Source organism: Narcine bancroftii, chromosome 4 (assembly GCF_036971445.1).
Source record: "Narcine bancroftii isolate sNarBan1 chromosome 4, sNarBan1.hap1, whole genome shotgun sequence".
In the NCBI taxonomy this organism is placed as follows: domain Eukaryota; kingdom Metazoa; phylum Chordata; class Chondrichthyes; order Torpediniformes; family Narcinidae; genus Narcine; species Narcine bancroftii.
This window is the reverse complement of record NC_091472.1, coordinates 94,985,705-95,274,062: the sequence shown is the minus strand read 5'-3', so window position 1 is coordinate 95,274,062 and position 288,358 is coordinate 94,985,705. Positions and strand designations below refer to the sequence as shown.

At 41.6% G+C, this 288,358-nt stretch overlaps 4 protein-coding genes and 3 long non-coding RNA genes across 7 annotated transcripts in view; 6 read left to right on the top strand and 1 right to left on the bottom strand.

Annotated features, from left to right (window-relative positions):
- igf2r (insulin-like growth factor 2 receptor) overlaps positions 1-20,661 on the top strand; it is a 194,839-nt gene extending 174,178 nt beyond the window's left edge. The window contains exons 42-48 of the mRNA XM_069932070.1: positions 2,735-2,852; positions 5,095-5,241; positions 6,949-7,133; positions 8,054-8,240; positions 10,677-10,832; positions 12,673-12,742; positions 19,329-20,661. Of these exons, the coding sequence (XP_069788171.1) occupies positions 2,735-2,852; positions 5,095-5,241; positions 6,949-7,133; positions 8,054-8,240; positions 10,677-10,832; positions 12,673-12,742; positions 19,329-19,778 (1,313 nt within the window). The 3' untranslated portion in view covers positions 19,779-20,661. The remainder of the gene's footprint in view (positions 1-2,734; positions 2,853-5,094; positions 5,242-6,948; positions 7,134-8,053; positions 8,241-10,676; positions 10,833-12,672; positions 12,743-19,328) is intronic.
- Positions 20,662-26,953: 6,292 nt separating this feature from the next.
- LOC138759901 (uncharacterized) lies at positions 26,954-31,195 on the top strand. The gene is made up of 3 exons (XR_011355208.1): positions 26,954-27,724; positions 29,243-29,476; positions 30,296-31,195. It is a non-coding gene; the product is annotated as an uncharacterized lncRNA (long non-coding RNA).
- Positions 31,196-31,402: 207 nt separating this feature from the next.
- On the top strand, positions 31,403-64,625 carry slc22a2 (solute carrier family 22 member 2). Its single transcript, XM_069930409.1, has 11 exons — positions 31,403-31,843; positions 35,355-35,458; positions 35,545-35,699; positions 36,692-36,860; positions 36,948-37,062; positions 45,916-46,016; positions 48,891-49,105; positions 54,019-54,127; positions 54,259-54,371; positions 55,455-55,554; positions 64,333-64,625. The coding sequence occupies exons 1-11, from the start codon at positions 31,430-31,432 to the stop codon at positions 64,424-64,426; spliced, it is 1,689 nt and encodes a 562-aa protein (XP_069786510.1). The 5' UTR covers positions 31,403-31,429; the 3' UTR covers positions 64,427-64,625.
- Positions 64,626-95,022: 30,397 nt separating this feature from the next.
- plg (plasminogen) lies at positions 95,023-156,215 on the bottom strand. Its single transcript, XM_069932060.1, has 19 exons — positions 156,078-156,215; positions 155,853-155,988; positions 153,033-153,139; positions 139,554-139,668; positions 136,168-136,307; positions 134,789-134,909; positions 133,395-133,513; positions 131,215-131,377; positions 130,916-131,037; positions 125,463-125,619; positions 119,853-120,043; positions 115,656-115,804; positions 113,346-113,442; positions 111,676-111,793; positions 111,256-111,330; positions 108,033-108,170; positions 104,745-104,851; positions 103,603-103,748; positions 95,023-95,712 (listed from the first exon to the last, which is right to left on the bottom strand). Exons 1-19 carry the CDS (start codon positions 156,121-156,123, stop codon positions 95,548-95,550), a joined length of 2,412 nt encoding a protein of 803 aa, XP_069788161.1. The 5' UTR covers positions 156,124-156,215; the 3' UTR covers positions 95,023-95,547.
- Positions 143,021-261,403, top strand: LOC138760853 (uncharacterized). Its single transcript, XR_011355912.1, has 4 exons — positions 143,021-143,072; positions 144,917-144,998; positions 176,654-176,783; positions 261,135-261,403. It is a non-coding gene; the product is annotated as an uncharacterized lncRNA (long non-coding RNA).
- Positions 156,283-171,242, top strand: LOC138760852 (uncharacterized). Its single transcript, XR_011355911.1, has 2 exons — positions 156,283-156,376; positions 170,892-171,242. It is a non-coding gene; the product is annotated as an uncharacterized lncRNA (long non-coding RNA).
- Positions 261,404-265,480: 4,077 nt separating the features above from the next.
- Positions 265,481-288,358, top strand: part of map3k4 (mitogen-activated protein kinase kinase kinase 4) — a 253,090-nt gene continuing 230,212 nt past the window's right edge. Inside the window, exon 1 of the mRNA XM_069932041.1 lies at positions 265,481-265,820. Coding sequence (XP_069788142.1) covers positions 265,798-265,820 — 23 coding nt within the window. The 5' untranslated portion in view covers positions 265,481-265,797. The remainder of the gene's footprint in view (positions 265,821-288,358) is intronic.

Genomic DNA, 288,358 nt, shown 5'->3' with positions numbered 1-288,358 from the left:
TCCCAGTTAACAAACCATGCTGATTATCCCAAATCAGCCCCTGTCCATCCAAGGGGATGTACAGTATACTTTCTCCCTCAATGTACTGTCTTGTTACATTCTATATCCACCACACGTTTAGATCACTGGTGATATCAGCCAGTTCCCCACCATGACTACCAGACCCCCCACATCTCCATCGGGCACACAAAACTCAAAACGGTCAACCAGTTTACCTATCTCAGCTGCACCATTTCATCGGATGCAAGGATCAACAACGAGATAGACAACAGACTCGCCAAGGCAAATAGCGCCTTTGGAAGACTACACAAAAGAGTCTGGAAAAACAACCAACTGAAAAACCTCACAAAGATTAGTGTATACAGAGCCGTTGTCATACCCACACTCCTGTTCGGCTCCGAATCATGGGTCCTCTACCGGCATCACCTACGGCTCTTAGAACGCTTCCACCAGCGTTGTCTCCGCTCCATCCTCAACATTCATTGGAGCGACTTCATCCCTAACATCGAAGTGCTCGAGATGGCAGAGGCCGACAGCATCGAATCCACGCTGCTGAAGATCCAACTGCGCTGGGTAGGTCACGTCTCCAGAATGGAGGACCATCACCTTCCCAAGATCGTGTTATATGGCGAGCTCTCCACTGGCCACCGTGACAGAGGTGCACCAAAGAAGAGATACAAGGACTGCCTAAAGAAATCTCTTGGTGCCTGCCACATTGTCCACCACCAGTGGGCTGATATCGCCTCAAACCATGCTTCTTGGCGCCTCACAGTTCGGCGGGCAGCAACCTCCTTTGAAGAAGACCACAGAGCCCACCTCACTGACAAAAGACAAAGGAGGAAAAATCCAACACCCAACCCCAACCAACCAATTTTCCCTTGGAACTGCTGCAACCGTGTCTGCCTGTCCCGCATCGGACTTGTCAGCCACAAACAAGCCTGCAGCTGACGTGGACATTACCCCTCCATAAATCTTTGTCCGCGAAGCCAAGCCAAAGAAGAAGAAAAGATCATCACTGGTCTGTAGTTCCCATGCTTTTCCTTGCAGCCTTTCTTAAATAAAGGCACAATATTTGCCACTATCCAGTCTTTTGACACCTCACCTATACTTTAATGACACCTCATAAACTCAGCCAGGATACTTCCAATTTCCTCGCCAGCTTCCCACAGTGTCCTCGGATTCATTCGATTAGACCCAGGAGATTTTTCTACCTTCATAGGTATCAGGACCTTTAGCATCTCCTCAACTTCAGTATAACTGATCTCAAGACGTTGACTGCCCCATGTTCCCCAGTGGTCGTGTCTTTCTCTACAGTAAAAATAGAGAAATACTTATGGAGGACCTTCCCATCTCTCCTGGCTCCACACCAAGTTCACCACTTAACTCCAGAGGGGGTCCTATTTTTGCCTCTGGTTATCCTTTTTCCATTTAGTATTTAAAATCTCTTGGGGATTAGCCTTCGTTATTTGCCAGAGCTACCTCCTGACCTCTTTTTGCCTTCCTGATTTTCCTTTTTTTTGCTTGCTCCTCAGTTCCTGAAACTCCTCAAGGTAGACGCTTGATCCCAGCTACTTGTTCCTACCCTAAGCCGCTCTTGAAGAGAGTCTGAATTTCCCTCATAATCCAAGTTTCCCTGGACTTGCATGTCTAACTCTTCATTCTGACAGGAACATGCATGTCCTAAACAGACTTTTAAAAATATCCCATTATTTCCTAACTTTCCTTTTCCTTGTCCAATTAATTCAATATTCTGCAATTATTCTCAATGATTACATTTGTAATGTAACCACTAAGTTACCCATCTTGTGCTAATTTCTCTGAGAAAGGTGGCTTTCAGAGTTCCATTTTCAATCAAATAGTAAGTTTGCTATCTTGATTTACTTTCCTCACAAAATAACTAGTTATGGGGAGGTGGGGGAGAGCAGGGAAGAAAGTTGGAAATGGCCTGGAGCTTTCTGGACTACATCCCTGCCACAAAGGGCCACCCTTACCTACTCTTGCTGGGCGAGATTTGGAGATTGGATGGAGATTGATGTCTGGGCATTGATGAGAGTTGAGGTCTAGCTGTAATTGGGAGAAAATGGGTTGTGTGCCTTTCTTTCTGTCAGCGTGTCATGGATTTTTAACGTCTGCAATCAGTTGGAGTAAATAATTATTACAAATATTAATAGTGCTCAAGTCAATGGTAAATACCAAAGCAATTAATTATGCTTTAGTATAATTATTTTTGACACTTTCAACTTAGTCTTCTAATGCTTTGACTTGGAATTATCATTGAAATAAATGGTGCCTTGGATCATGTACAAGGTCTATCTGAAGATCATTGAATGATAGCAATGTGCAGTATAGAAATAGCCTTCATTAGCCAACCTCATCCATGTGGATAGGGCCTATCTACACTAATCCCAGGCCCTTGCATTTAGCCCATATCCCTCCATGGTATGCCTTTCCTATCCACATATGGGTTAAAATGCCTTTTAAATGTAAATACATCTGCCCTTTCCAATTGGTTCCAGATATTCATCATCCCTTATGAAAAAACTAATTTTCTTTAAATTTCTCCCCTCTCATCTTAAACCTGTGGCCTCTAGTTCTAGATTTCCCCTGTCCTGGGTTAAAAGACACTGCCTATCTTGTCTATGAAGTTCAGCTTTTAATAATGTGAGACTTGCCATGACTAATACTGTGCATGTTCATTTGAACCAAAACTTTAATTTCAACCCTTTATTTCCAGAGACGCACCTTTTTGTGAATTATTCAAATGGCTATTTTGCATGTAGTGAGGGCAAGCATGCAAAGACTGTTATACAACTGCAGTGCTCAGCAAAAGGAGGTGCACCAGAGCTAAAGAGGTGAGGAGGTTTTTATTCACTGTATTTACAGAAGTCAGGTGAAGAGGCTAGTGGCATCGGTTGTCTGGGATTGTATTTCCAGGTGTATAGGTGTCTGTTCCATTGGAAGTGGGAAAGGTAGTGGAAATGCCTGAAAATTGTTTATGAAAGTGGCTGTACATTTCTTACCACCTGGTTTAAAAAAAGTAACATCAGTCAAGTTTTGTAGCATATTGCCCTATCGCACAATCCTCAAATTTGCATTGCCATTGCCACTCTTTGCAGGTGTATTTCATCACAATTAGTTGCAATAATTGTGACATTTTGTTCTTTAATACCCACTTTGTTGTGTGGTCAATACTTGTATAATGTTTTTACCTGTTGAGGGAGAGTTGCTTGATGTTAAGTTTACCATGCTGCCTACCAACCTGCAAACACTGGACCGAAGCATACTTGCTACTGCCAGCGGTTCATTAGGGCAAGGTTCTCTTTGGGACACCATATTTTTGAGTCTGTGCCAGCACACTGCTGCACCAAAGTTAGGAACACACTGGAGATTGGGAGTTTAGGTGTATGATGTCACACTCCACTTCCTGACGACATTGAGCTGGAGAAGGCTCATCTCTGTTTTGTGATGGCCAATGCTGGCACTTCCAGTGTGCCCCTGTTCAATGGAATAGAACTACAGCATTGGCTCTAAAAAGGTTTAAAGGAAGGAACTTGGGGAGGGGGGGGGTGGAGAAATGTACCATTTTTATTATGATGTCTTTCAATTTAAATTAATTTATTTTGATGGAATAATTTAAATTAAATCCACACATCTACGACATTTCAAAATCTTTTTAATAAAATCCAGTGGTGTGGCTGGTCTGGATGCAGAACTTCAAGATCTACATTCAAGTTCTTGGTGCCTCTCATGATCTACTCCAATACCTGGGGCAAGCATGACAGTAACCTGGGGCTACTGAAGATCAGTGGACAGAAAGACCATGTCAAGCACAATCCAGTATATTGTGTCAATGGTTTTGATTCCCAGTGTGCTGGAATATGCAGCTTTACAAGAAAATTAAAGGGAGAAATATGATGAGAATTTATTGTCATATACATAAATACATGTGAATCAAAATTCTTACTATAGTCACATAAGATGTACCATCAATAGTGTACAAATTATCACATGCCATGACAGAAAGGAGATGATCAATATTGATGAATAATTAAATATTTAGTTACTTTAAGAAAAAATGATGTTTCAGTATTGCAAACAGATGTTTTGGTCCCTGAGTAGTTTCTAGTTAGTGTAATGCAGGAGATTCAGGAGCCTGATGGCTGTTGGGGGTTGTATGGGAGGAGAAAAATGTTCTTAACGTAGTTGTTAGACTTCTATCTCCTTGCTGAAGGGAGCTGTGAGAAGAGATTTTGACAAGGGCGATGAAGGTCTTTTATGAGACTGATGTCTTCTTGAGGCAGCATCTCAAATGGATAATTTCAGTGAACAGGAGATCAGTGCCCATGATGGACTTGGCTGCATTTGCCACTTTCTTCAGCCTTCTGTATTCCGGGGCACTTGACTTTTACACTATGCCAAGATGCATCTAGTCAGAATACTTCACACCTTGCACCTGTGAATGTTTGAAAGGGTATTCAATGATTTGCTAGATCTCCTCAGTCTTAAAAAGGTAGAGATGCTTGTATGCATCCTTCATGATTGCTTTGATGTGGTAGTCCAAGAGAGGTCGATCAATGTGTGGATTTGCCAGGAACCTTATCCTCCATCGTTATGCTGTCAATGACGACGAATGCATGGTCTTTTTGCCTTCTCTTCCAAAAGCTCACAATAAGATCCTTGGTCTTGCTGACTTTGAGAGCAAGATTGTTGTTGTGGCATCATCCAAACAAATTCTTGATCTGCGTCCTGTATTCTGACTTATCATTTCACGTTATTTGGCCAACAATGGTGGTGATGTCAGAATTTATAGATTACATTGGAGCTGAATTTAGCTGAGGGAATAGAGTAGAGGGCTAACCACACAGCCTTGAGGTGCTTGGCAATAAGACAAAAATGTCTTTGCTGACCAATCTTTGGGGATGAGTGAAATATAAAGGCTGCTTATTTAAAGAATTTCTATATATTGCACCTGATGCAAATATATTTTGGTCCTTTAAGGTTGCTATTAAGGATCAGACATCTGTTATTGCATTAACATAACCAGTGTATTCTTCAAATTTTGTTGTCAGACCATTACTCTTGATCTTTTTCTAGCTTTAATGTAAAGGAATGTGAGTTTTTAATTTCATGGGCGACTCGGGCAGCCTGTGCAGTAAAACCTCAAGAACTTCACATGACCGGTGCGATCGTTAAAAACCCCTCGACTGGGAAGGAAGTGAATTTGTCAGTTATTTATTCCAAGTATGTGCTCTGTATTTTGATATTTAAATTAAACTGTATTTTTTTAGCATGTGACAAAATGCAAATGTCTCATCTTTGCCTGCTGTTGCTGTGGAGTAATCCTGTTTAGACATTGTGCTACCTCTTCCCAAACCATCTTACTACACCATGTGAGATTTCTTTTAACAGCTATGTTCTTTAGGCAAATATTAAGAAACCTGTATGATTGTAACAAATATGATCTTCCCTCTGTGTGCACCTGTCCTGCAGTCTTTAATGGAGAAAACCATACCCCCTTTCCCTCCTCCCTTGACTCCAGTTCTCTAACTGAAAGGCACTCTGTGTGCATAGCTCTGCCACACTTGCATGGTTTGACTTCACACCCTTCCCCAAGGATCAAACCACTCTGTCTTTGCTTTTTTGGCAGTAGGTTACTGACATCCATGGATGGAGTAGCACAATGGTTAGACTAGATGAGTATCAGTAATCTGGTATTTTGATCTCCTAATCTATCTTAAATCCTTCTGAGAATTAATCTCAATGGGGAATTTAAAGTGAGTTCCATCATAATTAGAACAAATCTTGTATGGTGTAGTGGTAGGCGCCTGGACTAAGGAGGCCAAAAAAGTCTTCATAGCCCCAGGAGGCAAAGGTAGGACAAGTTACTTTCCATGTTGTCAGAAGACATTGACTTGCTGATGTATTTCAGAGAACAAAAACTGCCCTACTTGGTCAACGCAATCTCGCGAATCTGGACACAGCAATGCGATTAGATCTTGGATATCTTCTCAGTTTAGGATAATTAGGGGCGGACACTAAATGCTGGAACTGTATTGCTTCCTGATTGTGATCAAGTGAAAGTGACCTGCCTTTACCAGTTCTCAACATTTCTGCACTCTCTGTTCAATGGTTTGTCTGACATTCAGGATTACCAACAGAAACTTACTCCAACTTATAAATTTGCAAGACCAAAGCCACTCTCTTTGGTTGGTTCTCTCCTTAAACTAATTCCCTCACTGTTTACACTCTGTTCCCTGGCAGCAATCTGAAACTTGACTAGTCTTGATGCCATTTTGGACCTGAGTTGAGATTCTGATGTTGTATCCATAGCATCCTGCAAGTTTCCATCTGTATGGCAATTACCATTTTTAACTCCACTAATTTTCACCTTAATTATTTCAATCTAGCTTCCCTTATTTTACCCTTTGAAAGAGGGGTGTTTGTCCTTCAGTCTTGTTTACTGACCTACATTGTCTCCCAATTAAGCATTTTGATTTTAAAGTTTTTCATGGTTTCTTTCAAATCCTTGCACAATCGTTCTTTCCTTTGTAATCTCCAGACCTGCATTTGCATTATTCTGATTCTGGATACTGAATACACTTCAGTATGAATGCCCCACCACTGAAAGATAATGCTCTGATCCTTTGCTAAAACTCCATTGCTTTTTTTTCCCCTCAATCCTTGCATCTTATACCAAATCAACCCCATGTTTAACTATCCTCATCCTTCTCTATCCTGGTCAGTTTCTATAGCATTCATGAAACATGGAATATTTGAAATGAGCTATTTGAATTCTGTTGCATTGTTTTACCAAATTTCAATGTCATTGTCCTATTTTAGGTCATTTAATACTGCTTTATTTTCCACTCTTTCTGTGCAATTTTCAAATTTTGTACACCAAGCTATTGTCCATTCATTCGACCTTGCAAAATTGTTCCTGCATTGCAGATTGTACAAAGCATTTGGTGATATCCGGTCAAATGGTGATTCATATGTTTATGAAATTCAACTTTCGGGGATTACTGACCCTGAGAATGCTCAGTGTCAAGGCTCCAACATTTGTCAGGTCAAAATGAACCAGCCTGCCTTCAGGCATATAGGCATACCAACCAAAGCAAAATACTACCTTGAAGGTAAGCCTTCAATTATTACTTTGTTGTTTGAAGGATTAATTTCCTCCATTGACTAATTAAATCCATTCTTCGTCTTGTTTCTTCTCATAAAAATTGGCTAATATTAACCTATAGTTGCCAATTATATTTGTAGGTTATATAAATATAAAAATATATAAATATAATTTTATTATAATGTAAATATAAATATATCTAGGTTAGCATTTTATTTGTATTCTATTTTGGTTTACCCAGACCAGATTATTTTATCCCATTTAAGATGGACATCTAGTTGAATGCCCTTTGCCCTTTTTTGGGACTAATCTAAATTTGTACAATGATCACTATTGCCTGAATGTTCCCCACTGGTATTGAGACCATCGCATTCTCCTGTAACCCAGATCAGCACTTATTTTGATTCTTGTTGTCACATACCTTTTCTCTGCATTGTTTTGCAATTTGATCACTTTTTCAAGATATTTGGTTATGAATCTCATTGACTGCAAGGATTTTTAATCAACATTTGTAAATGTATTTACTTTCTAAGTAGATACTTGGCAAGTGTGTTGAATTGGTGCATCAAGGAAGCTGGATTCATCATGGACATGTTGCATCATTTATTCTTTTGATTGCATTAAATTAATTGAGAAACCCTTGGCCTAAAGAATCAGTGTGTGACATTTCCCAATCACTTTTGGTTATTTCTAGGCACTTACTAAATGAGGTTCATCCTGTCCAGCACATAAACCAACTATAATTAGTCTTAATCTTCACTCTTATCATCCCTGCCCAGATACTTAACTCTTCCATTAAATGTTGAGGATTTTTTTCTTATTCTGTGTATTAGTATCATTAGGAGCATTTCCAGTGCAGTCAGCTAACTGGGGGTTTATGCTTGTAAAGCAGAGTGATGTACATGTCCAGCTTGCTTTTTGTTGCAGATGATGACCTGGACGTGGTTTTCACTTCTAACTCTGTGTGTGGCCGTGATCCAATCAGGAATGTCTCTTCCACTGTACTGTTGCACTGCAGCCAGTCAGCAGGAGAGGGGAAGCCAGATTTCCTGCATGAAACATCAGATTGCCAGTACCTGTTTACATGGTACACCTCAACTATCTGTGCCCTTGTGTGAGTTTCTCCAGCTATTTATAAATTTAAACTAAAGATAGATATTCAATCTTTGGGGTCTTTTTTTTAAATGAAATGTTTCGATATCGCTGTGCAAGGAGTTGATGTTGTTTGGGAGTTCTTAGCTGAACTTTGTTGAAGTTTAATGGTTTGTTTTCACCATATAACTCTACATGTAATTTGCCAGAGGTTTCTAGTTATTGATCCTTAAAGTTCAAATTTCAATCCATCAGATTTCAAGCAAAATTAGCTGTTTCTCTTATCACGGGCATTGTTTGACCTGTTTCAGCATTTTCGATTTTTATTTCAGATTTTCTGCAGTTTTTTAAATTTTGTGTACTCGTGTCCTTCAGTGACAAATATACAATTCCTGTCAACAGAACTATCTTGCAAACTGGCCTTTCCAAATGTGATTTCCCCCCCCCCCCCCAAAAAAAATGCCCCTTCTGGAAACCTGAAGTCATTTTAGCTGTATATAAACCTTCAGAAAGAGAGGTTCCCTGCTCTTGCACTTGTGATTAAATAACAAGCAAAAGGTTATGAGGGGAAAAGTTATTATAAAGTTAATAAACGTAGTTTTTGGGCTCTGACTTGTCAACCACATGTATTTGGTTTATTGGTCTGCATTTCCCTGGCTTTTTTCTACAGCCTTTCTTGAAAAAAGTCACATTTGCTATCCTCCGGTTTTCTGACACATCACCTGTACTGTGTGACAACTTCTAAATCTCAGCCAAGGCAGCTGCAATTTCCTCTAGTTCCCCACAGTGTCCTTGTATATATGTGATCAGAAATCCACACAGAGCTAAGGGATCCTATTTTTTTCCTTTGGCTACCCTTTTCCCCTTTTGTACGTAGAAATGTTATCTACCAGACCTATTTCCTGCCCCCTTAATGCCTTTCTGATTTCCTTTTTCAGTTTGCTCCTCGGTTCCCCAAAACCCCTCCAAATATACACAATCTCAGCTGCTTATAACTGCCTCAAACCTTAAAGTGAGTCTGAATTTCCCTCATCATCCAATCTTCACTTGAATAGTATTGTGCGTGTCCTGGACTTTTGTAAGCACACTTTTTAAAAACATTCCATTTTCCTAATGTTCCTCTTCCTTCAAACAACCTGTACCAATTAACTTGACCTAGAGCTTGCTTTTTTCCTTAAAAGTCAGTCTTGTCCCAATTCCGAATTTTAACTTGTGTCCCTGCCCTGTCTTTATCCATAACTATCTTCAACTTAATAGAACAATGGTTTCTGGCCCCTAAAGAGTTCATCCACTTGCCCTTCCTAATTTCCCAAGACTAGATCAGGTGTTGCTGTCTTCATTGTGGGACCTTTTGCATGCTGACGGAGGAAAATTTCCTTAACACATTTGACAAATTCCACCCTGTCTAAACCTTTCACTCAGATTTTCCCATTCAATATTTGAAAAGCCAAAATCCTCTATCATGGCAAACTTTTTTGACCTCCATCTAGCAACAATCTCTTGGAAAATTTGCTCCTATAATTACCATTGACTATTTAGGGGACTGTAGTACACTCCCAACCAGGTGATCATACCTTTTTCTTGTTCATACCTTGAAGAGCGGCTCAGGCCTGAAACATCAGTTATGTCTTTACCTTCAGCATTTGTGTTTTCAGTATAATCAGCGTCTGTAACCTTTTGTGTTTCATGCCTTTCTTGTTCTTCAGCTCCACACATCTAGCCTGACTAGCTGACCCGACAGTCATGTCAACTCTAGCTATTGTGATATTAACCAAGAGTGCAACATTCCTCCTCTTTTACCTCAACTTTTCCTGAAGCAGCTGGACCCTAGAATTTTGAGCTGCCCTGTGTTTACAAATACAGTTCAGTGCAAGATTGTGGATCTTGATTGAATGCAGTTTTTACATTGGGGTATAAATGTGACTGTCAATGCAGAAGCAATTAAATGTATTTACCCTGCAATGCTGTCATTTGTCTTTCAGCTCATTTAATGTGTTCTTAATTTGTAATCCCAGATTAGTTCAGGGGAAGTTGACACATCAATCAGCTTTCCTGCCCAAAAGTAGATTTGTGTAAATACTGAATGATCTGCTGAAAGCTGGCAATGGTATTTTGTTGCTGGTCCATACGATCTGAACTTCTTTACCAGTGAAAGGCAACTCCTTTTTAAGATACCTCGTTTCGTGACTAATCTGCCCTCACTGGTGCTTCTTCATCCTTGCAATAAATGCTATTCAGCCATCTTAAGAGCTTTATTGTTATACAGCCGTGCTGAAAAAGTTTAAACAACAGGACCAAATGGGAAGATTTTCATTAGCTTGAAGAACAGGCTTGTGAGATTGCAAGGACTTTGTACAAGTGCAGATAATATGAAATTAAGAATTCTAACAAGAAGTAAAAGCACAATGGAAGATTTTTGTTCCTGGTATGAGCTGTCTGGTTGTTTTGTTTGATGCAGGCCGGTCATTGATGTCCTTCCAGATGAATCGCAGAGCAGAGATGGTACCAAGGGTTTGTCTGGAAGAAGCAGAGCAGTGGGGGCAATGCTTAGTGTGTTGCTGGTGGTGCTTACTGCCTGCCTGTTCATCCTGCTGTTTTACAAACAGGAACGAAGGTATGGACAAAAATGGTTGCAGTCAATCATTTTTAGGTTTGTTTTCAACTGTTTGCAATATTCTGCTTACCATCTGTCACATTTTAAAATTCATAAATGGATTATGAACGTTCAGTCTGAACCTGTTCTGATATGGGGACATCAATACCCCTGAACATAAAGCCCTACAAAAGGTAGTGGACATAGTCCAGGGCATCACATTGAGAACAACTACAGGGAACACTGCTGCCTGAGAGCAGCAGCCAGGATCCACACCACCCAGAACACGTTCTATTTTTGCTACTACCATCAGAAAAGAGGTGTAAGTGGCACAGGACTTGCACCACCAGATCCAGGAACACCTGCTACCCTTCCACCATCAGACTCCTCAACAATAAACTTAATCAGGGATTCATTTAAAAACTCTTACATGTGCTCTTTATTGTTTGTTTTTTCTCTCTGTATTGCACTATCAGTTTGTTTCCATTTCTTTATTTGTTTACATGTGCACATGGTGCACAGTTTTTATTGCACTACCAATAAGTGGTAATTCTGTCTTGCCCACAGGAAAAAAGAATCTCAGGGCTGTACGTGATTTCATGTACGTACTCTGACAATAAATCTGAACCTAAAAATCAGGAGTGGTACTCATGGGTAGAGAATTACCAAGATTTACCAATCTCCCAATAAGGAATTTTCTTCTTGTCTGTGTCCTAAGTGGCCTTCCCTTTATTCTGCGACTGACCTCTATTCTAGACTTGTCAGCCAGGGGAATTATATTCCATAATTCTGAAGAACCCATTGCTCTCCTAATTGCTTGCTGCACCTGCTTCTTGCTGTTCACAAATTGCCTAAGTCTCTTTGGACATAGTTATCCAAGCAAAATATAATTTGATTTCTATGACGATGTGCCAGGCCCCCAACCCACCTCCCCACTCCCAACATCACCAACAATAATTCAGGGTGGGATGCAGAGAGCAGGAAATCCATTTTATTCAGGTTGCTGAGTGATTATTTGTGATTCTTCACTCCAGCCGTTGAGAAGACGTGAACATAATATGTAAACTATCCATTTTTGTTACATTTGTACTTAAAGGTTAAACATTTGTGTCAATCATAATAATCTTGTTTTGTATTTCATCTGAAGATTTAATGAGTGTAATACTGCAATTACCATCTAATTCTATAATATTTAATGCTATAAGTGAAACTCAAGATGGTTTTTTTAGATGAGCTGCAAAGGATTAGAGACCAGTGTAAATCCTGCAACTCCAGACTCCTCTCAAATTCCCTGTCAGTTCTGTTTTTTTTTAAGACCAAATTAGTCATGTTTCATTTTGAGAAGGGGATGCATAGAGGGAGACAACAGCACGACGTTATAACAATGCAGCTGCCTCTGAGGGGGAGTGACGTTGGTCACTTCTGATCTATGGGATGGCTATATGGAGTTTGCACATTAACCCTGTAATTGCATGGGTTTCTCATGGCTGCTCCAGTTTCCTCCCATTAGCCAAAAGGTAGATTGATGGAGGTTAATTGATCACCATAAATTACCACCTCGTGTTAGTGGGGAGTAGGAGAAGTGGGGTTGGTGGAGTTAATGAGCACATGAGTTTACAAGGAAAGTGTGGTGGGGAGGAGATTAGAGTTTATATTCAGTGTTGAATGGCCTCACTGTCAAAAGGAAAGATTGTATTGAAAATCCATTAATAGTTCAAGATATTGCCCACTTCTTAGTGAATAAATCTTGTATAAGTAAACTATTGCCTTAAAATATGGCATTAAAAGTCCTATGAATCTAATTTTCCAGCTACCTTCCTCCTTTGCAGCCTACTAATCTGTAACTGTTCCTTTTTTCCAGGGAAGCTATCATGCAAAAAATGTTTGGGTGTTGCCGGAGGAGAGGTAGAGTTGCATACAAATACACAAAGGTAAAGATATAATTTTAAACGCTGAGAATTCTACCCACATGTCCATATTCTTAAGTGAAGGTACAAAGTAAACAGCAAGTGCGTCTGGAAAGTTAGTTTATCTGAAGTAGGCCTAGTTTGGGGTGGGGGTGGGGATGTTTGGGAGGACCTTTCATTCATTAACCTTGATCTGAAGAAGGAAAGCTGAAGAATATTAGTCCCAAGATTCTCTAAATATGACTGCAGCAGAGACCCTAGAAATTTTGTGGAAATGGAAGGAATTAGGAAGTTGGTTAACCTGCATATGGCACATGAATTCTGGGGAAAGTTAATTTGCTCACAGAACTCAATGTGTAGCAAAAGAATCACCCAGCTCCCAGCAAAACAGGGTCAAAAAGAGATTCAGAAGGTTGCTTCCCTGGAGATGATGAGAGAAGATTGATGCAGATGTTACTTGCAAAATATGCAGGAAGATATGCAAAGAAATCGACAGGCCTGAACTTTCCACTATAGATGGCACTTTCCTTATTCTAATATATCCTAATTTCAAGGCATCATCTTCCAAAAGCATGATCTACGATATTCCAAATTTCGATCTCTTTAATCCAACAAATCAAACTCTTGGCTATTACTTTATGTAGCTTTAATTTGTATTAAAACGGATAAACATTTTGCATAGCTTCGCATTAAGACTTTCATTATGATGAATAGCAAAGCATTTACTGAATGATAATAGAGATATAAAATGTATGTAAAGGAGCTCAAACTGTAAAAGAGATTCACAGAAAAGTATTTCAAGAGACAAAAAAAATCCAAAGAAATATTTCTCATGCTCACTCTTCCTCTATATCCTGAAGAATAATGAGCAAGTCCTTAGAATGGGTGGATATTTTGACATATTGCATCATATTCACTATGGTAACACTACAAACAATAGCTCTCTTAAAGAGACAGGCAAAAAATTAACTAAGAGTTAAGAAACAAGGTTTTAACCTTTACATCCACTGCTCACTTTTTATGAGGAGAATATGTTATATGATAATGACTTGGAGTCTTGAAATGTTTGGAGATGTTTTGAGTGGATACCTGAAGAGGGAGATGTATTGAGGTTGGTTGTGGATCAGGGGAACCATGAAATATTGAACTGACAAAGAAATGTTGGAGGAATTCTGCAGGTCAGACAGCATCCATGGGTAGAAATCATCAGTCATTTTTTGGGGTCTGAACCCTTGATTAAGACTAAAATAGAATAGAAATTATATTATGAAGGGAGAAAGAAGCTGGAGGAGGGGCCCAGAAGTGATGTGGAATACGTCAGAAGGTATGAGAATTTGAGAGATGTATGAGGAGAAACCATCGGGAAGGGAGAAGAAGAAAAGTTAGGGAGAGAGAGAGAGATGAAAAAGAAAGCACAAGAGTAGGTAAAGAAGAAACCAAACAGTGGAATCATATGCAGGTAGGGGTTACCTAAAATTAGAAAAATCTTTTTGTGTCGTTAGATTTCAGGATGTCCAGGAGGAATATGATATGTTGTTCTTCAAGTTTGTTTAGCCTCAGCCTGACAATGGATGGGGCCAAGGATACACATGACTCTGTAGTAATGCTTGGTGAATTTGTGATTGGTTTCAGGAAGCTCAAGTTTAAGCAATTGTTCAAGATTCCAGAACCTGCAGCTTTGGGGTTCTTCTAAATGTGCAATTTTGTTAGGAATGGATTAGAGCAGATTTAAGTTGGCAAAAACAGGAGGAATATACAGATGAGTAGTTGGAGAGAGAGAGACAAAGGAGGGCTTTAGATTCTAGGGAAGGTGAGTGTTCAACAGGAGTGGGGCCAGTATTCCCTTGGGCAGGTTGACCTCATTTAAACTAATTTGCCAGAGGGTTGGGAAGCTGTGCAAGTATTAACAAGGGCGAAAAGCTGATGTGAAAATGGAAGGTAAAATATTCTTGTTTGGAAGTTGGGACAAACGATGGCTGGAAAATGAACAAAGTACAGTCTGCCTATGCTCAAAGTTTATCTAAATGCAATAGATTGTGTGAAGGAGAATGGAGCTGAAGGCTGATAGACTTCTGGAAGTATAATATTGTTACTATTAAAGGAAAGGAGGGACTGGCAGCTTATTATTCCTGATTTTGATTGTGTGAGTGGGGAGCAGGTGGCAGTATTAGTTCAAGCAATAGTCACAGCTCTCAGCAGAATAGGTTAGAAGAATCATCAAATAAAGCTATGGGTTAACAGGTAAAGGGTCATTTAGAAGGTTGGAAATGGACCATAAAATGTGGTCCAATAAGGTGGGCATAATGGCAACTAATGCTTCATTAGCTAAGCAGAGAATGCGTGGCAGATCAAGCTAAAGCTGGTTAGGCCATGACGTCAGTCCTTGTCACTGCATTGCAAGGAAATGTGATTGCATCGGCAAAGGGACAGAGATTTACAGCAATGTACAATTGTACAATGTACAATTGTAGCCATGAGGAAGGACCGGACAGCCAAGGGTGGGTTACGTTGGCACGGAGATAGATAGATTATAGTTGAGGTGAATAAATTTCAAAGAGCTATTATAGGACAAGTATAAAGGATCTTGATCTTATTAGTTGAAGTAATTGGTAGTTTTAAAGGGGATATGAAATTTTCTTTCACTTGTGGTGGAAATGGATTTATGTTTTAAGGGGTGTGACTTGCAGGGTTGCACTCTGGCACTGGGGGAGTTGGAGTGCTCATAACTTGCTCCAACTCCTGATCCAAATAGTGGCTGTATACATTTTGTGGCTTATAGAGAAAAGTTAGTAAGTGGATCTTGCAACAATGCATATTGCTGACCTGCACACCAATTCTTGAAGGCATGACACCAATATTCAGTCTATTTCTTTGGTGCCCAATTCTCTAGCCAAACTGTCCCATCATCATTACACAGATAAGAAAGATGTCCTGCAAAGGGAATTGGGGAGTTCGGTAGAAGTTGAAATTTGAGACCTCCAGGGTTGTAATCTCAGGATTAATCCCTGTGATATGTGCTAGTGACCATTGAACCTGGAAAATGGGATAAATGAGTGCATAGCTAAAGAATTGGTGCAGGAGAGGGGGCTTTTTAAATGTTTTTTTTTTAATTTAGACATTCAGCACAGTTACAGACCATTTTGCTTCACGAGTCCATGCCACCCAATTTACTCCCAATTAAGCTATACCCCAGTATGTTTTGAACAGTGGGAGGAAACAGGAGCCCCCAGGGAAAGCCCACACAGACACAGGGAGAACATACAGACTGCTTATAAATAGCATGGGATTTGAATCCCAGTCTTGATTGCTGGTTCTATAAAGGCATTGTGCTAACTGCTACGCCAACCATGCCCAATGGACCATTGGAATCTCTTCTGGAGCAGAGGTGACTTGTAATCTTGCAGGGTTGCTTCCAAATGCTGCTCAGAGGGTTTAAAGTAGTGACAGGGAGTAGGACCCAAAATGACAATGCAGCAGGTAGAGATGCCTACTTGTAAGTAGAAAATAGAATAGATAAAATAAATAGGAAGAATAAACAGACAGGAGGGGAACACCAGAGGGTCAGTGGCCTTAACTGCATTTACTTTAATGCAAGGAGCCTCATGGGTAAGACTGAAAAGGTGAAAGTGAGGATCAGATCATGGGATTTCGATATTGTTGCAATAGCAGATGTGGTACAGTCTTCCCGATTGTCAATGGGGAATGAAAAGAACAGTTATCTATGCAGAAAAATCTAATATTTATTGGGATTGCCTTAGCAAAAGGGGCTCAGAGGGAATGGAATATGTAAAATGCACCAAAGAGGGTTTTATAAATCACTTTGTAGTGTCCTATTAAAGGGGAGGGAGGAGGTCAATACTAGACCTTAATTTGGAGAATCAAGTTGGATAATGATGGCAATGTGTATGCAGGAATCCTTAGGACAGACTCCTCAAGAGAATCATAGAAAAAGATAAAGTTGGTCATTGAGTGAAGTCCTTAAGTTAGGGGAACATGGATTTCAATAGCATATTAAAGAACTTTGTAGAAAAAGATTGGGAGCAGCTGTGAGGGGGAAACCTCATCCTGTTAGTTGGAGGTGCTTAAACTGAGAAAAGAGATTGGAGGCAGCTTGTTCAAGTCAGGGCACCTATGCAGAGATAAGAATAGAAAATGCAGGAAACAGGATATTGAAGGCTTGATCAGATAAATGTCAGGTATAGAAAATTGGTATCAACCAAGCCCATTGAGATTTGTAGAGGACATGGGAGAGAACTTGACAAAAGAAGCAGCAAATTGACCTTGGCAAAAAGGGTTAAGGAAGGAGAATCCTAACTCTTTTTAGCTTTTTGGAATAAAGGATGGCTATGGAAAGAGGAGATCCTCTCAGGAGCCAAAGGAGTAAACTGTGTCTGAAGCTTGGTCCTAAATAGATGCATCTCATTAGTATTTGCCAGGGAGAAGGGCGTTAAGGGATGGGTATATTGATGGTCTGTATCAGGAAGGAGGAAGTGTTAGAAATCTTGGGGCACATGAGAGTAGATCTTCAGGACCTGGAATGCTGAGGGGAGATGACTGGTGCTCCGATGGACATTTTTGCATCTTTGGCCACAGGCAAAGAAGACTGGAGCATAGCTCTTGTTCCCCGAGTCAAAAAAAGGGCAGTAGTGATAAGCCTGGAAGCTACAAGCCATTGAGTCCTGCATCACTGGTAGGAAAATACTTGGAGAACATTGGGAAACAGGATTTTGTTCACTTGGAAAGGCAGGGACTGATTAGGAGCCTGCATGGTTTAGTGCAGAATCATGTCTCTTGATTCTGAATTTTTTTGTGGAGATATTAAGAAAATTGAAGGTGGAGCAGTAAATGTGGTTTACTTGGACTTTAGTAAGGTATTGGACAAGTTGTTGCTGATCCAGAAGGTTAAGGTGAAAATGATCAGAGGCATTTTGGCAAATTAGATCCCTATAGACTTGGTGAGAGGAGGTGGTGAGTATTTTTCTGACTGAACATCTGTATTATGCAATGTACCTCTGTGATTGGTGCTGGGACCTTTGTGATGCATAACTTGGATGACACAAAAATTGGTTGTGGGTGATAAGGAAGGTTGTCCAAACGTCAATTGGAAAGTTGGGTGGAGCAATGGATCTGCCAGACATACCTAATGCATTTTGGTAAGCTAAATCTAGGAGAACATAGTAAATTACAGGGTTAGAATTGATGTAAAGAGAGGGTGCTCAGTGGAAGTGATGGCATAGGCAGATAGGGTTGTGAAGAAGGCATTTGGTAATTATCCCTTCATAGGCTGTAGCCTCAAGTACAAACGTTGGGGTGTCATGTTGTAAAAGCATTGGTTAGACTGCATTTGGAGTGTTGTGTACAGTTCTAGTCGTCACATTACAGGAAGGATGCAGTAGACATTGAGAGAGTGCAGAAGAGATTCACCAAGATATTGAAAGAATAGAGGGCTTTAGTTACAAGAGAGATTAGATGGCTTTCTAAGTCCCAGTGAGAATAAACCCAAGATGACCATAGAGTTTTACAAAATTATAAGATAGAGACTTTTTCCCCCAGGGAAGCTGAGAGATAAGAAACTTTAAGGAGATTTCTGAGGCAAGGTTATCACACAGGGTGGTGGTTATCTGGAACAAGTTGCCAGAGGTGGTGGTGGAGGATACAATAACAGTGTTAAAAAGACATTTGGACAGGCACTTATATAGGAAAGGAGTAGAGAGATGCAGGCCTAATGCAGGTAAATAGGATAGGTATAGATAGGCATTACTGTCCGTACTGGTGAGGTGAACCACAAGGGCCTCTTGGTGTCATACAGTGACAAGTGGAATGCTTGGACCTTAACTTCATGACAAAACTGAAAATGTGGATTCTTCAGCACTGGGAATTGGCAAAACACACAAGAAGCTGGTGGGACAAGTTATGGAATACCCTCCTGCCTGGAGGTTTGAGTTGCTTGTGGGGCCCAGTGATTATTGACTGATGCTTGCTTGTTGAACTAATGATGTTGGTATGTATGACTTCTCACTTGCTGGGTGCCCCATGAAACTTGAGCCCCACCTCCCACTCTACCACCACCACCATGGCACAGTTCCCTGAACGTTAGTGTTGCACTGACCTACCATTGCTCAACCACCACACCAGCCAAGCATTCAAGCATTACAGGGCAATAATTCCAGATTAAGTTATTGGGCTGACAGGGGCCAAAATCGCAAATCGATCAATGGAAGATGTGGCTCATTTTGAATGTGCTGTGTTACCAGCACTTAGAATGGTCTACTCCTGAAACCAAAGCCAAATTTTTACCATGGCAGACATTAAGTAGATGATGACAGTGGCCTTCAGTAAACTTGTTCTAGTTGGGCATAACCAGTTAAATGTGCAACTGTGTGGTAACAACGATTGACACAGTATGTTCATTTCTCATCAGCAAAGCTGCTGATTGCCATTTGACTTGTCTAACAGTTAGCCAATAATGTGAGCTTTAACTGAAATGTGCATTGAAGTTCCAGAATGCATACCTGTTGTGAAGATCATTGCATGTCATTGGTTCAATTAGTCAGGCTAGCATCACAATGAAATGAGAGCAGGACTTAATTGTGCTTTTTCTCTTGGTTAGATTAATGGGGAAGAAGGGGGTGATGAAAATGAAACGGAATGGTTGATGGAAGAAGTTGCATCATCTGACGAGAATTGTCTTAAGACAAGAAAGGAGTGCCAGGAAAATGGTCTCAATCATGTTATCAGCCGACCTGTGAACCCCAATGACTTTAGCTCGTTTCCATTGGATGATCAGGACAGCGAAGACGAGGTGTTAACGGTGCCCCGAGTGAAAGTCAGCTCAAATAGGACACAAGAGCCCAGTCACGTGAGCAGAGAAAAGCAGAGGCACTGGCACAAGCACCTCCAGAATGGAAGTGATGAGGATTTGCTCAGTTTACAGAATGAGAGGAAGGCACACAAAGGAACCTCAAATTCAAAGCCTCAAGTGAAGTGGGACAGGCCAATGAAAGACTCCGGAGTTGTAACATTTCACGACGACAGTGATGAAGACATGCTGAAAGTTTAGCTACTGTACCTGCCTACTGACTCATCTGATAGGACAGCCACCTCGGCAGATGTGGATGTGAGGAGCCTGCCTGCCATTTATTCTGCTGGACATTTGAAAAACCCCGTTGATCTGCAAATTCTATGGAAGGGAACTGCATAAACAATCTTGACTGTTTACAATGATGTGTAAAGAGAAAAATCTTTTCATTTTCCAGCTATTGCTTCAAGGGTATTTGTATCTTCAAACAAAAGCTTGTGCACACAGCTACTTCAGGGAGCAATAGTTATTGCACCAGAGTATTGTAAAGAGGGCTGCAACGCAAAATCAACTTTGATCAACTCTTTTAAAACAAAAAGCTGGGGGAGCAGAGTAAAAGAATGTAACTCGGTATTTTTCATTAGCTTCCATGAAGCATTCCCATGTTTGCATTCATATTTATTGGAAGTTAAGGAAAGGTGGCAAAGATTTGTGGATGCTAGCCCTTTAATCTGCCTCCCAAACAGGAACAGTGGAATGAGGAAATTGGAGGGTTTGGCCATAATCGTACTTTGAGGTTTCTGATTATTGTCAAAACAGGTGACATTGAGGGGGAGGGAAAATCTGTTGTAGTATTGTGAGATTACTATGCTACATCTGGGTGTGTAAGATGCCAGGCAAGTCACTTTAGTCCTATTGCATGTCCCTCCTTTGAGTACTCTACATTATTATTGTCCATGTTTGATGGTACCAAAGTGCAGCAGTGTTTGCGCAAGTTCTTTTTTAATATCTGAATCAGGTTTGAGTTCAAATATTTCTAATGATTTAGCAATCAAAGTTGTGATTTTTTTTTTCTGACTATAGATTTAATAATTTTGTTGTAATATAAAGCGCACTCATTACAATAAAGGATGAAACTACTCCATCTTGTTATGCTTCATGTAGGAATTTTTTTCAAGCCTGTTGTACATAATTTTTCTTTAATTCAAAGTAGAAAGTTTGAAACAAATTGATTTTTCAGCGTCAGGTGGAGGAAGATGAGTCATGCAGAAAAGGAGGCAACTAGTGGCAGGTGATGGCTGGAGACAAGGGCTGCTACTGCCAGGATCTGATGAGTGGAGAAGGTGATAATGGAAGCAATCGGGAGGAAAGGTGAAGAACCGATTGTTTCAGATGGAACCAAAAGTGAGTGGGGGGTGAATTTCATTGATACAGGGGTGCAATGCTGCCAGTGGCGCTCTGGCACCTCATCAGGCTACTCTGGCACCTCACGGACCTGTTCAGGGGAGCAGCGGCTCAGTGTGGGATTAATGGCCCGTCTTCGCTACCCGTAATCTCCCATGCAGCTGGAACTGCTCTGCCAGTGCCAGGGAAATGCAAATGCCAGACTCCTCCTCAGCCCCATTCCCCACATCTCCACCCTGGTGTTGACCAGAGCAGTCTTCCAGTTCACATGAGGACCCAAGATGCAAGGGATCACCAACCATAAGTCACCAGACTATGGGGGCAAAGGTATACCCAACATGGTCCTCATCCTGATGATCGCTTTCACATGTGGCTTTGTTAGGCTGTGTGTGGAACCAAAGTAGGGGGCATCCAGTGCTGCTATGTGCTGAGGTTGTACCTGTCCCAAGTGTTGTAAAGGATTGGCCTGGTCTCATTGCCATGCAACGTCCCAGTCTGATGGATTTTGCCACTCCAGTAATTGCTCGTGGAAATGTTTTTCCAAACACCTTTGAGCCCAAGTTTCTCGGGCAGAAGTCAGCATGGCATGTCCTACAGGCCCAGATGAGGATTTGATGGGCACAGAGGGGTGGTTCCCTCAAGACACCATCAAGGTCATCTGGTGAAATGCCTCAACGCTAGGGTTCACAAACAAGCAGCAAGACTTGAATTGGCTGGCAGTGAGAGGAGCCCTCCCTGTACAATGGGAGCATCACCCACTTTGGATATTGTCCCCAAGATGAGTTTGGTGGAGTGGAGATAGTCGCTCGCCTCTGCCGAATGCAGATTCACTGAGAGAGTGTGGAGAAGAATCCAAGAGTCCATGTCACATTTCTTCCCCAGCAGCAGTGTGACAGAAGACTCTGATTTTCAGCTGTTCCAATGTTTGCCCACAGAGACACACATTCTGAACTGCTGGAAAACCATCAACTCCGTGAAAGACACACCGCGCTTTGGTCTGCCAAAGCAGTGAATCAGTTATATTCATGTAGGCTCCCACAGCGCAGCTCAGCATTGGCTGGAAGAGGAGCAGCTTGAAGGGTAGTTGTCTCCTGTTGGTTGGGGGGGAAGTGGTGAGGGGGAGGGGTGTTGGAAAGCGGCGGAAGGGGGCTAGTCGGGGAGAACTCACTCACACTCATATCTGGTGAGGAAACCTGACAGATTCAATTTACCCAGTATCACATCATGTATCACCTGGACCATGCACAATGATCTCCCCTTTTTTCACTGCACTCTACTGGACACCTCGGTGTCTTGCCTGTCGACCTCGTCAGTCTAGGGGACATCAGAGATGGCCAATTGGCATGAAAGTGGGGAACCCCTTGTCCAGTTGGGTGTGAATTTAACTGGCCTTGTGGAGCACATTGAGTCACCCTGCAGTGTATGTTTCGGCATCAGTATGTGGGGGAAAAAAAAGTTTAACAGACCGTTCATGCTTTCAATGAAGCCAGATGCCTGTGAGTAATAAGGATGTGCAGCAGACATGTGAAACCAGACTACACCACTCAATTCTGCGATTTGGCCCCAGTGAGTCCTGGTCAGGTTGTACCTCCCATAGGGGTACTGCAATCCTCTGTTGGTTTTGAGTAGGTGTTCACTATCAATAACCATAGTGCTTTTCATATTGCCGTGGGAGAAGCCCGATGTAGTCGATCTGCCAGACTTGACCTGCTTTCATGCCGCGACGAATGTGACCTGGTGGACCCTTTGACCAAGTGCCGTGGTTTGACCTGCTGGCAGGTGTGGCAAATATCCACCGTGGTTCTAGCCTCATCGTGAGTGAGTGCCACCCTCAAACCCTCTGCCCGCTGTCGCATTCAGTGGGACCCCAGATGCCCAAGTTGCAAGTGCACTGAGGTCAGTGTGATTGGAGTGCATAGTGGCTGAGCAGATGCATTATGTGGCATTATGTGCAGCCTTTGCCATGTCTCTGAGCGGGTTCACATGATGGAGCATGTGCGGTCTGTGCCCAGCTTTCTCCTAGATATATCTCTAGTGCTGCTGACCCCCAGAATGGGCGACTGTGAATTTTCCTCCCTGTGTTATGCCACTGGGTCACTCTCACAGCCATGCCATTAGCCACTGCCCAGGAGTCAGTGTATATATGGATGTTTTGGAGGGTGAGTGCTACTGCCGCCAGCTCGGGCAGTTGACTCGACTCCACTCCCTCTTGTGTACAGGTCTTGCCTGTGGTGGGATGTAGCTCCACTGCTTTCCAAAGCTGCATGCAGCTTTTCCACCGGCTAGAAAGTGAACCAGGCCAGTTGCAGCTGCTCTAGATCGAGGGTGTGGAAAGGCTGGCTCCTGGCTATGGGGGAGGGTGTACTGCAGGGACCTGGGGAAGGAGGACTATTGCTTTTGGGCGGGTCATGACATGCTCGTGCAGTTGGCTCACCCGCTCAGAGCTGAGTCCCTGATGTACCACTTCCTCATTATTATGGTGGACTGCTGGGCATGGCCCTCCTTGTGAGTGGCATCAGTGGACTTGACCCATTACATGATGGGGAGGTGAGGCCAGAGTGTAACAGTCTCAGCAGCTGTTTAGTGTTCAACGGTGAGGAGAGCTAATTGGCTCGCTAGCAGCTGATGCTCCAATGTGCTGTAGTGGGAGGCCGCCTCAGGGAGGGTCTTGGTCAAGAAACTGAGTGGAACTCAGTGACAATTCATCTTTTGCCAGAGACTTAACTCTGCCATTGTAGTTGTGGCAAAAACCTGTCGTTCGAAGGGAACCCCTGTCTGGTGGGGGACTAGTGGCAGTACCTGCTCGATGGCTAGTTTGGCCATGTCGCAGGCTGTTTGCTGCCTGGGACCTTATTGGAAGGTAACTTTCTTTCTTGAGACTGAGAACAGTGGACAGAGTAATATGGTAAGATGGGAGATAGGTTGAGGCCAACAAAGCTCTGTGTTTCCACTTTATCCGGACTCTGCCTTCTGTCAGTCAGTCAATCCTCAATCCAAGCCAATATACTTCCACGGACTCCATTCATCTGTATCTTGTTGATAAGTCTCTTGTGCGGCACCTTAACACCCGCCTTCTGGAAATCCAAATATACAACATCCATTCACATCCCTATCATCACACTTTGATATGCTGGACCATGTCTTCCACTGTGAAGACTGACACAAAATATCTGTTCAATGTCTCAGACATTTCCTCATTGCTCAATATCAATCTCCCTTTCTCATCTTCCAAGGGACCTACATTGTCTCTAGTCACCCTCTTCTGTTTTATAAATTTTTTTGCTATCTGTTTTTATATTCTGTGCTAATTTACCTTCATAATCCTTCTTACCTTTCCTTATTTCCCATTTAGTTGTCCTTCGTTTCCCACTACTCTTGGCTACTTTGTACACAAGCTTTGAATTTTATACTTTCCTTTAGTTCCTTAGATAATCAAGGCTGATTCTTCCCTCTCTTACAGCCCTTATTTTTAATGGGAATATATTTTTGTTGCGCACTGTGAAAAATCTTTTTGAAAGTCTTCCACTGTTCCTCAACTGTTCTGCCAACTAGCCTGTGCTCCCAGTCCATGCTGACCAATTTCTCCCTAATCCTGTTGTTGTCTCCCCTGTTCAAGCATAAATCACTATTGCCCTCCATATCTGAGAAATTCAATCATACTTTGATCGCTTTTTTCAAGAAGGTCCCTAACTACTAGATTGTTAATTTTACCTATCTCATTACACAATGCTATATCTAAAATAGCATTCTCCTTTGATGGTTCATTAACCTGCAGCTCAAGAAAGTCATCCTCCAGACTCCCTCGACCAACTTAATGTTTCCAATCTGCGTGGAAATTAAAGTCCCCATGACAATTGCCATTCAGTTTTTACATGCCTCAGTTATTTCTCAGTTAATTATCTGTGCCATTGTGCTATTGTTATTTGGTGGGCAATAGACAAAGCTCACATGATTTTTTTTTCCTTTACTATTCTTAATCTCTACCCAGATGGACTCAACACTCTGTTCCTTAGATCTTATATTGTCTCTTACTATTGCCCTGATCTAATTCTTGATTAAGAGGATTCCCCACCCCCTTTACCTTCCTGTCTATCTTTTCGTATGTAGTGCACACCTTATCAATGACTCCTCCAGCGTTGTCCACAGTTTGGGACCTGGAGTGGAGCAAGATTTTTCTCAGGGCTGAAGAACAAAAGAGGGCGAGATGCTCATGTCGTGGACTTTATAGTACCGTCAGCTGGAAGGTCCAGCCCAGGAAATCACCGAGTGATTTAATGGGCAATGTACATTAATAGGTGGGTGGAGTCCAACTTTAATTGGCAGGTGATGCAACCTCTGACTAGGTACTTGCAGTAGGGTCACATGATAGATGAGATTCTCTTCACTAACCCCAGATGTAAAGCGAGTAGAGCAAGGGGCTAAGAAGGCAGGCCTGTGGTGTTCTGATACTGATGAATATTGTGGAGGAGATGTTCTTACTGATCCTCACTGATTAGTGTCTGGAGGTGAGGAAATCCAGAATCCATTTGCACAGTGGTCAGTTGAGCCCCTGGTTTTGGAGTTTGCTGATCAGTTTTGAGGGGATTATGGTGTTAAATGCCAAATTGTGGTCAATAAAAAGCATCCTGATGTATGAGTCTTTGCTGCTCAGGTCTTGCAAGGCTTTGTGTAGAGCCAGTGAGATGACATCTGCATAGACTTGTTGGTAGGGTAAGCAAATTAGAACGGATCCATGTCACTGCTCAGATAGGAGCTGATATACTTTGACACCAGCCTCTCAAAACACTTAATTTTACTGTGAATGTGAGTGCCACTGGTTGGTCATCATTTAGACACACCCTTTTTGGGCAAGAGTACAATTGCGGCCTGTTTAAAACAGGTGGGTACCCGTGTTGTGAAGGGTTGTGGCTGTCATGTGACAGCACTGCTTACTACTTGGTCAGAAAGCAAACCACCAGCCAATCAAGGTTTGGCCCTCCCTCACCCATTAGTACAAACCTTACTGTTGGCCAATTTAAATTCCTTTCTACTAGGTCTTGGCCCATTAGCCTTTGCAATCATCTTAACCTTGCTGGCACTGAGCCATTTAACCCTGTGAATGACCTGGGTTGGACCCCCCCCCCCCCCCCCCCCCCGATCTCCAGCACTATAAAGAGTGCTACATGTGCTCAATTCATCCTTTTTGCCATCTTGGGATCACCCTGCTTCACTTCAGGCCTAGAACTATAGAATAGCGCTGGAGAAATTGTTGGTAAAAAGTGCACTGTAAAAGGGTTGGGAGCGTTTAATTAGTGTCCCTAGTACTTTACTGTGCCTGAACTGAGTCAAAAGATGGTGGATCTCGTATTGGTTTTTCCTTGATTGTTGTATGTAACTTGTGTGTGTGTGTGTGTGTGTGTGTGTGTGTGTGTGTGTGTGTATTTCATCCCCAGTGCGATTTTCCCACATTCATCTGTAAATTGTTCATGTGTTTTATTGCCAGTGCGACTTTTCCATGCTCACTATAAATTGTGCGTGTATCTGTTATCCTCATTTTCCCATGCCTATCTTTTGTAAATAAAGTCATTTGCTACAAAACTGCATTCAGTATCCTTGATTTTGAGACCTATCAAATCTGTTTTCTCACTTGTACTCTGCTGGAGTGAGATGTTGATGGGTACACCGTCCGAACTAGATGTTTTCCTTAAATTCACTCTCCTGAAGGCAATACAGATGCAAGAGAATCATCAGGGGGCACGGATGTTCAGTGGTTCTTCCCTATTCTGGTGGTCAAATCAGGTGTAGAAGTCATTGAGTTCATCTAGGAGTGAAGCCTTGCTGTCTTCTATTGCACCAGATTAGGATTTGTAGCAGGTCATGTCATTTTGGCCCTGCCACAGCGTATCCTTTTCATTCTCCTCTGGAATCTCACTTTGCCCAGGAAATGGCTTGTTGTAGGTTGTAACTGCTCCTTTGTCACTGTGTGTTTGGAATAACTGTCACTGAATTATTTCTCTCCCCTTTTCAAATATACCTGTCTCAGCAGCCAAGGTTCAAAATGTGAGAATCCTGTGGAGATTGATTGCCAAGTTCCACTTGGGTGCAGGAAGCAGTGGCAATGCAGTTGTCAATGTAACAGAAGAAGAGTTGGATGGTGGTACTGGGATACATTTGGAATGAGCATTGTTCCACCTCGTCAACAAAAGGGCTGCACCTTTGGTTTGAAACCAATGAGGGGCATCATAAGAGAAGTTGTTCAGAATATGAATGACTTCTGCCAGATGGATGAACGTGTGATGGAAGGAAAGTGATTGGATTGTTGTTCCAGGAAGAAACCTCCAACCAGAAGCCATCAATTTCTTGAATTCTGGTAAACCCCTCCCCCCTTCTTTCTTCCCCTCCACTTTCCTTCATCTAGCTGTTTCTGACTCTTTCCCCTGAGCGTCACCCACACCTTGTTTCGTCCAGTACCCCTTCACTTCCTTTATCTTATCACAATACAGTTTTCTCAACCCTCTTCTCACTCACCTATCACCTTTCTTTTCTCCCCCTCTCACTGGTATTCACCTCTTACCTATAATCCTAAGAGATTTTTATATATATAAAAAAGAAAGGGTAACCAGAGAAAAAAAATAGGACCCCTCTGAAATCAACGTGGTCAACTTAGTGTGGAGCCACAACAGATGGACAAAGTCCTCAATGCCTACTTTAATTTCACTGTGGAAAAAGTGCAAACTGATGAACTTGAGACAGTCAATTACAGTGACTTGAGAACAGCCAGTCTAACAAATGAAGAGGCGCTGAAGGTCCTGATGCATATGAAGGTAAAGAAATCTCCTGGAACCGATTAGAGATATCTGGAACACTAAGGAAGCTCGAGAGTAAATTGCAGGTGTCTTGGCTGAGATTTGTGAAATGCCAGAAGACTGAGGGGTGGAAAACATTGTCTTTTTTCAATAAAGGCTACAGGTAAAAACCTGGGAACTAAAGGCAAATGAACTCCTGAAGAAGGTGGGGAGAGAGATGGAGGATGCTTTGGTTATCACCTTCACCTCTCATTCCCTCTGAAAAGCAATCAGCGTTTTCATTCGCTAAGGTTCTGCACAGTAGCTGCACTGGAAGGTTAGATCCCATGGGATCCAAGGTGAGATAGCAGAATGGTTAGAAAGTTAACTTCATAGTTGTAAGCAAAGTGTGATGGTGGAGGGTTGATAGTCAAGGCGGTTTCCAAAAATTACAACAGGAACTTGAATTGATTGGTCAGGTGGCCAGAGGAATGGCAGATGGAATTTAATACAGAGAAGTGTAAGGTGTTGCATTTTGAATCCTAACATGGGTAGAACCTATACAGTGAATGGTTATGACCTGGGGAGTGTTGTGAAGCAAAGTGATCTGGGAGCATGGGTACATAGTACTTTGAAAATGATATCACAGGTAGATTGGGTGATCAAAAACACTTTTGGCACATTGTCCTTCATCAGTCAGAGTATTGAGTTTAGAAATTGGGAGCTTGTGTTGCAGTGCATAAGATGTTGGTGAGACCTCATTTGGAGTATCATGATCAGTTTTGGTCTCTGTGCTGCAGGAATGATGTTAATCTGGAGAAGGAGAAGAAAAGGTTTGAAAGGTTGTTGCCAAACCTCGGGGTGGTGGCGGGGTGGTGGGAGGGGCTGAGATATCTGGAAAGGTTGAGCAGACTAGGGCTTTATTCCTTGGTGCGCCGGAGGATGAGGGGTGATCTCATAGGGCTGTACAAAATCAAGAGTAGAATGGATTGGATGAATGAAGAGAAGCTTTTGTGGAGGAGGGGTATCGGTAACCAGATGACATAGGTTTGAAGTGAGGGGAGAGAAATGTAATAGGAATCTGAGGGGTGACTTTGTTTTAAACACAGTGTGTTGAGTGTATGGAATGGGGTGCTGGAGGAGGTGATTGAGACGGGTACTATTTAAGAAAAACATAAATAAGACTGGCTTAGAGGGATATGGGCCAAGCACAGGCTGGTGGGACTAGTGTGGGTGGGATATTTTTGTTGGTGTGGAAAAGATAGGACAAAGGGCTTTTTTTGTGCTGTATGACTCTATTTTCCACTCTTAATTTAAAGAGGAAAGTTATGATGTTGAATTTCTGGGTTGAGAAGCTGATGCACCATCAATAACCAAAGACTATAAGTTGTAGAGAAACTGATAGGCTTTTTATTAACAACAGCACGGTCATGCTGGTCGACTGTCCTGGACTGAGGAGGGGTATGTGGCATAGTCTCCTTTATTCAGGGGTCTGTGGGAGGAGCCTCAGTCAGCAATAAGCATGTTCTAACACATCCTTTCTGTGGTTTACCACAGGAACATTACCCCAAGGGTGACTGACAGTTGAATTTTGAACAGCCCATTCCTAATGAAATGACTTGGTACTATGCAGTACTGCTCTGTAGGTGTATGTTACAGTTCTGATGTTGGTCTTCCAAGTCAACAGCTCAAAGCACAAGAGTTCAAAGTCAGCAGGAATGACTGCAGCTTAATCTGAAATCGTGGAGTTTGGCACTCAGCAATCACAGCCGATGTTTTCCTTCAGAACAGGTTTGGATTGTTTTCAAGACCTTTTGTTACCTGTGATGGTTGCTCATTAAGCTACAATTAGGTTAAATATTATAAAGATTCTTCTTTGGATCATAAAAATTTGACAAGTGCTAAACCGACGGGGGTGGGGGGGGAACAAATGCAATAGGTACCTTCCAAGTCAATAAAACAGGAGTGTAATGTTGCAAAATGTCCAGGCCTGAGGACTTGCTCTTTAAACACCCAATTCCTCAATCAACCCAAAGACTGTGCTGGTGAATTGAAGGCAGTGGTGAATTTTGTTTCACTCCCTGCTTTTACTAAGTTGTAGATTCCAAGATTTAGGAAGCAGCCTTTTCTTTCCCAGCCTCACTGTGAACCTTGAAGACTGGTCATAGAACCAGAGAACATGACAGCACAGAAACAGGCCCTTCAGCCCATCTAGACTATGAAGAACTGTTATTCTGCCAAGTCCCATTGCCCTCCATACCTCTCCCATCCTTGGTCCTATCCAAATATTTCTTTAATGTCAAATTTGAGCCCCTATTCACTACTTCAGCTGGAAGCTTGTTCCACACTCTTACCTGGGGAGGGAGGGGGAGAGGGTTGGGGAGGGAGTGGGAGAGGGTTGGGGAGGGAGTGGGAGAGGGTTGGGGAGGGAGTGGGAGAGGGTTGGGGTGGGAGTATTGATGGAGGAAAGACTCTGACCATCCACCTCATGATGTTATACAATATATCTCAATAAGGCTGCCAAAAGCCTTCTACAGAGCAGACTTGCCTTGCTTCTTGAAAATAGTCTGTTAAGTTTTGAGGTTTCCTGAAATGTCCTCTTCTTCGCAGGTGTGTGATGGAGCTGTGGATTTGTTTACTGAAGATCTTCATAATCAAGGTGTAACATTTCGGAAGGGATTGAGTTCACACCTAAGTGTTTGAATTTTGCAGTTGGGACAGTCCCTTGCTTCTTTTGTGGTAAAGCTCCCCAGATAGGCTACGGTGGGATATCAAAGCTGCTGGAATCAAGGAGAATGTTTGTGACATTCCTTCTGGTGAGTGTTTCTGTCTCTCTGGGCCTGTAGAAATTACCACCATTCCTGGCCCTCAGTGATGTGGAACTGTGGGTTTTTAAGCTCATCTCTAGTTGAACTGGCAATGTGATCCACCTTCCACACTTCCTGCCAGCAGAGATGCAAAGCTGGATAAGGCATTGGCTCGGCACCAGCATACACATGCAGCACACTTAACACGGAGAAGTATGCTCATGGCTTTATCATACAAAATTAGGCACAAAGCCACAGCTCATAGCATTAACACACTGCCCTCCAGTTTCCAGATTTCAGATTTCTTGATTTGCTCCTGATCTTAATGTGTTGCATTTTTTCTTCTTCTTGGTGCTGCTACTTAAGAGTCTGAGTTGTGGAAAGAGGCAGCTGAGGAAACTGTGATGAAACTAAACAGTCTTGACTGGCAAATTCTGCAAGTCCATTTTCCTTGGAGCTCAGTTTGCTTCTGAATGCACTGGAGGAAGATGTAATCATCAAGAAGTCGACAACAGTTCTGACCTGATCCTCCCACACCCCTCTCCACCTCATCCCATTGTAAAGAGAAAAAAGCTTTCACAGACAAAACCACTGTAGTGGGTTCCAATTTCTGAACAAGTTTTGCTTAACTGTAAGAATGTATTGAGAAAAGAGGAAAAAATGCCATTTTATTTTAATCATCAGTTTAGTGCTGTTGTTTCCAAGTTGTGTATTAAAGTTGATGCCTTCCCCGTTTATAATTCATTGTCACATTTCATTTATGCACTCATTTACTAAGTTGGCTACCTCACTCTACACTGCTGATTGGTGGATTTTTCTCCATGCCCATTTACTAGTAAACTCTAGCTGTGATGATTGCATGTGGGATGCGCCTTGTCAGAAGAGACATTCACCAGCACAGCTCGCTCCTTTCCTTTGCCTGTAGGATAGTTCCTTCATGATGCCAACCTTTGATGATGCACTGGAAGAAGTGGGGGGATTTGGGCGCTACCAGAAGTTCTCCTTTTTCCTTGTTTGCCTGCCCTCAGCCATGTTCTCCTACCTGTATGTTGGCTTTGTGTTTCTCGCTGTTACTCCCGACCACTGGTGCAGGAGCCCTGAGGTGGCCACACTGAGGGAGAAATGCAACTGGTCCCTGGACCAGGAAAAAAATTACACATTACCCATTGAGAGTACCAAAAGTTCCTCGTACAGTCGGTGTGAGAGGTTTGACCTGGACTGGAATTCCTCCACCGTCAACTGTGAAAATCCACTTCCCTTCACCCGGAACGAAACCCGAGATCTTCCTCTTACAGCGTGCCAGGATGGATGGGTTTTTGAAAATGGATCGTACTCCAGCATTGTGACGGAGGTAAGTTGCAGTTTTGCTCAGAGACCTCATTGTAACTGTATTAGAAAGTCAGCAGACAGTAAAAGCCTCTAGCTGTGGATGGGACTGAAGTGACACTATTGGGAGCACCATTGGCATCACATCCGACAACATCGGGAGCACCTCAAAATCTTCAGAGGAAAATGTTGCTTTTGTTTGACTGGGTCTTAATGTCTAGATTGCTCCTCCAAGCCGCCTGCTCTTCATTTCTCCTCTGAGATGTTTCTCAGACTTTTATTTTTACTCGGTCTCTGGTCATTCACTGTAATATTTTCTGATCCTCGGTATTAATTGTTTGCTTAATTACCCTCCTTAATGCACAGCGTTTAAAGGGTGGAATCACACCAATCCAAGTTATTACCAAGAACTGAAGTAACCTACTAAAGATTGAGAGTCTGGATTTGTTGCAGAGTGAGATTTAAGTGATGGTTTATCTGGGTAGTAACAATTTAATGAGGGAATATGGTGTGCCTATTCCACAAAGTAAGATTTTGGTAGTGACAGTGAATGTAACAAAGATAAAATGGAACATGTACTCTCCGCAAGTTGTTTGGTGTCATATTTTGTGATAAACTAAATTAAACTAATCACAGGTCAATTTTGAGTTTGATTAGACACATTAAAATGTACAGAACTCTTGAGCCATGACCAATGAGATGGTTCAATAAGCAAATGGAGCTACAATAGACTCAGCAACCTCAGGTTGTTTCTCAAAGTCAGGGAGTTCATTTCTCATGGAAGTTGTTCTCTAAGCACCGGCGAATGAGTCACTAAAGTAACTAAGTTTATTGGCCAAACTTTTAAAAGTAAAACACTTGGAGGGTTGACTTCATCTGTAATGGTGGTGCTGACTGTTCAGTTGACTTTAGACATGCCTGCTGGAGAATCTCCAAAAGTGGAATGGGAATGAGTCTGTGAGCCCAGGGTCAGTGGATGGACCAGCACACCACTTGAGCCCTGTATAGAAGAACTATTTAACATGGGCTGTCCTGCAGGGGGGCTGAGAAAAGGCAGAGTGAGGGAAGAGTGCCTCCAACAGTGCAGCATATTGAAGTGGTGGTGTGCAGTCTTGGTCACCCAACAATAGGAAGGATGTGCTGCAGGAACTCAACAGGTCATGCAGCATCCATGGAACATGATAGGCAGTCGAGGTTTTGGGTCCAAGCCCTTCATCAGGAATGCCAAGAAGGTGGAGGGGCGAAGGAGTACAGGCGTTTGTCAATTTTGATGGGCAGGTTAAGGAAAGAAAGGTGCTAAGAGGGGAGGGGCAGAGGGCTGAGAAAAGTACACTCTGATAGGAGGAAGGAGGGGATGGAGTGGGAAGCTGGAGGAAGGAAAGTCTGGGTGAATGAGAGGGATGAGGGAAAGTGGGAGTGGAAGAAAAAAGAGAAGAGGGGAGAGGGATACCAGAAATTGGAGAAATTGATGTTGATGCCATCTAGTTGGAAACTGCAGAGATGGACTATATGGTGCTGTTCTTTCAATTTAAATGTGGCCTTAACCTGGCAGTACATGAGGCCATGGACAGATATTGTATGTCTGTGTGGAATTGAGATTGGCTGTTGGAAGATCATTGCTGTTGCAATATCAGAGCAAAGGTGCTCAACAAAGTGATATGTTAGTTGGCATTCAGTCTCCCCGATGCAGCGGAGGCAACACCAGGAGCACTGAATGCAATAATGACTCCTACGGGTTCATGGGTGAAGTGTTGCCTCAATTGAAAGATTTGTTTGGGGGCCTGACTTTGTTATTAAATCGAAAGCAGAAGGGTCTCAAGTGCCTGAGTAAAAAAGGAGAGAGTGGATTAGTTGGTTTTTATTTCCCTGGAGTGCAGGAAGATGAGGAAAAGCTTTATAGAGATTTATAAAATCATGAGAAGACTATCACATCTTTTTTTCCCAGAAGAGAGGAGTCCAGAACTGGAGGTGAAACTACAAGAGACCTGTGGCACCTTTTTCCACACAGCATGATAGTTGTATGGAATGAGTAGCCAGAGGAAGCAGTAGAGGCAGGTACAAACACAACTTTAAAAGATATTTTACATGGATGGGAAAGAGGTATGAGGAAAATGGGAGTAGCTCAGTTAGAAAACTTGGTTAGCATGATGAGTTCGGCCAAAGGGCCTGTTTCTGTGCTGGATATTTCCACGATTCTATCACTGCAGTGTGTGAGATCTACAGAATATAACTGAAACCCAACTGCTGGAGATGTGGCAACAATTATCTGTAAACCTGCAATATTTGCATCCCACTATGCAAATGAAGCTCAAATAAATCAATGAGCCACAGATATAGAGCAAATAAATAAGTTGCATTTAATTTCATTTCAAGATATTCCATACAGCTGTTTGAATTCTCTACCCTGGGTTGCTGGGGCCCTGAGTTATTGAGGACGTTCAAAACTAAATGGATAGATTTCTGGATATAAAGGGCATGGGGGATGTTACAGAAAATGGTGCTGAGATAGATCAGCTGCAATCTTGGCCCTCCCACAACTTCACTCCTTCCAATCCATGCCCGGCTCTTTTGCACATTTAAGGCCAGGCTGTCATTTTGCAAGGCCAGGTGGTGGCCCCATGCTGAGCTGTGACGGTATTGAAAGCATTACAATGGTGCACGCTGCTTCTTTTACCCCCTTCCCCACCTCCCCATCCTCCCCCCCCCCCACCACCCCCACCAGCCAGGCCGCTTGCCCCCTTGCTTACCCGTTTCTCTCCCCAGGCCACGTGTAGTGTAGCCTGACAGTGGATGCGCATCACTGGCCGTCTGACGATTGACGGGGCAGCGAGCAAAATTTTGACAGTTAAGAGCTGGCCTGTCCAATGGGAAGTGTGGAGAGGAGGGATGCAGTCATTTGGAGGGCCTCTGCAGTGCATGCAGCTGGAGGTGGCAGGGACCGGAGAGCTGAAGACTCCGTGCCTCTTCTCCCAGCTTGGACACTCTCATTGGATTCGTCCTTCCCCATGGGTGAATTAGTCCACATCCCCCTTGGGCTGAAAGGTGACTGGGCTGGACTGGCACCCATATCCAACCTGCAGCAGCACCCACCTCGTCCAGCTCACTGGAGCTCCCTCTTAACTGACTCAGTGGCCACTCATCCCAAATTGGAACAGAAGAGCAATTTATATCCTACTTATATTGATATTTATGTTGATATACACCTTGCAATAAGTGGTTTAAAAATCTGGCCATCCTATGGCTTCTCATCCATGATAATGAACGACAGATCGTACATCTGAAGAAAATTCTTTTTTTATTATCTGAGGATGGCTTGTCTGACCTTAATAGAAACTGTTCAGTGGTCCCCACTCCCCCAAAGTGGCGCCCAGGGCACAGGCCATACCTTAGATATGCCATGAACCCTGGCAGGAAGAAAGGGCAAGGAATGGGTCCCACACTGCCGTGACTGGATCCCTGTGAGTCTGCTTCAATCTCTCTCAAGTGGCAGAGCATGTATACACGGCAGTTTTTGTCTCTCTGCTTCATCTGCACAGTTTGAGCTGGTGTGCTCCAATGCCTGGAAGGTTGACCTGACCCAAGCTTGCCTGAACCTGGGCTTCATGATCGGAACAATTATCATGGGCTACACGGCGGACACGTATGTATAATGCTATTGACAATTTGAAATCAGTGGTGCAATGATCACATTTTAATGATTTAATTCTGAAATTGTTCCTCTTTTAGGCTTGGCAGAAAATTCAGCTTCTTGACTGCAACATTTGTAGCTTCGGTGATGGGGATTATCGTTACTTTCTTACCAAACTATATCTCTTTTGTGATCTTCCGAACGTTCCAGGGCGTATTCACTAAAGGATGCTGGTTGTGCGCCTATGTCCTCAGTAAGAATAATACTCTCACCTGCATGTTAGTAACACATGTCACATGTCTTTGTTGGTTTGTTTTAGCACAGTCGGTAAGTAGTTCTTTGAAGCTTTTTCACCACCCACCCTCGCACTCTGTTTTCCAGCTCTCTGACCATGCCCCTCCACCAGTGGTCACCTCCCAACCTGTCTCTACCTCTCCCACCTGCATCCATTCAGTATCCTCTCACCTAAAGATACAGTACAGGTAGACAGAGCAGTGAAGTGAGCATTTGGGATGCTTGCCTTCATGGTTCAGGCACTGAATACAAGAATTGAGACATCATGTTGAAGTTAAACAAGATGTTGGTGAGGACTCACTTGAAATATTGTGTGCAGTTTTGATCACCGACCGATAGGAATGATATTATCAAGATGGAAAGGATACAGAGGAGTTTATGAAGTTGTTGTCAGGATTAGGGAATTTGAGTTATGGTGACCTTGTCTGTTTCTCTATCCACAGATGCTGCCTGACCTGCTGAGTGTTTCCAGAATTTTCTGATTTTGTTTCTTGTCCAATTCTGTGTATTATCTTCAACAGCCCAGGATTTTGTTAATGGGAATCCAACTGAAACACACAACATTTTGCTGTCTAACCAGGTGTTAGAGGCATCAAAGAGGGGCAGATTCTTTCCTGCTTATCAATAGTGCTATGGACATTTTCTAGGATTCCTGTTTGGGATGAATGGGATAATCTGGGAGGCCATATTTCATCCAGGCAACTCCCATAAGGATCAAACCTTTGCCAACCCCCCACTTCCGCCCCCCCCCAAAACCTTTGCCAATGCCCCACACCCCCTCCCAAAAAAAACCTTTAAATTTGTTTCAAAGGCTGCAAGCAGATTGGACCTGCAACTTCTATAATGTGGCTTCGTGTAGCTTCCCCTGTAGGGATAGGCATAGAGCACCATCCATGATACTTTCTCTTGGGAAGAAGTTGTTGCATTATTAAAACCATATTTTTGTTCCAGTCACAGAACTCGTGGCTCTCGAGTACCGAAAGACTGTGGGCATTTTGTACCAAGTCTGTTACAGTGTGGGCATGATGCTGCTTCCTGCTGTTGCCTATTTTATCCCAGACTGGAGGAACCTGCAATTAGCAACCACCATTCCAAACTTCCTCTTCCTCACCTACTACTGGTAATATCTGAACAAATCGGTTATGCACAAGGGGATAAATCACATCGGGCTGGGCTGCGACAATGATGGGCTGTATTCCATTCATAGGTTAATTCCGGAATCTCCCAGGTGGTTGCTTTCTCAGAACAAGAATGCTCAAGCCATGGCTATTGTACGCAAGATGGCCAAAACCAACGGGAAAAGCCTCTCACAAAAATATGAGGTGATTACTTGAATATAGTGCATCAATTAACTTTTCAAAGACTCTTAGTTAGATTGGGTATGTGAAATGCAGCCAAGTTAAGAGAAAGTGTATTCAGTGGAGTCCATGGTTACGCAGAATGAGACACAGTAAAATTCTTTGTTTCACGTTATCCAGCCACGTCCACCTGTACGTAGCACAACAGGTAGTGCAAAAATGAAAATAAAAAGTGCAGGGGATAGTAAAACACCAAACTGCAGATGCAGCAATCTTGAGCAAACAATGAAATGCTGGAGCGATGGTGCCTGATCCACTGAATTCCACCAGTTTCCTTATGTGGGGGAGTGTTAGAGGGAAGCGTTAGCATTGAAGGGAAAAGTACAGTTAAACTGTGCAAGGCACCTACTTTTACTAAACAAAAAGTCTGTGCAAGAGCCTAATAACGTGAGGAAAGAAACTAATTCAGAGGTTTTTGATCTCAAGAACAGATACCTCCAGTCCAACGAGACGGAGGAAAAGAGAGTGTCACCAGGGAGTGACATGATCTTTCTTTAATGTGTTGGCTGTTTTCCTGAGATGGAGAAAAGGCAGGTTTGCATTGCCAAGAGCTGCAAGCTCCACTCTGTGAGAATCTTGTCCTTCCCCTTGATGTCGAGGGCCCAGGGTCAGGCAGGCTGCAGGGGCACTGAGGATGAGATGGATTTTGTCTGGTTAAAATTGGCACAGAACTGGACAGGACTGCAAGCATGAGGAGATGCTGAGAGGATTCAAGGTGATTTAGACACCTGGACTAATACAGAGTAGATGCAGTGTAATGTGGGTAAATGCAAAGTTATCTATTTTGGCAAAGGCAGCAGAGATGCAGAGTGTTAATTAACTATTGATAAATTTGGAAGGTTGATGTTCAAAATCTAGTCCTGGTGTACGTGCCACTCAGTCCTAAAGTGTAAGTGCAGTAAGAAGGCAAATAGTCTGTTGGCCTTTACAGCAAGAAAATTGAAGAATGTCTTGCTGTAAATATACAGGATCCTGGTTAGACTATGCTGGAGTACTGTAGTCAGCCTTGGTCCTCTTATTAAGGAAGGATATACTTGCAATAGAGAGCATTCAGTGGTTTTCCAGACGGATTCCTTGGATGGCGAAACTATGGTCCAGGGAGAGCTTAAACCTGTGTTAAGTGGACTTTAGAAAAATAAGAGATATCCTCAAAACACAACGTTCAGACAAGTCTCAATAGTCTTGATGCAATGGGAATGTGTCCCTTAGCTGTGGGTTTGAGAATGGGGAGTTGTAATCTCATATCATAGGGTCAGGCAGTTAGGACTGAGATGAGAAGATGTCAGCCTGAGGAACTTGTTACTGCAGTGGGCAATCACGGCCAAGTCGTTGAACGTGTCTCAGAAGGAGGTAGAGAAATTTTGAGACACGAGTTCATCAAGATTTGCAGGGTTAGGATGGATGGTCTACCAGGGACAACTTGAATACAGAGGGCTTGAAGGGCTGAATGACCTCTTCACGCTTCTATTTTCTGGGTTTTAATGTTTCTACTGTTGACTTGAAGATAACTGGAAAGTTTTCCAGTCTTGATCCAGCCAGGCTAAATGTTCCTTTTATCGACCCTCCGCTTTGTCCACAGTCTGTCTCAGTTAGTGAAAGCGCATGGAAGAGGGAGACTCGCGATTGGATGAGCCAGTTACTAGAGGGACCAGATGTGGCTAGGACATTCTAAATTAAACATTTAGAAACACAGTGTGGCAACAGGCCCTTCCAGCCCATGAGTTCGTGCTGCCCAAATACACCAATTAAACTACAAGTCCAATATATTTTGAAGAATGGGAGGAAACCCACACAAGCATGGGAGATCGTACAATCTACTTACAGACAGCACCAGATTCAAACCCAGGTCACTGACACTATAATAACATTGTGCTAACTGTGCCACCTTGTCATGTTATTAAGTGTGTTATGGAAGTTCCTCAACTCTGTTTCTCCATTAAACCCAGCGGGAAGATGATAAAGAGAATTCACTGTTGTATACATAATGTGCAGATGGAATGAAATTCTTACCTGCTGCAGTTGCACAGGTAAATTAAACATAACACAAGGATGTAAATTGCCAATTTGTTGAACCAGCAATCATAGAAGGAATGAGCAAACTGTTAAGAATGGACAATAGATGTGCACACAGTTGGGAAATGGAAAATTGTTGACATGTCAAATCTAAATACACTCAGGAGGTAATAGCAGGGAATTTTAGTTACTCAGTCATTTAGTGGGGAGCAGGTGGTGTAAACAATATGGAGGGCACAGAACTCTTGGATTATATTCAGGACTTTTCAAAAATGGTTTATAACAAGCTCAACAAAGGGATAGGAAGATGGGCTGGGTAATTCTGGATTTAGTTTTGGGTAGTTTCAGTATCTGTGGAGAGTTATTGCTTTTAAATTGAAGACCTTTCCCCAGAAGTGTGAAGCGTTAACATTCAAACATGGCTTGAGTCGCAGTAAAGAGGAGGAAACAGAAGAGGTGATGAGGTGGGGACCGTGAGAGAGCGAATGACACTAGTAGTGATGGTGTCTGCTGAGAGAGTCAGAGAGAGGCTGGATAATAGCAGCTGAGACGTCTAGTGAAAGTGAAAAGAGAAGCAGGAGAATAAGGAGATGAGACCTGCTGAAACTGAGATACAAAATCCAGAGAATGGAAAACTGAAACCAAGAAACGCTCGTTAAGCAGCATCCATGGAGAGAGCAACAATCAAAGTTTCAGATCAGTGACCTATCATTGGTTCTGATACAACATGGAAATATTGGATATCCAAAATCACTGAATTCATCATATGTCAAGACCGGAAAGCTGCAATGCCCAGACATAATTTTTTAAAATGTCAAAATTTTAAATGTTGACATATAGTAGAGTAACAGGCCATTTCGTCCCATGAATCCGTACCACCGTGGGAGGAAACCAGAGCGCCCTCCTCTCCTCACCCCGGGGAAAACCTAAGCAGACACGGGGAGAATGTGCAAACTCCTTACAGACAGCGTGGTATTTAAACCTCAGTTCTGATCGCTGGTGCTATAAAGGCGTTGCGCTAACCACTATGCCAACCATGCCACTCAAGATGAGGTATTGTCCCTCCAGCATGCACCTGGCTTTACTGTAACAGTGCAGGAAGCCACAGACTGGCAGGTGAAAGGGAACAGGAAGTTCAGGCTCACCGCAACAGAATGAACACAGAGCAGTCATAGAGCCTGCAACAGGTCTTCCCATGTTGAAGAATCGATACTGTGAATGCTAAATGCAGAACACTGAGGTTACAAGATGCATAAATGAATCACTGCTTCCCCAGAGGGACAGTTTGGGTCATGGGACTGGGTAGGGAGGAGGCACAATTCCAGCAGGTACATTGGCAGATATTATAAGCAGTTACTGAAGATGAAACAGAGAACCGGAGTCTCCCATTCTGGCAGTTGAGTGAGAATGAGAGGGGAAGGTAGGTCCATTGGTGGAAGCTCTTTGATGGCAGTGGAAATTGTGGAGGGTTGATGCAATGAATGCAGAGGCTGGTAAGTGGAAGGCGAATGCAAGTATTTTGCTGTGAGGAGAGGAGATGGTGCCAAGCATGAGCATGGGAATAAATATGGCTGAGAAGGTCATGTCTTTTTTTTCCAAATTTTATTTAAAAGATAACAAAAACATAACATGTATTATAGAAATAGTCAGAGAAAATTTTTCGTTAATACCCACCCCTACAGCCAGCTCCCTTAAGGGGAGCAAAAAAAATACATTTATATACATTTAAAAAATTATAAATGTTAACAATATTTCAAAGTATATCTAAATGCATATATTTCAAATATGAAGACCACTTACTAACAAAGAAGAATAATTATCATGTAAAGTATGTAATTCTTTCCATAACAACACATACTTTCAATTCATTATGCCAATGTGCTATATTAATCTCAGTATCATCTTTCCAAGTACTAGCAACACATTTATGCACTACTGATAACAGCCAATGTACAAAATCAATTTGAATTTTATCCACTCCCATTCCCCTTAACAAATATAGATTTCCCAACAAGAAAATCGTTGGATCAAACAGGAGTATAAAATTATATAATTTCTCCAAATCTACTTTAATTCCTTGCCAAAATGACTGAAATTTAACACAATTCCATACAGCATGTAAAAAAGTTCCAATACATGAACCACATCTAAAACAAGAATCCGAATTACTAAACCCATATTTTTGTTAACTTTTCTGGTGTCAAATATAATTGATGTAAAAAATTATACTTAACCATTCCATATCACATATTTGTCAATATAATTACATTGTCTGGACACATATTCACCCAATCTTCTTCAGGGAAAATAAATACTAAATCACTCTCCCATTTAAGTTTAGATTTCTCCCAATCTGGTTTATCCATACTATCTTGTAACAAATTATACATAACTGAAATATAACCCTTTTTCGGTATAGAGGAAATCAAAGATTCAAATCTCGACAAAGGAGGTAAAATCATCTCTTTACCATAATTAACTTTTATCAGAGCCCTAAGTTGATAATACACAAACATAGAATTTACAGGTATATCAAATCTTTCTCTTAATTGGTTAAAAGAAAGAAATTTCCCCTTTACAAAACAATCTTGTATTGTCTTTATACCTTTAGAATCCCAAATCTTTAAATGATTATTAAACATTGAAAAAGGAATAAGCTGATTATTATACAATGGAGTTAAAATAGATAATTTATCTTTCAACCCTAACACCCTATTTTTTTAACCAAATCTTTAATAAATGCTTCAATATCGGCCTATCGTATTGTTGTAACAAAATCAAATTTCAACAAAATATAAATTAATGTATTTCAAACCTAGGAATACATGCCATTTCCTCTTTAGTCAGCTAGGAGGCTGATCTAAATCCATCGATCTACTAACAAACTTCAACTGGGCCGCTTCATAATAATTTTGAAAATGTGGTAGTTGTAGTCCGCCCAATGTATACTTCCATGTAAGTCTATGCAACGCCATTCGAGCTAGTTTACCTTTCCATAAAAACTCTCGCTCTGCTTTATTCAAATCTTGAAAAAATCTCCTTAGAAAGTAAACAAGGTAGTGACTGGAATAAATATTGAATTCGAGGAAAAAATATTCATTTTAATACAATTAACCCGACCAATCAAAGTTAATGGAAGATCTTTCCACTTAATCAAATCTGCTTTAATCTGTCTTAATATAGGTACATAATTTATTTGATATAATGATTGATAATTCCTATCCATAAACACAGCTAAATATTTAATTTTACTTGTCCACCTTAAGTTTGTAATTGTTTTAAATTCAGAATAATCTCCCACTCCAACTGGTAAAATTTCACTTTTATCCCAATTAACTTTATATCCTGATAATTCTACAAATTTCAACAAACACTCTTGCAATTGTTTCAACGACCGTTCCAGTTCTGTCAAGTATACCAACACATCGTCTGCAAACAAATTAATTTTATATTCTTCATTCTTAACCCTCATCCCTCTAATTTTGTCATTTTGTCTAATAACCTGAGCCAACAGTTCAATAACCAATGCAAATAGGACTGGCGACAATGGGCAGCCCTGTCGAGTTGAAAGAGTCAATTTAAATGGTAAAGAAATCTGTCCATTTGTCACCACTCTAGCAATCGGGTTCGTAAATAAAATCTTAACCCAACCAATAAAAAAAGGGCTGAATTTAAATTTCTCTTAACACTTTAAATTAAAAAATCCCACTCAACCCTATCAAAAGCTTTTTTGGCATCTAATGGTTAGGTTGCTTTCGATATGCATTGACCAAAGTAACTAATCGAAATATATTGTCTGATGCATTTCTATTCTTAATAAAACCTGTTTGATCAATATGTACCAATTTAAGCAAATATTTAGCAAGTCTATTAGCTAATACTTTTGCTATAATTTTATAATCCACATTTAATAAAGAAAAAAGTCTATACGAAGACACTTTTAATGGATCTCTATCTTTTTATTGGAATGACAGTTATTAAAGCACTGGAACATGATTCTGGTAACTTCTGATCTTCAGTAACTTTATTCAACACTTTTCCAAATTCATTCGAAAAATCATCATAAAAAAAGTTTATAAAATTCCACAGGGAATCCATCGTCCCCTGGAGACTTTCCATTAGGCATTTCCTAAATAGCTTCCTTAATTTCAAAATCCATAAATGGAGATTTCAATTCCTGAACATCATTTCCATCTAATACTGGTAACTTTAATTTAGATAAGTAAGAATCAATAGAACCATTATCCTGTTTCCCCTCAGAAGTATATAATTTTTGATAAAATGAATAAAACTGTTCATTAGTTTCCTGAGGCTTATGTTATTATTGAATTCTTCTTAACAGCATGAATAGTCCGAGACACCTGTTCGGCTTTCAATTGCCATTTAATTCCCCCAACTCATAATAACGTTGTTTAGATCGATTAATTTAGCGCTCAAACTGATAAGTTTGCAAAGTATTATAATGCAATTTCAATCTCTCTAATGCAACTTTTTTAAAATCTTCTGTTACACCTTTCTGAAAATCCTTCTCTAACTCGGCAATCTTATTTTCTAACATTAAACTTTCTGCCATATATTGTTTCTTAACTTTTGTAGAATAACTAATGATCTCCCCTCTCAAATAAGCTTTTAAAGCATCCCATATTACAAAATGACTATCCACAGAATTAACATTTTCAGTCAAAAATTTTTTTAAATCTGCTCTTTAACAAAAGTAACAAACTCTGGTTTCTTCAATAACATGACATTAAACCTCCATCTAAATGACAGATGTACTACCTCCGAACTTGCACAAGAAAAAAGTAATAGTGAATGATCTGATATAACTCTACTTTTATATGCAGCTCGTAATACTCTACCTTGTAAATGTGCTGATACCAAAAATAAATCAATTCTAAAAAAACAGATCATGTCTCGAAGAATAAAAAGAGAAATCACTCTCTGTAGGATTAACTTTTCTCCACCAAATATCCACCAAATTAAAATCTTTCATTAACACATTAATTTGTGCTGCCATCTTTGATTTCCTTATACTTTTTGGATTTCTGTCCAATAAAGGGTCGAGAACACAGTTAAAATCACCACCAACTAAAATATTTTCATTAGTTTGAGTTAACAATTTAAAAAAAGCTTCTGAAATAAACCGCTCATCTATATTAGGGGCATAAAGATTCAACAAAGTCCACAATTCAGCAAAAATTTTACAATTCACTTTTAATACTCTGCCAGCATACCTCTCTGAAGATTCAAATTCAAATGGTAATTTTTTTATGAATCAAAATCGCTTTTCATCTTGCCTTAGAATTAAAAGAAGAAAATTAATTGGATTATTTATCCCCTGCACATTAAAAGTTGCAAAATTCAATTGAGACATCTGTTTTAACTACTAATATATTTACACACTATATTTCCCCTCTATAATTATTCCAAAAAAGAAAGACCCCCTCAAAAAAAAACCCACCCAAACGTAGTAATACCCTAAAAAACTGGGTGTCGTGAGCTCTATCCAATTCCAAACCTTCAGGAAAAAGCTCTTTACCCAGCACCTCTGGGATCCAGTGCTTAAATTTTTTATAGGGGCAGCACCTTCAATATCCTCTGGGAGACCAACTATTTTCACATTATTCCTCCGACTTTGATTTTCCAATGAATCAATCTTCTTCATTAAATCTCTTTTCTGAATCCCCCAATCTACAAAAGAACCTTCCACTTTTTCCATTTTTTTTCTCTATTACTTTCTACCTGAGTTTGACACTCAGAGAAAGCTGTTTCAATTTTCTTAAAATTATCTTGCACAGTATCAACTGATTTTATACTTTTATTAATATCACTTTTAACTACAGTCATTTCCTGTTTCACAGTTGACATTTCATCACACAAAGTATTCATTTTTATTTTCATCTCCATAAATCCTTGATTCATTTGAATTGATATTTGTTTTGACATATTATGCATTTGCTGCATTTGACAAGCAATCCCTTCCAAAACAGTGAACACTGAATCCAGTCCAGATTCCACTTCCACTTTTTGAGATTCATCTTCTTTAACTGCAAGCTCCTCCTTCTGGATGAATTCCAATAAGTTAAGTTTCTCTTCTTCCTCAGTCATTGTAGGTCCCTTGGCTGAGTGGCTGCGGTTCTGGACACCTGACACCGGCACCCCGGTCTTCGGGATGCCGGCGTTCGGGCTCCCCCACAGCACTGACTTTTTCCAGCAGCTCTTAGACCCTCAATGCCACACGCAGGCCAAGCAAGGCAGTCTGACACGCAGAGGTATCCTCTGACGTTACCCTGCGCGCCACCGGGTCGCCCAGTGAGGTCGCGGGTTCCCTTATCGGCCATGCCGCCCACATGCACGGCTTCACGTGAACGTGGGTCGCCACAGCCGAACTCACTGATGTGCCGGCGCCATCTTGCTGATGCAGGATCGGCACCAGAGTCAAACTCAAATGGGCTGGAGTCCTCTGAGGCTTGGAGACTCCCAGCAACGACTCCATGGATTCAGCTATGCAGGTAGGCCTCAATTCTTCGGTAGTTTTTTCTGAAGCTGAAGTTTAAACTTTTTCACATTGGATCCCATCATAAAGCATTGGTATTTAAATAACTGTAAATCTTATTTTTAATCACTTTGATACTATTAAAAAACCAGGTATTTAATGATCCAGCTGGGGAGAGGTGGAATACACGTCTTCTTTCTACACCATCTTCTTTCTCCACCCCTGAGAAGGTCATGTCTGATGAGCTGAAAACTGAGCATTGTCCTATGGGCATTTAATGGGAACATTGTGATTTGTCTCTTGTTTAGAAAGTTGAGGAGAACGATGAGGACCTTGGCCACCCATCATTCGTGGACCTGGTACGAACTCCTCAGATAAGAAAACACACCCTGATCTTGATGTACAACTGGTGAGCTGGTGGTTCTCAAGTTTTTTGATCCCATAACAGTCACTGGGACGAGCCATCTTCTACTCTGAAAAGTGTTATGGCGGCTTAAGTAAAAAACACTCTGAACAAAGGGTGAATGTTAAGGACGTGAGAAACTAACAATGATTTAGCCTTCTAGACTATGCCCTCACAATTCCTGTCGAGTTTCAAATGTGGGTTGAGACTCTACTGGGGCAATGGGGTCTTGGACTAGATGGGGAGGGACTGGTTAAATTCCACTTGCCATTCCTCTTCTCAACTTTCCAACAGATCTGCATCCTGCTGCGGCCTTAAACAACTTCCGTCACTCCCCACAACATTGCAGCCTCCAAGTGGGATCTGAGTCCATGACTGAAAGTTGAGAAGATCTCAAGTGGTTGGAAGAAGAAATTAGGATAATAGTTTGTGGAGACAGATTGACCAACTGGATCATTAGAAGGATGAGGAAAGGGTTGTTTGTTCTGTTGGACCTTTTTTTTTCAAAGCTCATTAGACCGTGAGTTTGGTTGTTGTACACAGTAACATTAATGTCACCCATGTGTGGATTGGTAAAATGTGCTCTGCTACTCTGTAGTTGTGCAATGCTCCACAACATCAGGTAAACAAGATTCTACACTTTTGGTCTCCTCATTTAAGAAAGTATCCATTGGTAATGGACTTGAGCCACAGAAAATTCAGGGAAATAATTGGTGGGTGAAGGGTCTGAAATAAGGCTAAGCAAACACTTGTTGGTGCTTGGAAGAGTGAGAGGTGACCTTATAAAAAACACAGACATCTCTGAGAGGACTGAATAGAGCTGTTGGTTCTTAGGACTGTTAAAGTTCATAGACCACAGGCAGGAAAGTGGATGTGAACATAGAACATAACAGCATAGGACAGGCCCCTCAGCCCATGATGTTGTGCTGATCTGAATAAAGCTACTAAACAATCTATGCTTCCCTACCCTACACCCATAACCCCCTATTTTTCTTGCATTCATGTGCTTGTCTAAGAATATTTTAAATGCCCCTATGGTTCCAGCCTCCACCACCACCTCTGGCAATGCATTCCAAACACCCATTATTCTCTGTGTAAAAGAAAAACTTACCCCTGATCTCTCCCAAATATATGCAATTGTGTCAGCCACAGTAATATTGGATGGCAAAGCAGGCACGAGTGGTATATTCCTGCTCTTCTTTCTTCTGTCATATTAGAATGTTACCTTCTACTTTTCTGCATTCTTTGTGGAAATATATCCTCGCCCTCCTTAACCCAGTGCTCTTCACTGATTCAGTGCTTGTCAGAGTCATACAGCATAGAAACAGCCCCTTCAGCCCTCCAAGTCTGTACTGACCACCAATATACACAAATCCCACATTAATCCCTTTATATTCTCTCCACATCACCATCAACTCCCCTCAGATTCTATCCCTCACCTGCACACCAGGCCAATTTATTATGGCCACTTAACTTACCAACTCGCATGTCTTTGGGATGTAGGTGAAAATTAGAGCTTCCAGAGGAAACACCAGTGGAAATTCAAGCATTCATCGGGATTGAGCTCAGCTCAATTGCGAGTCAAAGGTTCAACAATCTGAGCCCCTTTGACACCCTCAACATATGCAAACTTTGGTTAAGTAATTTCTCAATGTCTACTTTTGCAAAGGAGGAAAAACCCAACACCCAACCCCAACCAACCAATTTTCCCTTGCAACCGCTGCAATCGTGTCTGCCTGTCCTGCATCGGACTTGTCAGCCACAAACGAGCCTGCAGCTGACGTGGACTTTTTACCCCCTCCATAAATCTTCGTCCGCGAAGCCAAGCCAAAGAAGAAAAACTTTTGTTCTCTCTCTCTCTCTCTCTCTCTCTCTCTCTCTCTAACAATAGTATATCTCTCTCTAACAATAGTATATAAATCTCTCTCTCTCTAACAATAGTATCTCTCTCTCTCTCTCTAACAATAGTATCTCTCCTCTCTCTCTCTCTAACAATAGTATCTCTCTCTCTCTCCTCTCTCTCTCTCTATAACAATAGTACCAAATTAACATCACCACAAATGGACCTCCTCCTTTAAGACATCTCCCACCTGTTTATGGAACACTTTCCTTTACATGTTAAATTAAGAGCCCTCCCCCCCACCAGGAAGGTCACTGGGTCACAAATTGTGCAGGAATAAAGAAAAACTCAATGGTGAAGATTTCTGGATACCAAAACTAACACTGGATATTTTTAAGACTTATTTCATTCTTTGTTTTTATTATTCATTGATTCCAAATTAGGCATTACAAAAGTCAGTGAATAGAATAGATGAATTTAATAGAAATAATGTCAAAGGACTGATGATTTCTACCTGTGGATGCTGCTGACCTACTGAGTTCCTCCAGCAGATCATTGTTTACCAAAGGTTTATTACACCTGCCTGGTTGTGCAAGCAACAATGATATATTCGAGAATGAGGATTGATTGTTCCCCAAATTAGAAAGATTATGGTCTTCACAAAGGTGAAAGGGAACATTAAAGGGAACTTCTTTATGCAGAAAGTAGTGAGTAAATTAAATGAGTTGCCAGCTGAAGTGATGAATTTTGACTTTTAAGGAAAATTTGGATAGGTACATGATTGAGAGAGTTATGACAAGCTATTGTCCAGGTGTCGGTCAATAGGACTGGGCAAAATAATAGTTCAGCCAGAGTAGAAGGGTCAAGGGGTCTGCTTCTGTGCTGTAATGTTGTGGTTCACAATGGAGCATTATCATCGTCTCTCACTCTTCTTCAACTTCATTGAGTGCAGGTTGAATCTTTTCTCACATCCCCTGGGATGCTCTTGGCTAGCAGTTGGTAAGATGCCCCTGGACTAATCTGATGTAATTTCACTCTAGGTTTGCCTGTGCTTTGGTTTACCAAGGACTGGTCATGCGTTTGGGAATACTGGGCGGAAACATTTACCTTGACTTCTTCATCGCTGGAGCTGTGGAGATCCCGGCAGCAATTCTCATCCTCCTGGTCATTGAGCAGATTGGTCGACGCCTGCCCTTTGCGACTGGTGGCCTGTTATCAGGGGCTTCCTGTCTGGTGGCAGCCTTCATACCGAAGAGCAAGTACCACTGAGACTGTATCCCATCCAGGCTAATTCTGTAATCTCGTCCACTTAATCAGGCATTCACCACATAAGAATAGAATGCAATCACTTAGTGCCCAAGGTAGCAGTTCTGTCCATCACCTTATGCTTGCAGCCAATCAGTCCATGGAACTGCCTTTTCCTTCAATTTATTCTCTTTACAAGTATTCATAAATGTCCTCTGCCATTTGTTGCTGTTGAATTTATTTTCTTTTTTGAACAGATCAAAACTTGTGCAATTAATGTTCCATCCACCCAACCCTCTCTAGAGCCAATTCTTTTTAGACAAATAATACTGTCCAGAGATTGCAGTTCCAGACCACTCACAAGCCTGATTGAATTCTTTGAGGATGTAACAAAGCACACTGAGGAAGGTATAGTGTTGTATATAGTCGTGCATATGGATTTCAGTAAGGCAAATGATAAAGTTCCCATGCAAGGCTCGTTTAGAAAGTAAGGTGGCATGGAATCCAAGAGGGCCTTGCTTTGTGAATACTGAACTGGCTTGCCCACAGAAGGCAGAGGATGGTTGTAGATGGTTCATATTCTGCAAAGAGGTCCGTGACCAGCGTTTTTCTGCAGGGATCTGTTCTTGAATGTTTCCCTTTGTGAATTTTATGAATTACCTGGATGAGGAAATGGAAGGGTGACTTAGTAAGTTTGTGGATAATATGAAAGTTGGTTGTGCTGTGGATAGTCTGGAGGGTTGCCAGAATTTACAAAGGGACATTGATTGGATGCAGAGAGGTGGCAGATGGAGTTTAACTGAAAAAAAAGTGTTAAGTGGTTAATTTCAGAAGGTCAAATGTGAAGAAAGAATACAATGTTAATGGGAGGACTCAGCAGTGTAGAAGAACTAAGATTTTGGGGTCTGTGTCCATAGGACATTCAAAGCTGCTGCACAGGTTGATCGTGTTGTTAAAAATGTGCATGGTGTGTTGGCCCTCATTAATCGTGAGATCAAGTTCAAGAGCTGTAAGTTAATGGTACGGTTCTAGAAGACCTTTGTTAGATCCCACTTAGAATATTGTATTCAGTTCTGGTCACCTCACTACAGGAAATTTGTGGATTGTGTTACAGAGGAGATTTACAGGGATTTTGCCTGGATTGAAGAGCTTGCCATATGAGGATAGGTTGAGTGAAATGGTCTTTTCTCCTTTGAGTGGTGGGGAATGAGAGATGACCTGATAGAAGTGCATAAGATTATGAGAAGCATTGATTGTGTGGATGGCCAGAGGCTTTTTTCCCATGGCTGAAAATGCTGTCATGAGGGGACATAGTTTTAAGGTGCTTGCAAGTAAGTATAGGGGGGGATGTAAGAGGTAAATTCTTCAAACAGAGAATGGTGGGTGCATGGAATGAGCTGCCAACACTAGTGCTGGGAGTAGGTACAGTAGGATCTTTTAAGAGACCATTAGATAGATACATGGAACAGAGAAAAGGAGGGTTATATAGTAGAGAAATTCTAGACAGTTGTTAGAGTAGGTTATTAGGTCAGCACACAACATTGTGGGCCAAAGAGCCTGTAGATTTCTATATTCTAATCCTTTCTCTATACATGCCCATTGCCCATACCAAAGGCCTAAAAGCTCTTTTTCTCACCCTCAACAACTTTTCATTTGACTCATTGCATTTTCTCCAAGGGTAGTCATGGGTCCCAGCTATGCTTGCTTTTTGTTGGCTACATGGAGCAATCCATTCTACAAGCCTACACAGGCAAGGCTCCTCAACCCTTCCTCTGCTACATCAATGACTACTTTGGTTTTGCCTTGTGTATCCATGATGATCTCATTGATTTCATCCACTTTGCTGCCAACTTCCACCCCACCCTCAAATTCACTTGGTTCATCTCTAGCAACACTCTCCCTTTCCTTGATTTCTGTTTCCATCTTGGGAGCCAAACTCTCGATAGACATCTTTTACAAACCCACCAACTCCCACAGCTACCTTGAATAAACCTCTTCCCATCCTGTCCCCTGTAAGGATTCCATTTTATTCTCTTAATTCCTTTGTCTCCATCACATCTGCAGGGCAAGGAACTCCCATGCCAGATCATTGGAGATATCTGCCTTTCTCAAAAAACATGGCTTTCCCTCGACCACCATCAACCCAGCACTTACCCGTATATCCTCCATTGCCCACACATTTTCCCTGGCCCCATCTGCCCCCACACACAAGGACAGCATTCTTCTTATCCTCACTTACCACCCCACCAGCATCTGTATCCAATACATCCTCCTATGCCATTTCTGCCACCTTCTGCAAGGACCACTCCCTCCATGTCTCCGTCCTCCACTCATCCCTCCCCACCAATCATCCCCTGACATCTACCTCTGTGACCACAGGAGATCCTCTACATGTGCCCACAACTCCTCCCTCACCACCATTTGAGTCCTTCCAAATTTGTAAATCTGCATGGGTCGTTGACTGTATCTGGTGCTCCCGTTGTGATCTCCTCTACATTGAAGAGACTGGGCGAAGACTGGGAGATTGCTTTGATGAGCACCTTGGCTTTGTCCACTGCAATAGTGTGGATTTCCTGGTGGTCACCCATTCCAATTCCTCATTCCATTCCCTTGCTCACATGTCTGTCCATGGTCTCATGAACTGCCAGAAAGAGACCACCCACAAATTAGAGGAACAATATCTCATCTTCCATCTGGGCACCCTCCAACCAGATGGTGTTCATATCAACTTCTGTTTTCATTAAACACCCCCTCCCTTCTTCCCCCATAACCTTCCCCCAGCTCTGTCCCTCTCCTTTTTCCCTGTCTCCTTTCACACCTTTGCCCTTATCATATCCAATTAATGCCTTTTGTTGGTCTTGACTCCTTCCCCAGCCAGCATTGTCTCTATTCTGATAGAAACATAGAAGATAGGAGGAGGAGTAGGTCATTCGACCCTTCGAGCCTGCTCCGCTATTCAATGAGATCATTGCTGACCTTAAAGTTCAGTACCCCGTCCCCGCCTTCTCTCCGTAACCTTTAATACCCTTATACTGAAGAAATATATCTAATTCCCTCTTAAATATATTTAATGAACCTGCCTCTACTGCCCTCTGTGGCAATGAATTCCACAGATTCACCACCCTCTGGGTAAAGAAATTCCTCCTCATCTCGGTCCTAAATGATTTGCCTATTATCCTCAAACCATGGCCCCGGGTTCTGGATTTTCCCATCATTGGAAACATCCCATCTGCATCCATTCTGTCCAGTCCTGCCAGAATTTTATATGTCTCTATGAGATCCCCTCTCAATCTTCTAAACTCCAGCGAGTACAATCCCAATTTGCGCAATCTTTCCTCATAAGTCATTCCTGCCATTCCAGGTATCAGCCTGGTGAATCTCTTCTGCACTCCCTCCATTGCAAGAACATCCTTCCTTAGATAAGGTGACCAAAACTGCACACAATACTCCAGGTGTGGTCTCACCAAGGCCCTGTACAGCTGCAGTAAGGTATCCTTGTTCCTATACTCAAACCCCCTTGATATGAAGGCCAACATACCATTTACCACTGGAGCTTCCTGACCCCCTCTTCCGTGCACACAACCCCTCCTAGCTTAGTGTCATCTGCAAATTTGGAGATATTACATCTAATCCCCTCATCCAGATCATTAATGTAAATTGTGAACAGCTGGGGTCCCAGTACAGATCCCTGTGGCACCCCACTGGTCACCGCCTGCCACTCAGAAAACGAGCCATTTATCCCAACTCTCTGTCTTCTACCTGCCAGCCAGTTCTCAATCCATATCAATACTTTTCCCCCAATCCCATGAGCCTTGATTTTGTAAGCCAGTCGTTTATGCGGGACCTTATCGAAGGCCTTTTGGAAGTCCAGGTACACCACATCAATTGGCTCTCCCCCATCTATTTTACCTGTCACCATCTCAAAGAATTCCAATAGATTTGTCAAGCACGATTTACCTTTTGTAAATCCATGTTGACTCCGTCCGATCCCTTCTCTGCTAGTCATATGCTCCGCTATTACATCCTTAATAATGGATTCCATCATTTTGCCCACTACTGATGTTAGGCTCACCGGCCTATAATTCCCCGCTTTTTCTCTACCCCCCTTTTTAAATAGTGGGGTAACATTAGCTACCCTCCAATCCATGGGTACTGATCCTGAGTCTATTGAGTTCTGGAAAATAATTCTTAAAGCATCTGCTATCTGAATGGCCACTTCCTTGAGTACCCTAGGATGTAGATTATCAGGCCCTTGGGATTTATCTCCCTTCAATCCCATCAATTTCCCCAAGACCATGTCCTTAGAGATACTGATTTCTTTCAGTTCCTCCCTTGCATTAGTCTCTATGTTTCCCAACATCCTTGGGAGGTTATTTGTATCCTCTCTTGTAAAAACAGAACTAAAGTAAGAATTTAATTGGTCTGCCATTTCCTTATTCCCCATTATATATTCCCCTGATTCCGACTGCAAACATGTATTTCCTACTTATTGCTTATTCTGGTTATTTGTTGCTTATTCCTTGAAGAAGGGCTCAAGTCCAAAACATCAGCAATCTATCTTTGTCTTCTATGGATGCTGAAAGACTGGCTGAGTTTCTCCAGCATTTTGGTGTGTTTTTACTACCAGCATAGTGTCTGTAGACTTTAATGTTCACTCTAATCCCTTCTCACCTGTTAAAGCTGCCTTGATCTTGCCTAGTGTGGTAAGAACTTGGTCCATTGAAACCTGCCTTTTGGAGGAGGGGGAGGAGCCCCTTTAACTTGCCCTGATCCTGCCCCTGTAAATGTGCCAGTGGTTGCTCACTCAATTAGCAATCTACAATAAGTTAAATTAATCTTTTTTAATAAACATCATGGACTCTGGATATCACCTGACTGTTAAAAATTTTGCTCATGATACTTATCTACATTCTCTTAATGTAGGTGTCAACTGGTTAGCAATGGCAATTGCCTTTGTGGGAAAACTGGGTATTACCATCAGCTTTGAAATGGTGGTATTTATGAATGCTGAATTATACCCGACCTTCATGAGGTGTGTATGAAGTGGAAATTATTCTCCTCACAGTCTATTAATGAATTTACAGTTAGACAGTAAAAGGATGAAATTTGGTCTCTGCTCATAAATTGGAAACGTGTGAGTAAAAAGGTTCCTTTTCCTTGCAGAAACCTTGGTGTATCGGTCTGCTCTGCCCTGTGTGACATTGGAGGGATTGTCGCTCCATTCATTGTTTACCGCCTAGCTAATGTCTGGACAGAACTGCCTCTGGTAGTTTTTGGTGAGAGCCTTGCATTTACTGGGCAGCTTTTTAATGAGTGCAGAGTTTGGTGAAGCAAGAACATGATATAATGCAGTCAGTGCATCTCTCCAAGTCCCATTGCCAGTGCAATGGTAACAGCCAGCCTAAAATCTGTTTTCACAGGCTGACCACCTCACTGACATTTCTTCTCTCAATGCTCACTGATGCCAAGTTCTAATTGAAAGTCATCAAATGTTTTTATAAGCAAATATCAACGATAACCCACAACCCTCGGACTGGCCTAGGTCATCAAATGTTGACTCTACTTCTCTCATCACGGAGGTTGCCTGACCTGATGAGTGTTTCCTGCATTTCCGTCTTTTTTGCCACTTCTCCTTCTCCAGGTCAGAGAAATGCCTCCAGTGTCTCCGTGTGTGAACTGACCTCACCGCCAACAATGCCATTATCAACAGCACCACCACCTTATTTTAACAATGACAGCACAGCCATTGAGGACAGAATGCCTGCTGTGCAGTTTGTGAGCCTGAGTTACTAGTTCAGTAATTTCACATCTGTGGTGATAAATTACGAGTGGACTTGAATGCTATTCTTGTGGTCATCTGTCTATGTTGGATGTTCTTTAGTTTGTACATGCTAAATATTTTCCTCAACCTTACTTGAGCAGCAGATTTTTGAAAGACAATTCATTGGACATGAATCTTTTGAGGGGATGATTCCTCATGAACTACCTGATCCAGGGTGAGCCAAGGCCAAATATGATGTCCTCCTTCATGATGCTGCCTTGCAGTGTTGTGTTGATGGCATAGAGTTTAGAGCAGGGAACAGGCCATTTGGCTCAACTTGTCTATTTAAGTTTTCCAAGTTGTCTAGTTGATTTGGTGCTCTTTGCCAGTGTTTAGCCCGCATCCCTTTGAGCCTTTCCTATCCATGTACCTATCTAAATATCTTTTAAATGACATGAAACACATTAAATACAAGGCATCATGCAGACAAACACTGCAGAAGAGATCTCAGTCGTGGTGAAATGTCCTTCAAATTTAATTTGATGACTTTATTTGTTGGGTTCACTGCCCTTTCTCTACCATATTCATTCATTCTCAGGAGTGATTGGTTTGGTTGCTGGTGGTTTGGTGCTGCTCCTGCCTGAGACAAAGGGACTGAAATTACCCGATACCATTGAAGAGATTGAGAACATCAGCCGGTGAGTACCCAAGTGCTGTGCCAGGTGTGTCTGTGATGCTCATGTCCTGAACCTTCCTTCGTATTGATGCATGGTCAGTTTATCACTGTTGTGTTTTCTGCTCAGTCTGGCTGAGGTGTTCATCCCAAACCCCAACCCATCCCCAATGACTGGCTCAGGAGAGGAAGGCTGTTTACTCTCTGCTTGTTAGGGAGGAACAAATGAATCCTCAACAACTTTTCCCAGATCCGGACCTCAGTGGGATACTGGAATGATGTGAACTGACCTGGAATATGACATAATTGGGGATAAGATTATAATATTGGATGTCAACACAAGATTATGACCCAAAACTCCAGAGCCTCCCCCACCCTCAACCCCAATATCACCCTTTGCCTGAATTGTCCAGACACTGTTCCTCTGACTTGGAGATCAGGAAGCACAGTTAATGGGTTGCTTGGACCCAAGGCTGCAATGTTGGGAATATTTAGTCATGGGCAGCACCAGAGCAGCTAGCACATTATTCCCAACCAATCAAAACCAATACAGACTTCCCTTCAAATCTATTGCTGCAGTGAAACTCTGTGGATGTGGAGTTTGGTGGATTCTCTGGATTATTGGATGGAATTCACACTTAATATCCCAACACTTTAACTGACTTTTTTAAAAAAAGTTACACAGTTTGATAATAAATTTTCCAGAAAACAATGAGTTGAAAGGTCACAGTGAGAAGGGGGAGTGGGGTAATGGAGTAGGGAAGGATGATGGGTAGATGGGGACAACATGGGGAGGGGGTAGGGGCTTGGGTTGTGTGTGTGGGTGATAGGTAGATGCAACCAGTTGGGGGGGGTGTGGTGCAAATTGAGTAATGGGGGCTGGGAAAGAGATGGAAAGGACCTAGGTACATCAGGAGACAGAAAAGGACCAGAGGAGTGAGGGACACCAGAGTCTGAAGATCGATGTTCAATGGATGGGTTGTCTTGGCAGAATACAAGGTGATGTTCCAAGAGCTACATTTGGCCTTGCATCTTCAGGTTACAGTCTCATGACCATCACAGACCTACTCACTTCTGGAGTTCTCCACAGCCTCCGACCTTATGGTGCCCCAACCCACAATCCACGAACAGTTTCTTTTCCCTCCCCACCCCACCCCTAGTCACTTTCCACTCCTCTCCACATTTTGGCCACTTCTTGTTCCCTGGCCCATCCCATCTCATGGAATGTTCAGTTTCCATGTACCTACACCTTTATCAAGAGGACCTTGGTGCTCTCTGTTTCTATCTGGGCCATAGATCTGATGATCCAGCCTGCAAAATGTGCTGAGATGCATTGCACTACAACTTACCCATGCAGCTGACTCACCAGCCCTGAGCTAACGCGACCATCACAAATAGAGATTGCATTGTTGAGAGTAATAAAACATGAAAATCTACAGACACCATGGTTGAAATATAAACATAATGCTGGAGAAATTCAGCAGGTCAGTGTCCTTTAAATAGAAAAGATAAAAATGCTTAATCGATGTTTTGGACTTGAGCCCTTCATAAAGGTATTGAAAAATGCGGCAGGCATCCGAATAAAAGAGTAAGGGGGAGGCGTGGTCACAAAGGCAGGAGGTAATAGGTGGAGAAGGAAGGGAGGACAGGGCAGTAAGCAAGGGGGGGGGGATGGCTAGATGAATAGAGAGGGAAGGGGGTGGAGAGCTGGAAGGGGGAAGGGATGGGTAAAGGAAAACATGTTAGTAGAAACCAGAAAAGTTGATATTAATGCCATCCAGCTGGAGAGTGACCAGATGTAAAATCAGTTGTTATTCCTCTAGCTTACGGGTGGTCTTGGTGGGATAGTACATGAGGCCCTGGACAGTCATGTGAGTATGGAAGTGTGATGCAGAACTAAAATGGTTGGCCACTGGAAGGTCCCTGTCTCTGGTGCGGATGGAGCAAAAGTCTATCCGATGTAGAGAAGGCCACAAAGGTAGCACCAGATGCAGTAAGTCAAACTGCGGATACACAAGTGAAGTATTGCTTCACTTGAAAAGCGGGGCTGAATTAAGGTATTGCGGTTCCTGTAGCAAATATTTAAAATGGGCCCTAAATAGTGTTGGCTCAAGCAACCGCGGTAAGGGGGAAAACACTTAAACTGAAATTGCTCTGCTCCCCTCCCCCCTCCACCATTCTTCTCCTCCCCCCCCCCCCCCCATTGCCCTGTTAAAACTTACTTACACATTTTGTTACTATAAAAGTTATGGCGGCGGCAGCAGTTAGTGGCCTGCGAGATCAATGGCTGTCTTCGTTATACCCTGGCGCTGATACTGGAAGAGCGGTTCCAGCTGCGTGGGGGATTATGGATAACCAAGACGCCATTGCTCCCACATTGAGCCATCACCGCAAGTTGCCAGGGATATCCTGTGTTAATAACCCCAATTAAATTTAAGGTTAGTGATTCTAGACAATTATCACCTTTAATCAGAGTTATTAACACAGACTATCAGGATGGTTTCTCATAACACTGCTGGTGTTGCACAAATTACAACGCACCCATAGACTGTTAATAACCCCAACTAAGAGTGATAATTAGCATCGCTAACCTGTGATGAGGGAGGAGGGGCAGGTACCGGGTAGGGGGGAGATAGGAGGAGAGGGATGAATATACGAGGGAGTGGTCCCTTTGGAAGGCAGTGAGAGAAGAGGGAGATGGGATCTGTTGTAAGTGTACTGACAATAACGAGTGCGAGTATAAGACAGCTTTCATGTGTCCACGAAGAGGTCTTGTCTCTCTGCAAGACAAACCTGGAAGGCTAGACTATAGCTCTGGACTGCTTTATATACAAAGTCACTGGGCTGACCCCTGTTGACCTAGTGGTGTAATTACATATCACCACATTCATTCCCCACTTAAAAATTGTTATTCCCCCTATACCCCCATCCCCCGTCCTCATTCCCTTGTTTGTAAATTCATGTCCAACATTTTTTTGTGGCTTCCGTTGCCTTCTGGACATCCTTGGTAGTGGTATAGGGGTGGGGAGTGCAGTCTGCCTTTCGGCCTTTCTTGGTGGAGGTGTGGGAGTGGGAAGTACTAGATGACTGTGTGGCCTGGGGATCCTCTTCTATGGGATTAGGTCCTGCCATCAAGTGTTGAGTGGTGATATTTTGTGGGGCGAGCGTATCCAGGGTCCTGATTTCCGCGGTGGGTAGTATAGTTTTCTGGGGTGACTCAATGGACGACTGTTCTAGTGACTGCTGCTGTGCTCCTTATTGATCTGTAGACATCTGTGTTTCCTCCGCGTTGTTCACACATCCGGCCGACGCGAGATCCCTGGTGGCCACCGAATCTTCTCTTCCATCTGGGAATGTGACGAAAGCATACTGAGGGTTTGTGTGCTTCAACTCCACTTGATCCACCAGCGGGTCTGCTTTGTGGGGTCTGCAGTGCTTCCGGAGGAGAACAGGTCCCGGTGTCGTCATCCATTTAGGCAGCACTGTGCCCGTCGTGGCTTTTCTTGTGAAAGAAAAGATAAGGTCATGTGGGGTCATGTTAGTGGCGGTACACAACAAAGAACATATAGAGCGCTTCTGGCAACACTTCTTGCCATCTAGTAACAGGCAAGTCTTTTGCTTTTAAAGTCAAGAGGACCGTTTTCCAAATAGTGGCATTTTCCCTTTCAACTTGTCCATTCCCCCTGGGATTGTAACTTGTAGTGCGGCTGGTAGCAATCCCTCTCTTGTGCAGGTACTTCTGCGCTCATGAATGCAGCACCCCTGTCTGTGTGTATGTAGTTCGGGTACCCAAATATGCTGAAGATGGGTTGGAGGCATTTTATAACAGTGGCTGCTGATACATCAGAACATGGGATTGCGAAGGGGAAATGGGAATATTCATCTATTATGTTTAGGAAATAGACATTTCTATTATTGGACGGGAGCGGGCCTTTAAAATCAAGGCTGAGGTGCTCAAAAAGTTTGGTAGCTTTTATCAGGGTGGCTTTATCTGGCTGGTAAAATTGCGGTTTGCATTCCGCACAGATGGGGCAGGTCTTGTTCATTGACCTCACTTCCTCTACCGAAATTGGGAGGTTTTGAGTTTTAATGAAGTGTGAAAAATCTAGCGACCCCCCAGGTGTCCCGCTCATTGTGCAAGCTCTGCAACTGGGACATGTGGTTAAGGATGGCACAAGTGCCTCTGGAATGTAGACAATTCTATCCACCAACACAGAATTTTGTCATTCTTAATTCTTTCCCCTGTTCTGGTTATCGAACATAAAAGCCATAGACCGTTGGTCTGTGACGAGGGTGAAGTGTTTGCAGGCCAGATAATGTCGCCAGTGCCTTACTGCTTCCACAATTGCTAGGGCATCCTTCTCTACTGCTGAGCGTCTTATCTCTGACCCCTGTAGGGTTCGTGAGAAAAAGACCATCGGTCGACCATCTTGGTTAAGGGTGGCTGCCAGAGCCACATCGGATGCATCCGTTTCTACTTGAAACGGGATCGTCTCATCTATGGACCACATGGTAGCTTTAACGATATGGTCCCTAATGTCCCTGAATGCTCTGGTTGCTGCTGGGCACAGTGGGAAAACTGAGGCTTTTATAAGTGGGTGGGCCCTGTCAGCGTAGTTGGGGAACAGTCCCAAACACCTTTTTAGTGCTTTCAGCTTATGTGGCACTGGGAGGTCTAGGAGAGGGCGCATACGGGCTGGGTCTGGGCTGATTTCCCCGTTCTGCACTATGTAGCCCAGGATTGGCAACTTCCTGGCGCTAAAGACACATTTGTCCCTGTTGTGTGTTAGGTTCCTTTCCTCAGCTGCCTTGAAGAAGCGTTTTAAATTCGTGTCATGATCCTCCTGAGTGTGGCCACAGATTGTCACGTTGTCGAAGTAGGGGAACACCGCTTTCAGTTGGAACTCACCTACTATTCGGTCCTTTTCTCTCTGAAACAGGGACACTCCATTGGTGACACCGAAGGGGAATTGCAGAAATTGATACAGCCTGCTGTCTGCCTCAAATGCCGCGTAAATCCGATCGCTGTTTCTAATGGGCAGTTGGTGGTATGCTGCCTTCAAGTCTATGGTGGAGAACACCTTATACTGCGCAATTTTGTTGACCCTGTCTGCTGTGCATGGCAGGGGGTAGGCATCTAGTTGTGTAAATTTGTTGATTGTCTGGCTGTAATCCACTACCATGTGCAGTTTTTCTCCTGACTTTACTACTACAACCTGAGCTCTCCAGGGGCTGGTGCTCTGCTCTATGATGCCCTCCTGCAGTAGCCTGTGGACCTCTGTCCTAATGAAGGCTCTGTCCCTCGGGCTGTACTTCCTACTCTTTGTGGCTATTGGTGTGCATTCTGGGATCAGGTGTGTGAACAGCAGAGGGGATTCTATATTCAGGAAAGATAGGCTGCAGTGTTGTTTCCTCGTAAGGTGTAGTGGGGGGTGAGGCCCGTTGTGAGCTATTGTAATGCTTTCTAACTGGCACTGAAAATCTAACCCCAATAGTACCAGGGCACAGAGGTGAGGGAGTACTAATAATTTGAACCCTTTGTATTTTGTGCCCTGGATTTCTAGAGTAACCCTGCAAAACTGTTTTACCTCAGCTGCAAGGCTGCTGGCTGCTAACAGGATCCGGTGCTCACTAAGGTGTGTGGGGAGGGCAAGGTGGTTGACTGACCCCTGGTCAATAAAACTTTCAGTGCTTCCACTATCTATTAAGCAATTTACCTTCACATTAATTTTGATGCACACAGTGGCATCAGATAAATTGTGTGGACTCACCTGATTCATGCATAGGGAAGCAAGTCTGGTGTGTCCTTCGTGTCCTTCCATCTGTCATATTCATCTCCTAAAGACTGTGTCCTCTGCTCTGTAGCATTTGTCCAAGATGGCCAGATGCCCATGGCATTCTTCTTCTCTTTGTCTGTGGAGAACTAAGAGCTTTCCTGCCTCTCATTAGCGTGAGAATGGGCCTTGGCTGTGGCCTTGGGGCTTCTCTAGACTTTTGCATAATGCCCACGTTTTCCACAGTTGGAACAGACATTTTCTCTGACAGGGCAGAGGGCTCTGGGGTGCTTTCTTTGTCCACAGAAAAAGCACTTGGGACTCTCAAGGTTTACTGCTGCTGCTGTGAATTCCTGTGAGGCAGCAAACTTTTCTTTTCGTGGGGCTAGAGAGTCCAGCAGTGTGACGTTTGTTCCAGCCCCAGGGCCCTGTGAGTACTCCTCCAATTCTTTCCTGGTGCTTTCTAAAGCTTCTGCAATAGCCTCTGCCTCATCTAGCCCCACCATTCCTTTCCCCAGCAATTGATGTCTCGTCTCAGTGGACCGTATGCCTGCAACAAATAATAAGGATCTCCGCATACTCCTGAGCTGATACTATTTTAAAATGACAGCCTCTTGCCAGGTCTTTCAGAAAGAGTATAAAGTCTCTGGCAGACTCCCCTACTTGTTGTGACCTGGTCATGAGCCTGTACCAGGAGTGGAGTTCACTATGCCCCTTACTGTAATGCCTCTGTAAAGTGATCATTGCCTCTTGGTAGACCTGGCATCCTGTATAAGGGAGTAAGGGTGGTCTCCCAGCTGCGCTAACAGCTCTTTATCTGATGCCTCAGCACCCTCCACGTAATTTAGAAAGCATCTCTGCCAGCGGCCGAAGTGCGTGCCAGCTCCAGAATTTCTGGGGTCGAGCTTGAGCTCCAGCCTGTCTGGTCGCAGCACATGGCTAAGCCGCAGTCTCTGTTCCCTTAGGTAATGTGGGAGCACACCGGGGGTCTTTCCCGGTCTCCACATGGTCTCTGAGTCTAGTTGTAGCAAGGGCGGATCCTGGGGTACTGGGAGCTGCTGGTAGAGCCTCTTTGGGGCTTGTGTCTGCTTGGGGCTTTTGGCTGACTCTCTGGCTTTGGGACATTTGCAGTGGGCTTAGGGGGGGATCCCAGCGGTAGTGTCAGGTCTCCTTGATACTGGGGAAACTGCTGCTGGGGAGTGACAGTAGTGGTGTCTGCTTTCCCTGGCTCTGGAATTCTGCACATACGTGGCAATCGGGAGCACGACTTGTGGAGATCCTTCCACCCGCGGTTGTAGTGGCCCTTTCTGATTGGACCGGGGTTTAGGTTCGGCGGCGCCTGTACCGGCAAACCCATAGGCAGGCAGGGCTCTTGGCCGTTTCTTATCTGCCCTATCGTACTTCTGTGGAATTCCCTGCATTCCACCACAATTCCAGCACAGCGGTCCCTCGCTGTCTCTGTTCTCGGATGCAAGTGCGTGCTAGTCGTCCCTGGATTCCATTCCTCAGGAAGAGTCTTCAGGTGGTTGGGAATGCGCATTGGAGCAGAAGCAGCTTCCATCTGAGTAGCTATCCTATTAGTTTATTAAATTGTACTGACAATAACCACACTAGCAGTGCGAGTACAAGACAGCTTTAATAAACTAATATGTACACTGAGGTCTTGTCTCTCTGCAAGATGAACCTGGAAGGCTAGACTGTAGTTCTGGACTGCTTTATATACAAGGTCACCAGGATGACCCCTGGTGACCTAGTGGTGTAATGACATATCATCACAGAAAGTGCCAGAAATTCCAGAGGATAATGTGTTGGACATGAAGGCTGGTGGGGTGGTAGGTGACAACAAGTCATTTGCATTGGTTTAAGAATACGAACTGCCCAGCACAGCCAAGCGATCCTATACTGAGCCAGAACATTCCCAGAGGATTGAGTCTAGCGAACCAAGAGGTCTGGTACTGCCTTCACCTCTGTTGGGATGGTTCCTGATCTCTACTGCTGTCTGACAGCTCAACCTAGGCAACCTTCCCAGAGATAGCTGGTGTTCCTGAACAAAGTTGGGACATCGGCCTGGGGGAAGCTGGCAGGGCTGGAGGTTTGAGGGAGGTGGGGGGGGGTGGTGGTGGTGGTAGTGGAGGAAATTTGGTGGTTGTGGTAGTGGAGGAAATTTGCATGCTGAGCAAATCCTGATCCAAGCAATCAATGCTCTTGTTGTTCAACTCCTCTTTAGGTCAGCCATTCTTGAAGGTGCCCTTTGGCCAAATCTTAGCTAGTTCAAAATCTCCAAAGGTGACTGCTTCTGAGGCAGCATCGCCGTGAGAACCAATTACTCAGGGACCTGTGTCCCATGGCTGCCAAGACCCATCCCGTGGAGGTGAGGTGCCCTGCCCCACATAATATGTGCACTTGCCCACTCTGGTTCAAGCCTCAGATGCCCGGCTCCTAGTCCCTGGGGGAGTTGGAGGAGACATTGTTAGCTCTTGTTGCTGAGCAGCTACACTCACAATGGCTGCCGAGGGGTGAAAAGGAGGGGCTCAGTAATTTCCCAGTGGTTCACAATATTCTCAATGGTTCCTACCATTCCCACATGTTGGCACCAGTGTTTGTCTGCTTCATAGTTACTCAGCCAGATCTCCAGGCTTGAGTTATCAGGAGAGGTTGGGTCAAGGTGAGAGGGAGGGGGTTCACAGGGTATCTGAGGGGTAACTTTTCACAAAGAATAGTTGGTACATGTAATGAGCTGCTGAAGGAGGTTGGGGGAGGCAGGACTGGTAACAAAATACTACCTTTTAAAAAAAAACTTTCAACATGGGAGAAACCAATTCCAGCTATTGAAACCCATGTCGTCCAATTTCACCCAATCAAACTACCAACCCTGCATATTTTGGAGGGTGGAAGTAAACTGGAGAACCCAGGGAAACCCCATGCAGGTCACAGGGAGAACTTACAAACTCCTGACAGACAGCTCCGAGAATTAATGCAGGCAGGTGGGATTAATGTGGATAAACGTGGATATCGCTTTATTTCTGCAGGATAAAGAAGACTTCTCCAAAGGCAAGCTACCAGCAAGTTATCTTGCATTCAGCAGATCCCAAGGATCAGGCGTCAGATCCCGTTGAAGTTTAAGTGAGATTGTGTCCAGGCACAGTTTTCCATGTCACTGAATATAGTGAATTTCAATTGCCAGAATTGTCTGATAATTTAATCTCATTCCAATGATTGAATCATGTTATTAAAGTCTTTTTTTAATCTATTATGCCCATTTAAAATGTCCTTCAAAATTGTACCTGAAGCCAGAAATTATTTATAAAGTGTTCTTCATGTCTTTGCTGTGTTGAATGTTTAATGTGTTCTTGAGCAGTACCTGGTATAAAGGAAGTCACTGGTAAGCTTCTTTGAGAATAATTGATTTGCAGTTTAAATGATGGGTTCGAGGTGTGACAAAATGCTGGGTTAATTCCAATAAGCACTTCAAGGGTGATTGTCCAGGGGGCTCTTAATCACTATACTCGCTTACACCTCTTTGCTTAATTGTGTTTGATCTGACCTGGGGCTTTGTTTCAACCTTAACAAGTTCACCAAGGGAACAACTGAGCTGGCCATTTCTCCCCAGCCACATACTTGGACAGATCAATAGAAGATCCTAATCTCTTCATACTTCTGATTTCCTTTGTCTACATTCTGTTGTAAACTCTCGATTAAAAAGATTGATCGGATTCTTGGCCTTGTTAAGAGAGATGATGAACAAGAAAAGTTGGCTGAGCAATTCTAAAATGCTTCTTTGTCTCAACTGGAGTTTTAGATTCTGTTCACTGCCATGTGACATGACCTCTGGAAATGAGAGATTTCTGCTCGACAGAGCCCAGAGGAACTGGCATTGGAGTCCTTGGAGCAGATGTGACTGAAGGAAGCTTATTAATGGTTAATAAAGAGACATTGCTTTGTGTTATAGGGGTTAGTGTTCAGAGATCATGGGGTTCAGTGAAAATAAATCACAGAGGGCTGATAGCATGAACAAAAGAATGCAGAAGTTGTGAAATACAGGGAAGGAAGTGTACCTGGCCTGTCAGGTCATCCTCTATCAAGTCCTTGCCACTTAATTGACCAGATAAACCCAGTTTTACCCAATCAGATAAATCCCATTCCTCATCCTTGGTGTAGATTATTTTTACTTCATTCCCAGTTCCAATGAAGGGTCGCTGACCTGAAATGTTGACCGTTTCACTTCCCTTTGTTAGAAATAGAAGTACCTTAACAGAAATTGCTCGAGACAAAAATTGAGAACAAAGAACATTTATTTTACAACAATGCAAAGTTGGGTGCTTCCCCTTACCCTGGGAATACACACATACACTGGAGCTCACCCAACTTTTATATAGTGAATTTCAGTATAGGAATACCCTCCCCCTTACATTCTTCTGCCTCCTGGATGGGTTTACTAATTTAATATGCATAACTTGATAAATCTGTGTATGGCTTACTAATTATATATGTAGAACTTGGTACTTCTGTCTAGGGCTAGGAGACCCTTATCTCATCCAGACTATCTCAACTTCCTACATTCTATTATTCCTTGTCTCTCCTTATCTTATTCATATGGTGGGCTCACTGATCCTGTCGAAAGGACTAGAAGGTTCTTATCTTACATAGGCTGACTCTGCTTCCTGCATCCTAATTTCCATGCTTAGCCTGTTCATACTGGTTTAATCCATCACTCCATGTGTCTGTACTAGTTTCCCCATCTTTCATATTTTCATGCCAAGTTTACTCATTTCTCACACCATGATGCACCTTGACCTGCTGAGTGTTTCGATTATTTTCTATTTTTGTTCTATGTGTGGTTAAGTGATCAATGAGTGGACTGGAGGTGAGGAAAGATGGTTTAATGTGATGGTCTGGAATGCATACCCTAGACTGGGGAGCAGGATAAATGATTGTTGACAGGATGTTTAAATAGAATCCATCCAGTCACCTGGAGGACAGGCTGTAAGGCTTCTCATGTAATGTTATTTATTTCCACTCTTAAATTACTTAATTCATTATTGCAATGGGTCTGTTCCTCCTGACTGTTATCAGCCTCTACAATGGATCTCCCATTAGTATAAAATGATGCCTTGAACTGTTTTAATTTTTAATTTAGATATGCAGCACGATAACAGGCTCTTCCAGCCCATGAGCCCATGCCATCCAATTACCCCAACTAAATTCAACCCCCATGCATTTTGAAGGGTGGGAGGACACGCAGAGGAAATCCACGCCAGTACTGGGAGAACTTACAAACAGCACAGGGTTTGAACCTAGGTTACTGGCACTGTAAAAGGATTGTGCTAACCCCTATGATCATCATGCTGCCCCACGGTTATTTTTTTTCTCTTTAATACAATACTCTTCTCTTTTGTCTAATGTGACACTATACTCTGCATGCTCTTTTTATTGTAAAACTATGTTTATTCTTGCATTGCCTGCTATAGGTTGATTGCCTGGATAACATGCAAAACAAAGCTTTTCATTGTATCTTCAGTCAGGTGTCAATATTTAGTTTATTTTATTGAGATTCCACCTCTTCCTTCTGAACTCCAGAGTGTACAGACCCAAAACAATCAAATGCTCCTCCTACATTAATGCTCTCATTCCCCAGGATCATTCTTGTAAATGTTCTTCTGGACCTTCTCCAACACCAGGGATCCAAAACTCCTTGCTGTCCTCCAAATGTCCAGTCTGACCTGTGTCTTTTTATTATTTATTGGGCCAGGGAGCGGTGAGGACCTGTTAAAAGGTACACGCTTACAAGATTTGTCTTCCAGTATGGATTTCCATGGGAATTTTAATCTCACAAACTTACAAATCATCGGCATGTGAAGAGCCATTTGTGTAAAACAAACTGAAGTAGCACCAAACCATTCTCAAGCACTTGAACTAAGCAAGAAAGTCTGCAGATGCTGAGGTCAAGTGCAGTACACAAATGTACCCGTCAGAATACACTCCACAGTACACCTATAGAAATTTGCAAGAGTCTTTGGAGACATAACCAAATCTCTCAAATTTCTCATGAAGTATAGCTGCTGGTGAGCCTTCTTTGTGATTGTATTGACATGGAGGCCCCAGGATAGATCTTCAGGGATGTTGACACCCAGGAATTTGATGTTCTGAACCCTTTCAACTGCTGCACCTCGATGAGGACTGGTTCATGTTCTAGTGATTTCTCCCTCCTGAACTCCACAATCAGTTCCTTGGTTTTGCAAATGTTGTGTACAATGTTGTTTTTGTGCCACCACTCAACGAGCTGATTTACTTGACTCCTGAATACTTCCTTATTGCTGTCTGTGCTTCTGCTGATGACCACAGTGTCATCGACAAATTTGTAGATGGCTTTTGAAGTGTGCCCAGCCACACAGTCATGGATGTAGAGTGAGGAGAGCAATGGGTTAAGTACACGTCCTTGAGGTGCGCCTGTGTTGATTGTCAGTGAGGAGGAGACATTTCCGATTTCTGATTCGTAATGACTGCAGTCAAAATGTATGGTTCCAAAATTTGTTCAAATACTGTGATGTTATTTTTTAAATTATGTTATTTTTTCCAATGGAATACATTTATTCATTTCTATGTACCATTGCTGTATTCTCAGGCTATCTTCTGATTTTCAGGTTGACATTATACATTTTTTTGCTACAGCTAAGCCTATCATAAGAAATCTTTTTTGTGCTTCATCCAAATCGAGTCCAAGTTCTTTACTTCTTATATTACTTAGAAGAAAGATCTCTGGATATTTTGGTATGTTATTTTTTGTGATTTTATTTAATACCCGATTTAGATCTTCCTAAAACTTTTCCACTTTCTCACTGCCCAAATTGTATGTACTGTTGTTCCCATTTCCTTCTTACAGCGAAAACATCTATCTGATACTGTTGGGTCCCATTTATTTAACTTTTGGGGCATGGTGTATTGCCTGTGTAACCAATTATATTGTATCATGCATAACCTCATGTTTATTGTATTTCTCATAGTTCCGCAGCATAGCTTTTCCCATGTTTCATTCTTTATCTTTATGTTTAGATCTTGATCCCACTTTTGTTTGAGTTTGATAAAAATCTGATAGGTATCTTAATTGTGCTGCTCTATAATAATTCTTAAAGTTTGGCAGCTGTAAGCCCCCTTGTTTGTACCATTCTGTTAATTTATCTAGCGCTATCCTCAGTTTTCCCCCCCTTTCTATAAGAATTTCCTTATTATTTTCTTTAGCTCCTTGAAGAATTTCTCTGTTGGGTGAATTTGTAACGATTGAAATAAGTATTGTATCCTTGGGAAGATATTCATTTTAATGCAATTTACCCTTCCTATCAGTGTTAGTGGTAAATCTTTCCAATGTTCTAAGTCATCTTGTAATTTCTTCATTAATGGCTGATAATTTAATTTGTATAGATGGCCTAGATTATTATCTATTTGAATACCTAGGTATTGGATTGCTTGTGTTTGCCATTTAAATGGTGATTCTTTCTTAAACTTTGTGAAATCCGCATTATTCATTGGGATTGCTTCACTTTTATTTGCATTGATCTTGTACCCCAATACTTTTCCATATTCCTTCAATTTCTTATGTAATTCTTTTATTGATAATTCTGGTTCTGTTAAGTATACTATGACGTCATCTGCAAATAGACTGATTTTATATTCCTTCTCTTTTTTTATCCCTCTTATTTTATTTTCTGTTCTTATCAGTTCTGCTAAGGGTTCTATAGCTAACGTGAACAGTGAGGGAGATAGTGGACATCCATGCCTAGTTGACCTGCTTAATTTAAATTGGTTTAATATATATCCATTTACTGTCACTTTCACAAATGGTCCCTTATATAATGCTTTAATCCAATTAATATATTTCTCTGGTAGGTTGAACCTTTATAATACTTTGAATAAATTATTCCATTCTACTCTGTCAAAGGCTTTCTCTGCGTCTAAGGCAACTACCACTGTTGGCATCTTGTTTCCTTGTACTGCATGGATTAAGTTAATGAACTTACAGATATTGTCCGTTGTTCATCTTTTCTTAATAAATCCAGTTTGATCTTGTTTTACTATTTTTGGAACACAGTCGGCCAATCTGTTCGCTAATAGTTTAGCTATTATCTTATAATCTGAGTTGAATAGAGATATTGGTCTATACGATGTTGGTGTTAGTGGATCTTTCCCCGTCTTTGGTATTACTGTCATTATTGCTGTTTTGCATGAATCTGGCATGTTTTGTGTTTCTTCAATCTGGTTCATTACTTCCAGGAGAGGAGGAATTAATAAGTCTTTAAGTGTTTTATAGAATTCTATTGGGAGACCGTCCTCTCCCGGCGTTTTATTGTTCGGTAGTTTTTTAAATATATCCTGTATTTCCTCTATTTCAAATGATTTTATTAATTTGTTTTGCTCCTCTTCTTGCAATTTTGGCAGTTCAATTTTAGCTAGAAACTCATCTATTTTATCTTCTTTCCCTTTGTTCTCAGTTTGATATAATTGCTCGTAGAATTCCTTGAAGTTTTCATTGATCTCCATTGTGTTATATGTAATTTGTTTGTCCTTTTTCCTTGATGCCAGTACCCTTCTTTTAGTTTGTTCTGTTTTAAGCTGCCAAACTAGTATTTTGTGCATTTTTTTTCTCCTAGCTCATAATACTTCTGCTTTGTCTTCATTATGTTCTTCTCCACCTTGTATGTTTGTAGTGTTTCGTATTTTTTATTTGTCCGCCAATTCTCTTCTTTTTGTTGTATCTTCCCTTGTTGCTAATTATTTTTCTGTACTTGCTATTTCTCTTTCCAGCTGTTCTATTTCCCGATTGTAGTCCTTCTTCATCTTAGTTACATAACTTATTATCTGCCCTCTGATGAACGCTTTCATTGCATCCCATAGTATAAAGTTATCTTTCACTGATTCCGTATTTATTTCAAAGCACATTTTAATTTGACGCTCAATGAATTCTCTAAAATCCTGTCTTTTAAGTAGCATGGAGTTTAATCTCCATCTATACATTCTCGGTGGGATGTCCTCCAGCTCTATTGCTAGTTACAGGGGTGAGTTTTCCGATAACAATCTAACTTTATATTCCGTTTTTCTAACTCTCTCTTGGATGTGGGCTGGCAACAGGAACAGGTCTATCCCTGAGTATGTTTTATGTCTATCCGAATAATATGAGTATTCCTTCTCTTTTGGGTGTTGTCTCCTCCATATATCCAAAAGTTGCATTTCCTGCATTGATTTAACCATAAATTTGGTTACTTTGTTCTTTCTGCTAGTCTTTTTTCCAGTTTTGTCCATCTTTGAGTCCAAATTAAGGTTAAAGTCCCCTCCTATCAGTATATTCCCCTGCGTATCTACAATCTTCAAAAAGATATCTTGCATAAATTTTTGATCCTCTTCATTAGGTGCATATACATTGAGCAAATTTCAAAATTCTAAATATATCTGACACTTTATCATTGGATACCTCCCTGCTGGATCTATTATTTCCTCCTCTATTTTGATTGGTACATTTTTATTGATTAATATAGCTACTCCTCTGGTTTTTGAATTATATGATGCTGCCGTTACGTGCCCTACCCAGTCTCTCCTTAATTTCTTGTGTTCCACTTCAGTTAGATATGTTTCCTGCACGAATGCTATATCAATTTTTTCTTTCTATTTTCTTTAAATTTTCTTTCTTTAAATTTAACAGCCTCTTCCTTTTGATTTGGTTATGCATTCCGTTAATATTTATAGTCATATAGTTCAACATGGCCATTTCATACTTTGTTTACCTCTCATTTCTGCTTCCTCATCACCACCTTCCCTCCTTATCCATTTCTGTTTTCTTTTTTTGAACACACTGTAAGACAACACTTCTAAAACATAAAATATTTCCACTATTCCCACATCTAAAATTCTCTTAACCCCATATGTCCTCCCCCTCTCTGAGTTGCCCCTTGTCCCTTGCCGGGCAACCACAACTCCCCTCTCCATTTAGATTGCGAAGCCATCGCAAGCGTCAACTGATTTCGCAGTGACTGTTATTCTCTCCCACCCAACCCCCTCCAGAAAATACTTTTATCTTCACATATAACAAAGCTCACCCTCTTTATTCCCCCCTTACTTTCTTTCTTCCATTTTCTTCCCCTCCTTAGTTCTTATACATTATTTTTCTTCTTTATATGAAGTTTGTTGTCATTCTTTGTTCTTGTTACATCTCTTCATCTCTCTTTCTGTTTTGTAGGCGTTCTGCAAATTCTTGTGCTTTCTCTGGATCCGATAACAGTCTGCTTGGCTGCCCTGGGATAACTGTTTTAAGCACTGCTGGATATCTTAACATAAATTTATTGCCTTTCTTCCATAGGATCGATTTTGCTGCATTAAACTCCTTCCTCTTCTTCAGAAGCTCAAAACTTATATCAGGGTAGAAAAAAAAATTTTGACCTTTGTATTCCAGTGGTTTTTTTGTCTTCTCTCAATTTTTCATTGCCTTCTCCAATTTATTTTCTCTTGTCGTGTATCTCAGGAATTTTACTAAAATGGATCTTGGTTTTTATTGTGGCTGTGGTTTCGGGGCTAATTTCTGTGTGCCCTTTCTATTTCCATTCCTTCCTGCATTTCTGGCATTCCCAGGACTTTGGGGATCCATTCTTTTATAAATTCTTTTGTATCTTTGCCTTCTTCATCTTCCTTAAGGCCTACTATCTTTATATTGTTTCTCCTATTATAGTTTTCCATTATATCCATCTTCTGAGCTAACAACTCCTGTGTTTCTTTAACTTTTTTATCAGTTTCTTACAATTTTCTTTTTAAGTCGTTCACTTCCATTTCTACGGTTGTTTCTCGTTTTTCCACCTTGTCTAATATTTTCCCTATTTCTGTTATGACCAGCTCTATTCTACTCACTTTTTGTTCTGTACTTTTCATTCTTCTTTTTATTTCACTGAATTCTCGTGTCAGCCATTCTTTTAATGCTTCCATATATTCTTGAAATTTTTTTCTATCTGTGTACTGTCCATTCACTTTATCTTCTATTTCTCTGTGTAGAACTTGATGTTCTCCTTCTTCTGTGTCTGCTCTAGGGTTTGTGTCTTCTACTTCTCTTCCTTGTATCTGTGTCTCTTCTGACTTTCTTGTTGGGCTGTTTGTCTCAGTTTGTTGGGCATTTTTTTTATGGTATCTTGATGTTGGTTCTCTTCTGGGTTGGTTATCTGTTGTGTCTCTAGTTTCTTTTTTTCATTCTCTCCCTTCCCGTTCCTGTTATTTCCTTTATCTTCCAGCTGGGAGCCCTGCTGTCAGGTCTTTCTCAGCTGTTTGTGCTGTAGAGTTCCACTTCACAGCTGGTCCCCCCTCCCGTCAGTGTTGTCTTTGTCGTGAGCATCGAGCATGCGTGATTCCTCATGCATGCTCGGTTGCGCACCTCTGTTTGGCTCCGTGAGCCATCTTTGCAGTCCTGCGTTCGGTGGGTTGTGACCCTGCAGGGTTTCCACTGACTTCGGGGAGTGGGATCCTCTTTCCACGGCAGGTCCCTGCTTTTTCGTACAGGTAAGGCCTTCACCTTTCTCTTCCGGCGTCTTTCCTCCTCCTTTTCTTCCCGTTGTTTTTGGCTTTTCTTTCTTTGGTGCCATTTCCTCCACACCTTTATTTTTTATTTGTTGTGATTTGTGTGTCTGTGGCTTTGTTTTTTTCTCACTTTTTTCCTTCTTTTCTGGAGAGAGCTGGTATTCTCCTACCGGCCACTACTCCATCACGTGACTCCTCCCTAGCCCTGAGATTTTTTAGTCAGAGATGGAATTATTGTTGATAAGGGAAGGGGTGAGTGGTTGTTGCCTATTTCTTCGGGACTCTATAATTATTTCAGAAGAGTTTATTGACAAGGTTAACCTTGGAGAGTCCACAACAGAGACTCTGCCCGTATCAGGCAGAGAACAAGTTTTTATAACCTGAAACAAACAAGTCTTCAATCAATTGCTACAGGATATGTACTCCTTCTCACACAATATGGTTACAAGACAGATTGAAAAGCAGGAAACGGATAAGGATGCATCCTTATCACATTCCAACAACTTCATGTGAGTTACTCACTCACCCTCTTCTGTCTTGGCGTCTACTAGAGTCATGTTTCCTTCCACAGTTCCCTCCTTGTAGATCAAAGATCTCTTTGTCCTGACAATTGGATATGGCCTCTTGATACACTTGCTGCTGTAGCCTTTTTATTACCTCGTTAACCTGTCCCACAAGTATGAGCACTCTAACCCACATGCAAATTATCACCATAAGTAAGGCCACTAGGGCCGCGAACATAATCACAACAGGGTGCCATGCAAGGTGTAGGGTGGACGAGGCTCTGGTGAACATCCCTTAAAAATGCCCCACCAGTGAAGGACACTAAGTTGCGTGACCTGGTTGGCTATTCGCACCAGTTGTCCCTCCTTGTAAGTCAGGTCAACCTTAGCTTGGCTTAAGGTGCGGCCTAGCTTCTGGACCATTATGATGATTTGCTCATTTCCTTTGAGCAACTGCTGCAACTGGCGATAATTCACTGTCGGCCCGAGTCAGGGGACGAGATGGGCAGTTCACTAACCTGTGTCATAGAACCTATGCGAAAAAGATGATTCTCTGTAGGGATATGGATTGCATCTTCTTTGGCTTGGCTTCGCGGACAAAGATTTATGGAGGGGGTAAAAAGTCCACGTCAGCTTAGACCTTTTCTAAACAACCATGAACAGGGGAGAGAGTCTCTTTTGGCCATTTATGATTATCTCCGAATGCCCGTACATACATACTTCATGGGATCGCACCTCCACTACAACGGTCCGGTTTATGGCCACTAGCAGCCAAGTGCACATGCCCTCTGTATGTCTCATAGTGGACGGGTCATACAGAGCAGAATGTAGTTGTCATAGCATCCCATCAGACCATTGGGCATAAGACTGTTCGGTGTGTGTGTGACCGTCCTCATCTACCCAGGTTCCTCGGAACATTGGCTCCCAGAATTGGACTCCGAACAGTTGGGGGATTGGCATGAACTGGCACCAGGTGGATGCATTCTGTCCCTTCACCAGCTGCACAGTGACATTGCATCCCCTACAGTCACAGCGTGTATGCTGCGGGTCTGGGTGGAGCCAATACTTCGTCAGGTTAAACATAACTTTCCAAGTTGCCGTATGGTGAGACAATACCTTTCTTTCTAGTTCTGCCCGTTGTAATTGTATCAAGTTCTCTGAGAGCACACATCTAGTATAGTTGTTCACCACCCTGGTTTCCCCAAAGACGTTTCCTATCTCAGCCATCAGTCACGCGGTATGGGTCCATGTTCGCATTTGGGCCCGATATCCCAATTCTATCTCCTCCTGCACTGTGTTTCCCCATGCATTTCTGATTCTGATTCCTTCCCCAACCTTAGTCCCTACCTTCTGTATCTTATTCTGTAGTGTCTCAATATCTGCAGCATTCAATATTCCCATTCCAGTCCCTACGCCTCCCAGGACTCCTTCTACTAGTCCCCATTTACCACGGAGTTTAGCCACCTTTAGTCCAAGGTAGACATTTTGGCAGGCTCTAGTATTGTTTGAGGTATCATACCGTATATGGAGAGTGAGGTTTATAAGTGGGGACGACTACAGCACCTTCTGGCAAGTCTCAAAGACATGATGTAAGTGTCCGCCCTGGGTATCTATGGCATGGGGAGTGTTGGTGCGTCTGCAGGGGGGCTAGCGGCTGTCCTTGTGGATAGGAGGTTTATGGTTACTGCTGTGGGGCCCGCCGTTGTTGGTACTGGGACTAAGTCATCCTCTCGGTAAAAGGCATAAGCATAATTCACATCAAGCGCTCCCTTTTTCCATTCCCCAATCCATCAGAATAAGTTGAGGAAAGCACTTCCCCCTCGCCACGCTTTGCGCCAATAGGGATCTGCTCGCTGTTGATGCCACCATTCATTCAGCTCCTGGGGGCTCAGGGGTCTAAAGGTCATTGTAAGGTTCCCGGTTTTGTATTGGAGAGGTCTTATTGTTAGTTCTGGTGATGCCCCGTACCCCAGGAACCCTGACTGATCCCCATTCCAGATGATTCTACAATGGATAGTGGAGTTGTCCCAGCACCCCTTAGCGTCAGGGTTCTCGTTGGGAAAGATCTTGACTGTCTCCTCTGTGGTTATTTCCATCAATCCCCCCATTATTATCCCCAGTATCTTGATCATCCTTCCGGAATGGTTTACACCAGGTTGCGTGGATCCAGCCATCCAGTGCATCTAATTATACATAGGAACATAGGAAATAGGAACAGGAGTAGGCTAAAAATGGCCCATCGAGCCTGCTCCACCATTCAATAAGATCATGGCTGATCTAATTTATGACCTAACTCCACCGACCTGCCTTCTCCCCATATCCCCTAATTCCTCTATCATGTAAAAATTTATCAAACCGAATTTTAAATATGTTTAATGAAGCAGCCTCAATCACTTCCCTGGTTAGAGAATTCCAAACATTCACGACTCTCTGGGAAAAACTATTTTTCCTCATCTCTGTCCTATTTTAATAGATTTCCTCTGATAATTGCTTCTGCTGGCTGTCCACTCTATTATATCTATGCCTCTTGTTGAACTTTATGACTGCATCCTTTACTCTAAAGGGAAAACCACTAGCTTTGTTCACCATGCCTCATTAGACACATTCTCCAATCCAGGCAACATCCTGCTAAATTTCCTCTGCATCTTCTCCAAAGCTTCCATGTCCTTCCTATAATGAAGTGACTAGAACTGAACAAAATATCCCAACTGTGGAATAACCAGAGGTTTTTTTTTTGAGCTGCAACATTACCTCATGGCTCTAAAACTCAATTCCACAACTAATGAAGGCCAGCACACAATAGTCCTTCTTAATTACCCTATCAACCTGTGGGAAACCCTTGAGAGATCTATGGATTTAGACTCCAAAGCCTCTCTGTCCTTCCATTTAAGAATCCTACCATTGATCATGAAATCTACCTTCATGTTTGGCCATCCAAAAGGCATCACTTCACACTTATCTGGAGTTACTTCATGGTGTGGGCCCACAGGGAAAGGACACACAACGCTCCTCTGCAGGGTTCTGCCAACCAGTCCAACTAGCTATAGCTCCATTCAGGCTTTAAACAGCTTGTTAAAGGAGACGGCGGTGTTTTATTTTAAAATTCTGCGACAGCGGGGTATAGGCCCAAGATGGAAATGGTTATGTTCAGCAGCAGATTTGAGGGGTTGCAGACTCTGGGGAAGCAGAGAACTGGCACAGGGCATCAGAGAAAGGGGAGACCACCCCCTGTTTGAGAAGGAGAAGCAGAGGATTCAACCTTATGGGACGGTGACCATAGCAGCAGAGCAGTGAGGGCCTCTGCAGCTGAAGAACACACAGGCTCTAGGCTGCTGGTGACTGTGGTCAAAGGATTCACACCAGGCTGAGGACAGGTGGAGACCGACTCAAGACTGGCTGAAGGGTTTCCAGGTATTGAAACTGGGATGCGAAAGGGTGTGAGAGAGCGGAAGGGGCTCCTGAGGGTCCTCGGGCACTGAAGTCTTATTGATGGTGTTGGAGGTTTGGATCTGGAGCTCAGATTGCTGATGGTTTTGGCTGAAGTCTGAATGGTTGCGAAGGCTGTGGGAGCCCTGGAGGTGAATTTATGGACACTTAATGGCTCTGTGGGGGCTCTCTTTTCCTTCTCTTTCTCGCTCTCTCTCTCTTTCTGGCTGCAAGTGGGACTGGGCAATTTCTGGTGAAGGTGAATCTTTTTCTTTTACAACAGACCAAGGTCAATTTTGTGTAATATTATGCCTGTTTTATTACATATCAATAAAGGAATCTTGAATCCTCTTGTCATGAAAGACCTCAACAATGTAGACGCTGTTTACATCCGGTACCGCACGGATGGCAGTCTCTTCAATCTGAGGTGCCTGCAAGCTCACACCAAGACACAAGAGCAACTTGTCCGTGAACTACTCTTTGCAGACGATGCCGCTTTAGTTGCCCATTCAGAGCCAGCTCTTCAGCGCTTGACGTCCTGTTTTGCGGAAACTGCCAAAATGTTTGGCCTGGAAGTCAGCCTGAAGAAAACTGAGGTCCTCCATCAGCCAGCTCCCCACCATGACTACTATCCCCCCCACATCTCCATCAGGCACACAAAACTCAAAACGGTCAACCAGTTTACCTATCTCGGCTGCACCATTTCATCGGATGCAAGGATCGACAACGAGATAGACAACAGACTTGCCAAGGCAAATAGCGCCTTTGGAAGACTGCACAAAAGAGTCTGGAAAAACAACCAACTGAAAAACCTCACAAAGATTAGCGTATATAGAGCCGTTGTCATACCCACACTCCTGTTCGGCTCCGAATCATGGGTCCTCTACCGGCATCACCTACGGCTCCTAGAACGCTTCCACCAGTGTTGTCTCCGCTCCATCCTCAACATTCAATGGAGCGACTTCATCCCTAACATCGAAGTACTCGAGATGGCAGAGGCCGACAGTATCGAAACCACGCTGCTGAAGATCCAACTACGCTGGGTAGGTCATGTCTCCAGAATGGAGGACCATCGCCTTACCAAGATCATGTTATATGGTGAGCTCTCCACTGGCCACTGTGACAGAGGTGCACCAAAGAAGAGGTACAAGGACTGCCTAAAGAAATCTCTTGGCGCCTGCCACATTGACCACCGCCAGTGGGCTTATATCGCCTCAAACCGTGCATCTTGGCGCCTCACAGTTCGGCGGGCAGCAACCTCCTTTAAAGAAGACTGCAGAGCCCACCTCACTGACAAAAGACAAAGGAGGAAAAACCCAACACCCAACCCCAACCAACCAATTTTCCCCTGCAACCGCTGCAACCGTGTCTGCTTGTCCCACATCGGACTTGTCAGCCACAAACGAGCCTGCAGCTGACGTGGACATTTACCCCTCCATAAATCTTCATCCGCGAAGCCAAGCCAAAGAAGAAAGGAATCTTGAATCCTCTTGTAACCTATGACAACCTTCTACCACCATCCTCAACATCACCAACCTTTGTGTCATCTGAAAAATTACTGATCCATCCTTCCAATTCTTAATCCAGGCCATTTATAAATATCACAAAAATTAGGAGTCCCAAGATATCCCTGCAGTAATCTACTAGTCACCGACCTCCAGGCAGATTGTGTTCCATCTACTACTACCCTCTGCTTTCTGCAGGCAAACCAATTCTGAATCCATAAAGGCAACAAAGGCTCAAATATCACTTGTTTTCCTAATTGCAGATGAACCCACACATTAAGTTCCTTTGATCTGCGTGCTCTTGGGTCCCTTTCAATCCCTCACTATATTGTTATGAAGTCCAGAGGGCCCCAAAACCCAGCAGCAATAGGTATGCACTACAACACAGGGTTACTAAAACAAAAGTAGTTTTTAATTATATTTGAACAATAAAACAGAATTAAACTTTTACTTATTACTTAACCTACCTAACCTATTTCATCCCCCCTCTAATACTAAGCGCCAATGTGTGTAATGTATATTTAAGATTAGAAAAGTTCTTTGGATCACAGTCCAATCTCAATGGTTGCAGGCAATTCTTGTTCTGTGCACAGAAGTTACCATTAACATAGTTCACCAGGCTTTGGTGCTTAACAGGCAAATGGTTACCACTCAAGAGGGTTCTTGCTGGTTTTCAGAGAGAGATTTCTTTTCCAGGACATCTGCAACTGATTCCTTCTCAATCAGTCTTGCTAACGAAACTTGCTCCTTTCAGGGTTCTCCAGATGATTCTCTTTCTTTCAGGTCACCTTTCTGACCGCCAGTCTTCTCCTTTGACCAGACAGCCTTCCAAAGTTTGCCAGCTTGTCCCTCTGGAACTGATTTCTGTGACTCCTCTCTGTTTCACATCCTCCCTCTCTGAGAGCAAAACTGTTCTGTCCTGTCTGAAAAGATCACATGCTCTCCCAGGCAAGCTTCTGCCCTAGCTACTTTGTTGCTTTCTGCAAAAAGCATTCTGCAAAAGTCCTGCAAGTATTCTGTGTTTTAAAATGTGTTTGTGTGCAAGCTGCTCTAACAATTCCTCCCAAACCACCTCTAAATACTCTGTCACAATATCAAGAATAAATTTAAATTCAAAAAATAATCCATCTTTCCTTTTCTCTCTATCAAAATGGATGACTGGACACTTTTCAACATTATCTTCCACCTGCCACGTCCTTGCCCTTTCATTGTGTTTGCCTAAACACCCCTCACCAACATCCACGCAGCCAACTTTGTCACTCTACTATGTGCCATCAGTAAAATCTTGGATAAACTGCACTTGATCCCTTCATTTAATTCATTGATATAGATTATGAGTAGCTCGGACTCCATCCTGGTCCCTAAAATACTCAACTGATTATAGAGACCATATCTCAAATGACCCATTCACACTCTGTGAACTCTCCATGGTGGACACCCACGATACTTCATGCTCTCGTTTTGTTCAATAACCTTGAGTGTAACATCTTGAATGCTTTCTGAAATTCCACATTCATCACATCCCCTTAGTTCCCTTTTCCTGTTCTGGTGGTTACAAGCTCATAAAATTACTACAGGTTTGACTGACGTGACAGCCCTTTCCTCAGTCCAATCCTGGTGCCATTTTCCAAAGGCCCTGTTCCTACCTCCTCAACAATAGATTCCAGCATTTCCCCTTTCACAGGTGTCAGACTAACTTGTCAGTAGTCACATTCCCCCACCTCCCCTTCCTTTCTTAAACAGTCAGGTTACCTTCCAAATTAGGGAAATGTGCTCCAGAATTAATGGGATTTTGGAGGATAAGAAACTTGATCTCTATAGTCACTTCCTAAACTCTGGAATGAAGAACATCAGCTCCTATAGGTTTTTCACCTGGCCCCGGTCCTGCACACTATTTCTCTTTCTCATCCCCTTTCATAGTCTGGTCATGTTCCAAAGGGTGTCGCAGTCCGTCCTGTCTCAGGGTCAGTTATGTGCCAGAAACTTATGCTTCCTTTGCAGTAGTTCTCACAAGCAGCAATAAAAGTGACAGGCGCAAGCTTGTTGGAGGGTAAATGTGGGCCAGTACAGCCAGGAGAATTCTCCCCCTTTTCTTCCAAAGCCCTCTTATGATCCTCCTTGTTCATCTCAGCAGACCATCCCCAGTGAATGTCACAATGTCACCGCTTCCCTCAGCACTGCCCCCTAAACACCAGCAGTGCTTACCATTCAGGCCTCTGGTGTGAGCCTGGAACTTCTGGCTGTCTGGTTCTGAATATAAAGCACATTCTTCAATACTAAAAACTTTGCTTCTCTAAAGCCCAGTAACTCCTCCTTTTAATGCTTCGTCATTTGATGCCAATGTTCTCCTTCCTAAAACTTTATCTGGTATGTCTGAATTATTTTTCAGAATGATATTTCATCCAATGTCTATGATACCCTGCTTATATACATTTTATTTGAAGAATAAATTTTAATTCTATAATTAGCCTCCAATCCAAATTCTAGCAAAGGTTCTGCTTCTCTTCCCCACAGATGCTGCCTGACTTGATGGGTTTTTCCTATTTTTTTATTGTATTTTTTCTCTCTACTTGGAGTTGTTAACATTCCTATTATTCTTTAATCTTGGAAGCAGGTTTCCTATATTCCTATAGAAAATCCAGTCATTTACTAATTGTATGCAAATTATCCAGTTAAATATAAATGGGCTTCTTATTCAAGGGAGGATAATTATGTGTTGGTAGTAAGGTAGAGAAGGTTTATCAGAATTAACACTTGGAATGAGTGACTCTTCTGAGGAAAGTTTGGTCAGTGTGGATTTTGTATCTTTAGAAGAATGGGAGGTCACTTGATTGAAACATTTTAAAAATCCTGAGGGGTCTTGAATGGTGAATGTGAAGAGGAAGTGGGAGAACACAAATCTTGTTGTCACAGGAGTCATCCTTTTAAATCAGAGATGGGCTACAATCTTTTTTCTCTTTCGAGCTCTCTCGTACAAAAGATGGTGGAAGCAATCAGAAGCAGGTAGATTCTTGATAAGTAAAAGGAGAGTGAATGGGAAGTTACAGTTGCAGTCAGACCAGTCATCATCTTATTGAATTACAGAGCAGGATTAAGAGGGCTTTGTGGTCAACTTCCACTTTGAATTGATATCTGTACACTTCCTTCATCAGTAACTTAACATATTACTTGCAACTTGCAAGGCATGGCATGCATTTTGCAATCTATCTTCTACAGTATGTTTTAATTTTGAGAGAGCGTGTGGTATTTAGATGTTTACTCAGAGGCAGGTCATTTTGCCCTTCACTCTTGTGTGTCCTCTAGTTCTTGGATCACCTAACCTTAGTAGAAAAAAACCTACTTGCATTTATTCTGTCCATACCCCTCATAAATTTGTTTAGCTCTATCAAATCTCCCCTAATTCTCTGAAGCTCCAGTGAATAAAATCCTATCCTGTTTAACACTTCCCTGTAACTCAGCTCCTTAAATCTCCATAACATTCTTGTAAATCTTCTCTGCACTCTTTCAATTTTATTGATATCTTTCCTGTAGTTAGGTGACCAAAACTGCACACAATATTCCAAATTTGGCCTCACCAATACAACTTATACAACTTCACCATAACATTCTAACTCCTGTACTCAATGTATTGATATAATTTTAGACTGAACTACTATTGGAGAAAGACTCTGCCTATCAATCTAAGCCTCTCATAATTTTATAAATCACCATGAGGTCACCCCCAGACTTCTGTACTCTCCCAGCCTATCCAATCCCTCCTTATAACTGAAGCCCCCTATTCTAGGCAATATCCTGATGAGCATCTTCAGAACTCTTTTTTAGTCCAACAAGAGTGGTGACCAAACCTGGATACAGTATTCCAAGCGATGCCTAACCAATCACAACTCTATTCAATGCCCCTTCCTATGAAGGCATGCTAGCCAAGCTCCTCCTTTACTACCCTGCCCACCTGTGTTGTTGTTTTCAGGGAGCTATGAATCTTTACCCCAAAGTCCCTCAAATAAATTAACACTTCTTTTTCAACCTTTTTGATTTTTATAATAAATACAGTACAATGAAGAAAAGGGAATGAAACTGAAAATACACACATGTATATAAATCCTAACCTACTCTATTTTTTAAAAAAAACTAATGAAAAAAAAATACTTGAGCAACTTACGCTGAGGGTTACATATATTTTGTACCTTTTGATTTATACCATGAATCAAAAACAAAGCTAAGACTATATCTCATCTGGAAGAGTGAGTACATTTAATCACATTTACATCAAATGAAAATAAGACATAAAAAGTCTCCATGTATCTTAAAATTTCACTAATGAATCAAATACATGATATCTAATTTTTTATGAACTTAAACAGGATATAATATGAGAGAACCATTGAAACACTGGAGGTCTGGAGTCTTTCCATTTGAGTAAGATGGTTCTTCTAGCCAACAATGTAGAGAAGGCCACAACCTGTTGCGCAGGTACAGAAAAACTCCCTATGTATAGTTTAATAACCCCAAAAAGAGCAGTTATTGGATTGGGTCATAGCTCCACCTGAAATAGAGTTGAAAAGATATTAAAGATTCCTTTCCAATAGATTTCAAAAGGTGGACAAGACCAAAACGTGTCAATGTAGCAATGTAATTCTTTCTGAGAAGAATTCAATTGAAAAATATTATCAACTCGATCTGGTCGATATACAAAGGGAAAGTCTGGTAATATGGTATTTAAGAAATTTATAGTCTGTAAAAGAATATTTGATAAGTCATATTTATTTGTCAGCTATTCAAAAGACATTAAACAACCTCCCTTAATAAATTTGCAAAACAAATAATACCTTAGATTTTTCCATCTAAAGAAGGATTGATCAATTATTGATGGTCAAAAAAAATTATGAGAGATAGCACTGGATAAAACAGTTTTTTTTACATTAAAAAAATCCTAAATTGGCACCAGATTCACAACTTTATATATATATATATATATATATATATTTTTTTTTTTCTTTGGCTTGGCTTCGCGGACGAAGATTTATGGAGGGGGTAAAAAGTCCACGTCAGCTGCAGGCTCGTTTGTGGCTGACAAGTCCGATGCGGGACAGGCAGACACAATTGCAGCGGTTGCAAGGGAAAATTGGTTGGTTGGGGTTGGGTGTTGGGTTTTTCCTCCTTTGCCTTTTGTCAGTGAGGTGGGCTCTGCGGTCTTCTTCAAAGGAGGTTGCTGCCCGCCAAACTGTGAGGCGCCAAGATGCACGGTTTGAGGCGTTATCAGCCCACTGGCGGTGGTCAATGTGGCAGGCACCAAGAGATTTCTTTAGGCAGTCCTTGTACCTTTTCTTTGGTGCACCTCTGTCACGGTGGCCAGTGGAGAGCTCGCCATATAATACGATCTTGGGAAGGCGATGGTCCTCCATTCTGGAGACGTGACCCATCCAGCGCAGCTGGATCTTCAGCAGCGTGGACTCGATGCTGTCGACCTCTGCCATTTCGAGTACTTCGACGTTAGGGGTGTAAGCGCTCCAATGGATGTTGAGGATGGAGCGGAGACAACGCTGGTGGAAGCGTTTATATATATATATGTATAAAATGCAAAGTTATACATATAAACCCCATATTACAGTTTGTTACTTATAAAATACATAATGATAAATTAGTAATCTACCCCTCCCCTACCCAACCACCCTACTACAAAAGAACCCCAACTACCCCTACCCCCTCATATTGACGGAGCCTTTTACAAATGTCATACAAAAGTGAGTGCCCTTTTGTTATAAAAATAGTTAAATATATTTATACCCACATTTTAGTTAAAAAAATTATTATGATAATTATATGTTATCTTTTTGAAATAAATATATGATTTCAACTCATTGTGCCATCTTTGAATATTTATTTCAACATCATCCTTCCATGTTACCACAGAACATTTTCTAGCCACACCTAGAACCAAGCGAATGAATGCAATTTGAAATTTATCCAGTTTTAAGCCCACTTTTAGATTAATCATGAATCCCATTAAAAAGAATAATGGGTCAATGAGTAACTGAATATTGTACAAATGTTCCAGAAATTCTCTAATTTTCACCCAAAAATTTTGCACCATTTCACAAGACCAAACTGAATGTAGAAATTTTCCTTTTTGTGTTCTGCACCGAAAACATAAATCTGAATCCCTAAAAATTCTCTAGTGTTAAATATAACTGATATAAAAAATTATAGTTAACTAAACTATATCTCACATTAATCAACCTAGTTACAGCATCTTTTCCCAATCTTTCTCCAAAACATAAAGTTGTAATTCCTTCTCCCATTTATCTTTTATTTTAAAAACACCAGGTTTGTTCATCTTTTCTTGCAATAATGCATACATTTCTGATATAAAAGCTTTTTTTCAAAGTTTCTGTAATCAACTTTTCAAACCTAATCAAATTCGGAAGTTTAAATTCCTGTCCAAAATTTTCTTTTAACAATGCTCACACTTGATAATAAGCAAATATTGAATTAGCTGACATCCCAAATTTACTTTGCAGTTGAGTAAAAGAAAGAAAAACGTCCTTCTTAAAACAATGTCGCACCATTCTGATATCCTTCAATTCCCAATCCTTCAAATACCAACTATCCATAGAAAATTGAATAATCCTATTCTGATAAATAGGAGTCTGAACGGAGATTTTACCTTTAATTCCAATCATATAATTTCTCTTATACCAAATTTCCAATAAATGTTTAAGTACAGGTACACTATAAGTCTTTTTAAAAAATTATATACAAAATATTTAATATTACTCTCTGATATCTGTGACAATTCAACTTTGGCCTATACTGGAAGTTGCTCAGTGTCTGACATTCAGTTAATAAATTTTAATTGTGCTGCTTCATAATAATTCTGAAAATTTGGTAACTGCAAACTTCCTAAAGCATATTTCCAGGTCAATTTTTGCAAAGGAACTCTAAATAGTTTACTTTTCCATTAAAAACAAATGAACTGAAACATTTAATTTTGGTAAGGAACAAGGAATAGATTGAAAATGATATTCATTTTAACACAATTCACCCATCCCATTAAAGTCAAAGGTAAATCCTTCCACTTCTTCAAATCTGCCTTAATTCTTTTCGATAAAGGTATATAATTCAATTGATGCTACTTTTGATACTCCACATTTACTATCACCCCCAAATACTTTATCTTATCGGAACAACAAAACTGAGTAATATGTTTACAATCTGAATAATCTTCGCTGGTGGAAGCGTTCTAGGAGCCGAACAGGAGTGTGGGTATGACAACGGCACTGTATACGCTAATCTTTGTGAGGTTTTTCAGTTGGTTGTTTTTCCAGTCTCTTTTGTGTAGTCTTCCAAAGGCGCTATTTGCCTTGGCGAGTCCACCAGCGTTGTCTCCGCTCCATCCTCAACATTCATTGGAGCGACTTCATCTCCAACATCGAAGTACTCGAGATGGCAGAGGCCGACAGCATCGAATCCATGCTGATGAAGATCCAGCTGTGCTGGGTGGGTCACGTCTCCAGAATGGAGGACCATCGCCTTCCCAAGATCGCGTTATATGGCGAGCTCTCCACTGGCCACCGAGACAGAGGTGCCCCAAAGAAGAGGTACAAGGACTGCCTAAAGAAAGCTCTTGGTGCCTGCCACATTGACCATCGCCAGTTGGCTGATATCGCCTCAAACCGTGCATCTTGGCGCCTCACAGTTCGGCGGGCAGCAACCTCCTTTGAAGAAGACCGCAGAGCCCACCTCACTGTCAAAAGACAAAGGAGGAAAGACCCAACACCCAACCCCAACCAACCAATTTTCCCTTGCAACCGCTGCAACCGTGTCTGCCTGTCCTGCATCGGATTTGTCAGCCACAAACGAGCCTGCAGCTGACGTGGACATTACCCCTCCATAAATCTTCGTCCGCGAAGCCAAGCCAAAGAAAAGAATAATCTTCAATTGAAATTGGTAATAATTCATTCTTATCCCAATTAACTTTATAAGCAGACATTTCTCCATATTGTTCCAAACATTTCTGCAGATGTACCAAAGGATCTTTTTTAAAAAAACTAAGATGGCGGAATGTTTAGCATGAAAGATTTGAATTTGGTAGAAATTTGAAGAAGATTAAATCCGACAGAGAAAGATTTCTCATTTTATTCAGCAAGACATGAATCTTTTTCTAGAAATGATTAAAAAAATTATCAGCTCAATTACAGGGGAGAATAACTAATGTTGAATATAAAAGATGAAAGTTGTCTGATCACTCACTTTTACTAATCCCTTGTACTAGTTCTGATATGGTACAAACTAGTTATAGATGGAGATTCAATATAATGTTGTTAAAGCAATCTGAGTTTGTTACTTTTATTGATCTAATTAAGTTGTTTTTTGCAATTGAATGAGAATTCAGTGCAGAATAAGTTTACATTATAGGATGCATTGAAAGCATATTTAAAGGGACAAATTATTAGTTATACTACTAAACTTAAGAAAAAATATTTGGCAGATAGTCATAAACTTAAGGAAGAGATTAAGGTATTGGAGAAAGATAAGAAGATACGGTTATCTAATTTGAAAATGTGTTATAAAACTTTACAGACATATCATTATGAGAAGTTGATTCAAAGATCTAAACAACGGTATTATGAGTTGGGAGAAAGAACTCATAAAGTGTTAACTTTGCAAATGAAAACAGAACAAGTCTCTAGGACGATAAATGCAGTAAGGAAAGGTCCAAGGGTTACTTATAAATCTCAGGAGATTAATGATGAATTTTGTTCTTTTTATCAAGATTTAAATACTTCAGAGATTGAACAAGATACTGATCGAGTAGAATTATTTTGGCTAAGTTAGACCTTCCATTTTTGAGTGATCTAGATGCTCAGGAATTAGATTGTCCATTTACTGATTTGAAGAGGTATTACAAACCATGCCTAATGGAAAATCACCCGGGGAAGATGGATTTACATTGGAGTTTTATAAGGAATTTTATGATTTATTACTTCCTCTCTTCCAGAGTCTTTTTCTCGAGCCTTGATTTGAGTTATTCCAAAAAAAAGATAGAGATCTTTTGAAAGTAGCATCATATAGACCAATTTCTTTAAATGTAGATTATAAAAATATGGCTAAAGTGCTGGCAAATAGAATTGTGAAATATTTGCCACAATTGATTCATATAGATCAGGCAGGTTTTATTAAAAATCATTATTCAGCTGATAATATTGTTAAATTAATTACATTAATTAATGCATCTAAAAATCAACATAACCAACCTTTAATAGTGGCCTTGGATGCTGAAAAGGCTTTTGATCGAGTTGAGTGGCATTTTTTGTTTAACGTTTTGGAACATTTTAGGTTTGGTCCACTCTTTATTGGTTGGACAAAGGCTTTATATAATAACTCCTCAGCTAGAGTAGTGGCAAATGGACAAATTTCATCATCATTTAATTTATCAAGGTAATCTGGACAAGGCTGCCCATTATCTCCAGTTTCATTTGCTTTGACTATTGAACGATTGACTCAATTTATTAGACAGAACATTAATATTAAAGGTATTGGAGTGGGAGAACTAGAATATAAAATTAATCTATCTGCTGATGATGTGTTAACATATTTAACAATTCACAATATATGTTTAAGTATTGGATTCGATATATCCTTATTGATCTTGGAAAAACTAAATGAAGAGAGGTACCCAATAAAGAGGCCACTAAATACTGCTGTTTCAATTTATGCCCCACCTTACGTATGGGGCATGGGAATATTTTGGTGGGGGGTGGGTCTTAAGAATATTTTAGTGGGGCATAGGAATATTTTTGGAAATAATTAAAAAGTTGGTTTGAAAAAATAAATTCATTATGTTGGTGTGAAAGATGTAACTTGTACAGTACAACACAATTGTGGTAACTTCACTGTAAAATCACTTTGTTCTTTTTATTTTCATAACCTGTTTTTGCACTTCTGATGAATCTCCATTGTTCCCCTCATTTTAATTGTTATTATCTTTGGTTAACATTATAATTATACTTTTCTTCTGACTGGTCCATTCCAAATTATCTCATTGGCGACAAGGATTCCAAATGATCTCAACAAACACGTCTCTGTCCATACTCCTTTACTTTTTCAGTTCAGTCGTGAGTGAGACCTGTATCTGTATGTATCTTTGTGCGCTAGTGTATTGATCGGGGGAGGGGTCTGCCCCAAGTGCCAGCCTGAGGGAGACACCAAAATAAGAAAAAAATAGGGACCCCAGAAAGTAAAGCATGAGTTTAGATGCACTCTCTGCAAGAAAAAAATGTCAGAAACCGCTCTAGTGGTTTTTTTCATGTTTTTTATAGAGTCAGTATTCTTCGATTTGATCATTAATTTTATTAGAGTTTTCAATTCTAAGACATAACAAAATAATGATTAATCTGTTTCAGGGACCTCGCACCATTGTCTATTCAAAATGAGCAGACCAAGCAAGCAAAAGTTTCCTCAATATTCACTGGAGCTCTTGAAGTTTGGGTTCAGACCTGCTGTACACGATGAACGTGCACCTTTTTTGCTTATTATGCAGAATTTGACAAATTAATCAATGAAAGTAAGTTGTCTGAAGCTCATTTGAGGGTAAAACATCCTAACCTTGTCAATTTGAAATTGGAATATTTTAAATCACTGAAAGAGAAGTTTGAAAATAGATTTTAAAAATCACTTCATTATTCGCTGCACAAATTACAGCCCTGAATTGTACCCTTGAATCTAGCTATGAAACTTCTCTGCTAATAGCAAAACATGGGAAGAATCATACTATTTGGGAGGAACTGATTAAGTCCACAATATCATTGTTTCTCAGAACAGTTCTGCAAAAGAATGACAAAGATGTCCGAGCAATGCCATTGAGTCATAGTGCTGTCTGCAACAGAACAGATGACATGGGTCAAGATGTTGAAAAACAGCTTATTGAGCAGTTAAAATCATGAAATACAACTGGATGAATCTACTGTATGGGACAGTGAGGCCCTGTTATTTGCATAAGTGAGATATATTGATCAGGAAGAGTTTCAAGAAGAGATGTTTTGTGAATCATTAGAAACAACCACTACTGCAGTTGATATCTACAGCAAACTCAACAATTATTTGGATGAAAATGAAATACCAAAAGGAAACATTGTATCTTGTGCTGCAGATGGTGCACCTCCTAGGATGGGTTATTAAAAAAAAAACCCAGAATGTTTAAAATGAATGAAGGATGAAAATCCAAACATGTTGGTTGTGCATTGTGTTATCCACTGAGAAAATTTAGTTGCCAAGAAAGTTTCCCATTCTACATGAGATGCTGCATTCTGTGATTGTGTATCAATGCCATCAAAGCTAATGCCAAATGTGAATGTCTGTTTAAGCAGTTTTGTGTTGATAAAAATGCAGACCATGTGAAATTATTGCTTCACTCTGAAGTAAAGTGGTTGTCAAAGGGAAACTTCTTCAGAAGGTTTATGGAACTGTTTGATCTCCTCAGTGAGTTTTTGAGGGACAAACCTAAAATGAAGCTCTTGCTAACAACAGATGGCAAAGTTCATGTGAGTTACTTGATGGACATTTTTGAGAAACTACATTGAACAAGCAACTCCAAGTAGCAAATATGACACTCGTTGATGCAAAAAACAAAGATATTTGGATTCATGACACTTCTAGAATTATGCCAAAGGAATATTTCTGCAAGAAATTTCAGTCAATTCTATTGGCTGATTAAGTATGAGGTAACTAATGCTGTTACAAACGTCACTGTTGACCATTTGAAAATGTTGGTTACTTGGGTATTTTTTTCCATGGGTATTTTTTTCCATATATAATGTCAATTTTATTAATTCTTCACTCTTTATTGGGGGGGGGAGGGTTGGACTAATTTTAAGTTAGACTATTAAAATTGTGTTACAATTAACGGGGGGGGGTTATTTTGTGTAGTTTTCTGATGTAATATTGTAATCATACCTCTTTTAATTTTTTTTTCTATTTTTCTTTAAATGTAATTCTCTATTGTATTCATGTTATAAAATTTTAAATAAAGTCTTCAAAAAAAAAAGAGAATGTTGGTTACTGTCTTCAATGATAGATTTTGTGATTTAAAGGCAATGGATTTTCCCTCTTGGTAACTCAGCCATTGCTGGTGGACTTATCTGAAGTTTCAGTGCAATACCAAGGAGAGTTATCTGACTTGCAACATGATGAATCTGTGAAAACTCTGTTCAAAGTGAAAGGAACCATGATGTGGCTGTCTAACGAGATCGAAAAGAAATGCCCAAACTCAACTACTTTAGCAAGGGAACTATTGATACATTTTCCATCGTCTTATTTAGAGGAGTGTGGTTTCAGTGCTGTTAGTTATTTGTTACAAGCTCAGAGAAACCAACTGAAAATTACAAAACGTGGAGATTAAAGGTTGAAACTAACAAAATTAGCCAACATCAGGAGCAAGGTTTCCACTGAAGTGACGACAATTGTTGAATGTGCATTTGAGATAGTTGACATATTGAAGTAGTAATTGAATATGAAATATGTGTTCCAGGGTATTCCTGACATGAATTACATTGAAATGCACTTGCAGAAAATGATTTAATTAAAACTTCTTTTGAATATATAACTTTTTTCCACCAATGGTGGGGCATATGTTTTTTTGGAAAATTAAAGTGGGGCCAAGGAAAATAAGGTTGAGAACCACTGCATTAGAGAATGGACCAGATTCGAACCCAGGATGCTGACACTGTAATAGTGTTGCACTAACCACTCTGCTAAAGCATGGGGGAGGGTTGGGGATGGTGATGAAGTTGAAGCTCCTGGTGAAGGATGGTGGTTTTGGGGAGGGGAGAGGGATTGGATGTCTATTTGTCCCATGCCTTCAGGGGTCTGAAGGAGCTGCCAGCTATGAGGGTAACAAGAGGTGGTTCCTGTTACAGAAGCTTATCAGTGTTGGTTGACTTGCAGAGCGACTTTGGTGGGATCATCGCCCCACCCCTTTCTTTGTGTTCAGGCGGGCTGCTCTCTGGCTGCCCCTTGTGGTTTTCTTTGAATACTCAGTAGTGGGTTGTGACGGTCACTCCCTTACACACACTACTTCAGGTTCCCATTGATGCGGATTCCTCGTCCATCAGCATTTTCCTTGAGGACTGAAAACTAAACAAATGCCGCTGATTTTTGCTCTTTTTGGGGCCTCACTTTATTTGAGATTACAGTGAGGTCCAATGTGTGTTTGTCTGTCTATCTGTGCTTGAGTGTGTGTGCCTGTGCTATTGTTTGTGCACTCCTGTGATTGATTGTGCATTTGTGACGGTGTGTATGTGTGGCTAGGTGTGTGCATTTGTATGTAGGGTGGGTGTGTAGTGTGCAGAGAGGGTGTGCACGTATATGTGCCTATTGTGCTCTGGTGCATTGTGTCCGTGAGCTTGTTCTTGTCTCTCTCCCTGAGCCCCCACCTTTCTCCCTTCCCCTCCTCCTTAAAATGCCTATCAACCCCCTCCTTGATATCCCAGTCTTGTCCTTAGTCCCTCAGGACCAGGGACATTTTTTTCTATGTCACTGCACCTTTAAGTTGTTAACTTGAGCGGAGGGGGTTTCAGGTGCTAATAGTACTGCACCCCTGAAGTTAACCACCAAAATCCCCAACAATTCCTGACTATAATTCATTGAATGAAATTAAAGGCAAGGCTTGATTGATGTTCACTGCCCTTTCTCCACCACATTCATTCATTCTCAAGGGTGATCGGTTTGGTTGCTGGTGGCTTGGTGCTGCGCCTGCCTGAGACAAAGAGACTGACATTACCCGATACCATCGGGAGATCGAGAACATCAGCCAATGAGTATCTGAGCAATATCCCATCACACCACTTGTATTCCACTTACAATAACCCTGAATAATTGGAGCAGAGTTGGCCAACCAACTAGGTTCATTACCCACTACTAGATCCAGTACAGCCTTACCTTTCATTGGCTTGTCCACATACTTTTTAAAAAAAAAACTGTTATTCATGTTCTTCTAATTAAGAGCAAATCAAATCATATACATATCACATTAAAAGTATAAATCAAAAGTGTAACCATAATTATTAACTTAACTTATCCCATGCAAAATATTAAATTCTAGGATTATATTATAGCCAAAATTAATGTTGAATTGAAAAAAAAGAGATATAATTAAGATTCCCTTATATTTTTTTAAAAAGGGATTTTATACTTCTCAGGTATTTTCGTCTTATTCTATGATATGATCAATATTAATGATCCACAGTTAAACCTATTTTTATCTAATTTATCTGGACTAGTAAAAAGAAAGTAGAAGAAAAGGGAAAAATAAAAAAGCCCTAATAATCCAACCCCTCCCTCTAAACAAGGTTAACGTATAAATTATATAGATATGAATCAAATAACAACTTTCAGATACCAGTCAGGGAGCCTCCGGAGCATCTGTACACCTGAAATTTTGAGTTGTGCAAATCTTTTCTGGTCAGTTTCACCATGTGTTTCTATCCGCAAAGTTGTAGCAATTGCATCCCTTGACTACATGTAGTGCTCTTGGGACCTGAGTTCAAATTACACTGAGGTGACTGTGTCATTCAAAGGATAAACTGCAGAAACAACTGGTCACAGAATGATTGATCACAAGAATTACCAATATGTTGTTAATGCCCTTCGGTATCACTAGGTACAAATACACACACCACAAATTCTTTATTTTAAGTAAAATGGCCACACACCTGTTGTTCAAGTTTATTGTCACGCGTACTGAAGTACAGTGAGAATATTCCTTTGTGAGAAGTCCACCTAGTCAACTCTCAGTTCTCAGCTCAGCCACCTCACAGAATAACATGGGATGGGTCATGAATATTTTTTCCCAGAATGCAAGGAATTTTGGAAAAGTTCGCTACGAGCTGTTTTAGCAGTGTCCAGACCAAGGCCCACATTTCCATCTCCAAGGCCACCCACTGAGGTTGCCCATGGTCACTGTACCTGGGTACTTCACTGTCAAACCTTCAGCACTGGTGGTTCAGGCAAGATGGGCTCATGAACAAAGGACAGCTGCTGGCAGTTCCTTGGAGCTAAGGCCATCCTCATGCGATGGAGCTTCGGCTGCCTCAGAGCACTGCTGGTGACACCGATCAAACTGATGCAGTGATTAGAGGCATCCTGTTAATAGTAGCCTCCAAGGTCACGATGGCAGCTGGCTGGGTTTTCATGAGTCTCTCTCTCTCTCTCTCTCTCTCTCTCTCTCTCTCTCTCTCTCTCTCTCTCTCTCTCTCTCTCTCATTTGCGCATGCACACACAGAACCTGGGTTAGCAATATCTCTCACAGCTCAGCTGTTAGAGGGGCCCAGGTAAGGATGGCATTTCTGAAGGCCCATGAGAGCTGAGCACATCTTTTCCCCATGCTTTAAGATCCCTATTCTGGCAATAAATTCCCTAATGGACTATCAGCAGCAATCTTCATTGACATCCAATTAGCCTACCAAATCCCTACATTTTGGAATGTGGGAGGAAACCAGAGCACCTGGGGAAACCCCTCGCAGGTCATGGAAGACGTGCAGACTGCTTACAGACAGCTGCCACTGTAATAACATTGTGCAACCCTTCAGGCAAAAAGGTGCGCCAAAGGTCCAAAAATCAACAAGACCTGCTTGTTTCCAGTTAAAAATTATTTGCTGAGATGACATAACCATAGTTGTTTGGACCCTGAGAACAAGGCCACGTGGAAACAAATCAAAAGGAAAATTGTCAAAGGGTGGCAATTTCCGAAAACAATTGTGTGGTACTTTGGAGGAGACTGCTTTAAGGTAACCTATAGATATTTGCCATGGCTGGGCGGTGAGTGGAAAGTTCACTGTGGCATACTTAATCGACCTCACAATGTTTAGACCTGACTGTAGAGCTCGTCGAAAGAACCAAAGACTTGTTGATCCAAACCAAGACTTTTATTAGCAAAAGACCAGAGCTCTTCACAGGTGGCCGACCAGTCCGGAATGATCCGACCTGGCTAGGGACACAACCCTTTAAGGCCCAGACAATAGGTGTGGCTTAGCTCTCAGCCAATCGCTGTAAGCACAGTCTAGATACAGTAACTATATACACTATGTACATTGGTGATAGATCTGTACTATCCCACTGACCTCAGGTGATGTTTGGATGTTCTCACTCTGTGACCCTTGGGTTTCAACCAGGTGCTTTGATTTCCTCCCACATCCTAAAAATTAGTGGGCTGGTTGGTTAATTTGCCACTGCAAATGCTGTTAGTGTGTTGGTGAGTGGTAAAATGTGGGGAAATAATAAAATGGGATGAGTGTAGGATTAGAGTAATTGGAGGCGATGCTTTGTGCAGACTCAATGGCTTCTCATTGTATGTCTCTATACAAGAAAGCAAAATGGATGTCCATTAGTGGGAGCAACCTGCAGGGAAGCAAATCTCAAAGGTGTTTCCAAATGGACCTAATGAATGCAAGGGCCAGTCAAGCAAGCATCCCTTTAAAATTCACAATTCCCAGTCTCATCTCTCTACAACTCGTTCCGTGCCAGCATGCATGGTATCACCTAATCCCCTACCTCAGTACTGCCTTGGAATCGGGCTAACATATAAGATATGACTAAGTTTATAGCGATTGATGCCTATTAATCTCGATTTCTGGTCTGTCAGGTCTAATTGATAGCAAACTGTCTGCAATTGGGAGGCCGTCTAGGTACTTGAGAAATGTATTTAACTCTCTCCACTCAAGAGACAGAAAAACTCGTGGCTTAGACTTGATTTTGTCAGAGTTCTTGTTTTTATTTGCTATTCCAAAAAGGTGGAGGGAGAGAAAAGGAAAGAGAGCACAATTTACACACATAATTACTTTGTTGAGTAAATGACACCAGGAAGTTAGTAATGGCTTGTGCTCCAGAAACCAAAGGTTTCAATGCCTAGGTTGAGATTTCCTGCCCATATCATAATTGCATTCAACATCCAGTCAATGCACTGATAGATGCTGCCAGTTATATTTGCCACTCTGAATGTCTCTGGAAAAGGTTTGTCTGATGCGAATAGTGAACAGTTGAGTCAAACCTGTTAGAGTTGTCAGCTGACAGTATGACATCACATACACACACGAGAATAAAGTCCCCCCCCTCTATTGATCTCAAGCAATAATCTTGCGGTAATTGGCTAAAACCCTCCTGGTGAAGTAAAAGCTAAACGTATGAGAATAAAAGAATTTAATGTTTGACGGGTAGAATTTGACATCCTCATTAAACACATACATTTGATGCTGGTTATTGCACTGTTGCGTCCATCCTAACCATCTCTCATGACAGTTGCAATCCAGTCAACAGCAAAAGATGTCCGAACGTAAACTCCCGGCTTCATCAATCTTGCGCATCCAAGGCCCCAGGACGTCACTCCTTGGAGAATATATCTACCTTCAGCATTTGGACAAACCAAAGGACCTCCACTGTCACCCTAGGAAACACCAGAACCAAGGGATTAGATGACAGGAAAAACAGTAGCTTAACGTCATTAATCATACCAGGGTTTACACAGGAGGGAGAGTGTAGAAGTACCCATTCAGCCCTTTGAGCCTACTTCACTGTTTATTGTGCCAATGGCTGATCATCCAACTAAAAATCTGACCCCACCCATTGTCCTACAGTATTACAGCAGAGAAATAGGCCTTTCAACCCATCACATCCCTGCTGACCATTTTTCCCATCTACACAAATCCTACTCTGCACCAGGTCCATGTCTTTCGACACCTTGGAGACACACAGGAAACTGCAGATGATCGAGCAAAACACAATCTGCTTGAATAACTCAGTGGATCGAACAGCATCAATGGGAGAAAAAGAATGGTTGAAGTTTCAAGCAAAAACCCTTCACAAAGACTGAAGAAAGTTAGTACAGGAGTAGTGTAAAAATGGCAGGGTGGGAGGGGTAAGGAAGGGGCCCCTCATTAGTGAATCAGGCAGGTGTGGAAAATGATGGATGGAAGCACTAGATTGGTAGATGGCAGAGAAAGGGGGTCAGGTGGAGGAAGACCAGTCACAGGATGAAGTGGGTGATGAGAGTACAAAGTCTGCCTGTGCTGAAATGTGATAAAAAGTGAAGATAATAACTATGAAAATCTGCAGATGCTGGGATCTCATGCAGGACACAAATGTGCTGGAGAAACTCTGCAGGTCATGTAGCATCAAAGAGGTGGCCAATGTTTTGGGCCTGAGCCCTTCATCATCAGGATTTCTGACTTTAGTGTACTGCAGACAAGAAGGTGAGAATGGTGGTATAAAGGGAGACCAGATGGATGTGGAGGAGAGTAGGTGATGGGAATAAGAATGAGTGGGTGTGGTAAGGAAGGGGGGCAAAAATGGGAGGGGGGAAGAGGTACATAAAAAGAGAGGGAACTCATTACCTGAAATTAGAATATTCATTATTCATCCATTGAGCTGTCGGCTGCCCAGGTAGAATACGACATATAGTTCCTCTAGAGCGAGGGTCATATTCCACATTTCCTCCATCTCCTTCAATTCTGATCTTATCTCCTCTCCAAACAGAGTAGGGATAAGGTTCTTTTACTCCTTGCTAGCCTTCACATTCAGAACATCATCCTCTGTCATTCCTGCCAGCTGCACCTGGATGCCACCACCAGACATACACTGTATCTACCTTTCTCCATCCCTTCCTGCCTTCCGCAGGGATCACTCTCTCCATGATTCTCTGTCCGCTCATCCCTCTCCACTCACCTCTCCATGACCCACAAGACCGAGCAGAAGTAGACCATTCGTCCTGTCGAGTCTGCTCTGCCATTCCATTGTGAGCTGATCAATTCTCCCACTCTGCCAAACTCTGCCTTCTCCCTATAACCTTTGATGCCCTGATTATTCAGGTAGCTATCAGTATCTGCCTTAAATACACCCAATGACCTGGCCTCCACAGCTGCCCGTGGCAGCAAATTCCAGAGATCCACCACTCTGAGTTCTCTGTTTAAAATGGACACCCTTCAATCTTCTTGTTGTGCCCTCTTATCCTTGATTCCCCTACCATGGGAAACAGCTTTGCCTCATCTACTCTATCTAGGCCTTTCAACATTCAAATGCTTTTATGACTTCTCTCCTCATTCTTCTGATCTCTAAGGAATACAGTTCAAGAGCCATCAAACATTCCTCATATGTTAATCCCTTCATTCCAGGAATAATTCTTGTAAATTTTCTCTGAATTCCCTCCATTGCCAGTGCATCCTTTCTTAAATAAGGAGCCAAAATTGTACCCGATACTCCAAGGGAGACTTCACTTTTGCCTTATAAAGCCTCAGCATCACATCACAAATATATACAATTAATGTTTTGGGCCTGAGCCTGTTTAAGGAGGGCTTATATCTTTACCTCCTTGTGATGCTGCAAAACTGCTGAGTTCCTCCAGCATTTTTGTGTTTTTCTACAATCACAGCTTCTGTAGACTTTCATGTTTCACTCTGACCATTGTTTATAGTTTGGTCTCCCATTTTGAAGAAAGATGCACTTGTGATAGAGGGAGCATAAGGAAGATTCCTAGGGTGTGAGTTTTGTCATGTGATGCAAGATTATGCAGACATGGCTTATGCTCGAGAACAGTGGTTTTCAAACTTTTTCTTTCCACTCACATACCACCTTAATTGTCCCTATGCCATAGGTGCTCTGTGATTAGTAAGGGATTACTTAAGGTGGGATTTTTTTTAAAAGAATGCCCAAGACCCAATTGTTACTGAAATATTTTGCTTGAAAAAAATTGTCATTGGCCCATTTCCTTTGGAGTTATGAAATCGTGCACATAACGAGTCAATTAGGTACGATTAAAACAGTGGTTTTCAAACTTTCTTTCCACCCACATCCCACCTTAAGCAATCCCTTACTAATCACAGAGCACCTACGGCATAGGGAATACTTAAAGTGGGATGTGAAGGAAATAAAAAGTTTGAAAACCACTGCTCTAGAATTTGGAAGAATGAGAGTGCTGTCATTGAAACATACAACTCTATTAGTTATAACCTTTTAAATTTTCTGGATTCAAGAAAGCTGCCAGTGAGTTGGAAATTTTTAAATGTCGTATCAGTTTTACAGAATACTGCAGGCAAGTTGGCCTGATATCCATTCAGAAAACTCCAGAATTCATTATTAGGGAAATAGTAGCAGGTGATTTATAAAATTATAATACTGTTAAAATTATGCAACATAGTTTTAAGAAATGAATATTGTATTTTTCCAGTTCATTCAAATTCTTTGAGGGAGTAATCAACAGGTGATTAAAAGGAAGCAGTGGATCTTGCATGCACTGGGATCCTGCTTAGAACTCCCAGTTGGGCACTCATTCAATAAATGTTTTGGCCTTTAAGTCCAAACTCTGACAGCTACATAGCTCTCTGTACTCCCCTCAGGCTCTGCACCGCCGCGTCAGGCTCTGCACCGCCGCATCAGACTATGCACCTCCGCGACAGACTCTGCCCCGGCGCGACAGACTCTGCCCCGCCGCGACAGACTCTGCCCTGCCGCATCAGGATCTCCACCGCTGCATCAGACTCTGCACCACTACATCAGGTTCTACATATCTGCTTCAGGCTTTGCAATGCAGTGTCAGGGCCAGGGTCTGCACCACAGTGTCAGACTCTGCACCACCGTGTCAGTTTCTGCGTCTCTGCATCAGGTTCTGCACCGCTGCATCAAATTATACGCCACTGCATCAGGCTCTCCACTGCATCAGACTCTCCACTGCTACATCAGGCTCTGCACCGCTACGTCAGGGTCTCCACCGCTGCATCGGGGTCCGCGCCACTACATTGGGGTACATACCGCTGCATCAGGGTCCGCATAGCAGCATAGGACTCTGCAAAGCCGCGTCAGGATCTCCACCACCACGTCAGACTACGCACAGCTGTGTCAGGCTCTGCACCGCTGCATCAGGGTTTCCACCGCTGCTTCAAGGTCTGCAAAGCTGCATTGGGGTCTGCACTGGTGCTTCAGGGACTGCACCACTGCATCAGGGTAAGCACCGCAGTGTAGGATTATGCACAGCAGCGTCAGGCTCTCCACCACCACGTCAGACTTGTGCACAGGTGCATCAGATTTGTGCACAGCCGCGTCAGGCTCTGCACCACCATGTCAGGCTCTGCACAGCTGTGCCAGGCTCTGCATCATGCATCAGGCTCTGCACCACTGTGTTAAACTCTACATCACTGCATCAGATTCCGCACCACTGCATCAGACTCTGCACTAATGCGTCTGGCTCTGAATCACTGCATCCAGTTCTGCACCGCTGCGTCTGTGTCTCCACCGTAGTGTCAGGCTCTGCACAGCTGCTTCAGACTCTGTACCACTGCGTCAGACTCTCCATGGCCACGTCAGACTCTGCACCACCGCGTCTGGGTGTCCACCGCCGCATCAGGCTCTGTATCGCCGTGTCAGTCTCTGCGTCAGGCTCTGCACCACTGTGTCTGGATCTCCACTGCGTCAGACTATGCACTGCCGCGTCAGGATCTCCACCGCTGCGTCAGGGTCTTCACCGCTGCATCAAACTCTGCACCACTGTGTCAGACTCTACACCACTGTGTCAGGGTCTGCACCATTGCATCGGGCTCTGCACCGCTGCGTCGGGCTCTGCACCGCTGCGATGGGCTCTGCACCGCTCTGTCGGGGTCTGCACCACTGTGTCAGGGTCTGCACTGTGCGTTGGGCTCTGCACCACTGTACCAGATTCTACACCACCATGCTTGGGTCTCCACCACCGTGTCAGACACTGCACCACTGCGTCAGACTCTGCACCACCACTTCTGGGTGTCCACCGCCTCGTCAGGCTCTCCACCACCGCGTCTGGGTCTCCACCACTGCATCAGGGTCTCCACCGCCGCATCAGGGTCTCCACTGCTGCGTTAAACTCTGCACCACTGCGTCAGGCTCTGCACCACTGCGTCAGGGACTCCACCACTGCATCAGACACTGCACTGCTGCATCAGGCTCTGCACCACTGCATCGGGCCCTGCACCACTATGTCAGGCTCTGCACCACTGCATCGGGCCCTGCACCACTGCGTCGGGGTCTGCACCATCCGTCAGGCTCTGAACCGTTGCATCTGGCTCTGAACCGCTGCATCAGAGTCTGCACTGCAGTGTCAGGGTCTCCACCGCATGAGACTCTGCACCTCTGTGTCAGGATCTCCACCACCGCATTAGACTCTGCACCTCTGTGTCAGGATCTCTACCGCTGCATCTGACTCTGCACCTCTGCGTCAGGATCTCCACCACTGCGTCAGACTCTGCACCACTACATCAGACTCTACATATCTGCTTCAGGATTTGCAACGCAGCGTCAGGGTCTGCACTGCTGCATCGCCAAGTCAGGGTCTGCACCGCCACATCAGGGTCTGCACCACCATGTCAGACTCTGCATCTCTGCGTCAGGCTCTTCACTGCTGCATCTGACTCTGAACCGCTTTGTCAGAGTCTGCACTGCAGCATCTCCACTGCGTCAGAATCTGCACCATCACGTCAGACTCTGCACCTCTGTGTCAGGATCTCCACTGCCGTATCAGACACTGAACTGCTGCGTCGGACTCTGAACCGCAGTGTCTGGCTCTGAACCACTACATCTGGCTATGAACCACTGCATCTGGCTCTGCACCACTGCATCAGGGTCTCCACCGCTGCGTCTGGCTCTGCACTGCTGTGTCTGGGTCTCCACCGTGTTAGACTCTGCACTGCCACATCAAACTCTGCACCGCTGCGTCAGAATCTCCACCGCTGCGTCAGACTCTGCACCACTACATCAGGCTCTACATATCTGCTTCAGACTTTGCAATGCTGCTTCAGGGTTTGCACCACCGCATCAGGGTCTGCACCGCCGCGTCAGACTCTGTGTCTCTGTGTCAGGCTCTGCACTGCTGCGTCAGTCTCTGCACCACTGCATCTGGCTCCACATTGCTGCATTTGGCTCCGCATCGCTGCATCTGGCTCCGCATCGCTGCATCTGGCTCCGCATCGCTGCATCTGGCTCTGCACCGCTGCATCTGGCTCTACACTGCTGCATCAGGATCTCCACGGCCGCATCAGACTCTGCACTGCCGGATCAGTCTCTGTGTCAGGATCTCCACCGTTGCATCAGAGTCTGCACTGCTGCGTCAGGCTTTGCACCGCTGCATCTGGGTCTCCACTGCGTTAGACTCTGCACTGCCACGTCAGGCTCTACATATCTGCTTCAGGCTTTGCACTGCTGTGTAAAACTCTGCACCGCTGCATCTGGGTCTCCACCGCTGTGTCAGACTCTGCAATGCTGCATCAGGGTCTAGACTGCTTTTTTTTAATCCAAAATTTGTTTTTAACACAATTTCATCAAATTAATATCAAATCAAAATTATTGACAAGATTAATTACAAGAAAACTATATTAAAATATTTGCATCCTCATCTAGGGTGTAGTGTAATCCCCATGGTGCCAAAACTCCTGTAACCTCTCTATAGTTCCTGTGGACATCACCTGTTCCAGTTCTAAGAAAATCCAGGCATAAATATATCCCCAGAAGATGATCATCGCATTGTAGCGTAGATACAATCTCATACTCGACTGGAGGGAGAACTAATGCTATCATTAGCTTACAACACAGGTAGGGTTCAATGAACAGACTTCAGAGGGGTTTTGGGTTTAGGCGGAAAACCAGGGTTATATACGGGCCCCTGGGAGGAGTACAGCACACTTCTAGTGAATCCCAGTTCACTACACACATCATTTTGAGCAGCCACTTCCAGGAGCCACAGATGACGAGTTTTGACAAGCACAAGAGCAAGGTACCAGGAAATCCCATTTCCCCCCCACCTCCACCTGCACTGGGTGGTCAAAGATAAAGAGGGTGGGATAAAATGTAGCAGAATGTGAGAAACAACCCCATCAGAAAAGCAAAAAGGGGCTGCAGACTCGCACACTCCATGGACATGTGAAACATGGTCTCCTCCAGCCCCTGAAGTGACGCATAGCTGGGAGATCCAACTTAACGACTTATTGCAAGCACCATTCAATAAGCACCCTCCACCCCTGGCCCCCAAGGCTCTATGCTGTGGTGTCATGCTCTGATCTACGTTTCCATAACTGTTAGCATTTAACCTAACATTTGAGATCCCTGGATCTACCAATTAGTGTTAATCCTTGTAACTCTGTGTGGATGCTGAAGAACCAATATTGCAATGATGCAGTGAGCTAGGAGGATGGTCTCAAGGTGTTGGATGACTAAATCTGTCTCTCTTAATACATTTGGGCAATGTCATAAGGTCTTCAAGTTCAAAATTCTGCTTAGTCACAGATGTCCCAGATTTCTTGAGGCGTCTTTGCCAGCATCCTGCAGTTTGGCAGCAGTTCCCCTGGGAACTGTTCCATAGAACCTTTGCCAGCACAAGGTTCCACCTATTTAAATGGAGAGGATTGACTGTGAGGGAGAATGATAATGAGTTAATTTCAATATATTTCATTGCTTTAAATGATTTTTTGTTTTAATTTTTCCCTAAAGATTTTCAAACATTTTGTGGCAACTATTTTTGAAAACTTTTGATTGAAAATATCAAAGCATTTTGGACCTCCATCAGCTTTGGGATGTGCCTTCCATGGGATTGAAGCCTGTCTGTCAGGACAGGTGATTGGAATGTGCACACTCAGTATAGATGAGCTGTTTCCATACACCACAACACTAAGACTCTGAGTGATGCTCAGTGAATGAGAATGGAAATAGGAGGTTAATAACCACTCTTCACCCTTGATGCCCCATGGCCAGCTGTTTTAGCTTTATTACAGGTTTCAGGCATCCACAGTATTTTGCTTTTGACTTGCATGAGTTAATCAGAAATGAGTGTCAAGGCACATGGATTAAGACAGGATGGGTTTACAGCTGTAGAGGGATCTGGGCCAAATGCAGGCAGGTGGGACTTGTATAGGTGGGATATTTTGATTGGCTTGCGCAAGTTAGGCCAGAGCACCTGTTTTCACACTGATTCTGTTAGACAGGGAGAAGAACTGGAAAGCAGATGAGCAAATATCTGGATAAATGATGGGATAGCTTCAATGAATTGCCACATCTTTTTCTTCTGTTGTTTCCATTCGAGGAGGCAATCCAGGATGATGAAGGTCCATCACATCCTACCTGAGCTGGTATCATTTGTTTGTGCTTAGCCCATGTCCTTTTTAAACCTTTCCTATCCATATACCTGTCTGAATACCTTTTATGAAAAATGTCAGTCAAACAATGCCTTTGTTTCTCAAACTCTCAGTGGCCAAGGTGCTCTTTAACATGTTGTCAAGGTGACATCACTTATTGCCGCCTTGCTCTTTGTGCCCAGATGGCATCCACGTACCTGGCAGCTGTCCACACCACCATCCATGTTTCCAGCACACAACTCGGAATCTTTCACCATTCCATTCAAGTACTCAGGCCGATTGCAGACTTTATTTTCGAACACAGGGAATCCTGCTTCTTTTAATATCCCATCACCGCCTGTCCCTGAATAAACATAAAAATAAAAGTAAAATATCTAGAATCAACTAAAATCTCACAGTAATAAATTGCATTTTAAGAATTAAACTGGACACAGAATGGGCAGACTGCTGATATCACCCAAAATGGCCTTCAAATCTTGGTTACTCACAATGATACAGAAAAGGGCCATTCAGCCCTTTGGTCCATGCAAGTTCCCATCAGTTTATTTCCTACTCTCCTCATTTCCAACTTCGTACACCCACCAGTTCTCCCATGATTCCCTTTAGTCTGATGCCAGTGGAGACAGGGTGGGTTCTATGTCAATGGGAATACACCTGTTTCAATAGAGATGAGTGGGTCCACTGTTAATGAACAATGTCAGTGCGGATGGGGTGGGTACACTGTCAAGGGATGGGGTGGGGACAGTATTAGTGGGGACAATGCCAGGAAATGGGGTGGGCACAGTGTCAGTGTGGACTGTGTCACTGGGGATGGGGTGGGAACAAATGTCAGGGGAACAGAGTGGGGACCATGTCAGTGGGGATAGGATGGGAACAGAGTGGGAACCATGTAAGTGGGGATAGGTTGGGGACAATGTCAGTGGGGGTGGGGTGGGGACTGCGTTAGTGGGAATGGGTAGGAATATATCTAGTGCCAGTGGAGATGAGTGAGTCCAGTGCCTATGGAAATAGGTGGGTCTGGTGCCAGTGGAACTGTCAACCCAGACCCCAGATCTCCCTTTTCTGGTCTCTCAGGATTTCTGACCCCTAAGTTGGGGGCCGAATCCCTTTCTGAATATCTTTGGTGCACAGATTCACGCAGTGTGACCCCTGCCACCAGAGATGCTCCCTCGTGATCAAATCGCTTGTGTGACCCAAGTAAGAATACAGCATTCTCAAAGCAAGAATCAGCCCAAGGGTCCGGCTTTCAGAAGAGGAAAATGTGATGCAGGGAGAAAAAAAGAAGGAAAAATACCAGCGTGCAAGGCCAGAAAGAGAATTTAGACACACTCTTGTATACCTTGTGTTTCTCCCCAGCCCGTGACGTAGCATTCCGCTCCACCTGATAATATAAAGCCCGCTTTGGGCAAGCAGACATTCCTCACTTTATCATTCAATATCGCTGGCCTGAAATCAAAAGATGTATTTGTATTATTCCCCTTTATATTTACGCTTGCTTTAAATGGCAACACCTTGCACATCACAAAGATTTTTGCATTTTCCTTCGCCTGTCAGTCGAAGACTTTACGCTGAGCATTTGTAACCAGTGATCCTCTCTGACGAGGTATGCGGTGGGACCTCCTTTTGATGACATTGAATTAGAGTAGACTGCTGAGCCACTGCAACCAGGAAAGTTCTTTACACAACTCCTCATCTCCCTGAGGATTATTGGAGCTCCATTCACCCAGGCAAGTCGGGAGCATTTCACTGCTCTCATTGTTCCGTGCCTATGTGCAGCAAGACTGATGCAACATTTAGACGTGGGCTGATGGGGACAATTCATTTTCACATTACTGTCGTGCCAGACAATGACCATTCTCAATGAGGCACCTTCTCTTAATTTTATAAACCCCCATAAGTTACCACTCAGCTCCCTAAGCTTCAGGGACAAAGTCCCATCCTATCCTTCCTCTCATTATAACGTAAATCATCCAGTTCTGAACCTTACTGACTTAATCACATCTTTCCTATAGCTGGGTGGTCAAACATCCACATAATGTGACCAGAAATGCACAGAAGGATGACAGTAATTCAAGAAGGCAACTCATCACATCACCTTCCTAAGGGCTATTAGATTTAAGTAACGAGTTATAACATTGCTAACAATGCCCAAATTCTGAAAAATACATAAATAAAGGAAAAGGTGCACAATTTTGCTTGTCATTTTCCCATCACAGCATTTGATTTGCTGCAAAACAATGGTAGCATTACAAATCAGTGCCATGCCACACCACACTGACTCTTCACCCTTGTGCTTCTCTAAGATGTCTGCTTTCCGTGCGGTGCATGCTGAAGGCAAGTGGTGAAAGGCCACTGCCTTGTGGCAAGAAGCATTGCAGGACCAACTCAGCCGGTTCAATCCGGGGAAGTCCAGTTGTGGTTCTACCAGGACATGGCCAGCAGAAACACCAGTCCCCAGCATGGCAGGCAAGAGTGCTGGCAATTGCAGAGTGGAGGAGACACAGCTCCCCTGAGAGATGGCAGCAGGTTAGTGCTTCACAGTACCAGCACTAATCCCCACCTCAGCACCTTCAGCAAGAATGGCCCATGTGGCTGCACCTACTTAGGGGAGGGATGATACCCTCATCCCTCAAATGCTCAGTGTACTGGCAGATGCTGGTGGCCTCTGCTGAGCTATTAGCCATTGGTCAGTCCAGGGCAGTTGAGTGAAGGTGACAAGTGGTAGGTGGTCTCCAAACTCTGGGTGCTCCACCCCTCTTTGAATGCAGTGGGTATTTCTTTCTAAACCTCCATCAGCCTTCATCCATAGGCTGCCATTGGGAGCAGAACCTTACCTACTTTGCCCATCTCCTTGGCCTGTTAGGAAGTGGATCAGTGAATCCTATCCTGTAACTCATCACATATCTCCCCCATCTCTGTGTCTGAGTGACTTGGGGGGGGGGGGGGGATCTCTCACTGTTTCCTGCTATTGAATTTCAAAGGAATTAAGTTCCAAATTGCTTACAATCTATTATAGCCGCAAAGACTATCAAACTGTTCTCTTTTGGTTGAAGGAGGTTGATTTGCATTACTTTAGCTTCTATCTGTCATTTAAACCTGGATGCTCGCAAATGAACATTCTAATTGAATCTCCAAATATGTGACAATAAACTTGAACTTAACCTTGAATGAATGTGTCCTTATCCCTAACAAATTGGCATATTTGATGGCTAAATAATGTGCAAACCTAACTCAAAGTAACGGGCAATACAGAAAAGTTTTCAGGGAGTGCACGTGCCATACAGTATTTTCTGAGTCCATCCCTGCCTCCAAACTATTTCCATGTTGTGAGTGGCTTTAGTTGCAGTATAGACAGAAATGCTGGAGAAACTCTCTGCGTCCATAGAAGGTAAAGAAATATTACCGATGTTTCAGGCCTGAGCCATTCCTCAAGGTGTGAGTGAAAATAGACAAGGGTCTGAATTAAAGGCTGGAGAAAGAAAGGGAGAAGAATGGGAGAGGAGGAGTACAAACCAAGGAAAGTTGAAAATTGATTTTGGCTCTGTGAAAGAAGACAGAGGAAAAAAGGAAGAGAGAGAGAGAGTTAGAGGAAAGTCATGGAGGAAGATGAAGGTGGGGATGAGTTTTAACTGAAACTGGAGAAGTCAATGTTAATGCCATCTGGTTGGAGGATGCCCAGATGGAAGATGAGGTGTTGTTCCTCCAATTTGCAGGTAGTCTTAGTCTGGCAGTGAATGAGTCCGTGGACAGATATGTCAGCAAGGGAATGGGATGGGGAAATGAAATTGGTGACCACTGATAGATTCACCCTATTGCAGTGGACAGAGCTAAGGTTGTTAACAAAGTGATCTCCCAATGTGTGTCCAGTCTCTCTGATGTAGAGGAGACCACAACGGGAGCACCGGATGCAGAAGATGACCCCTGAGATTCACAAGTGAATTGTTACTTCACTTAGAAGGACTGTTTGGGGCCTTGAATGGTGGTGAGGGAGGAGGTATGGGTGCAAGTGGAGCATCTCCTGCAGTCATAAGGGGGAGGGAGAGTGGATGAGGGTCCCTGTGGAAGGCAGAGAGGAGAGGGGAATATGTTTCTGGTGGTGGGAATCACGTCGTTGGTAGAAGAAGGCTGGTGGGATGGTAGGAGAGGACAAGGGGAATCCTGTCCTTGTTGCACATGGGGGTGGAGGGGGCCAGGGCAGATGTGAAAGTAATGGAGGATGTGCAGGTGAAGGCTGAGTTGTTTCAGTAGAAGGCCCATGACACCTGTGATGTCCAATTACACCCAATTAACCAACCAACCCATACATTTTAGTATGTGGGAGGAAACGGGTACCCAGAATAAACTCACACAGGTCACAGAAAGAACATACAAACACACACTGCTGGATTCAAAGCAGGAACATTGGTGCTGTAATAACGTGGCACCTCTCCTCACATCCTGTGTGGTCGAAAGGATTAAGGTTAAGTGCCAAAGCAAGGCTGCTCCAGTCCCCCTCTAATCATTGTAAACATATTTTTCATCAGATCCAGCACAATTTACACTGCCATTATGCCTCAGGTTCAGCAAGCACGCACTACACCAGCTCAGTTGTAAGCTTTTAAACTTTTAAGAAAATTAAAATAAATACCTCCTGAGTTTTAGTAAAGCAATATCCTTTCCAACATGCATAAATATTTTATCAACATCTCTAATTTGTCTTGATAATTCTTTTGCAGTCTCTCTGTGTATTCCAAGGAAGACTTTGAGGTATGAAGGTCCTGGCAATCTGAAATGATCGAAATAACTGTCAATGTTTGCTATATTTGCCTTTGAATTAGAAAAAAAGTTTTCATTCATGTCATCTCTTTAACATGGTAAAACGTTTCATTGGCATTTCATTAACAACTTAAAGTTCACTCCCAGTGATGTGCTGGGAGAAAAGGTCGAAAAAGAGGTTGAATCATCTTAAAAGAGGAGAAAGAGTTAGAGAGAAGAAAAGGTTTTGGAAGGAATATCTTCAACAGTCTCTCTAGAAGGAGGATTTTCTTCACTTTGCCACAAGTAGGATAGGAGATAGGTGGATGAGTCACTTGTATCACCAACAATCTGTTGACATGACAGCCAAACCAGGTGTACCAATGCCTCTATTTCCTCAGAAGGAAATTTAGCATGTCCTGAATCTCTCTAAATTCCCTGCTGTTATCAGACTTGAATGGACCTTTCATTAGTAAAATGATACTTTTGCACTGTTTATAACTGAACATTTTATTTGTGATACATTAAGCACTTTGTTTTATTCTGTACTATCTGTTGCACTTGAAGTGTGAGTTGACTTGCTAGATCACACACAAAAGAGTTTTTCACTGTATCTCACACAAGACAATAAACAATTCAGTTCAATTGCTACTGCAGAGTTTCTGCTTGCTCCTAATGTATGAGCTTGAGGTCCTCAATACTACCTTCACCATTCAAATCAGAGGTTCCCTGGAGTAAGTGAGGATAGTGCATTTTTTCAAGGAAGCTTGAAGCTCATCCTTACATCCTTTCCTCTATCTTCCTGGCACCTCCTCCCAGAATAAAGTGGCTGTTTTGGAAGTGTGATGTTGGGCATGAAGGAGATGTGACCTGCCCCAGGTGTAAATAAAGCCTCAACACTAGGGATTTTGGGCTGGGAAGAATTGACTCACCTATCCTTCAGTGAATGTGCAGACCTTTGTGAAGTCAACATTTTTCCAGTGGTATTTTTTCCAGTCCCTTAAGACATCTGATGTATGGAGTCCAAGTCTCAGAGGCATATTTAAGTTCAGCGATCACTACCACCCATTAGACCATGAGTTTAATGGCAGCTATGGTTTGACCAAACCATTTGACCAAACCGGCGACACAGTTGGCGTAGCAATTAGCACATCACCTTTACAGCACTAGTGATAGGGACTGAGGTTCGAATCCCAAACTGTCTGTAAGGAATTTGTATGTCCTCCCTGTGTCTGCATGGGTTTTCCCCAAGGCCTCCGCTTTCCTCCTGCTATTCCAAACATACTGGGGGTGTAGTTTAATTGGGTGCAAATTGGGCAGGACAGACTCGTGGGCCAAAATGACCTGCTATTGTGCTGTATGTTTAAATTTAAGTCAAATCAATTGACCAGAGGTGAATCCAATGAGTTGAACAAGGTGGTAAATTTTATTTGTGATGGTTGCCTTTACAGAGAGGTAGTTCCTGAGATGCAGGAAATGCTCCATGTTTTTGGGGGCCTTGCCATGAATCTTGACTGTCAAGTAAAAGGCCCAACCTTCACATGCTTTGATGGTGGCTAGAAGCTCAGCCTCTGAGTGCCTGAATCACTGGGTGAATAATGCAGCCTTACCACTGAGATTCACGTGACCATAATTCTGGAGTGGAGATTGAACAATTTCTCATTAGCTCTGAAAACTGGCTCCACTCTCATAGGATGTTTACTGGAGGTGAGATGCAAGATAGTGATGAAGATGAATGACAAGCATTGGGGCAATTACACCACCTTGATCGACATTGGAGATTGGTCCTCTTATAGACCTGCTGGTTAATATTACACTTGCATTCAAAGAGAGCAATACAGAACAGAAACAGGCTCTTTAGCCCACCGAGTCTGCCTGACCATCATGCACCTGCTTACACTAACCCTCCACAAATCTCATTTCACTCCCCCACGTTCCCATCAAGTCCCCCCATATTCTACCCCTCACCTATATATTAGGAGTAATTTATAACAGCTAATTAATCTCCCAACCAGCACATCTTTTGGATGTAGGAGGAAACTAGAGCATCCAGGGGAAACCCACCTGTGGTTACAGGGAAAACGTGCAAACTCCACATGGACACCAGCAGAAGTCAGGATTGAACCTAAGTCTGGCACTGAGGCAGCAGCTCTACTAGTTGTGCCATTGGGCCATCCATTCAACACAGGGCCTCATTAGCAAACTGAGGTTGATGCTGGTGCAGTAGGAATATCTTCTTGATTCATTGATTGGCTACAGCACAGGATGCCATTCAACTCATTGTGTCTATGCCGTCTCACAAGCCAAGTGATTCTCTATTTCTATCATGTTGTATCTTTCTCCATTGCTCCATAAGCTTTTCTTCACCATGTTATACTGGAGGGCAAGGAGTGTGAGAAGAAGAGAAGTTTCGGGAGGCAGTTACAGGGCATCTGACTCAAATGGTGGAGCCATTAAAACAGGATTGTGCAAGAGATCAGATTTAGAGAGGTGGAGAGATCTCTGAGGCTAGAAGACATGGCAGGAGTAAGATGATGAGGAAGACCACAGAGGAATGTGAAGCTGAGATGTTTCTCAATTGAGAGTCAACACAAACCATTCAGTATATATTTCACGGCATATAAGACCCATGGGCATATAAGGCACCCTCCCACCACTTCAGCAGAATTTTTTTAGTGTATTTACGGATAAGTTGGTGAATTGGTCCCCCCCTGCACCTCTTGCACTGCTGACAGGGGCCACCATAGTCGGCCTTTTCACTGAGGGAAGTGAGCGCCGCTGCCAGCTCTGGAAAGCACAATCTTGCACTGCTGGCAGGGGCCGCTGTGGTCAGCCTTCTCATTGAGGGAAGTGAGCGGCGGTGGTGGCTCTGAAAAGTACAGGCTACATGAGGGAAGGTGGCCTGCAAAGCCAGGGGCCTGGTTCCTACACAGCCGCAGCACATATGTGGGCTTCGTGAAGCTAGGTGAGTAGCCAGCGACCTGCTCAATTTCAACCGGATACAAGACCTGGGGATATTTTTGAGCCAATTTTGAGGGAAAAAAATGGGTCTTATATGCTGTTAAATGGTAACCTTTAAACATTCAAGTATCTGCGGCACTGTTTCATCACCTTACCGTTCTACACAGTGTTTGGCTGTGAGTACCCATCTGGTATCAATAAGACTTCCTCCACAGTAATGAACACCAGAGCTGTGTTAAACAAAGATATTTATTAAAATTATATGGTAAAAGTAAACTAATTGGCTTATCCTTATTTTCCCCTTCTCCCTCTAGCTATAATATGGTGACAGATCCTCCTCCCAGGTGATTCAACTTTCATCATTCTTTCAACACCTTGTGAATTTTGAACACCCCCATTAAATTTTCTTTTTGGCTCCTCTACTCCAAAATTCTTCTGTAGACCTAAGTGAAGTCCCATAGACCTCGCCCAAGGCCAAATACCCCTCTTGCGTGTTTGTACTTGATGGTGCTGCAACAGAGGTTTGAGAATCTATCTGGAACATATTTTACACCACATTTAGGTAAGTCACTGACCTCTTGCGAACACTAACTTGCCAAGGCCAGGAGTGTGGTTTGGATATGCAGCCGCCAACAACTCTTCCAAAGCATTTCTTGGGTTCAATAGCAGATATCCCACACTCATCAGTGATGCCTGGTGATGCAAAAAAAATATATTAACACTTCAACCTTCCAACTGCTTTAAGATGCTCAGGGTTAATCTTGGGACACCTGTCTTGATGCAACTTGGAATCGAACAGCAGCAATGTTAATCTGTGATTGGGAGAAGGGAAGGCTCACTCTTTACCAAATTTCTTCTCCATCAGTTGAGACACTCCATGTAAGTGCAGGTTTGGAAATCTCAAGAAACTGACTAAATTTCTATGAACAGAACTAAGTGTTATCATTTCCTTTTGGGTGTTGGCATTTGAATAGCTGGACCAGCCAATGTGAAGACTGATCTGTGACCTAACTCTGTATACTTGCCATTTCGTCTTCAACTTTTACAAAGTTAGGTCAAGAAACTAAATCAATCTTGGCTACAATTATATCAAGTATACTGATTGCAAGCAGCAAATGGTTCCAAAGTTCAAGCATACATTGGGAGAGTTTTCAAATTTCATTGGCTCAGAATCCAAGACCATGGTCCAAAGACCCAAGGTAAAGAAGCAACACAAACACCACATCCATTCCCTGTAATACACCTCCACCCATGTATTCCTTGTAGTACACTCTCTACCACATGCATGCCCTGTTGTACACCCTCCACATCATTTATTCCCTGTCTTTCTGTCTTTATACCCACCTGCACACCAGGGGCAATTTGCAGTGGCCAATCAATCTACTAATCTGCACATCCTTGAGATGTTAAAGGAAATTTGATTTGTCCATGGAAATCTAGTTCTGTCATGGGGATCACGTGTAAACTCCACCCATCAGCACACAAGATTAAGGACACCCCCAGTTCTCTGCAGCTGTGAGGCAGCATCTCTCCCAGCTGCACTGGTGTATCTCTCCCCCGCAGCTTCTCCTTCCTGCTCCCTTTGTCCTCGCCAACAACTTGATCTAATCTTCCCTTCCTTTCTCAAAGGCACTTCAGAATAGCAAGCCTGTCCTTTCCATGTTGTTGCTTCTAAGAAATGGATTAAAAAAATTATATGTACCCTATTATGGAACACAGTAGGAGTTCTACTTCAAGGCATGCTTGCAAGGACCCCAAACCTAACTGTCCATAAACACTGGCATTATTATGAATAAAAGATATATCCACCAAATGGGAAATATTCAGCAGATTGGGCAGCCTGTTGAGTGGAGAGAAACTGAATCAACTTTGACAGACCATTTTTCAGAAAATATGGCTCATTGACTATGATACTTGAAGCTCTGATGAAGGTTCCTTAACCTAAAGCACAAACACTGTTTCTCTCTCCACACATGTTTCCTAATTTGCTAAGCATTTCCAGTATTTTCTAGGTTTTATCTTGAATTTCCACCACCTGTAGCTTTTTGCTTCAAAGATGTAACTTCTAGCTGTTACCTTTGTTTCATAGAAAAATTCTCTGAGGTAAATACAGTGATCAGGAATGAGTTTACACCCATTGGTATGCACATGAAACTTGATTAATGCAGCGACTGGGAACAATGAAGGTACATTCTCAAAGTTACTGACATTCCTTTCATAGAGTTAGTACAGAGATAGAATTTACCACATTGGGGAATATCATTGCAATAATCGTATCGTTTCTTTGGATCTGTTGTGTAGCACCACGGACCATTGAGATCCCCATCTGGGTTTCTGCAATACTGTATTTGGACAAGAGCATTTTAGACCAGTAATGACAAAACTTGCAATTATATAATACATTAATGCAATATAAACATTTCAAACTAATTTATTATTTCATGATATTAAGTGCTGAACCACACGAAGAGATATTAAGGGAGGAGATCAAAACTTCAGTAAAAGAGACCTGAAGGAGAATGGGTGACAAGGGGGGAGAGTTGAAGATGTTGCTGCCAATTCTGAAGAAAAAGAAATGCAAAATGGGCAAACATTGAAGGAATACTTCACAGTAAGTACCCTGGGGACTTTTCTTCAAGTCAACTGTGGGATCTGGCAGAGTGCACCCACCAAGTTATGCCTCCATTGGAAGTGTAATGATGCAACCCTGGTCCTCATGGAGCCTGGGGTGTGGTAATACAGCATGTAGTTGAAGCACACATTGATGCCTCAACAAAGTCCACTTTTTTTCTATATTTCGGATAAGGAAGTAGGTGAGAGGTGTGTGAGGTAGGAGATAGCTCTTTAAAGCTTAGATACAGAGGAAAAGAAAGCCAAAATTTATCATTGTTCAGGTGACCAGATTGTCAAGAATGCATTAATGTTTCCCTTTACCTGAATAGAAAGGCCAGAAGAATGCAATGAATTCCCAGGACAAACTACTATAACTAATCTTTTATTGGTCCTTGATGTAACATTCGAGGCAGGATGGAAGAAATCTTCAAAGTGAAAGGATGTGGAGAGAGCAATGTTCATCAGAGTGCATTGTTCTGAAGCTGAGTCTGCATCTCAGGGTGGAATTACCAGTTCCCTCATTGGCGTGCTGCCCTCATTTCACCCCACCCCCCACCCCCCCCAGCTCTGCCCTTGTGATGCTCCTGTGCAGGAGGGAGCATCCAATAACTCTGATAAAAGGTGGGGCCAGAATGGAACAAATGAATCATGAGATGGAATACATCCATATTGAAAAAGAAGGGGTACTGTAGGTCTTAATGTGCATCATTTGTGGGATCCCTGGCAGAGGTATTTGCATTGTCTTTTTTCACAGGGGAGGTGTCAGAAGATAGGAGGGTGGCCAATTTTGTGTCTTTTTTTCAAGGGGACTACAGGCCAACGAGTCTAACATTAACAGTGGGAAAATTACTGGAGAGGATTCCGAAGGACAGGATTTATCAGCATTTAGAAAAGCAAAGACTGCAGCATTGGTTTATGTGTGGGAAATAATGTCTCACAAATTTGATAGAGTTTTTTTTCAAGAAATGACCAAGAAGATTGATGAGGACAAGATGGTGAACTTTGACAAGTCCTTCTTGGTAGGGTTGTCATTAAGGTCAAGTTGCATAGGATCAAGGGGGGGGGGGATACAGGATTAGCTTGATAGAAGGAATCAGAGGGCAGTAATGGAGAGTTGTTAGTCAGAGTGGAGGCTATGATCAGTGGTGTGCTGCAGGGGTCAGTGCTGGGTCCACTTTTGTTTCACATTAATGACCTGGATGATAATGTAGATAACATGTTTAGGTTAATTGGTGGTATAGTGGACAGTGAAGAAGGTTGTCAAAGATTACAAGTGGACCAAGATCAGTGGTTCTCAACTTTTTTTTCACTCATATACCACCTTAAGAATCCCTTACTAACCATAGAGCAAGATGGTTTGTGAGTAGAAAAAAAGGTTGAGAATCATTGACCTCAATCAACTTGGAAGGTGGCTGATAAAATTTGGCGCAACATGGATGGCGTGGTGGTAAGCGCAACATTGTTACAGCGCTAGCGATCGGGACTGGGGTTTGAATCATGTGATGCCTGTAAGGAGTTTGTACATTCTTCCCATGTCTGCGTGGGTTTTCTTCGGGTGATCCGGTTTCCTCCCACCGTTCAAAACGTACCGGGGTTGTAGGTCAATTGGGTGTAATTTGGGCAGTTTGGGCTCGTGGCCCAAAGGGGCCTGTTAAGGTGTTGTATGTCTAAATCTAAATTTTTAAAATATTTAAAATTTAAACTCAGACAAGTGTGATCTGTTGTATTTTGGTAGGTTAAAACAGGGCAGGACTTACACAGCCAGTGGTATGGCCTTGGACAATGTCATAGAACAGAAAGATCTATGGGCACAGTTGCATAGTTCCTCAAAAGTGGTGCCACTTTTATATAGGGTGGTGAAGAAGACATTTGGTACAGGTGTATTCAATGCACTGCTGCTCCGTCTAAGCCCAGGGCTTGCCTCCGTGGCTGTGCAACTCACGTTTTCATCCAGTCCTGCATCAGGGTTGGTGTCAGGAGTGTAGTTGCTATGAGCATGAGGGTGCATGGCTGACCAAGCTTGGCACGTCGTACCAGATGACGTGATCGATCTGGTCCCACGATACTGCTTCCCAATTCCTGTCAGGCATTCTGGTCAAACATAATTAAAACGGGACAAGAACGTGATCTTCATGTCATTGGCTGCAGTGACTTTGAGAGAAGGGTGGAAGTCATTGCATTGAGAGACAAGGAAGAAATAAAGCAAAACTTTTTTCCCCACCCTCAAATGTTATTTTGAAAATGTTGTTACATTACCTAAAGTTGAATCTAGTTTTTAATCAAAATAATATGATCTAAGTTGCACCAGACACCTCTCAAGGAGAAACTAGAGGGAGGTTACATATCTCATAGCTGGGAATGGAGCCATACAGTGCAGAAACAAGTTTGTTCCAACCATGAAACACCCATCCACTCTAATCCAGTTTTATTTCCCCCATATATTATAGGTAAATCAAAAGGAGAAAATAACTAATAAACCTAATTTTAATGGCTGGATCTACCAGCATAGGACAGGCATCAATTATTTCTCTTTCCATGAGGAGGGTGCTATTTTGATTGTGTTTTTCTTCCTTACGGAATTGCTGTTGAATTGCACTGGGGCACCCTTGTGGTGTGCTACAAACTACTTGAGTTGTTGGATTCTTACTTTAACTGTATTACATTGACATTCCACTTGTCATTGTCTCTTAAAGACAAACTAAGGTCATTTTTGTTTGTGGCCAAACTTTTTTCAAACATGATATTGCCATTGTAGAAGAACTGGAAGGGGGGTGGGGGAGTGGGAGAGGAATCATTTATTTTTAATGCAATGTTTCCTAAGGGACTGTGGTCCAAGGCTCTCCCACCCCCCCACCCACCTAACCCTTGTCAGGGAAAACTTCCTCCCAGGATATCGGTAGATTGGGATATGAAAGAGTGGAAGAAGGAGGACTTATCTTGATTGCTCTGGCAACAGTAAGCTAACTTCCAGAAGCTAAATTCTCTTTTTAAGCTACATTTTTTGGCAGTTTAAGTATTCTTTGTACCTGATATATTATAACATGGGTTGGTAACAAATGGACTGCTGGGTTTCAATTCAGCTCATCCCACAAGGTCTTGCAGATGGGTGGCATGGTTGGTGTAGTGGTTAGCGCACAATACCTTTACAGCACCAGTGACCGGGACTGGGGTTCATTTCCCATGCTGTCTGTAAGGGTTTTGTACGCTCTCCCCGTGTCTGCGTGTGTTTTTTCCCAGGGGCTTCGATTTCCTCCCACCCTTCAAATGTACCAGGGGTTGTAGGTCAATTGGGTGTAATTGGGTGGCACGGGCTCATGGGCGGAAAGGGCCTGTGACCGTTACTGTGGAAAGCTGCACGCTCACTAGTACAATATAGATCAGCTTGAAAAATACAATTTGAGCTCACCCTCTCTACAATGTTACTCAGTTTTACTTTTGGATGAAGTCCATGATTACCCAGCCTGTGTATATTTATCCCATTGTAAACCCAACATATAACAAGAAGATTCATATTCCCAGGCCATGCTGTTTACAGAAAAGGCAAGGCCATTTCTAAGATAATCCCTTAATGCCAAGGCAAGAGATGTGCAAAAAAATTTAAAATTAGAATAGCTGAATATTGTCATTTATTGACAGCTTGATTTCAATAAGATTTCATTACTTCAACATACAGTTACATTTGACCTGTTTCAAATGCTGATTTACATCTGTAATAGAATCAGATGCAATGTTGCCTTATTGAAGTATAACTTTCCTTCATTTTCAATCTCAATAACTTTATAAATGCTGATTTAATGTAGTAATGCAAATGTAATTTTTTTTATCCAGGTTAGTTTTCTTTTAATGAAAGTGTACAATATTCTGTGATTTCTTGCAATGCAATACCAATGCCTTTTGTAATAAAATAGAAAACGTGCATGTGGGGAGTGAAACAGAGTTAATGTTTCAGGTCTGTTACTCACTCCACAAATACTGCCTGAATTACTGAGTATTTCCAATACCTGTATTTTTCTTTATTGATTTCAGATTTACATCAATTGTAGTGTTTTGTTTTAAGACATAATTTTATCCATATAATGACTGTGTGGCCAAAAATCAAGAAATGGAGGGGATCACACACCCCTACATATATCAATGGCACTGAGATGGAGATGGCAGCGACCTTCAACTTCTCAGAAGTAAATATCGCCAATAACCTGACCTGGTCCAACCATAAAAACACAATGACCAAGAAATGAATTACTTCCTCAGAAGCCTAAGAAAATTCAGCATATTCCTGAGGTTTCTTACTGACCTTTACAGATGCACCATAGAAGGTATCATGTTAAACTAGAACATTTGCAGATACTGGAGTCAAGTACAATACATAAATGTGCTGAAGAAACTCAAGCTTTCACGCGGTATCTATAGAAAATAAAGGGTAACCAATATTTCGGTCCTGGGCCCTTCGTCAGGAAATGTTATGGAAGGTATTGTGATGGATAAATATTGGGAGGAATTTGGTAAAATTAGAGTAGGTTACATACCTTAAAACAGATCTTATTTGAAAGACAGAAGAATTCATATTCATGAACATTGAAAAAACTATGGAGAATTTTATGCACATTTCACAAGTAGGTGCTAATTGAAATGACACCTTGAAATGAATAGGCCATTGTTTGGAAGTGATAAACTGGCTACAAGTACCTACAGTGTGCTCATAGAAAGGTCACTCCTGGTTTCTGTTTATCTAAGACAACTGCTTGATCAAGAGAGAACTCCCGTGGTTTGCTGAAGAAAGTGGGGGGGTTTTGCAAGTGAGAGAGTCACATGGGCTTTCTGGTAGTTGGCAGTTGGAGAGAGAGAGGTGAGACCTATCTCAACGAGCTCTCTCAGTCAGTGTGTGTGTGACACTGAAAGCAGCTGAACAGTGCATGCCAGGAAAAGCTGGTTGGAAATAGAAAGTTCCAGAGCAATGGATGGCTGGAAGTGCTATCTGTCTGATGTTTCTCTTGGAATAAGTGAAACAGAAAGGTACTCTGTGCTAACCTGAAAGAAAAAGGTTACCATCTGGAGAACCCTGATGGGGAAAATTTCATCAGTGAGACATTGAGGTTACTAATGGTAGTACCTCAGTTGTGGAAATCCTGGAACAACAAATCTCTCTCTGCAAACCCTACAAGAAACCTTCCTGAGCGGTAAACTTTTTTTCGAGCAACGAAGCCTGGTGAAATTTATACATGTTAAATTCTGTGTACAGTATAAGAATTGCCTGCAACCAGAGAACTTGGAAGAAGAAGTGAGATTGAACTGTGAACCAAATAACTTTTCTTAAATTTACACATACATTACATGCACATGCGCTTAGAATTAGAAGGGGGTTAATTTGGGTTGGTTAAGTATAGTGATAAGTAAAGTTTGATTCCGTTTTCATGTTTAAAGTTGATTAAAAACAACTTTTGTTTAAATAACTACTTGTCTTGGTGAATGTCTATTGCTGCTGGGCTCATAACAGTATCCTGTTGATGCATCACAGCCTGGTATAGGAAGTGCTCTGACTAAGAAATTTCAGAGATTTGTGACTCAGGCCATTAAACAAACCAACCACTCACCCCTCCATTGACTATATCTCCAGCTGTCTCAGGAAAGTTGCTAACATATTAAAAGACCCATCCTCCTTTGGTCACACTCTCCCCACCCCCCCCCCCAACCCCTTTCTATCAGGTACAAGATACATGAACTTGAAAACATAAACCTCTGGATTCAAGGACAGTTCCTGGTTTTATCCACAAATGGGTCCCCCATTGGTAAAAAGATCGTGCCCTTGCATTGATTTAACTGTATCTTATACCTTGCACTTTGTCTGTGTAACAAGAAGACCTGCATTTTTATTTTATTACTGCACTACCAACCCCAACCAACCAATTTTCCCTTGCAACCGCTGCAATCGTGTCTGCCTGTCCCGCATCGGACTTGTCAGCCACAAACGAGCCTGCAGCTGACGTGGACTTTTTACCCCCTCCATAAATCTTCGTCCACGAAGCCAAGCCAAAGAAGACCAGCAGAATTTAAGTTTAAGTTGACAGTGCTTTTCACTGTAACTTGGTACATGTGACAATAAACAATTCAATTCAATTCAAATTAAATTACTTCTCTTTACCTGTTGCATCAACATTCTCTTGAATGCTTTCTGAAGGCAGTGCCTCAGATACAGTGTCTGAATTAGAAGACTGAGTCGGTATATCACATTTTGAGATTCTGCAGTATTCCCATCGGACGAATGGATCAGTTGTGTAGCACCAAGGTGACTTATCATCATCTGGATTTCGACAGAAATTGTTAACCAGTCCCCTATTGATTGAAAATGAAAAAGAATCAGTCATTTTCCAGGGCTAGATTCCTGACAAATTTGAGTCTTGTCTTGGAGAGACACCATATGCAATTTGGGCAATGTATGCTTATCCTGAAGTGTTCATTATTTTCATTGGTATTGTTTTGAAGATGATGGATTTCATTTTGAAGATTCTGTGCTACAAATACTGGTTTTGGATTATATGTAATCCTGTAGCCTCTGCTTAGATAGAACCATAGACCAATCTCTGATCTGCGGACCATTGGTGGTCCAAGGGTTTGTTACAGGTGGTCCCGGTGATGCTGCGAAAGCAGATATTGCTGTGACAATAAATAAATAATATGTAAAGGCAAGGTTGTAAATATGACAACAAAACATTAGTAACTCTCAAAAGGTTTTCCCACCTGAATAAAACCTAAATCTGGTTGGTTGTCTGATGTGCTTGAGCATGGCAGCCCCCTCCCCCACTGTTGATCAGTGGGTTTATTATATATGGATTACGGGATGTAAAGGAATAGTTATACTGGTCTCTGGGAGAAATAAGGTTGGAAACCAATGCCCTAATCTGTAAGAAAATAGAAATTTTGCCATCTAAACCCTAAAAGACCACAGACCACAAACCACAGAAATATTTCTTAACCCCACTAAACTTGAGGGTGGGAGATGAAATTTCCTCAGTTTTTGCAGGAAGTAAAGGCTCTGCTGGGCTTTCTTGGCTATGGAGTTGGTGTTAATTGACTATGTGAGGGTCTCTGCCATGTGCACTCCAAGGAACTTGATACTCTTGATGACCTCAACAGTGGAGCCATCAATGGTCAGTGGAGAATGGTCCTTCCTGGGCCCCCTTGAAGTCGACAACCATCTCTTTTGTATTTTTTTTACATCCAGATAGAGGTTGTTGGCTGTGCATCAGTCCATTAGCAACTGCACCTCATCTCTGTATGCTGACTCATCATTCTTACTGATAAGGCCAACCATAGTCATGTTGTCAGTGAACTGATGATGTGGTTTGAGCTGTGTTTAGCTGCACAGTCGAGGGTCAGCAGAGTGAGAAGCAGTGGGCTCAGCAAACAGCCCTGGGTGGGGGTGGGGGAGGATGCCATGCTCCATGTGATGGTCTTGGAGATGTTGTTACCGATCTGGACTGCATTAGATCTTCCCATCAAGAAGTCAAGAATCCAATTGCAGAGGGAGGTGTTTAGACCCAGCAGGCTCAACTTCCTTATCGGGTACTGAGGGATGATTGTGTTAAATGCAGAGCTGAGGTCAATAAACAGCATTCAAACATATGAGATCTTGCCTTCCAGGTGAGTGAGGGCTAAATGGAGGGCAGTGGCGATGGCATCGTTCATAGAGTCGTTGGGTCTGTATGTGAACTGCAGGGGGTCCAGTGACGTGGGCAGCAGGAGCTTGATGTTCCCCATAACGAACCTCTTGAAGAACTTCATGACCACGGACATGAGTGTGACAGGGCAGTAGTCATTGAGGCAGAACGCAGATGACTTCCTATATTTACATAAATTATGACGGCGTATGAGAGTTTCTACAATGACTATTTATTTATTTAATTGCTTTTGAGAGGGGTGAAGAGGTTTGTGGGCATGAGTAGCAAGGCCAGAATTTATCGGTTATCCCCAGGGCCGATGCTAGAATATTTTGCACCCTAGATAAGGCCATCTACTTGCACTCTCCAAAAAAAAAATTAAAGTCTCACCTGTAAGTGTTCAGAGGGTCTCCACGGGTATCAGAACCTCATCCACCCATGGTTCAGCATTGAATAGGATCTCCAGGGGTGGGGAGGAAGCAGGGAAGAGGCAGTGAGGATGGGGAGAGTGGGAACTGGGGAGGGAGGAATGGGGAGAGAGGGCCGTGGAAGGATGGAGTGGGATTGGGTGTGAAGCAGGGTTGGGGGGAGGAGCAGAAACCAGGGGTGGGGGGAGAGAAGCAAGGTGTGAGAAGCAGATAGGAGGGGGAGAGCATGGTCTCTGTGAGACCTGAACTCTGCGAGCAAGAATAGTAGAAGTCCTTGCTTATAGTCCAACACTCTCACATTAATGGGAGCTTCATGGTTAATAAGAGGCCCAGTGTAGTTTGTTGATGACACACTCCAGAGCCACTCTATGCCATTGGGGGAGGGAATGGTTTATTTATGGATAGGATGTTGATCAACTGCTGTGCTTTGTCCTGGATGATTTTGAACTTTTTCAGACTTGTTGGAGTTGAATTTGTCTGACTAAATATTCCATTAAGCTCCTGCCTTTTGTCTTGTAGGTGGTGGAAAGATGTTGGGGAGTCAGGATATCCAGTGTCTGACCTGCTTTTGTAGCCACGGTATTGATGTGGGTGGTCCAATGGAATTTCTGATCAATGATGTCCAGAATATGAATGGTGAGGCTTCTGTTGTTGAATGTCAAGATGGTTATACTCTTTAGTTGGGAATGGTCATGACCATCTTCAACTAATTGTGCAGAGAATGTTGTTTCCATGCCTGAATGTAGTCTAATCTTACTGCAGGCTCAGTTTAATTTATCTACTGATGAGTTGAAGCTAGAATGTTAAAATAATGGCGGCAGCACTGCTGCTGGTGCAGTCCCACGGAGAGTGGGAGTGGAAATACAGTGCTCCCACAGGGTCCAACTACCCAGTTTGACTCTCATCAGCTCTGTACAGGCTTTAAATGGCTCCTTTAAAGAGTCAAAGGTAATTTTATTTAAAATCCAGTGACTGCGGGGTCTGGATTCAAGAAGGCGGCACCTACAATCGGCAGCAGCCACGAGGGGTTGCAAATACCAGAGAAGCGGAGGGCTAGTGCAGGGCAACAGAAAATGGGGAGACCACCCTCTGACCCCCGTCTGAGATGGAGGAGCTGAGGAGGCGACCCACATGATAGTGACCATGGCGGCGGACCAGTGAGGAGTTCTGGGCAATGAGTTGCTGGTGACACGAGGTGAGGAACCCACAGAGGCTGCAGGCAGCTGGACACTGCAGTCAAGAGAGTTGCACCAGGCTGCGGACTGCTGGAGACTGGCTCAAAACTGGCTAAAGCGGTACTGCATATCAGAATTGGGATACAAGAGGGTGCCAAAGGTGCTGAGGTATCAGAGGTTTGAATCTGGAGCTTGGGTTGCTGATGGTTTGAACTGGACTCTGTGTGGCTTTGGGAGCGCTGGAAGCGAATCCATGGACACCTGGGGATTCTCTTTCTCTGACTGTAAGAGGCACTTCTGGCAATTTCTGCTGATGGTGAATCTGTCTGCCTTTCAGCAGACCAAACCAATTTCATGTAATATGACAGTGGTTTTATTACTTGATGATAAATTGAATCTTGAATAGAAATCTTCAGAGTTGTGCTAACCTAATAACCTTCTCTAATAACTACCTAGAATTTCCCTACTGCAAAACCCTTCATTTTTCATAGTTCCATGAACCTATCTAATAGTCTCTTAAAAGATCCTATTTTAACTGCCTCCAGGACTGTTGCTGGCTGTGCATTTCACACTCTGTGTGAAAAAGCTACCTCTTACATTCTCCCTGTACTTATTCCAAAGCACCTTAAAACTATGTCCCCTCATGTCCCCACCGGAGCAGCAGCCTTGAGTGGCCTATGGACACAGATCCCAAGATCTCTCGGTTCTTCTACACTGCTCAGAGTTCTCTGATTAACATTTTATTCTGCCTTCAAATTTGACATAACAAAATGAACCATTTCACATTTTTCTGGCTTAAATTTCATCTGTCACTTCTCTGTCCAGCTCTGCAACCTATCAATGTTCCTCTGTAACCTCTGACAACTGTCCAGACTATCCATAACACCATCAATCTTCATATCATCTGCAACTCATTAACCTACCTGTCCAATTCTTCATCCAATTCATTTATAAAAATCACAATGAGGATATGTTCTGGAATAGATTCTTGCAGAAAACCACTGGTCATCGACCTCCAGGCAAAATACAAACCATCTACAACCAGCCTCTGCCTTCTCTGGGCAAGTCGCTTCTGTATCTACAATGCGAGGCTACTCTCGATTTCATGCTTCCTTATCTTCTGAATGGGGACCTTATCAACTGCTTTCTGAAATCCACATACACTACATCCACCACTCTACCTTCATCAATGTGCTTTGTCAAATCCTCAAAGAATTCAATCAGGCTTGTGAGATACAACCATCCCTGATGAAGCTATGCCAACCATCCCTAATCAGATTATGCCTCTCTAAATGCTTGTAAATCATGCCTCTCGGGATCTTCTCCAACAGCTGCCCACCACTAAAGTAAGACTAACTGGTCTACAATTTCCTGCATTATCTCTACTCACTTCCCACAATAGCCTTGGGTAAATCTCGTCTGGAGATTTATCTAATTTAACATTTTTCAAAAGCTCCAACACATCCTCTTTTGTAATATCAATATAATCAAGCATTTAAGATTGTTTTAACATGATGCAGTAATTGGTGAGCATCCCCACTTTGGACCTATGTTGGAAGGAAGGTCATCGATGAAGCAGCTGAAGATGACTGGGCCTAGACATTGTCCTGCACACCTCCTGCACTAATGTTCTGGAGCTGGGCTGATTAATCTCAACAACCACAACCATCTTCCTTTATGCGAGTTATTGTTTCAACTATTGACCAGGGCACCTCGATGCCATAGTGGGTCAAATGTTGCCTCAATCTCAAGGGTAGTCGATCTCACCTCTTTAAGAAAGAAAGATGAACAAAAACTAGCAAAGGGGACTGACTGTACATCCTCAGTGCTTGAGGTTATCCATGCATTTGGACTGTACCACTGGAGGCAGTATGAGAGATGGGACTTACATGTACAGAGGTCCAATATGAAAGTGTCAACATTTCCAACACATTCCAACCTGTGGTGGTTGTCAAGGGTCTGAGGAGGAGATGCTATTTCACTAACTCTGGCAACTGCTGTTAAAATATCAGGAAGCAAAGCAAGACAGAACAGAAATAATGGGGAGCATGACAGAAACAACAGAGGGGATCAGGAGAAAGAAAAAAGGAAGAAATAGGGAGGCAGGGTAGGTGGAGGAGGTGTGGGAATGGTAGGCTATAGGGGCAGTGGACATCTGTGGGAGTGGGGTACAAGAACAATCCTGCACGTGTACCTGCCATTCTCAGAGGGAAGCCTTTGCACACACTGCACCACGTTGGCTGATCTTAACATATTTGTTGCCTAGCATAAAGGGCACCCACACCATGTGTACACACTCACTTCCGTGGGTCAATCCCACATCCAGGAGTCGTGTACATAATCCAGGCTCACACAGGATTGTGAGAATTCTACACTCTCATCTTGCACCTAAGCTTTAAATTTGCAGTTGAACTCTAAATTTGACTGTCTTTTGCTGAGCCTGAGGAGAGTCAGGTATAATTTCTCCCTGCTGGTGTTTCTGTGTACATACGCCTCAGGAAAGTTGCGGTGTGTCTTCTCATGTTTATGTGGTACCATGGAATCCCAGTCCTGACATCGTTTCCCTGATTTCGTCACTGTGGTAGTCCCACGGTAGTCAATGCCACGCCCATGGTAACAGTCGATGGGTCCACCTTCATGTATCAACACTGAAAGTAAACATGGCAAGATCTGGGGTTAATCTGACAGAAACATCAATACTCTGCTTTTATTGACTAGTTATACAAGGTGCCTTATTCAATACAGTGGATAGTAAATCTATGGGTTGTTAATGAGATAATAATGAGAAGCTGGAGAGATTGGAGAGATGCAATGGGTTGGATAGCATCCATGAGAGAAATGATCAGTCTACATTTTGGGTCAAGAGGACAAAGGTGGGGCTTAGAGAGGAACCAAGAGGTGAATGGAACTGAATGGATGAAGGTGGGGAAGGTGAAGTGGGGAGAAAAGCAGAGGGAGTAGGGCTGGAAACTATTGGGAGCAGAATGGTGTGTGAAAAATGATGACAGTAACGGGAACAGGTGATGGGAACAGTGCAACTAGATTGGGAGAGGGTGACCCAAAATTGGAAAATTCAATGTTCATCTTGCTGGGATTTAGGCAAACTAGGGGAAATATGATATACTCCTCTTCAGAATTGAGTTTTGCCTCACCCAAGCAATGGAGTACCCTGAGAACAGAGTTCTATGTGGGAATGGGAAGGAGGTTTGAAATGGGTGGCAATTGGAAGCTCCAGGTGGCATGCGATGACAGATAGCAGGTGCTCCTCAAAGCAAATGTTGCCTTACCTATTGAGCTCCTCCAGCTTCTCTTTGATTAAGATTCCAGCATCTGCAGTTTCTTGTGTCTATTGTTTGGTATTGGTTGATCACCTATTAATATTTGCCCTGCTCCTGTGAGTTGTTAGTTCCAACATACTAGGGAATACAAAGATGGCAAATGTTCTGGAAATTTACCTTTACGCTCATGGAATCTGCTTGTTGAATACACTAAAAGATGTACCTGTCAATTTCGCTATTATTTTATAATCCACATTTAATAAAGAAATTGGTCGATAAGAAGAAACCTTCAATGGGTCTCTGCCTTCTTTTGGTATAACTGTCATTATTGCACTCAAACATGAGTCTGGTAAAACTTGTTCCTGAGTTACCTGATTAAGAACATCCATGAATACAGATCATCATAAAAAAATTTATAAAATTCAGCAGTAAACCCATCATCTCCTGGTGACATCCCATTAGGCATTTGTTGAATAACATCCTTTATTTCTAAATCCGTAAAAGGAAAATCCAACTTTCTCACATCCTCCACCTTCAATATTGGTAAATTTAACTCTGACAAAAATGCTTCAATAGAACCATCATCTCACACTGCCTCAGAAGCATATAATTTCTGATAAAATGACAAAAATTTGTCATTAATTTCCTGAGATTTAAAAGTAACTGAATTGTCCTTCCTCACAGCATTAATAATCCTTGAAGCTTGTTCAGCTTTCAATTGCCATGCCAAGACTTTATTAAATGTGGATTATAAAATAATAGTGAAATTATTAGCAAATAGATTAGCAAAGTATTTACCACAATTAGTACAGTCTGACCAGGCTGGTTTTGGTAAAGATAGGAATGCTTCGGATAATATTCTTAGAGTGGTTTCATGGATCAATGCTTCACGTCAGCCACCCAATCTACCAATGGTAGTATCATTAGGTGCTGAAAAAGCTTTTGATAGGGTCGAATGGAATTTTTTATTTAAAGTTTTGGAGAAATATAAATTTGGACCCTTATTTATTGGTTGGGTGAAGATATTATATAATAATCCTGAAGCAAGGGTGGTGACAAATGGTCAAACTTCTTACTTTTTTAAATTAACGCATTCAACTCATCAAGGTTGTCCTTTGTCCCAGACCTATTTGCATTGGTCATTGAACCATTAGCTCAGGCTATCAGGCAGAATGAGAATATTACGGGTATAAGGATTGGACAGGATGAATATAAAATTAATTTATTTGCTGATGATATTTAACTAATCCAGATCAATCTTTAATTTATTTGCAAAATTGTTTAGAATTATATGGTAAATTATCTGGATATAAAGTGAATGGGGATAAAAGTGAAATACTACCAATTTCTGAAGGAAATTATGATCAATCTAGACAAATTAGTAAATTTTGATGGACTGATAAAATTAAGTACTTAGGGATAATGATTGATGAAGATTTTCAATCATTGTATAATTTAAATTATGTACCATTAATGAGAAAGATTAAAGCATATTTGATTAAATGGAAAGATTTACCTTTAACTTTAATAGGTTGAGTAAATTGTATAAAGATTAATATTTTCTGCAAATTCAATATTTGTTTCAATCAATTCCTTGTTCTCTTCTGAAATCCTTTTTTCAAGATTTAAATAAAGTAGTTTGAGAATTTTTATGAAAAGGAAAATTAGCAAGAGTAGCGATGCATAAATTTACCTGGCAGTAATCTTTTAAATTATTATGAAGCAGCTCAATTAAGATTTATTAATCGTATGTTAGATATTTCAAACCCTCCTAATTGGGCAAGGGTGGAATTGGCTGCGATATTGGAACCTTGTCCCCATCAGTTTGTATTTAAATGGAATACTGTCTTACTACAGAAATATAATGTACCAATTTTGAAACATTTATTAGACATTTGGACTAAAAGGAATTTATTAATAGGATCAAAAGGTAGTTTATCAGTTCAAACCCCAATATATCAAAATAAATTGATTCCTTTTTCATTGAATAATAAAGTTTTAGAAGATTGGTGGATTAAAGGAATAAAAAGATTGCAGGATTGTTTTGAAGAAGGTGAATTTTTATCATTTAATCAACTTAAAGAGAAATTTGGGATTTTAGAGAATTCTCTGTTTGTTTAATATCAAATTAGTGCATTAGTGAAAGATAATTTTGGAAGAGAAATGAACATTTCTCAGTTAACTAAATTTGAATTTATGGTTTCATATTTTTCAGATAAAGGTTTTATATCAGAAATGTATGTCTTATTACAAGATACAATGGTTAAAAAATATTAGATACATCTACAATTAAATGGGAGCATGATTTAAATTGTGAGATTAGTCAGGTGGATTGGGAAAATATGTGTTATGATGGGTTGACTAAATTAATTAATATAAGATATAGTATGGTTAATTATAATTTTTTGCATCAGTTATATTTAACCCCTGAAAAATTGAAAATATATGGATTTAGTAATTCAGATCTGTGTTTTAGGTGTGGATTATGTGTTGGAACATTTCTACATTCGGTTTGGTTTTGTGATAAAGTTCATCCTTTCTGGTTTAAAATTAGGAATTTTCTTCAAAGTTTGTTTAAAATTCAATTTCCTTTAGATCCAAAAACTTTTATGTTGGGTTATTTTACCCCGTTAGTGGACTTGGGGTTGGATAAGTTTCAGACAACGTTTATTCGTCTAACGTTGACAGTTGCTCGTATATGTATTGCTATGACCTGGAAAGATGAAGCGGAGTTAAATGTAGTTCGACGTCATAATGAGTTGAAGTCGTGTATCTATATGGAGAAAATAACATAATTTACATAATAATTGATTTTTTTGTTAAGATGTGGACACCATATATAAAGAATATGAATTTAGTAACATTGTAAATTACTGAATGTTTTTGTTTATTTTTAATGCTTCCCTTTAGGGATCTGTTGTGGGAGGAGGGAGGGGATGGGTTTGTTTTACTGTTTTATTATTATACTACTTATTCTGTAAAAGTCTGTTTATTTTTATTGAAAAAATACTAAAAAAAGTTAAAAAAAAAGATGTACCTGACACAGAAGGAACAAATTCATTAACTTGAATGGAAAGGAATGGATGGGCCTTGGGAAATATTCATTAACTTACATGGTCCAAATACATTGTCATTGCTATGATGTTTTCATTATTTTAATTTTAAATTTGCGTTAGTGTTAAATATTTTACTGATTTTATTCTAATCATATTTGAATTTTTTTGAGGCACATATAAAAATATTTTAGTCCCATGACCAATTTATCAGTTGGCTCAACTTCAAGACACATAACAGATTGTCAGAGTTTTTCTCTTCTGTTTTTTGGGTGAAGCTTTTTCTGACCTTCTTTCTTGTGACAGCATTGGGCCATGCAAGGTCTTTCCAACCTGATAAAGGTAAGACCCCTTGTACTGAGTATCTAGGTCAGTGGTGAGCATGGGTGAGCTCCTTGTTGGAGATTACTGCTGGCAGTAAATTCTGGGCCATTAAACCGATAGCCTGACACACTTTGAACTAAAGTGGGAAACTTCATCCAGTGTCATATTTATCCTTGAACCACTGAGTAGGAAGCAGGCTACTTGATCACTAACATCATCATTTGTAAAGTCTCTCTGTATGCAAGTTGGCTGCTGCTTTTCCAATGTTACAGTAAAGGCTTTTTGCCTTTGCTTGGTGTCTGTAAACTGCTTCAACTTGTGACAGATGCCAGATCAATGTTTGTAGGATGACACGCTAGATAACTGTTTGCACAATAACACACTCTTTGCATTCTCCTGTCTATGGACAGTCCTTCTCAGAATATGTTGTTACAAGAATTAAAAGAAATCCTCTTGAGGTTGTTAGTTTTATAAATAGTAGAGAATTCAATAAAAACTCAAAGTGATCCAGAAATGAAAAAAACTCCAGTTGCTGAAAATCTGAACTAAGAGCATCGCTGGAAATACTCTAGGCTGAGACTTTATTCCCTGGAACATAAGAGGTTGAGGGGTGACTTCATAGAGGTTTATAAAATATTGAGGGGCACAGGTAAAGCAAATTTTTAGTTTTTTTTCCCCAGCAGTAGATGATTCTAAAACTGCTTTAAGGTGAGAGGAGAGAGATTTAAGAGGGGCCTGAGGGGCAACCTTTTCGTGAAGATGGAGATCATATCTGTAAATGATCTGCCAGAGGAAGCTACAGAATTCAAAAGACTTTTGGACCGATGTGTGGATAGGAAAGGCTTTAGAAATATATGGGTATATGGGCAAAATGCAGGCAAGTGGGATGAACCCAGAATCCCAATTTGGTCAGTATGAATGAGTATGGCTGAATAGCCTAATCTATGCTGAATGGCTCTGTGAATATGACAGGTGAGACTACCAGTGAGAAAGAGGCATCATGATCATGGAATGATAGGAAGAAGCAGAGGGCATGCAGATTCCCAATGAGATTTGGAGACAGTTACAGAAAAAAAGAGGCTTCTTTTTGTCTTTGGGTGGCATCCCAGGAAAAGAACAGTATCCCATGTTACACTCAGAAAGTAACACAATTCCAGATTAACCCAATAGCAGCACAGGGAACAGTTACCCAAACAACTACATAGTCCAATGAGCACAGTAGAAAGCATCTTGTGTCAGGTCTCCATTAAGAGAATCAGAGCAGCAGCTGGAACTATGGTACTTCTCACCTATTTGGTTATCACTGCACTTCCGCACTCGGCAATATTCCCATCTGATGTCCTGGTTGGTGGTGTAACACCAGGGCTGCTTCTCATTGTCTGGGTTACGGCAGTAGTTGGCCTCTAGACCTCTAAAATGGAGGAAGGAGCAATGGGTTACTAAAGAGGAGGAATCTTCAACCATTTCCCATGGGCTACCTCTTAACCTCATCGACACGGTAATATGAACTTGATCCAATCCATCCGGACGGTCCACAGAATGGGAAGGTCAGGGGTGATATCAGGAAAGGAGACAGATAATTACTTACTTGCAGGGGTAATTCTCTGGGGTCTTTGAGTGCTGGTGTGGAATCAGAGAGCTCCAGTGTTGACAGACTTCACCGGAAATTGTTGTTGATATAGTTCCACGGTAGGCATGGCCTTTGCCAGTGTAGCACTCTATCTCTTCTTGTATTTCAGGGGGCTCTTGATCTTCAGAAGAGGAAACAAAAACATCTGTTTCACTAATAAGAGGTGACACAGAGGGTGACAATGGAGGGATTGGCTTTTACCTTTCTGTTTCCTGAGGTAGGTGGAGGAGTGGGGAGGGTTCAGGAAATGCAATAGAGCACTTCAGTCAGTGGCTCTGGTGACCTTCTGAGGCTGAAGGTCCCAATTTCCTCTTCAGAGGCTTGTTCATAAAAATAAGCTCCTTGTTGGAGATTGCAAGGGACAAATGATCTGCCTCATCTCCTGCCATACAGGAGTGACTTCACCTCTTGCTGCTGCCTTCTGTGCCTCAGACATGGCAGAAGGCCAGGTGCAAGCTGCTGGGTGGGACATTTGTTACTATCTATAAAAGCATGGGCACAACAGTTCAGGGAAGGTTCTCTGGACTGATCATCTTTCTGAGGAAGGGTTGAACAGGCTAGATTTGTTTCCCAAGAAAAGCGGGGGAAGTATTGACTGAAACACAAGATCCTGAGAGGGTTAAATGAGAAAATCTGGAGATACTGAGGGCTGGATGTGGGGAATGTACTGACAATAATCACAACAGCAGTGCGAGTATAAGACGGCTTCCATCCTAGTAGCTATCAAATTAGTTTAATAAACTAATATGTACACTAAGAGGTCTTGTCTCTCTGCAAGACAAACCTGGAAGGCTAGACTGTAGCTCTGGATAGCTTTATATAGAAGGTCACTGGGATGACCCCAGGTGACCTAGTAGTGTAATTACACATCACCAGAGGGAAGATATTTCCTTCTGAGGGAGAATTGAGAATGAGGGATCATGATTTGATAATACAGGGTCATCCATTTAAGAAGGATGAGTCAAAATTCTTCCTCTGAGGGAGTTTTGAATGTGTGGAACACTCCTCTTCAAAGTCATAGATTCAGGGAATTGTACATTTCAAAAACAAACCCTTCAGCCCACCTTGTCCATGCTGGCCTCATTCCCCATCTACATCAACGTGAATCCTGTTTGCCTATATTAAGCACGTATCCCTCTGTGCCTTTCCTATCTAAGTACCTGTCCACATGCCTTTTATATGTTTTCTTTTTAAATGTTGTCAAATGTTTTTAAAGCTCAGTTACCAGAAGGAGGGTGCCATGGTTGGTGTAGTGGTTAGCGTCACGCCTTTACAGCTTCAGTGATTGGACTGGACTTGAGTTCAAATCCAGCATGGTCTGTTAGGAGTTTGTATGTTCTCCCCGTGTCTGTGTGGGTTTTATCCAGGAGCTCTGGTTTCCTCTCACCCTTCAAAAATGTACCAGGGTGTAGGTTAATGAGTGTGAATTGGGCGGCACGGACTTGTAGGGCCCAATTGACCTGTTACATCAATATTTATATCTAAATTTAAATTTAAAAAAAACGGGGAGTTGAGGCTTCAATCAAATCAGTCACAATTTTATTGAATGACAGAGCAGCTGAGTGATCTACTCTGTGATGTTTGTATGTATGTTAACCAGTGGCTTACAGTGTTAACATTCTAGTGACTGACTGTGATCTGAAAATGCAGTTAAATAAGTAGGTTGAATAAAAGAACCAGAATCAAAATAAGACAATTGTAACTAAATAAATGGACCTGAAACTTGATAACACCATAAGGTAAAAGTCTTCCAAATACTTGCTGCCCTTTTCCCAAACATCAAATCAGTAATAACGAAATGGAGATCCGAAACAGGAACAGAATTTGCTGTTAGCGCCTATGGAAGAAGATGGAGGGAAGCACCCATGATGTTTATTGGTGTAGAGGTCTACGTTTTGGATGGGAGAGGTACCCTTGGAAAACCCATAATTGTAACTCTAAGGTGTGCATGCACTGACTCTCCCACTGTTCCTCAAAGCACTGCCAATGGGATCCCTCCCAAGGATGGCTCCTTCAGCCTGTGATAAACCTGGGGGGTGGGGGTGGGTCTCGCCACGTATCACCCATGAAGAAGTAACCAGTGGTGGGGTGAAAGCAAGTATGTTCATTCGCCAAATGAAGGACGCAAGGGAACTCACCACAGCGGCTGACGTTGCAGAAGTCCCACCGCTTGTTGCGTTTGGATGTGAAACACCAGGGTCTGGGCTCCCCGTCTGGATTCCGACAGTAGTTCTCTTCCAAGTATTTATCTGGAAAACTGAAGGTCCCTATGTTTACTCAGAGAGGAATAACCGTTTCAATATTCTTGATTGATACATACTGCTCTCATATTTTAATAATGTATGAGGCCACAGCCTATGGAGCTATACTGGCTCCCATGTCTTGGTTCTCTATAGCTTACTTTCTTTCACTTGCCATTAATAGCCCTCAATTCTACCTGCACTCAGTCACACTCCAGGTCCATTTTATGGCAGCATATTAAGCAACCCACAGGGAGTGGGTAGGTTAGTTTGCTGCAGTACATTGCTCTGGAGTGTAGGTAAATGTGGGAGGAAACCGAAATGCCCAGAGGAAACAGGAAGAATGTGCGCTGTCCACATGGTCAGCCTCGGAATCGAACCTGGGTCACAGGAGCTGTGAGGGAGCGGCTCCACCTGCTGTGGCACCATGCCACCCACATTAATCATTGGGTGTCCATATGATTTTCACGTGGTATGATCAGGATAGTGGCAGCTGGTAGCGGGGGAGCACTGCTACCTGCAGGGATTTCCCCTCAACGCCAATCTTCATGATTTGGAAAGGTAACATCGTTCTTTCATTGTCATTAAGTCTTCGTCCCGAAGCTCACTCCCTTCACCCGAAGGACTGCAGTGGTTGAAGAAGGTAGCTCAGCATCATGTTATCAAGAGCCATTAGATGTGGGCAATAAATGCTGGCCGAGCTGATGATGTTGAAATACAAGAAAATGAATAAAATCAAAACCCTCTTTGGTTATACTTGCAAATTCCTGATCCCAAAGCGAATGCCCTTCATTCCATTGGCGAAACAGCAGTCTCAGTATTTGTTGGTCTCAGCAACTGGAAACAACACCCTCTTTCTTGTTTCGACTGAGTGAATGTAATTCTACCCTTGGTAGAACAGGAGGATGGAAGGGAAATAAAAACAGGAAAGAGGCAAGGGATTGACAGGTAGCAGAAAAGCAAAATCCCTAAATGAAAAAGGAAGGGAGACCAATTGAAATGTAGAGAGGGATTGCACCAACAGAAAGGGGGTCCTGAAATCCTGGCCACAGTCATATTTTAAGAGTGAAGAATTGTCACCAGAGTTAAACAGCCATGCACTCTTGATGAAATAACATCCTGTATCCAGTCATTCTCTTTTCAACCAGCTGTTTCATTCCCAATGATCAAAATGTAAGTGATTAAAATGTGCTCTGCATCACAAATATCAATGGTGGGGATGAAAAGATTTATTTGAGGTGACAATTTAGTAAAACAGAGAAAATTATAAGCAATTGTACCTCCTTGCTTACCTGGTTGGGTTGTACCCATGAAGATGGGGAGACTGTTCGTCCCAGCGCTGGCAAGAGACACCGTTCTCTGTTTGAGAGATTTTCCCACGGTAGTTCTCACCGCTGCAGAACATGCAATCCTCTGAAATTCAAAGGGAAAATTGACTTTTGGCACAGTGGTTATTGCAGCAACAGATTTTCCAGTTCGTCAAGCACCATTGAAATGGTGTCTACTGGGAGAGATCAGACAGACTAGCTCTGGCCAAGAAAACAACCATCATCAAATACATTTTTAAGGCATTGATGCCAGAAGCTTGTTTAATCCCAACTATTATGCAGTTGTCTGTTAACTAGGAGAGATCTGCAGGCTATTCCCCCTCTTTAGAGAAATGCATCCCAACCACTTTGGCCTCCTTGATTTTCTTGTTGTGCTGCATTAGCTTCACGCCCGTTTTTCATCATAGCAGTGAACAAAGCAGTATGTGGAGTGAAGCACAAAATTCTGTAGATGCTATGATTGTAGTAAAATGACCAAAATACAGGAAATCTGCAGGTCATGCAAGGAATCTCAGGCCCGAAACATTGGAGATAAATCTTTACCTCCTGTGGATGCTGTATGACCTGCTCTAGCAATTTTGTGGTTTTACAAAGCACTACAGGGTTATCTGTGTGGTCTAAAAAATAAGCTTAGCATAACTTCTCTGGTTTTTAATGAGATCAGTCCAGAATCAAAACCCATAATTGGAGGTGTCCCTTTATGTGGTTTCATTATCCTGCATTGCTCCTCTCAGAGAATGTTTTTTTTCTCTAAATCCATGGGATCTTCCCACTTGCAGCATATGGCACCTAGTCCTTAATGTTAAAATACTTCCACAATGTTATGTTGAATTTCATTTGCTCATATTCACGGGTGTAAGTAATCTCCTCTTGTGACATTTTGCAAACCTACCCACTCTAAACTACATCGAGCAGTCTGTGTAAGTAAACGTAATGTCACATCATGAACTTAGGCTGGGGATAGCCGATGTTGATTTAAATTTTTTTAAATTTAGTCATAAAGCATGGTACAGGCCATTTTGGCCCACAAGTCCATGCCACCCAATTTACACCCCATTAGCCTACCCTCCCAGTACATTTTGAATGGTAAAAGGAAACCAGAGCCCCCAGAGAAAACCCATGCAGACAGGGGAGAACATACAAACTCCTTACAGGCAGCATGAGATTTAAATCCCGGTCCTGTCCCAATTGCTGGTGCTCTAAAGGCATTGCGCTAACAGGTATGCCAACCATGTTGCCCATCCATAAACCCCTGACTCTATCTTCTGCTGAGGAATCAGTTTGCTCCCATTCTTATATTCCCATTGTCGAACCTACATTCAAGAGAGCAATTCGCTCTGTACCTTCACAGTTAGATATCTTGCAGCTTTCCCAGCGTTTATTTGGATCCGTGGTGTAGCACCAGGGTCCTTCTGTATCATTGTCAGGATTTCGGCAATAGTTTGCCTCCAGGTCTGCATACCGACTATTTTCTGGTGTGTATCTAAATGGTAAAAGATTGTTAAATCACAATTAACAGTCCCATTTTAAAAACTGACATGGTTCAGACTATTGGATCTTCAAAGTGTTAAACAGGAAGAAAGAATATGTGCTTTTATGTAATGCCTCACTTCTCTACAAAGCACTTCACAGTCAATGGAATATTTCTGAGGTAGCTCACTGTTACCATTTAGGAAACAGGTTAGCCAATTTAATCACAGCAAGCTCCCAGGAACAGCAATAAAATAAATGTCCAGGCAATCCATTTTAGATGCAAAATGCAAACAAAAAAACAACTGTAGATGGTAGAAATCTGAAATAAACTGCTCAGGAGGTTGTCAGGAGGTCAGGCAGTGTCTGTGAACAGAGGAATATCTGCAGTGATCTGTTTTAGATGTTGCACAGAACACTGCAGAGAAACTCCTTGCTTCTCTTCAAAATAGTGTGATGTGATGTATAACGTCTGACTGAGAAGAGATGGGACACTGACTTGGTGCCTAAACAGAAGGCAAGACCAATTATTAGTGCAGTGCCTCCTTAGCATCAGTCCTGAGAGTTGGCCTTGGTTATATTCTCAAGCCTTGGCTATTCTGAAGAGCAACCCCAGTCTTAGGATAAACATCTTTCCATTACTTTCACACATTCCTCTAAACGTTTCAAGGTACCAACGACCATCTTTGATTGCACTTGGAATCCTAGCCTTCTCTTTGTGTACTGGATGGACTCACCCATTGCTTTATATTTCTCCCCCACAGCATGAAGGAACTCCTTGATTTATCACATCTGCAGGGAGGGACGAAGATTAAGGTGTCTAAGGTCAGAGTCTGTGTCTTTGAGATATTATATTCAGAGCCTTTGACCTATGAGAAGTATGTGAGGTTGTTTCAAAGGGCATGTAATCCCCAGTAATAAATTTCCCCCATCTCTCAGGTGGTTTTAACTGTGGGGCCTGATAACGTTTGAGAATCCCACACCTGCCAGCTTAATTGAGAGGCTGTAGAATCAATCACACTGAGAGGAGGGGGGGGGGTGGTGGAGGGGGGGGAGGGGAGTGGTGGAGGGGGGGAAGGGGTGGTGGGGGGAGATGTTTAGAGAAATCAATGGGATCTCTGCTTGTTGGGGATTGGTGATGAAATGGAGTTAGACTCCATCCATGGATGCAGGGACTTGATGGCAACCAGGATATAGCTAGGGTGAGCAGGGTGATGATGAGACAGATGATGGTTGGGAATGGGCCACTGGCAGCAGCAGGGAGGATGATCGGGAGAGGCTGGAGTTTTCCATGTGTCTTGATCTGCCCACTGGCAGGTGAATGAAAAGGCATTCACCTCACCAATTCAACCCCTCCTCCCTCACTCTACCCTAGAAATATTAATGAGCAGTAAATAAATAAAGGCTGTGGAGTTATTAAACAACCATCTACATTGATTCAGAATATCTATCTTGTATTAAAATATTTAATCAATTAACTCTCTACATACATTATAAAATGAAATTACTGACAAGTTTAAATAAGTAGTCAAAAGTTACAAGTTTAGTTGAACAATTGAAGAGGATCTTGTTCCTATGTGAGTGAGTTTTGATGGTGTTAAACCCTTGCTGCCCTCCAAATGGAAATCTCAACATGATGCCTGCCCTGACTCCAGCCATTCTTGCCTAGAGTGGACCAGCACCCAGTGTCTATGGTCCAGCAAACATTTTGATCCGGAACCAAACCTGGATCTGATGGGTTCAGGGACTGGCAATGGTGGGAGCTAGTGATGGGGGTGAGATGATTCATGTGTTTCACAATGTTACAGCAGAATCCTACTTTGAAAATGATCTCACATTGCCCCATCAAAGGGCCTTGGGGTTTCTGGGGGTGAGGCTTGAGCCATCCATCAATCATCTGAGGCCCTCTGTTGAGGACTTGACACAGAATCTCAGGTGTTCATAGGTGATCTCAGGAATAGGATAGTCTCCATAGAGAAAAAGAGTTGTTCAATGGGTTGGATGATTTTATTTTGGACAGTAATCCTGGAGGAAGGAAGAAGGCTGTTTGCTATCATATTTCATTTAGGTTCAGTGACAGGCAAACTATATAGTGAGTTATTCTCATGATTTTCGTACCTTTAATTAGGATATAAGTATTGCAGTGTCAAATCTGGACTGGTATTATGAATACCAGTAATATTTCAAGCCCTGTCATGTTTAAAATGAAATACCTTTTGAATTCTGTAGATTAACCTAGACGCACTTTTGACGTCAAATGTAAGGGGAACGTATACAGTTAATGGGAGGGCTCATAAAAGCAATGATGAGCAGAGGGATCTGAGGGTCCAGGTCATTAGCTCTTTGAAAGAAGCCATACAAGTAGAAAGGGTGGTAAAGAAGGCATATGGTATGCTTGGAGTCATTGGGTGTGGCACTGAGTACAAAGGTAAGGAAGTCTTGTGGCAGCAACATAACACTTTGGTTAGGCTGCACTTGGAAGACTATGTGCAATTCTGGTTGCCCCATTACAAGAAGGATGTGGAGGCTATGGAACAAGTACGGAACAGGTTTATCAGGATGGTATCTGGTTTAGAGTATGAATTATGGGGAGAGATTGGAATTACATGGGTTGTTTTCTCTGGAGGCTGAGGGATATCCTAATAGAAGTTAATAAATTTGATAGGATAGGAAGTCAGAATATTTTTCCCTGGGTAAAAGCATCACATACAAGAGAACATGTGTTTAAGGTGAGGGGGAGGAAGTTTAAATGAGTTGTGTCAGACAATGTGTTTTAAACAGAATGGTGGGTGTCTAGAATGGGCTGCCAGGAGTAGTCGTGGAAGCTGATACCATGGTAGTATTTAAAAGACTTCTAGATTCTAGGGACAGACAAATATTCTTCGTTTTAGTTCGATTTAGACATCAAGGTTCAGCGCAGACACGTGAACCAAAGGGCCTGTTCTTTACTGAGGCAATTTCTGAATTTAAAATCTCTGAATTTGGTCATCATAAACCTTCTGTGAAAACAGTAGTTTGATTGTTATCTCTGGATTCACTGATGTTGGGGGGTGAGGGTAGTTATTGAAACATTGTGAAATTTGGCCAAATCTAAAATGCAGTGAGGTTAACCAGCGAGTTACATGTGGTTCAACATCAACCATAAAAGTATTCAAATGTAAGGTAGAATCTGAATTAAATGTAGGTGTCACTTGTGTTTTTTGGTATTGTTAGGTAAGATGAGTTATATGACTTTTAGCTGTGAAGACCAAAGACAAACTTTGGTTTGTGTGGCTGTGTGCTGTTCCAGTCCTGGCATATTCTTCCAGAAAGCGTTTTTGTCTCTGTTCCTCTGTAGGTAGCTCCATTGCCTGACTTGCATTCCATAAGGAAAACTGAGGAAGAATAAAATAAACCTATTAGTGAACCACATGGGTAAATTACGGTGCACATAAGCAGCAGTATCCAGACCATCAAGTATGTAATCAATTTGGTTTTTTTAATATAACTGTAGTATTATAATGACTATAGTTACTGCATGTATGGAATTTTAAATAAAATATTTTTAAAAAGCAGCAGTGTCCAGTTTGGGTGATGGTCAATAACCTTCAGTTTTTCCTTAGAGTTCCTGGTTCTCTCCCTGTGAGCCTCACACCTAATTCTTGCCTTAAAGAACCTTCACTCATGTTACAAAGATGGGAGGATGTTCAGTAGTGGCATGAAGGCCAAGTGGAAGGATTGACAAATCCATGTTATTATCCTCTCACAGACCTAGAACCCCATTATTGAGGACCAAGTTGCATTCATTCAGCCACTTTGGACAGGCCATTTCACTGGCCTCCACGACATCAGCCACCTGAGCTCTGTAATTGGAAGAAATTACATGGAGGACAGAGTAAAAGATTCAAGGATATGCTCAAAGCCTCCTTGATGAAATGCAACATCCCCACTGACTCCTGGGAATCTCTGGCCCTTCAGAGTGGAGAAGGACTATTTAAAAATGGTTCTGAGGTGCACAAGCAATATCAGGTGCAATGCTGAAGATGTGGACAAATGGTGAAAGGAGTGCTCATCACTATAAACTATCCACCAACCATCCCATCAAACACTCCTGCCCCATCTGTCAAAGAGTCTGCAAACCCTGCATTGGTGTCATCAGTCATATCAGATGCAAATCATCCTCAATTCTGAGGGACTCTCTGGAAGGAGAGGGCAAACTCTTCGTCCTGCTGCAAAACACAAACTTGCTGTGGAAACTCAGCAGATCACACAACATCCATAGGAAGTAAAGAGTAACCATCGTTTTAGGCCAGGGCCCTTTGTTAGATATAACCTTTCCTTCCAATGGATGCTGTGTGATCTGCTGAGTTTCTCCAACACATTTATGTTTTGTACTCAACCCCACCAACTGTAGACATTCTTGTTTATCTCTTTTATCTTGCTATTCATGAAGACAAATACAAAGGTTATGCCTCTAAAGAAAATATCCTTTTTAGAAGGTGAACAACACATACAGAACTAAATGCAGTGCCTGGTACAGTATGGGGTATCATATAGTTCTTAGTTATGTATACCACACTGTTATATACCACACTGTTATATACCACACTGTTGAAGATCCAACTGCGCTGGGTAGGTCACGTCTCCAGAATGGAGGACCATCGCCTTCACAAGATCATGTTATATGGCGAGCTCTCCACTGGCCATCGTGTCAGAGGTGCACCAAAGAAGAGGTACAAGACTGCCTAAAGAAATCTCTTGGTGCCTGCCACATTGACCCCCGCCAGTGGGCTGATATCTCCTCAAACCGTGCATCTTGGCGCCTCACAGTTCGGCAGGCAGCAACCTCCTTTGAAGAAGACCACAGAGCCCACCTCACTGACAAAAGACAAAGGAGGAAAAACCCAACACCCAACCCCAACCAACAAATTTTCCCCTGCAACCGCTGCAACCATGTCTGCCTGTCCCGCATCGGACTTGTCAGCCACAAACGAGCCTGCAGCTGACGTGGAAATTTACCCCTCCATAAATCTTCGTCCTCGAAGCCAAGCCAAAGATATACCACACTGTTATATGCCGCACTGCTTATAACAAGAATACCTGTAACTTGCATATTTCAAGCATTCTGACTGGTTGTATCTAATATGGAGGTAACAAATCACAGGAAAGGGAAAGGCTACAGAGAGTTGTGAACTCGGCCAGCACCTTGGTCAGCATCAATCTTCACTCCATCAAAGACATTTACAAGAGGCAGTGTCATAAGAAAGCAGCCTCTATCCTCAAGGATCCTCACTATCCAGGCGATGCCCTCTTCACTCTGCTACAATCAGGAAGGAGGTACAGGAGCCTGAAGATGAACACCCAGTGGTACAAAAACAGCTTCTTCCCCTCTGCCATCAAATGGACAATGAGCCACACACAATGCCTCACCTTCTCTTCTTTTGCATTAATTGCCACAAAAGAACAAATTTTGTGATATATTCATGACAATAAATTCTGTTTCTGTCTGCTTATAATACATTTTTTTCACTTAATTATTTACATATAATGTAAAATGTAACCAATTATTGACCAGAGCATACATATACACAGCCAAAAATGAAATTTAGTTGATCATGAATCCACTGATTCTGTCATGGAAAATTACAGGATAAACTGAATTTAACCACTCCATAGTGCATGTCTTGATAGCGTGTAACGGATTTGCGTCAACCTTTAATTTTTGAGTAGATGTCTTGAACAGCAGTTACAACTGACAAGGATGGAGTTAGAAAAATATAAAATTGGAAAACAGCACAAGCTGGAGAGAGAGGAAGAGATAATAGAGGAATCTGAAAGGCAGAGGCAGTTGGAGGTGGAGTTAGAAAAACTGAGAGCTGAGGAAGACAAGAAAAAAAAATTTGAGAGAGAAATTAAGATTTTGAAAGGTTGGTTCAGTTAAAACATCTGTTCTCAACCTTTTTTTTCCACTCACATGCCACTTAAGTATTTTCTATGCATAGGTGCTCTGTGATTAGTAAGGGATTGCTTAAGGTGGTATGTGGTGGAAAGAAAAAGTTTGAAAACCACTGTTTTAATCATACTTAATTGACTCATTATGTGCACAGTTTCAGAATTCCAAAGGAAATGGGCCGATGACAATTTTTCTCAAGCAAAAATATTTCAGTAACAATTAGGTTTAGAGCAGTGGTCTCAACCATTCGCATACTACCTTAAGCAATCACAGAGCACCAATGGCATAGGGAATACTTAAAGTGGTTTGTGAGTGGAAAGAAAAAGGTTGAGAACCATTAAGTTAAAGATCTTTCTTTGGCTTGGCTTCGCGGACGAAGATTTATGGAGGGGGTAAAAAAGATACAACTGGTTGTAATGTGTTAAATCCAGGGTTTAAATTAAATCTAAGTGAAACTTTTCAAAAGAGTCAAAATTCTGTTACATTTGCAGACAATTATCACGTTATTGTGCCCAAAATACCTTTTCAAAAGGGTAACATGAAGTACCAAAATAAGGTAGAAAATAAATGTGGTTGTATTCCACACTGAGCTACTACAGATGTCAGTGTGCACATTGTGAAATCATTGTATATGCTGTCAAGTTGTTGTAAACATAGGGAAAACCAATGTATATACTGGCATCTAGTGCAAAACTGACACCTCCAGGGTTGCATGCTGGGCTTATATGTCATTGTTTCTATCTCATGGACAGGAAGTGATGTCATCAGCCCAGATAAAAACCTGTGTTGGCTTCAGGTCAATTTCCCTCAGCATGTTTGTCATTTTGGGAGCCAGTTTGCTTGCTGGTAAGTGGGTTGCCATAGGTAAACCTTTTGATTTGTTTTGTAATTATTGTAAGAAACTGGACATGTGGTAGCTAATTGTTTTTTTCTTGAAGAGAAAGAGAGAGCATGAACCAGTAGCACCAGAAGCCTGTGTTAAAAGAGGTGAAATACAAGGATGCAAAAAGGATTTCTTGGTAAAAATAGGAGGAAATTTAAATCTTTTGTGTCAAGAGATAAGGTTGTCTCTGGAGTAAAATATCCAATTGTGGCCAGTGTAGAAAAAGTTGTGGAACCCAAGTTAAAAGTTATGTCTAAAACAAAGAAAATACTGGGCAAAGTGATTTAAAGAAAGTTTGCAAGATACAGCAGCAGAAAGAAGCAGACTGTCAGGTTCAGAAAGAAACCAGCTTTGTCAGGTGTAAAAGCAAACTGATTGTGAGATCAAAGCGATTAAGCTGTTAATCACCAGTCATTTTAAATATCTCTTTGTTAAGTCAGAATTCTGATTCTAATTCTGATTTTAAACTTGAAAGTAATGACAGTGAAGACAGTGATGTCCAGAATAATTTAAAAGTCTGTGACAGGGCACAACAGGTGGAAAAGGATTTGTCAGAATTCAGATCAAAATTAATAGAAAAACAAAGTGAAGATAGTGATCTTGCTGAAGTTAAGAGAGAAAGCATTCTGGTGAAGAAATTTTAAAAAATGCCAGTTAAATATTATTTTAATGAGGGCTTATAATGAGAAAATATAGGTTACATGAGAGTATGACTATTGAAGAATGGACAGTGGTTCACCTGGTTATAGTTCCTAAAGCCTATTGAGTTGAGATTTTGAACATGCCTCATAATACACTTTTAGGTGAGCATCTTGGGGTAAAGAAAACTACCTATAAAATTATGAAAGTTTTATTGGCCTAATTTAAGAAAAGATGTTGAGATTTTGCAAAACATGTCACACTTGTCAAGTTGTGAGGAAACTTAATCAAGGTCCCACAATGGCATCTTCAAAACATATTCCTGTTTTTGGAGAAAATGTTTCTAAAGTAATTGTGGACTGTGTTGGCCCAATGCCGAAAACAAAAACCAGAAATTAATATCTATTGACCATTATGAATGCTGTTTCCAGGTTTACAGTAGCAATACCACTCAGGAATATTAAAGCAAAAATTGTGTCTTGGGCTCTAGAAAAATGTTTCAGTTCATTTGGTCTGCCTAAAGAAATACAATTAGATCAGGGAAATAATATTATGGCGGGTGTATTTCGCAGTTAATATATAAACTGGGAGCATTGTCTGCATATCACCCAAAATCTCGGTGTTTTGGAAAGGTTCCATTCAACTTTAAAAACCATGATGAGGACTTAAGGTCAAATAAGTGAAAAGAATTGGGATGAAGGTGTTCATTTTCTTTTGTTTGAAGTAAGGAAATTATTACTTGGACATGAAGTTAAAGGACTTTTAATGTTGGTAAAAGAACATGGGTTAATGAGGGTGCAGTTAAAATTGTTAGATTATATTTCAAAGTTTAAAGATTACTGGGAAAAAAAACATTTCAGGTAGTTGAAGAGGATTTAAAAGAGGATCAAGACAAAAAGATCTGGTATGACAGGAAATCTTCTGAGAATTTTTAAACCGTTAATTCTGTTTTCAACAACATCTAATTATCTTAGACCAAGATTTTCAGGGCACAGTAAGATAACATCTAAGGTACATCAAGTTAACTACATAGTTAAAACTCTTGAGATAAGATGTGACAACACACAAGACTCTGATGAGAGCCATTTTAAAGAAAAGCTGGTTGGTAGACTTTTGAAAGCCAATTTTAATGTTAATTTGGCTAAGATTGAATTTTGTCATTCTCTAGTGAGTTGGTTGTGATGGCCAAGGAAAATTGGAGCATGTTCTGGTTAAATTTCAGACAATTTGTGAATTTCCTATGCCCACAGGTAAGAAAGTTATTGGGAGATTTTTTAGGAATGGTTGTATATTACGGGAAATTCTGTAAAAAAACTTAGTTGACATTGCTCTTTACTTGACTAATATTCAGAAAAAGAGTGAAAAGTTTATTGGACAAACTGAAAAACATGTTATGTCATAAACTATGCTTAAATCACTTGATTTTGAGAAGCCATTTGCTTTAGCAATTGATCCCAGTGAATATACAACTGGTGGTGTATAATTACAAAAAGATGACTGTGATGGTGTTGAAAATCTAGTGATTTATGTGTCTAAGAAATTCAATAAACACTCAAAAGAATAATTCTGCTATTGGAAAATAATTATTGTCTCTTGTATTAGCTCTGTAACATTTTGAAGTATATGTTTGCACTGCATTGTCTACATTGACCATAATTTTTGAGTAAGATTAAAAATAAGAATAGATGATTACTGAACTGGAGTTAAATTTTGCAAGATTATGTCTTGGGTATAAGACATTATAATGACATTGAGAGACAGAGTCATTGTTGATTGGTTATCTAGATGTTGAATTTATATGTTTCTGCCATATATGTCTGAATTATATTGTTTAATACTGTAAAATCTACTAGATAAATGGTAGATTACAGTTTAACATTATGACCTTTTGGAAGTTCAAATTTTCTCCGTGGGAAAGAGGTGTAATGGATTTGTGTTAACCTTTAATGTAATGTTAAACTATATTTCTCATACATAAAAATGTCTTAGTAAAATAAATTATAGAGTTAAAATATTGTACCTGTATTATTAGTTAGTTGTGGGCTGGTACAGGGTCACACACAGGTCACAGCACATATATAGAGAACGATTGTTTTCAGAGAAGAGAGTTCATTCTCAGAGTCGATGTGTCTGGGAAGGACAGAGCTAATGGATTTGAAGTGGGTCTTGATTATTCAATAAGAACTGCTAAGGAAGCCATCTATTTTTAAACTAAACCACAAGGCCTCTTGAACAAGAGAAATGAAACTCAGAGCCATGTGAGTGATATACTTACACCTTTGGAATAGAAGAGAGGTATTTTTTGTAGTCATGTTGTCTATAGGGCAGAAGTATGAAGATCACATGGTTTACAAGGAACTGGGGTTAACAACTGTTTAAAATTCTCATAACTGATCACATGATTTTAAAGAATTGGAACTGACCACATTGATGATGTAAATAATTACCTGATTTGGATAACTATATTTCTGAATTCAGACATTTTTAGTCAGTTCAGCTTGGAGTTCACAGAAGTAAAAACCCTGTGATACACAGGTGTTGAACCCTTGTGAAAGACAGGGTTGGGTTACAGTAACCAGAATTTGTGCTGCTGTATGTGTTACTCCTGGGAAAGGGGGGACACAGAATCAGTGGCTTTTGAAATAAGGAAGACCATTTTGCTGTCTCTTTGGAAAAAAGGACATATTTATACTGGGTCTATTTTTGTATGGTCATTTCGTTTAACCCTTGTCTGAGTTTGTGAATTTATCATGGAAGAAAATGGCCACATTGTGAGTAGAGAGGCCTGGAGATATGATGTTTAACAATTGTTTATAATTATTTCTGAACTGAGAATTTAAGACCTTCAAGCAAGAGTAAAATGATGCTGAACTTTTAAAGATTGACTTTTCAGAGTGGGACTTCAATTATACACACCCCTACCGCCAACCCCACCCCCATTCTCACTCTTATGTTTGTGCATAATGGGATTAAATTTAGTTACACAAATTTAGAGATAAGTAAGAAATGCTATGTTTTAAATAGTTTAATTAAAGTATTCTTTTGAATTTACCATTGGTGAATTTTCCATTGCTGTTCCTGTGTTAGTGCTAATAAAAACCCTTTAATTCCAAAAATAATTAAAATGGTTGTTCTTCGTTTTCTTCTTCTTTGGCTTGGCTTCGCGGACGAAGATTTACGGAGGGGTAAATGTCCACATCAGCTGCAGGCTCGTTTGTGGCTGACAAGTCCGATGCGGGACAGGCAGACACGGTTGCAGCGGTTGCAGGGGAAAATTTGTTGGTTGGGGTTGGGTGTTGGGTTTTTCCTCCTTTGTCTTTTGTTAGTGAGGTGGGCTCTGCGGTCTTCTTCAAAGGAGGTTGCTGCCCACCAAACTGTGAGGTGCCAAGATGCACGGTTTGAGGCGATATCAGCCCACTGGCGGGGGTCAATGTGGCAGGCACCAAGAGATTTCTTTAGGCAGTCCTTGTACCTCTTTGGCGCACCTCTGACACGATGGCCAGTGGAGAGCTCGCCATATAACACGATCTTGGGAAGGCGATGGTCCTCCATTCTGGAGTCGTGACCTACCCAGCGCAGTTGGATCTTCAACAGCGTGGATTCGATGCTGTCGGCCTCTGCCATCTCGAGTACTTCGATGTTAGGGATGAAGTCGCTCAAATGAATGTTGAGGATGGAGCAGAGACAATGGTGGTGGAAGCGTTCTAGGAGCATTAGGTGATGCCGGTAGAGGACCCATGATTCGGAGCCGAACAGGAGTGTGGGTATGACAACGGCTCTGTATTCGCTTATCTTTGTGAGGTTTTTCAGTTGGTTGTTTTTCCAGACTCTTTTGTGTAGTCTTCCAAAGGCGCTATTTGCCTTGGCGAGTCTGTTGTCTATCTCGTTGTCGATCCTTGCATCTGATGAAATGGTGCAGCCGAGATGGGTAAACTGGTTGACTGTTTTGAGTTTTGTGTGCCCGATGGAGATGTAGGGGGGCTGGTAGTCATGGTGGGGAGCTGGCTGATGGAGGAACTCAGTTTTCTTCAGGCTGACTTCCAGGCCAAACATTTTGGCAGTTTCCGCAAAACAGGACGTCAAGCGCTGAAGAGCTGGCTCTGAATGGTTAGTTTATAACAAATGACAAACCCAATAGATTTGATTTACTCTACTTCACCCATGACAGATCCTTGTGTTAAGAAGTGAATTGAATGCCATAGCCACAAATACTTATTGGTCATAAGTCCTCCGCCTTATCACAGACAAATATGTATGAACAAATATGGTAGACCCTTTTTTATGTTGTCTCCAAAATATTACCAAGTCTTACAAACGTTACAAGAAAAGGATTTTTGTTATTTTTGTTGCCATGTCCAACTTCTTGCCCTCATGCTCGCTCTGTTTCACATCCAAGTTTCACTGCACTGCTTCCAGACACAACCTTATCTCTCTTTCTGCTCATCCCCTTGATGCTCAGACATTGTCACCTGATACTTTCCCTCTGGTTGATTTCCACTGCTCACAACCCAGCCAACAGAGATCTCAGGAAATGCTGGAGGAACTCTGTGAGTAAGGCAGCATCATCCATGGAGGCATCATGCTGGGCACAGAACATGGGATGAAGGGCCTGTTCCTCCTCTGCACTGTTCTAAGTTGCAACCTGAGCACCAACCAGTGAAGCCATTGGGCAAAATGAAATGACCTTCAGGTGTGTTGAATTTTGTTCTTGAGATGCCTTTGACATGATTAACATTTATATGGTGGTGATGGTTCCTTGTGTTAGGTTTGGAGAAGGTTCTCGGATATTTTCAGTGAAAATAGTAATCAGCACCAACCTGATCGTCAGTAATGCAGCAATGCCAACTGCTGGCAATTTTGCTCCTGCCAATGGGTATTGCAGTAGGCAGCCCAGAGCTGAAATGATTGCATCTTCCAAACAGATTTATTTATCATTGAGGTTCTAGGGCTACACCCACACTTTCACAATTAGGTATGTTGAGCTGAGATAAAATTGGGACAACACCTATTTAGCCCTCAATCCCTTGAAGCCAAGGAGAAGAGGGAACTCCCTGTATTTGAAATCTGTAACTTAACAATCGGAGAGTGTGTTTGTAAATTCGTTCTCTATATTTGTTTAACCTCTAGGTCTGTGTGCAACTGATCAAACTGCAACTTTCTCCTCGTTAAAAATTAATGGCCTCCAGTGGAAGAGGTGAAGGCACATGGAGAGGAGGGATCAGGATGGGCAGGGAGAGGGGTGACAGGATGGGCAGGGAGAGGGGGGACAGGATGGGCAGGGAGAGGGGGACAGGATGGGCAGGGAGAGGGGGGACAGGATGGGCAGGGAGAGGGGGGACAGGATGGGCAGGGAGAGGGGGGACAGGATGGGCAGGGAGAGGGGGACAGGATGGGCAGGGAGAGGGGGGACAGGATGGGCAGGGAGAGGGGGGACAGGATGGGCAGGGAGAGGGGGGACAGGATGGGCAGGGAGAGGGGGGACAGGATGGGCAGGGAGAGGGGGGACAGGATGGGCAGGGAGAGGGGGGACAGGATGGGCAGGGAGAGGGGGGACAGGATGGGCAGGGAGAGGGGGGACAGGATGGGCAGGGAGAGGGGGGACAGGATGGGCAGGGAGAAGGGAGACAGGATGGGCAGGGAGAGGGAGACAGGATGGGCAGGGAGAGGGGGGACAGGATGGGCAGGGAGAGGGGGGACAGGATGGGCAGGGAGAGGGGAGACAGGATGGGCAGGGAGAGGGGGGACAGGATGGGCAGGGAGAGAGGGAGAAGATAGGCAGGGAGAGGGGGACAGGATGGGCAGGGAGAGGGGGACAGGATGGGCAGGGAGAGGGGGGACAGGATGGGCAGGGAGAGGGGAGACAGGATGGGCAGGGAGAGGGGAGACAGGATGGGCAGGGAGAGGGGGGACAGGATGGGCAGGGAGAGAGGGAGAAGATAGGCAGGGAGAGGGGGACAGGATGGGCAGGGGGAGAGGGGACAGGCTGGGCAGGGAGAGGGGGGACGATGGGCACTGAGAGGGGGGACAGGATGGGCAGGGAGAGGGGATCAGGATGGGCAAGGAGAGGGGGGACAGGATGGGCAGGGAGAGGGGGGACAGGATGGGCAGGGGGAGAGGGGACAGGCTGGGCAGGGGGAGGGGGGACAGGCTGGGCAGGGGGAGGGGGGACAGGCTGGGCAGGGGGAGGGGGGACAGGCTGGGCAGGGGGAGGGGGGACAGGCTGGGCAGGGGGAGGGGGGGACAGGCTGGGCAGGGGGAGGGGGGGACAGGCTGGGCAGGGGGAGGGGGGACAGGCTGGGCAGGGGGAGGGGGGACAGGCTGAGCAGGGGGGAGGGGGGACAGGCTGGGCAGGGGGAGGGGGGACAGGCTGGGCAGGGGGAGGGGGGACAGGCTGGGCAGGGGGAGGGAGGACAGGCTGGGCAGGGGGAGGGGGGACAGGCTGGGCAGGGGGAGGGGGGACAGGCTGGGCAGGGGGAGGGGGGACAGGCTGGGCAGGGGGAGGGGGGACAGTCTGGGCAGGGGGAGGGGGGACAGGCTGGGCAAGCACTGTGAACAATGGTTGATTTTTGTACTGTTCTACTCATTAAAATTCCTGCATGGAGCCTGGTGGGGAATATTTCCAGAATGGATGCTCAAAGATGCTCAAACAGATGATTTCCAATGTCTACATAATAGGGACATCCTCAACACATTTTATTAGCTCTCTGTTTTTGGTCTGTAAAAGGTAAGGTGGTTCCCAATTAATTATCATTGGTGATAACTCACTAATGGCATTATAATAAATCATTTTATTAAAAGCAAAGCATGAATATCAGGTAGAAGCCTCACCAACCGAGATCAAACTAGCCTCAATAGAATTGAGAAGTCAAGAGTTTAAACAAGTAGCTAGAACTCCTCCCTCCCCAACATTATGCACTGCTTTCTGAAGTACTTTTCATCTGTTCTTGTAAGGTTGACCCCTGCTTTAGGGATGACTTGATTCCACATTGATTCTGTGGGCTCAGAGGTTAAGGTGGGACCCACGAACTCATTTGCACATGCTTGGAGCTGCAAGACAGGATGAGAAGGTGGGTGGTTTTGTGAGGTTGTGCGTTCTTTATGCAGGGAGTTTATGCATTTTTGATGCCATTCCCAATGTTCCTTCTCCAGGCTGAGCAGCTGTGGTCAATAGATTCTCTAAGAGACCTGGTGTGTCCTTCCATATTAATTTCACATCCATTTATGAAAACCTAGCTGGCCTCCATTGCCAGGCCTTGTGAGATGAGCCACTGAACTTAGGATCTGGCTGTCCCTCCCAGTGCATAACCCACCAAGCTCTGTGCCATCACAAGTGCTTTCTTTCAACTGAGATCTGCCCTCTCTGGTCTAATGGATCACACAGCTCTGAAGAAACTCCAGTAAATCTGAGGCATTTGACATTCCTGATGATCTTTTGCAGGAGTCCTGAGCACAATCACATTCACACCCACGTGTTTATGCCATTATTCAATAAAATCATGGCTGATCTCATTTAATGTATTTAACAGAGTTTTGAATTATAGGGAAATTAAGGGTTATAAGGAACTGAGTCCATAGCCAGATCAGCCAATATGTTATTTTATGGAGGAGCAGGTTCAACAGTCCAGATGGCTGACTCTTGTTCTATTTCTTGTGGTCTTACCTCAGAACCATTTTTCTGCATTAAACCCTATATCTCTGAAACCTTTAATATTCAATTATCTCTTGATCTCTGAAATAAACACAGAAAATGCTGAAAATATTTGCAGGTCTGTGGAAAGAGAAGCAGACCTGAAACATGAACCTGATTTTTATTTCCCTATTCTATTTCTGGTCCTAATTTACCCTAATGAAATCTTCTGTCATCCCAATGAATTTCCCTCTTGTGATTCAAGAATTCTAGTTTCCTGGGGTGGGGTGGGAGAGGGAGGAAGAAAGAGGAGAGGAAGAGGAGAGGTCCATTTGTGCAAATTTCATTGTCTTTAAAGCACAGAAGTCTTCTGATTCTTGGCTAATAGGTAGCCTCAGCCAGCATCAAACAATCTGGTCATTATCACATTCAAATGCAAAATGCTGCAGTCACTTGGAACCTGAGATATAAACTGAAATACTTGAGAGGTCAGGTAGCATCTGTGGAATGATTCAAACAAGGTGAACATTTCAGATCAAAGACCCAAAATATTTTACAATATTTGTTTTTATTTTGGTCATTAACATGTTATTGTCTGTGAGATCTTGCTGTGCCCACATTGACAGCCATGTTTCCTAGTCCACAACAAGCTGCACCTTCTAAGTTTGTCATCAGGCTTGATGAATAATGTTGAGAAATGCAGTAGAAAATTTGCAAACACCTTGGCACAAAAGAGGCCACTCAGCCCATTTATAATTGCCAGCCCATTTGCTATTCACTCCTCCTCCACTCTTTACCCTGCAGAGTTGTGCAGAGTGGGGAAGGTTGAGGGATGCCCATTAGGGCATAGTACCCTTCCTCCCTCCCCCGCATAACCAGGTGAGGCTGGGTGCATTGTTCTCCAGTAATTCTCACTGTTCATGCGTGGACCTTCCCAAAGACATCGTTAAATTTCAATCACAGCTGAATTGGAAATGATCTTCTCTCCTTCTATTCCCCTCACAGATAGTAAGCATAATTTAGAACCTCTCTCTGCTTTTCATCATTTTTTTTTGAATATTTTATTTTTATTTTTTTCCCCAAGACTCGTTATTACATACACATATAAATAATATTTAAAAATTATAGACTGCTTTTCTCATATCTCCTGTAAATCTTATACCTGAATCCTCAAACCATTCCCTCCTCAACCTCTTTAAACCTGCCATGATCTGTCCCACCTCCACATCTCATAACCTTCCTTGCTCCAGGAGGAACAAGATTCTCCAGTCTAATCTCAGGGGCTGGATCCCCTTGATCCTTGTCAATCTCTATGCCTTCTCTAGGACCTTCACATACTCCTCAAAGTGTGATGACTGGAAGTGGGCTCCAGTTGTGGGTCCTTTGCATCCAGATGAGGGGGGCAGAAAGGATCTTGGTTACTGAAACACTCCTCCAGAGCTGTGGAGGATGCTGGGTAACACACATCAAGGTGAGAATGTGATGTTGCATGCATAGCTTTTCACAAGCTCAGAGCTCCACTGTTAGCAGTGAGAATGAGACTTCCTTCAATATTAGATGCTGTAACCCGTAATAGTGTCTTTATTTTACACTTCTATGAAGGTAGCTTGCAATAAGTTTGTCTGGATATTGTTCTGTGTCTGATTTTAAACTTTACCTGCTTTCTCATAAAAGATGCTGTTTGGTCTTCTCAACACCATCTTTGTACGACTATTGTCCGCTGCCACAATGCATTCCTGATCCTTCTGATTGAAGAGGAAAGCTCTAACAAACAGAATGTATTGTGATTAGGACTCAGAATTATAGGACTATACTGATGGAAATATTCCCCCGTGTGTCAATGCTGACCAAGTTGCCTACCTGAGCTAATCCCACTTGCCTTCATTTGGCCCACATTTCTCTAAACCTTTCCAAACCAATGACACATCAAAGGTTTTTAAATGTCATTTTTGCACTCACTTCTACTGTACTCTTCACCCTCTGTGTGGGAAAAGTTGCCTCTCAGGTCCCCTTTAAAACTTGCCTCTCGTAAACTCTGCTAACCTGTCACAATTTTCCTTATTTCTGATCCTGATGATTTTATAAACCACTGTAAGGACATCCCTCAGCCTTCTACACTCCAGGAAAAGCAATGACAACCTATAAAGCCTCTTAGCCTGCACTCTAATTTTTTGGGATCATTATAAATGACTTTGATGAAGAATTGGAGGGGTGATTCAGTAAGTTTGCAGATGACATGAAGGTTGGAGGTGTTGTGGATAGTGTAGAAGGATGTCGAAGGTTACAATGGGATATGACAGGATTCGGAGTTGGGCAGAGTTCAATCCAGATAAGTCTGAAGTGATGCACTTTGAAAGTCAAACTTGAGGGCAGAATAGTGGTCAGTGGCAGGATCAAAGGGATCTTGGGCTTAAGTCCATAGATGCCTCAAGGATGCTGCACAAGATGATTGGGTGGTTAAGGAGGCATACAGTGTTTTGGCTTTCATTTAATAGAGGGATTGAGTTCAGAGCTCTGAGGTAATGATGCAGTTCTCTAAAACTCTGATTATTGCCATACTTGGTATATGGTATGCATTTCTGGTCACATCATTACAGGAAGGGTGTAGAAGCTTTAGAGAGAGAATGCTGAGGAGATTTACCAGGATCCTGGAGGAGATATAGAACAAGAATTTTCCCTTTGGAGCAAAGGATGAGAAGGGACTTGTTAGTGGTATGTATAAGACTGAGAGCCATAGATAGGGTGGACAGCAGCATCTTTTTTCCCAGTGTGACAATAGCGAATGCCAGAGGACATGTGTTTAAGGTGAATGGAGGAAAGTTTAAGGGAGTTGCCAGACACAAGTTTCTTACTCAGATGCTTGGAATGCATTGCTAGGCAGAGGTTGGTCCAATAGGGACATTTTCAAAAGATTCTTAGATAGGCACATAGGTGTAAGTAAAATAAAGGGTTGGGGTGTGATGTCAGAATAGATTAGATTATTGTGGAGTAGGTGTAGATAAGTGGACACAGCATTGTGGGCTGAAAAGCCTGTACTGTGCTGTAATATTCTATGTTCTACGCTCAATACAAGGCAATGGGGAAGGTTTTGATTTGGGGTGTGACTGCAAAAGGCCGATACTAAAGTCTCATCATCCATCCTCCTAAACTTCATTTCAAAAGCAACAGAGCTGGATTTTGGGCCATTAATCTGACATTTACCCTCTCAAATTTCCCGCAGCAATACAAGTGAGATTGAGTAAAACAAAAACCAATATCCCTAAGCATGTAAAAGTTGTTTAATTTTGTTGTTTTCTTCATCAACACTGTTATGTGATAGAAGACAAAAGTGAGGTATATGGCACAAAACAAAATAAGCCTTGGTTCAGAATCACATTTTGTAGACTGGAGGTTATGGGATCTTTTCCCCCGTTTCGACTTGAAGATTGAAAGTCATCCTCTTGATATCAGCTATCACTTTGCATGCTTGTTTGGCAGAGTCTATCCATTGTCTTAAAGCTGATTTAAGATCAGTAATGGAGTTCCTCTGTTAAAAGGTGTTGAGTGCATTGCGTTAACTGTGGCAAAGGTCCCATCGTAGTGTTCCATCCCACACCCTCCATTGAAATACTGGAACTGAAGGAACTAGATTTTTCCAGTAACATTTTGAAGATCAGAACCCCTTGAATTGGCACCGGTTACAGGATCGAAGCAGGACACCTGGCTCAAATATTGCATGTTGTCAAAACCCCAGACTCCTTGTCAGACATACCCTTTCCTGATCCAAAAATGTTAGCCATGCACTCTCAGATTCTTAAAACTGAGTCACCAAGTCATAACTGCAAATATCTGAAACACTCATGAACTAGATAGCGTCGCAACACCATGTTGCCGTCAAAGTATGAATCTGCTGCCTCCCTTGTGATAGGAATTTTGAAGTGAAGGAAAATTCCCACCAATAATAAGGAGACAAATGACCAGACAATGAATCCTCTGGAACAATTGAAGTTTACCAACTGTAAATGAGCTGGGGAAGAATGTAATGTTTTCCACGGAATTTGAACAGGATCTAAATGGTGCCTTCAGAAGAGGGGACCAGAATGGAGACAGGACTTTAACTGCAGAAACAGTTCTTTGTCATTATTAATCTTATGACTTTTCTGTGAAATTTTTAGTGGATTCAAATATGTGCTGGAGCATGGTAACCTTTTGCATGCAGCCTGTATGGCACATAAAACTAAGCATTTCATTGGTACATGTGACAGTAAACTATTCAATTCAAAAGTGCCATGGGATCTCAGCCTGGAAGTGCAAAAGCTTAATGCCACCCTGGCTACATTGCATCCCTTCCACGTTCCTCACCAGTCTCTGGAGACTGCTTGGACATGATTTAGACACCCTCGTGCTTCTAAATGCAAAATAACATGGATTCTGTTAAAGATACACACAATCCTGCCATTGCATTACCAGTGTTTTATTGAATAAAAGGATAATCTACCTGCAGAGAAGCTTGGTTTCCTGGTTGCATCTTTTCGCACATTCTTCCACACTGCTCATAGGATATTTCACTTGTTTTGTGGAATAAATCCAGGCCCCTACTGTTTTTGTATATTCATTCAATATATCACCTCGAACTGTGCACAAAAAAAGACATTGTTGTATTATGTTTTGCTTCCAACAATCACCCATCTTTCACACAAAAACAGTACTGAATTTTACTCACCAAAAGAAGGCAAAATCAAAAAAATAAGTCCCAAGCAAGTGAGCATTTTAACCCTGATTTCAAACCAATTTGGATGTTCTTGCTGAGTCTACAGGTCTTTGTTATTGACAGAGATCCTTATGTCAATGAACAAAGAGCATTGGGCAGTCAGAGCAACTTTACATTTAGAGATAATGACTCCTTCTATAAACAGAGGTCACAAACTTGCCAACATTCCCTGACCACTCAGCTCTCTCCTGCTCCAGATTTTCTTTCAGCATGGTGGCTTCATTAGGGCACTGAACTGGTTCCACTGGGATGTAAGTGATACTAACTGCATTAGAAGAGTGTTAGCATGCACTGGTGTATGCAGAGTCGGGAGATAAATACTGGGCTGCTTGAGATTAAATGAGAAGAGTTTATTGTCATGTACATATGTACAGTTGGACTGAAATTCTTATTTTCTGCAGCCACATGGGTATGTAAGCTAAACCAACTACACAAGAGTATAAATCAAATTACCACCTTGTGCCAAGATGGAAACATAGATAAAAAATACAAGTAGCTAAATGAATATTCACAGTTGCAGTTAATGCAAGAAAAAATGTGATGTTTCCATAGTGCAGCAAGATTTTCTGGTGGTCTCGGAATAGTTTCTGCATTAGGGTAGTTCAAGAGCCTGTTAGATGTCAGGGAGAAAAAGCTGTTTGAACCTAGAGGTGCTAACTTCGGGCTTCTATACCTTTTGCCTGAAGATCACAGAGAGGAGGTTGTGACCAGAGTGGTGGGGTTCCTTTATGGTGTTAGCTGCCACTTTGAGTCAATGTCTCACATAGTGGATGGGAGGTCAGAGGCCATGATGGACTTAACTGGGTTGTTACTTTCTGCAGCTTTTTGCATTCTTGGGAACTCGAAGTACCAAACCAGGCCATGATGCAACCAGTCAATATATGTTCCACATTGCAACTGGTCAAGTTTGATAGAGCTTTTGACCACATGCCAGATATCCTCAGACTTCTTAGAAAGTAGAGGTATTGGTATTCCCTTCTTGATGTTTTCCTTAATGTACAGCTTCAGGAAAGGTGTGGTCCCATGGCATTGCCACCCCCAAGTGAAGTGCTGTGCCCCCCCATACATTCACGGCCATCGCTCATTGTCAGACCTACTCCCAACAACTCTGGTGTCACTCGCGTGCATCAAACGTCACGAGTGGCTAATGACACTTAATGCCATAAAAGCAGCGCTTTTGGCATCTCCGTCGGAGGGGTGAATGATGGTAACCACACCACCCCCCCCCCACACTGAGTGAGTTTACGAGTGTTGCACTGTGCCCCCTCTAACACGCTAATACCCCCCCCCCAACATTCATTCTGGTGCCGACGCTGGGTCTAGGTGATCTAACACTGAATGACAGGCCAGCGAGATAGTGAGATGTGGTAATGGGAAAACTGAAGTGGGTTAAGGTGGCTAAAGTGGAACAATTGAAGTGTACCAATTGTAAATGAGTGGATATCCTTTTGAAGCAGGTGGGGAGCACAGACCATAGCAGGCAGAGGTTGAAAATATCTGCATAAATCCAGCCAGTTAGTCCACGCAGGTTTTAAGGATGTGGCCAAGTACGTATCTGAGCCAAACATTCTTCAAGGATTCATCCTCCTGAAGGTTCTTTTCACTTCAGCCTCAGAATCTGGAAACATGAGGGGGCATCATTGTTTTCTCTTTTGAAGTGATTATTAAAGGTGATTGAGCTCATTCAGAAGAGATGTTTCATTGTTAATGATATTCCCTCATTTTGCTTGAGAGGATATGATCATGTGCAACCCCTGCCACAGCTGCCCAGTTGTGTTAGACTCCAGCTTAGCATCCAATGCTGATTTAACATGTTATGCCAGTTTGGAGCCCAGTGCTCCAACCAAAACTTTTAGTGTCATTCATCTGAACAAACGTATCATTATCCACAGCATAAAAACAAACTGCTGGAGGAACTTGGTGGAGCAGGCACCATTTGTGGAGAGAGATAAACAGTTAATGTTTTAGCTGGAAACCTTGCCTCAGGACTGTGTTTCCATGTTACTTCTTGTAGATGAATTACCAGTTAATTTCTATTCAATAATTCCAAGCTTTTTCCTAGGGCGACAATAGCAAATACCAGAGGATGTCCTTTTAAGCTGAGAGTTCAGGTGAAAGTACAGGTGATATGTCAGAGGGAAGAGTTTTGCTCAGAATGCCTGAATCCATTGCCATGGGTAGTAGTGGAGGCAGCTACTATATGAACATTCCACAGACTTAGGCATATGGATATAAGAAAAATAGTGTTATGGATGTGAGGTAGGGAAGAATTAGATTGTTGTGGAGTAGGTTTAGATAGGTTGGCACAACATCTTGGGCTGAATAGCCTGTACTGTGCTGTAAGGTTCTATGTTCTAAACTGGCCCTGGCAAACTGGCCCCTGTAGTCAGTTAGTAGCTGGGTTGCTGAAGTTCATTCCAACGGGCAGAGCCGAGGATTGAAGCTGATGCCAATGCAGTGCTGAGTTGGTGCTTCTAATAAACTTTAAAACAGAGACCTAGAAATTCCTCTGTGGCAATGTTCGTGTTGAAATTTATTACCATCTGACTATAGATATTCAACCAAATAAAATGATGTTTCTCTGGACCACAGTGTATACACATACTCAATGCACAGCACATAATAATCACATATATGCATAAAGATATAATTTAAAATCAATATATTTAAACATTTTGGGATAATTTATTTGGTTACACGGCCACCATCTTGTCCCAGCCTCCCAATTACAATTTTAACTTACAAATTAACAGCATAACATTACATTAGACTTTAAAATAAACTACTTCAACAGAATGTACAAAAATAACAGTGAACAAAGACTGAGACCAGTCCGTGGCTCAATAAGACTGGATAGCAATGTCCATATCAGCGTAAAGTGATTCCTGGCTCAGCAGTTACCATTCCCCCATCCAGAGGCTGCTGCAGCCTTCCACCACCCTGCCGGCTGAGGTTTCCGACCACTAATGGGCCACAGATGGTAACACAGAAACAACATTCATTAAAGGGCCAGATTACCACACACCCTTAATCATACTCAAGGCTGACTCTATACACTACTCACAATGGAGGTTGAAACATCTTTGTTCCATCAAGCACTTTCCATCCTTTGCCCAGGGTCAATACTCTCCTTGGTGGTGATGTGGGTCTGCATCAGATATATACCAGCCATCCACAGACACCACTCTGCAGGAGAAACCCAAGGGCTCAGCACTCAATCTGCCATCCACAGGGAACTGTGATGAAGGCAGTGTCACAGAGCAGCTGCCTTCTAGCTCTAGAGCTGACCTCAAGTATTGTCTGTAGGCCCTTTCAAACTGTTCATTTACACAGCAGTTAGAAAGGGTCTGACCCAGTCAAATCCGTCAGAATCCAACCGGGTCCACAACCTACCTTGGAGTTAGGGAACCCAGTTAAATTTACTTAAGTTGCATCCACAGGTGATTTGAACAGGAAAATGGCTGACCTGCTTATTCTGGTGGCATCGGCGTTTGCGTGCATCACCGGGCAGCCATCTTCTGAACATCGGCAATACTATCGGTGAGTGTGTGATGCGTCATTGCAGGAGTGGGATTCCCCCTTAAATTGCCGGATTGGCAATTTAATGGGTCGGTTTCCTCCTGCGATTTAAAAGGTGCTTCCAGCACCTTTGCCCTGTAATCGCACATGGGTCCGAGGAGGGCTACCAAGGTGCTGCAGTTTAAAAGGGGCTAGAGTGTAGTTTGCATGTTCTTCAAGGTGCTCTGGTTTCGTCCCTCAAAGCAAAGAGAAGGTTGGTAAGCTAATTAGTCATTTCAATATTGTCCCAGGTGTATTGTTGAGTGGAAGAATCAGGGTTGTGGGAGGTGGAGGGGGGGGGGTGGGAGGGTGGGTGGTGGTGAGGAGGAGGAGGAGTTTCAGGATCAGAATTTATTGTCAAGAACGTATCACAAAATGTGTTGTTCTGTGGAAGCATTACAGTGCAAATGTTGTTATAAATTGCATTTTTTAAAAAAAGAAATAGTGCGAAAAATATGAGAAAGTGAGTTAGTGTCAGTGTTCATTCTTTATTCTGAAATCTGATAGCAGTGGAGATTAAGCTGTCCTTGTGCCATTGGGTGTTCATCTTCAGGCTCCTGTATCTCTTTCCTGATGGTAGCAGTGTGAAGAGGGCTTGGCTTGGATAGTGGGGGTTCTTGAGGATAGATGCTGCTTCTTAAGACACCGCCTCTTGTTGATGTCCTCGATAGAATGAAGACTGACATCCGACATGTTGCTGACCGAGTTAATACCCCTTTGGAGTTTTTCCTGTCCTGTGCATTGGCACCTTCATACCAGACAGTGATGCAAACAATGAGAATCTTCTCCATGGTACACCTGTAGAAACTTTTGAGAGTCTTTGGTGACATACTGAATCTCTTCAAACTCCTCATGAAGTATATCCGGTGATGAGCTTTCTTTGTGATTGCATTGATATGGAAGCCCCAAGACAGATCCTCAGACATGTTGATACCCAGGAATTTGAAGTTCTTGACCGTCTCCACTGCTGACCCATAATCATAGGAGCAGAAATGGGCTATTCAGCCCTTCGAGTCTGCTCCACTATTTAATCATGAGCTGATCCATTTCCCCACGGCCTCACTGCCTGGCCTTCTCCCCATAAACTTTGATGCCCTGACTAATCAAAAACTTATCAATCTCTGCCTTAAATACACCTAATGACCAGGCCTCCACAACCACTTGTGGCAAAAAAATGCCACAGATTACCACCCTCTGGCTGAAGAAATTCCTACACATTTCTATTCTAAATGAATGCCCTTCAGTCTTGAAATTGTACCCTCTTGTCCTAGCCTTTCCCACCATGGGCAACAACATTTTTACATCCACTCTGCCCACGTCTTTCGACATTTTAAACATTTTAATGAGATCTCCCTTCATTCTCCTAAGTTTCTTTGTGTACAGGCCAAGAGCTGTCAAATGTTCCTCGTATGATGACCCCTCAGTGAGGACTGGTTCATATTCTTCTATTTTCCTCCTGAAGTCCACAATCATCTCGTTGATTATGCTGACGTTGAGTGCAAGATTGTTGTGACACCACTCAACGAGCGGTTTTATTTTACTCCTCATTGCTGTCTGATTCTGTCAATGACTGAAGTAATATCGCCAAATTTGTAGATGGCATCTAAATTGTGCCGAGCCACAGTCATGGATGTAGAGTAAGTGGAGCAATGGCTTCAGCACATATCCTTGAGGTGCATCTGTGTTGATTGTCAGTGAGGAGAAGACACTATTCCCAATTCGTACAGGAGGAAGTCAAAAATCTAGTTGTTGGGGGGGGGGGGAGGGCAGTGGCGACCCAGTGATATTGCATCTGCTGTGTACAATTATGACAATAGGTTAATTTCAGTGGGTCCTGATCTTGGGTACATGTTAATTTTGTCCAAGATCAACTTCTCAAAGCATTTCATCACAGTCGATGTTTGTGCTACTGAACAATAGTCATTGAGGTAGCTAACTCTGCTCTTGTTTCTCACTCAGATGATTGATGCCCTTTTGAAGTAGGTGGGAACTTCTGCCTGCAGAAATGAGAGGTTGAAAATGTGCATGAACAGTCCAGCTAGTTGTTTGGCACAGCTTTTCAGTATCTTCACAGGGCCTGACACCCTGCGAGGGTCCACCCTCTTGAATTATGTCCTTTTGTTGACCTCAGAGACAGATATCATACAGTCGCCAGCCTCTGCAGGGATTCAAGTAGAGAACTGTTGAGTTCTGCTTCTCAAAGCGAGTGAGCAAAATGAGTTGGTGGAAATGTGGTGAGAATGCGATCAGTGTAGAATGGTGTGTCAGAATGGACTCAGTGGGATGAAAGTCCACTTACCATGATGTGTGTATGACTTCATCTACAGCTTTCAGTGGACAACAATCTACCCTCCAAGCTGCTTTCTTTCACCCCCATGGCCTCATGACACATCAAACAAGCTCTCAGACTTCACACATGTTCATGGCCTAGGATCTTTCCAGCCTCCAGCCATGGGTATATAGTACACATCACAATTTGCTGATCACTGTATTAGGGACAGCATTGACCCTCTTTAGAATAATAACATTAAAGTTCTCAGCAGGTTCTTGTGAAGGAAGTTGCACTTTATTAATTTATTCTTTGGCTGGTAGAGCTCTTCTATTTTTTTAAAGTACATTCCAATAGTAAATTTTCCCAGTGAAACTAAACATCAATAGATTTGTACAAATAAATTCTGACTGTTGTGAAATGTTAGCCTTTAGACTAAGGGATGGGAGGTGGTATACTGCAACTCCTTATCAAAGGATAGGTAATTATTTATTTCCCTTCTGTCAACATGCAGTACAGATATAATTCCATGGAACTGTGGATAGCTCACTCGGTTGCTCAGTGGTGTATTTTTTAACCAAGCAAAGTACATGGCAATCAGTCCCACAAATTTAGTCATGTGGCACTTCATTATTGCATCTTGTATGTGAAAGCATAACGTGAAGAGGCAGACTATTCAGCCTGGGTCCGTCCTATCATCTGAGCTGGTCAGAGCTGCCCATGACTATATTAATCTCCATAGCATTTCCTCCATACCTTTGCACAATAAAAGGATTTCCCTCTATTCCTGAGAACTCCCCCATCAAACCTCACACCCTTCTGCAAAGAGAATAATCCAGATTTCCACGACTCTGTGCAAAATTCAGTCTTTAAACCTGATTTATATTCCCTGCAGAGCAGAAGGATATGAGTTCTGATCGGTGCTTAAAATGCCAAAAGGATCCAAAGGCGAAGACAGAGAAACTTTAAGACAGCAAGCTCCTCGTCCTCTTTAATCTGTATAGACTCCACAATCTTACTGCCCATTTGCCTCTCTTCCTTGGGCTCTGTGCCAGTTTCCTGAGTAATACATTTGCAAAAAAAAATTCAGATCTCCCTATCTCTTCTGGCTCCATATTATAGCTGACCACTCTAATCTTCAAGAGGTAAAACTTATTTTGTTAACAGTGAGAGGTTGGGAAATGCTGACATTCAGGCTGACCTGGGTGTCCTTATACACAAATCACTGAAAGCTAACTTGTACATGTGGCAGAAAGTTAGAAGATCGGATGGTATTTTGGGCTCCATTGCAAGAGCATCTGAATGTAAGAGAAAGGATGTGGGCAGTTGTACAGAGATAGAAATCTGGGATATTGTGAACAGTTTTGATCAGAATTCTGGCCTTCAAAGTATTGTGAAGGCCACATTACTGATTTCATTTAAAGAAGTGGTTCTCAGCCTTTTTCATTCCACTCACATACCACTTTAAGTATTCCCTATGCCATAGATGCTCTGATTAGTATGGGATTACTTAAGGTGGTTTGTGGGCAGAAAGAAAAAGTTTGAAAACCACTGTTTTAATCATACCTAACTGGCTTGTTATGTGCACAGTTTCATAACTCCAAAGGAATTGGGTCAATGACAATTTTTCTCAAGCCAAATATTTCAGTAACAATTGGGTCTAGAGCAATGATTCTCAACCTCCCCTTCCTACTCACATACCACCATTAGCAATCCTTTACTAATCACAAAGCATTAAAGGTTATAGAGTGGGCCAGGAGGAGCACAAAATTAACTTATTCACTGATGACGTACTGATAGATCTGACGGTCCCTGCCTAGACTGCACGTGGTACTGGAGGACTATGGGAAACTTTCTGGGTACAAGATCATTTGGGATAAGAGCAAGGTGATGCCACTCACCGAGAGTAATTATAGTCAATTTAAAGAAAATAGTAATTTAAAGTGGCCACAGAAGGGGATCAAATACCTAGGAGTTAATATTGATAGTAAATTGAACAATCTATACAAGTTACACTACTCCCCCTTGCTAGGGAGAGTCGAGGAGATGGGCAGAGTTAACTGCATCAAAATGAATGTGTTGTCAAGACTCCAGAATCTTTTTCAAATATTGTCTGTGCCGTTGCCCCGGGGTTTCTTTAAACAGCTGTTACATAAGGTTAGAAGGTTTCTCTAGAGGCGTAAGGTGCCATGGATCTCAATGGAAAAATTAACATGGGACTACTGTCTAGGTGGATTGAGAATGCCAGACTTCAAAAAATATTATTGGACAGCTCAGTAGAGATACATCACCTCTCTCTTTCAGGGAGGGGGTGTACCATCCTTGGTACAAATTGATCTGCACTTGGTGGGCAAGAAGATAGAGGATTTTGTTCACAAATGGGGTGCCAAGTCGCTGTCAGGGAAGAAGGCCAGCCCCATACTAAAACAAGTGATTATTAATCTGGACCAAAATTAACCAGTATCTGAACACTAAAGTGGAACTGTCACCAAAAACACCCCTAACTCCTAATAAATTAATATCACTAACGGTAGTTAACAAGATCCTAGACATCTGGTGCTGTAATGGCATCAGGTGCATCAAGGACTGTTATGAGTAGGGGCAATTAATGTTGTTTGAGCAGATAAAAAATAGATATACTTTGTCCAATCAGACATTCCACTGCTATCTTCAAATAAAGTATTTTCTACGGGACGTATTGGGTCCAAATATGGCCCTACCTTGATGCAGTAACATAGAGGCCTTGATTCAAAGGGGGAGTGGTAAGAAATTTATTTCTGCAATGTATGGCCTGTTCCAGTCAGAGGGACCCAAACTGGACCTTCAAAGGGCGAGAGAAAGATGGGAGTTGGACTTGGGCATTGCAATTGATGAGAAATGCTGGTCTGACTTGTGCCATGAAAGCATGACCACGGTCATAAATGCAAGATACAGGCTGGTGCAGTATAACTTATTGCACCAGCTGTATCTAATGCTGAAGAAAATAAACAGATCAAAACCGGAACTCTTGGATCAATGCTTCAGATCTGTCATCGCGACTGGTACATTCATGCACACAACCTGGTCATGTACCAAGGTGAGGCCTTTTTAGGTAGATCTAGGCCAAGTTCTGGAGAAAATTATAGGCAAATGATTCCCACAGGACCCAGAGTTGTTTCTGCTGAGAAATATAATGGACATAAGGCTTACAATGAAGCTGTCTAAATTTCAAATCCAATTTGTGTTAATCACATTGGCAGTGGCAGGAAGTGCTTTGCGGTGACTTGGTAGTCCGACTCTAGTCTTAGTATCGAACAACAGAAAAAAGAAATGCAGAGCTGTGTTCTGCATGAGAAAATAACTTATAACTTGAGAAACAAATACAGTACCTTTCGTAAGATCTGGAAGCCGTATGTGCACTACATAGGCGCATGGCGGTGATTGGTTTCCCCATTCCTTGCTGCAGCTTCCTCTCCCTCGCACTGATCCTGATCAAGGAAAATCGGGTATGAGTATTGGCCCAGAGGCCGCCCATTGAGCTGTGATAATCCCTGCCCCTTTTTATTTATTTTCCTGCTGTTAAAATTGTGTTGTTGTTGATTGAAGTTTGAGTGAGTAGTATTGTTTTATATGTGGGGGGAGGGTGGCTGGTAGAGACACGGCTTGTATGTATAGTCATAAAGAGAATGTATATATGTATATTTGAGTGCGAGCTGCCATTACTGGCATGACACTATACATAACTGTACAAGCATGTGTGAAAATATAAATAAAATATTCCAAAAAAAAAAAATAGAATAATGGGAGTGACATAGGAAGGATTAGATTGTTGTGGAGTAGGTTTACATAGGTAGGCAAAACATTGTGGGTTGAAGAGTCTCTATTGTAATGTTCTATTAAAGTATCCTGTCAGGAGCATTGCTGCTTGGTACATAAACTGTTTTATCCAAGACCACGAGAAACTGCAGAGGGTGGTAAACATCATTCAGATCATTGCTCAAACCCCTCTTCACCATCATCAACTACATTTACACCTAGCTACCCCAGAAAGAAGATTCATCTCACTTCAGCCACATCTCTTCACTCTCTTCCTGTCAGGATGAAGCTTCATGAGTGTTAGATCATGCACCACCAGTTTCAAAGATATTTGCATTCCAGCTGCTATCGGACTCCTAAAGGAACCTCCCATTAGTGGAATAATGTTGACCTTGCTCCATTCTAACTGATATCTTTTTGTAACTCTGCACTCTGTTTATTTGCTGTAGTTTTGTATGAATTGACTGGATGGATAGCACACAAAATGAACCCGTTCACTGTACTGTGGTAGACATGACAATAATCATGAATGGAAAATATTGCGGCCAACTTTAGCAAGGTGCCGGCCAACAGAATCTGATTCATGTGAAACATTTATTGCAATTCAAATGTTTTCCACTTGGCCATATAAGAAAAATTTGTTACCTAATGCTGGTGTAACAAAAGACTGCCTTGGATTGGTCCTCTCTACAAAATTAAAGTGAGTTCAGAATCAGCAAGGTTGCACAAAGAGCGCAGGAGATGCAAGACGACCAGAGAGTGCACCATCACCTACCACTCACGGTGCCCTTCTCCTTTGAACAAAGTATCTGCCCCACCTGATATTTACTTCCTTGCTGAACATCTTGATTGACAGGGTCCAAACTCATCAAAATATGTTTCATTGATTTCAGTGACAGAGGATTCACAGTTGCAGTGATGGGGAGAGAGAGTATGCTATGGGCACAAATAAAGGCACAGGGATAAAACTCAAAGTAGGCACATCTTGCCACAATGAGACAAGGGATGAGTGTGAGCACATTTAGAAGCATATCTATCTCTTGGGGATGAGTTCACTTACATTGGACCACTGCAGAGAATGTTCATAGGTTAATCCCTGGAATGAAAGGGATAGTGTAAGAAGTGTGGTAGGGAGGTTGGGTTGATATTCATTAGGGTTTAGAAGAATGAAAAGTTTCCTAATTGAAACATGGAAGTTTCGGAGAGGGATTGGCACAATGGATATGGAAAAACTGATTTCCTCTGACATTGGATGATTTATTATTCTGAAATAGAGATGAGGAAGAATGTCTTTTGTCAGAGGGTTGTGACTTTGGAATTTTCAACCACAGGAGGCCTATGTGGATGGGGTTCTAGGATCCAGGGAAGTCCAGGGTTTTTGGGAATAGGCAGTGAAGTGGAGCTCTGTACAAAATTGACTTACCAATGACCATCAAATGGGTAAAAGACCCCTGCTATTGTTGGAACAAATGTAAGCTGAGGAGAGGGTAGAAACGTAGGGAAAATTTTAGGAGAGGAGAGGGTGACCATGTAATTACTTCCTAATGGTGTGTCAGTGACCCACACCATTAAGAGGACATTAATATTGGAGAACAAATTGGGTCTAGTGATCATAACTCTGTTAGTTTTAGGGAAGAGCTAGGAGGGGCCTAAAGTTGAGGTTCTGGATTGGAGAAGAGCAAATTTCGAAGGAATAAGAAGGGATTTGGGGAGTATTGAGTGGGACAGGATATTTTCAGGTAAGGATGTAAATGAAAAATGGAGGATATTCAAAAAAGAAATTTTGAGGGTACAGAGTAGATATGTCCCAGTGTGGGTCAAAGGAAAGGCTGGAAATCATAGGGAGGCTTGGTTTTCGAGGAATATTGTAAAGTTGGTTACGAGAAAAAAGGTGTACAAGAGGTATAAAGAGCAGGGAGCTGAGAATTTGAAGGAGGACTACAAAGAATCTTAAGAAAGAAATTAGAAAGGCTTTGGCAGACAGAGTAAAAATAAATCCAAAGGTTTATTCTATAGGTACATTAAAAGTAAAAGATTAGTGAGGGATAAAATTGGACCCCTTGTAGATAGCAAGGGTAAGCTGAGTGAGAAGTCAGAGGAAATGGGGGAAATTTTGAATGATTTCTTTGCCTTGGTATTCACTAGGGAAAAAAATATTGAACCAGTTGAAGTAAAGAAAAATAGTGGGGAGGTCATGAAGCATATAAGGATAACCGAGGAGGTAGTGATGGTTGTGTTGAAAAAGATAAAGGTGGATAAATCTCCGGGACCGGACAAAATATTCCCAAGGACACTCAGGGAGGCGTGTGGACAGATAGTGGGGCCATTAACAGAGATATTTAGGATGTCACTGGCCACGGAGGTAATGCCAAAGGATTGGAGGGTTGCGCATGTGGTTCTGCTGTTTAAGAAAGGGTCCAAATGTAAACCTGGGAATTATAGGCCCGTGAGTCTGACGTCTGTGGTGGGCAAGTTGATGGAAAGTGTTCTGAGGGATGGTATTTACAAATATTTGGAGGTACAGGGATTGATAGGGAGTAATCAGCATGGTTTTGTCAGGGGTAGATCATGCTTGACATACCTGATTGAGTTTTTCAAGGGGGTTACAAAAAAGGTTGATGAAGGGAAAGCTGTGGATGTTGTCTATTTAGACTTTAGTAAAGCTTTTGACAAAGTTCCCCACAGGAGGTTAGGAAAAAAGGTGGAGGCATTAGGTATAAATAAGGAGGTAGTGAAATGGATTCAGCAATGGTTGGATGGGAGGTGTCAGAGTAGTGATAGAAAATTGTTTGTCCAATTGGAGGCCAGCGACTAGTGGAGTTCCTCAGCTATCGATCCTGGGTCCACTATTGTTTGTTATATATATTAATAATCTGGAAGTAGGGGTGGAGAATTGGATAAGCAAGTTTGCGAATGATACAAAGATTGGTGGTGTTGTGGACAGTGAGGAAGATTACCGTAGATTAAAAGGTGATTTAGGAAGTGTTAGGTCTGCTTTGTTCATGAATGAGTGAGTCAAACACCAGACTGAGTCGAAATCAAGGTTCTTTGTTCTTTATTGCCGGATTGTAACACTTGCAACTAACAGTGTTAGTTAGAGAAGGAGCATTCTGCCGTTATCAGCAAGTGGTGTTTTTTATATACCTTAGGATACGTACTTAGTAAATTATCATACCATGACATTGTCCAATGAATAAACTGTTGCTATCCTTCTCTGCTAGTTTCCTGCACATCAATTTGTCATCCCCACTCTTATCTTGAGAGTACAAGGTCACAACTGCATCTTGTTACGGCCCAGCACTGGGTGACTCCTTCTACATTCCCAGCTCATGATGTTTTTACCTAACAGAAGGCTGCAGGTGTGGGCTGAGAAATGGCTGATGGAATTTAATACAGATAAGTGTGAGGTGTTACATTTTGGAAAGGCAAATCTAAATAGGTCATATGCATTAAATGGTAGGCTATTGAGATGTGCAGAGCAACAAAGGGATTTAGGAGTGATGGTAAATAGTACCCTCAAGGCTGATACTCAGGTAGATGGTGTGGTGAAGAAGGCATTTGGAATGTTGGCCTTCATAAATCGGAGTATTGAATTCAAGAGTAGGGAGGTTATGATGAAATTGTACAAGGCATTGATGAGGCCAAATTTGGAGTACTGTGTACAGTTTTGGTCACCAAATTATAGGAAAGATATAAACAAAATAGAGAGAGTACAGAGAAGGTTCATGAGAATGTTGACAGGATTTCAGGGTTTGAGTTACAGGGAAAGGTTGTGCAGACTGGGGCTTTTTTCTCTGGAGCGTAGAAGATTGAGAGGGGACTTGATAGAGGTGTTTAAGATTTTAAAAGGGACAGACAGAGTAAATGTGGATAGGCTTTTTCAATTAAGAGTGGGGGAGATTCAAACTAGAAGGCATGGTTTAAGATTGAAGGGGGAAAATTATAAAGGGAACATGAGGGGAAATTTATTTATGCAAAGGGTGGTAGGGATGTGGAATGAGCTTCTGGCAGACATGGTTGAGGCGGGATCATTGGTTACATTTAAGGATAGACTGGATAGTTACATGGAGAGGAGAGGACTGGAGGGGTATGGACCGAGTGCTGGTCAGTGGGACTAGGAGGGTGGGGATTTGTTACGGCATGGTCTAGTAGGGCCGAACTGGCCTGTTCTGTGCTGTAAGTGGTTATATGGTTATATGACATCCATGACTCAATTTCAATGGGAAGGATCCAGATGAGAGTGGCGTTGATACTTGTTTGTTTCTGTGCACTCTACAATCTACCTGCACTGAACACCTTAAATGGCATAGCAGCAGACTCGAGTGCCCATTTCAGTTCCTTATGTTCCTCTGTTCAATCCTCATGCTTGACCTAATGGAAGTACCAGCAAGAATTTCCCATTGTACCCACCAACGTTTGGGTCCATTCATTCCTTCACCTACAGCTCAAGGGAGTTTTGAGGCCAGTGTTGGCAGGGTAGGCAAGTAACATTAAAGGTTGAGGTGAGCTTTAATGTTAGATCTTGAGTGAGAAAGTCGGGGACAGAAAATTCAGGAAATCAAAGCAACCAAATAGTTTGGGAAAAAATATCTGTGCTAGCTGAGTGAACTTTGACAACTGAAAGTAAACTTGGGTTCGTTCACCCTGAGTGGAAAATTTTTATCAATAAAACAATTGATAATCTGAGTAAAAAATCCATTGAGTTGAGCTCCCATTGCTTGTTAAACATCATGGTTCAGAAAATATGGGTGGAGGTTCTTTGTAGAGTTCTATTCCAGCTCTTAGAGGTATCCCTGCCCCCGGATTACCTTGCATTCTAACTGTTTCCTTGGTACAGCAATGTTGTACGTTCCCTGACCATCGTCTTTTAAACCTCTTGTTGACCATTTGAGTTGGCCTCTTATCTCAGCTTCTTCATCACCAAATTAACTTGGAGATAGGAAGGAGTAATCACGCAAATTGTGCTCAAGTATTACTACAGCTGAGGGAATTCTGCACGATCAGTGATGCCATACCATTTGTTAAACCCAGGCTCCTTTCATGTAATAGATTCACATTCAAAGAAAGTGGTCAGAAGATCGATCATGGTAGTGGTCGTATTTAATTTCAACATAACAAGTAAATCAAATTTAACATTTCAATAGGAAATACCTGCAGCTTCGTGACCAGAATCTGGAAGGACAGTTGCTCCAGTCACAGTCCTGTAATTGTCCTGGATCCATTCTGGTCCACTCTTCTGAAGATGCTGTAGTGACCTGCTAACTGGGATGCGACCAGGCACACAAAATGGCTGACGTACATGGCAACCGCGCAGATCCTGCGGAGGCCAACGACCTTTGTCCCAGGTGATGACACATACAGCAGGAAACAACAAGCAATGGCAGGAACACCGCCCAATCTGAAATCAGCACTGCAGTGACATCACTTCTATCGTCAGCAGTGGGGAGAGAATGTAAGCAGAGCTGCCAGTGCAATAAATCAGTCTTTGACTTTGACTCCTTGTGTGTGTGTCATTCTTTCCACACTTCGCGGTAGCGCACATGCTACATTGGTGACTCCAGCAGGTCCAACCGGCAGTTGCACCTGAAGATGACGGATCAAGCAGCTCTTCATGCGTTTCATTGAAGCTGCCATCTTTCTGGGTGTTGCAACCAAGGCCCAGTTCGACCTCTGACAGATCACTGCCAACGTCACACGATAGTACTGTGGTGAGCTCACTTGACCAGGATGTGGCAGCAAGAGTCATTGACTTCCAAGGCAAATATGATGCTTTCAAGGACCTATTAACCCACACTTTCAGGGTCTCACAGCACGAGCACACCACCCGATTGTTTCATATGGATGGTTTGGGAGACAGAGCCCCATCTTCCCTGACCCTTGAAATGCTCACCCTTGCTGAGGGACACGGGCCTTGCCTGCTCTTCGAGCAGATTTTCCTGGAGTAGCTGCCTGAGGATATCCGCTTCTTGCTCGCCAATGAGGACTTCAGCGACTCCAGGAAAGTCGCAGCCCAGGCGGACGCACTCTGAAGAGCAAAGAGAGAAAACAGTGTCTAGTTGGAGCAGATCACTAAGCCCTGCACACAACACCTGACCCAACAGTATTGCTAGGGTCAATGCCACCCACCCTGCTAGTTTCAGGGAAACTCCATGGCCAACCATCGTTAATGGCTGTGGCAGTTGGCCAACATGACAGCCTCCTCCACATTGGGACTCTATCAGGAAGGTATTTCCTTGTGACACCAGTGCTGAAATAAGTGTCTTCCCCTTCGGCCTACAACACCTGGAACAGCAAGCCAGGCCCAGCACTGAGGGCAGTGAACAGCACCACAATATGAACACTCGGCACTTGCACCATCCCACTCCACTTTGGCAGCAACTGGTTCACATGAGCATTCATGAATGTGGCTGTGGTGCGCTGTCAGTCAGAAGCAAACACACAAAACCAAAAGACTATACAACAGGCTTTATTTAACATAAACTTCCACAGAGACAGCTGTGAGTAATGCTGCTGTAAACTCTGAGAATGTCTTCGAAGGGCCGGCTCAGGCTTATGTCCTGGAGGATGATTGAAAGCCAGCCAGGTGTTGTTTTGTCCCCATTCTCTTCTGCAGGTACAGAGGTTGCCCCCCTGCAGTAGGCCAGTAGTGTATCACCACAGTGGCTATGGCACAACTGCTCCTGGGAGGAGATTTCTTGCGAGCCCTCTGGCTGCTGGTGGACCTTAAAGGGCAGTGATGGGTTCATGCCAGGATTTTCCAAACCAACACCCCTGAATGTAGCCAAGTTATCTGCCCCCCACCTCAACTCCAGTACTCTATCTGACAATGCATTTACACGGATCTTAGCGGAGTTCCCTTCGATCATGGCACTACAGTTTTCCTGCACTGAACTGAAGCACAGGGTAAGGCACCACATCCTAATTGAGGGAGTCAAGGATGTGGAGCTAGAGTTGGAAAGGGTGTAGAGGCCAAGATTGGATCAACCATGATATTGGAAGGCAGAGCAGGCCAAGGGCCAGTTAGCCTACTCTCGCTCTGGTTAAGAGCAGCATTAATGATCAGGGCCAAGCCAGACCTATTCAAAATTACCAGAATGGCGAGGAGAAGCTTCCAATGTTGGCCTAGTGGCAAAGATGCCGTCAGAGGTGACAAGAGGTGACACTCATCAACCTCTAAATGTTACATTTTATTGTGCAGACATTATAAACTTTAACACACCAATGAACAATTTTAAAAACAAATTTAAAATATGAATATCATTAAACAGTAAGGTCTACAGATGCTGGGATTGTAGTGGAATACACAAAAGTGCTGAAGAAACCCTGCAGGTCATGCAGTATCTATAGGAAGTAAAGGGTAACCAGCATTCCATGCCTGGGCCCTTTGTAAAGGTATGAGCAAAAAAGTAAGCAGGCACTTGAATAAAATGGTAGGGGAAGAGTGAGAGGAGAGAGGAAGGGCAGGGGGAGGACTACAGACTAATAGTTCATAGGTGGATATAGGTGGATGAGAATAAAGCTAAGAAGTGACTAGGGAGAAGGGGTAGATCTTTGAAAAGACACGGAAAGGAAGTGGATGGGGAGCTGAAGGAAAGGAGACAGAGGGATAGGGAAAGAGAATTCCTCCAAATTTGAGTTCCTCAAATTTTCAGGTTGTCTCAGTGCATGGAAATGTTACACTTGCACCAAGGGAAGCCACACTTCATTTGTGATCTGCAGGCGTCATCTATTGCATCCAGTGCTCCCATTGTGGCATTTCCTACATCAGTGAGAAGACACTGTTGGCAGTTGTATACAGACCTCCAAACAGTAGCTAGGATGTGGCAGCAAATTACAACACCAAATAGAAAAGGTGTTCAGAAGGTTGATGTTATGGTGGACATGGGGAAGTTTAACATGAGAGTAGATTGGGAAAACCAGGTTAGGACTTGATCTCAAGAGAAAGAAAATTTGTAGAAAACCAATAAGATGGCATTTTTTTAGCAGATTGTTGATAATCCCAATTTGAGATTTAACAAGGAGAAACTAAAGTTGGATGTGTCAGTATTTCAGTGGAGGAATGAGAATTACAGAGGTGTGAGAGTGGAACTGGCAAAAGTAGATTGGAAGGCAGCAATGCAAGGCGCAGGATAAATACATTCCAAAATAGAGGTAACATTCGTATGGAAAATGTCACAACTGTGGCTGATAAGGGAAGTCAAAGCCAATGTAAAAGCAAAAGGGAGGGTATTTGTAGAAGCAAAAATTAGTGGGAAGATAGAGGATTGGAAAGATTTTAAGAATACCAAAGGTAACTAAAAATCTCAAAAGGATGGAAAAGACAAAGTAAGCTAGCAAATAATATCAAGTATATAAAAAGAGAGGTGAGAGTAGATATGACCCTGGATAAGTAATAATGGGAAACAAGTAGATGGGAGAGGAACTAAATGAGTATTTTGCTTCAGTCTCCACTATGGAAGACATAGTGCCAGATATTGAACGGAATCAGGGAAGAGAAATGAGTGCAGTTACTACAGTAAAACCCCTGTTATCCAGAATTCAAGCAACCAGCAACTTCAAGCATGTGGCAAAAAAAATTGCTGAAAATAAATAGGTAAAAAAAATGGAAGTTTAAAATGTGCTCACCTTGCTGTTAGTTTTCCAATTACACAAAGCTCAATCTCAAGCGACCAGAAAATTCACTGATCTGCCATCTATCAATCCCCATAGCTGCCTGATACCAGGACTTTTTGCTGTATTTCAATGGAGACAGTGTTCAGAAAGCTGAATGATCTAAGGATGGATAAGTCTCTTGGACCAGATGGATTACATCCTCAGGTTCTGAATTAGCAGTAGAGATTGTGGTGACATTGCTAATAATCTTTCAGGAATCAGTAAATTCTGGTTATGGTTCTGAAGGACTGGAAAATTGCAAATGTCACCCCACTATTCAAAAAAGGAAAAAGGCAGCAGAAAGGAAATTATAGACCAGTTAACCTGATGTCATTTCTGGGAAGTGTTGGAGTTGATTGTCAAGGATGAGGTTATGGAGTACTTTGAGGCGTATGTCAAGAGAGGCCAAAACCAGCATGGTTTCCTTGGACAAATCTATTGGAATCCTTTGATGAAGTGGCAAGGAGGCTGGATAAGGGAGATACAGTGGATGTTGTGTATTGGGTTTTCAGAAGGCCTTTGACAAGGTGCTGCACACGAGGCTACTTAACAAGATAAAAGTCCAGGGTAAAACAGAAAGCGTACTACCCACATACTAGTGTGCGTAGAGCATTGACTGTCTAGCAGGAAGCAGAGTCGGAAATCAGGAATCATATTCTGATTGGCTTCCAATTGCTAGTGGTGTTCCACAGGGGTCAGTGTTGGGGCTGCTTCTTTTAATGTTGTATTTTAATGATGTAGATTATGGATTGAATGGCTTTGTGACCAAGTTTGCAAATGATATGAAGGTAGATGGAGGAGCAGGTAGTATTGAGGAAACAGGAAAGATACAGAAGGACTTAGAAAGATAAGAAGAATAGGCAGAGAAGTGGCGAATGAAATACAACGTCATAAAGTTTACGATCATGCACTTTGGTAGAAGAAATAAATGGTCAGACTATTTTTTAAATGGCAAGAAAATTGAAAATTCTCAGATACAAAGAGAATTGTCCTCGAGAAGGTAAACATGGATGTTGAGTCAGTGGTGAAGAAGGGAAATGCAATGCTGGCATTCATTTCAAGAGGAATAGAATATAAGAGCAGGAGTGTGATGTTGAGGCTTTATAAAGCACTGGTGAGACCTTACCAGTATGGTGAGCAGTTTTAAACTCCTCATTTAGAAAAGGTCATCAACCTTTAATTAAGACCATCAACACATGACAATCTTTTATTTACTTTAAACATTACAAATGTTCATAAATTATCAACAAGCTCATCAACTATTTTTAATCTCTACTCAAAAGGTTAAACATGTTAAAAATTTTGCAAGAATATAGTTTCAGTTGGTTTAATGTTGTCCTTGCAAGTGTGGAGTTCTCACAGTGGAGGTGGGGGGGGGGGTGCAGGGGCAGCATGGAGATAAGATGGAGTGATCCCTGCACTCTCCACAGTGACTGGATGGGATCAGCTGCTCTCAAGTTGCTCTTCCTGCTGAAGCTGTGTGGAGGAAATTTTCTGATTTAAAGCTTCACAATTTGAATTTTTTACTTAGTCTCTTACAACATTAAGTTTCTCATATAACTTTACTGTCTTCCCAGAACAAAGGGCTAATTGCTGTTCTGAACCCCACCATGGCTCCTCAGCTAGTCTGCTGTGAAGCTAGGAGATAGATGAGCTAGACAGTGCTATCTCTAATAGGGAGTACTGAATTTTTCTCAAGTTTCTTTTGGTTCTCTTTCTGTTTTGATAAGCTTTAACGACCTTCAAGTTGATGGATGCCTGACACAATTTGTAAAGAGCTTTATATTTTCAGTTGCAAATGTTCCTGTTATTATGTGTATTCTGATTATAAATGTACCAGTTTCTGTAGCTAGGCAGAGACTTGGTTCTTCGCTTTTAGAGGACATTGGTCTCTCCCTGGTACCAGCCTTTTTTAAAATAAAGGCTTCCTAAGCAGTAATTCCTCTGTGCTTAAGTTTCTTTTTCTACAACAGATGGTGACGAGGATGGGATACTTATAGGACGTTTCCCTCAATAACAAGGCAGATGGCCTTACAGTATCCCAAAAGAACCCAAGGAAAAGAAATAAATCTGAAACCCTAGCTGAAAAGAGGGTGGATGGTAACGAGTCCTAGCTGAAAGGGGGCTAAATTTAAAGGGTAGCTACCAAAAGACAAAGACGACAGAGGAACCTGTTGCATAATTCCTTTACACCAGTGATCGCTAGAATTGCTTTATTGTTGAAACGCGTAGTGTAACTCTGCTTTCTCTACAGAGCAATGGGAAATGCCAGCAGTCAAGAGGCACAAGCTACTCCTGCTGACAGGACAAGGGCACCGAGGGTCCTGAAGACCAGTAAGAAGACCGAGAAATGAATAAAGATGGTAAAAGACATTCGACGTAAGGTAGGACACCCGCTGGTTCCTCCGGGATCACCAGTGGACACTGTAATAAAAGAAACTGGAGATGACTAGTATGGCTGGTCACAGGGGATCTTTTAAGATTCCGTGAATACAAACCTGGTGGGACGCGGTAGCTAATGGGAATGGGGACCCTAAATGGGAATTTGAGTATATGATAGGTTATTTTGAGAAATAGATGGAGGTGGCTAAAATCACCAACCCCCCAAAACAAAAGAATATGGAAAAGACACCGGAGAAGGTTGCCCCTCCCACAGCACCCCCGGTTGAGCTTCCACCCTACGCAATTTCCCCTACTCCGGTATCTCTGTATCCCCAGATACCCCAAGTGGTATCAGATGTCAGGTCCTGACAACGGACCTGATAAAACCACGGATGAACTAATAGAAATAGTTACTGCCTAGTGGTGGAACAAAGATGCAGAGCAACAGGAGGGGCTAGGGAGGGTCAACAGGGACCTGAGGTAGTAATGGGAGGAGCCTCTGCAAGATCTCTGGGTATAAGATAAATCTGGATGAGTGAAATCATGCCCTTAACAAAGGGGGAATTACAGACAATACCAACAAGGGAATCAATTTAAATGGCTGCAAGAGGGCATTAAATATTTGAGGATAATAGTAAATAAGGATTTACACAATTTATATAAGCTTAATTATCTCCCTTTGCTCTGAAAGATTGAGGAGAACCTTGGTAGATGGAGAACCCTCCCCATAACTTTGGTGAGCAGAGTTCATTGCATTAAAATGAAGGTGATGACAAGACTATAATATCTATTTCAGTCTTTGCCCATTCCATTGCCCCAGGGCTTCTTTAAGGTGCTCAATGGATGTGCCAGATAATTCTTGTGGAATGGTAAAGTGGCTAGCATCTCCATGGAAAAGTTGACTTGGGATTATATATTGGGAGGTCTGAAATTGCTGGATTAAAAAAAATATATTATTGGGAAGCCCAGTTGAGGTTTATCGCCTCACTCTTTGAGAGAGGTGGTACCCTCTCCTGGCACAAATTGGACTAATTGGTAGGAGAAAAGATAGCATGAAAGTTTATATATAAATGGGACACTAAATTGATATCAAATAAAATGGATAACCCCATATTAAAACATGTAATTCAGATGTCAGATCACTCGTCTGAGTACTACTGATATCATGTAACCCAGAACTATCTGTCACATATTCTGGTGGTTGATGACTAAACCAGCTCTCCCACCAGACTTGCCTGGTGCAGAGGGTGGCTAGACACACTGTAGGATGAAAAACAAGACCTGTCAAAGAGCAGATGAACCCTCTTGTCGGATCAACGGTCATCTAACAAGCACATGCCAGGAAGCATGGAAAGGACATCCCTTGCATTGAACCTTAATCTGGCTATTCACTGCAATAGAACTTCCCCCAGCCATCTTGGACCTCACCATGCCAGTGGATCTGGGAGAGGATGTTGAGAGGATGTCTGGACCTATGCAACCCCTACTCACCTAAATCCATTCACGCACATGTTGTTCCTTTCTGAGAAGTGGAGTATCCTCATATAAAACCCCACAAACTGACTGAAAGGAACCATCATCATCCTATGGGTTGGATAGCCAGAAGAATTCAGATGTGACAAAAAATAAGTCAACATATCAGAATAAAGGTGGGGATATCTCCTAATGTTCCCTTGACACCGAACAAATTAATACCAATGACTCTGGATAATAAGATCTGGACACCTGGTGCCAGAAGGGCATCAGGTGTATCGAGGATTGTCTGAGCAAGGGCATCTTGTGTAATTTGAACAGCTAAAGATAAATATGATTTGTCTAATAAAACTTTCTTCTGCTATTTTCAGTTAAGACCTTTCTTAAGGGATCATTTGGGACCATCTGTGTCCTGCCCATCTGTAGGGACATGGAGATTCTAATTCAAAGGGGGAATTTGCATAAGTTTATTTCTGTGATGTATCTCCTATTCCAAAGTGAGGGCCCGAAGTCAGGCCTATAAGGCAAGAGAAAGGTGGGAGTCAGACTTAGGCACAACAACCACAAGTGGTGCTGGTCAGACCTGTGTCTGGACAAAATGACAGCGGTTATTAATGCCAGGTACAGATTGGTGCAATACAATTTCATACATCGACTGTACCTCACACCACATAAATTACATAAATCTAAATCAGAAATTTCAGAAATGTGCTTTAGGTGTGGTGTGGAGATTGGAACTTTATCCATTCAACCTGGCTGTGTACAAAGGGAAGATCCTTCTGAGAGGGCCTAGGGGACATTTTGAAAAAAATTGCAAAAAAAATTACAAAAGTGGATTTTCCACAGGATCTGGAATTATACCTTCTAGGAAACATTATGGACATGAGTTTTAAACTGTCCAGATACCAAATTCAGTTTGTAAAGGTCACCTTTTCTGTAGTCAGGAAGTGTATAACGGTCATGTGGAAGTCCGACTCCCAACTAAATATTACACGATGGAATATGGAAATGCAGAGTTGTATTCCCCTGGAGAAAATTATTTACAATTTAAGGAGGAAATATGACATGTTCGTTGGGGATTGGCCACCCTATCTAGGCGAGAGTTATCTATGCGAGAGTTAAGGACATTAAGTCAATATCATTGGAGTGCTTAACTCTTACACATGTGCCAACTAAATTCCAATACATGAACCCACTGTGCATGCATCAACCAGACTTGCACATGCTCACAGGAATCAAGATGGTTGCACCCAGCCTATGGACCCCAGGACACCGACTAATAAGGTTAAATACGCATATTTTGCCTCTTCCATACCCTGTATCTCTGTTATCGTTTGTAAAATACAACATAAACTGTGGAAATTTTATGTTTTTTCTTTTTTTTAAACAAATGTACGCAATTCCAACATGTGTCTATCTGAGATACGTACCTGTACATCCTTTCGGTGGCACATTCTTCAGATGCTAAGCTCCCTTGTGTAAAGCTAATCTTTTGGTCCCTCCATTTTTCACTGAAGCCCTGTGCTCGCATCCTTCTTCCCAACCCATGAGCTCAATCTCTCTTCCCTCCTCCATGGACAAGTTCTGGGAAATGACCTTCACAAAGGTACTTGATGCTTCTTCCTATTCACTGCTCAAGAATCAACCTCCATCTTCTCTTCCCAAATATTCACCGTCTCATCAACCTCACTAGACATTCATTCCCCTGGTGCATCATGGCTGTGGTGGAACAATACAAAATGCACTGCGGTTATTTGTCTAACAACCTATTCTGGGAGCACCTCCCAAAACACTGATCTCTATAGCCAATGTCAAGGGCACCACCTATAGATACTCTTCCAAGTCACACACCATCCTGTCTTGGAAATATGTTACCATTCCTCCATTGGCACAGGGACCAAATCTTGAAACTCCTTCCCACAATAGCGCTGAGGGACAAGAGTGATTCAAAAGGGCAGCTTATCCCTGCTTTCTAAAAGGTTATTGGGAAAGAACAGTAAATGCCAGACTTCTAGTGATGCCCAAATATGGAAAATTAATGTCAAAAATAAAACTCCAAGTGCTGGCTGTTTGCCAGGAGAATCCATTGCCATTTTAAAGCAGACTTCCCAATGATAGTTTTTTAACTGCCTGGCAAGCTCAGTGCATAGAACATTACAGCACAGTACCGGCCATTTAGCCCACAATGTTGCACTGACTATGTAAACCTACTCCACAGCAATCTAATTTTTCCCTGCTTCACACCTATAACCCTCCATTTTTCTGACACCCATGAGTCTATCTAAGAATCTTTTGAATGTCCCTATTGTACCAGCCTCCACCACCAATCCCGGCAGTACATTTCAGGCACCCACCATTTTCTGAGTGAAAAAAACTTGTCTGGCATCTCCCCTAAACTTTCTTCCACTTACCTTAAGCAGGGGTCCTCTGGTACTTGCTATCATCAACCTGGGGAAAAGGTGCTGACTGTCCACCCTATCTAAGCCCCATACCTCTATTAAGTCAAGCTCTCTTCCTTCATGGCTCATAAGAGAAAGCTCTGTTGATGTTCCACATGAAGTAAAAAAAAATTTAGAATATCAGCCTTCAGTGAAAAAATATTGGCATCTATAAAAATTTGGAAACAAGTCAAAAACTCATTTCAGAAGTAAAGCAGCGATTTCAGAGAAAGATAGCTGGGTATGTTGAGGAAATTATTGCCTCTGGTCATTGAAACCTACTAAAATAAACAACCTAAGATTTTAAACATATTTTCTGATTGAAAACTAAACTTGCTGGTATTTTAAGAACAATAAACAATTACAATAGTTTCAATTACAAAGAGCCAATTACAATAGGCTCTTTAATTGTGTCTCCCACAGTTGCCTTCCTCCTCTACCAGATGTTTCTTCCAGAATGGAAAACTCCCATGTTTGACTGGAGATCACCTGACAGGAAATTCAACTGCCTGACATGGCATTCAGTATTATGAACTGAAACTTGATTTTCCCATGGTGCCCATGGTGGAACTGGATGACATTCAGTTGTTTTTGTGCCACTGTAGGGTGTGTGGCCCCAGGTAACCCTGACATGTTTTCTGCATCAGGGTGCAGTGACTTGACATCACCTAATGCTGTGCTCCCTTTGCAGTGTTATACATGAGCTTGTTCCATGATTCCTCAGGGCATTCAATGTTGGGCAGTCCTGCTAAAGCCAGATCCTCCCAGTGAGACTCAAGAAATTGTAGATGCTGAAATCTTGAGCAAAGCTTGAGATATTAGAGGGTCTCAGTGAGTCAGCAGCGGACATGGAGGGAAATGGACAGTCAACATTTTGGGTCAGGAGTCTTTTTCAATTCAGGATACTCTCAAAACTTCAAGAATTGGTTAAATCCATTGCTTTACCTATTGCTGGGAAACAGCTGAATTATGTCCACCCTCACACCCACGTCACTCCCAACCTCATGAGGCACTGACCTGGATCTCCTTATGCTCAGACCACTGACTCTCCCTGGGATTGTACAACTAAATAATTCCCTCCCCTGACTGAAATCTTGATATCTGCACTCCCCATCAGCATCAATGCTTTGTGGATCCTCCTCCCTTGAGCATGAGCCCTCGGTCTCTCACTTCCCACCTTGAGAATTAACACAACCCCTCATCCTCCCTCCTCCACTGTCTTGAGCATCATCCTCTCACTGTACCTCTACCTCTTCTTAAGCACTGGCCCCTGAGCCCTCTGCATCCCCACTTACTCAGGCGTTTTATAACACCAAGTAGTAATCTATACTTGCGCAAAGCAATTTTTAAAAATGTATTTTCACATGGTTAAGTATCACATGCACAGGCACAAGTCATCTTGTGAGTGAACAGATTATTAAAATTCACTGTAGAGGCCAAAATGTGTAATACTTGCCTTGTTAGGTTGGCATCCCGTTTGGTTCCCACGAGCATCGCATCCCGAGTTAGTTTTACTTTCAGTGGCCATCTTTGTGGTTGTGCAAATGTGCAGTTCCAGGAGCATGTGCAGTGTGTTCGGGTGCTGCGGTGCAGGTAGAATCATGCACGGTGGGGCAGAGTGTGAATCAGGAGTTTAGTTAGAATATTTTAAAATTTGGAGCGATAGAAAAGGGTGAGTGAAATGCTCATAACTTTAGTTGACCATTAGCATTAATGTTACTCTGTATTCATGGAACATCAGTACAGATGTTATTTATGAATATTTCCTGTCAACATTAAAGAAGATAATTTCAAGTATACATGTTAAGTAAAAGATTAAAATACATTTGGACTTGTATTGAAACTAACTGAAAATGCATCACTAATAAGTGTCTCACTTAGCCTAAAAGTGACTATTTGTTGGATTGAAGATGCTATATTCATTCCTAATCAAAGTGTGTACATTGGAGACAAGAACGTAGAATTGAAAAGACAAAAAAAAAACATTGTATTTTCAAATTCAAAGGACTCTATCTGCAATTTTTAATTTTTCAATTGAAATATTCACATACCGCTGGGCAAGGGTAAACTGAGCAGCGAAAATTCACTGCTTACAATTTACAGGACCGCTTCGGCACCTCATGGAGACAGGAGGGAGCAATGGCTGTCTTCATTGCCCATAAGCCCCCACACAGCTGGACCCGCTATGCCAGCGCCAGGGAAACGCAGAGCGGGTCCAGCTGCATGGGGCAATATGGGTACCGAAGATGGCCATTGACACCACGACAACACACTCCCTTTAATTACTAGGTTAAAATAATAACCCCAATTAAAAGTTGAAGCCATTCTAGCTCTATAGTAATAGAGCAAGTCCAGTACTTTAATAATAGAGCAAGCATTTAGCACTGGGCCCTTGAAAACCTATGCTACTTTTGCTACTTTGTTAATCTGGCACTGCATTAACCCACCCAAGAACTGACCTTGCAATAGATGGTTATTTTCCCTCCGTAAAGTGGTCATTATCCATTCAATTAAAACTGGCCTCACTGCAACTCCATTATATTGCTTCTTCAATATACCCAGAGGTGTTCCCACTTGCTGCTCAACTGGAGGATGGGAAATACACCATATCTCCTCATCAGCATGTGACTCCTCCATCACTGAGTTCAATCAAGATTCCGTTATTATCATGTATTAGTACAGAACATGTGATATTGCACAAATTAAGGCAGAGTCACCATTAATGTTGCCCAGCATCCCTTACAGCACTGGAGAAAGAGAGGCAAAAGAGTCATTGTGTGTTCATGGATCACCTCCAGTGCTCCTGCAGCCTCTCCAGCCACCCAGATTCCCATTTGATTCTTCAGAAACCAGAGGTTCTGATCCAAACTTCCAACATGATCAAGAAGCCTTCAGCATCCAAAACTCTTTGGGAGCCCTTCTGGCTCTCAGCGCCCTCCTGAATTCTGGCACCTAGTTGCCATGAGCCAGTCTCCAGCAGCTCGCATCTCATGCTGGTTCCCCTGACTGCAGGTTGCCGGCAGTCTGTGTGGGTCACTCAGCTGCTGTGCTCCTCATTGATTGGTCCCCATGGTTACTGTCCTGTTGGGTCATCATCTCTGCTTCTCCTTCTCTCCCCTTTCTGGTGCCCTGTGCCAGTCTCTGTTCCCCAGGGTCTGCAACCCCTTGTGGCTGCTGCCGAGCAGAGGTAGCACCATCTTAGGCCCAGACCCATGGTTGCAAGATTTTAGTTTAAAAACACAGTCAGCTCCTTTAACAGGCCATTTAATTCCTGGCCAGAGCTGCCAGCACTAGGTCAAGGTTCCACTATTGTCATATAATTCTACATTTAGACAAAGAGTTGCCACTTTGTCCAGCACCCCTTACAGAAACCTACAGCAGCTAGTGTTCCTAGGTGGTCTCCCTTCCAAGTACTGACCAGACCTGAACCTGCTTACCTTACTAGATCAGACAATCTCAGGCATATTCAGGCTATTAGATGCTGTACCGGGTGGTTGAACCCTCTCCAGGGTCCACAGCAGTGGCAGTGCTATTTATTCAAAGATGAAATATTCAGGCAAAACAAGACTGAATGATGTCATTTTGAGACAGGTACCAATTAGGATGATGCTTGAATCTGAAGGAATGAATTAATCCAGTAAGAGGAGTTGCATTCGTTAAATCAATCTTTGATACATTCAAACCACATATTTGATCCTCATGGCTACATTATCAATCTCTGCATTTGAGCTGGCCTGGTTATCTCTTTCCTTAGTTGATGAATCATTTTTCTCATGAAGTTTTTGTATGTTCAATTTCAATATTTAAAAATTTTCTTTACATTTCCTTTTGATTATTTACTGAAATAAATAAGGATTAAATTTGTGGTTTAAAAAGGCTTTGGGAAGCAACAAGATTGAGCACTGACAGAGGGATAATGTCAATTATGGAACTGAATTATAAATTAGCATGAAAGAAATGAGTTTTTACAATATTGCATAAGTAAATGTGCATCATTCAGTATTGTTTTGCCTTATTATTCCCCCTCTGAATCATTCTCCAATGTTATGCGGAATTTTCATAAAACCGTTAATTAACAAGGTCCGTCTGAGGATGAATCCTCTCCTGATCCTGCATGGGAAGGGGCCTGTGCATTTGTTTCAGGTCAGATGGTGCTCCTCAGTCGCATGTCCCTTGCTCTCTCCTGCAAGATCCTTGCAATTTTGCATCCCAATCCATCTTGGATATGCTTCCATGCTGTTCTCAGGCATTGCATTCCAGTGGAATCTGATTGATGACTTCCCTGGCAAGAAAAACATTTTCTTTGCAGCTTCTCTTGGAATTTTGAAAGACGTTTTAAAGGAAGTGATTAAAATGCACAGCCTTGGAGACACAGACAACCTTGAACCTCGTCAGATGTCTGAACGGACATCAAAACCCAAACTGGACCAATGATCAAAGTTCTGTGCAGAGGTGAGCATTGCCACTAGATGGCGAAGGAAGTATGTTTAATAACATGACATTCTTCAGTTTACAAGACCCAGGAATAGATGTTAAACACTCCACCATGCAGTCAAATCACAGCTAAAATCGTGCCTCAGGACAACTTTCCTGCTGATTTGTATCTTTGAGCTCAGCCTTGAATGAGCTCACTGACTGACTGTCACAGATCTTTGGAGATAGTGAAGGTCAAAGATTTATAACACTTTGCATGAAGACATCTCTACTCATTTCAGTGTACTATAGTCAATCCTCCTTCTGGGACTCTGTTGCTTCTTCTGGACTCTCCTTACTGAGGAAGCAACAAGTCAGTGCCCACGCTCATTTTTATTATCTTGATGAATTCACATTTTTCACAATGGCAATGAAAGTGGGACCATTTTCACTCAGCCTCTCCCCATTAGAAGTTCCCTCACCCGAGGATCCCGTCTTCTCCATGCCATCTGCATCGACACAAGGCAGGATGTTCCTCTTCGGGCATGTAAACTAAATTCGAAGTGACCATTCTCCAAAGGCCTGGACAACTGTAGGGGTTCCAGTCCCTGGCAATAAAGACAAACGTACAATTTGTCTTTCAAATTGCCATCTAAACCTGCATAATTACTTTCTGCATCTCTGTGCACCAGCTAGTTTGACCAGTTCATCATCATTTTTAATATTGTTTTCATGCTTGTGATTAAAATGAACACTGTCTACCAACCTTTTCCACTTGTGAATCTGACTGTACTCTTCCAGTCCATATGGAGAAAGGGACAGGTCCTGCAACAGCTGAAAGATGCCAGCAGAGTCCACATCTACAAGAGGAAAGGCAACCGCCAGTCTTGCGACAATCACCGAGGCATTTCCCTCTTGTCCATTTCAGGGAAGATTCTGGTCGGCGTCCTGCTCAACCGCCTTCTCCAACATCTTAACCATAACCATATAACCACTTACAGCACAGAACAGGCCAGTTCGGCCCTATTAGTCCATGCCGTAACAAATCCCCACCCTCCTAGTCCCACTGACCAGCACCTGGTCCATACCTCTCCAGTCCTCTTCTCTCCATGTAACTATCCAGTCTATCCTTAAATGTAACCAATGATCCCGCCTCAACCACGTCTGCCGGAAGCTCATTCCACATCCCTACCACCCTTTGCGTAAAGAAATTTCCCCTCATGTTGAGCAAGGTCTGCTCCCAGAAAGCCAGTGCGGCTTCTGTGCTGAACATGGGACCGCAGACTTGACTTTTGCTGCGTGCCAACTCTAGGAAAAATGCCAGAAGCAACACAGTGACCTCTTCGTGACCTTTGTCGATCTAACCAAGGCTTTTATACAGTCAGCAGAGAAGGCTTGTGGAATATCATGGAGAAGTTTGGCTGCCCAAGCAAATTCATCACAATCGTCCGTCAGTTCCACAACAGTATGATGGTGAAAGTTCTGGATGACAGCGACGAGTCAGAGGCCTTCCCAGTGACAAATGGCATCAAACAAGGCTGCATTCTTGCCCTGACTCTGTTCAGTATGGTATTCTCTGCCATGCTGACAGATGCCTTCTGTAAATACAAAGAAGGAATCCACGTCAGGTACAGGACTGACGGCAGGTTGTTCAACCTCAGGTGCCTGCAGGCAGTTACAAACGAGCAAGAGACTGTCATTAGAGACTTCCTGTTTGCTGATGACTGCGCACTCAATGCCAGAACAGAGCAGAAGATGCAGCGTGAAATGGACTGCTTGAGACAACTTCGGTCTCACTATCAACACCAAAAAGACCCAAGTTATGTATGAGCCTGCCGTAGGAAAGCCATACCAGGAGCCACGCATCACGGTGAAGGGCCAGAACTTCCAGGTAGTCAACAACTTCACCTACCTGGGCAGCATACTCTCTCACGCAGTGAACATAGATGCTGAGATCAACAACAGGATTACCAAAGCCAGTGCCACCTTTGGGAGACTCTGTGAAAACGTCTGGGAGCTGAGAGTACTCAGCCTTACCACCAAGCTGAAGGTCTACTGTGCAGTGGTCCTAACCACTCTCCTTTATGCCAGCGAGATCTGGGCTGTCTACAGCAGACACGCCAAACAGCTCAACCACTTTCACCTGACCTGTCTCCACAGATTCCACATAAGGTGGCAGGACAAAGTCCCCGACATGGAAATCCTGGAATGTGCTGGGCTCTGAAGCATCTACACCCTCCTGCTGAAAGCTCAAGCCAGGTGGGATGGACATGTGGTCAGAATGCCAGACAGCCAATTGCCTAAGCAGCTGCTGTACAGAGAACTGTGTCAGGGCAAGCGCTCAGTTGTGGGGTGGGGGGGGGGGGGGTGGGGGGTAGAAGAAACATTACAAAGACTACCTCAAAGCATCCTTCAAAGGCCTGGGACTCAACAACATGGGAGATGCTTGCCCTCGACTATCCAGCAAGATCACCACAGGAGCCCGTGCAGGTGAAGTCAGGCACATCATTGAGGCGCAATGAAAGCATGCTATGCACAAGGCCCGAGCAGCATCCACTGCCACGACACATGTGGGCGAGGCCTCATGGCCCGGATTGGCCTCACCAGTCAACTCTGGACCCACAGCCATCAATTTTCTACTTGACTTTGAAGCCATGGTCATCTTCGACTACAAAGGACAAACAACAACAACAACAATATCTACCAACCTTTTCCACTTGTGAAGTCCCTTTGCAGACTTTCTTTACAGTCTAGCTTTGTAAATTCAGCAGCCTTGGAACAATGTATCTTTATCTAAACTAGTGGTTTTGATTTATTATTGTGCAATGCATATAACAATAAACTCAATGTGCAGATATTTGCTGCAGTCAAACAGTTACTTCACAAATTAAAAAAAAAACAACTACAGTAATGTACACTAAATTAAAGATAACAAATACAAAAGATATAAATTAAATATTCAGCTACCATAGTGCAAGAAATAAAAATGCCAAAAGTTATACATATTGTACATATTCGTTATATGTAAATTACATGACCTTTCCTCGTTGACCCTGCTCTCACTGGCTGGCTCGTGACTCCTTCCCTTTCTTCCCCATAAAGACTCTAATGCCATAAGCCTACCCCCAGTTCGAGTCCGGGTCAGTGTGAGTGACCAACACAGGGATGCTGTCCATCTCTTGCAAATAAAAGCCTTCAGTTTCGGTAACTTCAGTCTTTGTGTAATTGATCATACATCAATTGTGGAGACCGTCTTTTTTGTGGTGTTGGAGCAGTCCATGGTAAGTGTAATAAGGAAGGCTCAAGAGCTTGATATCATTTGGAAAGAAACTGTTCTTGAACCTTGAGTTGTTGGTGTTCAGTCTTCTGTACCTCTGCCTGAAGATAACGGTAAGAAGAGGTTGTAACCAGGATGATGGGGGTTCTTTGTTTCCTGTCTTCTTGAGGTAGCATCTCACATGCATGTCTTTAATGGATGGGAGGATGGAGCCTTGGATGGACCTGGCTCTGTTTGCTACCTTCTACAGTCTTCTGCTTTCCTGGGCACTTGACTTACCAAACCAGGCTGTGATGCAACCAATCAATGTACTTTCCTCATTGCACCTGTAGAACTTGGATGGAATATTTGATGACTTGTCAAATCTCTGACTTCAGAGAAATTTAGGCTTTCTTTAATATGCTGGCTTCAGGAGAGGTCTTCTGAGATATAGAGTCCATGGAACTTGAACCTGCTCCACCTCCATCCCACCAATGTGGACTAAGAAGGGGGCATTTATTTTTGCATATAAAAGATGATGTGATAGAATTCAATGAATCAAAAAAAAGGATCCGGGAACAAAAACTGGTACAGCTTGAAAAATATATAAAAATTTAGGAAGGACATTCATCTTAATAATATTGGCACATCTAATTAATGTCATCGAAAGAGGGGACCACTGTGTCAAGGACTTTTTAATTTGACTCATTAAGGTAAGAACATTTTTAAAAATTAAAAAAATATATTGAATTTCTTAGTAATAGATAGTTACCTAGATAGTTGAACTGATTTTTAGCCATTTTAAATATAGGAATCTAGAGAGAAAGAAGAACCCAAAACAAACAGCTCACTCTTCTAAAAATTCAATTTATATCCTGAAAATTGCCCAAATTGATCATCATCATCATGGCCCATCCCTTCACGAGCAAAGATGAACACGGTGCCTTGTAGCTCTTCTGCCCTCATAGAACTTTTTGTAGTTGTTGGCACATTGTGATGTGCCACTGCAAATCGCGGAACGCCATGCAGTGCAATTTTGTTTTGCAAGGCCTTTCCAGTCAGTATGGTTGACATGGAATGACTGGAGATTGCGCTTGATTATGTATTTGTAGCGAAGACGTAGGCGGCCAACGGGGTGAGGAGCATCTGGTAGCCCACCGTAGAGGACATCTTAGGGCAATTGGCCGTCCTCCATACAGTCAATATGGCCAGCCCACCACAAGCGGCGAGTGTGGATGATTGAGTAGAGGTCTGTACTTCCAGTCTTCTCCAGGACTTGGACTTTTGTGACTCTGTCACGCCATGAGTAGCCAAGGATGGATCTGAGGCAGCGGAAATGGAATGCGTTAAGGTGGTGTTCTTGCTTTCTGTATGTGACCCAGGATTCATAGCCATAGAGAAGAAATAATAAAATGGATGGAATCAACTGGTCAGGATTTGATATATACAACAAAAGGTCATCTGCATAAAGCAACTCCTTATGAACATTTCTTGCTCTTGTGATTCCTGAGATATCAGCTGATTGCCAAAAAGCCGCTACTAAAGGTTCTAAAGCCAAATTAAATAATAATGGACTGAGTGGATATCCCTGCCCAGTTCCACTATACAATTTAAAAGATTTGGATTTGATTCAATTAGTAAAAATTGAAGCTGTAGGAGATTAACATATCAATTTAATCCAATTTATAGACTGGGAACCAAAATTAAATATCTCTAATACACTGAATAAATATTCTCATTCTACTTTATCAAAATTTTATCAGCATCTAAAGAAATAATTCATTCAGAGGATGAAACTGTAGGAGAATAAAGAATAGCTGACAGCCTACAAATATTTCTAAAAACAACAATAAGTTCCTTGGTCTTGGTGATGTTGAGAGAATAATTGCTGTTCTGGAGCCAGCCAATCAGATTCTCGATCTCTGTTCTGTATTCTGACTCAATATTTTCAGTTATTCAGCCAACAGTGGTGGTGTCGTCAGTGAGTTTATTGATTACGTTGGAGCCAAATCTGGCTCTGCAGTCAAGAATGTACATGAAATAGAGCAGGGGACGTAGCCTTTGGGTGCCCTTGTTTTGATGGTCAGTGTGGAGGGGAGGTGATGTTGCCAATCCACTCTAATTCAGGTCTGCCAAGAATCCAGATGCAGAGGGACAAACAGAGTCCAAGATCCCATAGAACATAGAACATTTCTGCACAGTACAGGCCCTTCAGCCCATGATGTTATGCCGACCCATATATACCTACCATAAGATACAGGTTCCAATCCAGGCAACATCCTAGTAAATCACCTCCAAACCCTCTCCATCGCTTCCATATTAAAAAGTACCCACTTACTTTGCAAGTAACTTACTTTGATTGTACATTTCACTGGTCTGATGATGATAAATGTCAAGCTGTAGTCAGTGAACAACAGTCTGGTATAGATGTTCTGCCATCTAGATAATATAATGCAGCATTGACAGCCAGTGAGATGGTTTCTGCCGTTGACCTGTTGTGATGACAGGTGAAATTAAGTGGATCCAGGTCCTTCTTGAGAGAGGAGTTTACCTGTTCTATAACCAACCTCTCCAAGCACTTCATGGTAGATAGTGCCACTGGCTGATAGTTGTTGAGACAGGTCACCTTGCTCTTGGGCACCACTACAGTGGATGTCCTTTTGAAGCAGGTGGAGGTCTCCAACAGTTGTAGCAGGAGATTGAAAAATTCTATCCAGTTAGTTTGCAGATTTAAGAACATGATCAGGTACACTACCTGGGCCATACACCTTTTAAGGATTCACCCCTCTGAAGATTCTGCTCACTTCAGCCTTGGAGCCTGGGAGCACAGAGTTGCCAGGTGCTGAGAGAGCTCACAAGCGTTCTTCATTATTTTCCCTCTTTAAGTGAGCAGAGAAGGCATTGAGCTCAAGAGAAAGCTATGAGATGAAATTCCATTTATTGCCATTGTCTAGTAAAACTAGCAACAAAACATCACAGATCTCCTTATACAGTAAAACAAAACTGCCTAACAATACACTACTACACAAATAGTTACTAGAGTTTAGACATGATACAGCAAGTCAGGTTGCAACAGATGTTAATATGTCCACCATTCATATGGCAAAGAACGCTTCCCCAATCCCGGAAGCTGCTGTGCATTATATGTGCCGCCATCACAAGTCAGACTCCCCACTGGTTTTAAGTAGAGTATACACTGCATGGTCACAGTTCATGGAGCTTCCCGAACTTTGGCACTGGCTACCCTGAGGCCCAGACAAAGCAACCTTCAGACTTCTATAGACCCTCAAAGCCCGGGTAAAGCATCTCTGAGTCTTTTCATTCTGGCATGACTTTGCAGCTCACGGTCACACTGGACACTTCACCAGCTCTGCTGCTCCTCCTTCTCCTTCAATACCAGGAACCTCAATGATGACCCAAAGATGTCTGAAAACTGCTGGACTGCCACGACACAAGCAGCTTGACCCCTCTACTAGGCCACATCTGTAGCTCCATTTTCTTCAGAGAGCAAGTCCTTCACGAATCCACAGCATCCACACGAATCAGCTCCTGTTTGGTGCTCTCCTCTGCATCACGTGACTCATTGCAATCAAATGTCCAACTTCATAGAATCAATGATAAGTATGGCTCCACATCTATGCTACGTCGCAGCGACTGTAACTGAGAGAGAAGTCACAGCAGACCTAGTCTGCGTCGCCTTCACAATTAGTGATACTGCCTTGTTTCAAGGTGTGCAAGGCCTGCCTCAGCTGTTAAACTTTTGTATGAGACTCCAGTTTGGTCTGGAATTGTCATTGTATGTTGGTGATGGCCTTCTGGAGGTTGTACCTAAGCTTTCTGTATATTTCCAAATCTAAGCACGAACTGTCTTCAAATGATTGCATATCTCTTGGTTCACCCATGCTTCTAATTTCAATGCACTCACATAGTCTCAGTAGGAACACACCTTTATAACATCACCAGACCACTAAAGACTTCCTTTACTTACCGCAGACCTCATAAAAGAAACCCATGGAACATTCTGGAGACACTCAGCAGGTCATGTAGCATCCATTGGAAGTAAAGGGTAACTAATGCTTCTGACCTGGATCCTTATCAGGAATAAAGAAAAAACAGGCAGATGCCTCTATATATAAAAAAAATTGGAAGGAGGTGGAGAGGAGGGAAGGAGGAAGCGGGAGAGGCACAAGCTAGCAGGTAAGCGTTGGATACAGGTGGGAGGGTAGAGGAGAAAAAAAGTTGAGGTGACGGGAAGAGGAAAGAGGACTAGGAAGGGTAGCTCTCCGATAGAAGGAAAGGGCTGTGGAGTTGGAAGAAAAGAAACAGAGAGAAAGAGAGACATGGGGGAGGGGATAAACAGAAATTGGAGAAGTCGATATTGCAAATTCTCACAGTTGTTATTGTATAGTATGGAGATACTGTCCTTCCAGGCAGTTCTTAAAGAGACATGGAATGAACTTATTATTGCTGTAGTTGATTCTGTCTCACAGTGGTGCAATTAATAGAGCTACTACCTCACAACTCCAGCGACCTGGGTTCTGCCCTGAACTCGGGCACTGTCTGTGTGAAATTTGCACATTCTCCCTGTGACCATGTGAGGTTCCCCTGGATGCTTCAATTTCCTCTCTAATCTCAAAGATATGGGCAGGTAGATTATTGGCCACTCCTGTAGGGTGTAAGTGAGTTGTAGAATCTGGGGGGAATTGGTAGAAATGTGGGAAAATGGCATAGATTTGTAAAAATGGCTATGGGAAAGTCAGACTAAACTTGATGGGCCAAAGGGGCATTTTCATACTGCATCATTGTGTAAAAAAAAAAAAACACTGGAAGGTGTATTGATTTCAAGGTGTGTGAAGTAAAAAGTTTAAATGTTGTGTTGTCCTGGGTGGAGGTATGTATTCTACCGAGTCCCCTTTGGTTCAAAATTATTTGTGTGCCAAAATATTTTCTTTTGTATTTGAGAAGGATAATCAAAGATTGACGTATTACTTATTCTTGCAATTTGAAATCAATTCAGCAGTTTCAAGTTTGTGCTTTTCTTTCTTTTCTGCAAAACATCATTTTATGAAAATAGAAATTGGCAATTTTTTTTGGGGGGGTGTGCAAGTACCTTGCTTGGGATGCAGGATAGTCTGGCTAACCTGATGGAAGTATGTGATGAAGAAAATTGATGAAGGGTATAAATTAGATGTGATCTATATAAATTTTAGATAGATAGATAAAACAAATATGGGAACAAACCCTTCAGCCCATCAAATCCACACAGACCATCGTCTTTTTACACTGAACCTACATTATTTTTTATTCTCCCCACATTATCATCAACTCACCCCTGACAGTACACTCACCTACACATGAAGAACAATTGACATCGCCCAATAAGCCTACAAACCTGCACATCTTTTGGAGGGGAAAGAAACCCATGCATGTGTGAACTCCACACTAACAGCATTGAAGATCAGGATTGAATCCAGATCTCTGATGCTGTGAGGTAGTGGCTCTACTTGCACTTTATTTCTGAAGGCATTTGTCAGTGGACAGTGTAGAGAGCTATCAAAGAATACAACAGGTTACATATATGGGCAGAGAAATGGCAGATGGAGTTTAATTTAATTAACTCTTGGAATAAGAGGATGTCACTTTAAAACCGAGATGAGGAAATATTTCTTCAACCAGAGGGTGGTGAATCTGTTGAATTTGTTGCCACAGATGACTGTGGAGATCAAATCATTGGATAGGTTTAAAGTGGATATTGATTGTTTCTTAATCAGTAAGGGCCTCAAAGGTTATGAGGAAAATGCATTAAAATTGGGCTGAAAGAAGAATACATCAGTCATGATTTGAATGATGGAGCAGACTCGATGGACCAAATGGCCTAATTCTGCTTATATCTCATGGAAAAGTGTGAGATATTGTACTTTTGGAGATCAAATATAAAGGGAATGTATATAGTTAATGGTAGGGATCTTAAAAGCAATGATGTTCAGGTTCATAACTCATTGAAAGTGACCACACAAGTAGACAGGGAGATGAAGAAGGAGGATGGTCTGCTTGGTTTCATTGGATGGGGAAATGAGTATAAAAGTAAGGATGTCATGTTGCAGCTATATTAAACTCTGGTTAGGCCACACTTGGAATATTGTGTGCAATTTGGTCATTGCATGAAAGGAAAGATGTGGAAACTGAAAAGGTTCAGAAAACATTTATCAGGATGTTGCCTAACTTAGAAGCTGAGTTATGGAGAGAGTTTGAACAAAGGGGTTGTTTTCTCTGATGCACAGGAGGCTGATAGAGTGTAACATCAGGAGAGGTATTGATAGGGTGGACAGTCAGAATCTCTTTTCCCAAGGCAAAAAGCCACACACCAGAGGACATGCATTTAAGGAGGTGGGGGGGTGGGGGGGGGGGAAGAAATTGAAAGCCGATGTGCAGGGTCTATATTTTGCACATTGATGGGAGCCTGGAATGAGCTGCCCCAAGTGATTGTGCAACCACACAGAATAGTAGCATTTAAAAGGCTTTAGGTAGACACATGAATATGCAGGGATGGAGGGATATCAAGCAGCAGCAGTTTTAGTTTGATTTGGACATCATGTTTGGCACAAGATACATGAACCAAAGGGCCTATAGCTTTGCTAGGCTGTTCTATGTTCTAAGTTCCACATAAAGAGCAGCTTATTAAAAATAAGATCTATACAATAAAGGGGTCCCTGCCAGTGAGGGGAAAAAACATTGGTTTCAGAGGTGAAAAATCCAAAAATATGTATTTTCTGGAAATCTGAAATAAAATGCTGCAAACACCTGAAGTTTTAACCCTGATTCTCCTTCTATAGTTACTGCATGACCCGCTGAGCATTCTGTCACTATTATTGAAAGCAGAGTTGTGGTAAATGTCTCAGACTAGAGAGACCCCATGAGAATGTTGTTTCTTTCAATGAGATTAACTTGCCTTTTTCTAAAATGGCTGAATTTGAGAGGGACAGTGAATTACAGGTCAGGACTACTCTGTTTAGAAAGGTTTTCCTCACATTCCCTCTGCATCTTTTGCCCATCTCTCTGAACCTGTTCCCTCTGGTCCTCAAACACCTGTTAATAGAAGCATTCTCTCTATGTTCACCTGTCTTTGTTATATACTTCATGCTTCTCTTTATGAATCACAACATAGTTATAAACCAGCCCTTCAGTCCAACTCATCCAAGCCAACCAAAGCTAGGCCCAGCTGCCCGCATTTGGAACACATTCCTCTAAACCTTTCCTAACCATGTACTTGTCTAAATGTCTTTTAAACTCTACAAACACAACGCTGGAGAAACTCAGCAGGTCAAACTGTGTCCTTTATATAGCAAAGATAAAGGTACATACTGATGTTTTGGGCTTGAGCCTTTCATCCTGCCCCTTTCTCAGATTGCAACATTCAGTGGTGATTGTAAACCTCTGCTGCCTTCCCACTGATCAACTGTGGCTCGCCTGCCTCTGAGTAGGAAGTGTGTGTATTCACTTCAGTCTGAGCTGACTCTGCAGGTGGAGTGTGAGGGAATACTGCACACCTGGAGATATGGTGGAATGTCATCATAGGGAACAGTGTGGCCTGTTTGTGGCTAATGTGGTTAGGTTTATGGTCAGAACCATGGGCTGGGAACATCGTTAGGAGTGGTGGGTCCAGGAGGAACTAGGGAATGTGATGTCACTTGGATATGGAGCCAGAGATGGGGCTTGAGAACATTGTTAGGTATGCAATAGCATCAGAATTTCTGGACCACTGTTTCATTAGTGCCCAGAATCAGGGGCTCAGAAAAGTTGGGCCTAAGCTGGGGTCTCAGGAACACTGTTAGGTGTTTGACTTGACCCAGGGGAAGAAACATGTGGGTCAGTGCTGGGGATCAGGAACAGAACCAGGATTGTGCATGGAATCAGGCATGGGGATTGGGGCTGGATTTGCATATAGAGCCATGGATCAAGAATGGGGACGGGTCTGCTGGAGAACATGTACTTCCTGAGTGTCACATATTTCATTTAACAATTTCTGTGACACTTAAAAGTTAATGCTTTTAAACATTATCTCTTTGATATCTATGTCTAATATAGTAATAATTTTGTTACAATTTAAATATGAAGGCTGCAAAATTGGGGGTTGTAACTAATATTTTCAACTATGAGAACTGAATGGCTTCCAGGTTTGTTATGAATACCAAACTCACATTTTAAGCTTGACTTGCAATAAATGGTCAACCAATCATGCTCGAGGAATGCAGTATTAGAATCTAGTGATGTTTGTCACAAGTTCTGATTGCCCCTGCCAAAATGAACCTCTTTGGCTAACACCATGAGTTAAATGAAGATACAAATTTAATCCAGCAGCAAGAGCTCTGACCACCACCCACTTCAATTCCCTGCCCCATTCTCTTGCTGACATGTCGCTCCATGGACTCGTACACTGCCAGACTGAAACCACCCACAAATTGGAGGAAAAACACTTCATCTTCCATCTGGGCACACTCCAAAAGGATGATATCAATATCGACATTTGGATTCCATTGGAAACCCTCCACTTACCCCCTCATCTTCTTCAGCTTCTCTCTCTTTCTCTCTTCCCCTCTTCACAGAGCCACAATCAATTCTTGCCTTTCGTCTTGTATCCAATCTGTTGGTCTGTACTACTTCCTCTCTCATTCTTCCCCCTTTCTTTCCCAAGACTTTAATTCAGATGCCTGTTTCTTTTTACTCGTACTTCGAGGAAGGCCTGATCCTCGAAACTTGGGGAGACTGGCTGAGATCCTCCAGCATTTCTGGGTTTTTTTTTAACTAGAATCACAGCAGCTTCAGACTTTCATGTTTCACTCCCACTTGCATTATCTACCTGATTTCTGCCATCTACACTAATTAATTTTCTTCTTTCTTTTACTTTGATCATCAAGGAAGCTCTGACTTTAATTGTCCTACCTTTTTCCCTCATGGAGAAGCATTGAGATTGTACTGACATCAGGTCATTAAAACTCCACCTTTCATATTCTTGGAGTAACGTCCCTAGGCCCTTGGCTGACACTTTTTTCCCCCCACTGTCTTCTAGGAATATATCAGGAGGATCCATCCCCACACCATACAGAAGCAGAATGTCACTCACTTTCTCTCACTGTCTGGGCACCAAAACCTCTATTGCACTGACAGAATATCTTAACACTCCCTGCACTTATAGCCGCAGTGAGCCTCCCCATTGAGAGCTTTGAGTTCAGCAGCAGCAACCAATTTCAGTGTTCAGCTTCTGCAATGCATAAAGCACTGGCTGCCTGGAATACATCGAACAGGTACAGATCCAATTAATGTTTATAGTCATATAGTCCAACGTGGACATCTTCTATCTTTATTTTCACTTCTTTTCTGCCTCTTCACCACCTCCATTCCCTTTTTTTCCCCATTACTGTTTTTTAAGTTTTCCTTTTTAATCTCAACATATGACAACGCACTTAAGACATGAAATACCCCAACAATCCCCATAAGCATTAACCCTTTAACCCCAAATGAACCTCCCATCCTTGGATTGCCCCTTTTTGGCAACCACAATTTCCCTTTCCATTCCATTTGTGAACTTACTCGCAAGCATCAACTGATTTCGCAGTGACCGTTATCCTCAATCCCCCCAGCCCCCCCAGAGAACACTATTTTCCCTTATCCATCTTTAAATCTTTATATATACATTATCTTTACTTTATTTTTACTTATTTTTGTATATTTCTTCTTGTCACTCCTCCTCCTCTCTTCTCCTGTCCTGCAAATGTTCAGCAAATTCTCGGGCTTTCTTTGGGTCCGAGAACAGTCTATTCTGTTCCCCAGGAATAAATACTTTGTACTGCTGGATGTCTTAATATAAAGTTAAAACCTTTCTTCCATAAGATTGTTTTCGCCATTAATTGAATATATAATCAAGTTTAAGTGTATCCCATTGGAAAATAAACCTGGGAACCATATATGGAACATAACAGAAAGAGCAAGCCTTGGACCACCACCACCTAAAATGATAAGAAAATAAACACGATCAGATTTAATGTGTATAAGTAGATGATACTTCATTTTGTTTGTATTCCTTTTGTATAAAGATATTGTATTTTATATGTTCAATATTAACTGTTTTTGGAGAGAGGGGGAAGGGAGGGATGGGGAAAAAAGAAAATGTCACTGAATATTTAAAGAGATGCATCTGTAAATATATTGGTTGATATGAAAAAAAAAGAACAGGTACAGATCAATATGTTCCACAAAATCTATGCTGCTTATGGTGAACTAGTCAATTCAAAGTTTGGAAATCTTAAGACCAGGACATCATCAAAATTAAAATGTCTCTAAGTCAAAGTGTTGAATAAAGTTTACATTATAGAGTGAATTTTTTTTAAATGGATAACCTTCTGACAAACTTTATGATCCACACCTATGTACTGTAATGCATTGAACAAATAATGTGGGTCATTCTTAGCAGAGAATCAGGTTTTGCATTTGGAGTTGTATTCATGTTTTAATCAGGAACACATAATGAGTGAATTCTGTGGATTACCTTGTTCTTCCAAAACAGTCTCAATTAGGATAGCATTAGTTTGAGAGTGGAGTGAGGTCTACACCACAGCATCACCTCTACATTCACTCTGAAGACAATTTGATGTCTGATTCTAACAAGATCTGAAAACTGACTGTTCTAAATTAAAGTGCAGTCTCACAACTTAAAAATTGCTTCTGGGGTTATGGAAGTGCAGATATTCCTATGGTCTGAGGACACAAGTTAAACCAATCAGAATAAGTCCCAATTTTTTTTTTAATTTAAATTTCTCACACTGAACCGTATTAACCAAAATATGTACAAAAGTTTCTCATTAAATATACACTGTGGCATTTGCCCAACCCCCCTTCCCTCCCTCCCCCCCCCCCCCCTTCTCACCTCCCTCCAAAACCAATAAATATTCAACAGATACAATAAAACCATAAAACTATGTCTTCACACAAGGGAAAAACAAACAAGAAAAATGTGTCATCTACTCTTAAATACTAAATCAATTGTTTTGTCATCTTATCATTTTAGGGGATGGAGGTCCGAAGCAAGCTCTGTCTGTTATTTTCCATGTATGGTTCCCAAATTTGTTCAAACAATGTAACTTTATTTTTTAAATTGTTATTTTTTCCAATGGAATACATTTATTCATTTCCATGTACCATTGCTGTATTCTCAGGCTCTCTTCCATTTTCCAAGTTGATATTAAACATTTTTTTGCTACTGTTAAGGCTATCATAATAAATCTTTTTTGTGCTTTATCCAATTTGAGGCCTAATTCTTTACTACTTATGTTACTTAAAAGAAAGATCTCTGGATTTTTTGTTATGTTATTTTTTGCAATTTTATTTAATATCTGATTTAGATCTTCCCAAAATGTATTCACTTTCGTACATGCCCAAATTGCATGTATTGTTGTTCGCATTTCATTTTTACAGCGAAAACACCTATCTGATAATGTTGGATCCCATTCTTTTAATTTTTGAGGAGTGATATATACCCTGTGTAACCAATCATACTGTATCATGCGTAACCTTGTGTTATTGTATTCTTCATAGTTCCAGAACATAACTTTTCTCATGTTTCATTTTTTATCTTTATATTTAAGTCCTTTTCCCACTTTTGTTTGGGTTTATAGCTTATTTCATCATTTTCCTTTCCTTGTAGCTTAATGTACATATTTGTTATAAATCTTTTAATTATCATTGTATCTATAATCGCATATTCAAAGCTGCTTCCTTCTGGTAATCTCAATCTGTTTCCCAATTTATCCTTTAAATAAGATTTCAGTTGATAGTATGCAAACATTGTACTGTGAGTTATTCCATATTTGTCCTTCAAATGTTAATAAATTATTTCCAAAAAACTATTTTCTATTCGCTTGATTCCTTTTCTCTCCCATTCTCTAAAGGAAAGGTTATCTATTGTAAAAGGGATTAGTGGATATTGCGTCAATAACAATTTTGGTATTTGGTAATTCATTTTTTTTTCCTTTCTACGTGAATCTTCTTCCATATATTAAGTGAATGATGCAATACTGGTTCTAATGCACCAGCTTTTCATCCCATGTATAAAGTATAAGTTCTGGTACCTTCTCTCCTATTTTATCTAGTTCTATCTTAGTCCAGTCTGGTTTTCCTCTCGTCTGGTAAAATTCTGATTGTGCAGCTCTATAATAATTTCTGAAGTTTGGTAACTGCAAACCGCCTGGTTTATACCTGTCTGTTAATTTATCTAGCGCTACCCTCGGTTTCCCCCCTTTCCACAAGAATTTCCTTATTATTCTCTTTAGTTCAACAAAGAATTTCTCTGTTAAGGGAATTGGTTATGTTTGAAATAAGTATTGTATCCTTGGGAACACATTCATTTTAAGGCAGTTCACCCTCCCTATCAACCTTAGCGGTAATTCTTTCCAATGTTCTAAGTCTTCCTGTAATTTCTTTATTAATGGTTGATAATTTAGTTTGTACAAGTGGCTTAAGTTATTGTATAACCTGATACCTAGGTATCTGATTGCTTGTGTTTGCCATTTAAATGGTGATTCTTTTTTAAATTCTGTATAATCCGCATTACTCATAGGCATCACTTCACTTTTATTTGCGTTGACCTTGTACCCCGATATTTCTCCATATTCCTTCAATTTCTTATGTAGTTCTTTTATTGATATTTCTGGTTCTGTTAGGTATACTATGATGTAATCTGAAAAAATAAACTGATTTTATACTCCTTCTCCTTTATTTTTATCCTTTTTATTTTATTTTCTATTCTTATCAGCTCTGCCAATGGCTCTATTGCTAAGGCAAACAATGAGGGGGGATAATGGACATCCCAGCCTAGTTGATCTACTTAATTTGAATTAGTTTGATACATATCCATTTACTACTACCTTTGCCAATGGTCCATTATATAATGCTTTAATCCAGTTAATATATTTTTCTGGCAGATTGAACTTGTGTAATACTTTAAATAAGTAGTTCCACTCTACCCTGTCAAAGGCTTTTTCTGCATCTAAGGCAACAGCCACCATTGGGTTTTTACTTCCTTGAGCTGCATGAATTAAATTAAGTTTACAGATATTGTCTGCTGTTCATCTTTTCTTGATAAATCCAGTTTGGTCTTGTTTTACTATTTTTGGTACACAGTCAGTCAATCAGTTTGCTAATAATTTCACTATTATCTTATAATCTGAGTTAAGTAGAGATATTGGTCTATATGATGCTGGTGTTAATGGATCCTTCCCCGTCTTTGGTATTACTGTAATTATTGCTGTGTTACATGAGTCTGGCAAGTTTTGTGTTTCTTCTACCTGATCCATTACTTCCAGGAGAGGAGGAATTAATAACTCTTTAAATATTTTATAAAATTCTGTTGGAAATCCATCCTCTCCTGGTGTTTTATTGTTCGGCAGCTTTTTTAATAAATCCTCTGCTTCCGCTGTTTCAAATGGTTTTATCAGTTTGTTTTGTTCCTCTTCTTGCAATTTCAGCAGTTCAATTTTAGCTAAAAAAAACCTCTTCTATTTTATCATCTTTCCCCTCATTCTTAGTTTGGTATAATTGTTCATTAAATTCCTTAAAATTTTCATTAATCTCGGTTGGATTATATGTAATTTGTTTGTCCTTTTTCCTTGATGCCAATACAGTTCTTTTAGCTTGTTCTGTTTTAAGTTGCCAGGCCACTATTTTGTGTTTTTTCTCCCAATTTGTAATACTTTTGCTTTGCTTTCATTATGTTCTTCTCCCTTGTACATTTGTAATGTTTCGTATTTTATTTTTTTGTCCGCCAATTCTCTCTTTTTCTTTATATCGTCCCTTTTCACTAGTTCCTTTTCTGTACTTGCTATCTCCCTTTTCAGCTGCTCTATTTCCCGATTGTACTCCTTTTTCATCTTAGTTACATAATTTATTATCTGTCCTCTAATGAAGGCTTTCATTGCATCCCATAGTATAAATTTATCTTTAACCGATTCTGTGTTTATTTCAAAATATGTTTTAATTTGGTTTTCAATAAACTCTCTAAATTCCTGCCTTTTAAGTAGCATGGGGTTTAATCTCCATCTATATGATCTTGGAGGGATGTCCTCCAGTTCCGTTTCTAATAGCAGGGGTGAATGATCAGAAAGTAGTCTAGCTTGATATTCAGTTTTCCTAAGTCTCCCATGAAAATGAGCCGACAACAAAGAACATATCTATCCTTGAGTATATTTTATGCCTCCTCCTCTTTTGGGTGCTGTCTCCTCCATATATCCATAAGTTTCATGTTCTGCATTGATTTAACCATACATTTGGCTACTTTATTCTTTTTGCTTGTCTTTTGTCCAGTTTTATCCAACATTGGATCCAAATTAAGGTTAAAATCCCCTCCTATCAATATATTTCCTTGTGTGTCTGCAATCTTCAAAAAAATATCTTGTATAAACTTTTGATCCTCATTGTTAGGTGCATATATATTGAGCAAATTCCAAAATTCTGAGTATATCTGACACTTTATCATTACATACCTCCCTGCTGGATCTGTTATTTCCTCCTCTATCTTGATTGGTAGATTTTTGTTAACTAATATAGCTACACCTCTAGCTTTTGAATTATATGATGCTGCCGCTATGTGTCCTACCCAGCCTCTCTTCAATTTGTTATGTTCCACTTTGGTTAGATACATTTCCTGCACAAATGCTATATCTATTTTTTTTCTTTTTTCAGTAAATTTAGTGGCCTCTTCCTTTTAATTTGGTTATGTATTTTATTAATGTTTATAGTCATATAGTTCAATATGGCCATCTTGTATCTTGTTTACACCTCTTTTTCACCACCTTCATCTCCCTTTTTCCCATTTTTCATTTTTAAACTCAATGTATGACAACACATTTAAAACATGAAATACTCCGACAATCCCCACACCCAATAAAACCTTAACCCAAAATGAGCCCCCTCTCTCTGAGTTGCCCCTTCTCCCTTGCCGGGCAACCACAACTCTCCTTTTCATTTGGTTTGCGATCTTGCTCGCAAATGTCAACTGATTTCGCAGTGACAGTTATTCTCTCCCCTCCCAGCACCCCCGAAAACACTTTTTATTAATACATATAACAAAGTTCTCTTTTTTCTCCTTTTTTCCTTCCTTCTCTTCTCTTTTCCATCTTTAATTCTTTACATATACATTATTTTTACTTTATATTATTACATCTTTATATATACTTTATTGCCGGTCTTCTTTCTTGTTACATCTCTTCACCTCTTCTTCTGTCCTGCAAACGCTCTGTGAATTTGTGTGCTTTCTTTGGATCTGAGAACAGTCTGTTTTGTTCCCCAGGTATAAATACTTTAAATAAGCCTGGATGTCTTAACATGAATTTATAACCTTTTTTCCATAAAATCATTTTCGCCGTATTAAATTCCTTCCTTTTCTTTAAGAGTTCAAAACTTATGTCTGGGTAAAAAAAAAAAATTGTCCCTTGTATTCCAATGGCTTATTATCTTCTCTAATTTTATTCCTTGCCCGCTCCAGTATATTTTATCTTGTCGTATATCTCAAAATTTTTACTAAGATGGATCTTGGTTTTTGATGTGTCTGCTGTTTCGGAGCTAGTGCTCTGTGTGTCCTTTCTATTTCCATTTCTTCCTGCATTTCTATCATTCCCAGGACCTTTGGGATCCATCCTTTTATAAATTCCTTCATGTCTGTGCCTTCTTCACCCTCCTTCAGGCCCACTATTTTTCTGTTGTTTCGCCTACTATAGTTTTCCAACATATCAATTTTCTGAGATAACAACTCTTGTGTCTCTTTAATTTTTTTGTCACTTTCTTTCAATTTTTCTCTTAAATCATTTACTTCTAATTCTACAGCAGTTTCCCACTCTTCCACATTCTCTACTCTTTTCCCTATTTCTGTCATGACCAGTTCTAAACTTTGCATTTTATCTTCTGCTCTTTTCATTTTTCTTTTAATTGTGCTAAATTCTAATGATGACCATTCTTTTAAATATCTCATTTGTTCTTCAAAAAAGGCTTTATCTATATTTTGTCCATCTGTTTGACCTTCTATTTCCCTGTGAAGATCTTGGTCTCCTTCTTCCTCTTCTTTTGTATCTGTACTTGTGTTTGTGTCTTCTTCTCTTCTCTATATCTGTGTCTCTTCTGCTTTTTCTGATGAATTACATCTGTGTCTTTGTCGTGCCTCCTCTTGCTGGGCCTCTTGCTATTGGGCCTCCAGTTACAAGCCATCTGTTGGTCAGGCTTCCTGCTGTTGATCATCTTACAAGCCTTACAAGTTGGTCACCCTGCTGCTGTTCTCCCTCTTCCAGCTCCTTGATCCTTTCCTCGCCGTTATTTTGCTCCTCCAGCTGAGCACCCCGATGCTGGGCATCCCTCAGCTGGTCACGTTGTAGCTGCACGCTCCTCAGCTGAGTCCCCTCCCGCCAATGTCCACTTTATCCTTTGAGCAGTTGCACACTTTTGTTTGGCTCAGGGAGCCATTTTGGCAGTCCACCGGCTGGGAGGTTGTGAATTCGCAGGGTACTCACCAATCTCGGAGATCGGCTGCTCTTCAGCACTGTAGCTCCTTGCTCCTGCGTGCAGGTAAGGCCTTCTTTCTTCTCTGGTGATTTTCCTTCCCGTTCTTACTTTCTCTTTCTTGGGTGCCATCTTCTTGTTCTTCTCTGTAACTTTATATTCTATTCTTGAGTTTTGTATTCGTTGAGCTGTCTTTTCCAAACTTTTTTTTTCTTTTTTCTGGAGAGGGCTGGTTCAACCTGACCAGCCATTACTCCATCATGTGACTCCACCCAATAAGTCTCAATAGCTAAAATCAATCATAAAATCACTTGCACATGACAACTGCAATGCAAACCACAATTGATATTGAGAGCATGTTGACATAGGCTTAATTTGCTTGTTACTGGTGCAAATAATAAAATTTGAGCTCTTCCTTGTTATTAGGAATAATTAACATCCTAAAGGAAGAAAAATCTTGAACATTCCACATGCCACAATCTGTGGATATATAAATCAGTTTGTAGCTCGTGAAATGCTGAAAGCATGGTCATGTTGGAATGGATTACATATGACAAGTTCTCGCAAACACTCTTCCTCATTCTCAGGCTTCCTCATCCTCGGGATCGAAGATGACTCATTTCCTCTCTCTTTTTGTGGGTTATTGAGTGAGCAATAAAACCATTGTGAGAACCAGAGGCTCTGTTGCAAATGAGGCAAGAGATGAATGTGAAGTGATGTTTCACAGGGCTCCTGTGTACTCCTAATTCATGTTGTGCCATTTCTCAACCTAAGTACACCTTTTCCACTCTGAGTAGTCATGGATCAGGGTTTTCCTGTGCGGAGGTTGCATTCTTCCAGAAGACTTTAAGCACTCTCTTGACCAACTGATATTCTATAGGTTTCCGGTTTCTGCTGGACCTCTGCCTTCAGACACCTGTTTAGCTGATTCGTTCCCCTTGTAGTGAAACCATCTCCAAGAGCGGGCACATTACATGAACTCACGGTCATGTGAGGGCTCAGGAAGAGAGGCTCTTGCATACTACCTCCCTCATCATTTTTAACACCCCCACCCCCTTCACCCACTCTCCTACCCAACTCTGTTCCCCAGCCCCTGGTTCCATTCACAGACCCATCCCCATTCCAGATCTTTGGTTCCATAAACAGGAGCACATAGCCTAATTAGTTTATCACTTCACACATTCATCATGTATCCAACCAGTCTCATAATCCTTTCAACCCTTTGCTTCATATACCCTTCTAATATATTAATGAATATTTATACTGCAGTCTCCAACATTATTCTATTTTATCACAAATCCATGTTTTGAAAATCAATCCTGATATCTTTCCTAAGTTTGTTACATTTAATCTTGTTCACTTGTTGTAGGACAAAGATTTGTTTAACCAAATCACTGGTGTACAAAGGTATAGTAAAAACACTGTTATCCAGAGTTCAAGTAACCAACAGCCTTAAACAGCCAGCAAAATAATTGAGGAAAATAGGTAAAAAATACAGATATTTAAAATTGGCATATCTCTCCTTTAGTTCACCAATCATGCAACACGCAATCTCAAGCAATCAGAACACCTATCTACCCATCCTCTTAGGTGTCAGGTACCAAGGGTTTTACTGTAGAGGCTTTCATCTTTAGGGCAGTGATAGGTGCTCTAAGGGCACCATTCTTTTCACATTGGGTAGTAGTTTCGAACAGCTTTTAGCATTTAATTTTTTTAGCATGGCCAAATGTGAAAATAAGCAAATACTTTGAAAAGTCTATTTTAATGCATTTTATCTCAAAGGGATAGGAAGCAATAAGAGGGCAGTGAATATGGCAGAGATACACAAGTAGATGCACTGTATAATGAGATTGTGAGGAAGGTGTGTGTAATGTGACTGATTGTACTCGGAGGCTTGTAAGTACAAACACACTTTTAATTGCTTTCTGTCAATAGCTGGTAGATACAATAGTCCACAGATGAATCTGAGGTAAGGTGGGAAAACCAGGGTTTATATTAAGGTAGGTGAGGGTGGAGCCAAGGGAGGAGCCAGCCATCAGAACAATACACAGACAGTGAATTCCAGTTCATTGCATTCACCCCTTCCTTCAGAAGAGAACCTTCGGGTGAAAAACAGAGACAATACATTCAATACATTAAAAAAAACAGTTTACAAATATTTACAAGTTGAGTCTGTCAGGGGGGTCTAGTTATTCTGGTTGAGTGCCTCAGTACTGGAGGACTTTCAGCTTCCTGAACTTCTTGGACCCCCTGTGGTGCAGGGTTACTTGGTCTAGAGGGCTCCAGCTCCAGTCACGGAGTGGATTGGACCACTTCCCAGGCAGTGTCCTCCGGAACCCTGGGTGGGGTACTTGGTGGTTCCTGGCTTGTTTGAGGCATTGAATTCTCAGTTCTGGCAGGTGCCAGGTCTCTGATCCAGATGGTGTCCTTTCTGCCATCAGAGTATGCCATGTAGGCATACATTGGGTTGGCATGTAGCAGGTACACTTTCTCATTCAGGGGGTCTGTCTTGCTCCTCCTCATGTGCTTTCTTAGCAGGACCAGCCCTGGTGCCATTAGCCAAGAAGGGAGGATGGTCCCGGATGTGGATTTCCTCTGGAAAGTGAACATTAGCTTGTGAGGAGTTGTGTTGGTCGTAGGGCAGAAAAGCAACCTCATGGAGTGGAGCGCCATGGGTAGAACTTCTTGCCAACGCGAGTCTGGAAGGCCTTTGGACCTGAGAGTCAATTTCACAACCTTCCATACAGTTGCATTTTCCTTTTCAACCTGTCCATTCTGCCAGGGATTGTAGCTGTTGTCCTGCTTGAGGCAATGCCTCTTACGCATAGGTACTGGCATAGCTCTTCGCTCATAAATTTTGATCCCCGGTCACTATGTTTAGAGCTGGGATACCTGAACAGGGTGAAAATGGAGTGTAAGGCCCTGATGACTATGGTGGTAGTCATGTCTGGGCAGGGGATGGCAAATGGAAAATGTGAATTCTCGTCGAGGACGTTAAGAAAGTACACATTTCCATTGGTGTAAGAGAGGAGGCCCTTGAAATCGACACTGAATCATTTGAAGGGGCAGGATGCCTTTATCAGTTGCACTTTGTCAGGGTGGTGGAAGTGCAGTTTGCACTCAGCATAGACCAGCTCATTTCCCTGATATCCTCAATTGTGTAGGGCAGGTTGCGTGCCTTGATGAAATGAGCCATGTGGGTGATGCCAGGTGGCAAAACTCATCTTGCAGTGACTGCAACTGGCCGGTGTGTGCAGAGGCACAGCTTCCACGTGATAGGGTATCTGGAGGTTCATTGAAAGTACCTGGCCTGTATGCTATGTCATATTTATAGGTAGAGAGTTTGATCCTCCACCTGGCAATCTTGTCATTCTTTATTTTATCCTTTTTTGCATTATTAAACAATGAATACCTCTGATCACTGGTTGGTGAGCAGTGTAAATTTTCTGCTGGCCATTTAATGCCTCCAGTGCCAGATGGCCTCTACAATGGCTTGGGCTTCTTTCTCCACTGATGGGTTCTGAAACTCGTGACCTTGTAGAGTGTGGGGAAGAAAGGCAACTGGCCTGCCCACCTGGTTAAGAGTAGCATTAGAGCTATGTCAGAGGCATCACTTTCCATCTAGAAAGGTGCTTTCTCATCCACCGCATGCATGGTAGCCTTTGCAATGTAGCTCCAAACATAGTCAAAAGCTGCCTGGACTTTCCCTTTTACGACTACCACCTGGGCTCTCCATGGGCTGTTGCTAAGCCCAATGACATTTTTTTTTTAATTTTATTTAAGAATTTTACAAAATATTACAAAGAAAGAAAATACAAAGATACAAAAATACAGATACATAAAAAAAAAGAAAAAAAGATACAAAATATGAAAAATAATAGTAATATCCCTCCACCCCCTCCCTCCCTCTACTAGCTACACTATCTTAACTCTCTCCCCTACCCCTCGGAGCCTTACAAAAAATTATACATTTAAAATTAATTAATCAACATACCAACTCTTTACATAACTTTTACTTAAGATCAATAGCCATACAATCCAAATATAAACTCCACATTTTAAGAAAAAAGAATAATTATTTTGCAAATTGTTATTTTTTCCAAATATAAACATGATTACAGTTCATTATGTCATCTTTGTATATTCAATTCCACATCATTTTTCCAAGTTATCGCTATACATTTTCTTGCAACTGCTAACCTTAACCGCAAAAATGCCAATTGTGTCTTATCAGCCAATCCCAAAGTAACAGTATTCATGTAACCCAATAAACACATCATTGGATCCATTTGCAAATTGATTGTAAATAAATCTCTCAAAAATTTAATAACTTTTTCCCAAAAGGATTTAACTTTCCTACATGTCCATACACAATGCATAAAAGTACTTATCTTTTCTCCACATCTAAAACACAATTCTGTTAAACTAAATCCATATTTCTTCAACTTCTCAGGAGTCAAATATAATTGATGAATAAAATTATAATTAACCACACTCTATCTCACATTAATTAATTTTGTAACACTATCAGTACACATATTTGACCATTCCTCCCAAGACAATGCAATATCTAAATCTTTCTCCCATTTCTCTTTTGTCCTTGTATAACCCAACTTTGTCCATCTTGCAACAACCTATACATATCCAATATAAATCCTTTCATTTCCTTATCAACCATTAAAATCTCAGACTTAGATTGACTTGGTAAAATTAAATCCTTACTAAATTGTGTTTGCAAAGAATCTCAAACTTTATAATAAACAAAAATAGAATTTGCAGAAATACCAAATTTCTCTTATAATCTATTAAATGTAGAAAATTTACCTGCCTCAAAACAATCTTGTATAATATTAATTCCTTTCAGTTCCCAATTTTTCAAATAAGGATTATTTAAAGAAAATGGAATGAGTTTAATCTGATACAATGGTGATTTAATCAAAATTTTCCCTTTAGAACCTATAAGTTGATCCTGCTTATACCAAATATCCAATATATGTCTTAATACTGGTAATTTATATTTTTGTAACAATAAAGGATTCCATTTATAAATAAATGGACTCATTTATTTTTCAGAAATTTGATCCAATTCAACTTTAGCCCAGACAGGTGGTTGTTGAACATCAAACAACCTATTAATGAATTTCAACTGTACTGCTTCATAATATTTTTGAAAATGTGGTAATTGAAGTCCTCCCCACTCATATCGCCATGTTAATTTATGCATAGAAACACTAGACAATTTACCCTTCCATAAAAATAACCAAATTACTTTATTTAATTTGTTTTTTTTTTAAATTCATCAGTATCACACATGGAATAGATTGAAAAAGATATTGTATGAGGATAAATATTCATTTTCATACAATTTACTCTCCCAATTAAAGTTAATGGCAAATCTTTCCATTTCTGTAAATCAATTTTAATCTTATTCAACAAAGATAAATAATTCAAAATATACAAGTCTTGATATTCTATTATTAACTATAACTTCTAAATATTTAATCTTATTGGACCATTTAAATGTAGTAATCTGTCTGCAATCTAAATAATCCTCACCTGATATCGGCAATATTTCACTCTTCTCCCAGTTAAACTTATAATCTGACAATATACCATACTGATTTAATAAATCTTGCAGCACCTTCAAAGATTCTTTAGGATATGTTAAATATATTAAAGCATCATCAGCAATCAAATTAATCTTATACTTTTGTTCACCTACTTTGATACCTTTAATATCCAAATTTTGTCTAATAGCTTGAGCTAAAGGTTCTATTACCAAAACAAACAATGCTGGTGAAAGAGGACAACCTTGTCTAGTTGATCAAGATAATGTAAAAGCTGATGAAATCAGACCATTTGTCATTATTTGTGCTGTAGGATTAGTATATAAAGCTTTAATCCAAGTTGTAAAGAGTGGTCCAAATTGAAATTTTTGTAAAACCTTAAATAAAAATTTCCACTCAACCCTATAAAAAGCCTTTTCCGCATCCAATGCCACTATCATTGGTTGATTAACTTGTTGTCTAGCAGCATTAATAATAGAAATCAATTTAGTGACATTATCAACTGAATATCAATCTTTTATAAATCCAGTTTGGTCAACATATACTAATTTTGGCAAATAATTAGCCAATCTTTTAGCTAATACTTTTGCAATACTTTTATAATCTACATTTAATAACAATATTGGTTGGTAAGAAGACACTTTTAATGGATCTCCATCTTTCTTTGGAATAACAGTAATCAATGCCCTTAAATGATTCTGGAAATTAACCCATCTCAGTTGCCTGTTTCAAAACTTCCATATAAACCAGAAACAACAAGTCATTAAATTCTTTATAAAATTCTGCTGTAAACCCATCTTCACCCGGGGACTTTCCTCCCGGCACTGATTGCAGTGCTTCCTTTAATTCCAATTCTGTAAAAGTACTATCTAAGTCATTAATATCCTTCCCAATCAATAATGGCAAATTTAAATCAGCCAAAAACAAATCAATTTGCTCAGTATTTTGTCTATTTTTGGATGTATAAAGTTCATTATAAAATCTAAAAAATTCCTCATTAATTTCCTGAGGTTTATAAGTAATCTCTGAATCTTTCCTAATTGCATTAATCGTTCTTGATGCTTGTTCCATTTTTAATTGCCAAGCCAAAACCTTGTGCTCTTTCACCTAACTCATAATATCACTGTTTCAATCTTTGAATCATTTTTTTCATATTTTTATGATTGCAAAGTATTATATTGTAATTTTAATTTGGATAAATGTATCTTATTATCTTCAGTAGAATTCTTTTTCTAACCTTTCAATTTCTTTTTCAAAATTCTGACTTTCAAATATTGTTTTTTAATTCTAGCTGTATATCTAATAATCTGACCTTTCAAATATGCTTTTAAAGCATCCCATAAAACAAATTTACTCTGAACTGAATCTTGATTAAAATAAAAGGTCATTTGTTCTCTGATATATTTAATAAACAGGTTTTTTAAATAACATCTTATTAAATCTCCATTGATAAATATTTCCTACCTTCTCAGTACCCAAACAAGAAGCCAACAACAATGAGTGATCAGACAATGTTCTATTTTTATATTCTGCTTGTGTAAATCTACCTTGTAATGGAGCTGAAACTAAAAATAAACCATTTCTAGAAAATGAAGGATGCTGTGCAATATAAAAAGAATAATCTTTTTCGGTAGGATTCAATTTTCTCCAATTTTCTACCAAATTTAAATCCTTCATTACCTCAATAATTCTCTTTGCCATTTTGGTTCTCTTTAAAGTCTTTGGAGATTTATCCAACAAAGGATCTAAGCAACAATTAAAGTCCCCTCCCACTAAAATATTTCCATATGATTGGTTCAAATTTTAAAAAGTATCTGTAATAAATACTTCATCCTCATTTGGCACATAAACATTCATCAAGGTCCAAGCTTCCGAAAACATTTTGCAATTCACCACCAAAATCCTACCAGCATTAACAAAAAATGAATCCAAAATAAACGATACTTTCTTATTTACCAAAATAGCTACTCCTCTGGCCTTAGAATTAAAATATGAAGCAATCACATGTCCTACCCAATCTCTTTTCAATTTCAAATGTTCCTTCTCGGAATTTCTTGAAAAATGCTATATCCACCTTCAACTTTTTGATATAATCCAATGCACGTTTCCATTTTAACAGATGATTTAACCCCTTAACATTAAACGTCGCAAAATTCAAATTGTTCATTATCACCTATAGAGTGGCAATTGACAAAATTAACTCTTACAATTAAAACCGGCTCCCCCTCTAAAACGAATAAAAATCCCCGAAATAAAAACAACAAAAACTGCCCCCTTACTTACTAACCCAATAACCAAAAATACAAACACAAAAATTCCCCTCCTCCCCCCCCCCCACAACTGCAAAGCAGTATCCCCCCCGTTGACCGGGTGTGGTCGATACCACTAGTGGCAGATGACTTCGAATTCAACAGGGTCATCTGCCTCTCCCCGGCAAGACTTCTAAAAGAAAATAGAAAAAAAATCATAAAATTATTATCCAGACTGCTTTATAATGTCTTCCGCCACATCAATCAGCTGTAGCATCTCCATCTTCTTTAATTCACTTCCATTTCCATTCTTGTCTTTAGGAACGTTGATCTCTGGCTTCTTGGAAAGATCAAAACTCAACTTATGATCTGGTAAAGAATTAGCAAAGGTTAAAGCATCTTGAGCTTTCTCAAAAAATTGAAATTGTGATGGCCCATAAAAAACTTTCAGAACAGCTGAATATCTAAATGTCGACCTATAACCCTTCTTCCACAACACCGTCTTAGCTTGATTAAACTCCTTACGCTGCTGTATAACCTCCTGATTTAAATCCACGTAAAAGAAAACTCTACTACCTTGAACCATTATTGGATTCTGATTAATTCAAGCTTTCTGCACCACAAGATGCAAAATCGTCTCCCGATCTTAATATCTTAAACATCTAATTAAAACTGCTCTTGGAGGTTGTCCTGGAAAAGGTTTTCTTCTTAACAGTCAATGAGCCCTATCCAATTCCAATCCATCAGGAAATGCTTCCACCCCTAATATTTCTGGAATACATTTACGAAAAAATTTTGTAGGATCTTGACCTTCAAAGTCCTTTGGAAATCCAACTATCTTTACATTATTCCTTTGACTTTGATTTTCCAAAGGATCCATAAACAAATTATTTTGCATATCCCATCCAGATACTGATTCTTCCACCTTATTCATTCTGTCTTCCACATTCTTGCATCTTTCCTGTACTTCATCCACAGCAATCAAGATCTTCTTTCAATTAAGATCTTCTTTAATAGCTGCAATTTCTCCATGCACATCTGATATTTTACTTTTCACATCCACAAATAACCATATAACCATATAACCATTTACGGAGCAGAAACAGGCCACGTTGGCCTTACGAGTCCGCACCGGTTCACTGATTTTGTGCGCCCTCTTCAGGCATTGGTCCCGGTAGATCTTCATTCAATAACGATGGGCGAATTCAATGCGAAGGTGACAATAAATGGATATATAATTGAACCAATTTAAATTAAATAGGTCAACTTGGCAGAACTGATAAGAACAGAAAATAAAAGGAATATAAAATCAGTCTATTTGCAGTCTAGTATGCTTAACAGAACTATCAATAAAAGAATTACATCAGAAATTGAAGGAATACGGAGAAGTATCAGGGTACAAGATCAACAGAAATCAAAGTGAAGCGATGCCAATGAATAATGTGGATTTCACAAAGTTTAAGAAAGAATCACCATTTAAATGGCAAACACAAGCAATCCGATACCAAGGTATTAGACGAGATAATAATCTAGGCCATCTATACAAAATAAATTTGTTCAACATTATTAAAGCCAGTAGTTATATAAGTCATAATATTTTCATCCTGTTTTGTTAACTCCTCAAACATTGTAACATCAGGTCCAGGTGAGAGATTAGAAGTAGGTGAAGTAACAGATTTAAAAGGAGAAGCATTTTTGTAGTTCTGGGCCTACCTTCCATTGCTTCAGCTGCCATCAATAACAATTCTTGATCTTCTTCATCCAGATATTCAATTTGTTCTTCTTTATCATCTTCAGGTACCAGAATATCCTCTCTAGTTGCCATGCTGCACATTTGAACCCTATCCAACATTGGGCCAACATTGCCAGCTCGACGTGGAGCAGGTCCCCCCACAGCACGAAATCGATCAAGGACCTCACGGAAATGCGACATCGGGTGCATGCTCATTGGGCCCATTGTGTAGTAGCAGGTGCTCGCAGGCACGTCGGCACGCACTGAAGTGCTGCCTACAGCACTATCCCGCCCGCTCCCCTGTGCGACCTCACAGCTCACCCCCCACCTCCCCCCCGGCCACACTGATGGCGCTGCTTCCAAGGGTGTCCTGGCTGACATCAGTGCCATCTTTGATCGGTCGGATCCACGGGGACGTCAATCTTCTCTCAAGTTGATCCAGAGACATCCTCATTGGCTTGGGTTCTATGCTTAATTGATCCTGATCCTGCTTCTGCTCAATTGGCCCAGATTTTTCACTTTTTCCAACAATTTTAATAACTAATTTCTTCGGCATTTGATCTTTTCCTTTCTTCATTTCTTGCAGCCCCAGCACTTAATAATGCATCTAATGAACTTTTTGACTTTTAAACAGTTTATATAACTCTGGTATTAATAAGTCCTTCCAGGGAGAGACAGAACCCACGGCTTGGTTCTATGCCATCTTGCCACGCCCCCATGACTTTTTTTTAGCAGCTGCTGCATCTCAATTCTAATAAATTCCCAATCCCCCACACTGTATCATCTGCTCTTTGTGGCTTTTGGCTTGCAGTCGGGAGTCAGGTTCAGAAACAGTGGGAGAGGATCAATATTTAGGGTGGAGAGGCCACATGTGGCGTTCAGCTTTTGGGACTCTCCGTTCTGCACTGTGATTCGAGGGAGTGGGCCAGAGTACTCCATGGTCATGCTTTTAAGCTGGCACAGGAAGTCCAGGGCCAGCAACACAAAAGAACACAAATCCTTCCGTACATACAGTCAGAACTTACAAAATCCACCATCCCCCCACCCCACCCCCCCCACCTTTACAGTTAGATGTACTATGCAATACCCCTGGATTGTTGCAGAGTGTGATGCTAGGAAAATACGATAGTCTGTTGATACATTTTAAATTGTATAGCAAGCAGTTGCAGAGTTTATAAAGCTCTCTGTGGAGCCAGCATCTTCCAAGCAATCAGTCAAGTGTCTGTTTATCATCAACTCCATCATCGCATTATTCATTTGGTGAAGAATTGCCTGATCCAGAACAACCAATGCCAGTGCTTTGGAAACCCCGTTGCTCCCTATGTCGATGCTGACTCTCTTCTCTTGGCCCACGGGCAGACAAGATGACATCGACCACAAGGAACAGCAAGATGGCTGCCCTCTGTCTTGATCTGAAGGGGGAATAGGTGGCGTCAACCATGAGGTGCAGCAAGATGGCTGCCATTGCTTCACACGACGCTTTACTTCTGGTGGCGGGTCTTGCCACAAGGTGCACCAAGATGCTAATGGCAAGCAGCATGGAGAGGCTGAACCCAGCACTTTGGGACTCAGGCACGTTGAACATTGATTTGGGGGTTACACGTGGTGATTTTGGGGTTACACATGCGGTTGCCCTCTTTGGGTTCTCCTTGGCCCTAAAGACCTTCACCCAGTGCCCTTGCTTACCACATCGTGAGTACACTCTGTCCTTCACAGGGCATCGGGTGTGGGGGTGCTGTATCTGTCCAAAGAAGTAGCATCCCCAGTTACATGTGGCCACATCAGCCAGTGCTGGGGCTGCAGGGGTCGCCAGTGCCCCATTGACCTGGTGTTCTGAAAATGTGCTCCTTTTGCCTTTGAGGTCGTCAGCTCCTAGTTGGGCCTGTTTGAGCACTTTTGCCAGCTCCAGGGTGCTGGCCAATTCTTTCTTCCCCAACTCTAGCAGTTGCTGCCTCACGTACCTCGACCTCACTCCTGCCATGAGGGTGCCCCAGATTTGTTCCTTCTCTCTCACCCAGGCCATGACCGCTTCGTAGTGGCATTTCTTAGTCAAGGCCCACAGTTCAAGGACATAATCGTCCAGTGATTCACCCGCACGTTGCTGGCATTGAGAGAGTCTGTGTCTTGCAAGCACGTCATTCTGAGGCCTCATGCAGCAGGCTTTCAAGCTTTCTTTGGCAGACTTGTAAGTTGCACAGTCCCTGCTGACAGCGAACCCTTGGGGCCAACTCGAGAGAGAAGTACAGATCTCCAGAGACTGTCAGAGTTGAAGATGTCTTGCGTGGCTGTCAGGTAAGACTGGAAGCACTCCAACCAGTAGGCCAATTCTTCCGAGGCCTCTGGGGACAGAGGGAAGATCTGGAGCATGCCTGGCTTCAACAAGGCTTCCGTCCTGCTTCAAAGTTAAGCTATTAAAAGACAGGCGAAGAGTACAAACACGCTTTTAATAGCTTACAGTCAATGGCCAGCAGATACAATCATCCTCAGGTGAATTTGAGGTAAGGCGGGAAAACCAGGGTTTATATTGGGGTAAGTGAGGGTGGAGCAAGGGGAGAAGCACACACAGACAGTGAATTCCAGTTCACTGCAGAAGGATAGGCAGTCAATGTGGCAATCTAGAAAGTTTAAGATTAAGGATTTAACTTGGGGGACTTTGGAAACCAAATTGAAAAAGGTGATGAATCCAGCACTGAAGCTCTTGTATTTAAATGCTCACAGATAAGTAATAAGGTGATTGATCTAGGGCACAGCTGGAAGTTGGTCGGCATGAAATTGTTGCCATCACTGAGTCTGAAAGAAGACCTCAACTGTGAACTAAATATCCTAGATACACAGTGTATCAGAAGGACAGGACGGTAGGCAGAGGGGTTGGGGTGGTTCTGCTGGTTAAAAATTGAATGAAATCTTTGAAGAGAGGAGACATTGGATCAAAACATATTATAAAATCCCTGTGGGTAGAATTTTAAAAAATTATAAGGGCAAAAATACCCCAATGGGAGTTGTAGACAGGCCTCCAAACAGTCACTGGGATGTGCATGCAAATGACAGAAGGAGATAGAGAAGCCATGCAAAAAAGACAATGTTACAATAGTCTTAGGGGATTTCACTCTGCAAATTGATTAGGAAATCCAGGTTTTTGCTGGATCCCAAGAGAAGGAATTGATCGAATGCATTCAGGATGGCTTCTTAGAACAGTTTGTGGCTGAGCCAAGCAAGGAAAAGGCAATTCTGGGTTGGGTACTGTGTAATGAACCACCGATGATAAGGCTGCTGAGGCAGTGATCATAATATGGTAGAATTCACCCTGCAGTTAGAGAGAGATAGAAACTAAAATCAGACCTGACTGTATACCAGTGGAATAAAAAGGGACACTGCAGTGGTGTTAGAGAGGAACAGACAAAAGTTTATTGGAAAGGCACACCAGCCAGGAGGATGGCAGACTTGCAATGGCTGGAGTTTCTGTGAGAAATGAAGAAGGTGTAGAACAGGTATATTCCAAAAAAGAAATATTTGAATGGAAAAATTATATAACTGGCTGACAAGAGAATTCAAAATCAAGCTAAAGCAAAAGTAACGGCATACAAGGAAGCAATAATTAGTGGGAAGATAGAGAACTGGAAAGCTTTTAGAAGTTTACAGAAGGCAACCAAGAAGGTCATTAGGAAGAAAAAGATGAACTTTGAAAGGAAGTTAGCAAATAATATCAAAAAGGATAATAAAAGCTTCTTTAAATATATTATAAGATTTGACCAATAGGAAATGACACTGGAGAAATTGTAATGGGAAACAAGGAGATGGGAGAGGAAATAAATGAGTATTTTCAGCAGTATTCATTGTGGAAGATATTAGCAGTACACCTGACTTGTCAGGGAAGAGAGGTGAGTCAGTATGATCACTAGAGAGAAGGTGCTTGGGAAACTGAATGATCTAAGGGTAGATTGGTCATCTGGACCAGATGAAATGACCTTTGGGTTCTGAAGGAAGTAGCTACAGAGATTGTGAAGCCATTAGCAGTGATCTTCCAAGAATCAATAGATTCTGGTAGGGTTCTAGAGTACTGAAAAATTGCAAAGGTCACTGCTATTTACAAAGGGAAGGAGGTGGAAAAAATAAAATTATAGACCTGTTAGCCTAACATTGGTGGTTGGGAAGTTGTTAGAGTCTATTGTTAAGGATGAAGATATAGAGTACAGGTTGTACTTCTTAAATTCAGTGACGTTGGGACCTGGCCATGGCCGGACCACATAAAATGACCACTAAGGGAACTCTCAATGCAAACATACCACCGGTAGAACAAAGCTTAAAACAGGAAATAATACTATGGGGTGGCACATTTGGCATAGCAGTTAGCACAACGTCTTTACAATGCCAACAATCGGGACAGGGGTTCGAGTCCCGCATTGTCTGTAAAGAGTTTGTACAGGTATGTAGTGCTTTACATCCATGATATGTTCTGTGAATTTAGGTGTTATGCGATGTGGATGTTGTGTGAAAAACCATATTATATACTTTGCAAAGCTATATGGGATACTGTAATGTACCTGTAAACTTTTTATTTGTAAATAAGGATCAGTGTGGGGACTGAAATAGGGCTATGGGCAGAGAGATGAGAAGTGGGATGAGTGTGGAGACTGACATAAGGCTGTGGGGGGAGAGCAGGGCAGTGGAATCAGTGTGGGGAGCGACATGGGGCTGTGGGGAGAGAGTGGGATCAGTGTGAGGACCGACACGGCTGTGGGGAGAGAGTGGGATCAGTGTGGGGGCTGATACAGGGCTTTACTTTGTAGCTAATTTTACAGACAGGTGGAGAGGCATATACTAATGAAGAAACTGAAAGGCTGCAGAGAGACTTCTAGATAGATTAGGAAAATGGACAAAGAAGTGGCAAATTAATATAATGTTGGAAAGGGTATGGTCATGAATTTTGGTAGAAGGAATAAAAGGGCAGACTATTGTTTGGATAGAGAGAAAATTCAAAATTCAGAGGTGCAAAGAGACTTGGGAGTCCTCATGCAGGATACACTAAAGGTTAACCTCCAGGTTGAGTTGGTGGTGAAGAATGCAAATGCAATGTTAGCATTCATATCTAGAGGAATAAGATGGAAGAGCAGGTATGTGATGTTGAAGCTCTATTAGGCACTGGTGAGGCTTCACTGGGACTATTAGGTAGTTTGTCTCCTTATCGAAGAAAGGATGTACTGGCATTGAGGACAGTTCAGAGCAGCTCCACAAGAATGATTCCAGGAATGAAGGGATTAGCATATGATGAACACACAGTTCTTGGGCTGTACTCCTTGGAGTACAGATGAACAAGGAAGGATTTTATGGAAGTATTTCAATGTTGAAAGGCCTGGACAGAGTAGATGTGGCAAAGTTAGGTAGGTTAATCTAGGACAAGAGGGCAGAACTTCAGGATTGAAGCGGGCCCATTTAAAATGGATGCAGAGGAATTTCTTTAGCCAGAGAGTGGTGAACCTAAAATTTGCTACCATGGGTGGCTGTGGATGCCAAGTCATTGAATGTATTTAAGGCATGGCTTAATAGTTATCTGAATAATCAGGGTATCAAAGGTTATGGGGGAATGCAGGGGAGGGGGCCGAGTGGAAGAATGGATCAGTTAATGATTGAATGGTGGAGCGGACTCAATAGGCAGAATGGCCTACTTCTGCTCCTCTATCTTATGGTCTCAGTGACAGAACAAAACAGTTTGTCACATATTTTTCATGCAAGTTTAATACTATGGAGTCTAAATCTACAAATGCAATTCAGTCCATAAGCATTTTAATTGAACATTTCAAGGTATTTATTTTTAAATTAAATACACAAAATGTTGGAATTTTTCAGTGGGGTTGAGTGAAGAGCCCATTTTCTCAGAGCATTGGCAATGTTATGCTGCAGAACTCGACTGCAATTTTGCTTATTAATATAGTTTCAAATGGGCTGCTGATATGAACTTGGTTGGCCACATCACTGGAAGTGATGCTATTTCTTATAATAACAAGAAAAAAATATATTTGTACAGACTATAAGAGGTGAAAAAAATTCAATTTCAGTGGCTTTGTGATAAATACAGTCTCAATCTTGTGGTATAAAACTGTTAGGTCTTGCAATTCTTTGAAGAAGCATTGTCTGTTTTCAATTTCAGATGTCCGATATCTTCAGAATTTTACTTTTCAGTTACTGCTTTAAATATAGACTAATAGGAAGAGTACACCATTCACCCCTTTGAGGCTGCTCTGCTGTTTAATAACCTTATGTCTGATCCTCTCACTCAATACCACATTCCTGCATTTACCTCACATCATATATTGTTGTATTTCTATCCAGAAATATCCCGAGCTCCTTTATAAGCAATTCACATTTCACCTCCAACACCCGCTGCGACAGAGAATTTCCTAGGCTCACCACCCTCTGCGTGAAGTAACTTCTCACCTCAGTCATAAATCTCTTGCACCATTTCCTGAGACTTAGTTCCTGGTTGGAAACCCCATTCCTTGCTGGAGGAAACATCCAGCCTGCTGAGCCCTTTCAAAATTTTGCGCATTTTAATTAGGTCTCCTTTCAGTTTTCTAAACTCTGGTGAACAATGGCCTGAGCTAAACTCTGGTGAGCAATGGCCTGAGCTAAACTCTGGTGAGCAATGGCCTGAGCTAAACTCTGGTGAGCAATGGCCTGAGCTACTCAAATTCCCTCATACAATAGTTCTGCCATTCCAAGGAAGAGTCTAGTGAACCTCCAAGGCATTCCCTATGTGGAAAGTACTTCCATTTTTAAATGAAGTGACCAAAACTGCACATAACTCTGTCGTGAAGACCATATTTCCTTCAAAAATAAAGTAAGATGTTGTTGAACTTGTGCTCCTGTAAAATCATCTGTAAAAATGTTAAGTAAGAAATATTAATGGAAACAAATGCAAGTTTTCTACAATCAGAAATGGGAGAAAATATAACTGGAAGTAAAGAAATGACAGAACCCTTAAATAACAATCTTTGGTTCTGTCTTCACTAAAAAGAACACAAATAATCTCCCAAATATATAAGAAAAGGCAAGGGTCTGGAGTGGAGGAACTGAAGGAAATCTGACATCATGCTCAGAAATTAATCCTATGGATTGATAATCTATGTATATGACAGAGTACTAATGAAAATGGCCCTGTAAATAATGGGTGCATTGATGGTCATCTTCAGAAATGCTTTGGATTTAGGAGGAGTTTCCTACTGATTAGAGAGTGACCAATTTAACCTCTTTATTTAAAAAGAAGGAAGAATATTAACAGGAATTACAGACCAGAATTAAGCCTATTATCAGAACTGGAGAAAATGTTAAAATCTATTATATAAGAAGAGCATTTGGAAAATTGAGTTAGAGAATACAGGTTTGGGTAAAAAAAAACCAAATAAATAACATAATTTACTTAATTTTCAACTTGCATTTAATTTTTGTAAAATTTAGAGATACAGCACCGTAACAAGCCCTTTCAGCCCACAAGCCATGCTGCCCAATTATAATCATGTGATCAATTATCTTACCAACTTGTACATCATTGCAACTTAGGAGGAAATTGGAGCACCTTGAGGAAACCCATGTGGACATGGAAGAACATACAAACTCATTGCACTCAGCAGTGGATTCGAACCTGGGACGCTGATGCTATAATAACATTGTGTTAACTACTTCGCTACCGTGCTGCTTTATTTCTTAATGCATGCACAGATGATGTGGCTTCACATTACAAAAATGAATCACAATACGGACTGTTCTTTAGGAGCGTAACCACCCCCCCCCCCCTTGCAATTCAGGAGATACTTACTGTTTGTCATTTGTGCCCACTACATTACAGTATTGTCTTCAAGTACTGTATTTAGAATTTAATTCACCTCAAACATTTTCAAAAGCCGCTACATAAGGTTACCTAACATGTATCCATCTAAATGTCTTTAAACATTAGAATTGTACCTGCTTCCACAGTTTCCTCTGGCAGCTCATTCTATATATCCACCACCCTCAGAGTGAAAAAGCTGACCTTTAGTTTCCTTTTAAATATTTTCCCTTACCTCTAGTTTTAAACACTTGGAAAAGGGCTATGAGAAACTCCCTTAAATTATCCCTCATGCTTTTATATACCTCTCCATGGTCACAGTCAATCTTCTATGCTCCAGAGAGAATTATTCCAGTCTATCCAATCTCTCTGAAGTGTTCATAGACTATAACTAGGCGTTCATCACTGAGTCGTAGCTGTAAGATGGATGGGATTGGGAGCTGAATGTGCAAGGATACACAGTGTATCTAAAGGATAGGCAGGTAAGCAGAGGGAATGGCATGGTTCTGTTGGGAAGGAACAGAAAGATGATATAGAATCATTGTAGATTGAGTTAAGAAATCACAAGGATAAAATGACACTGTTGGCATTAAATCCAGACTGCAAAACAGTACCTGGGATGTGGACAACCAATTACAACAGCGAATAGAAAAAGGTGTCAGAAGGTCAATGTTATGGTAGTCATGGAGGATTTTAACATGCAGCGAGATTGGGAAATGTAGGTCGAGACTGGATTTCAAAAGAAAGAGTATGTCGAATGCCAATGAGTTAGCTTCTTAAAACAGCTTGTAGCTGAGTCAACCAAGGAAATAGCATTTCTGGATTTGGTATTGTGTAATGAACCAGAATTGATAAGGGAGCTGAAGTTAAAGGAACTCTTAGGATGCAGTGGTTATGATAGAACTCGCCCTGCAGTTTGAGAGGGAGAAACGAAAAGTAGAGGTGTCAGTATATAAGTGAAATAAATGGGACTATGGGGGTATGAGATAGGAATTGCCAAAGTTAATTGAAAAGGCCCACTGGCAGGGAGGATGGAGGAACAGCGATGGCTGATTTCTGTGAGAAATGAGGAAAGTGCAGGACCGATGTATTCCAAAAAAGAAATATTTGAATGGAAAAATGATATAACCATGGGTGACAAAAGGAGTCAAAGCCAAAGTCAGCCAAAAGAATGGGCAAGGAAGCAAAAATTAGTAGAATAATAGAGGACTGGGAAGCTTTCAAAAACATAAGGCAACTGAGAAGGTGAGTAGGAAGGAAAAGAACTTTGAAAGGAGGCTAGCCAATATCCAAAAGGATACTAAAACATTTTAGTATATTAAGAGTAAAAAAGAGGGAATAATAGACATAGGGCTGATAGAAAATTATGCTGGAGAAATTATAATGGGAAACAAGGAGATGGCAGAGGAATTGAATGAGTTTTTTGCATCAGTCTTCACTGTGGAAGACATTAACAGTATCCAGGACTTTCAAGAGAGTCAAGGAAGAGAGGTGAGTGCATTCAGAGAGAAGGTTATTGGGAAGCTAAACAGTCTAAGGATAGGTTGGTCTCCTAGACCAGATGGAATGCACCCTTGGGTTCTGAAAGTAGCTATTGAGATTGTGGAGGCATTAGTAATGATCTTCCAAGAATCAATAGATTCTGGCAGGGTTCTGCAGGACTGGAAAATTGAAAGGCCACTCTATTTAATAAGGGAAGGAGGCAGCAGAAAGGAAATTATAGACCTGTTTGGGATAAGGCTACAGAGTACCTGGAGGTGCATGACAAAATAGGCCAAAGTCCTTAAGGGAAATCTTGCCTGACAAACCCACTACAATTTTTTGAGGAAACCACAAGCAGGCTAGACAAAGAACAGTGGATGTTGTATATTTGGATTCTCAGAAGACTTTTGACAAGGTGCTACACATTAGGCTGCCTCACAAAATGAGAGCCCATGGAATTACAGGAAAAGTACTAGCATGGTAAGCATTAACAGTATCCAGGACTTTCAAGAAAGTCAAGAAACAGAGAGTGGGAATAAAAGGATCCTATTCAGTGGTGTTCTGCAGGGGATGGTGTTGGGGCCACTACTTAGACATGTTATTGATTTGGATTGAGGAATAAATGGCTATGTGGCTAAGTTTTCAGATAGGTGGAGGGGCAGATGGGGAAATTGAGAGGCTGCAGAGCAACTTAGATTGGGGAAAAAGTGGCAAATGAAATACAATGTTGGAAAGGGTATGGTCATGCATTTTGGTAGAAGGAATAAAAGGGCAGACTATTGTTTGGATAGGGAGAAAATTCAAAATTCAGAGTTGCAAAGGGACTTGGGAGTCCTTGTGCAGGATACGCTAAAGGTTAACCTCCAGGTTGAGTTGGTGGTGAAGAAAGCAAATGCAATGTTGGCATTTATAGCTAGAGGAATAAGATGTAAGAGCAGGAATGTGATGTTGAGGTTTTATTAGGCACTGGTGAGGCCTCACTGGGACTATAGGGTAGTTTGGGCTCCTTATCAAAGAAAGGATATACTGACATTGGGGACAGTTCAGAGCAGCTCCACAAGAATGATTCCAGGAATGAAGGGATTAGCATATGGGGAAAGTTTGATGGCTCTCTGACTGTACTCGTTGAAATTCAGATGAATTGGGGGGGGGGGGGGTGGGTGGGAGGGGTGTGGTATACTCATGGAAACATTTCAGATTTTGAGAGGCCTAAAGAGTGTAGATGTGACAAAGCTGTTTCCCATTGTTGTGAGCCCAGAGGACCCATAAACCCAGCAGTGATAGATATTCATCAAGACAAATGGTTACTTAAACAAAACTTGCTTTTAATTATCTTTAAACTTGAAAATGGAATCAAACATCAACTTATCACTATTGACTTACTTAACCCTCTTCTAATTCTAAGTGCATGTGCATGTAATGTGTGTGCAAATTCAGAAAAGTTCACTTCTCATTCCTCCAAGTTCACTGATTGCAGGCAATTCTTATACTGTGCACAGAATTTAACATTTATAAAGTTCACCAAGCTTTGGTTCTGAAAGGAAAATGTTTACCACTCAGGAAGGTTCTTGTCAGTTTTCAGAGAGAGATTTGTTGTTCCAGGACATCCATAACTGATGTACTTCCATCAACCACTTCCGTGTCTTGCTGACAAAACCTGCCCCTTCATGGTTCTCCAGATGATAACCTCTTTCTTTCAGATCACCACAGAGTTCTTTTTTGTCTCCCTTATTCCAAGTGAAACATTATACAGCCAGTCCATTCCTTTTGAATGAACTACAAGGGCTTTGACCAGGCTGTCTTACAACTGGGCTTTCCATAAGCTTGGCAGCTTGAACTGTTCCAATCCCAGCAACCTCTTCTGGCTGTATCACTGTACAAGTGATATCTCTCTCTCTATCTCTCTCTCTCTCTGTGAGAGAGAAAGCCACATGGTCCTCTTAGAACAGAAAGTGGCCCCAACAAGATCTTTCATCTGTTGCCTTTTGTCAACAACAATCCATTAGTGAAGTCTCTTGAGCTCTCTTCAAATCTCTTGTAAAAGCTCCGAGGTCCCGATTTGTCTAGCATAGGAAAGAGCTCCAGTATTTTAAGTAAGATCTGTTTTAAAGTGTTTGTTTGTAACCTGCTCTAACACACCTTTCCCAATTTATCTCTGAAAAACATATCTATATACTCTGTCACACCCATGGTGTGGGGTCCAGCACAAGATGGCAGAACTTCTGGATTGAAGAGGGCCCATTTAAAACAGAGATACAGAGAAATTTCTTGAGCCAGAGAATGGTGAAACTCTGGAATTTGCTATCATGGGCAGCTTGTGGATGCCAGTATTTAAGGCAGGGATTAATAGTTATCTGAATAGTCAGGGTATCAAAGGTTATGAAGAGAAGGCAGGGGAGTGGGGACTCCTTCATGATAGCATGAAGGAGTGGACTCAATGGGCCTAATGGCCTATTTCTGTTCCTATATCTTGTGACCTTAGACCAGAAAGATTCAAAACCAAGCTAAAAGATCTGGGACTCTGTCCCTCTGAAACTGGATCCTTGACTTCCTCATTGACAAATCCCAATTGGAGCAGATCAGCACCATCACCTCCTCCACACTGATCATTAATATTAGGGTGCCCCAAGGCTGTGTGCTTGGTCTCCTACACTACTCCCGGAACACTCATGACTGCATAGTCGACTCCAACTCAACTCCAAATTTGATGATAACACCTCAGTTGTATGAAGGACAGGAAATTATGGAGACAGAGAACCTGTTAGAGTGATGCCAGAACAACATTCTTGTTCTGAACATTACCAAAAGCAGGGAGCTTATTATTAATTTTCAGAAGGATTGGCAGAGAACCACTCACCTAACCACATTGATGGGATGGATGGCAAGGATTAGAACCATCAAGTTCCTAGAACTCTCTGGAGCCAGCACATTGAGGCAGCTGTGAAGAGGCACACCAACGCCTTCACTTTCTAAGGATACTTGGCATGTTATTGAATACTCCTTCTAATTTCTATTGCTGATCGGTGGTATCAGAGCTTAGTTTGCAAAATGGAATGGATTGAAACATAGCCAGGTCCATCACAAGCTCCGACCTCCCATCCACTTAAAACATGTAAGTGAGGTGCTGTCTCAAGAAGGCAGCCAAAATCATTAAGGATCCCATTCATCCTGGTCACAACCTTTTCTGAATGCTACTTTCTCAGAAAGTGACTAATGGTGAGCCTCAGGGATTGGCGGTGGGACTATTGTTGTTTGTCAACTATATCAATGATCTGAAAGATAATATGGTAAATTGGATCAGCAAGTTTGCAGAAGGTATTAAGATTAGAGGCATTGTGGGCAGTAAAGAAGGTTTTCAAAGCTTTTACAGGGATCTGAATCTACTGGAAAAATGGGCTGAAAAATGGCAGATGGAATTTAAAGCAGACAAGTGTTAGGTATTGTATTTTGGAAGGATGAACCAAGAAAGGACACACACTATAAATGGAAGGGGAATGAGTGCAGTGGAACAGAGGGACCAAGGAATACAGATACATAATTCCCTGAAAGTGGCATCACAGGTGGATAGGGTTGTAAAAACAGATTTTGGCAAATTGGCCTTCATAAATCAAAGTATATGAGTTGGGATGTTATGGAAAAGTTGTATAAGGCATTGATGAGGCCTAATTTGGAGTATCGTGTGCAGTTTTGGTCACCTCACTACAAAAAAAATCAATAAGATAGAAGATTTATTAGGATGTTGCCCAGACTTCAGAAATTGAGTTCCAGCAAAAGGTTAAATAGGTTAGGACTTTATTCCCTGGAGTGTAGAAGAATGAGGGGAGATTTGATAGAGGTATTTAAAATTATGAGATGGACAAAGTAAATGTAGTGTCTGAACTTTCCTGATTAACCTCCCATGTTTGACCTTGTCAAAGGCCTTACTAAAGTCAATGTAGACAACATCTACAGCCTTTTCTTCATCAATTTTCCTGGTAACTTTCTTGAAAAATTCTGTAAGATTAGTTAAACGTGGCCTACCACGCAAAAAGCCATGTTGACTATCCTTAATCAGTTTCTAGCTATCCAATACTTGTATATTCATGCAGGTTACCACACCCTTTTGGGCACCAGAACGATTAATATCTGTTTTAAACAGGTGGGTACCATGCCCTGCCAGAGTAAGACGTTGAAGATATTTGTGAATACTTTGGTAAATTGGTCAGCACAGATTTTTAATTTTCGGCTGTGGACACCAGATGTTTTCCTCAGATTCACTCTCCTGAAGGCAGCCTGCATGTCATCTTTGGATACAGTCACTAGTACCATTATTGTGATGTGGACACAGGTGGCAGAGTAGAGCAATACGAGCTTAAATGTTCCTCTCACACAGGTGACACAATTCTAACTTCCTCATATGAATGAGAATTGCATTTTTTCATGGGTATGCCAAACCGGGCGATCCACTGCTTGTTGTGTCTAGTGGCGTATATCAGTGTTGAAACGCTTTAGGGATATTTTATGAATCTCATTTTCTGACCACTACATGATTGCCCTTAGTCACCGCTCCATAAAATATTCTAACTTGAGTTATTCTTTTAATATGGCCTGCCCATCTGATGTGTGATTCTTTCAACAGTGTGTAGATGCTGGGGTGATTTGTCTGGGAGAAAACCTGTGTGTATGGAATCATGTCTTGCCCCTTGATGTGGAGTGTTCTGTATAGAAGTTCCCACACCAGATAGTCTAACTTCTTGTATATTTACTGTGTACCTTCTATGTTTTACAAGGATAGATAAAGGTGGGCGTTACAGCACAACACACTTTCAACATGTGTTTAGGATGATTCTTTTTTTGTTCCCATTATTCCAAAAACAGCTTCTTCCACCCTAATCAACACTGATCTTGAGAGGGTCCTGGTAGGTATGTGAACTTGTCCATTTCTCAAAGGCCTTTGACCATTCACAAGGATGTTTGGTTTTGTGTATGGGATATTTGGTGCATGAGTTATATTTATTTTGTTCTATTTGTGAGGCCGAAGTTGCCAAAGGCACAGGCAAACCTTGTCCAAGCTTCCCTGTACATCAGCTTCAGAGATTGAATTGTTTGCAGTTTCTCATATTTTGATTTTAGCTGACTTGTATCATATTTGTACATTGTACTTATATAAGTATCTGACAATAAACGTAAACCTAACTGCAGCATGGTTAGCCTAGCAGTTAGCACAAAACTGCTACAGTTCCAGTGATTGGGACTGGGATTCAAATCCTGCACTCTGTAAGGAATTTGAACGCTACCCCCGTGTCTGCGTGGGTTTTTGCCAGGGGCTCTGGTTTCCTCCCACTGTTCAAAACGTACAGGGGGTTGGAAGTTAATTGGGCTGAAAGGGCCTGTTAGTGCGCTGCATACCTAAATTTGCAAATTTAAATTTGTATCAATTCTGACCAAAAGACCTTTAAGCTTTTAAAAAGTAGATCACGATATGTTTACAAGATATGGGATTTGGAGATCATAGTGGAGCAACGAGAAGAGTTGCTGCCTCACTGTTCCATTCACTTGGGGTTAGTCTTCTCCTCCAGTGTGGTCTGTGTAGAGTTTGCACATCATCCCTGTGATTGTGGATTTCTTCCAAGTAATCGGTTTCCTCTCCTATCCCAAGGACGTGTGGATTTGTAGGTTAACTGGCTACCCTAGCAGTCGGGGTAAAATATAGGAAGAGCTAATGGGAATGTGGAGCGTGTTACCAGTCCAGAGGACCCCAAAACCCAACAGCAATAGATATTTACCAAGTCAAATTGTTACTTAAATCAAAGTTGCTTTTAATTATCTTTAAACATGAAAACAGAATCACACTTTAACTTATCACCATTAACTCACTTAACCTAACTTATCCCCCTTCTCCGCATGTGTATATAATGTGTACGCAAGTTCAGAAAAGTTCTTTGATTCACAGTCCAATCTCACCTCATTCCTCCAAATTCACTGGTTGGAGGCAATTCTTATTTTGTGCACAGAATTTAATATTTATGAAGTTCACCAGGCTTTGGTGCTTGAAAGGTAAATGGTTACCACTCAGGAAGGTTCTTGTTGGTTTTGTTACAGAGTTCTGTGTTGTGTATTGACCTATGTGTTGTGAGGTTTTGTGTTCAAAAGTGACAGCTTGCTTTAAAGAGCCAAGGTGAAGGTGGACTGCTGAGAGAGTGGGAGACGTACTGAGCATGTGCAGAAAATGATCTAAAGATTTCTGGACTTGGATGATAAACCACCACTGGGGGTGCTGTGGAGTGGAAGGAGGTCCAAAAACCTGAGTCATTGTCTGGAAGACCATTTAGAATGTTGGGCATTTTAAAAGGGATAAACATTCCAAAGGCAGCCAGAAGGATCTGGCTGTGTTGCATGGTGCTTAATTGTTTATATCTTTCTGGTTCCAGCTTATAGAGTTGTACTTTATGGTTTAATAAGGCCATTTGCAGGCCTGAGGTCATTATGCATGCTGCTCAAACCCAGCTTTGCATATTAAGATTTCTGAAATTAATTTTACTTTTAGTGTATACTTTCTATAATTAATTGATTATAGCTAAGTTTCTGAGTTGGAATATGAAAGGTCTAAATCATCCAGTAAAATGAAGGAAACTGGATTCACATTTAAAACAACTTAAAGCTGCAATTATATTTTTAAAGGAGACACGTATGTTGCAGCAATGTTTTGTGCCTGATGTCATGGTGGAAATGGCAGCAATATCATTCTTCCTTTCAAGCTGGATCTAGGGGTGTATCGATTCCTTTTAGTAATAATATATTTTTGGATTCTAATGGTCATTTTGTTATTGTTTCTGGGAAATTACATTATAAAAATGGTGGTTTTCACAAATGTTTATGCTTTCAATATTGATGATCCAGTGTTTGTTGAAAACATTTTTATTTCCTTGCCAGATTTAATTTTTTTAAAATCAATTATTCTAAACAGGGATTTCAACTGCTGGTTGGACCCTATCCTGAATTGTTGATCTTCTAGCCTGGCTACATTAAACAAATCTGCCCTATTATGCATTTTTTTTAAATTAAATCGGATTATGGCATTTCAGATGTTTGCTGTTTCTTTTATCCCACAAATAGAGGACATTTTTTCCCCCTGTTCATCACACTTACTCATGTATTGATTTTTTTTATTGGCAATCATCTAATTGAAGCAAACAAAAATGCTGGAGAAACTCAGCTGGTAAACCTGTGCAGCTTGTATAGTAAAGATACATAACTAATGTTTTGGGCTTGAGCCCTTCATCAAAGAATGAAAAAATTGTCAGAAGGCTCCTGAACTATGAAAAAAATGTTGGCAGGTGCCTGAAATGTTGGTTATGTGTCTTTATCTTTTCTATGTAAAGTACACTGTTTGACGAACTGAATTTCTCCAGCATTGTGTTTTTAAAACAATTATGGAGGTTGTTTTGTGAGCAGACCAATTGATATTGCAAACTTAGAATAAGAAAAGTTGAAAGATCAATCTCTACAGAGCAAAGGCAACATAATTTTACTATTTTTGCGTTCCTTCTGAGTCTAATATCCACAAGAAAGAAATTGTCTCTTAATCTGATGATGCCCACTCTCATACTTGTGAATCTTGTTGGAGGGAAGGGATTGAACAGAGTATAGCCAGTGTGGGATGATTATTTTAACATGTTGACTTTTCAAAGGGAGTGAGTTTTACATCAAGCTGATAGAGAGGAGGGGAGTATTAACCTGACCCATATTCACAATTCTCTGCAGTTTCTTGCAGTCTTGGACGGAGCAATTACTGTACCATACAGTGATGCACCTTGACAGGATTCTTTCAACTTCAACTTTCAAAGGTACACGTGTAGAATTGTTAAGGGATGCTGGTGACAGGTCAAATTTACTCAGGCTTCCGAGGAAGAAAAGGTACTGGTGTGCTTTCTTGGCCATTGAATCGATGTGGATGGATCAGAACAAATCACTGCAGAGGTTTACCCCTGGAAATTAAAGCTGTCTACTATCCTTACCTCATCACATTAATGTGGATCAGGGAATAAGTTCTTCCTGTTCTCCAGAGGTCTATGACTAGCTCCTTGATCTTCCTGATATTGAGGGAGAGATAGTAGCTTAGTTGCCAGGACAACAATCTCTCATCTCTATTCTCCACTCCACTTGATCTTTTTTAGAGATCCTACATTTGACAGGATCAACGAATTTATAGATGGAGCTGGAGCTGTGTTTGGTCACGCAGTCATGGGTGTACTGGCAGTATAGTAGAGGATTTCCTCAGGAGTTTATATAGACTTGGTATGATATCAAAAATCTTGGTAAACATCTACAGAGGTGCTGACCGACTGCATCACAGCCTGGTATGGGGGCACCAATACTTCTGAGTTAAAAGCCCTGCAAATAGTAGTGGATGCAGCCTAGTACATCACAGCCAAAACCCTCTCCATCATCAAGAAAATCTACATGGTACTCTGCCTTGGAGAGCAATATCAATCATCAAGGATCCACCCAGGATATGTTCTTGTTATGGTTGCGTACTTACCTTTGTGGTGAGGAGGAGAGTGAGAGTGTCAAGATCATCCATGTAGCAGTGATCCAAGGAGAAGGTCAGAGGTGTTTAGCTGGGTGGTGCTGGGGGAGTTGAAGAATGCAATGTTGTGTCTTAAAGAAAGTCGACTTCATGGTGTATTCTTTATTTGTTGAAAGCTGTGGTAAATCAGCACTGTTTCAAGTGGTGACCCCGACATGATCAGTACTTTCTAATTCAAAATGCCTATGAGGATAAACCGCTTACAGGAGCAGTTGGGGAGGTCAAACTAAAGATCCCCCTCCTCATTTTTATTAATAATGCACCAGCATGGTTTGTGATCCATGAAGTGAGTTTCTCTGCCCTCAGTCTGACGAGTCAGAAGATGAAGTACAGTTTACTTGTGGGGTGTCTTCCAGAGCAGATTGCCTGTGAAGTGGAGGATCTCTTAGTGGATCCAGATGATAATCTTCCATATGACATGCTTAAGGTGGCTATTCTGTGGTGTACTCAGTATACTCTAGGGAGACTCATTTTGGCCAATTACCAGCTGATGACAACCTAGGCGATAACTAACCAACCATCAAAGATGTTGAGGAGGTGGCACAGCCTAGCTGGAAAAGATCCTGTTGAAGGTGATTTCTGGAAACAAAGGTGTCACATTTGTGGCCCGAAATGTGAAGTTAATAAAACATCAAACACAAGTTTTATCATGTAAACTTCTCAGTGGCTTTATTCTCCCGTTTCCTTTGTTCTCTTGCTTGTGTTCTTATCTCTCTCTCATACCACGTGATTTCCGGTACATCTCATACATATTCATTATCATGACATCCCTCCTTTAATCAGAAATAAACCTTACCTTCACTTACCAATATCCCTCGGAAACCTACAAATATCGTAACTAATGGTAATACTATAACTCAACTACATAAAATTTACTTCCTACAGCACTCATACATGTACTTTATGATATAAGATTAAAATACTGTCCCAAAGTTCTTATTAAAACTATGGCACAAAGTCTTCGTATCTTTTGGGCGCTTTCCGGTTTCGTTTCGGCCTGCCTGCGATATTGTCGTCGCTTCTCGGTTGTTCACTCTCAGCGTCGGAAATACTGCTCGCCACGGCTTCGAGTGATTCGGCCGCTCTAGTCACTTCATCAGGAGTGCTGGTAACTGCCTCTGGAACATCATCAGGTCTCTCAGTTTCAGCATCTCGTATTGGCCTTTCAACCTCTTCGCTCGATGTATCTCTGGACTGGTACCTTTTTACACCTGATACATTTCTCTTATACAGGACTCCAGTCGGAGACTTGACTGTCACCATACTGCCACTTCTGGATACAACAGTATAGGGTTGATGGTAATAAGGTGTGTCTAGCTTACCACCAGTTTCATGCCTCACTAGAACATTATCTCCTGGCATGATGTCTGAGTACTTGGCTCCACGTTTCGAATCTGTGTACAGCTTTGCTGCACCTTTCTTTTCAGCATCGTGTTCCCTCATCTCCTGGTCGACTCGGATTTCCTTTATTTCTGGCATTTTTGTGCAGATTTTTCTCCCAAAAAATGCTTCTGCAGGACTTTTTCCAGTGGTTGCATGAGGCGTTGCTCGATCGACAGCCACACAAGATAGCAATGCTTCTCGCCAATTTTGTCCTTCTGCGTGTGCAATCCTCAATCGTTTTTCAATGGACTGATTTTGTCTCTCTACTTCTCCATTGGCTTGCAGCCATTTCGGAGTTACTTTATGATGGTGGATACCTGTGGTCCTCATGTATTCCGCAAATGTCTCTGAAATGAATTGTGGACCATTGTCAGAGAATAATGTAACAGGTAATCCATATCTTGCGAATATCTGCTAATGCTTGTATTGTTTTTTCAGTGGTTGTGGACTTCAACACCACGTACTCATAGTATCTGCTGTAGTAATCTATCACTACCATAATTGATTCACCCGTCGGTAAAGGTCCAAGAAAATCAACAGCTACGTCAATCCATGGTCCTGTCGGGAGTTGCGTACTCCGGATCGGTTCTGGCGGATTACTCCTACCTGTGATTTGACATCCGTGACAAGTTTTGATAAATTTCTCTGCGTCCTTATCACAACCTGGCCACCATACCTTGGTCCTGAGGTTTTGCTTGGTACCAACAATGCCTAGGTGTCCTTCATGCGCTAAGGATACGATCTTCGGTCTCAATCTTTGCGCTATTACCAATCTGCAACCTCTTAATACACACTGTCCGATGCAACAAAGTTTGTCTCTAATGGGAATGTAAGCCCTGTGAGTACACTTGTCCCATTGCCCACTCTGTATGCATTCTCTTACTTCCATGAGTTCTGGATCACGTTTGGATTCTCTCTCGACTTCCTTCGTAGTCACAGCTTTCGGTGTCGACTGAATATACGAAGCATACAAAGCTCTCTGTTTCTGCTCCCAATTCTGACTTGGATTGTGGACCACCATCCTTCACCAATCTGGACAGCGGATCAGCAATGTTTGTTTTCCCTGCAATGTGGATTACTTTATACTTGTAGGGTTGTAGTCTGAGTACCCATCTCTCTATTCTGGCACATGGTTTGGATCTAGGTGCATAGATCACCTCTAATGGCTTATGATCTGTGATGAGTTCAAATTCAATGCCGTATAAATATGCATGGAACCTCTCACAGGCCCATACAAGTCCGAGTGCTTCTTTCTCTGTCTGAGAGTATCTTCTTTCCACATCTGATAACGATCTGCTGGCATAGGCAATGATTCTTGGTCCTCCATCATGCATCTGGACCAACACGGCTCCTAAACCAACCGGGCTGGCATCCGCTATGACTTTGGTTGATGCCGCCGGATCGTAATATCCAAGAGTTTTTGCATCTGTCAGGCTTTGCTTCAGCGCTGTGAACGCTTTCTTCTGCTCAGATCCAAAATGAAAAGGTACACCTTTCCTGGTTAGTTTCCTTAGTGGTTCTGCCATTGTAGCGAAATTAGGAATGAACTTTGCACAAAAATTGACCAATCCCAGGAAACTCCTCACCTCTGTTGCATTCTGAGGTGCACGTGCCTCTTCAATAGCTTTCACCTTGGCCTCTGCAGGGTTTAGTCCTTCCCGTGTAAGTCTGTGTCCCATGAAGTCCATTTCTGACACACCGAACTGGCACTTGTTTCCATTCACGGTAAGGCCTGCCTCCTGTAGTCTAGATAGTACATGCCTCATCCGTTTGTCATGCTCTTCCTTCATTGGTGCATGGACTATGATGTCGTCAGAAATGTTGGCAACTCCAGGAATGCCTTGAATCACTCGATGGATTTCATACTGGTAGATCTCCGAAGCTGCATTAATTCCAAATGATAGTCTCTTGTAACGATACAATCCACAGTGAGTCACAAATGTAGTTACATCTCGGGATCCTGGATCCAGCTCTAATTGATGATAGCCCCATTTCAGATCAATTTTTGAGAATACCTTGCTGGTAGTTAGTTCTTGAAGTACTTCCTCCACTGTTGGTGTAGGGTGTCGTTCTCTAATTATAGCTTCATTGGCCATTCTCATGTCAACACATAGTCTTATGTCACCCTTTGGTTTGGGCACAATCACTACGGGACTGACCCATTGTGTCGAATGTTCCACCGGTTCAATAATGTCTTGTTCGATCAATTCTTTAATTTTGGCTTCGACTTTCCCACGAAGTCCAAACGGAGTTCGGTGCATTGGTTGTGGCTTGGGTTTGACCGTTTCATCTACCGCTAGCTTCAATTGTCGACCTTTCAGCTTTCCTACTCCTTGGAAGACTGTGGGGAATTCTTGCTTCATATCTTCGTATGACTGAATTGAATTGACACAAGCTCCAATATGAAGTATTGCCAGGTCTTGCGCTGTGCTTCTACTCGGCAATGGTTCTCCCCTCTCTTCTATGACCATAAACTCTGCTTCGGTGTACTTATCTCCAGCTTCAACAGTTGCAGTAAAACATCCAATCGTCTGCAATGGCTTGGTTGCTGTGTATGGATACAGTTTCTTGGAACACTTCTTTGAGGTACAGATGATCTTTTTCCTTTTCAACTTCTCCCATAAATGTCGATCAATCACATTACTGTCACTTCCTGAGTCTACAATGACCTGCACTGTCACTCCACCAATGATCACTGGGACCTTCTCATGATGTACATCATTCAACGTAAATTGGTAACAACTCTGTTCCTCCTGGGTATTATCATCGTCACCGTCTATCTGGCGAATGGTATCTTTCTTTCCAGGATACTTTCCTTTCCCCCAGGCTTTGCCTTTGGAAGTTGTACTCTTCCTCTTCTGGTCTGCATTGGACTTGCTTTTGCACTTCTTTGCAAAGTGGTCCTTACCTCCGCACTTTCTGCAAACTTTGCCTTTGGCCGGGCAATATGGGTCTTTTCCAAAGTGACCTCGGTTTCCACATTGATAACACTCCACGTCCTGTGTCGACGTATATCTTGGCTGATTATGGCGATGTGAGAGCCTCTTAATTTGCTGGCTTGAGTTGTCTTTCAGGGTCATGGTATGAAATTGCCTTTCAACAGCCTCTGATGCAGCAGCAATGGTTAAAGCATCGGTGAGTTCCAACTCACTCCCTCTTTCCAGTAGACGTCTTCTGAGTTTATCTGATCTGCAGTGCTGTACGACTTGATCCAATAATTGGTTGTCCAAATCAGCTGGCATGTAATTGCATCCAACAGCTAGCTGGCGTAGTCTCATCACGTACTGAGCAATTGTCTGGCCATCATCTTGTCTTGTTCTCCGAGACAAATGGCGTTGAAATGTAGCATTCGGTGTCACTACATAGTGTGCATTTAATGCATCTACCGCTTTCCGGTACTCATCCTTTCTTCCAGTATTCAAAAGTGTCTTAAATGTTTCCTGAACTGAGGGTCCAGCAGTGAAAAGAAGTAACGCCCTCCTCTGCGCTTTTTGTTCAACTGTACCGGTATCTAGAAATAGGCCACGACTGTCGGCGTAGGATTCAAATTCTTCCAGCCATGCCTTCCACTTCACACTTACAGTGCTTGGATCACCCGTTGGGTCAAAATGAGCAATTCCACTATGTGTTAGAAAGTCACCGTCTGCACCAGCCATGAGGAAAAATTCCAGCCCCAAAAGTACTGAGTGAAAGAGAAAATTCTTATCATCTTGAAGTTGTCTGTAATCCTCTGTAATCTTGTTTAGTCTTTAATTTTCTTCAAGCTTCTTTCATCCTCGTCGCCAATGTCGCATTTGTGGCCCGAAATGTGAAGTTAATAAAACATCAAACACAAGTTTTATCATGTAAACTTCTCAGTGGCTTTATTCTCCCATTTCCTTTGTTCTCTTGCTTGTGTTCTTATCTCTCTCTCATACCACGTGATTTCCGGTACATCTCATACATATTCATTATCATGACAAGAGGTTCCTTTGATGTTTACCTCATCATGTTCAAGAGCATTTGGTAAATATCTTTCAAATGTCCACCCTCGAACAATTGGCAGATCATGCCAACCTCATTATGTCCATGACCTCTGCATTGAAGATAGGAGGATTGGCTTCTTCCCCCTTAGTCAAAAGGAACAAATGGAACTGGAACAACTGCTTACTGTGCCTTGTGAAAACCCAGTATCTTATCAATCAAAAGTAGCGCCAACACCATATCATTCGAAGATAACTGAGTTGGAGCAGCAAATGGCAGCACTGACTATGCAGGTCCAGGCTTTGGGCACTCAACGTAATTCCTTCCATCGCCCTGGTTGGAATCATGGTGGTCAAGGAAGCGGCAGAGGTGACAGACAGCATATTGGTTTGAAGAATCAGAGATTTGATGGTGGCGCTGGTCCTGTCAGTCACCTTGAAACTTCTACAAATAGCAACCGGGAAACGACCAGGCCTGGCAGTAGAGGTGAATGCTGCCCATGGGCATATTAGCCTCCATATTTTCCTCAAAGACAGTCTCTCAGGTTTTCATTTCTTGTTGATTCTAGTGGAGAGATTTCAGTGGTTCCTCCAACCATGGAGGAATGCAGACACTCCATATGTCTTGTGTTCTTTCAGCCATGAATGATTCTCACATTCAAACATATGGCCAGAGATCGCCCACATTGGATTTTGGTCTCAAGAAACCTTTTCTGTATGTTTTTACGGTTACAAATATGGCAAATTCCATTTTGGGAGTGGATTTCTTGTCACATTTTTCTTTGTTGGTGGATTTGAAAAATTGCTGCGTCATGGACTGTAGCTCTTGTATGCTAGTGAGCTGCATCTGTCATTCCTTCAATGTCATCATCTGCCTGACGAGCCTTCAACCTTGTTCCTTCCCTTTCTGAGCCTTGCTCAAGGGTTTCCCTTGCCTAGTGACCCCATCGTATCGTTACACAGATGTTAAAGATAAATAACCTATCATATAGAGACTCAGGGTCCTTCAGTAGTAGTGCAGGTTTGTAGATTACCCCTGGACCATCTTAAAATAGTGAAATTGGAATTAGACTACATGCATGAGTTGGGCATTGTCTGCAGATCTGACAGCTGCTTGGCTTCATCATTGCATATGATTCCAAAAAAAAAAATCTCCTGGGGATTTGTGGCCTTGTGGTGATTATCATGCCCTGAACAATTCTACCATGCCTGACCGATACAACAATTTACAAGACTTTTCAGCAAACCTCCACGGCAAACAAGTATTTGTAAAAATAGATGTAGTATGTGCTCACTATCAGATTCCAGTGAGCCTTCTGAGCTTGCGAAGACAGCAGTAATTACCCCTTTCGACACTTGAGAGTTTCTACGAATGCCATTCAGTCTACAGAATGCAGCTCAGACATTCCAGCAGTTTATAGACCCTGTACTCGCTGGTCTCAATTTTATGTTTGTTTACATCAATGATATTCTGGTCACAAGTGTGGAGGAAGAGGTGCACAAGCGCCACCTTATCTCATGGTTTGAGGTTTGATGAATTTGGCATTGTGATCATTCCCAGTAAATGCATTTTTGGTGCTGCTGATCTTATATTTTTGGGACATCGAGTTACACCACATGGTATTTTGCCTGATGAATCCAAAGTGTGAGAGATTTAAGAATGTCTTACACCCGTTATGTTTGGCCATTTTTTAGGCATGATTTTTTTTTAATCAACAATTCCTGCCAAATGCTGCAGCATCTCTATTACCCCTCACTGAACTACTAAAAGGAATGTCCGATGTCTATGTCCAAAAGACCATCAACTTTGGGAGGTGATGCTGTGCATGCTTTCATTGATGTGAAGACTGCATTTGCAAATGTCATGATGCACATCAAAAGCTCAATGCCTTGCTCTCTCTTACCACAGATGCATCTGTCATTGCTGTGGGAGCAATGTTAGAACAACAAATCCATGGGCAATTGGAACCTCTGCGTTTTTTTTTCAGCTCAGGCAAAGTATAGTACATTTGGTAGAGAACTATTGGCCATCTATCTCACAGTGAAATATTTCAACTTTTTATTGGAAGGTTGTCCTTTTACCATTTATACAGACCACCAGCCTCTTACACATACTGTGATTAGAAGCACACACCTCTACTTGCCCAGAGAGATTTGGCACTTGGACTTCATCTTACAATTTTCATCAGATATATGGCACATCCGAGGAAAAGCGAATAGTGTAGCCATTGTCCGGTCCAGGCGTGACATTGACATCTTATATTCAACTGCTGCCATCGATTTCACTGCCATGGCTCGTGTACAGTACACTAATCTAGTATCAATGGATTAACTCTGGTCTCCATTTTCAAGATATGACCCTGGATGAATAGGGTGAAAGGTTAGTCTGCAATTTTTCCCACAGGAAGCCCTAGGCTATTTATGCCGGCGGCTATGAGGCAGGAGATTTTTGAGTCTCTTCATAATCTATTGTATCCTGGTAGAAGAGCATCAATCAGACTAATTATGGAACGTTTTACCTAGCCTCATGTTAAACGGGATTTTGGTAAGGACTTGCTTGCAGTGTCAACACTCTGAAGACTCCAAACACATGAAATCCAAGCAGGGGGATTTTGTTATTCCAGATTCCATTTACAGAATGTGTGCCTCGACTTAGTAGGCCTGCTTCTGCCATCTCTTGGGTATCTACTTATTTGTTCATGTTAAGACAGGTGGCAGGACGCCATTCCTATCACAGACATCTCTGTGGAGACATTCGCTCGGGCTTGCGTGAATTGTTGGATTCCATCTTTCAATGTTCCAGTCACTATTACAACTGATCAAGGATCTCAATTCAAGTTGGCATTGTTCTGAACTCTCACTGATCTGCTGGGCACTATTTTTATTCGCACTATGGCTTACCATCTGCAGGTCAATGGCCTCATTCAGCATTTCGATTGTCATCAATTCTAGTAGTCTGATGTCTGTGTCTTTGTTGTCTAGGTATTCCAGGGTGGAGATGTTATCTGGAGTTGAATACTAGATTTTATACCCAGCTCACAACCCTTTTGAAGTTAATGTAGCACTGATGTAAACAGGATACTGGAAAGTGTAGCTTGCAAATTATTTTACTTTCTAAATTAACAAAACAACCATTGAAATTAGTAAAATTGGCAGAGAGATCTGTGTTTGCCTTGGCTCATGAGGAAAAGGCAAAGTCAGAAAGAAACTAGTTAGAATATTATATAGAAGTATTATTCACAGATTGTTGCTGCCTGTTGGGTGGACATTGCCAGGCATTTGTTAGTGAGTATCGTTAAAAGTACTGGGGTCATCGGGAGTGAGCCACTGACTCGGAGGCAGACTAATGCTGGTGAAATCGATTTAGAACATTTGGAACAGCAGGGCTCAAATGCAGTAGTGTCACCATCTTCCCCCCCCTCCCCCCCTCCCCCACCCCCACCCCTGCCTTGCAGCTCCTCCCATACCAGATCATAAAGAATCTTTAGTAATGTTTTTTGTACTAATGTTATTTGTAAATTGTAATTCCTGTATATCATTGAACATAATGGCAATAGTAGTGAGATAAACAACTAGCAAAATTAAAAGTACACCTTTAAATTTCAATATCATATGCAAACTAAATGTATTTACATAGATTCATGTGGTTAAAGTGAAAATTATTTTCCTTTAATTACTACTTCATACTCAAAAAAGTTATTGATATAGGTTCACAAATACCATCTGTGCAACATTGTAGCTAAAACACCAGAAAATTTGACAAAAGCAGTGACTATAAAAAATACCAGCAACATTGACAACAACAGTGTGTGGTTGCAGCATGTGCAGACAAAACCATACGATTCAAAGCATCATTGTAATTGGGTAATAATGACAGCTCTGACCAGAGTGCATTAGAAGGTTCAAAAAGTAAATTAGCATAAAGTTTTAGCCTTGTAGGTATATTGATACATGTAAACTGGGCTTATGAAAAATGTTTTTGTTGTTACAACTAACTGCAGGGATATTTTTATTAAAAATAATAAATTTCTGCCAAATCATTGCACAAAAATTTTATAGCCAATCATTTTGGCTTCACTTCCTCTGATGGTGTCACCTGGTGTGGTCTGCACCCTCCACATCCCTCTTGTAACACCAATGTTCAAACATATTCTGTCATTCATGACTTCATGGCTGATTTGACTATTGATCCAATTCCATATTCCTGCTTGATCCCAATTATTTGTGATATTCTTGCAGTGAAAAATAAATCTTTCTCCACCTTACGTGTGATCAAATCAGGTTTGGAGAGTTTACAGAAAAACAAGTTCAGACACAGGCTAAACAAACAAAGGATAATCAGTATTGCACACATGGGGAAATCATAACCGGGAAGACACAAAAAAACCACCCAGTACTAAAACAAGGTATGCATTCACATTGGATACAATGATCTCCAATAGAAGTGGCTGACTACTCTTCCTTTCTATTATACACACGCAGTAATATTTGGTAACTAGCACACACTATACAGGGACTTCAACACGCACTCCCAGTTCCAATGGGGTACAGCTCAATGCTAAGTATTCCCACATAATACTGTGGCCCTGCTCTAAGTTCATTGCACACCTTACCAACAACTCTTGCAGTGACATCCACAGTTCACAATTTGACGTGGAGCAGTATTCAGAGTCAGGACTAAGGAGGAAAGAGGATGATGTGGTGAATCTGGCCCAGATAATCAGTAAGTGATTTAAAGGGGCCAAAGGTCAGGTGTCACTAATAGGTGGGCAGAGTCCAACTTTGATTGGCAGGTGATGTGATTTCCTACTAGGTTCCAGACAGAGAGAGCACATGACCCTCCACAATAACCATTCCCATCTGACCCCAGACAGAAAAGCCACATGATCCTCCATAATGCACAGATGTCATATTACTTGCCAATCATCTACACATGTGAACAAACATCATGTATGATGGCGAACAAAAAATTATCAATTGATAGTTTGCGATACCTATAGTTAATGAAGTGTACATAAACAGGGCAAATCAAAATAAATATCACTTCTGGCTAGCGACTACATGGAGTAGGGTGTGGTAGTCGTAAGCTCCTGCCAGCCTTTAACACTTTAGACATAATCTCCAAAATGATGAAAAGACAAGAAATGATGAAAGAATTAACAGTGTCCATGAAAGAATTTTATCATAATATTGATGACAAGCTGGAAAAGATTTTTAAGTACAATTCTAGTAATTGAAGAACACTTGAACATTGTGGAGTCTGACTTGATGTTTGTGGACAATGAAATTAAGAAGCCTGAAGCTCACTCCTAAAAAATGGCCTCAAGCAACCGTAAATAAACATCATGACTGGTTGACCTGGAGGGCAGGAGTAGATGCAACAGTATTGGGATTAAAAGAAGACACCTGGGAAAGGACAGCCGACTGAAATTTTTTTCCAAACTACTTCCCGAGGTGTCCGGAGAAGACCTTCTCATTGTGGATCATCTGCTCGCTAGAACACTGTTTCCAAAGCTGTCTTCTGGAAGTAGCCCAAGGTCGGTGATGCTCTGTTTTCATTATTTTCAAGATAAAGAACGCATCATTCAAGAGGCCCATCATAATAGAGATCTGACCTTTCAGGGCCAACACATCAGATTTGTTGAAGACTTCTGCCCTGAGGTGATGGAGAAGTGGAGGGGGGGGCATGGCAAGATGGCGTAGAGTCTAGACGTGTAATCTCGACCTCTCTGGCCGGACTTTTAAGTTCCCGTTTTTTAACCCTTTGTTTTCAAGTTTAAACTTCTTAAATTTTAGTTTAAAGTATTAAGGAATTATTATGGCCATTAATGGTAAAAAGATTAAACCTCAAGTGCAGAAGAAGTTACATTTTCGAAGTACTGCAGATTTGGGGCCTAAACAACTTGCTCCGGCCTCAGGTTTAATTTCTTCAGTGCCTAAACTACAAAGCCTGCCTGTGGGAGCTGAAAAAAAAATGTCTACTACTCACCAAATGAAGGATAGCGCTAGAATTGCCCATTCTCTGGAAGAAGGTGCGTGTTCCCACGTAATGGATCCTGATTCTGGCAGCCTGCCGATTTTAACGGAGGGAGCACGCAGGAAGATGACTCCATTGTCTGAAACATTTCTGGCAATGCTCCAACCTGAAGATTTCGATCTCTTCCGTGATTTTTTGGAAGTTGTTTCTATTTCAAAATGCGGTGGTGGGGGGGGGGGGGGGGTTTCTAAGTCCATTTTGAGTGATTACTTTGTGTCAGTAGTTTGATCTATTTCCAAAAAGGGGGGGGGTCCTTCTCTTTCATTTTTAGCATATCTGAATTGGGAGGGTTCTTTTATTCCTTTTCTTTGTTATTTGAAAGGTCAAGTCTGTTAGTTACGGAGCTTGAAAGATTTTTATAAAACTTAATTGATTTAATGCCTTTTGATGTTAATGTTGTGACACAGGAGGGTTTTTTAAATCAGGGTTATTGAAATCAAATATAATTGTATTGTGCTTGCGCTTAGATTGGTAACTTTTATATCAAACTTGGTATTATCTCTGGTTATTTTTTTCAATAGAATTTACTTTGGCATGGAAAGTTACTAACTATTCAAGGATTTTTAAATATAAGGAGTGATGATAAGATCTACAGTAGAAGTAATTGGGGTTAGATGTACTTTCAAGAGCAAGTTGCAACTCTGATTGACGACATTCTGAATAGGGAGGGTTGGAAGAGAGGGTTTTTGTTTGGGTTAGTATGGGATTTTCAAGGTTATTTATATTTCATGTTTTACTTATTCTGTGTGGGTCAAAGGTGACATCTCTTGGAATAGTGGCAGGTGCAGATGTAGCATCTAATTAACAATAATTAACTTCCATGATATCTCCTATTAAGGTTATATTGTGGAATATTAAGGGCATGAATAGGCAAATTAAACATTGTATGGTATTTGCCCACATTAGGCAGATTTTATTTCCTAAGAAACTCACATTAGGAATTCTGACAAGGATAGGTTAATGTTCAAATAGAAGGCACGATGCTTTCATTCCTCTTCTGATGCTAAAGTTAAGGGAGTATTTATTTTAATTAATCAAAATATTCCATTTGTACTTCATAACACTGTCAGATAAACAAGGACACTTCATTATTCTTACAGGCAAGTTATATATTAAAATGGTTATGTTGTTTTTTATGTATTTATTTTTTTATTTTTCACACCATAAATGACATTAACCATGGTACACACTTTTTCCTTTTCACACATATACAGTGCCATTTTCTCCCCCCCCCCTCCTCCCATCCCACCCTCCCTACCTCCCCCCTCCCGTCCATTTAAGGTATACAATCTAGGATACATTAAACCAGTCAGACAATGTTGTCATTCAATAAAAATACACCAGAAATTCTACTGAGTCCATTCTTTTCATTTCCTTTTCCTTCCATTAACTTAGGTAATGATTGTCCCCGGTAGGTTTTCGCTATTGTATTTAATGTAAGGCTCCCATATTTGTTCGAATATTTCAATATTATTTCTTAAACTATATGTTATTTTTTCTAATGGAATACATTTATTCATTTCTATATACCATTGTTGTATTTTCAAATTATCTTCCAATTTCCAGGTTGACATAATACATTTTTTTGCTACGGCTAGAGCTATCTTAACAAATCTTTTTTGTGCATCCTCCAAATCAATTCCAAATTCTTTATTTTTTATGTTACTTAGGAGGAAGATCTCTGGATTCTTTGGTATATTGTTTTCTGTTATTTTATTTAATATCTGGTTTAGATCTTCCCAAAATTTTTTTACTTTCTCACATGTCCAGATTGCATGAATTGTTGTTCCCATTTCTTTTTTACATCGAAAATATCTATCAGATACTGTTGGGTCCCATTTATTTAACTTTTGAGGTGTAATGTATAGTCTGTGTATCCAGTTATATTGTATCATACGTAACCTCGTATTTATTGTATTTCTCATCGTTCCGGAGCATAGATTCTCCCATGTTTCCTTTTTTATCTTTATATTTAAATCTTGTTCCCATTTTAATTTGTTTTTCAATAAATTCTCTAAAATCCTGCCTTTTAAGTAACATGGGGTTTAATCTCCATCTATACATTCTTGGAGGGATGTCCTCTAACTTTACTGTCAATATTAAGGGTGAATGGTCCGATAGTATTCTAGCTTTATATTGTTTTTTTTACTCTATCTTGCATACGAGCTGATAACAAAAATAGGTCTATTCTTGAGTATGTTTTATGTCTAGCCGAGTAATATGAATATTCCTTTTCCTTTGGGTGTTGTTTCCTCCATATATCCAAAAGTTGCATTTCTTCCATCGATTTAATTATAAATTTGGTTACTTTGTTCTTTCTGTTAATTTTTTTCCCAGTTTTGTCCATATTTGAATCCAAATTCAGGTTGAAATCCCCTCCTATTAATATGTTCCCTTGCGTATCTGCTATCTTCAAAAAGATATCTTGCATAAAGTTTTGATCTTCTTCGTTAGGTGAATATACATTGAGTAGATTCCAAAACTCCGAATATATCTGACATTTTATCATTATATATCTCCCTGCTGGATCTATTATTTCCTCTTCTATTTTAAATGGCACATTTTTACTAATTAATATAGCTACTCCTCTTGCTTTTGAATTATACGATGCTGCTGTTACGTGTCCTACCCAATCTCTCTTTAATTTCTTATGCTCCAATTCAGTTAAATGTGTTTCTTGCACAAATGCTATATCAATTTTTTTCTTTTTTCAGTAAATTTAACAGTTTCTTCCTTTTAATTTGGTTATGTATTCCATTAATATTTAAAGTCATATAGTTCAACGTAGCCATTTTATACTTTGTTTATCTTCCCTTTCCGTTTCTCCATCATTACCTTTCCTTCTTATCCATTTCTGTTTTCTTGTTTTGAATCCTTTATAAGACAACATTCCTAAAACATCAAACATTTCCCTTATTCTCCTATTTAAAACTTCTTTAGACCCAATCCCCCCTTCCCCTCCTGAGTTGTCCTTTATCCCTTGTCGGACAACCACATCTCCCTCTCCATTTGGATTTGCGAATTCACTCGCAAGCGTCAGCTGATTTTGCAGTGACCGTAACACCCCCCCTCACCCAGCCCCCCCAGAAAAGATTTCAATTTTCATATGTGACAAAGGTCACAATTCCCTCCTTATTCCCTCTATTCCTTTTCCTTCCCTTATTAATTCTTGTCTATACTATCTATATTTTCCTCTAAATACGGATACATTCATGTATGCACATTATACATATACACACATATACCGCTTTACCCACATACATATAAATCGTGGTCATTTTTACTCTTATTACATGTTTTCATCTCTCTGTTTGTTTTGTAGTTGTTCTGCAAATTTCCTTGCTTCCTCTGGATCCGAGAATAGTTTTTTTTCCCATAAGATCGTTTTCGATGTTTTGAACTCCTTCCTCCTCTTCAGGAGTTCAAAGCTTATGTCTTTTTAGTTTGCAGTCTTTTGCACTCTCGTTACACGTCTTCATCTCTCAGTCTATTTTGTAATTGTTCTGCAAATTTTCGTGCTTCCTCTGGACCCGAGAATAGTCTGTTTTGTTGTCCTGGAATAAATATTTTCAATTCCGCTGGATGCTTTAGTATAAATTTATACCCTTTCTTCCATAAAATCGCCTTTGCTGTATTGAACTCCTTTCTCTTCTTCAGGAGTTCAAAACTTATATCTGGATAAATGAAGATTTTTTGCCCTTTGTACTCCAGTGGCTTATTGTCCTCTCTTACTTTTTCCATTATTTTCTCCAGTACCTTTTCTCTTGTAGTATATCTTAGGAATTTTACTAAAACAGATCTTGGCTTTTGTTGTGATTGTGGTTTAAAGGCCAATGCTCTATGTGCCCTTTCTATTTCCATTTCTTGCTGTAGTTCTGGACATCCTAGGATCCTATGGATCCAATCTTTTATAAACTCTCTCATATTCTTGCCTTCTTCATCTTCCTTAAGGCCCACTATCTTTATGTTATTTCTTCTGTTATAATTTTCCATTATATCTATTTTCTGAGCTAACAGTTCTTGTGTCTCTTTAACTTTTTTATTAGATTCCTCTAATTTCTTTTTTAAGTCCTCTACCTCCATTTCTACTGCTGCTTCTCGTTCTTGCACCTTGTCCATTCTTTTTCCCATTTCTGATAAGGTCATATCTATTTTATTCATTTTCTCTTCTGTGTTGTTTATTCTTCTTCTTAAATCATTAAATTCTTGCACTTGCCATTCTTTAAATGACTCCATGTATTCTTTGATAAGAGAAAGTATATCCTTTATCTTGCCTTTCCCTTCTTCTTCTATTTCACTGTACTCTTCCTCTTCCTCTTCTTCTTCCTCTGGGTTGGCCATCTGTTGTTTCTTTGTTGCCCTTTTCTTCTCTTCTTTCTTGTTTTCATTGTCTTCTATGTTCTCCTCTTGCTGCAGGTGTTCTGCAGCTGTTGTTGCTGGCTGTGGAGATCGACTCCCCAGCTGGTCACCCCTCCCGTCGGTGTGTTTTTTTTCATGCGCGGTTGCGCACTTTTACTCGGCTCAGCGAGCCATTTTTGTAGTCCATATTCTACCGACCTGAGGGAGCGGGTTTCTCTCTCCACCGCGGGCCTCTTCGAACAGGTAAGGCCTTTTCCTTCATCTTCCGTTGTCTTCTCTTCCTCTCTTCTTACCGTTGGTTTCGACTTTTCTTTTTTCGTCGCCATCTTCTTTCCACCTTTATATTCACTTTACTTTGATTTTTATTTTTGTGCCTTTGTGTTTTGCTTTGTTTTTTCTAACTTTTCTGGAGAGGGCTGGAGTTCACCGTCCGGCCACTACTCCATCACGTGACTCCCCAATGGTTGTGTTGGTTAATGTGTACGCCGCGAACATTGATGAGCCGGTATCTTTTGAAATTTTTTTTCAACCTTACCTGATCTAAGTCAATACTTATTGATTAGAGGGGGGGTGGAGACTTTAATTGTTGTTTAAATACTGTCTAGATAGTTTTCCTCTTGACCAGCTGTTCTTTCCAAATCTGCAGCTGTAATTCATTCTTTTTTATCAAATTTTGGAATTTCAGATGTCTGGTGGTTTTTTTATATCCTAATAATAGATTTTTTTTCAAATGTGCATTGTTCATATTCTAGAATTGATTCTTTTCTAATAGATAATTGATTTCAATGACCAAATCATGCGATTATCAAGGATAGCTGTATCTGATCATGCCCCTGTTATTGTGAATTTGAATTTTTCTTACATTCCTTTCACAAAAGGCATTGGCGATTTAATTCTAATTTACTCTCAGATAAGGATTTTTTTAATTTTATGGAAAAACAAATATGTTTTTTCTTTACTGCTACTTCTTCCCCAACTATGTCTAATTTGATTGTAAGGGATACAATGAAAGCTTATCTGAGAGTGCAAATTATTTCTTACACATAAGAAGAATACAAAGGAAAGATTGGAATTAATTCATCAGATCAAACAAATCGATTTACAATATGCTTAAGATAAAAATCCGGATTTATATAAAAGAAGAGTCAAACTTAAAACTAAATTTTATCTTTTGGATAAATTTTATCTTTTGCCCTATTGGACAACAATTTTTAAGGAGTAAGAGTCATTTTTAGATTCATGGTGAAATATCGGGTAAGTTGTCAGCTAGTCAATTGAAAGGAATGTCTGCTAAAAAAAACAAATTAATTAGATTTGGATGGGAGATGGTACGATGACTACTGTTTATTTTTAAATAAATTATACTTTTAGGGAATTCTATTCTAACCTTTATACTTCTGAATTTATTAAAGATTATGCTGCAATGTCAGATTTCTGGGACCATCTAAATTTGCCCACACTTTTTCATAATAGACGTTCGAGTCTGGAGGCTACTATTTTTCATGAGGAAATATTACTACCAATTTCCTCCTCACAATCTGGTAAATCTCCAGGACCAGATGGATATCCTGTTGAATTTTATAATTTTTTCTCCAAATGCCTTGTACCTCACTTAAGTTCTGTAATTGATGATTCATTTGTAAATGAGAAGCTTCCTTTATCTTTTAATGAGGCTGGTATATCTCTTATTTTGAAAAAGGGAAGGACCCTGCTGAATGTGCATCACATGAGCCTATTTCTTTACTCAACGTGGATATGAAGATTTTGTCCAAACTTTTGGCCCATAGATTAGAGAATATTTTACCATTAATTATTTCTGAGGACTAAATTGGTATTAATAAGAATCATTTTTCTTATTTTAACATACATTGATTATTGAATATCTTATATTGGAAAGGGAGATAGTAAGTACAGAAAAGGAACTAGTGAAAAGGGATGATATAATGAAAAGGAGAGAATTGGCAGATAAAAAAATAAAATACGAAACATTACAAATGTATAAGGTGGAGAAGAACATAATGAAAACAAAGCAAAAGTATTATGAACTGGGAGAAAAAACACATAAAATATTAGCCTGACAACTTAAAACAGAACAAGCTAAAAGAACTGTATTTGCATACAGGAAAAAGGACAAGCAAATTACATATAACTCAACAGAGATTAATGAAAACTTTAAGGAATTTTATGAACAATTATACCAAACTGAGAACGAGGGGAAAGATGATAAAATATAGGAATTTTTAGCTAAAATTGAACTGCTGAAATTGCAAGAAGAGGAACAAAACAAACTAATAAAACCATTTGAAATAGAGGAAGTACAGGATATAGTTTTAAAAAAGCTGTCGAACAATAAAACATCAGGAGAGGATGGATTTCCAATAGAATTTTATAAAACATTTAAAGAGTTATTAATTCCTCCTCTCCTGGAAATAATGAACCAGGTAGAAGAAACACAAAATTTGCCAGATTCATGTAAGACAGCAATAATTACAGTAATACCAAAGACGGGGAAGGATCCACTAACACCAGCATCATATAGACCAATATCTCTACTTAACTCAGACTATAAGATAATAGTGAAATTATTAGCAAACAGATTGGCCGATTGTGTTCCTAAAATAGTAAAACAAGATCAAACTGGATTTATTAAGAAAAGACGAACAGCGGATAATGTCTGTCAACTTATTAATCTAATTCATGCAGTTCAAGGAAATAAGAAACCAACAGTGGCTGTTGCTTTAGACACAGAAAAAGCCTTTGACAGAGTAGAGTGGAACTACTTATTTAAAGTATTTCAATCTACCAGAAAAATATATAAATTGAATTCTTTGGCTTGGCTTCGCGGACGAAGATTTATGGAGGGGGTAAAAAGTCCACGTCAGCTGCAGGCTCGTTTGTGGCTGACCAGTCCGATGCGGGACAGGCAGACACGATTGCAGCGGTTGCAAGGGAAAATTGGTTGGTTGGGGTTGGGTGTTGGGTTTTTCCTCCTTTGCCTTTTGTCAGTGAGGTGGGCTCTGCGGTCTTCTTCAAAGGAGGCTGCTGCCCGCCAAACTGTGAGGCGCCAAGATGCACGGTTTGAGGCGTTATCAGCCCACTGGCGGTGGTCAATGTGATTGAATTGAATTAAAGTATTGTATAATGGGCCATTAGTGAAGGTAGCAGTAAATGGATATTTATCAAATCAACTTAAATTAAGTAGGTCAACTAGACAGGGATGTCCATTAACCCCCTCATTGTTCGCCTTAGCAATAGAACCATTGGCAGAGCTGATAAGAATAGAAAAGAAAAGGGATAAAAATAAAGGAGTATAAAATCAGCTTATTTACAGATGACATCATAGTATACCTAACCGAACCAGAGAAATCAATAAAAGAATTACATAAGAAATTGAAGGAATATGGAGAAATATTGGGGTACAAGATCAACGCAAATAAAAATGATGTGATGCCAATGAGTAACGCAGATTATACAGAATTTTAAAAAGAATCACCATTTAAATGGCAAGCACAAGCAATCCTATACCTAGGTATCAGGTTAGATAATAACAAGCCACTTATACAAACTATCAGCCACTAATAAAGAAATTGCAGGAAGACTTAGAACATTGGAAAGAATTACCACTAATGTTAATAGGGAGGGTAAACTGCATTAAAATGAACATGTTCCCAAGGATACAATACTTATTTCAAACATTACCAATTCCCTTAACAGAATTTTTTTTAATGAACTAAAGAGAATAATAAGGAAATTCTTGTGGAAAGGGAGGAAATTCTAATTAGATAAATTAACAGAGAGGTATAATCAAGGTAGTTTGCAGTTACCAAACTTTAAAAATTATTATTGAGCCACACAATTAAGGTATTTATCAGATTTTTACCAGACAAGGGAAAAACCAGACTGGACTTAGATAGAACTAGATAAAATAGGGGAGAAGGTACCGGAACATATACTTTATACATGGGATGAAAAGTTGGTGCAATATAAAAGCTCACCAGTATTGCATCATTTACTTAATACATAGAAGAAGATCCACTTCAAAAGGAAAAAAAATGAATTACCGAATACCAAAATTATTATTCATGCAAAATCCACTAATCTCTTTTACAATAGACAACCTTTCCTTTAGAGAATAGGAGATAAAATGAATCAAAAGAATAGAAAATTGTTTTTTGGGAAATAATTTATTAACATTTGAATAGTTGAAGTACAAATATAGAATAACTCATGGTACAATGTTTGCATATCATCAATTGAAAGCTTATTTAAAGGATAAATTGGGAAACAGAATGAGATTACCTGAAGGAAGCAGCTTTGAATACGTGATTACAGACACCATTACTACGATTGGACATATCAATTTGATTAAAATGAAAATTTTACCTAAACTTTGATATCTTTTCCAATGTTTAAAAAAAATATTTTATTTTTGTTTTTCAAGCATTTATCAAATATACATCTTTTACATAAAATAAAATAGTCTGCTTACAGCTTACATGCAAAATATGAGTTTTTCTTTAAAAATACAAATTTTTTGTAAATATCTGTATATGAATATAAAACAAATCCTATTTAAACATATGAACTTAACCAGACTTAAGTCAAATAAAACAAAATTTTCAAACAATAAACATTCTAACCTCCCACTACTAACCCATTCACTTTTACACACAAAAAAATGAATACTGTGTCTTTTCACCCACCATCAGAGCTTACAATCTACATTCTATTAAAAAAGATATAAAATTGAGGGTTGACCATTAATTTATAGCAGCATTATTGTACGTGCACCAACATAATTCAAGTATGATTGCCAGATCTTGAGGAATGTATCATATTTGTTTCTTGTTTTATATGTGATCCTTTCCATTGGTATACAACTGTCCAGTTCTGATATCCATCATGCCAGAGTAATTGGTGTATCTGACTTCCATGTATCTGACTACACATTTCTTGGCTACTGGCAATGCAATCTTAACAAAAGATATTGAAACTCTGTGAGGTTATTGCTAATATTTATAAAATTTCCCAGTAAATATAGTTCCAGATTACCTGGAAAGTTAACTGCAGTAATCCTTGTTAAAACTTTTGATATTTCTTGCCAGAAAGAATCAACTTTTGTACATGGCCATACAGAGTGGAGAAATGTTCCTTTCTCTATTTCACATCTTTTTTTAAATAATTTTTTTTATTTACCATTTGCATCAAACATAAATATATATTTCTTCATCTTGAACAGCATTACAATAGAAATGATGCAAAATGATACGTAATTTTGTTTTCATCCCCCCCACTCCTCAAAAGAAAAGAAAACAAAGAAGAAAGAAAGCACAAAAGAAAAAAATGGAGTGAATTTTTTTAAAGAGATTACATAAACCAACATATTTATAACATAACTAAATGCGTAAATCTTATGTTTTAATTCAATTCTAAATGTTAAATTTCAATATATCTAATATTACTCCTAATTAATCATATATCTATTAAGATCTCATATCTCTTACATCATCCAGTTTAAATTCAATATTTAAATCAATTCTCTAAAATAAAATAAAACCATCAATATAATCAATATAACTTCATTCATGTATCTAATAATAATATAGAACTTCCTCTATGACATTAAGGAATATAACACCACCACCCTCTATCACTCATTGCCACAAAGAAGCCCTTAAACGGTGGCCGACGGACTCCGGTACCTTTCAGCTTCAAAATATTACATCACAGCAAAGTCTCTAATTAACTACAGATAGTCCATTGCCCCATTCCAAATAATTCTTTCTCGTTTACTCATCCCATTAAAAGACAAAATTTCCCCAAATCTAATTTAATTATGGGTGTGGTCTGAGAGTTCTACATATTTTTCAATTTCAATTAGACCTCTTGTATTTTAAATCAATTCTAATGTTAAATTCCAAAATATCTAACAACAATCCTAATCAATCATATATCCATTAAAAATCTCACATCTCTCCAACATACAATTTAAATTTAATATTGAATCAATTCTCTAAAGTGAAATAAAACATCCATACAACTCCATTCATATATATATGTATATATCTTTGGCTTGGCTTCGAAGATTTATGGAGGGGGTAAAAGTCCACGTCAGCTGCAGGCTCGTTTGTGGCTGACAAGTCCGATGCGGGACAGGCAGACACGGTTGCAGCGGCTGTAGGGGAAAATTGGTTGGTTGGGGTTGGGTGTTGGGTTTTTCCTCCTTTGCCTTTTGTCAGTGAGGTGGGCTCTGCGGTCTTCTTCAAAGGAGGTTGCTGCCCGCCAAACTGTGAGGCGCCAAGATGCACGGTTTGAGGCGATATCAGCCCACTGGCGGTGGTCAATGTGGCAGGCACCAAGAGATTTCTTTAGGCAGTCCTTGTACCTTTTCTTTGGTGCACCTCTGTCACGGTGGCCAGTGGAGAGCTCGCCATATAACACGATCTTGGGAAGGCGATGGTCCTCCATTCTGGAGACGTGACCCACCCAGCGCAGCTGGATCTTCAGCAGCGTGGACTCGATGCTGTCGACCTCTGCCATCTCGAGTACTTCGACGTTAGGGATGAAAGCGCTCCAATGGATGTTGAGGATGGAGCGGAGACAACGCTGGTGGAAGCGTTCTAGGAGCTGTAGGTGATGCCGGTAGAGGACCCATTTTGGCAGTTTCCGCAAAGCAGGACGTCAAGCGCTGAAGAGCTGGCTCTGAATGGGCAACTAAAGCGGCATCGTCTGCAAAGAGTAGTTCACGGACAAATTGCTCTTGTGTCTTGGTGTGAGCTTGCAGGCGCCTTAGATTGAAGAGACTGCCATCCGTGCGGTACCGGATGTAAACAGCGTCTTCACTGTTGAGGTCTTTCATGGCTTGGTTCAGCATCATGCTGAAGAAGATTGAATACTAGTAGAACAATCCAAAAAGCACAACCCCCCTCTATACGGGATGTGGCTCATTGCCACAAACGAGCCTATGAACAACAGCCGATGGACTCTGGCACCCTTCACCTCCCAGGTATTATATCAAAACAGAGTCTCTAATTTACTAGTTCATTGTCTCAATGCAAATAATTCCTTCACTTTTACTCGGCTTATTAGAAGGAAAAGTTTCTACAAAATCTGATGCCTGTTTGTAATCCATAAGAAATTTATTTTTGCCATCCGGTAATGCAATCTTTATCATCGCTGGATAACATAATGTAAACTTGTATCTCTTTTCCCAAACACTTCTCTTGACTTCATTAAACTGTCTCCTCTTTTCCAACAGCTGTGCAGTAATATCCGGGTAAAAGAAAACTTTTGAACCATAATATTCAAGTGGACTTTTCTTTATTCTTACTTTTTTTGCTGCTAAGGCTAAAATCTTTTCCATGTTTCGATATTTTGAACACTTAATTACTGTAGAGTGAGGTTTCTCATTTGATTACAGTTGTGGTCTAAGGGCTCAATATGCTTTTTCACAATTGGACCTTCAAATTGATTTACCCCCTGAACCTTAGGTATCTATCCTTGGAGAAACTGAATCATGTTGTGTTTTTTCTTCTCCTTCCTCTAAGCCAACAATCTTAATGTTGTTTCTCCTACTAAAATTTTTCCATTTTCTCAAATGTTTCAGAATTTATCTTCCTCTGAATTCCTCTCAACTTCAGACTCCAAATTTTTCATCTTCTTCTTTATACATTTATCCTTTTCATAAGCCTTCATAATATTCTGATTTTTCACATTCTGTTGTTCTTGTACTTTCATCATACTTGCCTCTAACTGCTCATATTTTTCATTTATATCTTTAACCTCAGATTTTAAATAATCTTTCTCTTCCCACGTCATTTTGATATAATCCACATTTCCCATACTATCTGTTTCATTTCACCATCAGAGTCCTTTTTATCCTTTTTTTATAGCCTTAGTTTTATATTTTACTTGTTTAACATCTTCATAGATTGAAGCAACCTCTCCAAATCCTTGTTTTACAACACTTGCTAATTCACCACTGAAATCAATCCTCTCACTCAAACTCAACACTTTGACCTTGCTTAAAGAATCTGTTTTCTTTGGCCTGACGCCATCTTCACCATCCGAAAGGCTGGTTACAAATGCTGCTGTTCCCAGCAACTCAACTCTCTGATGGGCCTCAGTTGAGATCTGGGACTTCTCTGCATCAGAGGCCTCTTCTCATATCCAGGAACAACACCTTCATCAGCTCCAGCAACAACAATTCCTTTCTTCAAAGGCATTTTAAAAAGTAAATGGACTAATCTTATTCCTTTGTATTTTAATCTCTGTTTACTTTAGCTAAATAATAATTTTCTTCTATTTTCCTGGGAGTTTTAGGATCCCACGTCCTCTGCATCACATGACTCCCCCTATCTGATATTTCTGGTTTGGATTTGTGTAGTCTTTGTGGGGTCAAATATAATTGATGCAAAAAGTTATATTGCACCAAGCCATACTACACATTAATAATCAAGGTTACCCCATCTTTTCACAATTCAGACCAAGATTGTTCTGCTATATTTCTTGCTGGACCTGCTTCCCATCTTTCTCTTGATCTATGTAATCCAGGCTTTTTCCCTTTCATTTGTAGGGCATAATATATTTGGGTAATACATTTGGGTATATTAGTCATCCATAATGTGTGTCCCAATTCACTTACTCCTGGAGAAGTCATGTTATTTCCCCAAATTTCTCTGAGAAAAGCCCTTAATTGCAGATAACAAAGGAAAGTACCATTTGGAATTCCATAGGTTTGCTTCATTTGTTCAAATGACATTAAGATATCATCTTTGTACCAGTCCGTGGTATGGCTGATCCCCTTTTGTAGCCATATATTTAGAATCCTATTTTCCATTATCATAGGTAGCATTGGGTTATTACATAATGGGAATCAATGAAATTCCAGTTTTCTTTCCTATATTATAGTTAATATCCTGCCAATTTTTTACCATATGAATCAATATAGGGTTTGAAGTATTTTTCCTAATTAATTTTAAATTCCATTTATAAATAAAATCTTTAATCACTGTTTCATCCATTTCTTGTAATCTCACATGCACCCATTTTGGTGGGTTTGTATCGAAGAAAGATGAAAAAAATCTTAACTGTGCAGCCAAGTAATTTTTTTTTAAATCTGGGAATCACATTCCCCCTAGTTTATGATCCCATGTCATTGTTTCTAATGCCATTCTTGATATTTTATTATTCCATAGGAATTGTCTTCCTAAATTATTTATCATAAAAAAACTTTTTCAGTTAATGTATTGGTATTGACTGGAACAAATATTGAATTTTTGGCATTATCTTCATTTTGATACCATTAACTCTCTCTATTAATGTTAGGGGCAGGTCCTTCCAAAAGTAGGTCTTGTTCTATTTTCGCCAGCAGGGGAGAGTAATTCAATTTGTACAAATTATTCAAATAGTTATCAAGCTTAATTCCCAGATATTTGATCCCTTCATTTTTCCATTTGAGCATACTGCTTGCTTTATATTGTTCATAATCATGATTTGTTAAAGGTAGAATTTCACTTTTATCCATATTTATTGTATACCCTGATACTCTTCCATACTTTGTTAAAGTTTCTTACAATTATTCCAGCGATCTCCTGGGTTCAGATATGTGCATTAATATTTCATCAGCAAACAAACTTATTTTGTATTGACCTTGACCAACCTCCAAGCCTTTAATTTCAGGAGCACTTCTGATTATTTCTGCTAGTGGTTCTATCCCCGTAACAAATAGAGCCGGGGAGAGAGGGCAACCTTGTCTACTTGGTCGGCTTAACAAGAACATTCCTGATATTTGGCTGTTATTTATTTTTGCTTGTGGTTTTTGATATAATCCAGTTAATAAATCCCCGTCCTATACCCAACTTTTCCAATGTTTTAAATATAAATGGCCACTCAAGTGTATTGAATGCTTTTTCTCCATCTAATGATATTATTATACATATTAGAATCTTGTCTTGATTGGGGTAAACATATTATGTTAAACAATCTCGCCTGATTATTTGATGCTTGTCTGTCTTTAACAACTCTCACTTGATCTGTATGTATTAACTTAGGTAAATACTGTCATAACCTATTCATCAGTACTTTTGCTATTATTTTATAATCTATGATCAATAGAGATATAGTTCGATAGAAAGAAGTTTTAAGTGGATCTCTATTCTTTTTTGGTAACACCGTAATTATTGCCATTGAGAAAGAGTCCAATAATATCTGTTTCTACTGCTTGCTCTATTATGTCCATGAATAACAGTATTAACAAATCTTTAAATTCTTTGTAAAACTAGAGTGGAAATTAATCTTTGCCCAGGGCCTTATTAACTGGAAAAGGTCAAAATGCTTTCTCAATTTCCTCCCTAGTGAAATTTAAATCCAATTCTTGTCTATCATTATCATTCAGTTTCGGGAGATCCACGTGATCTAGAAATTTCTCTATTTCAATCTCGTCTCCCAGTGAGTCAGATTTATATAAATTTTTATAATATTGTCTGAATGCTTCATTTCTTTCTTTCTGGTTAAACGTGACTGTATTGTTTTCTTTCTGTATAGCCTTTATAGCTCTTGCTGATTCTGCAGCCTTTAATTACCATGCCAATATTTTATGTGCCCTTTCTCCTAATACATAACATTTCTATTTTGTGTTTAATATTTTCTGTTCTGTACGTTTGTAAAGTGTTATATTGAATTTTCTTATTTTCCATTGTTCTGTAAATGTCTTATTCTCCTGTTCTTTGATATTCTTTTTCTAATTCTCCTATTTCTTTCTCCAATTTATTCACTTCTGCATTAAACTATCTTTTAATCTTTATTTTGTGAATGAAATTGTCCTTTAAAGTATCCCATATTAAAAAGTCAGTTGATCCTAATTTTTTTTTACAAAAAATGTCAATCTGTTGTCTTATAAATTCTTTAAAATCCTTCCTTTTTAACAACAGCATATTCAATCACCACCTATACATACTTCCTTGTTTCTCTGGTATTTGTATTTTTAAGGTTAGTGGTGAACGATCTGAGTGTAATCTGGGTAGATATTCCATTTTTTTCTACTCTATCCTTCAGACTCAACGATAGCAAAAGCAAGTCTATTCTTGTATGTGAATTATGCATTTTAGAATAAAACGGAAAAAAAACAAGTAAAACGAGAAGTCTCTTTCCATGGAATATGAAAGAGTTATTTTAGCCGCTTTAGCTCTTGTTATTGTTCTTGCTGACTTATCTAGGCAAAAATTAAAGTTCCCTCTGATCAGTATATTTTGCCTTCCCTCTGCTGTTTTTAAAAATACATCCTTCATACAAGCCTTGTTGTCGAAATTTGGAACGTAAATATTCCATGATTCTGCATAAATTTTGCTATTTATCATTATATATCTGCCTGCTTGATCTTTTTAAATATTTTTCTATAACAATTGGAAAAAATTTTATTGATTAAAATTGCTACTCTCCCTGCTTTTGAATTGAATGATGAGGAAAAGACCTGTCCCACCCATAATCATTTTAGTTTATCGTGTTCCACTTTCATGAGATGTGTTTCTTGGAGAAATACCACATCAGCTTTTAAAATATGTAAGAATTCTTTTCCTCTTGACTTACCCATTCAAACCATTAACATTAAAACTTACAAATTTCAATGACTTATCCATAGCAGCATCTTGTAAATTCTGTGCAAATAAATAAATATGTAAACAGTTTCATGATCTGTGCCCACTCATATATAGTAAGTCCCTGAGGCCTGTGAAAAAAAGCCTGCCAAAACCTCCAGGGATGAAGAGGAACCCCACCCCTTTTGGATTATCCCAATGCTGAGGTCCTGAAAAAACCTAATCTCTGTATTGTCCCACTTTATTGGAGAATAGGTACTTCATGAATGTTCAAATGCAACTCTCAAGATTGTCTCTCTATCTTTGAAGCTTAGTAGCCTGACCAGCATGGGTCGAGGGCGGGTTTCACCTATTCTCCTCGGTCCAAGCGTTCGCTGAGCACATTCAATGTGGACATGATTGCCGAGTTCATTGGTATGAAGGACTTGAGGAATCCGAGTCTCAAAAAATTTCACAGCATCTCTGCCTTCTACACCTCCTCTCAGGTCATCTAGTCTCACACTGTTTCTCTGACTGAAGTTTTCCATGTGAACAATTTTATCTAAAAGTTGCTTTTCCATTGTCCATTGTTTGGCTTGTTTTTTCAGGTCTTCAATCTGTTTATCATGTTTACTGAGATCTCCCTCAGCACCATTCATTCTTTCAGATAGATTGTTTATTGCTTCACACATTATCTTTCACTGAAGTAGTGAGCTCTTTCATAGCATTTTCCACACCCGTGAAACATCCCAATTCTTCAAATTCTTGCAAAAGCATTTCCATTTCTCACATTTGTTGAGAAGTAGAGGCAATTCCCCCTTGTTGAGGTAGCTGGTGAAGCCAGAGTTTCTTTTGTCATTGGTCTTAGCTTTTTTTGCGTGCAATCTTCCAGTCATCTTTGATACCTCTTATTCAAATATTGTATATGCACCTTTTCAAGCAAAATTCTATTAGAAAACATTTTTTGGTCATCTTTTAGCATTTTTTTTCGGAGAGCTCGGAAAAACACGCAAGCTTAGCCACTCAGCATGGCCATGCACCTCCCCCCCCCCCATCTTTTCCAAACTTTACCAAATTTTATTCCCAAATCCTTTTTTGATTTATTGGATTTGTTTATCTCCTCTTATGTACGGCAAGGAAAACATCCTCATTTAAATGAACCTAATCTTCAAAAGACTTAAAGAAATGGTGGATTGTCACTTCCAAATTTCAGTTTTTATTATTGGGCTGTTAATATATATAATCTGCTTCTTTTGTTACATTTTGATAAACTAATCGATCACCCTTCTTGGGGAGAATTGAAATTATCTAAAAAATCACATATATTGGCAATTTTAGGGTCTTTTTAAGGTTTTTACCCTTTTCTTTAAATAAATTGACTGACAATCCGATAATGAAACAAAGGTTGAGAATATGGGCACAATTTAGAAGTTTTCTTGGATTTCAGAGTTTTTCTCTTGCCATCTCTATTATATCTAACCATTTTTTTCAACCTTCTTTGTTAGATTTGCAAACGAGACTCTTGGAGTTTGCCAAGGTGGAATAATGGAAGAATTCAGCCACTAAAGTTGGAATTCGAGGGCCAAACCCATCGGGACCATTGTCTGAAAAGGGCGCACAAAATCAGTGAACCGGTGCGGACTCGCAAGGCCAACATGGCCTGTTTCCGCTCCGTAAATGGTTATATGGTTATATAGGTTTTAAGGATTGGTATAGGTCAGGCATTAAATGTTTTAAAGATCTTTTTATTCAAGATTATTTTGCTTCCTTTGAACAATTGAAATTTTAAACTATCAAACTTTCATTTTTTAAGATATTTACAAGTTAGACATTTTGTTCATTCCAAGCTCTCTGATTTTCCATGAATTCCTGAGACAAACATTCTTGATTTACTTTTTGACTTGCAGCTCTCTCATAGAGGCACATTATCAATTATTTACAATAACTTGTTGGATTTAAGAATAGCCTCATTAGTTAAGATCAAGTATAATTGGGAACTTGATTTGAATTTATCACCTTCGGATGAGAATTGGGATACTATTCTTAATTTGATTGATGAGTCCTCCTTCTATACATGACATTGTTGTAATTCAAGGTTGTGCATATATGTAAAGTCAAATTATCTTGTTTTTATGCTGATATCGATCCATTGTGACAAATGTAAAAACTTTGAGGCTTCATTGATTTGTATGTCTGGGATTGCCCTAGTTTAGAAAAATTTTGGAAAAACATTTTTCAAATTTTATCAGTGATTTTTAAGAAGAGGATATTTTATTGACATCAACTCAAAAGCAAATTTTATCTTTCACTTCTCTGATAGCAAGACGGGCAATTTTGATGAACTCCACCTACTCATATCCAATGGTTATATGATATCATGTCCTACCTAAGTTTGGAAAAAATCAGATATACTATAAAAATGTAACATCTAATTTCCATTAGATGTGGGACCCATTCATGGATTATTAACATAATCTAAAGAACTAAGGCATTTGGATGCTTCGGTGAAGTGCTGTCTGGGTTCATGTTGGTCATCACTTGATTCCCATGTTTTTTTTACATTTTAGTTAACCTTGTTTAGAGGTAGGGGTTTGATTAAAAGGGTTATTTTTCTTTTGATACTATTTTATATAAATATTTGTTTAATTGAGAATTGTAAACTTTGTTTGTATTATATAATGTGAAGATAATGCCTGATAATGAATTGTAAATTCAATTTTTTTCAAAACAAGGTTATTTTTTAATATAACTTTCCTGAATAGAAATGATATTTCTTCTTCCATTTCTATCTTTTCCTTCCTTTTTTTTCTTCATTGAATTGTTTTTTTTTAAATCTCCTTTCACTACTAAGTTTTGAAGTTTGGAATTTAGTTCACATTTTTATAAAATTTCTTAAATATAATTGGAAGATTTAATAATTATCCCTAAACCTAAACAATGCTTGAGATAAGATTTAAAATATTTTAATAAGAAAATAATAATATTTTTGATTTACAATTTATGCAGTTTTCATTATACAGAATAGTTTATCTTTTATGTTTTAACGGTTTATTTCATTTTTACTGGTTTATACATCACTGTGTATGTTCTTTATTAAATTCAATAAAAATATTTTTAAAAGAAAATATACAGTAAATACAGTAGTAACACAAGTGCCTTTAAAATTAGGGACAAGGCAGGGGAAGGTGATGTTTCTGGAAATGACAATGCTCTACCAGGTCTCCACTCAACTGAACAGGGTCATTGTGTTCCTGATGGAGCAGGGTGCTATGGGAACTGCTCCCCAGTGTGAGAGGGGAGGAAAAATATTATTATTATTTTTACTCACTAACTAGCATATGTGGCTTCTCTTACTTGTCTGGCACTAACATTAGCATGATTATGACTCCAGAAGAACTGAATCCAGGAAATGAATCCTGTTATTTGGAGACTCAGGCAGGGGAATTATCTAGTCAACTCCACTCTTACGTTAAAACCAGATCTGGGGATAGAGATCAAAGGAATCAAGACTGAAAAATTAAGCTCCACTGTAATGTGAGGCAGAACATGTTTTGCAACCTTCAGACTTTTCCCTCCACATGTCCACAACGAGGCATATCATTACCATGAATGTGACCTTCTACAAATAAAACTTATTCAGGTACCACTTATAAATATAACACAGTTCAAACTTGCACACTCTAATGTTATGGAGTTCTGTGTTACACACAGGTAGTTACCAAATGTGGGGTTCAGAGATCTGGTTGGATGAATTGACCATTCAATTTTCCTTTTGCTATGTTCTGTGCACTTTATTTTTGAAAATATTCTGTCCAGGTTTTAATAGGAAAATGATCTGGTGGATTTATTTCTTTGGGGATAAAAGCAGCAAGAAGCCTAATGATCATTCTTACATTTGCCTTCAGAACCCTGAATGTTAGCTTCACAAATGCTGAAGATTTTTCAGTGAGCTAGTAGAGCTAAAAATTGACCCTACCAATTTCATTACATAATTACTTGGCTAGGACTGAGGACTCTTAAATGAATTCCATATTAGAGTTCTTCAGCAGTTATTGAATAATCAGCTAGCTCAGTGGCTCTCAACCTTTCTCTTTCCACTCACATACCACTTTAAGTAATTCCTATGCCATTGGTTCTCTGTGATTAGTAAGGGATTGCTTAAGGTGGTATGTGAGTCATCAAGCAACGTGACTTTCCCTCTACCACCTTCAACTCGGCTCTCACCCACTTCTTCTCTATTACCTGCACATCTGCCTTGGCCCTCACCGCCACCACATACAAGGACAAAATTCCTCTTGTCCTCACCTACCACCCCACCAGCCTCCGCATCCAATACATCCTCCTCCACTATTTCTGCCACCTACTACATTATCCCACCACTAGACATATATTCCTCTCTCCGCCTTCCGCAGAAACCGCTCCCTCCATGACACCCTTGACCACTCCTCCCTCCCTTCCAATCGTCCGCATAGGACCTACCCCTGTGACGCAGGAGATGCTCCACTTGCATCCACAACTCCTCCCTCACCACCTTTCCACGTGAAGCAACATTTCACTCGTGAATCTGCAGGGTCATCTACTGTATCTGGTGCTCCCGTTGTGGTCTCTTCACCATCGCAGAGACTGGATGTAGACTGGGAGAATACTTTGTTAAGCACCTTGCCTCTGTCCACTGCAATAGAGCGAATCTCCCAGTGGCCGGCCATTTCAATTCCTCGTCCCGTTCCCTTGCTGATATGTCTGTCCATGGTCTCGTGTACTGCCAGACTGAGACCATGGCAAACTGAAGGAACAACACCCTATTTTCTGACTGGGCACCTTCCAAATGGATGGGATTAATTCCGACTTCTCTGGCTTTTGTTCAACCCCTTTTCCCCTCACTTCTTCTCCTATCATCTTTCCCTATCTCTGTCCCACCAATCCTTCTCCTTTCACACAAACATGATAAATTCTTACTTCCCATCCCTTATCATATCCAATTAACAGGTTTTGTTGTTCTTGAAACCTCCCCCATTGTTTGAATTCAGTCTTTCTGAGAGTTCCTACTTCTGCCTTATTCTGCTTATTCCTTAGAATAGGGCTCAGGACCAAAACTTTGGTAATGTATCTTTGTCTCTCTTCTTTGGCTTGGCTTCGCGGACGAAGATTTATGGAGGGGGTAAAAAAGTCCACGTCAGCTGCAGGCTCGTTTGTGGCTGACCAGTCCGATGCGGGACAGGCAGACACGATTGCAGCGGTTGCAAGGGAAAATTGGTTGGTTGGGGTTGGGTGTTGGGTTTTTCCTCCTTTGCCTTTTGTCAGTGAGGTGGGCTAATAGATGCTGAAAAGACCAGCTGTGTTCCTCCAGCATTTTGTTGTGCTTTTACTACAAATACACCATCTGCAGACCTTCATGTTTCATTAAGCGAATCTCCCCATGTCCTTTGATTGTTATTTTGCACCATTTCAATCATCTTTATTCTTCATTTATCTCCTTCCTTCAAAACAAATGCTTGTTCAAGCTTCTCCCTGGAATGGCAAAACTGAAAATCATGTTGTGTAAGACAATACAAACAAATGCTCCATTGCTGGCATTCTTAACAGGTTGGCATCTATTTGCCAGACACAGGAAAACACCCTCACGCTGTCTGCAAGGAGTTGTACATTCTCCCTGTGTCTGTCTGAATTTCCCCGGGGGCTCCGGTTTCCTCCCACCCTTCAAAACGTATCGGGGTGTCGTGGGACTAAATGGCCTGTGACCTTTGCTGTAAATTCAACAAAAGCTCACTTTTCAAAGCTACGTTTCCCGCCCATTACCAATACAAAACAATTAAGCTTCAAATGACAGGCATTAATCTGAAAATCACTGGGGGAGGATTGAGGTGGTTCGTGCCTCCAGGCTCGCTTCCTGCCGGCTGTGTGCGAACGGGCTGGCCGCCGCGGGTTGCCGTAGTTACCACAGACCTGTCGCAAGATGGCCGCCGCGGGAGCCGAGCGGGGATCGAGCGCTGGCTGAGGGCAGAGCGGCGGTGGCGGCACTTCTCGTCTTCTCAGGTACCGGGAGTGCTGAAGCATAGTTTGATTTCTTTATTTATTTCGAATAAAGACGTTCTCCTCGATCCGTCTCTGCAAACGGCAGCGCCGACCAGCAGCTATGCTGTGCTCTCTGCACCAGTAGGAAACCCCGACATGGAACCGTCCGGTCTGCAAAGGTAAAACAAAAGGCGGCGGGAGGCAATGTTTGTGCGGCGGAGGAAGCTTGGAAGCGAAGGCCAAGCGGAATGAGTGGGGATGAAGGAGACCGGGCCACACTGTCCCTCTTTCTCCGACGTTGGCCTCGGCTCTGCGGTCGCGACGCATGCGCCCGGTGCCGGCTGCTTCCTGGCGGGGAGGAGGAACGCGGTCTGTTTGTTGCAGCTTGCTGTCTGCACCACTAAAACAAAGTCACTCAAACAAGATCCGTGCAAGGTCTTGTTTATTTTTGTTTTGTATCCTGTCGGAAAGTAACGAGGATGTGTGGTGCACGCTTGTGTTTCGGTGCCAGACGTGGTTTAATAAGCTGAGTTCCATTTGCCATTTTTTAAAAAAAAACTTCGGTTCTGCAGCAGGAATGAAGTATAGAAGACGAGTGCCGCCGTGCTGAAATTGCAGTCAGTCTATCCTTGTGTGTGCATTGAACGGGGTGGTGGCGATACGGAAGCAAACATCTGCCGCGGCTAAGTGATAAATGAGAATTTAGTTAAAAGATCGCGATCCTCAACGCTGCGGCGAGGCATTATTAAAGCAACCATGATTTAGGGTGCATCTGCATTCAGATACTTTCAGCGAACGTTTTGCAGGATGGTGATTGAGTTTTGAACTGCACTGTCGCGGTTGTTGGAGGAAATCCAGCAATCTTCTATTATTCCCTTTCCCACCAACTGTTGAAATGCGAAGCCATGGAAAATCCAACATCTTAATCAGAATTCTCTTGTTTTCCCGAAGACCAAGTGCATGAAAAACATTTTCGCCCTCTCACGGTAGGCCAGGCGAGTTATCCTCTAATTTGCCAGCATCCCATTTATTCCATCAATCTTTAAACGGGGATCATTTTCCAAGTCCACTTTTTCTCCAAAATTGTACCGTGCTGCAAACTCCTTCACCCCGCGGAGCGCCTTCAGTATGAGGATCGCACATTTAAATCTTCAGTTAACAGGATTTGAAGAAAGCAGTTTATTGGAGGGACTTGCATGTTTTTTCCGCCAGGTATTTAATATTCTTTGTGGGTTTTTTGAAGTGATGGATTTGAAAACAAATACTAATTATGTATCTGAAGGAGGAAGTATTTTCATTGGGAGACTGACCTGGCACAAAATAAAAACTGGGAAGTTTGGAGACTTCTGCATAGGAGATTGCGCCAGATTCAGGCCGGAATACGAGGGTTATTTTTTTTTTTATCTTGCAGAAAATTAAACCATTAATTATTTTTGTCATCTAATGACCTAGGGTTTATTCTGCCTTGATGCTGAAAAGCTGTACTGGAGTCGGGAGACATGACGGGGGAGAAGGAGGGACAGGACCTTTTAAAGCGTTTTAAATTCATTTTCAAAGCTCTGCCTTTCCAGGATTACTTTAATCTTCTGTTTCCCTCGGGTGTGGCCGTATCGTTTTCATCTTTCATGCATGCAAGTAAGATTGCTGCACACTTTATTCTAGAATTGAGGATGACGAAAGGTTTGCTCTATAGCCAAACTTGTTATTACCACGTTTATTTTAAATGCAAGAGCATCAATGCTTAAATAGTATTTAGTATTTTTTTTTAAATCTACGAATTCCACTTTGCCTCCTTACCTTACAGCATGATAACGCCCAACTTTGTCTTTCGTTTGTGCGAAATCATTTTGTTGTGCTTCATGTAACCTTAGAATTATTTTTACTATCGTGAACAATCTTTAGGCATTAACCTTCACAGTGAATTTCCATAGCTACCAATCTTCTCTGAATAGAGGATAAGATGAGCAAGAAAACCTGTCAATTATTATTTTGCCACTGAACTACCCTTCTCTGGCACCTCCGTGCTGATTCAGACATTTCAAAAGCTTAGTGTTATATTCTTTTGAAATGGTGTCGTTTGTAACTTCTCAGACTATTCCAGAAATCGCCTGGACACTTTCAGCCAAAGCTTGCAATGAATGGAATTATTCTAGTAAGGTATTTCCCCGAGTTTGAGAGGATTTCGTTGAAACTTGCACAATTTTGCAGCTTCCCCGGTTGGAGAGTCAAAAACCAGAAATCCCAGCCTCTGAATAAGGATTGAGGGAAGAAATTTCTTCACGCAATTCCTTGATTTTTTTTTTGACCCTGAGGACAATGAGCTCTAATCAAAACAGGATATTAAGAAAATTATGTGGGGATAAAGAAGCAAAAAAAAAAATGGTGCTGACCTAGCACGTCTGCTGTGATCTTCATGAATGGTGAAGATTGAAGGGTCAGAGTGCAGCCATTCTCAACCTTTATTCTGTTATATCCACCCTCCCCCCCACCCAACAAATATTTTGTTCAAAGTTTATGGGCCCCTTTCCCTGTGAAGCAGTCAAGTTTTGATTTTTTTTCTTCCTTCTCTCATTGATGGGCATGTAATAAAATTGTTAATGAGCTTGCATTTCATAGTTGGTTGATCCTGGCTGCCGCCGCTCCTCTTTAAGAATTTAGAATGTGCTTTTTAAATTCTAACTAACTGTACAATCAAGTTGAATAAAGCTTGAAAGCATCCATCAAGTTTTTTTTATTCTCACAATTTACTCAACTTAGTTGACATACATGGAGATGGCGTGGAGGCCCAAGTACTTAGATATCAACCCCAGCTCACTGGCAGCTGCCAAAGAGTGGTGACACTGGTGTACGATTTTCATGAACTATATCAATGATTCTGAACAAGTACAGAACACTATTAGGCTGTGTGAGTTGCAATGTTTTTGAATATATAGAAGGAAGTGAAAATTTTGACTCAGCTATCTCTAATTTGAACAGTTTATATTGTGAAAAATCCCACTGAGGTTTTTTTTTCCCCAGACATTTACTGGTTTATAGGCAGAAGAAACCAGGAGAATAATTGGATGATTTCTTAAGAGAGTTGGAAAAGTTAAAGAGAAACTGCAATTTTTGAGATTTTTATGAGCCCAGAGGACCCCAAAACCTAGCAGCAATAGAAATTCACCAAGACAAATAGTGACTCAAACAAAAATTGCTTTTAATTATCTTTAATCATGAAAACAGGATCACACTTTAACTTATTACTATTAACCTACTTAACCCCCTTCTAATTCTAATCATACATGTATGAAATGTGTATACAAGTTCAGCAAAGTTAGTTAATTCACAGTCTAATCTCACTCCTCTAAGTTCACTGGTTGCAGGCAATTCTTATACTGTGCACAGAATTTAACATTTATGAAGTTCACCAAGCTTTGATGCTTGAAAGTTAAATGGTTACCCCTCAGCAAGGTTCTTGTCAGTTTTCAGAGAGAGATTTGTTCTCACAATCTCGCTCTCTCTGAGAAAACCACATGATCCTCCTAGAACAGCAAACTGCCTTCGGACTGCGGCACTGGACCCAATCTTTTGAGTTTTCATCTGTTGCTTTCCAAAACAATAATCTATTACTCCACAGCATGTCCAATTAACATCTACTTGTGAAGTCCTTATAAGCATTCTTCAAAGTTTTTGCAAAGGCACTCAGAGCCTGCCTGGACTATCGGGCTTGAGCAGAGCTCTGGCATTTTAAATGACATCTGTTTTGATGTGTTTGTATCTGTGTGTGACCTAATTAAAAAAACTTGCCCCAATTGATCTCCTTTAAAACATATCGATATACAATATAAAATATAACATAATCTGTCACAGAGATAATAGTGCAGAGCAGTGTGGAAACAAGGCAATGTGTGACCCGTTCATTGCTGGGATTACCTCACCTTCAATACACCAGTGTCTCTTAGAAAACAAAACACTGGACTTTCAGTCTGCTTATAACCAATTAGTGTGTTAAATGTAGCTCAATGCAATAATGAAACATGTGCTTCCCCGGCAGCCCATAAAGCGGCAGTAGTGAATCCTGAACCATCACAGGTACTTTAGATATGTGAGAAGGATTCTTTAGCATAGCTGCCTGATAACCTTCCAGTTACTCTTGAGAAAACCAGCTGTGGCTGCCACTTATAATACAAAACAAATGTTCCTTCTGCGGTTTCTCTTACCATTCACGGGATAATTGTTCAGCATGAGAGACTACTTATAAATGTGCCAAGAAGAAACATTATGCCTGGTTGTGCAAATCCAAGGCCTCAACAGTGGTCAATTCTCAGGTACTGGCTACACTTACTAATGTGTCACAAGGACTCGATCAAAATGCAACCTTTGACTGTGAATGTTAAAAGGGCAAGTGCTCTGTTGGATTTATGCAGCGCTGATAGCTGCATTAGAGAGAAAGTCACACAGGAACTAAAACTAAATGTTCACCTGTCCAGTAAAGACATTACTGAAAATTTTAAACACTAATTCCCAAGAATATGTTGCTGTTGACCTAACTCTTAGTCTTAATAGCCAGCCACATGACTTGGTGTATGAAGAACCTATGTTTTGACTTAATACTTGGCCAGGATTTACAGCGTCCATCTGAGTGTGAAATTTGAATACGGAGGACGCTTGTCTCAACCAACCATAAATGATGCTGATCATTATGGGCACTAACGTCAGCAAAAATAGAAGAGCCATCCCTTTTTCCAAATTTCTCACCAAGTTGTAAACCAATTGTTGCCAAATCAAGACGCTTTAGCAAAGCTGATCATTGTGGAGGAAATTCAGCTATTACTTTCAGAAGGTATTATTGAGACGTGCATATCACCATGGCAAGCCCAAGTGGTAGTGAAGGATCTTACCCACTGACAAAAGAAATGAATGTGTGTGGATTATTCATAATCAATCAATACACGGAATTGAGGGTTTTCCCTTGCCAAGAATTAACCAAATGATGAATGAACTTGCAAAATATCATGTGTTCTCTAATTTTGACCTGAAAAGTGCCTTCCACCAAGTGTCTCTGAAGGAGTATGATAAGAAGTAAACGGCTTTTTAAGACAATTAACTTTTATACTAATTTTGTAGGATTCCATTTGCAGTCACAAATAGAGTAGCTGCCTTCCAGCAGGCTATGGACAAGTTAGTTGGAGAAGAAACACTGCAAGGTGCCTTCCTTTACCTTGATAATATCAGTATTATTGAACATGCACAAAAGGGACAAGATCAAAGTGTAAAGAACTTCTTAAAGGCCATCAGTCAGAGGCACAAAACACATAGAATCAGTTGGGTACAATTAAAAGAGTGGTTATCAACCCTTTTCCACCCACATACCACCTGTGGCTTAGGGAATACTTAAAGTGATATGTGAGTGGAAAGAAAAGGGTTGATACCCACTCATTTAATTAATATCTAATCAATTCCCCCACAGGTGTCAATCATCATTATGTTGATAATAACCTCCTGCAACACATTAACAAGGTTTGGAGAGGAGACAGTTAAATAGATTGAAGATAGGCTTCAGAGTTGAGCAGAATTTTAGCCTGCCATTTGCAATTGGATACTCTTGTTTCCTCATTTGCAGTCAGCAATCCATGCAGATTGGTAAAATCACTTCCTTTTTACTGACCATCAAAACAGTGCCACCTCAAGGGTACATACTTAGTCCCTTGTTCTATTCCCTGTACATTCATGATTGCTTAGGCAAGTTCCGCTCCAATTCCATCTTTGCTTGTTGGCTGAATAATGGGTAATGATGAGTCAGTAGAAAGGGTGGAGATAGAGAATCTGGTTATGTTGTGCTATAACAAGAATTCTGCTGAATGTTGGAAAATCTGTGAGCTTAATGTGGACTTTGGAAAGGGAGCCTGCGGGGCCATGTACTCATCTTCATTGAAGAGATGGCGGTGGAGAAGGTTAGGACTTTCTGTCCACATATCAGAGCACCCCTGAAGCCTGCCTATCAAGACAACTGTGAAGGCATAGCAAAGGCTCCACTTTCTGAGGTGACTGAGCATGTAATTAAATACTCTATTGAACTTCTACAGGTGTACAGTGAAAGTGTACTGGCTACATCATGGCCTGGTCTGGAAATGGAAGTACCCAGGAGTGTCAAAGGTGCCAGAAAGTGGCAAAACTAGCCAGGTCCATCTTGGACACTAATCTCCTGTCTATTAAAGATCTCTGTGAGGTGCTGCCTCACAAAGCCAGTCACCATCACAGAGGATCAACAACACAAAAGATCCCCATCACCTTGATTACAACCTCTTCTCACTGCTACCTTCACAAAAAAGGCACAGAAGCTTGAAGTCTAACATTCCTAGGTTCCATGAATAGTTTTGTTTCAACAGCTATCAGACTCTTGAACCACCCTAATCATGAACTATTTTGGGGCCACCAAAAGATCTATTTGGGTGGAAGCATTAGTTTTCATGCACTAACTGCAACTGGGGGTGGGGGGGGCGGGGAAGGAAAGTACAATACCCCGTATCCAAAACACTTGAGACCAGAAGTTTTTGGGGTTTTTATTTTTTGGTTTTTAGAACAGTGGAACTAAGCAGCATAGTGGTATCAGCAGAATACTTGTATCTGCGGTTTAACAGCAACAACCAACAATGACAGACTTTTTGAGCAGAAACATGACGCCAGGAGTGGAAAATTCATATGAAATTATGTTTAGTACTTAGTTTTTTTAAAAACTTGATCTCTGCTTACAGCCGTCGGTCCCCAACTATGGTCCCTGCTCCTGCTTGGGAGCCCAAGGTCCCCTCCTGCTTGGGAGCCCAAGGTCCCCTCCTGCCTGGGAGCCTGAGGTGACTTCTTTGACGTGGACGGCAAATGGAGACGCTGACTCCACCTGAAGTTGATGCTGAAGACCCAGAACTGTTTGGCATTTTTTTTTCACTGTTATTGTAATCATACTGGAACCAACAGAGCATCAGAGCTCAAGCCACGTGTTGAATTCTTTTCAGTTTGTGGTGACGTATCAGTGATCTTTTTTTTTTGGTTTTTGGATCTTCAGATATGGGGTACTCGACCCTTAAAGAGTATATTTGGCTCCAGAAAGTAAGAATTTCAATGCATCTGTATATTGGACTTGGGCATATGACAATAAATTGTCATCATATTTTGCTGATGTGTCTTAAGTGCAAAAAGAAACTAATTGTATTTCCAACTAAGATCTATGAATTTCTGAACATCATGGGAACCAAGGGATATGGTGAAAGAGCAGGAAAATTGTTTTGGATGGAACAGTGCCTCCCAAACTTTTTCAGGCTGCTGCCCCAACACGCCACATCCCAAGTGCGCCCCCCACACAATGGAGATGGGGGGCTAGTGGCGGCACCGAGTGGGGACGGGGGGCTAGTGGCGGCGCTGAGTGGGGACAGGGGGGCTAGTGGCGGCGCCGAGTGGGGAAGGGGGGTGCTATGGCGGCGCCGAGTGGGGACGAGGGGGGGCTAGTGGCGGCGCCGAGGGGGGGCTAGTGGCGGCGCCGAGGGGGGGCTAGTGGCGGCGCCGAGGGGGGGCCAGTGGCGGCGCCGAGGGGGGGCCAGTGGCGGCGCCGAGGGGGGGGCCAGTGGCGGCGCCGAGGGGGGGCCAGTGGCGGCGCCGAGGGGGGGCCAGTGGCGGCGCCGAGGGGGGGCCAGTGGCGGCGCCGAGGGGGGGGCCAGTGGCGGCGCCGAGGGGGGGGCCAGTGGCGGCGCCGAGGGGGGGCCAGTGGCGGCGCCGAGGGGGGGCCAGTGGCGGCGCCGAGGGGGGGCCAGTGGCGGCGCCGAGGGGGGGCCAGTGGCGGCGCCGAGGGGGGGCCAGTGGCGGCGCCGAGGGGGGGCCAGTGGCGGCGCCGAGGGGGGGCCAGTGGCGGCGCCGAGGGGGGGCCAGTGGCGGCGCCGAGGGGGGGGCCAGTGGCGGCGCCGAGGGGGGGCCAGTGGCGGCGCCGAGGGGGGGCCAGTGGCGGCGCCGAGGGGGGGCCAGTGGCGGCGCCGAGGGGGGGCCAGTGGCGGCGCCGAGGGGGGGCCAGTGGCGGCGCCGAGGGGGGGCCAGTGGCGGCGCCGAGGGGGGGCCAGTGGCGGCGCCGAGGGGGGGCCAGTGGCGGCGCCGAGGGGGGGCCAGTGGCGGCGCCGAGGGGGGGCCAGTGGCGGCGCCGAGGGGGGGCCAGTGGCGGCGCCGAGGGGGGGCCAGTGGCGGCGCCGAGGGGGGGCCAGTGGCGGCGCCGAGGGGGGGCCAGTGGCGGCGCCGAGGGGGGGCCAGTGGCGGCGCCGAGGGGGGGCCAGTGGCGGCGCCGAGGGGGGGCCAGTGGCGGCGCCGAGGGGGGGCCAGTGGCGGCGCCGAGGGGGGGCCAGTGGCGGCGCCGAGGGGGGGCCAGTGGCGGCGCCGAGGGGGGGCCAGTGGCGGCGCCGAGGGGGGGCCAGTGGCGGCGCCGAGGGGGGGCCAGTGGCGGCGCCGAGGGGGGGCCAGTGGCGGCGCCGAGGGGGGGCCAGTGGCGGCGCCGAGGGGGGGCCAGTGGCGGCGCCGAGGGGGGGCCAGTGGCGGCGCCGAGGGGGGGCCAGTGGCGGCGCCGAGGGGGGGCCAGTGGCGGCGCCGAGGGGGGGCCAGTGGCGGCGCCGAGGGGGGGCCAGTGGCGGCGCCGAGGGGGGGCCAGTGGCGGCGCCGAGGGGGGGCCAGTGGCGGCGCCGAGGGGGGGCCAGTGGCGGCGCCGAGGGGGGGCCAGTGGCGGCGCCGAGGGGGGGCCAGTGGCGGCGCCGAGGGGGGGGCCAGTGGCGGCGCCGAGGGGGGGCCAGTGGCGGCGCCGAGGGGGGGCCAGTGGCGGCGCCGAGGGGGGGCCAGTGGCGGCGCCGAGGGGGGGCCAGTGGCGGCGCCGAGGGGGGGCCAGTGGCGGCGCCGAGGGGGGGCCAGTGGCGGCGCCGAGGGGGGGCCAGTGGCGGCGCCGAGGGGGGGCCAGTGGCGGCGCCGAGGGGGGGCCAGTGGCGGCGCCGAGGGGGGGCCAGTGGCGGCGCCGAGGGGGGGCCAGTGGCGGCGCCGAGGGGGGGCCAGTGGCGGCGCCGAGGGGGGGCCAGTGGCGGCGCCGAGGGGGGGCCAGTGGCGGCGCCGAGTAGGGACAGGGGGTCTAGTGGCGGCGCCGAGTGGGGACGGGGGGGGGGGGGGGGCTAGTGGCGGCGCCGAGTGGGGACGGGGGGGGGGGGGGCTAGTGGCGGCGCCGAGTGGGGACGGGGGGGGGGGGGGCTAGTGGCGGCGCCGAGTGGGGACGGGGGGAGCTAGTGGCGGCGTTGAGTGGGGACAGGACGGGGCGGGTGGCTAGTGGTGGCGCCGAGTGGGGATGGGGGCTAGTGGCGGCACCGAGTTTGGTGGGGGGCAAGTGGCGGCGCCGAGTGGAGGGGGGAGGGTATTGGCGCCAGTGCTGAGTTGGGCGTAGTGACGCCAGTACAACAACATGGTGGGCACCAAGATCAGCTTTCAAGAGAATGCCTCCTCGTCACTGTTGCCACCCCAAGTCTGACCAGAAAATTGCTGCATTGCTTCTTCATTAAACTTGTCAGCAGAGTGAACAATAACCATACTGAAGGCTTGGAGATCCCCCTTTTTCATACCACCCCCTTGGATCTTTACACTGCCCATGGGAGTTTGGGAATCACTAGGTTAGAAGATCATATAATGAACAGTTGAGTAGTGAGGGGCTGAATGATCTCCCTACATTCAGATTTTGGCATTGTAATGTTCCTGTGAGTGGATAATGTTATATTTTGGTAAATAAGATACTCAAGTGGAAAAGTTGGGGAAACAAGAATAAAGTTATTGCAATGAAACCTGATAATCTGGTCTTTACCAAATTAGCAGCTTTCCTGGACTGTTTGATGTTAGATCAAAATCTCTACTTTTTAGTTTTTTTTTGTGAATGTTATACAGGAGTGTAATTTCCCAGTGATCTTGGTAAACTTAAATGGAGGATGGGAGCTGGGGCTGCATTCAGTTAAAAGGTAATGAGGCAAACTTTACCTGGGGAGCCAGAAACTTTATCTGCATGTTTTCCAAATGGTTAGATAATGTGTGACTAGACTTGTTATATTTAGTCATGCAGTGTGGAAATGGGCCTTTGGCCCAACTTGCCCACCTGCACTAGTCCCACCTGCCTCTGTTAACCCATATCCCTCTAAATACATCCTGTCCATTAAAAAAAATGTTTTAGTAATACTTGCCTCAACCACCTCTGGTAGCGCATTCTGTGTATCTGCACCCTCTGTGGGGTGGGAGGAAATTTGCTCATCAGCTTACTGTTAAATCTCTTTCTTACCCCACCCTTTTAAACCTATGTTGTTAAAGAGGAAATTTTGCAGGTGCTGTGATTGTAGTGCAATGCACAAAAGTGTTGGAGACATTTAGTAAGCTGTAAAAGGAGATGGGTGGCAAAATAAAAAGGTGGGAAAGGGATAGGAAAAGAGGGAGGAAGGGTCAAAGGATGGATATGAGTGAGAGGGCAGAAGAGAAGAATCCTATATCCTCTTGTTACTGTTTTATTTTCTCCCCTCTACTCTGGGCAAAAGACTCTGAAGAAGCTTATCAAGTTTGGTGAAACAAAAATATTTATAACATTGCTCAAAAGAAGTTAGCCAAAGGATTTGAAAATGTTAGATTCCAGTAAACAACCAAAATAATTTTGTAAGGGGAAGTTAAATTCAAGAAAAAGTTTGCAAGAAATTTAGAAGTTGACTAACAGTTTCTAGAGTTCTTAACAAAAAAAAAGAGCAAAAATTCAAGTTGACTTGTAGTCCGAGGCAGAGGTCTACATTGAGAAGTAAGGAAATAATGAAATTAAGTACATTGAAAGAAGACAGGAAACACATTCTGGAATTAATGAAGATCTAGTTAATTTTGAATGAGGAATCAAAGTAATTGAGTAACATAAATGGAGAAATTAAAAGGATTAAGATGACAAAGCCACAGGGCTGGTACGTGTACATGTTGTGTTTGGAAGAGATAGCTATTGGGATATTGAATAAATTGGTCTCGTCTGACAAAATTTCATGAATTCTGGAACATTTTCCAGATTGGATATTAGGAAATGAGGTGGGGAGAGAAAATTAGGAACTATGACCTTCACTGCCAGGGGAAATTCCAGTAAGATTGATGATGCTTATTGTCCACAGGAGGTAAAGATATTTCTTCTTCTTTGGCTTGGCTTCGCGGACGAAGATTTATGGAGGGGGTAAAAAGTCCACGTCAGCTGCAGGCTCGTTTGTGGCTGACAAGTCCGATGCGGGACAGGCAGACACGATTGCAGCGGTTGCAGGGGAAAATTGGTTGGTTGGGGTTGGGTGTTGGGTTTTTCCTCCTTTGCCTTTTGTCAGTGAGGTGGGCTCTGCGGTCTTTTTCAAAGGAGGTTGCTGCCCGCCAAACTGTGAGGCGCCAAGATGCACGGTTTGAGGCATTATCAGCCCACTGGCGGTGGTCAATGTGGCAGGCACCAAGAGATTTCTATAGGCAGTCCTTGTACCTTTTCTTTGGTGCACCTCTGTCACGGTGGCCAGTGGAGAGCTCGCCATATAACACGATCTTGGGAAGGCGATGGTTCTCCATTCTGGAGACGTGACCCATCCAGCGCAGCTGGATCTTCAGCAGCGTGGACTCGATGCTGTCGACCTCTGCCATCTCGAGTACTTCGACGTTAGGGATGTAAGCGCTCCAATGGATGTTGAGGATGGAGCGGAGACAACGCTGGTGGAAGCGTTCTAGGAGCCGTAGGTGGTGCCGGTAGAGGACCCATGATTCGGAGCCGAACAGGAGTGTGGGTATGACAACGGCTCTGTATACGCTTATCTTTGTGAGGTTTTTCAGTTGGTTGTTTTTCCAGACTCTTTTGTGTAGTCTTCCAAAGGCGCTATTTGCCTTGGCGAGTCTGTTGTCTATCTCATTGTCGATCCTTGCATCTGACGAAATGGTGCAGCCGAGATAGGTAAACTGGTTGACCGTTTTGAGTTTTGTGTGCCCGATGGAGATGTGGGGGGGCTGGTAATCATGGTGGGGAGCTGGCTGATGGAGGACCTCAGTTTTCTTCAGGCTGACTTCCAGGCCAAACATTTTGGCAGTTTCCGCAAAGCAGGACGTCAAGCGCTGAAGAGCTGGCTCTGAATGGGCAACTAAAGCGGCATCGTCTGCAAAGAGTAGTTCACGGACAAGTTTCTCTTGTGTCTTGGTGTGAGCTTGCAGGCGCCTCAGATTGAAGAGACTGCCATCCGTGCGGTACCGGATGTAAACAGCGTCTTCATTGTTGGGGTCTTTCATGGCTTGGTTCAGCATCATGCTGAAGAAGATTGAAAAGATATTTATAATTCATCTTTATCTCCTATGGATGCTGCTAGACCTGCTGAGTTCCTCCAGCATTTGTATTTCAACTACAAATACAGACTTCTGTGTTTCACTCCAATGAGTTTATTGACACAAACATTGTACAATGCATATATACTATTTTGCTGCAGCCAAACAGGTACTTGTAAATAATAACTATAATAAACTAATTGTATTAAATTAAAATAGACAATATATTATATAAGGTGGATAATAAATATTCACATAAATCCTAGTGCCAAAAAAAAATGGGATTGCAATAGTGCAGTCAGTCCATGATTAGTCCATCAAGGAGAGGTTCAAGAGTCTGATAGCTATTGGAAAGAAATAGTTCTTGAATTTAAAGGTGCTGGTTTCTATCTGTACCTTCTGCCTCAAGATAGTAGTGAGAAGAGTTTGTGACCAGGGTGATGGGGTCATTTATGATGGCTTTCGTCTTCAGGCAGCCCCTCACAGATTTCTGCAATGGATGAAGGGTCCGAAGCAATGATGGGCCTGGCTATGTTTGCTACGTTCTATAACCTTCTGCATTCCTGGGCTCTTCCACTGCCAAACTGAGTTGTGATGCAACCAGTCAGCATACCTTCCACAATTAAACAAGAAAGTCTGCAGACGCTGTGATTGTAGTGCAATATACAAAAGTCCTGGAGAAACTGCAGGTTACGTAGCATCTTTTGGAAGTAAAGAGTAACCAGAGTTTTGGGCCTGCCCCTTCGTCAGGATATGAGCAAAAAGCAGGTATGTGTGGCTGACCGCTACAAAGAAACACACACACTCAGTGTGGGAGGTTAAGCTCGTTCCTTTATTAGGGCTGGAAAGGCTGCTTTTATACTGTTCAAATTCCTGCTGTTTTTGCTGATTGACTGAGTCAGCCATATTAATAACCATAGCTGGCAGGAACTTCCATGCATATGAATGCCCTTCTTCCCCAGCCTGTTTCTGCTGAGATAGCTGGGCAGTTTGACCAATGCCATTTTAGGGCTGTTGGTCTGATGCTGCCCCAGCTTCTACTCCTGCTGGTTCATTGTCCTGGGAGTTGCTTTAGCGATTTCTGCCTGCTTCTGCTGCCGGCCCGATCTCCACGATTGCAGGCCGCCATTCATGCACCTGAATAAAAAGATGGGTAGGAGAGGAGAGAGGAAGGGTCAGGAAGAGGGGTGCAGGCTAACAGGTAAGAGGTCATAGACGGATACAAATGAGAGGGTAGAAAAGAAAAACTGAGGTGATAGGGGAGGGAGAAGCTCTCTGAATGGGGAGGGGATGGGTTGCTGGAGTACGAGACGCAGACTCTGGGGAAAGGTTTAACGGAACTTGGATAATTCAATGTAAATGCTGTCTAGTTGGAGAGTGGAATATTTGGTATTATAACTATATAACAATTACAGTACGGAAACAGGTCATCTTGGCCCCTCTAGTCGGTACTGTTGCAAGTGATCTCCTCTAGTCCCACCTACCTGCATTCTGTCCAGAACCCGCCAATCCCCTCCCATCTATGCACCTATCTAACTTTTCCTTAAATGACAAAATTGACCTTGCTTCAACCTCCCCTTCCGGAAGGTCATTCCACTCAGCCACCACCCTCTGAGTGAAGAAATTCCCTCTCATGTTACTTCTAAACTTGTTCCCCCTAACCCTTAACTCATGACCTCTCGCCTACCCTCAAGGGGAAGAGCCTATTCATATCAACTCTGTCTATCCCCTTCATAATTTTAAATACCTCTATCAAATCCCCCCCTCAACCTTCTACACTCCAATGAATAAAGACCCAGTCTACTCGTTCTTTCTTTGTATTCTAGATACTGCAATCCAGGGAACATTTTAGTAAATCTTCTCTGCTCCTTCTCTGCCTTATTGATATCTTTCCTATAATTAAGGGACCAGAATTGCACCTTTTTCTCAGCCTTTGTTCACTGACACCTCTCAAACCAAAGTCTAAAATGCCCTTCCCTATGCTGAATTACTCACACACAAGCCGCTCTCACAGTGGCCGCTCTGTTTTATTTTTATTTACTCTTCCTCTGATGTAGCTTTCTCGCTTTGCAAAAAGCTCCTTGTTTTTAACACTTCTCCCCAACCTGGGTGTTGCTTTCTTTTTCTGCCACTTGATTGGTCCTCTGCTAATGTGCTGAGACCAGCAAAAAGCTTCTTGTTTTAAACACTTCTCCCCAACCTGGCTGTAGCTGTCTCATTTTGCCACTTGATTGGTCTGCTACTTCTTCCCATCTGCCATCAGATTTCTGAATGGAAAATGAACCACAGACACACTGTCTCACTGTATGGGAATAGTATCAGGTTTGGTGGGCTTACAGAGAGATGAGTGTGGGCACAAGTGTCATACTCAAAGGTAACTTTATTGTACACAGGAATCAAACAGGGAAAGATGTCAAACAACACCTAATCATTCTCACTAGTTGCTGTACAGGCATTCCACATTGGAACTAGGTTGGAATCTGATACTGGTGGCTGCCTATCTTCTGCACGAGACAAAAACTATAATGGTGTAAATAGGCACGTTAGGCATAAGGGTCCTCAATACCAGTGACTGTTTACCCAACCACACTCACAGGAACTTCAGCAGACACTTCTGATCCCTTCACCTCAGGGTGTGGCTCAGTGTTAAGTAATATATGATTACTAACACACTCTAATAAAGCAGGGACTTAAACACACACTGCCTGTATCAACTGGAGGGAGGGTGTTCCTGATCAATGCTAAACACTGCCAAACGATACTATGGTCCTGCTCTGTGTAGTGCACACCTTGCCAATGATTGCGCAAGTGACGTCCACAGTTAAAGGACCTGGCATAGAGCAGCACTCGCAGTCAGAACCAAGGACCGGAGAGAAACTGTCACACATGTTGGAATTTATACTGTACTGAGCTGGGTGGCTGGCCATTAGTGACTCTGAACTATTTAAATGAGCCAATGGTAAGGTGATGCACCTTCCAACTAGGGTCCAGACAGGGAGGCCACATGATTCTTGATCATCGACATATAACACTCATTTTCTCTTTTGCACAAATTTGATATTTTTTTAAAATAGTGATATTTGTACTTGTAATGCTGTGACACGTTCATGACAATAAATTCTGGTTCTGAATCCGACGTTGTGTCCATCACTGAATTATTGATAATGGATGCTTGTAATTGGGAGCGAAACATCCAAGGATAAATAGTATATTGATGGATAATGAGGGACACTGGGTGGTGTGGCTCTGTAGGTAAGGGATAATATTAAATCATTAGAAAGGGGTGAGAGAGGATCAGAAGATTTAAAATCATTGTGGGTTGAGTCAAGAAATGCAATTGAAAAAATACACTTAGCAGTTGTATACGGACCTGTAAATAGGATGTGGATAACAAATTATAACCATATATAGTAAAGGCATGTCAGAAGGGCAATGTTATGGTTGTCATGGGGGATTTTAACATGCAAGTAAATGTGGGGGGGGGGGGTGGTGGGGGAAAGAAAGCAGGTTTGGACTGGATCTCAAGACAGAATTTCTGTAATGTCTGTGAGATGGCTTCTCAGAACAGCTTGTAGCTGAGCTGACCAGGGAAATTGCATTTCTAGATTTGGTATTATGTAATGAACCAGAGTTGATAAGGGAGCTGAATGTAAGGGAACTCTTGGGAGTCAGTGACTGTAATATGATAGAATTTGTCCTGCAGTTTGAGAGAAAGAAACTAAAATTAAAGGTGTCATTGTACCAGTGAAACAAAGGGGCAATAGAGTACGAGAGAGGAATTGGCAAATGTTAAGTGGAAAGGCACATTAGCAGGGAGGATGGCGAGCAGCAATAGTTGGATTTTCTGTGACAAATGAGGAAAGTGCAGGACAGATATATTCCAAAAAATAAATATTTGAATGGAAAAGTGACAATGTGGTGGCTCCAGGAAAGGTTGTCTGAGATTTGGATTCCCAAGAACTTGAAGGTTCCGACCTCTCCACCACCTCCCCATCATTGTGGACTGGTTTGTGATTCCTTCAGTCTCTCATTCCCAAAATCTATAATAAGCTCTTTGGTCTTGATCTGGTGAGAGCAAGATGGTTATTCTGATACTACTTAACCAGGTTCTCTTTCTCCATCCTATATTCTGACTCACCATTTTCAGTTATTCAGCCAACAATGGTGGTAGATTGAGTTTGAACTGAAATTGGGTATGGAGTCATGGGTGTGTGTTGATGGTCAATGTGGAGGAGGTGATGTTGCCAATCTGGACTTATGGATGTCTGGCAATGAGGATTGGTGGAGTCTATATGCAAATATGAAAAATCCAATTTGATAAATCTTAGTATTTTGTGGATACATAAGAATACCAGAATAGACAAGGGGAAATCTGTTGTAGTAGTATATTTGGTCTTTGGAAAGCCCTCTGCAAAGGTGTAACAGCAATTTTTAAAAAAAGCGTTCAATGAGGATTATTTAATAGAAGGAAACACAGTAGAAATACCTATTGTCTGACATTATAACCAATGGGATGCTGCTTGGATCTGTTTAGTTCCTTACATTTTCACAATCTTTCTCAAATATTTAGACCAGGATAAAGATTAACATTTGATACATTGCATGGCATCAAGTATGAGAAGGATGTGGAGAGGCTGCATGGGCTAAACACACCAATCATGGCAGATGAAACACAAAGTGGAAAATTTTAAAGTAATTTATTGTACAAGGGGAGGAAAGTTTACGGGAGATGTTATGGGTAGGGTTTTTTTACACAGTAGTGGGTGCCTGGAATGCATTGCCAGAGGTGGTGGCGGAGGCTGGTACATAGGGACATTTAAAAGGCACATGGATACACAATTTAATTTGTTGAGTAGTTTTATATAGGTCAGCACAACATTGGGCAGAAAGGCCTGTATTGTGTTGTAATGTTCTAATTTACTTGGACAGAAAAATTGCAGATTTTATTTAAATGGTGAGGGATTGAGAGGTGTTCTTATAGACCCAAATAACCTTGCACATGAAACACTGAAATTTAATGTGCAACTGTGACGGCACACATCCTCATGGCGAACCGGCCCCGCTTGTTTTGCCACGTGGTGGGGCAGCCATGGGGAAAAGGCATCGTCAGAGGTTTCTCTCTGACTCCAGCATCCCTTCCAGCGCGCACCCTGGGCAGCGATTATGATGTCACAATGCACCAGGTGACTGAGCTCATGCTGCCCTTATAGGGGCGTGCTGAATTTGAATAAAAACTGTCGTTAACGACCATCAATGTGGTGGCTGTGTTTCTTCCACTACTCACACCGCCACACAACAAATAATGAGGAAGGCAAATTGTTCATTCACTTTCCTTTTTTCTCTCCATGTTTCTTGTGTGTTAATTATACTGGAGGAACAGCAGCAAACAAGCCTTTCACTGCATTAGTGCATGAAATTCATGTATATGATAAATCTTATTATTGTCAAGACTGTTATACTGCATTTGTTAGGATCTTGGGCTGTATGAACTCGCACAATATCACTGAATTGTTTCTTCTGTATTGCGCAGTCAGTTGAATTACATTTCTCTCTTTTTGTATACATTTTTTTCTTGAATACTTATTTGCATTTTGTTAAGTCAAAATTCTGACGGGCCCTGCAGGCAAATGAACATCAGGGTTGCTTATGATGTCAGATATGTACTCTGACAATAAATTTGAACTTTGAACTTTTGATAGTGTTAAGTTGTGGTGAAACCTACCCAGTCTTGAAAATTGGCTGTCAATGTGGAACCAGTTTGACCAAGGCAAACCTGAAATCGTAAGTTTGCCTGGGCTTCTGCTTATTTACATAAAGCTGTATCATCTTGATGAGAAATGTGTAAGGAACACACTGGGCACACCTTGCTGAAATTAACATATTTAATGATTAACCATTGTTCATTTATCTTGAAGTAGTTCATGGTTTGTTTAAGGATTGAGAAGACATATTATCCAACCTGGGACCAAAATGTAATGAGTAGATCTGATATTGTTTGTTGTGGGTGGTCTGAGGATCATTGCAGCATGTTTTAAAATCAAAGAAGTTTGAAATAATTAATTGCATTCAAGTTGTATGTCTATGAATTAGTTTGGCATTACTTAAGTATTTTACTTGTCACTCCTTCATTTCACAAAGATGTTTCCATTGTGTAGTCAAACTTTATCAGCAGAAGAATTGCTTGATTGCATTTAGAATTTGGCATGCGCTGAATGGTTTCTAATTCACCATCTTGCTTGTTAAAGGAATTATTGTTGTAGAGAACATTAGCAGCATTTAGTAGAGTGGCTGGAGGAAAGCAATGTGGTCAGCAGGAAACTGAATTGGAAGCAACGTTAAAGACTTGATGGAATGAGTAGGAGATTTTGTTGACTCTGATTTTTTTCTTTAGGGTGGATAGAAGAGTAGGCAAGTGAAGCTAAAAGCAGGAATTTAATTTGTGTTTCCAGAACTAAAGGCAGACCCCAGAATAGAGATGGGCGCAGGCTCTATATTTGGTTGGTTGGTGGTAGCACCAAATGAACTAGAATAATTTGAAGCCTGCAATCTGGGATTGTGAGTGCAGTGAGAATCTGTTACTGGCTGCAGAGTAGTATAAGGGTATAAATGGGCTATTAATCAGTAGAGCAGGTAACATCATTGGAAAGAGAACTCTAATTAACATTTCAAGTCGATGACCTTTCATCTAAACGACTACTGTCTGAAGAAGACTTCATGAAGAGAAATATAGAGATGCAAACCATGGTAAAGGTGGTATGCTTTGATGTAATATTGTAATTATACCTTTTTAAATTCTTTTTTTCTATTTTTATTTAAATGTAATTCTTTATTGTATTCATGTTACAAAATTTTAAATAAAGTCTTTAAAAAAAAAAGGTGGTATGCTTTGGGTCTTGGGCAATTCCTTTACTCCTCCATGTTTTGTTCTTGCCATCACTCTGATACAGATTAATCTTGGTCTCATCTGCCCACAAGACCAGTTTTCCAGAATTCTGCAGGCTCTTTGTAAAAACTTATTGGAAAACTGTAATGTGGCCATACTTTCTGTGGCTAACTAGTGGTGTGCATCTTGGCTCCATATTTCTGTTCATGAAATCTTCTGCAGACAGTAGTCATTGACTTATCCACACCTGAAGAATGTTTCTGATCTGTGGGTTATACGTTTGGGGATTTTTCCTCATTATGATGATCAGTCCCTTTGCGATTTCTAAGCTCACCAGTATGCTCTTTCTTAATGATGTTTCAAAAGTTGATTTTTGGTAATCTTGAAGTTTGGGTGATGTCTCTTGCAGTTTATTCTTGTTTTTCAACCTTACAATGCCTTCTTTAACTTTCTTTGGCACAACGCTGGTCCTCGAAGAAAAATGGCAGCTACATACTCCAAAGGTGATCAACAGCTTAGAAGCAAAGCTAGCTCTCTTTTGCATCAGAGAAGCAATTCTACAAATCAATACCTTTGTACTCAAAGCCAAGCACCCCAAACCTCATGGTACCCTGAAATGAGGGGACTATGTATAAAAAGTGCTTTAATTTCAGCAAGGTCAAACGAAAATATGTACAAATAACATTTAAATCTGGAATGTACAATTTAATTACAAGTGAATTGTTTGATAACAAATTTAAAATTCTGGAGCACAGTGGCAAATGAAAGAAAAAAAGTGTCTTTGTCCCAAACATTATGGAGAGCACTGTATTTCAAATAGAGTGGAGCCAGGAAGGTTTCCTTAAAATGGGTAAAAGATTTGATGGGTGGGGTATGAATTTATATTGGCAGGTATAATACTCTAATGGTTTAAAAATTGAATTGAGTAAACTTGTTGATAGATTGTAAACTCAGTAGGAGTCACAGGGCATTGTCGCCATTACATTTGAACAAGAAAGACAGAATTTGATTTTTATGCCAAGAAAGTTTGATAAGGTTCATCCTGCTAGGCTCATCCAGAGAGTCATAAAGCATGGGATCCATGGAAACCTGGCTGTGTGGATTCCAAATTGGCTTACCCACAGAAGGCAGAGAGAAGGTGGTTTTAGATGGAGCAAATTCTGCTTTGAGGTAGTGACTAGTGGCTTCTGCGGAGATCTATTCTGGGACCTTGGCTCTTATCATTTTATAAAAATCACATGGATGAAGAAGTGGAGGGGTGGGTCAGCAAGCTTGCTGATGATACAAAGGTTGGAGGTGTTGTGGATAACATAGAAGCCAAAAAGGAAATTCATGGTCATGCTGATTGCTGCAGTGTGCATTCTGCCTTTGGCAAATGAGGGTGAAACAATGAAGGAACTTTATGGTTGTATGATTGTAGCTGGTGACTTCAACCACACCAGCCTGAAATTGTTCTATCACAGTTTCAACAGCATGTTAACTTCTTCATTAGAAGAGAAAACACCCCAGATTGAGTGTACACCATCGTCCCTGGTGTGCATTAGGTTGCCCCTTGACCCATCTTGGATACTCAGACCACACATCCATTTTGCTAACCTTGGCATACAGACCACTTTTAAATCCAATGAAGCCAGTTCAGAGGTCAGGACATGAGTGTTTGAGTTAGCCACCTAGTATTGCTGCGTACATGAGCTCAGTGACTGGCTACAGTAGCAAGAGTATCGCGGATGTCATGGGAATCAAATGCCACATAGACAGGGCTAACAAGAAACCATGGCTGGACGCAGAGGTCTGTGCACATCTTGGAGCTCAGGATGCAGTCTTCAGGACAGGAGGCAAGATAGTACTATGATCAACCAGGGCTGAACTCTCCTGTGCAATGTGGAAGGCAAAGTTTGGGTACATGAAGAAGATCTATAGTCAGCTGTCCCAGACACACTTGGCGCATGCGGCAAGGTATCAAAACAGTAACAGATCACGACACAACCTTGTGAGTTAATGATAACTATGCCTCCCTTCCAGACAGATTAAACATCTTTTATGCATGGTTTGATGAGAAGAATGGGCTGACACCAAAGAAAGCTCAGTCTTCCTCTGAAGAACCGGTCCCTTGCATAGCTATGGCTGAGGTGAGGAGAATCTTAACCAAGTTGAACCTGCACAAGGCAGGAGGACCAAACAACCCACCTGATCAGGTACTGAAGGACTGTGCAGGCCAACTAACAAGTCCTGATGGACATTTTCAACTTGTAATTTGTAGCAGCTCATCGTCCTCCCAGGTTTCAAGGCAGCCACCATCACCCCTACCAAAGATGTCGACAGTAACTATTCTCAACGACTACTGTTCAATGGTACTGACCTCCACCATTATGAAATTCATCAAGCACTTGGTGATGGAACACATCAAAGAATGCTTTCCAGAGGCGCTGGACCAATTTCAATTCGCCTACAGACAGAACCATTCTACTGATGATGCTATTAGCCCTGCCACTCCACTCCGTCTTGACCCACCTGGAGAACGCCGCCTCATATGCAGAACTGTTGCTGTTCATTGACTTCAGCTCTGCATTTAATGTAATCATATCCTAGAGGCTCATGGATAAACTGAATTCTGAACTTTCTAATGAAAAGACCACAGTCCATCTGAGTTGGTAGCAGAACATCGAGCACCATCACATTGAATACTGGCGTATCTTGTGTATTCATGCTACTGACCTATGACAACAATGCTATTTCCAGAGTCATCAAGTTTGCAGATGATACGACAATAGTTGGCCTCCTCAGCAGCAATGATGAGAAGAGGTGGAAATTCTTGTGAAATAGTGTGAGAATAACAACCTGAGTCTCAACATGGACAAGTTAAAGGAGATGATTGTGGACTTCCGGAAAACCAGGGACAACCACCTTCTACTACACACTAATAGCTTGGCATTGGAGAGAACTCACGGTTGGCATAGTGGTTGCATTATACTTTTACAGCGCCAGCGATTTGGACTGGATCTGGGTTCGAATCTCATACTGTCTCTCAGCAGTTTGTACATTCTTCCCGTGTCTGCATTGGTTTTCTGTGGGGGCTCCGGTTTCCTCCCACCCTTCAAAAATGTCTTGGGGTATAGTTTAATGGGGTGTGAATTGAGCGGCACAGACTCGTAGGGCTGAATTAGCCTGTTATCTTTAAATTTAATAGAGTGGTTAGTGCAGAGTTCGTTGGAGTCCATTTAAGAAGTGACCTATCCTGCACACAAAACATCTCACTTGTAGGTACATCAGCGACTGCACTTCCTTAGAAGGCTGAGGTATGGAGAACTACCAGCCACTATTTTGTCAACTTTCGACAGGAGCTCTATCAAGAGTGTCCTGGCTGGCTGCATCACAGGTAGTACAGTTGCTATAGACTCACTAGAGCATCAGATTGGGGTCAATCCACAGGACTATAAAAATGGCAGAGAAGATCCCTGGGGTTGCCATTTTTCCCAACCCCCATTGATGTGATTTGCTGGGATCATTTAA

Coding starts and splice junctions, on each gene's coding strand:
- slc22a2 (XM_069930409.1), top strand. CDS start 31,430: ATGATGCCAACCTTTGATGATGCACTGGAAGAAGTGGGGGGATTTGGG. Junction 35,459..35,544: donor ATGGGCTACACGGCGGACAC/GTATGTATAATG, acceptor TTCCTCTTTTAG/GCTTGGCAGAAAATTCAGCT. Junction 35,700..36,691: donor GTTGTGCGCCTATGTCCTCA/GTAAGAATAATA, acceptor TTTTTGTTCCAG/TCACAGAACTCGTGGCTCTC.
- plg (XM_069932060.1), bottom strand. CDS start 156,123: ATGCTCACTTGCTTGGGACTTATTTTTTTGATTTTGCCTTCTTTTG. Junction 134,910..136,167: donor CAAGATATCTAACTGTGAAG/GTACAGAGCGAA, acceptor TTTGAATTTCAG/AGGATTGCATGTTCTGCAGC. Junction 111,794..113,345: donor CAATGATATTCCCCAATGTG/GTAAATTCTATC, acceptor TTGCATCACCAG/GCATCACTGATGAGTGTGGG.